At 45.7% G+C, this 288,358-nt stretch overlaps 6 protein-coding genes and 1 pseudogene across 10 annotated transcripts in view; 4 read left to right on the forward strand and 3 right to left on the reverse strand.

Moving 5' to 3' along the window:
• The first annotated feature begins 19,267 nt into the window (after window positions 1–19,267).
• Window positions 19,268–37,407, forward strand: LOC119173845 (uncharacterized). 2 transcript variants are annotated; one of them, XM_075895563.1, is made up of 5 exons: window positions 19,268–19,380; window positions 32,731–32,798; window positions 32,876–33,105; window positions 34,887–34,955; window positions 36,702–37,407. In XM_075895563.1, the coding sequence occupies exons 2-5, from the start codon at window positions 32,738–32,740 to the stop codon at window positions 36,792–36,794; spliced, it is 453 nt and encodes a 150-aa protein (XP_075751678.1). In that variant the 5' UTR covers window positions 19,268–19,380; window positions 32,731–32,737; the 3' UTR covers window positions 36,795–37,407. The 2 variants fall into 2 exon arrangements, with proteins under 2 accessions (XP_075751678.1, XP_037280525.2); XM_037424628.2 differs by lacking the exon at window positions 19,268–19,380 and adding an exon at window positions 20,432–20,565.
• Window positions 37,408–38,980: 1,573 nt separating this feature from the next.
• On the reverse strand, window positions 38,981–137,719 carry LOC119173844 (hepatocyte growth factor receptor). Of its 4 annotated transcripts, none has more exons than XM_075895559.1 (24): window positions 137,552–137,716; window positions 126,242–127,469; window positions 123,197–123,376; window positions 120,980–121,108; window positions 120,093–120,266; window positions 119,118–119,266; window positions 117,876–118,014; window positions 116,787–116,923; window positions 115,373–115,561; window positions 112,859–112,970; window positions 110,774–111,025; window positions 99,985–100,121; window positions 99,681–99,875; window positions 99,240–99,351; window positions 97,108–97,377; window positions 94,058–94,213; window positions 49,736–49,994; window positions 46,875–47,021; window positions 45,517–45,603; window positions 43,716–43,900; window positions 42,800–42,909; window positions 42,283–42,445; window positions 42,026–42,162; window positions 38,981–41,513 (listed from the first exon to the last, which is right to left on the reverse strand). In XM_075895559.1, the coding sequence occupies exons 2-24, from the start codon at window positions 127,445–127,447 to the stop codon at window positions 41,306–41,308; spliced, it is 4,833 nt and encodes a 1,610-aa protein (XP_075751674.1). In that variant the 5' UTR covers window positions 127,448–127,469; window positions 137,552–137,716; the 3' UTR covers window positions 38,981–41,305. The 4 variants fall into 4 exon arrangements, with proteins under 4 accessions (XP_075751674.1, XP_075751673.1, XP_075751676.1 ...); XM_075895558.1 differs by having other exon boundaries at window positions 137,382–137,716; XM_075895561.1 differs by lacking the exon at window positions 97,108–97,377 and having other exon boundaries at window positions 137,382–137,719.
• Window positions 77,084–78,999, forward strand: LOC142817802 (speckle-type POZ protein pseudogene; annotated as a pseudogene).
• Window positions 137,720–144,277: 6,558 nt separating the features above from the next.
• On the reverse strand, window positions 144,278–147,774 carry LOC119174484 (peroxisome assembly protein 10-B-like). The gene has a single exon (XM_037425402.2). The coding sequence runs from the start codon at window positions 147,641–147,643 to the stop codon at window positions 146,840–146,842; it is 804 nt and encodes a 267-aa protein (XP_037281299.2). The 5' UTR covers window positions 147,644–147,774; the 3' UTR covers window positions 144,278–146,839.
• Window positions 147,775–148,006: 232 nt separating this feature from the next.
• Window positions 148,007–170,332, forward strand: LOC119174483 (histone acetyltransferase KAT8). The gene is made up of 9 exons (XM_037425401.2): window positions 148,007–148,235; window positions 148,331–148,408; window positions 148,505–148,674; window positions 148,766–148,819; window positions 160,404–160,568; window positions 162,267–162,356; window positions 164,533–164,767; window positions 166,271–166,421; window positions 169,899–170,332. The coding sequence occupies exons 1-9, from the start codon at window positions 148,046–148,048 to the stop codon at window positions 170,116–170,118; spliced, it is 1,353 nt and encodes a 450-aa protein (XP_037281298.1). The 5' UTR covers window positions 148,007–148,045; the 3' UTR covers window positions 170,119–170,332.
• Window positions 170,333–174,495: 4,163 nt separating this feature from the next.
• On the reverse strand, window positions 174,496–181,849 carry LOC119173841 (uncharacterized). The gene is made up of 6 exons (XM_037424625.2): window positions 181,649–181,849; window positions 180,364–180,532; window positions 179,604–179,665; window positions 178,425–178,532; window positions 175,619–175,645; window positions 174,496–174,788 (listed from the first exon to the last, which is right to left on the reverse strand). The coding sequence occupies exons 2-6, from the start codon at window positions 180,461–180,463 to the stop codon at window positions 174,714–174,716; spliced, it is 372 nt and encodes a 123-aa protein (XP_037280522.2). The 5' UTR covers window positions 180,464–180,532; window positions 181,649–181,849; the 3' UTR covers window positions 174,496–174,713.
• A 100,058-nt stretch (window positions 181,850–281,907) lies between these two features.
• LOC119173840 (monocarboxylate transporter 10) overlaps window positions 281,908–288,358 on the forward strand; it is a 233,120-nt gene continuing 226,669 nt past the window's right edge. Inside the window, exon 1 of the mRNA XM_075895565.1 lies at window positions 281,908–284,403. Within this exon, the coding sequence (XP_075751680.1) occupies window positions 283,803–284,403 (601 nt within the window). The 5' untranslated portion in view covers window positions 281,908–283,802. The remainder of the gene's footprint in view (window positions 284,404–288,358) is intronic.

Genomic DNA, 288,358 nt, shown 5'->3' on the forward strand with positions numbered 1-288,358 from the left:
CCGTTCCGCATTACGCCTGCGCGTTATGGCAGCGCATGAAGACGTAAAGCCGCCATCATGTGCTGGCTTCACGCAGAGCGCAGGAGTATATAGTTTCCCGTGACGTAACGGCTGACACAGCCGAGTTGTTGCGCGTAAGTTGCGCGCTATATCCAGGCAGGCGGGATGATGGTGGAGCGGTCTGTGGGCTAGCGAAGTAGGAGCACAGCTGGTGCAACCGGTTGCTAGGCAGCGCGCTCTGTTGTCATCATGGTGCGGAGTTTTTCTTTTTTTCCCCGCGTTGGACAGATGACGGCCGGCTAAAGCAGATGCGCTATAAAAACGAACAAATAAGTACGCAGCGTTCGAGGAGGAGGTGGGGGAGAAGTATGAAGGAAAGGCAGCGAAATCAACCAGACCTGAGTCTGGTAGGCTATTCTGCACTGAGAAAGAGGGAACGAATTTGAAGGTATCAAATGAACTCATGCAGTGAAAATGTTGTAAAACAACGTACACAATATACACATAGCCAAAACGCAAAATCTATTATTTAGCATGGTTATCAATTCATTCTTAACTATTCCCGACCATTGTGAAAGATGCGCTTTATTCAACTAATGCCTTTCTATAGCTTTATACTTTCCCGTGGTTTAAGAACGTACTAAAGCGCTTCGCTTCAGCAGAACGGGACAATATGCTGTGACATTTTTTCGACGTTGAATAGTTGGTAGCGATGCACTAGAGTCGTTATCTTTAGATCTCCAGCTGTCCCCTTCTTCAACGGCCACCGGAACACTCTCAACCACTCTTAATTAGTACGGCCTTTCTTCCCACCTTTATTCTCAATCTAGATTACCATTTATTGGTGTTCACATAGTGGATTACACTGATTTCGCTTTGATCCACATGCTAATGTTCTTCTGTGACAATGTGATGTCGAAAAATTGCGTGAGAAAAGACATATATACCACGTGGATGTTGTGGGAGACGCCGGTCAAGCCATCGATTAATACGTCATCCTGAAAAAAGATGACAAATTCATCATCATATCATCATCATGCTTACTGCACCCACTGCAGTGCAGAGACGTCTCGCAAGTTTTGCCAATTAACCCGGTCATGTGCTTGCTCGGACTACATTCATGCTCGCCAACTCACCTGCTTACACAACTTTTGCGTCCCCCTCGAACACTTACTTTCGCTTTGAATTCGGGCTGTTACCCTTAATAACCAGTTGTTAATTTGACTATACGTGCTATATACCTTGCCATGCCCTGCGTATGGTGGTTTCTTCTCGATTTCGACTAAGATGTCTTTAGCACTAGCTTATTCCTTGTCACACTCGGCTCTCTGCTTGTTTATTATGGTCACACCTAGCATTTTTCTTTGCATACCCAGGAATGATTACTTGAGCGCAAAAACGAAGAACATTGGGCTGCTACAATACTACTACGAAGCACACAGAGAAACAGACAAACAACACCGCCTTCTCCCCTGTCTGTCTGTTGCAACTTTCATATACATGAAGACACACGTGTAAAACAGGTAAGTTTATTGGTTCGCTGCAAATTGGTTCAGGCCACTTTGCGAAATGGCAAAACATTTACGCGCCCGTAGCTGAACTCCACCGTATAAGGTGCTTCACCTCGTCGCAAGTAGTAGGGGACGTTGGACATACTTTCCATTCCTCCGGCAACCACAACCTCCTGCGTGCAAAGCCAGGAGAGGTGCAGGTGATGACAGTGCCACACACACGCAACAGAACGCGCACGCGCAAAAGTGATACCAATGCGCGAGTTCGACAGCGCTGAGTGAAAGTATACGAGTACGCGAAGAAAATGAACGAAACAGGAGGAACACGCAGAAGGTGCGGGGCGTTGCTAGCAGTTTTCAGCTGAAGTGTATAATTTTGACATCAAGTAAAAGTGAATTACACGGACCAAAGAACAGCTTGCCGTCAGTGGCAACCGACACCCATCCTTTCATACATCAGTCTGTCCGTATCTATCTACTTACCTTGTACGCGTGCTTAGGCTTGTCATGTATGCACCTCGGAAAATTTAGATGGCACCAACCATTACAAAAGCTCCACGGTACAACATCGCATACATATTAAAGTGGAAGTTTGGGGTTTGAATGCCATCGTCGAGCTCACTGGTCTTTCGACCATAATTATAATTTTTGGTTTTGCGCGCCATATATAGTACAACTTCTGCATTTCAATAAAAATAACCCCTTCTCAGCGCTTCTGGTGGCTTCAGCTCCCGTCTTTATCGAGTAAATGCCAGATAACTACACGCTCTATGCATGTAGGGGGGTGGGTCGAAAGTTCTCAGGCCACTATTCCATGTACTCCTATGCAAGTGTGGTCTGGGAACATTTGACCCTCCCTGTATATTCCAAATGGAAGGTATAAAAAGGTCTCACCTGCGAGCCGCACTCGAGGCTTTGGGCCGCCAACATGATGGTCTTCATGCCTGAAGCACAGAGCTTGTTGATGGTGGTGCACGGCACCGACTTCAGAAGACCTGCAGAAAGATTTTAAGTGCTGAGCACTTTAGAGGTCCAGGTTGTCATATACGCTGTTGTATGCTGTCGTCGCCACTTGGCATAAAACAGGCAGAACCACATACAGCATAGCCAGCTGTAGCGATTTGAGTGCTCGCTCGTGTCAAGGAGGTCATGTTGACGGTCACTTTTGGGGTTTGATGAGACATTTAAGGCGTGCGCCTTAATAATTACATACACCATTCCGCATAGGAAGTTCTGAATTACGCATTTGCTCCATTGTAAAGCGAGTTTATCTTCTCAGATTTTCGCTACTTAAAGTCGACACTCGCGGTACAATCGAATGCTGATACAGTATTTCTTATTCACGGACGCGATGAAAAGTCACCGTGGTTGCATAAAATTCGAGTGAACACGGTACTTTCTGGAACTATGTATTGTGGCCAGGGAAATAAATATGTTATGGGGGATGTAGAAGCAATATATATGAATATGTAAGTGAGTCGTACCAGCGCCCAGAGTTGCCTGCCGAGCGGGATTCATGCCGACTCCAGCCGAGAGAACGTTGCCCATGAACACTTCTTGCAAGCGCTCACACGATATGCCTGCAAACCGTGAAAGAGATTACATTTCGTGGGTCAGCATGTACTTTAGGAGGAGCAGACATGATGTTAGTTTCATCCTGTAAGTAGATTGATTATCACGGCCCCTCTTACCGTCATCGGAATCACCAGAATTACACCGGGATGCGTTTCTCATCCTCTCTCTTGATAGCCGCCTTTATAGCGATTGAGCCAAGTTCTGTCACCGGCTAGGAGGTCAGAGAACTTGGGAAGGAACCAATGGGTGTCCTTGCGAACGATGCAATCACAACCTCCGGGTAAAAAAAGAGAGACAAATAAAAATCATGGTTGATCCCTGCACCATAGAAAGTAGGTGTCAATGGCGCGGACCGAGAGGTCGTAGATTCGATTCCCGTTGACGCAATTTTTTTTTCTGATTGCGCATATATTTTAGATGTCAGTTCCGTGACGGAAACAAGTCACTGAAATCTCGGTGAACGCTGGCATAAAACACATTTCGTGGTGAAAAAAAAATTGCCTGTGGCCTAGCTCGGCTATGCCAGGGTATACGTAGCATGAGCTAAGCTACAGCTGATTATTCCTAGCTTTCCTGGTTGTTCAGAGTTAAGTTGTTGTGCGTATACTGCTGGACAGACGAACGGATGGACTAGCGGGTGAGCTCACGCGAGTCAAGCAGCAGCCCGCTAGTCACATGTCACTCCAGGAGCTACCACACCTTCACATATGGCGCGCTATACGGTGCGCCCTGTGACGTCACTGCTCCTCGCGCAAGCACAGCATTGCTAAGCGTAAGCCTGGCAACTTTGGCCACGCTTACGCAACTTTGGCCAGGCTACGATGGCAACTTTGGCCAGGCTACGATGGCAACTTTGGCCATCGTAGCTTACGATACAAAAAAAAAATCGCAGTTGAACGCAGTTTGACCAAGTTTGTCGAGCGATAGCTAGGTTTTATACCTGCTTCGGGAACTGACGGGACCAGGGGATTAACTTGATTGCGTGTATTGGTTTAGGCTAGGTAGATAAGAAGTCCACACGCCTCCACCACATCATTGGACGAGGGAGTCAATGGGTTGAATTTCGAAGAACACGCATGTGATCTCGGCGTGAACGTGCAGTCAACTTGTGTAGTCAGCGCCTCTGGCCAATGTCACCTAGCAGGCTTACTGCCGCCATGACGTCACTCGTTTTGCCCGAGCGAGTGCTCGTATACGGGAGGCTGTGAATGCATTGCCACCATTTTCTCCCAGTAAAAGATAAAACGTTGGTGGCAAGTTATACACGTTTAACAGCTTCATTCTGCCTTTTGGGTCAAAAAAGGTGCTTGTTTCAAAACAGTTACAGATTCACGTGTGAGTTATTTCTTCCACGAAAAAGTCAAAGATTGTATATGCTATCGAACGTGTGGTTGATCTACAAGAGCAAGATTTGAGGAACAACGAAGTGACGAAATGAATAAGGTGATTTTTATTCATTCTTTATTTATTTACACACGCACACCCACACACACTATGTAGAGTATGCAGATAAACTGTTCCTACTTATTTATAAAGTTTCCGCAGTTTTATTTGTACTCTTTTGAACATCTGTCTTCATAGACACGTAGGTATTAAGGAAAGTGTTTGCTGCTCCCACAAGTATGTTATTCAGTACATTATCAGGGTCAGGACCATTGCAAGAGAAAATAAAATCTTTCGTTTCACAAAAAAATTGTGACCGACACAAAAAGCGGCGTTCCCTTTTCTGCTCTGGGCAATCTCGCCGTGGTGCGTAGTCGGTCATATAACTTAGGTGCTGAAAAAAATGTTAGTACTGGGTCTATATTAAACCGTGTTGCCCCCTGTGGGCTCTTCTACTTCACTGGCAGTTCTTGGATTGGTATACTGAGGTAGTGACTCTTAAATATTCAAGCTTGAAGTAGAAGTCACACCTGACAACCAATTAAGAAAGTGCTTTACCTTAAGTGTCTACGCGCATATAAATTTCAAGAAAACATAATATGCTAAGGTGCTGAGCACAATAAAGTGGTATGAATACCGGTAAAAATATTATGCACAAAACCGATGCATCAAGTGATTCCTTTCATTTTCATCAACCCAGTGAACAGAAGAAATATAAGTCCGTGGCGCTAATCGCCAATAGCAAAATCTTGACCGACCCTGAAGGAAAAACGCCTGTTCTGAAAATGTACTGCCACGCGCGTTTATTATTTTAATGCCAGAGCTTCAGCCAAAAAGTCAGCATACATGCCAGCCTTATCTTAGAGCAAAAACGGAACATGGTTGATATGGAGCACGCCGAATATATATATATATATATATATATATATATATATATATATATATATATATATATATATATATATATATATATATATATATATATATATATATATATATATATATATATATATATATATATATATATATATATATATATATATATATATATATATATATATATATATATATATATATATATTGTAGGGAACTATGTGAACGACGACGAAGCAGCATGAAACGGCAAGCCACAGCGTTGGTGCACGCGCGACCCGAGCTTGCGTTTGTTTTGTATTTTCGGCCTGTTGGCGTTCCTCGCTCTTCTGGCGTTCCTCGGCCTTCCAGTAGGTCTGTACGTGAATAAACTGCGTGACATCTGGTGGAGGTCTGTGGACTCCCGTACAAACCTGGAACTTCGCTCCCGTAAGCTTCTCCCTCTACGTGACACGAACATGGCCACCGAGACGCCTCTCCAGGTGGGACCTTTGACCGTCCATGTCACTTGCGGTGCCGTGTATCCTCAACGAGACCCTCCTATCTTCACGGGCTCCACTGAGTCGGACGACGAAGATTGGTTGGCGAGGTACGACAAAGTCGGCGCAAGTAACAAATGGGACGACCCAAGTAAGCTGGGCTACGTCACATTCTACCTTGCGGACACCGCGCAACTGTGGTTTAATAACCATGCAGCTGACATTACTACGTGGTCTGCATTCAAGACGGCTATTACGGACGTCTTTGGACGACCTGCGGCACGCAAGCTTCAAGCCGAGCACCGTTTACGTCACCGTGCGCAGCAACCAGGCGAGACCTACACGGGCTACATTGAAGATGTGTTGCATCTATGCAACCGCATCAACTCTACCATGTCTGAGGAAGAAAAAATCAGGCACATATTGAAAGGCATTGACGACGGCGCCTTTCAGATGTTGCTCGCGAGAAATCCCCCCACCATTGCTGTCCTCGTTTCCCTCTGTCAAAGCTTCGATGAATTGCGTAGGCAGCGCGCAATTGCTCGTCAAGCCCTCACGACGCCAGACACGCTCGCAAGCTTGCACCTAGCTGCCCATCCTACCGACCAGCAGCCGCTGCTTTCGACAATCAAGGACTTCGTCCGGGAAGAGGTAGCGCGCCAGCTGTCGCTGCTGCCACTGACACATGAGCCCACGCAAGCTTTGGCACCGGACCTCCAACACGTCATTCGGACCCAAGTCGCTGAAGCCCTTCCGCCGGTGCATCAGCAACCACCAGTCACAACGCCTCTCACGTACGCCGCCGTCGCTGCTCGGCCTACGCAACAGCGTATGCCGTATGCTCAACCTGCCACGCCACCCTATGTCGTACCTACAACCCCAATTGCGGCGCCGTATCCCTACGCGAGATCTTCAGCTCCATTTTACCGTCGCTCAGACGCTTGGAGGACGCCGGATAATAGGCCCATCTGTTTCGCCTGTGGTATCGCTGGACACGTCGCCCGCCACTGTCGCCGAGATCCCCCTCCAGTCGACGCCGTGGGCAGGCCAATGGCGTCGTCGTCTAGGACGCCATCAAGGTACGCCACTGACGGTCCTCGACCCTACGCAAACCATCGGTCACCATCGCCACGACGACGCTCCCTGTCACCTATGCGTCGCCGACCTGCTACGGAAGAGGGAAACTGATCGCTGCAGCTCCGGAGGCAACAGCTGCATACAATTCGAACTGCTTAAGGCCTCCATCTTTCTCGCCGCAAAACGTTATTGACGTCAATGTTGAGGGGACCGCCGCACAAGCGCTTATCGACACAGGGGCCGCCGTTTCCATAATCTGTGAGACCTTATGCCGCAAGTTGAAAAAGGTGACGACGCCTCTTTCGGGCCTGATGCTCCACACGGCCAACTCGCAGTGCATAGAACCTACAGCTGTGTGCACTGCACGTGTCATTATCCAAGGTGAACTTTATGCCATTGAATTTTTTGTGCTGGCATCCTGCTCCCACGAAGTCATTCTTGGATGGGACTTTCTTTCGAGTCATCGGGCCATCATAGATTGCTCACGCGCAGAAGTTGCCCTTACACCGCTGCCAACCTCTTGTTTGGTGGATTCTCTTTCTGAAGCTTACAAACTTGTCGTTGTTGCAGACACGGAAATAGCACCGAGAACATCCGCCCTTGTAGCCCTGACCTGTACGGCCGCTCCTGCCGGAACTGTTTTGTTCACTCCGTCTGACGTATTTACCCGCCGCCGTAGCCTACACCTGCCCTTTGCCGTACTCACCGTGGAATCCGGTGCTACCGCCATGCTTGTCGCGAACTCGCTATCGTCGCCAGTTACCTTACTTCGCGGAGAATGTTTGGGTAACATACAAGACGTTGACCTCTTGCGCCCTCTAGAGTTCGCCGAACACGCACCTCACCTCCAGCTCAATGCTATGACGCCACCTGTGGCCATACTGCCCGCGCCAGACTCATTCCAGCCCTCTGTTGCCGCTGAGCTATCGCCGACACAAAGAAGCGAACTCTTGTTTCTTCTTCGAGAGTTCCGTTCTGTCTTCGATTGCGCTCAACCATCTTTGGGTCGCACAGCGAACATCACGCACCACATTGACACCGGTACTCATGCTCCCTTACGCCAACGACCATATCGAGTTTCAGCGGAAGAGCGCCGTATTATCAACGAACAAGTCGACGATATGCTCAAGCGTGGTGTCATCCAGCCATCGCAGAGCCCTTGGTCGTCCCCTGTTGTACTTGTGCGCAAAAAGGATGGGTCTATCCGATTCTGTGTCGACTACCGCCGGCTCAATAAGATAACTCGGAAGGATGTGTACCCGTTGCCACGAATCGACGACGCTCTCGATTGCTTGCAAGGGGCAGAATATTTCTCCTTCTTAGATTTACGCTCAGGTTATTGGCAAGTTCCAATGGCTGATCCTGACCGATCGAAGACTGCATTTGTAACACCTGATGGGCTGTATGAGTTTAACGTCATGCCGTTTGGACTCTGCAACGCCCCAGCTACCTTCGAACGGATTATGGACACCATCCTTCGCGGCTACAAGTGGAACACGTGCCTTTGCTACCTAGACGATATCGTCGTTTTTTCTCGCGACTTTTCCACTCACCTTGTTCGTCTTCGTGCCATTCTCACGTGTCTCACCTCTGCTGGCCTTCAACTTAACATCAAGAAGTGCCATTTTGCCGCACGTCAGCTCACTATACTGGGTCACGTCGTCTGCAAAGAGGGTGTTCTCCCGGATCCGGCGAAACTCCGCGCCGTGGCCGACTATCCAAAGCCCAATTCCATCAAGACTCTTCGAAGTTTTATCGGCCTGTGCTCATACTTTCGTCGATTTGTGCGCAACTTCTCTTCCATCATCGCGCCTCTTACCAACCTGTTGACAACTTCCAAAGGCATTTCTGCTTGGTCAAAAGAGTGCGACGAATCCTTCATCGCGCTTAGGTGGTTATTACTATCACCTCCAATACTACGTCATTTTGACCCTGATGCGCCTACGGAGGTCCACACTGACGCCAGTGGTGTCGGTCTTGGTGCTGTATGGGCTCAACGAAAACCAGGGTACCAAGAATACGTGGTCGCTTACGCGAGTCGAACCCTCAAGAAAGCCGAGTGTAATTATTCCGTCACGGAGAAAGAGTGCCTCGCAATTGTCTGGGCTTTGACGAAGTTCCGCCCATACCTTTATGGCCGCCCTTTCGAAGTCGTCACGGACCACCACGCTCTATGCTGGCTATCATCGCTCAAAGACCCGTCGGGGCACCTTGGTCGTTGGGCGCTTCGCCTACAAGAATACGACATTCGTGTTGTATACCTATCCGGCCGCAAGCACTCCGACGCTGATGCGCTATCCCGCTCGCCGCTACCGGCTGACCCAGCCTCCTCGTCACCTTCTTCAGCTGTAATAACACCAATCGACTTCACAGACATGGCATCGGAACAACGCAAAGATGTGTGGATTTCCCAACTCCTCGCCTTTTTGACTGATCCGTTAGCTAATTTAGTGTCAAGAACTATCCGCCGTCAAGCCACACATTTCGCCATTCGAGACGACCTACTCTATCGGCGGAATTACACGTCTGAAGGTAGGAAGTGGCTGTTAGTGATACCCAACCACATGCGCTCGGAAATCTGTACTGCTTTCCACAACGACCCGCAAAGCGCTCACGCTGGTGCTCTCAAAACGTACAACCGTATACGTCAGCGGTACTACTGGCGCGGCATGTACACATTTGTCCGCAAGTACGTACGTGCTTGTACTGCATGCCAGCGACGTAAAGTCCCACCTCAACGCCCTGCCGGTACACTTCAGCCTCTGTCGTGTCCAGCGCGTCCGTTTGACCGCGTCGGTATCGACTTATACGGACCACTGCCCACGTCGTCTTCTGGAAATAGGTGGATAATTGTCGGCGTGGACCACCTCACGCGTTACGCGGAGACGGCAGCACTACCCGCAGCAACCGCGAGGGAAGTTGCATTTTTCATCCTGAGCAACTTTGTTCTTCACCATGGTGCTCCCCGCGAACTTTTGAGCAACCGGGGACGTGTTTTCTTGTCTGACGCCATTCAAGCGTTGCTCGCTCAGTGCAACATGGTTCATCGCCTGACGACAGCATATCACCCGCAGCCGAATGACCTCACAGAACGATTTAATCGCACTCTCGGTGATATGTTGACGATGTACACAGCTTCAGACCAGACTAATTGGGACACTGTCCTTCCATTTGTCACGTATGCGTATAACACCGCTACGCACGCGACAACAGGGTTCTCCCCTTTCTTTCTGTTGTACGGACGCGAACCATCGTGCACGCTGGACACTATCCTCCCATACACGCCCGACTCCTCTGAGTACACTGCAACTTCTGATGTTGCCAGGTACGCAGAAGATTGCAGACGATTGGCCCGTTCTCTGACAACCGAGGACCAAGGCCACCAGGGCCACGGCTTGACACCGACCGACATCTCTCTACTTTCACGACTGGTGCTCTCGTTTGGCTCTGCGTTCCACCGAGCACTCCAGGCCTTTCGTCGAAATTACTGGCACGATACCACGGGCCCTACCACATTCTCGCCCGTACGTCACCCGTCAATTATGAGATTGAGCCATTGACACAATCTCATGACTTACGCCGTCGTGGCCGAGAAATGGTGCATGTGAGTCGCCTGAAGCCGTATTACGACCCCGCTATAGTGACTACGCCTCAAGTCGCCAGGTTGGCTACGCTATTCACCGGGGGCCAATGTAGGGAACTATGCGAACGACGACGAAGCAGCATGAAACGGCAAGCCACAGCGTTGGTGCACGCGCGACCCGAGCTTGCGTTTGTTTTGTATTTTCGGCCTGTTGGCGTTCCTCGCTCTTCTGGCGTTCCTCAGCCTTCCAGTAGGTCTGTACGTAAATAAACTGCGTGACAATATATATATATATATATATATATATATATATATATATATATATATATATATATATATATATATATATATATATATATATATATATATATATATATATATATATATACACACAATATTAATGAGATATAACAGACAGTAATGCCAAGGAATGTACAGGGGAAGTTATTAAAACGAATAGAATGTAAATAAGAAGAAAGAAAAGTGGATGAAAAAATTACCAACTGTGAGCTCACAGTTCCTGCTCACAGTTGGTAATTTTTCCATCCACTTTACTTTCTTCCTCTTTACATTCCATTGGTGTTAATAACTTCCCCTGTACATTCCTTGGCATTACTGTCTGTTATATCTCATTAATATTGTGTTAAAACACGGAAAAACGAGCCCTTAGGTATACACTTCTTTCCCTTATTTTATATATATATATATATATATATATATATATATATATATATATATATATATATATATATATATATATATATATATATATATATATATATATATATATATATATATATATATATATATAAATTCAGCGATTTTTCGTTATAAACTGCGACAACGACAACAATATTATTTCACTGTGACATCCTGGTGCAGAAGTGCTTGGTTGAGTTGTCAAGTTCCCTTTTTATAATTATCTAAAATGTGGCATTATATGCTTCGTTTCACTCGTAATCAAGTTTCGCGGCGGAATCCGGAGAGCCTGTTCGAAGCCATCTTCGTTATTATGTACTTTACTCTGATACGAGCGGGACATTTACGGCACTGATTAGACAACGACAAACAATAAAGCACTGCAGATGAAAAGCTGACCGTGTGCTGGAAGGCGGTGCAGTCGATTGCAGTGAAATAATGCCAACACGTGTACTAGGGGGTAGAGATAGAAAAAGTAGCGAGTAAGTTTACACCCAGCTATGTATCATTCCCGCTCAAATAAAGGCAGCAGACCTTGAACATCGATGTATTTTGAAGTGGAGCAAGCCGGTTCGTTTACAAACTATGGCATCCATTGTCTGAAGGTGTCGAAATAACGAAAACAACACACACACACACACACACACACACACACACACACACACACACACACACACACACACACACACACACACACACACACACACACACACACACACACACATTTTGATTTAGGTGGTGGTTAAGAGCTTCGCGAGGTTAATATTAATTCGGACTGTCCAAACTACAATGTGCATCATAATTTTACCGGGATTTTGGCCCAAAAATTGATGAGATTTCACTCTTTATCGTATATGAGCGATACTGTCTCGAATAAAGATAACTTCTGCAAGCGCGAAAGACGTAGTTCGTATTACGTACGTGTCTTTCAATCTTACAGTATTTTTTGTAATTTTCATTGAAGTGCGAAAAATTACACAAAAGTCATGGATCAGTAGCGATGATAGCCCGACCTCAGTGCCATAGAAGGAGCATGCACGAAAAATATTTATTATGGCATAAAAGTTGCACTAAAATTTTGCTCCACGAAAAATATGAAACGTACGTTCGATGGTGGCAACCGGCAGTAAAAGTTTGTATAGCTTTTAGGTTGCTAAATGGCAAGTATACGGTCAGCGCTTCGGCGATATGAGCCTGCCTCGTGTGGATGTGGTGTGGATATTTGCTTCTATATTCCCGCGTTGCGGAACCGTCGAAAGTGCAGGACATCTGGAGCATCAGTTGTTCACAGTCTGCTGTCACCTTTGTTCAGCAGTATTCCAAAGACACGGCGCAGTGCGCCGCAAAAAGTGCGCTTGTATCTTGCCCGAACTAAATTACCTTGATTCAATGCAGCAATGGAAGCGTAACATCCTCTTGCCAGCCTTTACGCGGTGTTACGGATGCAGTTTTCTTTTCTAACTCATGCCTGCTACTATGGTTTCAATGATGTATATTCACTCCTGCGTAAATAAAGTGCTTCGTTGTCAAAAGCGACTGGCGGGATCGTTATCGGCTTATAACTGTATACCACAACGACGACAGGACCTCGCAAGCACCGTAAAAACTCCTTTCTTGAATGTATTGATGCTATCAAATTGACCTCACGGACGTGTACTTTGCCACACTACTTTTAGAACAGCATGCCAGCTTCACCAACATTGGTTCTAGCGTCTCCGCGGTCGTACAGTTGTCACGGAGCCCAGCCATTGTCCCCTATGTCACCGGTATGATCCCGGGCGGCGGCTGTCACATTTAGACGGAAACGAAGTGCTAGAGGCCCGTGTAGTTCACGCCCACTGTACACGGGCCTATATCCTGTTCTGTTAGGGGCCCGTGTACTGTGAACGTTACAGAAACCAGGTGGTCGAAATTTTCGGAGCCCACACCTAAACGGCATGCCTCTCAACCATAGCGTTTCTCATAATCATACGGTGGTTCTGGGGCGTTAAACCCCACATATAAATCAATCACTCATATCGCGGTATTGAGGCGTAAAACCCGAGTTCTTATTAGGGCAGATTATTAGAGGCCTCACGAAACGCCAAAACTGACCGGCGATGCCCATTGGTGGCGTCAACATGAAAAACGCAAAATATCGTCCCACGATGACGTCACCTCGACGACACAAATCTCTGAAATCTGTGACGTGTTTGCGGTGCCATCGTGACATAACGTCCCAGGTAGACGTCATCGCATCCCATTGTAGCTTGCTGATGAGATGAGTTCATCGTAATGTGACAGTGCCGCCACGTGACCTTTCGTCACACGTTGACGTGATAACGTCACATCGTAACTTGGTGAAAGATGAGCTGATCACGGAGGCCATTGAAGCACAGGTAGGGCTCCTCCCATCCTGGGCGCAGTGGAAAACCTCGTCAGGTGCAGAACGTCTTCGGAGGGTGACGTGGCAGGATCAGCACATCTAAGTACATTGACAGAAAAAAAAGATGGTTTACGCGCGTTATTTGTTTTATGCGAGTTCAGAAGAGACGCTGCGAGTTCTAACAGATGTCCTGTACAAGAAACGTATAGAGATTTCTGCAAAACCTCGTTCATACTTATGTGGCTGTCATGTCATTGACTTGCACCACCATTGGTGCTAAACTTGACAGTATGGAGGAAACTGGCTTAACTTGCAATCGTATGCAATATGTTTCCGCAACACTAAAAGAACACTATTATACTATGGCCGTAATAAATTGCTTGGTATGCCCAAAATGGCCCCAAAAGAAGAGACGGGCGACGACGCATGTCGAAATTCCAGAAGCACCTCACGATGACGTGATAAATTATGACGGTTCCTGCTAAAGCGCATGAAAATTTTTCGGTAAAATGGATTTAGTGAGTATTGTGAGGAAGCTAGATAATCCACATGGCGAGGCTCGGGAGCTTTTAATATGCCAAAGTAGCCGAAATACGAAAAAGTTGTCGGACCTTCAAATTTGCCTTTAAGAGTTGAACGCGATAGCGAGCGTACTTGAGCACTTAGCGCAGGAAATATTTTCAAGCTTGCTATGCACTCATTACGCCTTAAAGAAATAGGCGCTGAAAGTTGTGTGCCTCTTGTATATATATAGTTGGTGACAGGCTTTGAACCATAAAGTCATTATGATACATATTCTGACGCCCGATGACAATGTATGCTTGTACCACGCATTATTACTGTTATATTTCATCTTGTATTGTGAAGCATGAACGCGTGTGTTTTGTAAAGCATGAAACTTACTTTTACTTCATTCACACGCAGAAGAAGTTATAGTGACATTTTAACATTTTTATTTTTTGTTTGTCACACGAAGCTTTGACAGTCTAACCGTTAAGGAAAGCAAAGGCATGCATATTTCGGTAGCGCGAGATTGACGAAGACGGAATGCGGAAGAGATACAGACGTCTGTGTCCCTTCCGTCTTCTATCTTCATCGATCTCGCGCTGTACCAGAAAATGCTGCCGAACCGACTAGCCCAACTTTCAATACTACTGCCATGGTAAGAGCCAGAGCGTATGAAAAAAAAAAGAGTAATACTTGTTTCCGCGAAACACAAAAGGTACACGAAGTGTGAATGCTTCGTGACGACATAAAACACAGACTCTGTCGCTGCGGCTGCCGTCATGGAGATGACGAAGGAGGCAGAAAAAACCCCGGAGGCACACTGGCTAATTTTCCAAGACCAACTTCGTGGTGCTGGTGGTCGTTGTGTTGTTGCAGCAAACAGGGATAGCCTGGCCAACATATAGGTGGCAATTGTTCCGCCAGAGTTCCTCAAGATTCGTAGGGGTCTGTCACCACGTGTAAAGTCGCCCAATGTCTCGCAGGAAGGCAATCGAAATTTGTTTGGCACTCGTCCTTATTGCCGCGACCCTTTCAGAAAAAAAAAACGCTATCTCCCAACGCCCGGTGCCTATGACCACTCCTCAGTGAGCTGCGGACCATCGCTGCTCTTCTACTGTCGAACTGCAGGAAAAGTGAAATGAAATGTTCAATTTCACCAGAGTTGCTGCAGTAGGCAAAGATCGGGAAAGCGTATCGCCCAGTCTTGAAGACTTCTGCTGTTGTTGTTATTATCGTTCAAAAATTATAGAAAGTCGGGCGTTTCAAGGAAGCTGATGACTAAATCAGTCACCTAGCCTTTGGCTGCTTAAACCTATAACAGTGTCACTCGTGGAGTTCAGCGTTCCTCATTCACGTATTATCGCAGGAATCTTGCGCCACACAACACTGCAAAAGAAAACGTGGTGGTTCCAGATGCTCGCAATGAATTCACAGTGTGAAGTAAGGCTGCAAGAAAGCTCTACTCGTCGGGCGGCACAATGCAAGAACACTGATGCCTACCACTGCGACGAAGAATGCCAGAAGACCAGAGGCCCGACAGATCGGCCACACGCGACAGCAATGCACGGTAACGGCGCCCCGACGGAACGAGTTGATGGTCGCATTGATCTGTTCGTACATCTCCGGCTGTTGCATCTCGGCCGATCGCTGTGCGAGAAGCACGACCGAGTTCCGAGCCTGCTTGCTGGCGCAGTGAGCTGCTTCGGAGGTGAACAGCATAAGTGCCAGTAGGCAGACCGCGTTGAGGGCTACGCATACGCGAAACGGCACGCACCAGATGTCATCGGAGACAAAAGAAATGAACTGGTCGACGCTCGCCAGTGTCTCGGCGATAGAATGTGTGTACCAAGCGATGCTGCAGACGCTGAAGGAGGCATCGACGACCTTTATCGTCCGGCAGAGGACATTGTGTGTTCGCCGGAAAGAACGAAGAGACTCGTTGCTGAGTTTCTGCGTGTGAAAGAACGCCACGTTGAGGGCTTTAAGCCTCGATTCGATGTGCACGAGCATGTAATAGGCCAGCAGCATGCTCATCCAGATGCTTCCTCGAAGGAGTCCGTAACGGACCATGACTTCCATGAAGTTGGCGACGACTGCGGGTTGCGTACAAAGGGTGTCGTTCCCTCGGAGGCAGTCGGCAGCCGCTGAGTCGCCTGCCTCGGTGTAGCATCGGGCCAGTCTGGAGACGACCGTGAGACCCTGCATCGCCCATGCTCCGAAAGTGACGATGAAGATTCCTCTCTCCGGTGGAGCGCGCTCAGTGTCTTCGGTCAGCTTTCGAAGCGTGCTGCCCAAACTTTCGCCACTCTTGTGCATTGTGACGTACACTACGAGGGCCGATGAGGTGGTTATTACGTTGCTCACGAGGTCCGTGCCCGACGACGGGACTGCCATGACGACTGAGTATCCCACGTAAGTGAGCATCACTGTGGCGATGAGAAGCTTCCAGGCGCAGCCCAGCGTCCGCGGACATGAGCCGTTTTTTGCGGAGCCATCCGACAGCGACAGTCCGATGCCGAGAATCTTCATGCTGATGAAAATCGGGACGAAGGTCGCCAATAGGTCATTTTCTTCATTTTTCTCTTCTTCAATGGCGTCTTGTTTTTCCGCTTTGATAGACTCGTCACTGATCACGGTGAATGGTTGTGGAAGTTCTTTGGGGGCTTCTGGTCTCATCAGCTCAGAGTCCTTCATGTTGACAACCATATACAAGCTGAATCACCAACTTCGCTTGGGTGGTATATAAGACTCTTCTGCCGCGATAGAAATCAAGAAGGTTGCACAAACTGTGCCAATGAATATCAGTTGTCTTTCAAGAGAGGGCACCGATGTGGACTTCTCAAGCAGACTCCATGCTATTGGAAGGCTGCCCGCGCATATGTGGACACCTCTAGCCAAAAAGCTTTTTCTCGTCCATGTCCCTAGTGGTAACTGGAGCGAGTGTTAAGCACTCTGTCTCTTCCCTTTGAGCTGCCGGGCGACTAGGACAAATTTTATTATGTGCAAGTGGCAATTTCTGTGTACAGACAGCTGTCGCCATGGGTACGGTAGCCATACCAACACTACTGAAATTTGCGTGACAGAGCTCACCAGAGGCAACTGAAGTGGCGTGCCGCGCTCTTCATGGCTATCCGCTATCATTTGACACCGTTTTAGCATAAATATCTGTACAACTCAGTTGGAGCAAAAACTGATCGATGTTGCCTGGCTTGGCAAACACGACCAGATCGAGCGCTCATGGCTGAAAGCTCGTAATAAAAAGGGGTGAATAATTTGTTGAGATAATTATATTACGGAATGTCGCCGTGAAGGAAAGCATGAGAACATTCCAGACCTTGGCTTTAAAACTCGGAACCTTGTGCAATATACAGTAACTCTGAAGAGTGGCTCAACTGTAACCAACGTGCGTGATGATGCCTTTATGCGCCGATGCCTTGATTCAGCGAGCAACCCCACTGCATCGTCTGTTCTAGAGAGCTTGCCCCCAATATGAGCGCTTACAAAGCAGCGAGTGTAAAATGTCAGGGCGTTCGTAAAAGTTCACTTTATCATAAACTAGCAATTATACAAGTATCACTGGACCAAAACTGAGGATTAAGCTAATTGATTTGTTTGGCTCTTATAACTTTTTTCGAGCACAAGGGCAGCCAATGCACAAATGGAAACAAGCGCAAAAGGTGCGTGCCTGCAGCTTAAATGATTCCTCAAAAAGAAGCATAATAAAAATATGCGAAAAAATTACGGAAAGAGGAGTGTTCGGGCCAAAGCCAAATATCAATTTCGAAAGCCTGCGTGAACTAATGGACATATTTGTCTTGCGATAAATAATTTGAGTTTCTTGTTGCTCGAATTAAATCCTTCTCGGATATATTTCTCTCTATAATGTATGATTGGCATCTAATACACAAGATGATTACAATTTAAACTCATGTATAACTATAGCGGTTTTAACAATATACCGTTATAACGACCACAAGCTGCTGCACCAAATTTTGTATGTTTACTGCGGTGAAATGAGCCAATTACAGCAATGCCCGCATGCCATATTATCGGTCATATCAATGAACTCTGGCTGCTGTGTGTTCGTAGCAAAAAAGTAATAAAACTCAAAGCCCACGAAAATAAAGACGAAAACCAAAATTCGAGCCGCTGAACACCGGGCCCACCCACAACCCCAACGTTCCACAGCACCCATTTGGATTCGCATTATGCCTTCTCGCATTGCACTGTGTCATTACGGTGAAGCTGACTTTTGAAATCCACAACAGCATGGGAGTGGCGGTTTCTTTTGAAGCGTTTCCAGACATGCAATTTGTGTGAAAAGTTGATACTTGGTAGACTTTCAGCTTCCTTAATTTCAGGCGTTGATATACATTGACTCAATACTTTTCTTTATGTTTACTATCTGTTTTGAAGTGTAAAGTGCTATGACTGTTTCTTGTAAAGTGCCATGACCATCATAAGTTTTAGTTTGTATAGGGAGTGCTTAATTGTTGTGTATGTATGTTCTTTTACAACCCTGTTATAGCCCAAGAGGGGCTGACAATAAAATAAAAAATAAATAAAGAAAATACGACTAGTGAAGGAAAGGTTCTCAATTTTCAAGCGTGTCCGAAAAATCTGCAGCTTTGTCATCCTTATCATTGGTGTTTTGTTGGCATATCCTACCCGGTAATATAGTTTTATTGCAACAGCCTGCCGTCTCCTATTTATTTTTTCGAGAAATTCGTTTATAGCAATAATTGGTTATAACAATGAAATTTTTATGGCACTTGAGTATTGTTACAAGTGGGTTTGATTTATTTCTACGGAGTTGCCGTGTGTACGTTGACTAAGATAAGCGAAAGTTGGCGCTATCTGCGCGTGTTGAAGCGACGCTTCTTGAGGACTCGTCAGTGATCTTAACAAGGTCAACTACGCACCCTCAGGCCATAGCGTACAAGGCCAAGGCGTCTTCAGCGTGCTTCAATCACAACCGGGGCAAGTGCTTCAAAATATGGGGCACGTGCGGAGATATACGGGGAGGTTTGTCACCGCACTGTTTTCTTTTTTCATCTATCTACTGCGCTCCTGGCGTAGCACTGTGAGCGTTACGATTGCCACTGCGATCCTGCACGAAGGTTCTCGGAACCATATCGATTCTTATGCGATCACTTGAAGCCGTGTCTAAAGATAAGAGTCGAGCTGCGCCCGCACGATGGTCGATATCTTCGAGTATCAAAGAAAGGCAGAGTTTGACCTTGTGGGGACTTGGGTGATTTCGGCCTCCGAGAAGGAAGCGGCCACCGGTTAATCGCAGACTCGTCCCAGTGGCGCTCTACCGGGCAGGTAAGCAAGGGACGGCAGTTGATGATACGCCTACTTGACTATCCCGGAGTTTGCTTTTTTAGATGCTTAATTGAGAAAACATTTCGAGCACTAGTGGGCGACTCCATGCACTGACGTGTTCGCTGCATCTTTTTCTCCGGAATATATTTTGCAACGCACCGAAAGCGCCGACTGTGGGACATATAATATAGGGCACAGCCTGCGCGTCCGTCCACAGTAGACGACCTTGCTTCCAGAGATGAAAATAGGCATTCGTCAACGCCTGTCGACCTCTCCTGATACTTCCAGGCGATATTTTCGTCAAGACCCAGTGATAACGAGAATCGGGATAGACTGAATAGCTGTGAGTTGTTACTGCAAGCAGTTTCTTTTGCGGAAAAACACGCTCGCCACTTCGTAAGTAGCATATCACCCGAGAAAGGGACGTTTGGAAAACGCGTTGAATCGGCGAAGGTGGATATTTGAAAGACTCTAACACACTCGCAGAAATATCCAGCAAACGATGAACTTTTAACAATGAACTTTTAATTGGTTCCTAGCCGCGAAGCGCTATACAAAGCCACGAAGAGATTACGTGGGGTGCAATGCCTGTAAAATATCGCAACAATGGTTGCTACTGTCAACAACATGCCCTCTGAACAAAGATGATTAGCATTTAAAACAATGTCTGCGGCTCAACGAAACGGCCAGGTGCTTCTCTCGACGTGTGTCCGGGTCTACGAGCACACATAATCACAATGGCAATAGCGAAATAAGGAAAACCCCACAATAGCTTACCTATCACGATCCGATAAGCACAGAAGCACAACAAGCAAAAGAAAGAAAAAGTGCCACAGAACCAATGGTCAACATGTTGAAACATTGGGGGTTTAACTGGTGCTGTTGCTGCCCAACCCCGATCCTTCCAATTGAACATTTGGAAGGACTACGTGAGCTGTTTTTTTCTCCAACTGCGTCGCGGACGCTGGGCACGGGGTGTTGCGGGGCGTGTTGGGCGGGGGGGGGGGGGGGGGCGAAGCGATATTTTTAGGTGTCGGCGAGCAGGTGCGTGCTTATCAACGAATCCTCCGAGAGAGCGCTGCTGACGACCAGGGAAGGCTAGCTATATATGAGCAGGATAATGTTGCTTTCGGCTACACCAACGAAAACAAATCTGTGTGGATCGGGCCGACGTTAGTCGAACAGGTATGCTTCTCTTTTAACTCCCTCGGATATTTTAAATTGATTGATTGTTTGATTTGTGGGGGTTAACGTCCCAAAATCACCATACGATTATGAGAGACGCCGTAGTGGAGGGCTCCGGAGATTTAGACCACCTGGGGTTCTTTTACGTGCATCCAAATCTGAACACACGGGCCTACAACAGTTCCGCCTCCATCGAAAATGCAGCCGCCGCAGCCGGGATCCGATCCCGTGACCTGTGGGCCAGCAGCCGAGTACCTTAGCCACTAGACCAACACGGCGGGGCAAAAACTTGCAGATATTTTAAGTGTTATAACTTTTGGTATTTGTAAACAATCTGGTCAGACCAGTCTCTTAACGAAGAAATTAGGGCTAGTTTGTAGTAACTTATAACACGTACACCCTCCCAAACACAAAGCAACAACCACGGGCGAAAGAGATGCGTAATTAAGTCTTTTACTTCTGTTATTTTTTTTTGGTTTGCGCTTGTTAAAATATACAAGTTACGTGTCTTAAAGTTGTGGCCAAAAAAAAAATATCACTTTATACGCGTTTAGTGCATAATTAACGACGAATGTTTAGCGGATCTCATGCTCGGCAGGAAACGTGACTGCTTCAGCGATGGCCTAAATGTTAGAATCATGTCAGTTGCAGCTGACCTTCGACTCACTGCAGCATTTTTTGATGTAGTTAGTAATGCAGTACTTCAATAGACCCGTGTAGCTTCTCGTTCTTCTAAAGGTACCGTTTCTGTGCAATATGCTTCTGTACACGATAGGTAATATTATATGCAACCACAAACCACGCTGCACATAGTATGTAATATGTATATTATATGTAGCATCTAATATAAGATTTAAGCCCCTTTGCACACATGCGGTAACAAGTCGCTCTATCTAGGCTGTAGCGTTGAAGCCAACCAAAAGAAATGCTTCGCGAGAGAAAAAAAAAGGGGCGGGGACATCTACTGATCCGATTGCATGAACGGAGCTGAAAAAAATATATAGGAATTCTTCAGAAAGAAAGTCTTTTAGTCGAGAAAAATTTTACGTTCGTCTCAGGATCGAACGTCATTCCTGGGCGGTCGCTCTATACGATCGAACCAAAAAGCCTTGCGGGTAGCAGGGTAATCGAAACTAACTGAAATCTAAAAGCACACATCGCAGTTGAACAAAAAAGGTTGTCATTTTCCGGAGACTCAAAACGGGATCATCACCTGAGCAATGAATCCATCATAACAACTAGAGGGGAGACCAGAAGTTCGCAATGTAGGACACAGTCTGCGATGAATATAAATGGAAGCACAAGAAAACGTTGTTTTAGGTATATACGTATGAGACCATGTGGCCTATTTTTCTGACCCACGAGAGAAGTCTATCACGAATGACAGCAATGCCAGCAGTTCGTGAAGCGCTTGGTAGCCGCAAATCTATTCTTCGCCAACTGGTGCAACATTTTTGGGCAAAGTGGTCACGGACATACGCTGCATAGCTTTGCGAAAGAAAAAAAAAACGGGGAAAACGTGAAAATGAAACACCAACATCACTCGTAGAAAGTCACCAAAACATCGAAATTGGAAAATCTGAGAGGCAGAAGCTGATGCAGTATCACAAGATTGTCTCTCTTACTGTCTCTGAATGTCTCTCTCACATTTTGCTATTTCGAAGTCTTGGAGGCTTTCTCCCGGTGTAACCATGTACCAAACCAAAATTTTTCAATTTTGCTTTCGCATATATACACGCACACACACAAATGCACACACGAACATACAAAAAGTATTGTTGAGTCCCTCCTTCTCCATTGAAAAAAAAAATTCTAGTTACACCTCTGAACTTGCCCAAAAAACTACCACTCTCTTGAACACCGATATTAGCTGTTACGACCGGCCCTGGGGAGCCAAGCAGGAAGTGTTTGGGGGAGAACCGGTTCTTGACCGACGGTGAAGGCCACCCCCACCTCCCCATTCGGGTTCCTCCTCGCCGGGAGAGCTCCGGGGTCTGCTGTGCGTTCGTGACCATGTTTGGTAACATTTTAGGGCGCCGTGACCATATATGGACCTCGTGTTAGGATGTGCCACTCCATGTGTTGTGAGGTGTGTTTCCCCCTCTCTCGTGGCCGAGGTGCCGGAGACACCGTATTGGCTGACGATGCGGACGGGGCGCCCAGTGTCAACGGCGCGGCGCTATAAAATGCCGAAGACGTTTTGTATCACACTCACTCTTCTCTCTTTGGGTCAGTTGACCACTTCTTCACATGTAAATAAATCTCTGTTGTTCGTTCGGGCGCTTCTTCTCGCTGAATTGTTGGACGATGGATCCTGCGACGGGGCCAGCTACCGAAAACGAGACCGGCAGGACCCGGAGTCCCAACATAGCCGAGCATGAATGCTTCACGCATCACCCGTGAATGAGTGAAGATGCGACGCCTCACTCATGAATGACGCCACATTGTCACCCGAGCACTTGAGTTTGCTTCCGGTCCATAGAGTGGGCTGTTATCGCTTTTGTGCCTTCTACGCCTAGCAATCGCTGTTGGTATCTGCACGCGCATTGATGTCGGCAGATTGTTCTCTCTAAAAGACGACGAAAAAACGACCCCGAATGAGTCAACATTTGTCGTACACAATAACGCCTCGAATCAATAACACAGCATGCGTTTGTATGGAGCGGCCTTTCGTCCATCGATTCGCGAGCACATGCCGGCGGTTGTATACGGTCTCATTCAAGAAACAGTTGGCTGCGCTCAGCATTGTCCACGAGAGAAAACGTAGGGCGCGAACGTGTACGCTGAATATTTATATGTGAGGGCGCCATGTATATACTCTAAGTGATAGTCTCTAATACGTGACAGTCCCCAAGTGATAGTCTTTAATACGTGATAGTCTCCAATGACGCTAAGTGAGAGACTGACTCAGGTCTCCCGCTTCGTTTTATGCCAGGTGAATATGCGGTCTTTTAAAAGAATAGTCTGCCACAATGCAAGCGCCGTGGGTTCATTGTTCACTGCGGCAGCCGCATTGCGATGAAGATGAAATGCTCGAAGTCTGTGTATTGTGCGATGTCAGTGGACGTCAAAGAACCCCAGATGGTCGAAACTGTCGGAACACTCCATTACGGCGTCTCTCACAATCACGTCGGGGTTTTGGGACGTAAAACCCTTGATATTGTGATTACACCGCAAGCGAGTTCTGGCCTGGTGTCTTGCTTCTCGCCGCTCGTTTATGCGTCACCTATAGTTACGTGGGAAGAATTACAGCTGATGACTACTGAACAGGACACGGAAAGCAGAAGAGTAGGTCTGAAAATTAGTATGCACAAACTGAGGTAATGTGCAACAGTCTCGAAAGAAAACGACGCTTTGCGATATGTGGAGAGACACTGGAGGTTGTAAAGGAATGTCAACTTAGGACAGGTAGTAACCGCGGAGCCGACCCTTGAGAGGGAAATAACTAGAAGGATAAGGATGAGGTGGATCATATTCGGCAAGCATTCTAAAATTATTAATGCTTATCTGCCACTAGCCCTCAAGAGGAAAGTATATAATAGCTGCATCGTGCCAGCACTTACCTATGGAACAAAAAAAAATGGAGGCTTACAAGGAGGGTTCAGCTCGAATTGAGGACGGCGTAGCGAGTGATGGAAATAAAACGATAGGTGTAACCTTAAGCGTCAAGAAGAGAGCAGAGTGGGTCAGGGAACAAACCGGGGATTAGGATATCGTTGTTGAAATCAAGAACAAGGAAGGAAGAGGAGGAAGAAAGTTTAAGTGGAAAGACAGGGAGGTTAGCCAGTTCTTAGACCGGCTGGCTACCCTGTGCTGGGGAAAGGGGTGAGGGAAATTAAAGATGTTAAAAAGAAATGTTGCGAAGAGAGAAGAAGAAATGGACATGGGCTGAGCACGTATATCACGTAGGAAGGATTACCACTGGTCATTGAGGGTAGCTGACTGCATGGATTCCCAGAGAAGGGAAACGCACGACGGGGAGAGAGAAAGTTAGGTGGGCCGATGAGATTAAAAAATTTCGCAGGTATAACTTGGCAGCAGAAATCACAAGACCGGATTGATTTAGGAATCATGGGGGATGCCTTTGCCTGTAGTGGGCGTAGTGAGGCTGATGATGATGATGATGAAGATGATGATGGTGATGATGATGATAGCTGCGCAGGTATAACTTGGCAGCAGAAATCACAAGAACGGGTTGATTTAGAGATCATGGGAGAGGCCCTTGCCTGTAGTGGGCGTAGTCAGGATGATGATGATGATGATGATGATGATGATGATGATGATGATGGCGCAGTGAACTCATCGCAAGGGCCTCAGCGGAAGTGGGCGGGGAAACTGTCGAGGGACGCTGCGTTGAGACATCGCCGAATTTACTGCATTTCATTCTCACCTGAACCACTCGAACTGTATTATACGCTGCGTACGCAAATGATATCATTCCCAGAACACGCCATATGTCCGAACAACGCGCGTCTCCCTGCGCGTGCCATCTTTTACGTGTGAAATGCACGGCTAAAAGTAAGCGCAGGCTTGTGCAGCTGTTATGATGGCTGTTATATCCACAGACTTTCGTAGTAATACACTGTAGAGGGAGATCTGGCGCTTGAGGCTATGCTATACCTGCAACGCACTGCGCTTCAGACAGCATGGGAACGATGGATTTGTCTAATGCTCTTTAGGCTACATTTAATTGGCTCCATGCCGCATGAAATCACTTGGGCGAAAGACGATGTGCAGCTAACGCTCAGCAAATTGCAGTGCCAACGTTTTCTCTAGTAAATATTGTTGGAAACTCTTTGGTTATAGCATTACACGCGCCAATTAAAAGACATTTCTTAACTGCCCTGTCAGTAAAAGGAACAGATGCCTGCTACTTAATGTGGACTTTCTCGACGGTACAGTGCATTATAATGGACGGTCTTACAAATGTACTCAGAACAACGTAAGTATATACAGCAAATATATATTGGTATATAATTAAGAAAAACATTTACTAATAATCATGACTTCCCTCTGCGTCCGTGTTCAGCGCATCTTAGTTTTGTTGCAATAATAATATTTGGGATATCAATCACCAAAACCATGATATTATTATCAGGCATGCTTCTGAAGGGTTTTGCTTATCTTTGATTTATTAACGTGCAGTCAAACCGCACACTACGTGAGCCCCTACTATTCCGACTGATTGCAGTGCGACTGCCATGGTCGGTGTTTCAGAAGGACCAGAGAGACCACAGAACCGATACGTCTTCGGTTTATTGTTGACAGAACAGGAAATAAAAAATGCAGAGCGTGCCCCTGGCTACTTCTTCTCCCTCGCCTCCGAGCTCCATCTTCAATCTGTTTTCTACATCTTCCCGCCGGCCAAATTCAACCGAAGCAACCTTCGAGCGCAATACAACAGTTGAATAGGCCTCTTGACTAATTTTCCTTCAGGTGTACGAAGCAAGCATGTTCTCACTAGTCCATCTTTGCCTGGGAAAATCTTTTCCACCTTGCAGAGTTTCCGAGTTCTTTTTTGCGCTTCTCCAAGCAGAAGTACATCTCCTTCCTGTACATTTGTGTGACGCTCTGTTTTTCTGCTGGCACACTCAAGCTCCCTCAGGTACTCTTTTTTCCATCTGGTCCACCATGTCATCATTGCCCGTTTTCTTGCACTCCAGTAATTCAGCAAACTGTATTCTCCGAGTATGTTTTCTTCCTGCTTGTTCATTGCTTGCCTGCCTCCTATAACGTCCACCGGTGTGATGGGTTGTGGCTCGTTAGGATCGTCATACACATAAGTAAGAGGCCGGTTGTTAAGTACTCTTTCTGCTTCAACAACCACAGTCCGTAGTTCTTCTTCATTCAAAAGTTGAGCACCTATAGTTTTTTTGCCATGGATGTCTTAAAGCTTCTGATCAGTCTTTCATAAAATCCTCCCCACCATGGAGCTAACTCTACAATAAACTTCCATTTTATTTTCAGGTTACTGGTTTACTGTTGAACCCTTTCATCTTCCATCTTTAATATCTTCTTCATCTCTTTCTCAGATTTCCTGAATGCTCTTGCATTATCACTGTAAATAGTTGTACACAATCCTCTTCTAGCTACGAATCTTCGGAATGCTTGTATAAACGCTTCTGATGACATCCTTTTGACTAACTCCATTTGTATGGCTCTTGTTACTGCACACGTAAGTATCACAATGTAAAACTTCGCAATTTTTTCACCTTTCTCCTCTCGAGCATTTAGCGGTCCGGCAAAGTCTATACCAACTGCGTCAAATGGCCTCGTTTGTGTTATCCTGTCAGCTGGTAGTGGTGGAATTTCTTGTACCATTGGTCTAGAATTGAATCTCCTACATGTGATGCATTTCTTTATCACATATTTCACCATCTGTCAGGCACGCACAATCCAAAACTTCGTTCTTAGATGTGTCAATGTTGTCGCAACGCCACCGTGCATTGTTACTTGGTGCGCGTTCAGAACTAGGAGTTTTGAAAAGTGACTTTCTCTTGGTAAAATAATAGGATGCTTCTCATCAAAGCTCAAATCACTCCACTGAAGCCTCCCTTTTACTCTTAGGACACCTTCATCATCTTCGAAGATGTTCGTGCCGTACAGATTCATGTTGTCATATATTCGTGTCACTGCATTTTGTAGCGTTTTCTGCTCCTCCTTTATCAGCACAAACTCTGCCTTGTCCAATTCTTCTCCTGTCAGCGAACCTGTTTTCCTTTCTTTTCGTCGGTTTCCTATATAACGCATCACCCACGCGGTAACTCGTAACGCTTTCTTGTATGATCCAAATCTGCTCACATCAATTATCTTTTCTTCACCCGTGGTGGTAATTAAGCTTGCCATGGTCTTTTCTTCGGCTTTGTTGTCATCACTGTCCGATTCTTGCGTGATGTCATAATCAGCTAGGCCTTTGTTTTTCATTATTGATCCACGTGGGGCCTTTCCACCATAATTCACTGTCCAGCAAACGTTTCATCTTCATCCCCCTTGTCATCAAATCCGCAGGATTTTCATCACTTTTAACATAACCCCATTGACTCTCATTGGACTTGCTCTTAATTTCTGCTGCGCGGTTGCGAACAAACAGATCTTTCGTTTTGTTTGACTTTATCCAGCATAACACAATTTGAGAGTGAGTCCAGAATTTCACACTCCTCAGTTTCCTGATGAAATTCTCGGTTATATGACAGGCCAATCTGACTGATATTGTGGACGCCAACAACTCCAATCTTGCTAGTGTGATCTTTTTGATTGAAGCGACTCTACCTTTTGCAATGATTAAATTGGCTTCATTGCTTCCATCGGAGTATTCTGTTACAATGTATGCTGCTGCTCCATACGCCATTGGACTCGCATCGGAGAACACGTGTAGAGTCGATGCTTTCACTTCAGCTTGCTTGTTGTCATAGCATTTGTTAACGATGAAGTCATCTAAGTGCTGAAGCTCCTCCGACCAGTCCTTCCAAGCTGATCTATGCTGGCTTGGTAACGGGTCATCCCATTTCAGTTTATCCATCCAAATTTTTTGCAGCAATATTTTTGCTCTATCTGAAAATGGTGTCAAAAAACCTATAGGGTCATATAGCTTTGCCATGGCCTGCAAAACCTGTCTTTTTGAGAGTTGTCTCATGTCCTTGTCATTTCGCCATGTAGTGTCGGGAAAACTCAACACGTCGTCTACGAAATTCCATTTCAGTCCCACAATCTTGATTTGTCCCTGTTTTCTTATCCCTCGATCCAGATCCTCTCCTTCTTCATCAAATAGTTTTCTTAGCTCGGCGTCATTTGAAGTCCATTTTCTTAAATTCTTTCCCGCTTTGCGAAAAATATCTCGTGCTTCTTTGTATATCTTTGTCGATGTCGAGTATTCTTCGGCTCCTAGTAAAACGTCATCGACGTAGATTCCTTTCCGGAGTTGCGCCACAACTGCAGGATATTTTTCTTCGAATTTATCCAAATGTCGATGAATTGTGGCCGCTAGAAGGAAGCTACTTGGTGTAGTTCCGAAAGTAACCCTCGTCATCCTCCACGTTTTTGTCTTCGGGGTTGGCATATCTTCGCTGGGTATTCTTTCCCACCACATGAATCGCAGTGCATCTCGGTCATTTTCATGTATATTTATCTGTGAAAATGCTTTTTTCACGTCAGATGACATGGCGATCTTGTGGTGTCGAAAGTTCATCAGCAAACTTGTGTTGTCGGGCTGTATGTTTGGCCCCTTTTCCAAGTGGTCATTCAAGGATTCACTTGGTTCTGGCTTGACGATGCGTCAAAGACAATCCGTATTTTTGTCGTTGTTCGGTCCTTCTTAATTACTGCTTCATGCGGCAGGTAGTATACAAATTTGTTCTGTATATCGAATCCAGCATCTTCTTCGACGTTTTCTGCTATTTCTTGCTCGAAGTACTCTCGAATAGCTTTGTCATAGGCTAGGAGTTTATCTTTATCCTTGCATAATTTCCTGGTCACCTGGATAAGCCTCTTCTCTGCAATGGTCTTGTTGTCGTCCAATGTCACGTTTTCCTTCCATGGTAGCCGCACTTGGTATCTTTCTGTCTTGAACTCCATTGTTTGTAGGACGTAGTCTGGCACATGTTCATCGTTCATCTTTGTTGCTGGTTTCTCCTTGATGCCCATGTTTTACAAGTCCCAGAATTTCTGCAGTTCGTCCACAGTCGTGTCCGACTTGGCACTGACCTTGAGTACCATAATCGTCGATGATTTCATCGGCACACAATGAAGTCCTACAGGACCTTGGACCGTCCATCCCAATATTGTTTCTATTGCCATTACTTTTGGATGAATCTCGCAAATGCGACCAGTGACTACTGTCCAGTAATAATCTGCTCCAATTAGTATAGTAGTTTCCATATTTTTTCTTTCTTTGTTCGTCTTCTCGTTGTCATCAGCCAAACAAATTCCCGTCGATCTTGCTCTTTCGTGTATTGTCAATGGTGGCGATGGTAGCACGTCACAGGATATAACTACTATCTCCAGTGCCTCAATCGTGACTGGCTCGGAGATGGGATCCTTCCTCACGCTGACCTCGACGACTTTCATGTCTAGTTCCATCTCTCCTCCTCCAAATGATCCTACAGTAATCCTTTCGGATCTTTTTACCTTGCACGCTAGTTTTCTTGACAATCTTTTGAGGATGAATCTCCTCTGGCTCCCGTTGTCCAGCAGAATCCGTACGTAGCACCCGCTGTCTTCTCCCTTCATCCACGAAAAGGTTGTCAGCAGTAGTATGCACTTGTGTTCATCAGACTGCTGTGCGTGCATGTTGCAGGACTTGCTGGTGTCTAACCGGTAAGGTTGCGCGCTTTTACGCACTTGCTCAACATCATTACCGCTTCGCTGCTGTGCTGACTTTGCTGCAGGCGTACGTGGTCGACACATGGATGTCGCGTGCCTTCCCTTGCATGTTTTGCAGCGTACGTTAGCGCGCCGCATATCTTCGCCGTGTGGTGAGGTCTGGTGCATCTGAAGCACCTTCGTTCCCGTTGCAAGGCTTCTTTCTTCTGTTGCATACTAATGCTTCTTCTTCAATCTTCCTTGTAGTGTCCAGTCATCTCACAGAAGATGCATTTTGTTAATGGAGGTGCTTTGAAGCGTAGATGTTCTAGTCCGCCTCATACTGTGTGGTGACTGGGTAACGTCGTATTTTTCCTCTCGAGTTTCTTCTCTGCTGCGTATGTATATCTTTAAAAACTCCATAATATCTTTCAAACTGCTCGTGCTGTATCTTGACGCTGAGTACAATTCCGTAGTTGCCGGTCTGTTGTCACCTTTCTCTATCTCTTTCATCTTCATTTCAATCCTCATATCCACCGGTAGCGCATATTTTACAACAGGAGCTATCCCTGTGGCGTAACTAACCATTTTCACTCCTATCGACTGCAGTGCTCGTGTGTTTACTTGCAACTTTTGTGAGAGTTTATTCAACCCATCTACATCTTTATGACTCTTCAGTGCTTCCAAGTTTGCAAGCTCTTTTATATAGGTCTCTCTTAAATTATCTTCTCGTCCGAAGGTTTCTTTCAGAAAAGCGACTGCATGCTCGTAATTCTGATCAGAAAACTGCAAACCTTCTATGAGGAACGCAGCCTCCCTGCTCAGAGACGCCAGAAGGTAATTAAATTTTTGATTCTTCGGCATGTTCACTCTGTTCAATTCAATTCAATTTTTATTTACCAGAAAAGCAATCTGGAGGGACACCTGGGCAAAAAGCTGTCGCAGCAGCTTGACGAAAGCGCAGGGTCTCTTACATGGTAATAGCACATATATGACACATGTCAACAAATGTTTTTACATAGCATTCGCATAGAAAGCATTATACATACAGATCAGCATACAACACACTCATACATAAAATGTAACAATGACACTTCAACAAGAACGAAGGGAATGCGTTGTTATAAAGATAAAAAGTAGTCACGCAGATGTTTTTTTTTTAATTTAATGTGGTTGTGTGCTTGTACCGGTTGAGTATGGTTGGAATATTATGAGCTAGTGATTGCAGGCTGTAGTTGTTCTGAGACAAAGGCACCTTCCATACTTTAGGGTTGCGTGTGAGTTTCGTGTTGTTGTGCGGTTGTAGCTTAGCGTGTGACGTAAAGTAATCTTTAACATTTTGGGATAAGAAATATATTTTTCTAATAATCTACATTCATATAGCCTGTCGACGCGGTGTAACATATCGTTTCTCGGATTGAACACATGACTTCAGCAGCCAAGATACGAAAATGAGAGTGCTTATGGTTCGGGGCTTCATCGTCTTTTTTTTTTTCCTGCCAAACAGGCGATCGCCGCTGTAGCAAGTTGCGATGACTGTATACATCGCAACAACTGCAGAAGTGCCCCCCTTGATTTGCGCAACTCCACCATACGTGGTGCAAATTCGTTTGGAAACCTCCCTCGCAGTGAGCCAACAACTCGAAAGCAAGCAAGTAAACAATGAAGTCCCTGTTATCGAGATAGTTGGGCGGTAAACACAGCATTTTCTACCGCGCAAACAAGACCAAAAGGTCGCAGGAAGACAGAGAGGCTGGCGACTTACAACGGGTGAACACGGGAAGCCTCATTCGGGAGCTTTCGTTTCGACACGGAGAAGTCGTTCCGTGATGACCTACAGGTCTGTCCTTGCGAGGTACTGTCTGATAGCTTTAGCATGCTGTCCTTACTCTAAGGGAGAAGAAAAAGTTACTCCTTCAGGTCAGCCATCCCTTACCATGCAAATGACTCTTTAATAAGACATGTTTGCTTTCTTTTCTGTCTCACGACTCTTCGAAGAGAGTATACACTCTAAAAAAAAAAAGAGCGAGTAAAAGGGTGTCTTTTTGTCCCACAACAATAGTCGTCAACTATATTGCGTTCCATTCTTGCGCTTTCGCCCCGCGCCCGGTACATTCCGGTCACGATCGACATGCCCATTATCAGGGTTACAGTGCGTTCTCGATAGGAAAGTGGCCAGCGCCGAGTTTTCATTAAAGGAAGCGCACGCAAGCCTGATGACGATTGTTGTTGTGGGAAAAAAGACACCCTTTTTACTCGATATTTTTTTTAGAGTGTAGTGATGACGGGAGTAGACGAGCCTCTTTGAAGAGAGTCGTATATTGGCAAGTCGGGATTCAGGAATCACAAAGGCGAGTCCGAGCATTCACAGTTTGTTCTTAGAGTGCATCAGAAGTAGCGGTAAACACCTACTCCTATAGCATTAGCTTTTCAAGCTGTTTTATGTGTCACTCGTAGTCTTTGATCGTTCATCAAACAGTTGTTGCATGCTAAAGACGATGGGATACGCTGATCTCTTCTTATATGCTACGAGAAACTTGAAGCCATCACAAGAATTGTTCACTAACAGCCGTGCTACACTAAATTTGAGAACACAGATGCAAACCCATGGACTATATGCCGACTTCTCAAATATTGGTTAAGAAAATGCTGGTAAAAGAAGTTACAAGGATTGCTGTTTCTGCCGTTTCCATAACTTTGCCCAGGAGATTCTCTGAAGTGTACAATGAAAAGATAAAAGGACCTTTATGTCGAAGAATGTACGTCGACGAAGGGCAGTTCGCAATAGGTTTGAAATGTGGCGATCACATGTTTCCCGGAAGAAATCGTATCACCTTCAGTAAACTGAAATTGGAATGGTCTGTGCAGGTCCACCATGGCTCGAGCAGTACTTTTCGTCCTTGCGGTTATCGTTGCCGCCCTGGACGTTGAAGCAGGTACGTGATTCTCGCATATGAAACGACTGACCGATTCGATTGTTCTTTAATACCTGCCGTACTTCGGTCTGCTGCAGCCGTGCTGAAGGACGGTCCGCGCACCGCGAGGTCATCGGCCGACGTACGGGCGGCAGAGGCGGCACGTCGCGAACGCCTGGTGGACGAGATCCGTCGGCAGCAAGAGCTGCTCGAGCTGTCGGCCGACCACCTGGGGGACGACACCGAGGAGCACCGCTTCCGCAGGCTGCTCGAGAAGTTTGTGTACGCGCTCAACGTGCGGACCATCGTCGGTGCCATTCGCGACACCGTATGCTCGCCGTTTGTACCATGCATGTCTCTCTACGCACGATTGCGACTAAAATGTTTCTGTCGTCCAGCACACAGGCGTTTAAGCCAGAAGTAATCGTCGATTGTCCTAAGTATCGGAGTCTATTGTCTCTAGAATTGTAGCTGCAAACATTTTAAAATTAATCGAAAACTAGCGGAGTTGTAAGATACTGTCACACACTTCAAGTGCTTTCTCTCTTCTGCCATCCAGACGTACGTGCTGGAAGCTACATAGGGAGGATTTACTCGTTCGAAAGATCCTACGCCACGCGCACTTCATTAACTTGAACGCGTTATGGGAAAACCACCGTTCTCTTCAAGTTCAGGAGAAAGCCAGTTTTTCAACTATGTAATTTTAGCAGAGCACAGAGCGCGGCGCCTGGCAAATGAAGGCACTCCATGGCAAAAAAGCACATTTGGTACGAACGCCGCTCTTGTTTTATGCCAGCTGTCGACCAACAGAGGCAATGTAGCTGCTGTGTGACGAAAACTATGCTGCATATCAGCCTTCCAAGGCTCAGGAACTAGTGTCGTTTGTTGTCATCTGGAATCCCGTTCTTCAACCTTGTGTTATTCATTCGGGATTATCAAAGACGATCGGCTTTCTTGGGATACTTTAACGCAGAAATGGTCACTACAATATTCGGAGATGCTCTCTAACGACACCTATTATAAAGGCGAATACTATATAACGCTCGAGCAATTTTACATTCCATGTAAGCTCTTACGATTTCAAAAACCTGAAATGTTTCCGAAAAAAAATCAATTTCAAAAACAACAATAAATGGGTGTGAGTGGCATCCTAAGATCCGTATGATACAAGTACTCCCACAGAAGACCTGGCACACGCCCGATTAAACAGATTGGAGTGGGACGCTGATATATAGGACAGGGACGAAAATTACGAGGCGTTGAGCGCGGCCACGCTAAAAGGAGTGGGCAGTTAAAAAAAATGTGAAAGTTACAAGACATATAGCTATTCATATTCCAACCAATATTAGAAGCGAACTCGCCGTCTATATACCTCGCCTGCCCTAAATGTCCAGAATGAGATATCATGGACAAATGGTAATAATTCGAATACCTTCTGATTTCCCCATGTGTGTAAGCTTCCCTTCATTTTGCAGGCAAGTGTCGACAGTTGTCTGACGTTATCTTTCTTTTCAAGAAAAGTCATACTCACCTAGTGACGACAGGGTGCGAGGGAGAGCTGTAAAAATGATGGAAAAGTATAGGCTTGTCAACCAGAAATATGATATCCGGCTCGCAGGCCTACGCGAAGAGAATGGGAAAGGGTAACCAACTTTATGGGATCAGCAGATTGTGGCGGCTCGGCCGAATGTCACGATGTCTCTTCATGTGCTAGCGGTATATCTGTTCATACGCATATTGACTATAGCGGATGTTAGTGGAACCACAATTGACGTAGTACACGTTTGGTACGTTACCTTCTTCCCCGCAAAATACGTAAGCGCTCTGCCACTCGAGCCACCAATTGGCTTTGGCAGGCCTAGTCACATGTACTGTTTTATTTGAAGAAATAAAAGGTATTATTATTATTATTATTATTATTATTATTATTATTATTATTATTATTATTATTATTATTATTATTATTATTATTATTATTATTATTATTATTATTATTATTATTATTATTATTATTATTATTAATGAACGCAAAAGGAGGCCAAAGCGCACTAGCAGAAAATGTACGCTTGTGGTTCACATGTGCGTGTTTATTTTTCCTTTGGCTTACAGATTACCGGAGAAATCACGCCTGCCCACATAATCGAGAAGACTCACGAAATTCTCGGCGAGGCATCATCGGTAAGCTGGATCGGCATAGCCAGGACGGGGAGTGGGGGGGGGGGTCAAAATTTCTATGCAAATTTTCAGTTTTGCACGTGCAAAATATACGCAGTTTGCTGGTATAGAGTGGGAGCAGCAGGCAAATGACCGAGTTGATTGATGGAACATGGGAGAGGCCATTTGTCCAGTGGTGGGCGTAGTCAGGTTGATGATGATGATGATGATGATGATATATACGTACACATAAAAACACACTTACGAAGATAGAGAAGGCGTGGCTAACCCCTGTCCCCCCTCCGAAAAAAACTTATCCATACGCTCTGGCAAGTCGATCTCTCTAGCTCGGTCATACAGTTTTTTGAGGAACAGATTAACTCGAACATAAAAACAGGTACTCAGAATCAGAGACCTCGTTAAATGCTTCGTATGGTCCGTCAAATTGGTGCAACGCGAGGTTCCTTTAGGTGTTGCAGAATTTAAGGGCTTGAAAATAACAGCGCTGAATGATAGTGCTTGAGGAATCGAATAGATAGAAATCCCGAAAGTTAGGTCATCATTTCATTGCTACATTTCTTATTCTGATTCATGGTTCTTAACGGATATTTCTTTGGATGGTTTCAACTTCCGTTTCATGCTGCGCCAGATATTTCTTGCCGTTAACATTTCGACAAGAATAATTTAACGTGATATGCATTATACCGTGCTGATCTCGTTTTGGTGTCAAAACTCAGTGATGTATGCAGAAACAAACAAACAAACAAACAAACAGACACACAAACAAACAAACACGTGAAAGTAGAATTAGGGTATATGACTCACACGGCCAACACTAAGTCAAGACAACCTAAATTATTCACGGCAGTGGGCAGAATAAATATTTCTGCATAATGTGTTCCAAAGATAAGCGTTTAAGATTTCTACTGCGGTCAATGATACTTGTGAACGCTGACTTGCAGGCTTTAAAAAGGCGCTGAAAAAATTTCACTCTCGCACTACGTATTGCAGTGATGTAGAAATGCACAGATCTATACTGATGAACACGACGCCTAAGAGACAACCCTCAAGTAGCCCAGAGTGACCATCATGTACAACCATTTCCGCTGCGGCTATGCATGACTCATGAAAGCCTGAAATATTCAGTTCGTTTGAATGTTGGCATCACGGTCAAGAGGTAAATAGTTCGTTGTTCTCAGTTATATGCCTGCATGTTTCCAATTCCTTAGTATTTTTTTATTATCTTTATAGTTGTGCATGTAATGTACAGTCGCGCTCTGCATGAGTCGCAACACGCTGTCCGTGCTCCAAATGATGCAAACCCTGCTAAGTGGCACCTACACTGAAAAAAGTTTAGTGAAATAAACTCTGAATTAGAGGTACTTTCTAAACCAATTTTATGTTTGTCGGTTTCATTGTTCACGCTTAGGGTCACTCAACCACATCCAGCGTGTTGCAACTCATACTCATGTGCGATTGTAGATCCTCATAAACTGCCTGAAAGTGTTCGAGCTATAGCTACGAATATTCACACTTTTAAACGAATACGCGTTGATTAGTGCGATACATTTGTCGAGCAGCTTCAAGTGAATACCACATTCATATTGGGCCATGTATTTCCCTTGTAAATTTGACCTTGACCTGCCATAATGAAAACGTGTAAGGCGGTTGCATATCTGCCTCATGCGGAAACATTGTTTCTATTTCTCTTTCTTGATTGTTGATGTTGCTGCAATTAAAAAAAAACGTATGTTTCTTGCTTCCTTCTAGCTCGCCGTCGGCATTGTCCAGTTTCTGAAGAACATGGGGCCCCTGACCTTCAAAATTTTCATGCACAGAATTTTAACTGGTGAAGAAGTTTAACGACAAGCGTAGCCCTGCTGGACGTCTATAACGGGAACTTCCACACTGGCAAGAATATCACGTGTAAATAAACGCACAGAACTATAGGTGTTGTAGACGGGGAAACGACACACACAAATGCTAGCAACTAGATGACATGATTGGCTACTTTAGAAAGAAAAAATACGGTGCTGGAACAACAACAACAAAAAAAAACAATATGGTAAGGGTATAGAAAAAGAGAGACAAAAGACAGGGCAAACATTGTGGTCTGCACAGGGGCAAGCTGCCGGCTCACAGTGCATATACAGCGTCTGAGCAGCGCATCTTTGGAAGCACTGGCATGTACAATTTCGTTGTAAGTGCGGGTGATCTCATTGAGCGTATTCAGTACTGTGCCCATCTCTGCGTCTTTTATCTATAAAAAAAAAAAAGCGTGGATATATATAATGCTTGTGGGAGTCGGTAGAAATGCACACTTATTTGCTGAATGCGACACAAACTGGAAGTTTAAATAAATACGACAAAACGTAAACACTGAGCTTTATAAATACGAAGAAAAAGAGGGAATGCGTCAAAAATAAAAGGCGCGCCAACAAATAAAGACCTGCAAACATATTGCAGTCAAAATATATTACTCTCTTGTAGGATATTACTTTGCATTATTTTTGCACTATACTGCGTTGAGCAGATGCACTGCACGTAAAGTGCTTGGTGCCTCATTCTATCTAGAAGTTGTATCTCATTGTACAATGAAAGGCCGACAGCCATTCCGATGAGGAAGACATGGTTGCGGTACCTAAGAGCAGTGCCGAGCCCAGAAGTGGGGCATCGTAGCTTGTTCGCATCGTGCATGACTCGCGCTCATGAATGCACTACACGCACTCAGATTTGAACTGGCGGCACAATAACCAGGTGATATGGGCAGAATAGTGCAAACGAAACGAAGTGATAATAAAAATTGCCGGGTTTTTACGTCCTGAAGCCACGAAACGATTATGAGAGACACCGTAGTGGAGGGCTCTGAAAACTTAGACCACCTGTTTTTTTTTCTTTTTTTTTTAACGTGCACGTAAATCCAAGCAGGGCCTCAAGCATTTTCGCCCCCATCAAAAATGCGGACGCCACGTCCGGGATACAAAACGAAGTGAATACCTTCGAGTTACAGGTAAAGTCACGATGTATTCGAGATCCACACAGAAAGGTGATACGTGAACGCAAGGAGGAGAACGGGAAGAATAGTATATCTAATATGCTACGCCTCCCCTTTTGGTGTGGAAAGAATAGAGAAAGGTAACAAGGAACAGAAAACTCGGCTACTGCAGGGGGTGCAGTGGCGTACGTGTCGTCTGCCGGTGACCGCACACTCAGTGGTAAGAACATAGCACGCACTGAGGTATGAATAATCTATTTTTCAAATTGCGCATTTTTTGCTGAAACCAACCGGACCCCCTCCCTCACCGCACTCCCAGCCCCAGCGAACAACATGACGTAAAAAAAAAAAGCCATCTCCACGAAGTGAACGATAATAGAGGACAAGTCCTCTACCATCATATATAAGGTCGCGACAAGTTGTTCTAGGGGTGATTGTATTTATACACCAATATAGACGCAAGATGTAATCATTTACGCCTCGATGCCGTTGTAAACAAGGATTACACTACCGATTGCAAAGCTGTGGGAGTCATTTCCCTTTGAAGATTACAATTTTGTGGTCGGTGAAGTACTATGTCACGAGGGGATCTTGAATTAGAGGTTGCGGTTGAAAGTTGGAGAAGGCAATGTCGATACATGTTCCGATTCGAGGTTCTCTTGCCGCCACTTGCGTGCCGTGCCTCCACTTCGCGGGCTCTCACCTCGGCGTCCACCTGTCGACGAGCCTTCTTCCCCTCACAAGGGGGGGGGGGGGTAAACAACAAGAGGGAAGGCAGGGAGGTTAACCAGGCACATGCCCGGTTCGCTACCCTACGCTGCGGGAATAGGAAGGGGGCATAAAGATGAGAGATAGAGAAAGGAAAGAGAAGAGTGCACATAATGCCTTCCAGGTGTGTACTGAATGCATCGCTTATCGTCAGCACCATGGCATCGTAACATAGTGGGTGCCTCGCAGTGGGTACATTGCACAGTGGGCACATTGCACAGCTGCGCCTCTTTAGCGTACAAGCTTGGTGATCAAGCTCCTAAAAGACAAAAAAAAACTTTTCAAGCACTCTTATACGAAACGGCTGACACGTCAATTTATTTGACGATGCTGTAAAAACACTAGCTGATTCAGAAGGAGTTTCCCACAATATTCGATTGTAAAGGGAACCGAGGGAAATTGACAAATGAACAAATATGCGCGCGCACACATATGTAGCACTCGGGGGACTGAACTTGAAGTCAACCGACTTGAACTTACGATCTGTGTAATGGGAGTTTAAAAACGCACGTTTCATGACATGCAAATAAGTACTCAGCCAGCGCGCATGCTTACGCAAACACAGAAAGAAAGAAAAAAAGAAGAAAGATCACAAGGCAATTAGGTGCACGTCATAAACGAAGACATGCTGTGACTCAAAGCATGGATGCGGAAATAACAAAACATAGAACATAGAAGAGAAGCAACAGGAGAATGTCTCAAACTTGTACAATTTTAATACAGTGACAGCGGAAAAATGCAATGGCACCGCACCTTTAGAAATGAATACAGTACTTCCAAACCTTGTGGAAATGGCATGGTTAACTAAGCACTTAACAAAGCAGGATTCCTGCATATGCTACTTCCAGTTGTGTTAGACAACTTAAAAGCCCGCGAAAGGTTGAGCGATGGCTTATACCGGGACGGGAGATTTGGATTAGTGGTGCGTTAAATTAAATAATCATCACAATTTGTATTAAAGTGATTGATTTGCATTGGCGATGTATATATTCTCTTAAACTTAAGGTTGGAGCTTTAAACAACTCGAAGAGTGTGACAATATTGTCGCGCATGTATGGTTTTATGAAGTATATAACACTGCGACACGAATGAGAATATTAATTGCAGTACGTTCACACTGATGAAAAACACTTTGTACAAAACCTGGTTGCAAAGATTATACTAAGCTGAAAAAAAATCAAGTGCAGCGAACTACGGTAGTAAATACTAGTTGGAAATAAAGATGTAGCTTATGATAGCTATGACAGAGTAGCTTATGACAGAGTTCAAGTAGCTTATGACAGAGTTTCATCCGGTGTGTGGCGTCCCCAATTTTACTGCGCAAGCGCCAGCTTTCCCCCTTTCCTCACGTGAGGAAGAGGAGGTGGGAGGGCCCTCTTCTCGTTGGGAAGAGATGGGGTGGAAGAGGTGGCCAAACGCTGCCTCCGTTTCACTTCCCTTCTCGCTGCGCTTATACTTGCTCCATAGCACTTTCCTGCATAGCAGCACTGGGTGTACACTTTGCGGTACACACACGGTATAAAAAAATAATGGGAGGGGGTGATGTAAGCGGTACACAACATATACACAACTTCACACACCAATGAAACACACACGGAAATATACAGGTGGAAACACAAGTGAACACCAGCGCTGCTTCACATCCCCCATCGTTCCTTTCAGTGGAAGATGATGTAATTTTTTTTTTGAAAGTGCATATGAAATTGTGAATGTAGATGAAATTCACTATGGAGATCGAGTGATTGTTTCAATGAATCCATGAGTACTGTTAAGCCGTAAGTGCTTTTATGGTTCAGACTTTGCTGAAAGCTTGGATTACTGTGCCTGAGAGATGAAGCGGCAATCGTACGCACGGTGCCAAGACCAAGTATTTCAACCGTGTCCCGAATAGAAACCACATATGGTACGAGTTAACGACTCAGAAATGTAGTACAGCATAAGAAGAACCATCAACTTAAAAGTATCACTTCGCTGGTTTTCTTCCGCGCAAACACTGAGAAGTAGAACAATGCTTAGTTTTGGTGATGCGTAGATAATGCTATAACGCGTGAATTGTTTTGGCCATGCCACGTAGGTTGACACCAATTCACGTGTCAACTTCACAATAAGGTTAACGTTTACTGTTCAACTGGGAGGTTAGTTTCTTGCCGCAGAAAGGAGTGTTCAGACAGCAGGTACCATTGAATATCGCATTCTGCTGACCGCAAACGTGTGTATAGTGCCACGTGTGATCTCAACATTAGAATATTTTGAATTCTCATTCGATAATGTGTGCCTACAGCTTTCTCGTTTGAAGATGAGCGGTGTATCCCACACAAATGTGAGGTGGAAAGAACCTATACTTAGTGTTAACGAGAACTGTCAAGAGTTTTGCTTCGCAAAGTTATGATATGATTGTGAGGGACGTCGTAGTGGAGGGCTCCGGAAATTTCAGCGTCCTGGGGTTCTTTAACACACCCCAAAACTTAAACACAGGATCCTCTAGCGCTCCTCTTCCATTGATATGCAGCCACCGCGGCCGAGATTCGATCCCGCGACCTTTTGGTATGCCTTCGAGCATCATAAGCGTGCGAAAATCGTGGAAGATGTCCTCGACCTCATGTGATGAGGCTTATACAGGGTGAGATTCTGTAGATGGCCCGGCCTCACCGGTGGGATCGGGAGGCGGGCAGTTGATATAGGTGACATTCAAACCGAGTCGCTTATTCCTCTGCTTCTTCTCGAGGCTTGCAAGAATATTGGTAATGTCGGTGACGAGCTTCGCGAACGAAGGTCGCTTTTTGGGGTCGTCGTGCCAGCACTTGAGCATAATGGCATACCTGGATATACACACACACAAAAAAAATAACGCAACAGTATAGATAAGCAGTTCTGGAAAGTCTTTTTTTTCGAAACGACATCACATTCATAACAGTAACTTGATGACCATGTGTCGGCTGAGTAAGGCACTGATAAGGTGCGTCGATTGCCATGCTGTTTTTCAGGGAGGTGCCACACCGTACTGATTCAAGCGAGTTGGGTGGCTAAGCTGAATCATATTCCCATGCATCGTTCCCCCTCACTTCAGAGTGTTTAGACTTTCAAATACCACGAATTATTTTTTCTTATTGATCGTTAACTCCTTGATTGTTGAAAATGACACATTATCAGCGCCCTGAGTGGCCACGGCGTATAGAGGCAACGGGCAGTGGTGACGCTGGAATCGAGACACCGACCTGACGACTGCAGTTAAACGGCGTGATTGGTGGAAGGCAACAATTATTCGTTTCTATTGTTTTCTATCAGCTGTGCCATTGTTAGATTACTGTGGAGGGAAAGTGAGCGAGTTTACATTTCGTCAGGGCAGAAGCTTGGTTGTTTCATCCGACGTCCTTGCTTGAGAAAATCTACGATGTCCCAGTTGTCCACTTCAGGATACGGCGTCACTCCACGGGTTATCAGTTCCCACAAGAGCACGCCGTACGACCACTGCGAAACAGAAAGGCCGCAAGGCACGTTGGTTACCTTGGTGTGTACTGCTTTTTCGAGATAGGGTTCAAGCCATCGGAAACGCTGTACGCGTTTCTCTTGTACGAACTTCGCACTCACCACGTCAGTCTTGTGATTGTAGATTCCTTTCTCCAAGCTCTCTGGTGCCATCCACTTGACAGGCAGCTTAGTCTTCTTGTTGTCACCGCTGTAGTAGTCCTTCTCGTAAACGTCGCGAGAGAGGCCAAAGTCGGCGACCCGAACAATAAAATCTTCACTCAGCCTGTAATTAGGACATTAATGAAAAGCAAGTTGCTTTAGCCGTTACAGGTAAAATGCTACGATAAAACTGAACTCAGTCTAACATTGCTCTGGCCCCCCGATGCAATTTAGTGCTGAACTTGTCTTGCATAAACAAAGCCAAACCTAACAAGTGTACTCATTGCTCTGAGCAATTTTTCGAAGACTGTACAAGAAGAAGAACGAAATGGGTAGGAGAACGACAATTGCTTCGCAGTTCAATGTTATTGGTTGCCTTTTTTTTTTGCTTTGCATCTTCAACGTGTTTGCTTGCCCAATTTTTGCGTTGCATTGGCTAAATATTGATTTGGTGGTGCCGTTTGATATTCTTACTCACATGCAGTTCCGAGCCGCGAGGTCCCTGTGCACAAACTTTGTTTCAGCCAAGTACTTCATGCCTTCGGCCACGTGGACTCCAAACGTTATCAGTTGTTTGACTGTTGGTGTCTAGAATGGCAAAAGTGAATATACGGGCTGATGATATGTTCCATGTATAACTCGAGGCGTCAAGGTACGCTTTCTCACAAATCCCTTCACTCAAGGGCACGCAAGTATGTATACTCGCGATTGTTGCTCACTCTAGCACATCCTTTTTGCAGCATGAAATCGACAATCTCTACTGCACTGCAAGGGTAATGTGCTGCAAATCTTCTAGGTTAAAGCATGCACGCTGGAGTAAAATAGTTTTAGGCCTCTAGCTATCCACGACCATTGAAGGTTTAGTTTTAACATTATCATTGAAATATCACACCAGTAACATCATTACTCTTCGGCCAAGCCGTGCGCCATTAAGCGTATCGTTGGCAACAGTTTGCAACAATTTTGCGTACATAAAAGCTCCCATTGTTTCGCTAAGAATTTTGATTGCTTGAAAGATATGGTACTCCACAAGAACTCATGGTGTCAGAATTAATGGTCTTAAGTATTCTGACTGAATGACAAACACGACTGAAGAAGCCCCCAAGAATGAAAAACACAGGCAAGACAAGTGGTGTCGCCCTTCTTCCAACTTACGTTAAGTCAAGGTTCTTAAAGTCGCAATCAGTGCTAGCCAATTCGATCATTTCCAGTTCTCTTGAGACGTCACAAGCTCAAGTATTACTCAAATCTGTCCTCTAGGAATCGCAACGTCATGGTTTGCAGCAGTATTCTTCTATGAAGTTATATTCTACAAAATGCGCTGCGAAGATTCCCGTAGTTCTTACGCGCAGTAACTACAGCGAAATGGTCCTCAAGCATCGCAACAGCCTTACATTTCTCTCGTCACGTATGTAGGACAACAGGTCGCCGTACTTCATGTAGGGTATTATGACCATGAGGCCGTCGGTCTCGTCGATGCTTAACCCGATGAGTGGCAGCACATTCACGTGGTGAAAGTCTTTCATGATGAGTGCTTCTTCCAGGAACGCCATGCTGTCAACCTCACCACCGCGAGAGCCTGCAGCATGGTATAAGACAGTATTACGTTCAGCCGAAATGGAAATATTGCATTTATATACTTTCTGCTTTTGTTGAATAAAAAAAAACAAGAATTTGTCAACGAACAGAGTTTATGTGAGCCGCAGGGAAAAATGGTGGACCGCCTCCTGCACTGAATGAACGAAGTGAGTATCTACAAATGACCAGTGCCGCATCCTTATACATTTTTTTATTTATCGATACTGTTAGCCCCAGTGGGGCCGTTACAGGGTGGTAGACAACAAAAGAAATAACAACAAATGTAGAAGAGATAATTGCTGCGTTCGCGAATTACTATATTTAAAAAAAAAATTCAGGCTCTGCACTTGACTCACCAAAGAGTCGAATGGCAGCGCAAAGCACATATCTGGAAAGAAAGACACTAAAATTTTCAAAGTGACGCTTCTAAGTAGAAAGAAGATGCTGAAGTTTACCTTTACCTTTTAGCGAAACGCTGGAAGTTTAAGCCTGTTGAAATGGATGTGAAATTCGTTTAGAAAACTTGATACGTTTCACTCAGCCCTTGCGAGTGACGGCACAGGACGAGAGAATACAATTCAGACAGAAGCACAACGTGGAATAGCTACTAGGAAGTTGGCTACACACCTAGGTTTTTCCTATAATCATCGCAATCTTCATGCAGACGTATCTTTTGAGTTGAACGGTTTCTCTGACGGAGGTTATCGACAATATACACGTCATCGTTTCAAAAATGGGCGATCTAGATGCATTTATAATCGCATATCAGTTAACAAACGTTCGTTATGAATGCACCTGTGCGCAGTACTTTACCATAGACACCAAACGTACCAAAATATATTACAAAACAAATGTAGTTTTTTGGCCACTACATATGACAGTGGTATTTAAGATGTGTTTGGTGGATGTGCCCATTCAAAGCACTACCAATATGTACGACAATATGCCCCGCCGCGGTGTTCTAGTGGCTAAGATACTCGGCTGCTGACCCGCAGGTCGCGGGATCGATTCCCGGCTGCGGCGTCTGCATTTCCGAGGGAGGCGGAAATGTTGTAGGCCCGTGTGTTCAGATTTGGGTGCACGTTAAAGAACCCCAGGTGGTCGAAATCTCCGGAGCCCTCCACTACGGCGTCTCTCATAATCATATGGTGGTTTTTAGACATTATAAACCCCACATATCAATCAATCATGCAAGACAATATATTGTCACGAGATTGTGACGTCAACGAAGGAAGCAGACAGTGGGTGGAAGATGAAACTGTTTATTCGGTCGTACCTGTGACCAGCCAACGAAAAGTCAGGATACAGCGATACGCACAGCACTGATAGCGGCGAACAGAGAATCGGCCGTCGGTCAGCTGACAAGTGGCGAAGCGCATCGGCACTTATACACGCGCCGCCAAATATTCTAGCGTTATCGCTAGCAGCCCCGTAGGTTCTAGAATAATCTCTAATGTTCACGAAGTGGGTGCTATATTAACAAAATGATCAATTAGAGTCTTGAAACTTCTCAAACGCTGCAGGCGCAGTTTGCGCAGAGAATTACTGACAGCGCAACAGGGTGATAATGAAAATTCAGGAAGGATTGTGGCAATGTAATAATAGCAGTTTGCTTACCGTTATGCAGCGTTTTCACGGCGACAGGTTGAACTTGACCTTTGCCTTCCAGATTCATAGTGCCAAGGTAGACGCAGCCAAAGTGACCTTTTGGAGGACAGAAAGTTTGCATGCGCTTTCAACAGTGAATAATTTTAAACGCTTCACTGATATTAAAAAAAAAAGGAGTTTACGTGCAATATCAAAATCAGCTTCTGCCGCGTCTTTTGGCTTTAGCGTGTGTGCTGCCCCAATTTTCCCAGAAGGAACGTGCCTTTTCGCCCAGTGCTATTACATTTGTTCAAATTGTGATATTTTAAATTTACGGGAAACAACGAATTACTTTCTTTTGCGAAGTTTATGCTCGTAAACTATTGCTTCACTATTAGTTCTCAACAGTTTTCACATGTTTTCACTTTGAAACAAACGCTATAGTATTTATACACATGGACAACTTGTCAGCACGAAATCCTCCCTGGACTCTACGCGCATTGCTGAGCATAACAACATAGAGAGCACGAGGGATTCCATGTTTTACCTTATGCCAGCATGCCTGCTTGCATAAACACGTTGCGGTGTATCAGTTAGTAATGTAATGGCAATCAGTCGTACAGTATTTCTAGGCAGCAACCATAAACTGTAAGTCCTCCGTCGGTGTGTGCTGAACACATTCTTTCACTACATGTTTCCCTAGAGTTATGGCGAAACATGAAGAAGTAACAACAATAAAGCGAAAGTTCAGAAAACCCCACAACATTCCATACACTGAATGACGTGTAACAGCTCCTATTCTCTTCCCGCATCGATTTGCGACACTAAGGTTATATTATGCGACTGTAACAATAATTAACTAAAGTGTGGAAGGAAAGCAGTAATGAAATAACTTAGAAATGTATGGAATACACAACACAGAAAGAAAATACAAAGGCAACGCGACGAATATAAGAAAGTATGAAGTTTCGAAGGCACCAAAAATTGACAAAAAAAAAAGCCCACGTACACAGGCATTAAGTTAATCTGCAATGGACGCGAATTATTACCCGGCTGAATTTTTCGAAGTACACAGGCTACATCCTCTAAGCTACTACAAATGATTTTCATGCTTATTTTTTATGTCGCATTAAAGGCGTTTTATACTGAATGATTTTCAGAAATCACTAAACGCACCGGAAAAAATTAACCCTGCTCTACACATACACCATGGGCGTCCGCAGGGGGGTGCAATTCATTCACTTTCCTCTTTCAGGCCCCGCCAGCACTGCCTCTGAATCCCCACTGGGCCCTCCTGCCCCTCCCTTTCCACTATGAAACACAGGTTTGCCTCCTGAAGATTACTTGCTGCCATCGCCTATGACAAACACACCTCCACAATGACACACCTTGACCGATAATAGGGCCCAGATGAAGCATCCTTCGATGAATCAGCAAGTTTTCTCTTTCAAGCATAGCTCTGGTATCGGCGTCGATGTCCAGTGGTACTTCCATCAGTGCTTGTTGGACGTCAGCGTTGCCCTCTCGAACATAGCCTGAACGGAACAAGATATCACCAAAAATGAGAATACTGAGCGTTTGGATTGAATATGACAAAAAAAATTCAGGGACGCTATCATTCGTGCATGTGGTTAAGTGGTTCCATTATATATAGTTTCTTTTTCTAGAGGCTAGAAAGACGAACTCTTCCTCTAACTCTCTGCACACTATCACAATAGAAGTAACGCAAAGAAGCTTCCAGACAAGTGTTCACGTACACGGCATGCTAATGCATGAAATTTCCCCCGCTGATCCCTTATACATCTGCACATACTGCAACGTACCAGACACAATACGTCGTACGGTATGCGGATGCGTACAAAAACTTGACACCATAGACTATCAAATAATAAACGAAAAACAGTGAGAAGTCAGGGTATCAGTCCAATACCCGAAGTAATAAGTATAGAACTTGAGCGAATGGGCACAAGAGATAGACATGGCTGCATCTCCTGTGTCCGTTCCTGAAATACGAAGGTAGATTACGTAAGGCGTACACCGAGCTTGCTAAGAGTAAAAGTTCGTTCTCTCTCTCTGCCCATGCATTTCCTTCCATTCTAGAGAGGGGTTGCCAAGTGATTACATGCCTTTCATTGAACCTCTTTGCCCTTAATGCCTTCGATGCTCTTCGCTATCGTGTTCTGAATTCGTAAGGCTCTATGCACTTTCAGGCCACAGAAATCATGAAACAAGTGTTCCGGCGTCAACTATACAAGACAATTTACGCTACAAAAATACCTTCTGTGTTTTTTTTTCGGTTTTACACAGAGTCTTCGCGTTGCATGAAATGTACAATATAACGACAACCGACAGACAATCAAGCTGAGGAAGGTATATTGGACGTAATTTGTGATGCTCATTACGAATAAGGTCTTCTGGAATTCTTCAGTCCTTGGGATGGGAACCCCTTTGTGGACGACGGAAAGTTGAAAGACTTAAATTTCTCTATAATATATATCACGGTAAGACTGGGCTAAATAAAGAGCGGTATTTAAAGACGCCTAGTTATATGTCCGAACGGAAAGATCACTTATATAAAATTAGAGAATATACCTGTCGATTGAATGTCCTTGAATAATCTTTCTTTCAAAATTCTATTAGTGACTGGAATGCTCTAAAAATACCAATATTCTCTGATTCTAATTTCCTAACAGCCATTGAAACAGCATTTTGAGCTGCTGAAATAGCCCATATATTTAACGTTGGCTTTGTACTTCTCTTGGTTGTTGATGTTTTATATGTATCATCACTGCTTTCGTTGTATAATCCTCTGTTTTGTACTTTTGTTCTAATGCTGTACTACAAGTGTTGATTTCTCCTGTATACTGTAATGCACGATTTATTTGCTTTTAATTTTGCTGTTTTGTATTTTATTTTCTACTGTAACCCCCTACAACAATGCCCAATGGGCGATGTAGGTACTTGTAATAAATAAATAAATAAATAAATAAATAAATAAATAAATAAATAAATAAATAAATAAATAAATAAATAAATAAATAAATAAATAAATATAAGTGTGTAGAAATTAAAGTAGACGGAAGGTGAACTTGCCGTCCACAGGGACCGCAGCTGCAACCTCCGAATAACGCTTCCGATGCTCTACCGACTGAACAGCAACAGTGGTAGTACTCCCGTATACATTATCGGTTATATCTGCGCATTTAAACCTGAGTGTTATTCAGCGCCACCAGTAGGCACGACAGCCAGCGTCGAACACTCTTCTTTCACCTGCTGGCATCGAGTCGCACGTGACCTAGTTACAAGCCGGCAGCTTACGAATAATCCGTCGCGTACAACCAGACGTTGTAAAGTGTGCCAGAACGAGACCCTCACTTTGAATGAACGAAAGAAGGAGATAAGACAAGTTGTTTTTTCATTCACTTGATTTCACGTTTATGTATCACAGTTCAAACAAATAACGTCTCCCACACTTTCCTTGCCTTCCTTCGGTTGGCTCTTGGTTGCCATAAATGTTATGTCTAACGAAAAAAAAAAAACGAGTCTTTAAATTCCCGTTTTTTCGTTCATCGTATGAGCTGCATATAACGGATGGTATACGCAAGCTTTGCCACAGCAAGATGTGCATGCTGGCTGAAGCTCAAAATGCATTTGGGTTTCGGATGTATGAGGCTGAGAAGAAAGTCTGCCGCTACGTAAGGCCTAGTTGTGGAAGCGAACCCGTTTTGTGGAGGAATAATACAAGTTGATTGATTGATTGATTGATATATGGGGTTTAACGTCCCAAAACCACTATATGATTATGAGAGACGCCGTAGTGGAGGGCTCCGGAAATTTAGACCACCTGGGGTTCTTTAACGTGCACCCAAATCTGAGCACACGGGCCTACAACATTTCTGCCTCCATCGGAAATGCAGCCGCCGCAGCCGGGATTCAAACCCGCGCCCTGCGGGTCAGCAGCCGAGTACCTTAGCCACTAGACCACCGCGGCGGGGCAGGAATAATACAAGTGTGTCAGCCATAAACTTGAGAAGAGACGACAACACTTGAAATAAATAAATAAATAAATAAGTAAATAAATAAATAAATAAATAAATAAATAAATAAATAAAAAACGAAGCTCTTCTCCGTCATCTGACTTCCTATACAATTCCCCGTGTCATTACCGCATAACACTCGTTGCTTGATATGCCGTCGAAAAAAAAAGTGTCTGTGACAACTAGCTCGCTAGAGACACAAGTGCCCTCACGACTGGATGCTTCAGCCGAGGAGTCAGTCTTATTGTGACGCTTGTCGAGGGTAACGATGCAGTCGGTGCGCCAGGTGCCTCCTTTGTCGCGTTGACGGCGGCGGTGGCGGCGGCACACGATCGATACCACGCCGGCAAGCACCACTGCGACCACGGCAGCCCCCGCTGAGCCGGCGATAGCGTCAATGGGAGGACCTGGCTGCTCAGCGGCCACCAGCTTAACAACACCAACCGGGTAACTCTGTCCCGCATGCACCACCTGTTCAAACGAAACGGGCGCTTAGAGTTCAGACAACACATGTGCTCTGAACCACTCTATCACTTTTGAAGAGAGAGGAACAGAGATAAAAACTTATTAATTTTTGGCAGATTGATGGGATAACTCTCGTCCAGGAGCCAATGGAACTACAAACATTTAGAAAAACTGCAGCGGACGCAGATACCACATGAGTGCGTCGGTGCACCTATATACATGCATCACCGTCCAAACCACTGAAAACTTCCATAGATGCCCAATTCTTTCGCGCCTGGTTGTTTCTGTGACGTCAAACACGTTACAGAGTTTCAGATCGACGAAATGCCGACGCATGTACATCTCACTGGTTTTTGATTGAAAACTTGTTCTTGGCAAATTTACGCGAATATTCCTTTAGTACTTCTCGGGGAAACGTAACTTCTAGTAGGGGTCAATGACTAAATTTTGATTATTATTATGCATAGCCTTTACATTAGCATCAGCAAAGTGCTAACACTTGCAGGAAAACCACCTAGCCCGACTCTTTCGTACATATGAACAGCAGGACCACCACAGTTTTGTGGGTGGCACTTGTATCTTCGAAGTCTTTAAATTTTTTGGTCTGTCTGTCTCTCCGTTGGTCTGTCTGTGGAACGCTTCATTTTAACCCCTCGTTCAACACCCACCTATCTTGAAATGTCAGCAGCGTTCATACTTGCGAACATTGTCAATCAAAAAGCGAATATTGATTGGTTGATATGTGGGGCTTAACGTTCTAAAACGACCATATGATTATGAAAGATGCCGTAGTGGAGGGCTCCGGAAATTGCGACCACCTGGGGTTCCTTAACGTGTACCCTAATCTTAGCCCACGGGCCTACAGCATTTTCGTCTCCATCAAAAATGCAGCCGCCGCAGCCGGGTCGGCAGCCGAGTACCTTAGCCACTAGACCACCGCGGAGGGGCAAAAAGCAAATATTATGCATATCTAAGGTGCAACATCCGTACGCAAAAGTTAGTCAATGTGTTATTTTATTTAGAAAACGAATAGATAAGCAATTCTAAAAAAATGCAGTGTTTATTACGTTGTGCTGAAAGTGCGGTGCTAGGAATGAAAAAGCGCGTGTTTCCCGCACTTTGATAAAGAAAATCAGCGGCTTCAACTAAAACTAGAATTACTTTATATGATACATTCAGGTAGCATACAGGTAGTATATGCTAACTTTGGGTAGTATATGCTACATATAGGTAGCGTATACAATAACATTACACTGTCCCGGTGGTGCCGCCTACCAGTGGCTTTGCGTTTTCAACACTTCAGTTGTTTTCCCGTTACTTCCATATGGCGACATATCTCACGCAGGGCCTCTAGGCACAATACTATCTTCTTTCGACGTAATTTTCAGCGAAGCACGAAGATACGCGGCCAATGATTTTTTCTATGTGCTCTGTCGGGAAAGATAAACGCTTAAACAAGTAAATTCTCTCGTATTGCCGCTCGCACTGCACTCCTCTGGCTACAGGTGTTGGGGTGGCGTCAAGTAGGTCACGCCTTCCCTCACAGCGCACGCGTTGACGTCACTCTCTCCCGAGCCTGTCGCCGCTCGCCACGTATCAAATTCCTCGCTGCACCTTTTCGACCACTCACAATACTCGATTCGCTCAAAGGATTTCAAGCGGGACGGTCGTGCCCCCGCGATCTCCCACGACAGCGTAGCTCCCACCGGTTGGTTCGCCCTCCGCGGTCTCCTGACGCCGTGAAGCTCTCGCTGTGTAGTGCCCCCTCCATGGACGGCTACTGCCAGATCCCTACTCTCCTATCTTCTTCTTCTTCTGTCGCTTGCCTGTCCTACTTCTTCATCTATTTTCCACTATTCTTTTTATCCCTTCTTCCCTCCACCCCTATAAGGCGCTGTGCCTTGTCACCCAAGAAGCAGGCAGAAATCAGGTGCTTTTTTCCTCTTTTCAAGAACCACGCACCACTCATCACGTGTGCATCATCTCACCCACGCCACCTCTCTCCATCTGTCGGCCAGAAGAAACCGCGAGCTGGCGGGTGCGCGCGCTGCGCGTGTTTCAAGATTCTCGCTGTGGCAACAATGTGGACAGCGTGCCACTGCTTGCCGCACGATCGCGCCGACGGGCGGGACGCCATCGCGGCATGCTTCCCGCTAGTGTGCGTGTACCTTTTCCGGCTATTGTTGGCGTTGCGAGGGTTAGCGAAGCCGATCACCTTCGCGAATGACGACCAACGAGGCGCGAGCCAGGGAAGCCGAACGCGAGCGTCGGCAGTGGAAGACTAGCGACACTGGCGAGGTTCGAGTCGAGAACACCTATCGCATTCGTGAGTACAGACAGCGCGCGGGTAACAGCGACGAGACGCGAGCCAAGGAAGCCGAGCGCAAGCGTCTTCAACGCGTCCCGACTCCCGTGTCTTTCCGTTAAAAAAAAAAAAACGTTTGCTAGAGTGAACGCTACACCGAGTTTCGCTTCAAACCATTCTTCCAGCACCCACGTCGACACCCGTTTCAACCAGGATAACGCCATGCGCACCCCTGCTACCTCGTACCCCATCAGGTTTCCCTTCAGGAAGATGGTCTATAGGCACAATTCAGTGAAGTTTTCAAGTTAAGGTCCCTAGATGAAACAAGTTTTCAAGGTAGCGACACCCTCCTTTTTCCTCCTCGCTTATTTGCCTGAAGCGCCCCCTAGAAGGTTTAAAACTTTCATCCAAAAGCGAATGTTTGGGTTCTGTTGCTACGGTGAATAGATGTAAATGAAACGAAATGGAACGAAATAAGACGTAGAATAAACAGTTACCTTTATGAACATAAACGGCACAACACAAGAGCAAGCGGGATGTGCGTTACTCAACCGGCAACGTTGGGCAGTTCTATACTTTACACCACTAGCCATGGCGTCTCGCGTAGTACATTTTAGTTCCACGGCCACGGTATTTCGTCCAGTTCCAACTAGTCCACTTCTCCGATTGTGTTTTGTTCGTGCTGTGACACAGTGGACGTGCTTCTTGCTGGATACAGGGCGTGACGTTGTGACGATTGATTACAACCGGCTTGTGCACACGCAAGAAAAAAAAAACTACGACCAGACTGGTACGAACACTCGTCCAGCAGCACTGCGATGACGTTTTTCTTTTTAAATGTACCCATTTGGACAAACGTGATGCCAAGCGATTCTGATGCGGTGCTGGCAACTTTTTGAAAAGTGAGAGTTCTACTGGTGAGGTGTCTCGAAGCAGCGCGTTTCGGCTCAAGCGGGAACTGGCCAAGAATGAAATGTTTCTGAAGGTGCGCTGATTACAACCTACAGCTGTTCTGTATACGTGCATACCCACATGTATTTGTACCAACTGGCATGCACTAGACACGCATTAGACGCGCGCCTGGCGTTTCAATAAAAACCGACAAGTGAACTCGCTTCGCAGATCTGCGTCGACGTACGTTGACGGAGTTGCACGAAAGTATTCGCGTGAAATGGTTCATAGTTGCACTTCATGGTGCGCTTCATCTCGGAAAGCACGAGGTAAGTTGAAGAGAGCGAAACCATTTTTTGTTGTTTACGGCAACGCAGCATTGCTGAAAAACGCAGATGTTGCATTGAACGAACATGGCGAAACAATCTTGGTCGACTTAGCGCCCACCGAAACGCTCCTCCTCTTCAGTTTATGTTCTGGCTACGATTTTGTCTTTGGTCACGGTGAGAATCCGGCTGGAGCCATATGCGCATGCGTACTCGTTTTGAACCTTTTGCATAATAATAAATAACATCACCAGCCATTTGCAAGATCAAGTGCAAGTAATGCACCAATTACAGACGCGGATATCAGAGAAAAAGAAGAGTAATCGAGAGAGTGAGGAGGACGGCTCGAGAACAATGAGTGACGCTACCTTGTTTCATCTAGGGACCTTATTTCCAGTCTGCCTGCAGCGCCAGAATACATAGCCTAGCGGATAAAAAAAGTAACCTTGAGCAACACCACCTAGACTAATATAGTCTAGGTGGTGTTGCCTTGAGACAGCCTTCATGAAAATAGAATGCGACGCGTGCGTTTCGCGCCCTGCACCTTGTTATGCCTGCGAGTCGACAGCGAACGTCCTTGCCTCTGAAAAAGGCAATCTGTGTCAAGGCCAGCCCGCGAGCCAGCCTGACGCGATCAACAACTCAACGGCGTCATCACGCCACGGCGCCTTTCTGGCGCGCACGTGCGGTGAGTCACCTCAGCAAGCGACCCGTCGAGTAAACAACCGGCGTCTTCCTGTCTGGCGGAGAGACGCTCTAGGTGCCGACCAGTGCGGACGCGCGAAGATCGGCTCCTGCTTTCAAGAATGCTTTCCTGTGGTATTCACGAATTTGTCGCCGAGTTTTCAGTTCCATCGTGTGCCTAAGTTCTCAAGGACTCAGCAGATACCACCTTTGTGCTGGTGAGTGGAACTTTAAACCGTTTTGGGGGCATTTTTACACGGCAACGCCACCGGGGGATTCAAGCCTAACAACCAAGGAGGCGATTGTCGCCGATGCGCCGACCCGGCGCCAACGTGACGCAACGCTCTGCGCGTTCCAGAACCTGCAACTGAGAATGGAATACCAAGTAGATGGAGAGGACATCTCTCTAGAGGATTGCACGGAAGAAATGGGTTGGAAGGAAGCCGAAACGAGACGCTCAAGGAATAAGCAAGCCACGGTTAGCGTTCCTGCTGCCAAGGGTTCGACCAAAGCTGGCATTGCGGGAGACGCTCGAACCAGTCGTAGTAGGTATGATACCAAGCACACAATCGTGCGAGCTGGACGCATGCAGCCACTAACCAAGGACTTGAGCAAAATTGTGCTACGACCACGTGGAGGATTAAATATCTCGAGAATTGGCACTGCAGCCGTGGAAGACGCGATAGTATTGGCGGCCGGCATCAAAGAGGAGGAGGCCATGCAGGACATCATCTGTTCCAACTTGCAGCAGAACATGATGGTGGCGAGCACTCCGGACCAAGAGAGAGCTTCAAGATACCTCAAGTTCAAGCAAATTGACATTGGAGGCAAAGTTTTAGAGGTTAGCGCGTACGCCACGGCACCCCACGATACTTGTAAAGGAGTGATTCACAGGATCCCCGTAAGCGATACTCAGGACATTTTGACCCGAAAGACTGTGAACGCGAAGAACCCGCTCGCGCTGTAGACCAAGAAAATCAAGGACACCGGTACAATCATCATAGCATTCGAAGGACACAAGGTGCTCAGATTCGTGAGATATGGACCTTCACTTTTGCAGTGCTCCCTTTACCACAAGAACATCGATATTTGTTACGTCTGTGGAAAGCTGGGACATCGGTCTGACGTCTGTCCGAACCCAGCTGAAACCATCTGCAGAGGCTGCGAGATCAAGAACCCAGATAGCCTGCACCAGTGCAATCCAAGATGCAGGCTGTGTGACGGTCACCATCCCACGGCAGACAAAGAGTGCAAGAACAGGTTCTTAGTGCCATGCGTCGTCAGACGCAGACGTTGGGAAAGATCGCGAGCAGCCGCAGAAGCCAGGGACGCATCAATCACATCGAGTCCAGACATCAACGACAAGCAGCTTATTCCAGCCTACGGGACCCAGAGCATCCAGACTACTCAAGAACAGCAAGGGCGGCCCCACTCCAGGGGGAGGTCGCGTTCCAGAAGAGGTTCTAGGCCCAAGGCCCGCTCCCAATCACGGGGGCGCTCGAGTTCTCAAGGTCACCATCAGGGTCGAGATCAGCCTGGGCGGCACCCGAATGGCCAGCTGCCTGGCGTTCAGTTCGAGATCACGGCTTCACACCCGGGGAGGACGCCTGCAGTTGCATCGAAAGGCAGCTGGGCTGAGCGAGTGCGCAACGGCGCGGCAGAGGTGATGACAGGTAAGCTGCCAGAGCATGATAGAATTGCACAGCTAGAGCAAGAAAACGCGAGACTTACAAAATCGAATGAGAGGCTATCAGCTGAGTTAAAGGAAATTAAAATTCTTCTCACTAAGGTAACCAGCGCGCAGTCTTCCCAGCCAATGCCTCAGCCAGTCGATGTCCCTGTGGCTGAAAACGTGGGGGACTCGAGAACCACAAAAAAGAGGGCAGTCATGGCAGAACACGCGGAAGCCAACCAAACAAGCATGTCCGATATGAAGGAGGTCCTTGACACGCTCAGCAAAGTAGTAGCCAATCTTAGCGAGCAGATGGGTAGGCTACAGTCAAGCGTGGTGGCACTGGAAGAGCATATGACTTTGCGCATTACAAAGGTCGAAGCATATATGCACAATACAGCAAGGCCTCCTCATGCACCAAACTCACCCATTCGGCCACCAATACTAGTGGTACCAAAGCTGTCGACAGGTACAGCATCAGGCTCTGGCCGCCCATGTAATAACCATGATGGCAGTGCTACGTGAAGCATTTCGTATCTGGAAATGGAACTGTAGAGGTTACCTTAAAAAGAAGGGAGCCCTACAGCAGTATATCAGGAGCAGCCAAGAAAAGCCTCATATTATATTATTACAAGAAACCCTTTCACCGCAAGCAACGTTGCCTGGATTCCGGCCTGTAATAGGGGATACTGAAGGGAGGGGAGTCTGCACCTTCGTCAACAAACTAACGCACGTAACCCACGACCTCAAGATAGAAGCAGGCCGGTTGGAACACGTCATGGTAGAGATCGTGCCAGGTACCAGCAACCGTCAGAGCATTTTCATTCTTATTATATACAGCAGTCCAAAGGAACATAAGCAAGGGTTCAAGACGGTTATAAAGAAAGCTGTTAATATCGCCGGGGAATGTCCACTCGTCATAGCAGGTGATTTCAACGCCCCTCATCATACATGGGGTTACAAGTACAACACTGGGAAAGGAAATCGACTTTGGCAAAGTGCCAGTGAACTTGATCTCACCCTAATCACAGACCCCAGCCTACCGACAAGGCTTGGTACATCTTGCTGCAGGGATTCCACCCCGGACCTTACATTTGTAAGGAACATCAAGAAGGCCTAGTGGATGAACCTTGCTGTAGACCTAGGGAGTGACTACTGCATTCTTGCCACTACCTTCTCCGTGGAGCGTAAAAAGCAGAGAGAATTCCACTTCACAGACTGGGATAAGCTCAGGAAGATAAGGATGGAAAGGGAACAAGATGGCCACAGACAAGGCTTGGAGCAGTGGGTCAAACATAATTAAGATGACATCAGATCCGTCTCCCCCACCATTACAACAGATTTTCCGGTTGAAAGAATGGATAGCCGGCTCGCTCATCTTCTTGAGGCAAAACAAGCACTACTGAATTGTTGGAAGGGTCAGCGCCTGAACCGAAGACTGAGGAAGAAGATAGCTGAGGTAAACAGATCAGTCGAGGAACATTGTCGCGCACTATCCAGGCAGCAATGGGATGAAATCTGCAACTCTGTCGATGGTCAGATGCGCAATGGCAAGACATGGAATATGTTAAAGCATCTCCTCAACTAAAACACCACCAAAACAAATCAAAAGCATGTTATCGCTCGAATTTTGCACAAAGAGATAGGGCGCACTACAGAACAGCAAGTTGTGCAGCGGCTCGTGCATAAGTACCTCCCAATCAAAAGAGGATTGGCACCACCAAGTAGACAGTACCAGGGCAGGCCCAATCCAGGTCTTGAGGGCGACTTTAACATCGAGGAGATCAGAAGAGCCTTGCATGATCTCAACGGCAGGTCAGCCCCTGTCCCGGACGGTATATCAAACAAGGCCCTTCGTAACCTTGATGATAATTCAATTGAAACCCTGAAGGATATGATCAATGCAGCATGGAAAGAAGGCAGGGTGCCAGAGCAGTGGAAGCAGGCCAGGACGATCCTTATTCCTAAGCCAGAAAAGCCCCCTAACTTGGACAACATGAGGCCAATATCCTTGACATCATGTATCGGCAAGGTAGCAGAACATGCCATACTGCACGGGATAAACAAGTACTTGGAAGATAACGACATATATACACACAATATGGTTGGATTCAGGGCAGGGCTATCCACACAAGATGCATTGAAGCTTATCAAACACCAGGTCATCGACAACGAAACGAGAGACGTGAGAGCCATTCTGTGCCTAGATCTAGAAAAAGCGTTTGACAACATCCACCACTCATTCATACTCGAAGAAATTTCCAAGCTTGGTCTGGGGAAAGCCTTCTATGGCTACGTATGGTCCTTTCTTACAGATCGGAAAGCCGTGATGAAGATTGCAGATATCGAGACCGCAACAATCGAACTAGAAGCAAGGGGCACGCCGCAAGGGGCAGTGATTTCACCAATGCTGTTCAACATTGCCATGATTGGACTGTCAAAGAAATTATCGAGCATTGAAGGATTGAAGCACAGCATCTACGCAGATGACATAACCATCTGGTGCACAGGTGGAAGCGAGGGGCAGATTGAGAGCGCCCTGCAAGAGGCGATTGACACCGTAGAAAAGTACCTTCGTCCTTCTGGGCTCAAGTGCTCCTCGAGTAAGTCAGAACTTTTACTCTATAGGACTGCACGCCGGGGACCGAAACCCAGGGGATGGAAGCCGTTAAACCAGATAGACATCCACCTCCAAACAAACCAAGGGGATTCCATCCAGAGGGTCGACTCCATCAAAGTCCTGGGCATGCTGATAGAGTCTACCGGCACCAACAGCAAATCTATAGCCAAGTTAACTTGGAAAACAGACAGTGCGGTGCACCTCATACGCAGAGTGGCCAACAAAAGAAATGGGATCAAGGAAGACAACCTCATCAGGTTGATGCATGCGTTTGTTCTAAGCCACTTCACGTACGAGGCAGCAATGCACAACTGGTCAAGAGCAGAGTCCGAGACACTGAATGTGCTCCTCAGAAAAGATCTCAAGAAGGTCCTGGGCCTATCCATACATACCAGCACCGAGCGTCTGCTTGAGCTTGGCATTCACAACACGCTCGAAGAAATAGCAGAAGCCCAAGAGAGAGCGCAGTTTGCAAGGTTATCTACAACAAGGTCGGGGAGAACGATCCTGCAGGAGCTGGGCCAACACCCAATGGCAATCAGGCACAATTACAATGATATCCCCGACAACATCAGGGAGAATATCACGGTGTCTCCTATACCAAGAAACATGCATCCAGAACACAACGTCGGAAGAAGAGTAGCGAGGGCCAGGACTATACTTCGTCAAGTCTCAAACGAGGAACGAGGGGTCGTATTTGTTGACGCGGCTTCCTACGCCAATGGGAAAGCGTTTGTGGCAGTGGTGGTCGATGGGGCTGGCCATGTCGTCAACGCAGCGATGGTCAAGACGAAAGACCCAATCATTGTGGAACAGGTGGCCATCGCCTTAGCACTCAAGATGGATAACATTGAAGTTGTCTACAGTGATTCCATGGCAGCACTACGGGCGTTCGCCAAGGGGACAGTCTCTCAACAAACGCTGAGAATACTGCAAGGCAAGAACATAACGCATCATCTTCTGAGTTGGTTCCCAGCTCACCTTGGGCAAATCAACGATTCCCCTCCCAATCTCAATGAAGCAGCACACGAGGCGGCGCGAGAATTCTCCAAACGCGCCTCCCCGGGGATGCGTTCTACCGGTGAAGGGGATAAACGGGAAATTCTTACAACATATAACGAGCTCACTAAACATTTATACCTGTCTAGAAGGATTTTCCCTCCACCTCACAAAAATCTAACCCGGCCCCAAGCACGTACATTAAGGGTTCTGCAAACGCGGATGTACCCTACTTTGAATATGTTACACATTATGTACCCTGACCTATACCCAAGTAATCTTTGTCCACATTGTGGGGAAATAGTTTCATTAGAACACATGCTCTGGCAGTGCACAAAATTCGCTCATTTATCGCACATCACCTCTGCCAGATGGGAGGCGGCAATCCGCAGCTCATTCTTGGCAGATCAGCTCTGGGCTGTCCACCAAGCCCGCGAGGCGGCTGAGGAGCTTGGCATCTCAGTCCCCACGTGGGAGCTGCCCGCAGCACAGTGATCTGTGTTTTGGAGGACCAAATAAAAGTTTATCCAATCCGATTCCTGTCTGGCGGCTGACGCAATGCGCGGCGACGTCACTCGTTCTTGGGTGCAGCCACCTGCAGCGCAGCCTCTCCAGATTCGATGAGAAAGAAGGACGTGGCCCAGTGGCGACCTCATTGGAGGATTCTGACCTCGTGACCAGCGGCGCTTCTGGTTGGACGTTTGGGTTGGACCCGGGGCATATAAAAGAAGCCCTGCGGCGCGTCGAGAGCAGACCCCTTTGACAGCAGACCCATTTGAGAGTAGAGCTATGTGTTTGAGAGAAGAGCTCGGCTCTTCGTGTCTCTGTCGGCCCCAGTGCCGAATTTGTAACGCATCTGTATATATGCTGTACATAAACCTTGTTTAACTCACCGTCGTCTCGTCCGCTCGTCTATCAGCTCTGCGCAGAAGCAGTCGCGAGCTGAGAAACCTACGCTACCAAACGGCTGGTGACCTTCCCGGTGGAATTCGAAGCAGTGGCGCCTTCGAGACCGTGTTGGCGTCGCCGTCTTTCGAAACAGTGGTTGCAGCGGTGAGATTTCGAGGCGCCCTTGGTAACGTCGTCGGAGGCGCGCGTCGTAACAGTGGTGGCAGCGGTGGGATGCGTCGCAACAGTGGTTGGCAGCTGCGGGATCGGATGGCGTCAGCGACATCGATGCGGTGAGTGCCTGATGTTTTCCCCTCAGTTCACCAGACTACTCTAGCTCAGGTTGTAGTAGTTTAGAGAAGGGCTGTGTGAAGCATTGAAGTGAGCTTTGATCGTTTCAAGCAAAGTCGAAGTGCTTTGAAACCAAAGTTAATGCGGAGGGGGTAAACACGGGAGTGTGAAAAATTGCTTGCGCGTCTTGCTAGTTGACTTATAGTGGGTACGGCAAGTAAATTATTAACAGGGGCAAACAGCAAGAGGCTAGTGTGAACGATGGAGAACCTTAAAGCGAAGGAACTCATCGAAATTAGTGAGGAACTCGGCATTACTTTGGGCCATGCGAAACGAAAACAAGCGATCCTTGAGATCAGGAGAGATGAAGGAGTTTCGGCTGAGGAAGTCGATGAGGCCTGGGAGGATATCAAAGCATGCCGCGAAGAGGCTGAAAGGCGAGAAGTTCGTGAATAAGCTAAAAGGCGAGAAGCTGGCGAACGTGAAGAAGCTGTAAGGCGACAAGCTCGCGAACGTGAAGAAGCCGAAAGGCGAGAACGTCGTGAGCGCGAGGAGGCCGAGAGACAGGAGCGCCTCAAGTTGAAACGAATAGAATTGGCAATACTACAGTGTTCGCAGGCGCCTAGCGCAGCTTCTCCAACAGTTCAGGTCAGCGGTTTTAAAATTCGGGACCAACTGCCACTGTTCGTAGTAGGCGAGGACATGGTGAAGTATCTCGTCAAGTTTGAACACGTCTGTGAGCGAAACGCTTTGGAGCGGTCTCTTTGGGCGCAGAACCTGTTAGCTCTTCTTCCCGGCGAAGTGTCCGACGCGATAACTTGCTTGTCGAGGGAAGCGTTTGAGAGCTATGACGAGGTTAAGGAAGTGCTCTTGAGACGTTATAAGTTGTCACACGAGGCTTTCAGGCAAAGGTTCCGGTATGCTAAAAAGGGGAATGAGTCACACGTTGACTTCGCGTTTCGTCTTAAAGCCGATTTATTTGAATGACTCAAGGGCGAAGGTGTTTATGACGACCGCGATAAAGTGGTGGAATGCGTTGCATTGGAGCAATTCTACCGCTGCATCGAGGAGAATGTCAAACTTTGGCTGCAGGACAAACTTGGGGAAGTACAGCTAAACAAGGCAGCAGAGTTAGCTGAGGAGTATTATACTCGCCAAAAGTTACATAGCAGGGGAGTGCGCGTTGAAAAGGATGAAAGGAAAGAGGGCTTTTCAAGGAAACCTCATCAACGGAAACCCGCTCCGCACCGTAATTTCAAGAAGGACCCGTCTCTTACGAATGACACTGTAGGGGAAGGGCAAACGGAAGCGGAGAAATCGAGTGAGGTTTCTACCACACGGTCGTTTGAATCACGGAAGCCGCTAATCTGCTACAACTGCAAAAAGGAAGGACACATCGCGATAAACAGTCAGGAAAAGTTTGCTTTCGCAACAATCCGAGAATCAGAAAAAAACATGCGGTTGTTGGAGCCCTATCTCCAAGAAATTAGGCTGAATGGGAAAACGTGCCGAGCACTTAGAGACTCAGCGGCAACCATGGATATTGTCCATCCTTCATTGGTGTCTCCGGATGACTTTACAGGAGAATGCGCGCGGATCAGGCAAGTCGCCGAGGAGCAGAGTGTTTGCTTACCAATCGCCACGGGTGTCATTGAAGGCCCGTTCGGTAAGTTTCGCACCGAAGCGGCTGTGTCTGCCGCGCTAAACGATCATTTTCCTTATCTTTTCTCTAACAACTCAGAGCAGCTTCTTAAAGAGCATGGTAAATCGTTCTTCCCCAACTTAGCGTACATGGCCCTCACGCGATCGCAAGCGCGGAAGCTTTCGCAGGAGCTTGATCTGGTTCAATGCGGTGAACTCTCAAGTGACCTTGTCGGCGGGTCGACGGAACCTCAGAGAGAAAAATTTCCGCGTGAGTCATGTGAGCAGTCACGCGAGCGGCCCGTCGCCAAAGTGACCGGCGCGGTTTCCGTAGCATGGGGAGACGACATGGCGCCATCGAATCAGAGCGAGAGGGCTGCAACGCTCTCGCCTGTAGCGGAAAGTTGGAGTGAGCTGTCGAGGGTTGATCGAGAAACGCCCATTCGAGAGCAGCGTGCGGATCTCTCGATTAAAGGGCAAGTGGAAAGCCACATGAAAGTTTCACAAGTGTTGTCGAGAGAGTACTATGACAAATCGGCGAAGAAGCGCGCTTTTGAAGTAGGAGGTCAGGTAAAGCTGCTGCAGCCGTCCAAAAGGAACAAGCTTGAGGTTCATTGGGAAGGGCCCGCCAAAGTAATATCTAAGCTTTCCGATACGAATTATGAAGTGAAATTAAGAAGGCGGCCGAACAAAATTTACCACAGTAACTTGAAAGCAGTCGTAAATCTGCTGTTTAATGCTTCAGAGGAAGAGGGAGCAGAAATTTTGAGTTCTAGTGAGGTAATCGAAAAGGAATCGGAAGTAATCTTGGAGCAATTGAACCTAGAGCCTAGGTTAAGTGAAGTCCAGAAGGAGGACCTGAAAACGATTGTTTCCAAGTTTGGATACGTGTTTTCTGACCGTCCCGGAGACACGACGGTGATCGAACACGATATAGAGCTAACTTGTGAGGAGCCAATCCCTAGCAAACCGTATCGTTGTTCCCCCGTGCAACGTCGCAAGTATGAGCAGCTGTTGGTACCGCATAGGTATCGTCGCCTAAAAGTGGCCGGTTACTGAGATGGAGCATGATGCTCCAACAGCTCAACTTTGACGTTCGCTACAAAAAAAAAAAGGAAAGCTAAACGCTAATGCAGGTGCATTGAGCAGTGCGTTCTAGCTAGTACCTTCTCCACCTTTCGGTTTCTCGCTGGCGATTCGGGGCAAAATTTTGTCCTCATCACGACCTGGGCTGAGCGCTCTCGTTCAGAGTGATCTCAAGGGGCCAACTTTATGTGGTATTCTAATTCGTTGCGTTGTTTTAAGTGTGAAAATTCGAGTTCTTATTTTAAGAGTCTTGTGTCCCACATGTGCCTCTTGATGTAGAGGGAACGAAATTCCGATAGACACGTAGCTAGGTATATGTTGTACTATACTTTGTCTGGTGTTCTGTCGGGTGAGCGAGGGCACTTGCTTGTGTCGTGTGTTGTCTGTTGTCGAACCGTTCTTGACAAGGTGCAGAACCATCGAGAAGTGCTGAAACCAAAGATCGTCAGAAGAGACGAGCGAAGCTGGTCGACAAGTTGTGGCGACAAGCCAGTGGAGCTTGGATCCGTCCTCAAGAATGGGATGTGTTCCCGGAACAGAGTCTGGAACTGCATTCTCCCCATGGCCTTGGAGGTGAACCTGCAGGGACCTGGCGAACGAGCGCGCCTGACATCCGAGCCACGTGGAAGCAGCTCGTCTTTCCGGCGCATTGTCTGGCGGCGGGGGTGCTGTTATGCCTGCGAGTCCACAGCGAACGTCCATGCCTCTGAAAAAGGCAATCTGTGTCAAGGCCAGCCCGCGAGCCAGCCTGACGCGATCAACAACTCAACGGCGTCATCACGCCACGGCGCCTTTCTGGCGCGCACGTGCGGTGAGTCACCTCAGCAAGCGACCCGTCGAGTAAACAACCGGCGTCTTCCTGTCTGGCGGCTGACGCAATGCGCGGCGACGTCACTCGTCCTTGGGTGCAGCCACCTGCAGCGCAGCCTCTCCAGATTCGATGAGAAAGAAGGACGCCGCCCAGCGGCGACCTCATTGGAGGATTCTGACCTCGCGACCAGCGGCGCTTGTGGTTGGACGTTTGGGTTGGACCCGGGGCATATAAAAGAAGCCCTGCGGCGCGTCGAGAGCAGACCCCTTTGACAGCAGAACCATTTGAGAGTAGAGCTATGTGTTTGAGAGAAGAGCTCGGCTCTTCGCGTCTCTGTCGGCCCCAGTGCCGAATTGGTAACGCATCTGTATATATGCTGTACATAAACCTTGTTTAACTCACCGTCGTCTCGTCCGCTCGTCTATCAGCTCTGCGCAGAAGCAGTCGCGAGCTGAGAAACCTACGCTACCAAACGGCTGGTGACCTTCCCGGTGGAATTCGAAGCAGTGGCGCATTCGGGACCGTGTTGGCGTCACCGTCTTTCGAAAAAGTGGTTGCAGCGGTGAGATTTCGAGGCGCCCTTCGTAACGTCGTCGGAGGCGCGCGTCGTAACAGTGGTGGCAGCGGTGGGATGCGTCGCAACAACCTGTCGGTGGATTGTGGCCGGGATATATAGGGGACGCGGGTACGCGTCTATTTTTTGCGTGCAAAGACTTTGAGACGGGGCAGTGTGAGTAACGCAGCTCCATCTGGTCAGTGTGCAGTGCCTATAGTTTGTTGGTCAGAAATGGTGCGTTGTGCTGAGTAGTGAATTTTGTTTTGCCTTCATTATGACTGTTGTGTAGTATCGGACCTAGCCTGACGTGCATCATGTTGTTGAGGTTATCATGCACGACTACCGAGATTAGGTCCAGCAGCAGCGCGTTTCTAAACGCACCGTTGCTAATCGCCGAGGCCGCGTAGGGTATAGCCTCGACGTCCCGCCGTGGCACACTGTAGGCAGTGCAGCAGTACAGTTTTGCGTAGTTTACCGCCGCTCTGCCAAGTGCCACACATCCCGCAAACATTCACTGTTGACAGTGCATGAACTGTATGCGCTTTACGCCCGTTAGGGACACTATGCATTCACCCACGGTTATAGAACACTTGCGTCATGATATGCATCATGATAGGCAATAACAACTGGTGTGACTCAACATCGCTGTAAGTATTGCAATTCTCATGCATTTCAGTCACTCAGTATTGCAGTCTGATGACCTCACCCTCTTCAGTACTCCATTTTCCTCGAGCCGCACAATGTCGTCGGTTACCTCCTTAGGCAGCCGGAACGAGCGTTGGTGGAGGGAAGGAGGAAGAAAGTTTATGCGGAAAGACAAGGAGGTTAGCCAGTTCTTAGACCGGCTGGCTACCCTGTGCTGGTGAAAGGGGTGAAGGGAATGAAAGATGTTAAAAAGAAATGTTGCGAAGAGAGGGAGAAATTACAAAAAAATTGCGACAGAGGAAAGGCAACATCAAAGAGTATAAGACAGTAATGTCTGTCTCTGAGGCCAGTTGTCCGCAAAAAGCACAGCAAAGCTTTCAAAGCCTTCTGGGCTGAGGATGGGCTCGGCCAATGACCCAAAATCCTTTGTTCCGAAAAAGGCCGATCGTCTAGTCTATCCAGAGCTGCAGTGAGTTCTTGTCTTTGCACATTGAAATGGGTGCACTCACACAGAAGGTGCGCGGTGGTTTCTTCGCAACTGCAGTAAGTGCATGTAAGAAAGGTGGCCATCCCAATGAGATACGAGTTTGCGTTCGTGAAGGCCACTCCAAGCCACAGGCGGCATAGAAGAGTCTCCTCAGCTCGAGATATCCTTGGCGAAACTGCAGATCGGGATCCAAGTTATGCAGGCGCGCGTTTGTGAAGTCTGTTGAGTTCTACTGTACCAGTGTGAGGTCACGTGCAAGCGAACGAAGTCTTGTAGCTGCGTCGGTTCTTGAGAACGGGATGGCTGTGTATTGGGTACCATCGTGTGCAGATCTAGTGGCCTCATCTGCGCGGTCATTGCCATATATATCGCAATGACCTGGTATCCACTGATACACTATGCTGTGCTGTTTTTCGATCGCTTGGTGATGAAGAAGCCTTATTTCAGCTACTAACTGTTCATTAGGTCCATGGCGAAAGGGTGACATAAGACATTGAAGAGATCCCTTCGAGTCCGAGAAGATAGACCAAATTCCCGAAGGTTCCTTCACTATAAACTCCAGAGCTGCACGTATGGCTGCAAGTTCTGCAGCTGGCGACGACGTCAAATGCGATGTCATGAATTTAATTGTGATGTGCCTCGCGGGAATAACCACCGCTCCTGCAGAGCTTACTAAAGACACCGAGCCGTCCGTGTAAATGTGAAGGCGTCCGTTGTGCTTCTCTTGCAGGAAAAGTAATGTGGCCTGTTTCAGGGCTAGATGCGACAAATTTTTCTTATTTTGGATGCCAGGAATTGTAAGAAGGGCTTTGAGAGGGTGTAGGCACCATAATGGTATCGGCGGCTGTGCTGCATGCGTGAAGTGCAATGGAAGCACTGCGCAATGCTGAGCTACAGTTGCGCTGAACGCTGAGTGGGGCCTGGAAGTTCGAAGTGAGGCGAGGTGATGAGATGGAAGCCGAGCGAAATGTCTTATGTGGATTCTCAAAGCGTCTACGCGGATGTATGCGTTGACTGGATAATCACGCGCAATGATGACTGTCGCTGCTGTAGACGCGCATCTCGGGAGACCAAGGCATATTCTCAGGGCTTGGGCTTGGATCGACTGGAGGACACGCAAGTTTGTTCTTCGGATCCCGCAAAGCACGGGTAAGCTGTATCGCATATAACCGAGGAACAGAACAGTGTAGAGTTGGAGCATTGCTCGTACCGATGCACCCCACGTTTTTCCTGCAAGAAACCTCAGTACGTGGGTGATCATGGTGAGTTTAGTTTTCATGTGGGCGATATGAGGGCTCCAGGAGAGGTCGCGATCAACTATGACTCCGAGGAATCGGTGGGTCTTCACGTAGTTGATCGTGTGTTTGTTGATTTTTATAACATATGGGCTCATAACCTTATGCGTGAATGCTATAAGCGAGCATTTCTCTGATGACAGCTCTAGTCCCCCTTCTTCTAGGTACTTTGTCGCTATTGTAGCCGCTCTCTGAAGCCGGGCACGCAAATGAAGGCGTGTTACGCCTGACGCCCAGATGCAGATGTCATCTGCATATATTGATAGATGGACAGATTCTGGAAGTGCGTCAACCAGGCCGAGTAGCGCTAGATTGAAAAGTGTGGGGCTAAGAACACCACCTTGAGGCACACCTCGACGGTTGCAATGGTGCGTTGTTGTGCCATTTTCCGTCTGTACAAAGAAAGTTCTGCCTTTCAGATAGCTGTGGATCCATTGGTAAACCCGACCCCATAATCCAAAATTTTCCATGACATCCAGAACGGCTTCATGTGATACGTTATCGTATGCACTTTTCACATCCAAGAACAAAGCCGCAGATAAACGTTTCAGTCTTTTTTGATGCTGAACAGATGAGACCAGGTCTATAACGTTATCAATTGCGGACCGCCCACGCCGAAAGCCCAGCGTTGGTGGAACTTCGTGAAATCCTTATGGCCCAGCTGGCGATCCCGTCGGTGGGCTAAACTTGACGAGGGTCTAGTGGAACCTCAGTACATGTTAAAGTCTCACCAAAAATCACCTAATGAAGCGCTGGAATTACAATTAGTCCCAGAAGCAACGTGCCTTCCACGGTCACAAAAACTTCACCGATGTAGACTTCTTTTGGTAATGCACAGACGCTTGGGAGAACCCCAACTTGCGAATAACCTGCCCAGAATGACTGTAGGTTTGATTTGAGCAATAGACCAGCGGAAACGAAATGGCAGCATATCCACGGAGTGAATGATGGTTAGTGGGGCGAAGCATCCGTCCGTCCATTCATTCTTGCTTCCGTCCATCTATGCGTGCGTCTGTGTGGCCGCCCATGCGTCCATCCGCCCATCCGTGCGTGCGTATGTTCGTGCGTCCGTTCCTGCTTTCGTCCATGCATCCGCTCCTGCGTCCGTCCATGCGTCCATCCGTTCGTGCAGCTATCCGCGCGTCTGTCCATCCATCTGTCTGTGTGTCCGTTCGTTAATCTATTCAACACTCCAAGTACCACCATCTCGCATCTTTTTCATCATATATTCCTCATATAGAAGCACAGCCATCCAGCGGACATTCCAAGGACTGAACGAGAGGAGGCACACGCACTCTTTCTTACGGCTTGCGCTTCGTGTCTACTTCTCACCTTTAACCACTTCGAGTTCATGGTACATACTAGTTCACTGTATTCATGGCACTGCGGCCCAACGCTCGCTAAACCTTTCTAAAACCTAAGAGGTTACGCCCAGCGAGTATTACGTAGCAACACTTTCTTGTCTTCTGTGCGTTGTTGAACAATGAAAAATTCGCAGCGTGCGCGTTAACTAAAAGCCGAATTCTCCTGTCTCTCATTCCCCCTTAGCAGCCACTGGCATGTACATTGAGCACTATCTTTTATTGTTCAACAACGCACAGAAGAAATCTCTCACTGGCACCAACTTGGAGGTCAAAATGTTATACTTGTTACACACTACTACAACGGCTACGAGGGACGAACGGGTGTCGCTATGAAGAGCTTCGCCCCAAAAATTTTAGGGGCGAAGCTCCTTATGGCGTGGCTTGTGCGTCCCTCGTAGTACGTAACCACCAATGGCACATACCCGAAATAGGTATAACATTTGACCTCCAAGGTGGTGCCGGTGAGAGATTTCTTCTGTGCGTTGTTTAACAATGAAAAATAGTGCTCAATGTACATGCCAATGGATGCTAATGGGGAATGAGAGGAGCATTCGGCTTTTAGTCAACGCGCACGCTGCGATCCCCATTAGCAGCCATTGGCATGTACATTGAGCACTATCGGACAAGAAAGGGTTGCTACATTATACTCGCTGGGTGTAACCTTCTTAGTTTTAGAAAGGTTTAGCGAGCGTTGAGCCGCAGGGCCATGAATACAATGAACTAGTATATACCATGATTGAATTCGAGGTGGTTAAAGGGGGGAAGCAGATACGAAGTGCAAGCCGTAAGAAAGTGTGCGGGTGCCACCTCTCGCTTAGTCCTTGGAATGTCCACTGAATGATGGTGCTTCTATATGGGGAATATATGATAAAAAGATGCATGGATGGACGCATGAACGGGCACAGGGGCGGATGCATGAACGAACGCAGGGACGGGCGCACGAACAGACGCATGAACGGTCACACAGACGGACGCATGGACGGACGAATGCTTCGCCCCACTCTCCATCATTAACTCCGTGGATATGCTGCCTTTTTTTGATAATCCTGGATGCTGAGGAATTCGTGACACGACGGCTCCGGTGTCGACGAGCATATTGATCTGGACGGCATTGATAAGTACGGGAACGTGCAGTAACTGAATGCCGTTGACGGCTCCCTGTACGCTGAGGACGGTGCGCTCTTGTCACTGTCACAGTACGCTCTTCAAACTACTCGTCACAGTACGCTCTGGGCCTCACCCGGTGCAAACGCCGAATCGGTTGACGAATGGTATACTTCTTGCTGAAGTGTCCCTGCTTTCCGCAGTTTTTGCAAGTACGGCGTCACACAGTACAGTCCGGGAAAATCGCCCAAAGACGAGACGAGCCACACTGGAAGCGGACACTCGGCAGGGATGGTGATGAAGTATGGAACAATTAGCCTGCCCCTGTGGAGCCATGCATCATGCACGGGAGACGGTTTACGAGGGCCAACGTCGTGGCGTATGTGCACGCTTGCGTTGCCCAACTGCGTTGGTCTGCGTTGTCAGTCGCTACATGGTACGCGCGACGCGTTCCTCTTGCGTGGCGTGCTCCAACGCTTTCTGTACTCTGAACGCGTCTCCCATTTTGATGAAAGACTACCAAGTTGGGGTTTCGAAGTCGTTCAAGTATTTGATCTAATGGCATTGTCGAAGCTGCTGTGCCGAAACTGCACGCATTGGCGAAACGACGCAGCTCCCGCATGAACTGGACAGCAGTTTCATACTGTTCTTGCCCCATGCGTCTGAACTGTGCACAGACGCAGACAGCATTTTCAGGCGGCGCGAAGCACGCGTCGAGGATGGCTAGGGCCTGTTAACGCGCGTCGCCAGCCGCACCATCTCTGGTATAGGTTGTACTACAACGTAAAGCTGCGTCTGCTCATCAGCCGACTTGTAATATACGTCCATTCTTTTACAGCCCAAGCGCATTGGGCGACAGTGTCTTGTTCCTCCCCGGCGTTGCGTTTGGGTCGATGTACACTTGTAAAACGCGGCGCCATCTTATTCAAGGAATTGAAGGAACGCTGGGGCGCTGAAGAATAACAAGGGGGTTGAATGGCAGCGTTCATGTTGCTGGTGAGACAGAGCGATGGGAGATGAGCAGCAGCAGCAGTAGCGGCGGAGGTAGCGTTCGAAAAAGCCCGTTTACTTGCAGCCAGCTTGTTGAGTAGCCGAAATACTCAAATGCACGGGTAAAGTATGGGCACGGAGGTGAGTGCGGGTGAGCGGTATGCAGGGGAAGTAGTAGGCAGACAGGATGTTTCTTGAAGTACGTGTATTTCCAGAAGCCGTCGCCAGTAGATCGTGTGGCGGACGCGAGGCACGGATGGATGGATGGATGGAAAAACTTTATTTCGTCAGAAAGCAACTGAGGATGATTCCGTGTTAGATGGCCATCAACCCAAGGTTGGCGGCGACCTGTGTGGCCCACTCCACGACCCTTAACTGGACGACTGGGTCTGAGCTGGTCAACACGGCCTCCCAGTGCTCAAGAGAGGGATCACGCATAATATCCACCGGCGGCGGCACTATGCTACATTCCCAAAGTATGTGATCATATGTTGCCACAGCCTGACACCATTTGCATTGCGGCTTAATCTCCTCCGGGTACATTTTGTTCAACACGTAAGGGTTGGGAAAAGATCGCGTCTGCAGTTTTCTCCAGACGCATTCCTGCGCCTTAGTCAACCGCTTGTGTGGGGGCGGATAAAACCTCCGCTCTAGTTTATAATGATTCGTTATGTCATGAAAGGACACCAGCCCATCTCTCGCGGACCTCCCCGGAACTGGCGGCTCACCTACCCGGCTGACGAAACCTCGAGCATTCAGGTGAGCCGCCTCGTTCCCAGGGTTCCCAGAGTGTGCTGGTACCCAGACAATTTCTATTTCTCTCATTTCTCGTCCCGTGGCCCCATGCAGAAATCGTGCGGCGGTCGCCGATATTCTGCCCCTCGCCAGATTTCGGATGGCTGTCTTTGAATCACTGAAAATCAAATCTGACTGCGAATTAGTTATAGCTAGCGCTATTGCCGCTTCCTCTGCAGTTTCCGAGGAGCGGGTTTTGACCGATCCAGAAGCGATCAAGCGCCCCCGCCTGTCCACCACCACAATCACAAAAGCGTCTTTGTCCTTATATTCCGCAACATCTGTATAGACTGCCGCTTTGTACTCGCCGTACTCAACGTGTAAAGCTCTGGCTCTTGCCTGCCTGCGCTGCGTATGGTGAATCGGATGCATATTTTTGGGCAAAGGTTTTATGTACAGGGCCTTATGTAACTCTCGCCGCACCTGAATTTTAGTGTCCCCAGTGGGAGCCTCTGCTCCAATGCCAATCCTTTCCAATATAATCCTGCCCGCTTTGTTTGTCGAAAGCCTAGTGTGCTGCATCACCAGATGCGCCTCCCATAATTCATCCAGGGTGTTGTGTACCCCTAGTTTTAACAGCCTTTCTGTAGGCGCGTTGTTAGGCAACCCAAGCGCTGCTTTGTAAGCTTGCCGGATCATAGCCTCGACCTTACCTTTTTCTGCGGCATCCAACTTCATATAAGGTGTCGCGTAAGTAATCCTGCTGAGCACAAACGCCTGTACCAGCTTACAGAGTTCTTTTTCTTTAACCCCGCTCTTACGGTTAGCGATTCTTCTGATTAACCTGACAGTAGCATTGACCGTGGTCTTAAGTTTTTCAAGGGCCACCCTATTCTTCCTGTTAGTTTGCAGATTTAGGCCAAGAATTCTAATCGTTTGAGCTTCAGCTACCGGCCTACCCCCTACCTTTACCTCTAACGGCGGTGGCGGAATATAGTGTCTTGCATGTAGCCCTCTGGGTTTGTCCCGAACCACAAAGAGCTCGGACTTTGGCTGAGAGCATGAAAGTCCCGCCTCCCCTGCCAACTCTTCGACAATATTAACTGCCTGTTGCAGTGTTTCTTCCAGATGCGCGTCACTACCCCTGGTTACCCATAGAGTAATATCATCTGCATAAAATGTGTGTTTGAGTCCCGGTATCTCCTCCAGCCTCGGCGGTATTTTAATTAATGCGATGTTAAACAGGAACGGTGACAAAACTGAACCCTGCGGCGTCCCTTTGCCTCCCAACGCGAATGAGTCCGATTTGATATCTCCTATTGAAATTTCTGCGGTTCGGCCCTCCAAGAATGATCTGATGTAGCGAAATGTCCTGACTCCTGGGCCAATTTCCGATAGGTTATTCAATATTGCCTCATGCGAAACATTGTCGAAAGCTTTATTCAGGTCAAGCCCCAATACAGCTTTGGTGCCCGTGCCATGCCCGGGATTGACTACATCATGTTTTAACTGTATCATGACATCCTGTGTGGACAAATTGGCCCTGAAACCTATCATAGTTGGGGGAAAGATGGCCTTGTCCTCTGCATAATTCTGAAGCCTGTTAAGAACCACGTGCTCCATCAATTTGCCCACGCATGATGTCAGCGATATGGGGCGCAGGTTTTCCAAGCAGAGTTTCTTGCCTGGCTTCGGAATAAATATAATCCTAGCATGCTTCCATTGTGCTGGGATCTCCCCGGCCACCCAATACTCATTTATCAAGTCAGTGATCGCCCCGACCGATTTGAAATCTAGGTTTCTCAGCATTTTATTAGTAACTCCATCCGGACCTGCGGCAGACGTAGTACGCAGCTGCCCCATGGCAAACTCCACCTCCGCAATTGTGAACTCTTCATCTAGGTCTGAGTTTTCCACCCCCGAGTAGTGTGGTAAGCAACCGTCTACTCCATCAGTTATGTACCGATTCCGGAGTTCCTGTATAAACTCTCCAATTGTGCCTTCATATTGATGCATTAACTGAGTCATTTGCCCCCGTTGCGCCGATTTTGTTGCTGCCGGATCCAAAAGATGCCTTAACAGCTGCCATGTCTTTTTGCATCCAAACTGTCCATTCATGCGATCACAAATCTGGCCCCACTGCTTGGCTTGCAACTCAATTGTATAATTTTCGATTTTACGTTCTAACTTGGCAGTCCTTCTGCGAAGGACGCCATTATGTTTTTGCTTCTTCCACCTTCTCAAGAGACTCGCGTGCGCTTCCCACATGTGTAATAGTCTCGAGTCAGCGGTAAACTCCTCCTGCTCGACTGGCACTTCTACCGTGGTATTACTTACATCCTCCTTGAGCGCCTGTACCCATGCATCCAGGTCATTGATTTTCCCGTTTACAGTGTCTGCTCTGTTTTTCCTAAATCTGTCCCAATCTGTAATTCTATGCCCCCTCACTTTGTCTTTATGCTTCGCAGCGCTAAACGTCGTGGAAAGGATATAGTGATCACTTCCTAGCGCTTGTCCCGTGTTAATCCACCTTGCATTACTGATGCCTCTAAAAAACGTAAGGTCTGGGGAGGTATCCATGCTTACGCTGTTGCCTATCCTCGTATGATCTTGTGGATTGTTTAACAGCGTCCATCGCAGATCCCGGGCAACTTGCCAAAGCCGATTGCCCTTTGGGCTGGCTCGAATATAACCCCACTCCGGGTGAGGCGCATTGAAATCTCCTACCACTATAAGCGGAGCGCGAGCTGCTAACCGTTGAGTTTGAATCAGGAGTTGTGGCAAGCCCAATCCTTTATCTTTTGGAGAACTATACACATTAAGTAAAAACAGACTCTTCTCATACTTTCGTTTAGGCAAAATCTCAAGCAAGACATAGTCTTCCCTGCTGCTATCTACGGAATGCTGAATGGCAGTGATGTTGCGATGGACTAGCACGGCTGTGAAGACGCGTGATACGCCCCTTGAATCAGTTCCTGGCGCTGTAAATGCCTTAAATCCAGGTAATTTTACGGAACCACTAGCCTCCTGTAAGGCTATTATGTCTGGTTTACTGTCCAGATTTTGTACGTGCAACTGCAGGTTACCCCGCTTTTGACGAAAGCCCCTGCAGTTCCACTGCCAAACCTCAATTTGCTGGCGAGGCGCCATGATGAGGCACCAGGTTGACTAATGGCACTTGGCCACCCACGGGAGGCAGTCTTGCCTCCAATAGAGTATGAAGCTGCTGAAACATGCCCATGACCTGGGTTTGGGAATCCTTAAATTCAGTGGAGAGCATGCCGAGACGCTCCTCTATTGTGTCTAATCTGGCTTCGATCTTTTCGACTCGAGCCTCCAACCTATCTTGTCTTTTCCCTTGTTTGCCTACTTTATCCGCAAGTGTTGTTACATCCGACTTAAGACTAATGACCTTAAAAACAGGCTGTGGCATGTCTACTGGTGACGTTTCGGCTAATCGTTTTGCGTTAGCTACCTCATCCCCCGGCAGTGGTCTCTTCACTGTCCCCCGATTCTCCACTTCCATAGCTGCACTCTCCTGTACGCGAGCAGACGCCTCTTGCGTCGCTTTCTGTAGGCCTTGCACTGCTGGTGCCTGTGTCCCCTGCCGTTGGTCGTTTCTAAGTGCGCGTTCCATCTCTGCAATTCTGTTTTCCATTCTTTTAATCAAGTCTCCCTGTCGCTGAACCAGCGCTGCTAACTCCCTCTCTCGAGCGGTTTCGTTCTGGGAGGCCGTGCTTGACAAGCTCACCTTTTTGTTGGTGTCGCGTGCGCAGCTGTTGGTACTGGATGCTCGTCCACCATCTTGGCCGCCCCCGCGCCCTGGCAATGGCGGGAAGGAACTCGACCGGTCCCTGCTTTTGCTTCTGCCTTCTTTACCCCTCGGTGACCGCTCCGTGGCCCTCGAGGAACGCTTATCGTTGCCAGCTTCGCTCTCTCTTTCGATGCTCTGCTGCCGGCCTGTCGGTGGCTTGCGAGCCAGGCGAAACTTGCAGTTCCGGCTCCCTGTGTGATGCGCACCATGGCACACGATGCAGTCCGGCGTGCACGTAGGTGGCTCTCCTTCTGGCGGGGCAGGATGGTCCTTCCCGCAACGGTGACATAGATTGCTCTTCGGACGGTAGCAAACGTCCGCTCGATGTCCAACTCGTCTGCAGTTGAAGCAGGTCTCGACCAAATTTCTGTACGGGATCACAGCGTACAGACAGTTCCAGTAAGTAATCTGCCGGGGTATGCGTTTTCCCCCGAACGTAATCTGAATCGCCTTTGACTTTCCCAGAGGTCTCGCGTCCAGAATGTCTATGCCTTCATTCTTCTTCAGGAATCCCGCCCGAACTTCTTCCACTGGGCATCCATCATAAGCATTATAAATCACTCCCCGCACGGAGTTCTCCAACGGCGCCACGAACGCCGAAACCGGCAGGTCACGATCACCCAGCTTGAGCGTCTTCACAGTCGCATATGCCCCACTGCGATTTATGCACGGTGTGCTCACCGTCAACGTGTTGTTTGTGCCATTAACCCGCACAATGTCTTCTTCCGCGGCAATCGCACTCGTTAGACGCGCTGCTGCTCTCAGTGCACATCCGAGTTCTCTCGCTGTCACAACACTCAAGTCCCAGTTCTGGGGCCTGTACACAATCTTGAAATCCGTGGCTGGCAACTTGAGAAACGGTCCGCGTTTCTTCCATACCGGCGCTTTCCCCCGCTTGACTTGCTGCGCTCCGTGCGTCTTGCGCCCGTCGCTGCCGGCCTGCGTCTCGCAAGGCTTACTCTTGGCGTTGTCGCCATGCTGAGTCTTCTTAAATCGGTCCTGTGCCTTCAGCACTGGAGCCCACTCTCCCGCTTCAAAATCTTCGGGTGTTATAGTCTCCCCTTCGACGTAGTACTCCATCTTCAGCCCAACAAGACCCGCGGTCACCGGGCGCAAGTCAGACGCCGGGCGACGCGGCCCAGGCCAGGCTTGGCCTAGGAGATAGGCCTAGCCCTGCCACCGCGGGGTTGATAGGAAAATCTCAAAAACTCCAAAAACGGGGACAAACTTGCCTAAACGAGTGGTGTCCGTAGGTACAGGGCAACCTCCTGCAGACGAGCCCACTGACAGCAAGTCCAGAACAAAGCGCGTCCGCCGATAGTCGGTCACCGGGCCGGAGCTCATGCGAAACACGTCCGCACAGCGTCTCACTCCAGCCGCCTCCCCGCGAGGCACGGAGAACAAAGGGCCCGGAGCCAGAAGCGCTGGTCGAGAAGGAGGAGAAGTGCGTTTGCGAAAAAGTGGTCCATGATTTTGAGTATTGGTACCCTGCTATATTGGAGAGCTGAAAGCCATCACGAGGGCCTCACACTTGATGAGGCCGTATCGACAAAAATTAAGCACTATCAACTAGTTGCGGATTGCCATTTGAGTAACTGTGACCGATTCTGAAGTGACACAGCCGAGACTTGGGCAAAAACTCGCCGATCTCTTTATACACAAGAGCGCCTCAATATATTCAGCAGGCCAGTGTAGGGCCCCTAACACAGGTACTGAAAACAGAACTGAAACCACTATAGAACCGTCGGCACAGCCAAGTTTTTAGGTATGTACCAAGCAAGTGTGCTTGCAGTAGTTACCCAATGAGTGTTTTGAAAAGGCTCTGAAAGGCCGCTCTTCTAGCTTTCGCTTTGACTGTGCACCGCCTACGGCGGAGGCCTGGTGTTTTTTTTTGTACCGCATCGATAATCTTCATCGATATTGAATTCCTTTGCTTGCACCATCACCGCGCGCCCGGCACTTTCAGGTCACGAACGACATGCGCGTAATCAACGTGACATATATTTCTGGGTAGGAACGTGACCAGCGCTGAGTTGTCAATAAAGGAACTGCAAGCAAGCCAGATGATGATTGTTGCTGGGACCAAAAAAGACTCTTTTTACTCTATCTTTCTTTTTTGAGTGTACTGGAAATAATGGGTAATGCGAATATAGCTTGAAACGAGAGAACATACTCGTTGTTGCTTGCTTCATATAATAAATTATTGGACAGTCATCTTAGTGGGTATGAGCCATGATAGAGGCATCATTATCATCATTACTCTCCTCTGCAAGAACTTGACGTACCGACAGAGCTTTCGCTTCAAGTGCACAATTTTTTCGAGTGTGCAGAGTGTCGCGACGTGTGATCGTGGGACACCTCGTCCAGCGATAGCAGAAGCGCTAAACCTCGTCTGCCGCCCATCCTCAAATTTACCGTCGAGCCATCACGGGCACTGAGCACGGTCATTCCCGACTTCATCACCATGGCTGCTCCTATCAGACCCCTGCCGGACGGAGGCACGGGCCGACCATCGTCGGTGTGCCTTACTGCTGCTGCCACTACCGCTGCTTCACGTGGTGAGGTGCTGCCGGAGTCTTCTCTCAGCATGTCCTTTCCCCACCTGGCCACTCCGCCTCCGCAGAGCCAGGTCCACACGCGCGTGGCCGAGAGTTGGTGCTACACTCAGGTGAAAGTGATAAGGTTTTCCTTCACGTGGACCATCAGCAATTTCAGCTTCCGCCACGAAGATGTGGGGGAAGCGCTACTAAGCTCGGCATTTTCCGCGGAGGCCAATGACAAGCTGAAATGGTGCCTAAAGTTGTATCCTGAGGGGCAGTACGAGGACAGCAAGGATTACCTATCCTTATTCCTGCTGCTAGTGTCCTGCAACAAGAGCGAGGTTCATGCCAAGTTCAAGTTTTCCATCATCAACGCCAAGAAAGAAGAGACCAAGCTTATGGAGAGTCAAAGGGCGTATCGCTTTGTTCAAGGCAAGAGCTGGGGCTTTACAAAGTTCCTTCCAAGAGACTTCTTGCTCGACGAAGCCAATGGACTCCTTCCCGATGACAAGCTTACTCTCTACTGTGAGGTGAGCGTTGTTGTGGACACAGTGAACATCTCCGGCCAGAATAACGTAAACCAGTTCAAGGTCCCCAAATGCCAGTTGTCTGGTGACTTTGGGTGCCTTTTTGAAAGCCAAAAGTTCAGTGACGTCATCCTGAGCGTGAACAGCCATGAATTATATGCGCACAAGGCCATTCTTGCAGCCCGGTCACCAGTATTCAAGGCCATGTTTGAGCACGAGATGAAAGAGAAGAAGCAGAACCGCGTGGAGATATCAGACATGGACCACGAGGTGCTGCGAGAAATGCTGCGGTTCATCTACACTGACCAAACCCCCCACCTCGACAAGATGTCCAAGGACCTCTTGGCTGCAGCCGATAAGTATGCTCTGGAACGGTTGAAAGTCATGTGTGAGGAGGCGTTATGCTCAAAGCTATCGGTTGAAACGGTCACGGAGGTGCTCATTCTGGCAGACATGCACTGCGCAGACCAGCTGAAGGCGCATGTGATTGATTTCATCAACATGCATATCACGGATGTGATAGAGACGCTGGGCTGGAAGACCATGATCCGCCAGCAGCCGCACCTTATGGCAGAAACAATCCGAGCACTGGCTACCCAGAGCCTCCACCGTATGTAAAGAGGTGTTCATGGTAACCATGTAGTCAGGCGGTATAGCCGACCAACGAGAGATGACACTCGAACCGCATCAAAATAAAGCTTTCATGGCAATGCCGTCATCGTTCTCTCCTTTGGAGTCATATCCCAATACCCATTATTTCCAGTACACCTTTAAGACAGATACGCCTCGCTGTTGCTCAAGCTTTACACAACTGCGATTCTTGGTACTAACCAAATAGAGTACGTTGCATCGGGGGTAATAACACCCTTAAAAACATGGCGAGGCTCCTTGCGTGTTCGAACAACATATAAATATATAGTTGATCTCCCTTTCATAGGAATTGGTACAACACGAAAGTGAAGCGTGTTCATACAGAAGTACTCTAAATGTATGTTGTGCTACGAAAATAGCATGCACAGAGTGGATGCACCAATGTTGACGCTTGGTGACACATTTATGTCCCTGCGACTCACGCCCATGATCAGGAGGAAGGGAAGAAATGAAAGGCAGGGAGGTCAACCAGACGCACGTCCGGTTTGCTACCCTGCACTGGGGGAAAGAATGAGTGGATTAAAGGAGAAGAGAGAGAGAAGTGAAGGGCAATGTGTGTGTAGATGTGACCTTGTCCATTGCACGCTCATAAGCTGCCGCGTAGTCCGGTCTTCTTTAGAAAACTTAGCAATGCCCGCGTCGCTTTGCTGGGCTGCGACGCATTGAGCCATGAACCAAGGATCTTCTCTTCGGAAAACGGTCTACTGTCTAGTGTCTCTAACGTTTCGCGCAGCAGGTTGCCTTCGTTCGCAAAACGTTCACATTAACACAGTAGATGTTCTATTGTCTCATCAGTGTCGCACGATTCACATCGGGAGCTATCCGCCATTCCTATGCGAAAGGACTACGCCTTCGTCAAAGCTACTCCTAACCACAGACGGCACAGTAAAGTTGCATCTTGGCGGGAGAGGTCCGATAGAACTTGAAGCTTTCTCGTTGGGTCCAATTTGTGTAGGCGGCGGTTCCCGACACTGGGGTCCATCAGCCAAGTTTCCGACATTGTGTTAGCGAACGAGTGAAGGCCCCTTGCAGCTTCGGTTCTTGACAATGGAATCGGGGTTGTCTGGGCGTCCACGTGGGCGGATCGGGCAGCATTATCAGCAAGGTCGTTACCGACAATACCACAATGTCCCGGTAACCACTGGAACACCACGTCGTGTCCTTTCGATAAAACTTCGTGCAGCACTTCTCTTATTCATTCACTAGTTGTTTATGCACCCTTTGTCGTAAAGCTGATTGCAAGCTTTAAAGGGATGCTTTGGAGTCGCTGAACACAGCCCATTTTTGAGGCCGGGCTTCCGCGATATAAAGTGTAGCAGCACGTAAGGTGGCAAGCTCCACTGCTCTGTATGTTGTCCTATGCGATAGTTTGAACTTTATAATGACCTGGTACGTCGGGATGACAACAGCACCTGTGAAGCTGTCAGCCGAGACCGATCCATTGGTGTAAATGTGGGTTTTCTGGCCGTATTTTTCGTTGAGTAGTGACAATGTGATCTGTTGTAGGACTACTGTTGAATGACGGCTCTTGTTCGTTATTCCCGGAATAGTGAGGCACACCTGTGGTTGTTGTAGGCACCACGGAGGTGACGCTGGTCTTGTTGCTGGAGTGAAGCCAAAAGGAAGGCATTCTCTATGGGCAGAAATAATCTTTGAAAACATCGCTTGTGGTCTTTGAAGTGGCAACACTGCAACATTGTGACCAGGAACTCGGCAGAGGTGTCTTATGTGGGCTCTCAAGTTGTCAGTGGTGATGTATGTTTGAATTGGATGTTCTCTTGAGATCATAATTGCCCCGTAGGTTGAGGTGCATCGCGGCAATCCTAAGCACACGCGTAGTGCTTGTCCTTGCAGACTTTCAAGGGTGCGGATGTTCGTCTTGCACGTACTTGCCAGTAACGGCAAGCTGTAGCGTGAAAATCCCAGAAACAGTGCCCCAGTATAGCTGCATCATTGACCTTATCGATGTGCCCCAAGATTTTCCGCAGAGGAACCGCATTATATGGACGATGGAAGTTAGCCTTCTCTTCAGGTAACTGCAGTGAGCACTCCACGAAAGTTCCCTGTCAATAATCACACCAAGGAAGCGATGGTTCTTCTGGTATGGAATATTTTGTCCATTGATGGTAACGGGGTATTGTGTCATGGCTCTGCGAGTAAACGCAACCAATGCACATTTCTCCGTTGAGACGGAAAGACCTTGCCTGCGGAGATATGAGCATGTCAGGGTGGCAGCCTGCTCGATTCTTGCACGTACTACGTCCATGATCAATGACTAAACAAACCATTGTGGTGCACCCGGTGACAACTTTCCTTCGCATCGAATAGAAATTTACGGTGGCGAAGCTTTCGCGCATGTAGCCTATGGTGACCCCGCTACTCACCGTAGCGGATGATCACTGCGGGTTCACGCTTAGCGAGCCACAGGGCCGCGACTCCGTCACTTACTCGCGTGTAGCGCTCTGCTCCGCGCACGCTCAACTAATAAGGCGTTCAGCGTGGCGCGGCAAAACAGACAGTGTTCTAATGCAAAATACGCAACACTTTATTGCCTCTCGCGGCACCCCGAACAACAGTACAACGTCCGCTCCAGGGACGCGGGTAGCAAAGGCACCCGCACGCGGACGTTCACAATAAGGGGAAAACCGCGAGCACGTCGCAGCTGGCAATGGCGAGCTTTGACACGCCGGTCGGGAAAAGGTCCCTCGCGGCTATGCTGCGCACTCTCACGATGGCCAATGGGCTTGGTCGCGAGTGTTAGGGCAAACCTCGTACGCGTAGGCCTACGGCGAGTGCGGTCAGGTGTGGTACGACCACTTCAAGCACTAGACACCGCTGTGGGCTTAGCGTACGGTACCGAAGATAGCACTCAAGAAAACACGCCTGTTGAGGTGCCTAAGGCCACCCCAGGCAGGCTACAGTCCAGCGATTCCCGAAGGGGACGCGGACGAAAAAAAAACACGTGCTTACCCGGTGCCGACCAGGGAGGAGAGTGCGCTCCCTAGGCACGCGCATACCGCGTGCCGCGCCTGCACGTGGCGCCATCTATCGCCACGCGTGGTTAGCCTACCAATGCTGCGGTTAAGTTCTGCGCCACGTGCCGTGTGACCGTGCACTTTCAGTACCACTATAAGGGTGCCATGCACGTGGCGTGGACAAAGGCGGCCGCTGAGGGGATGGCCACCACGAGGAAGGCTTCAAAACCAGCCCCGCTAAGCCAGCGCTCCGACACGAACCTCTTCCAGTCGAGTCTCTTCCTCCTCTTCGTCGAAGATTCGACGAAGAGGAGGAAGAGACTCGACTGGCTCGCGAGCGACGCTGTGGATCCTTCGCTGAGCTACACCTCTGCGTTACCCATCTTGTAAATAAACTCCCCGTCCCCGGCCGCGGCTTTCCTCTGCGCCACCGGGAAACTAGCCGGCGCGGCCGATGGAGGCGAGGTCTCTGGACGTACCGCTTTGCACACAAGTATGCCTCCATTAGTTCACATGCTTCACAACAAGGTTCATGTATTCATTGACGATGTTCCCATGATGGCTCTGGTAGACACCGGTGCAACAGTTTCTGTAATGAGCTTAGTTTTCAAGGAGAGACTTGGCCGCAAGGTTATGTTTTATTGGGATAAATCTTCTGCTTTTCGAGCAGTCAGCGGCACGGCTTTGTGTCCAGTAGGTGTGTGCACTGTGTCTGTTCGTGTTGCTGGTAAAGCGTTCAAAGCAGAATTCGCAGTGCGCGCTCATTCCACGCATGTCGTTATCCTTGGAATTGACTTCTTGCAAGAGTGCCGTGCGACTGTCGACTGCGGGGCAGGTGAGGTTCTGTTCGCCCTCGCCCAGCAGCCTCAGCGTAGCGGAGACGACAACCTCGTTGTAGTTAAAGACACTATTCTACCGGCATGGTCTACTGCCAGCGTGCCCGTTGCTGCTTCGAATGCCGACTTGAGTTTCAGTTCTCCTGATATTGTGATTGAACCGTTGCCTTTGCCTTGCATGAAGAAAAACATCTTTCTGCCGTGCTGCGTTGTGTCTCTCACCGAGGGAAAAACTAAATTATGGGTAGTTAACTGCTCATCCGAGTCTGTTGTACTACCAGAGGGAATGCGCCTTACCATGTTTGAAGGGCAGTGCAGTATCTGCATAGGAGCTCTCAGCAATGCGGCAAATTCGGACTATGCTGATGTATCCGGCACGGAATACGAATTTTATAAGATGGTTAGCAAGTCTATTCCCTCGCATAGGCGCAAAGTGTTGGTTACACTGCTGGCCAGGCACGCTAAAGTATTTGATTTTGCACGGAAGTCGCATAGACCTCAGACGCCCAGCACACGCACTCGTCACAAGATCGACACCGGATCTGCGCACCCCCTCAGACAGAAACCTTATCGAGTTTCCGCGTCAGAGTGCAAGGTAATTTCAGAGCAAGTCAGCGAGATGCTAACCTCTGGCGTAATTCAAGAATCGTCAAGTCCCTGGGCCGCGCCCGTTATCTTGGTCAAGAAAAAAAATGGGTCCTGGAGGTTCTGCGTTGACTACCGACGTCTCAACTCTTTAACTAAGAAGGACGTGTACCCGCTTCCTCGCATCGATGATGTCATCGACTGCCTGCATTCAGCGTCCTATTTTTCATCGGTGGACTTGCGATCCGGGTATTGGCAGATCCCCATGGATCTGGCTGACAAAGAAAAGACGGCCTTTGTTACACCCGACGGTCTGTTTGAGTTTAATGTTATGCCATTCGGCTTGTGTAATGCCCCCGCCACATTTGAAAGATATATGGACACCGTTTTACGGGGCCTCAAATGGGAAATTTGCCTGTGTTACCTGGACGATGTGGTGATTTCTGGCCGAACATTTGAAGAACATAATCATCGCCTTGACCTCGTTCTAACCTGTCTCGAGGAAGCTGCGCTTACACTCAACTAAAAAAAAATGTCGCTTTGGAGAACGTGAAACATTGGTTCTGGGACACCTGGTGGATAAAAATGGCGTGAGACCGGACCCGCAGAAAGTCGCCGCTGTCAGCAACTTCAAACAGCCGCAGTCCCCCAGGGAGTTGCGTAGCTTCCTGGGCCTGTGCTCTTACTTTCGTCGATTTGTTCCGAATTTCGCTGATAAAGCACAACCACTGACTGACTTGCTGCAAAAGGATGTCCTTTTCCACTTGACACCGGATTGCGAAGCAGCCTTTATGCAGCTTCGGTTCATACTGACTTCAGGACTGGTACTACGCCATTTCGATCCTTCTGCTGAAACGAAAATTCACACAGATGCCAGTGGAATCGGCCTTGGTGCAGTGCTCCTTCAGCGCCATGACAATGCTGAACACGTGGTCGCTTACCCGAGTCGTTCGTTGAGCAAGGCAGAACGAAATTACAAAGTCACAGAACAGGAGTGCCTCGCAGTCGTTTTCGCCGTGCACAAGTTTCGCCCATACATCTACGGCCGTCGCTTCTCGGTAATCACCGACCATCATTCTCTATGCTGGTTGGTAGGCCTCCGAGACCTATCTGGACGACTGGCGCGATGGGCCTTGCGCTTACAGGAGTTCGACTTCACAGTACGCTACAAGAGCGGTAACCGGCACGCAGACGCCGACTGCCTATCGCGCCTTCCTCTACCTACGACGGAGTGCGACGCTGACAACTTCGACCAGTATATCGACGCTATTGCCTCTGAGTGAATTCCCTGATCTCGCGACTTTCCGGACAGCCCAACAAGAGGACCGCTCCTTAGATTCTCTGTTCGCCTCCGCAAATGAACACGCAAACCCAAGCTCTTTTGTGGTTCATGACGGCGTCCTTTACAAGAAGAATTATTCCGGACAAGGCGCCCGTCTGCTTCTAGTTGTTCCACGCACTTTACGGGCTCACGTCTTTCGGTCCTTACATGACGACGCAACTTGCGACCACATGGTCTTCGCCAGAACGCTTCAACGAATCCAGCAAAGGTTCTATTGGCCCAAGATGCGACACGACACGGAAAAATACGTTGCTGGATGCGAACAATGCCAACGACACAAACGTCCCACGGCTACGCCGCCAGGACTTCTCCATCCTGTTCCACCTCCTAACTCTCCCTTCGAGACTGTTGGTGTCGATCTGCTCGGTCCATTTCCACGATCAAGCAGTAACAATCGATGAGTCGTCGTCTGTGTTGACCACCTAACGCGCTACGCAGAAACTGCTGCAATACCTGCTGCAACGGCCATGCACGTGTCGCAGTTTATGCTTCGCTGTATAATTCTCCGCCATGGTCCTCCACGCGTTGTCATTAGCGACCACGGACGTCAGTTCGTTGCCGACGTCGTTGAAGAGATCCTGCGTCTCTCTGCTTGCCATTTCCGCCATGCCACACCATATCACCCGCAGACCAATGGTCTCGTAGAGCGCACGAACCGGACTCTCACGAACATGCTGTCTATTTATGTCGATTGTAAGCACAAAAACTGAGACTAAGTGCTATTTTACATCACGTACGTGTACAATACCGCGAAGCATGAGACTACAGGTTACTCTCCATTTTACCTGCTGTACGCTCGCTCCCCACGATTTTGTCTCGACACTATTCTACCTTTTACACTAGACGTGGAAACCTCAACAGCCGAGACGCTCTGCAGCGCAGAAGAAGCCCGTCGCATCGCACGCCTCCAAACCTTGGCATCCCAGCAGCGTTCTAAGAAACGTTACGACGCCTGCCACCGCTCCGTATTTTATAGTAAGGGCAATCTTGTGTGGTTATGGACACCAGTCCGCAATCGTGGTTTGTGTTAGAAGTTCTTGGCTCACTATTCCGGTCCATTCGTCATTCTTGACCGCCTCAGCGACGTCACGTACGTAATCTCGAGCGTCACAAGCAATGGTCGCCGCTCTAGCAAAACACAACTGACACACGTTGCGCGCCTTAAACCGTGCCACCATCATCCACCTGAGTGACTCGCCCAGAGGGCATCGTCTGCGAACCGGGAAGTGAAACGCGCTAGCGAAGATTCGACGAAGAGGAGGGAGAGACTCAACTGGCTCGCGAGCGATGCTGTGGATCCTTCGCTGAGCTACACCTCTGCGTTACCCATCTTGTAAATAAACGCGTTCCATCCTCACAATATATTTATCCTTGTTGACAACGCTCCCGTTGTGCCATATCCCATACCTTCACAAAGACTAACTGGCCCATTGAATTATTACTCCCACTATATATAAGGGAAACAAGTGTATACTTAAGGGCTCGTTTTTCGTGTTTTACACAATATTAATGAGATCTAACAGACAATAATGCCAAGGAAAGTATAGGGGAAGTTATTAGGGCAATTGCATTGTAAATGAGAAGAAAGAAAAGTGGGTGAAAAGATAACTTGCCGTGGGCAGGATCCGAACCTGCGACCTTCGAATAACGCGTTCGATGCTCTACCACTGAGCTACCACGAAATCCATCCCCCCGGCCACTTTATTGGGTATCTATGTCAATTTAAACGTGGGAGTGTCAGTCAGCACCACTAGTAGCCATGGCGGCGAGTGTGGTACACTCTTTATGAGCCCGTTTGGCGTCACGTAGCACGTGAACTTATTACTACTTGGCAGCTGACCAATAGTCCACCATATACAACCTAGAGGCACCAAGTCTGCCAGTACGAGACCCTCGTTAATAAATAAGAGAAACAAGTGTATACTTAAGGGCTCGTTTTTCGTGTTTTACACAATATTAATGAGATCTAACAGACAATAATGCCAAGGAAGGTATAGGGAAAGTTATTAGGCCAATTGTATTGTAAATGAGAGGAAAGAAAAGTGGGTGAAAAGATAACTTGCCGTGGGCAGGATCAGAATATATATATATATATATATATATATATATATATATATATATATATATATATATATATATATATATATATATATATATATATATATATATCCCCTGATGAAGGAAGGACCCCTCCCGAAACTGTTAGGAAATAAATATATTTATCCTTGTTGACAACGCTCCAGTTGTTCCATATCCCATACCTTCACGAAGACTAACTGGCCCATTGAATTATTACTCCCACTATATATATATATAGTATGAGATAGCAGAAAAGAAGGTGGCAGAACCTTTATGTTTAAAGCTTTGTTAAAAACCGCTGCTATGATCGGTGCTACTTCGTGTTTGAATTCCTTATAAAATGCGGTCGTTAACCCATCAGGTCCTGGGGACTTTCCCAAACGGAGGGCAATGATTGCTTTTGACACTTCTGGTTCAGAAATAGGAAATTTTAGGCTGTCTTTCCTGCAATATTCAAAACCTTTGGCATTAATTTTAAAAATTCATTCTTGAATCCATCTACACTTGCTTCACTTTTATCAAGCAGTGTGGCGTAGTGCTCATTTAAAGCATCCTCTATATATCTCTGTTTACTTGTAACATTACACATGTATTCGATCTGATGTATAGCATTCCGCTGAGCGTTTCGTTTTAGGGGCGAAGCTCCTTATAACGACACCTGTTCGTTTGTCGTAGCTATTGTAGTATGTAACAAGTATAACATTTTGACCTTTAAGGTGGTGCCGGTGACAAATTTCTTCGGTGCGTTGTTGAACAATAAAAATAGTGCTCAATATACATGTCAATGGCTGCTAATGGGAAATGAGAGACAAGAGCATTCGGCTTTTAGTTAACGCGCAGGCTGCAATCACCATTAGCAGCTATTGGCATGTACATTGAGCACTATCTGACAAGAAAGGGTTGCTACGTTATACTCGCTGGGTGTAAGCTCCTTAGCTTTAGAAAGGTTCAGCGAGCGTTGAGCCGCAGTGCCATTGGATTGGATTGGATAAACTTTTATTTGGTCCTCCAAAACACAAATCACTGTGTTGCGGGCAGCTCCCACGTGGGGACATGAATACAATGAACTTGTATATACCATGAATGAACTCGAGGTGGTTAAAAATGGGAACTAGATACGAAGCCCAAGCCGTAAGGAAGTAAAAGCCGAATGCTCCGCCTCTCATTTCCCATTAGCAGCCATTGGCATGTACATTGAGCACTATCTTACTGAAAAAGTTTTGCTACGTCATACTCGCTGGGCGTAACCTCCTTGGTTTTCGAAAGGTTTAGCGAGCGTTCGGCCGCAGTGCCATGAATACAGTGAACTAGTATATACCATGAACTAGAGGTGGTTAAAGGAGGTGGGAAGTGAGCCCGAAGCGCAAGCCGTAAGAAAGTGTGCGTGTGCCACCTCTCGTTTAGTCCTTGGAATGTCCGCTGGATGGCGGTGCTTCTATATGGGGAATATATGATGAAAAGATGCGAGATGGTGATACTTGGAGTGTTGAATAGATGGACGAACGGACACATAGACAGATGCATGGATGGACACATGAACGGACGCAGGGGCGGCTGCATGGACGAACGCAGGGACGGACGCACGAACAGACGCACGGACGGGCTGATGAACGCATGGACGGTCGCACTGACGGACACATGGATGGACGGAAGCAAGAACGAATGGACGGACGAATTCTTCGCCCCACTCTCCATCATTCACCCTGTGGATATACTGCCATTTTTTTTCCACGGGGAACAGCTTCTCCTCGCCGCGACGCCGGTACCACCCAACTCCATCTGACTCGCTCACGTTGAGCCCTACCTTCAGAAATTGCAGTCGTGTTAACCATGGAAGTGGTCGCAGTCGAAGGAACTGAGATCACCCCTGAAGGCGCCACCCTCGAAGCCAGGTGGATCTTTTGCCACTGAAACAAGCAACGCAAGCATGCATCGAACGCTCCGGCATCGCCTACTGGCCAGGGAACACGTCCGATACCCCAATGCTGAACGGATCTGCCCAGCGTCTCCCTCACAAACCCAGACAACTGCGTCTGCCAGATGATCACGTCAAAGTTGTGATTCGTCAGAGGGATGGTCTCAATCTCTCCAAAGTGGGGGAAGCACAACTGTGCGATGCTGTTCTACGCGATGTGGATCTGCATGCAACGCTACTCGAAGAGGACATTTACCGCACATGCGTTGAAGCTAATCTCATCGTAGTAAACACAGCTCATCTATCCAACGCAGAAATCTACAGTCGGATCTCCAAAGTACTGGTGGAAACTGAAACCTATGACGTTCGAGCCTACGTTACTTCCCCTGAGAACAGGGCAAAGGGAGTGATGCAGATTATTCCCTCTTACGACTATCCTGACGACATCTCAGCAAGTCTTGTTAATGACCATAACCCCACGATACTACAAGCGCGCCGAATGGGAAAGACAAACACGGTACTTATTGTATTCGAAGGTGACCAAGTCCCTTTCCATGTCTACTATCGAGGAGCCGAATACAAGTGTTGCCTACATAAGAAGCGCACTGAAGTCTGCGACAAATGCGGGGCAGTTGGCCACCGTTCGGATGTCTGCCCCAAACCAAATGCCGTAATCTGCACGCTGTGTGGCGCAGCCAACCCTGCTACTACTGCTCATCCATGCACCCTTAGGTGTCTTCCGTGTGGCCAAGTCCACCACACAGGTGACAAAACCTGTCCTCGACGCTACCAGACACCTCACCTTCTCATTTATCGTCGCCAAAAAAAAAAGCTAAGCTCCAACAACAACAGTACCTCTCAACCATGATTTCCACGCAAGATGCTCATCCGGAACGCCAGGAGGTGAAGCCTAGCGACACCCACTGCTTCTGTCCCAGTCCAACCTCGAAGCGTCGTCGCTCATGCAGCCGATTAAAGCATCGGCGCAAGAGTCAGCCCCAGGAGCTCCTATTGGGATCTGCGGCGCCCACGGCTTCGGGTGGTGCCCCCTTCAGCAGCGGCAACCCGGTCTGACCCTCGCCCACGGAGAAAGATAGTTCTTGCTCCGTGCCCTCGCCACACCTACGGCAAGCTTGGGCTAGCATTGCCTCCCAACCTGATCTATACATAATGCAACGCCTACAACTACACACACGACCACACCTAATAAGAAAACCATGTCAAGTACTATCACACTGGAGCTGCGTTCACTCTGTACGTTTGTACAAGAACTTCACGTTGAAATCACTGCTCTTCGGAAACAACTTGCCCAGCAACATTCGTTTTTTTTCTTTTCTTCACTCTGCTAACCTCCACGCCAATACCGCCCCCACCCCCCTAAATGAAAGGCTCCATACAAAGTAGAACCAGCCACACCATCGTCGCAACCACCTACCGCCTCAACACCCGTTTTGCCTGTATAATCTATACCGCATCAGCAACTCCACGAGACGATCCACAATCTTAGCTACACCTTTATCACACACCCGGCATACCCTACGCAGTTGGGCAACAGCGTTGCCAGAGACACCACTCCTAACCTCACTTTCACTGCGAACATTACGCATGCAGAGTGGTCCAACCTTAATGAACATCTAGGCAGCGACTACTACATAATACAAACGATCGTCAAGGCTGGCCCGCAGCGCAGGAAATCCAAACAGCCTGTCCTGGATGACTGGGATGTTTTCCGCGAATCGCGGGCAACGACCTCTCCAGAATCTGCCCCCTCGATCTACCAATGAATAGCTTCCTTACTACCAGACGTTTAAACGTGCTACCAAGACTCCCCCAGAAGACGCCGTAGGCGGCATGGTATACACCAATCTGCTGCACTTGTGGGAGGCCATCGCTGGCCTGCGCAAGCGCTATAACGCCAACAACTTGAACTGCTCATTACGCAAACGCATTGCTATATTATGAAGATTACACTCTTCAACTCTCCCGCCAGAACTGGCATCAGCTTTGTAACGTTATGGAACGCTTACCTAACGTGCCCAAAACGTGGAATATTCTCCGTCGTACGATAGAACCAACATCGACAAAAACTGTTCAGCGCCACTCCTAAATCACCGCTATACACAATTATCCAGATACCAATGAAGACCTTATCCAGAACCTATCAAGTCGGTGCGTTGTCAGTGCTACTTCGGTTGATCTCCCATGCTACACTGGGGTGGATAATCCATCCCTCGACTCCCAGATTACAAAAGCGGAAGTAAGGTCCGCAGTTTCTCAACTGAGACCCCACTCAGTGCCTGGCCCGGATAAAATTAGAAATAAAATCTTACGAAACCTTGACGAAGAATCACTTGAAACGCTCACATCTTATTTGCAAATGGTTTGGGAGTCAGGAGAAATACCGACAACGTAGAAAACCACCACAGTAATCTCATACCTAACCCAGGAAAACCACTCACTATCGAGAACCTTCGGCCGATATCTCTCACATCTTGAGTCGGCAAGGTACTCGAGCATGTTATTCACACTCGACTACAAAGGTACATGGAAGAACATGCCCTCTACCCACATACAATGTTCGAATTTTGCCCTAAACTTTCGACAAAAGACGTGATGCTGCAACTGAAAATTCACATTATCGACGGCGAAGACGGCTCTCGGTATGGGACACGTGCTATTCTGGGGCTAGACCTTACCAAGGCATTTGACAATGTGCTACATTCATCCATCCTTGACGCCCTCGCCACGCTCAACGTAGGCGCCCGTACCTACCACTACATCCGCAACTTTTTAACGGACTGGACAGCCACACTCTCGGTCAACGATTTGCCTGCACCTTCCATCACTCTCAGTGGGAAAGGGACACCACGGAAGTCGGTCCTCTCTCCATTTATTTTCAACGTGGTCATGCGTCACCTTCCGCCACTTCTAGAAAATATCCCCCACCTCCACAACAGCAAATACGCGGACGATATCACCTTGTGGATTGGCAGATGTAGTGACGGAGAGATACAAGATGCACTTCAATTGGCGATTGATAGAATCACAACTTACGCTGAACAACGAGGATTGTCCTGCTCACCCCGAAAATCAGAGTTACTCGTCTATCGACCTAGGTCTCTCTACAACACAGGCCTTCCCACGATAAATATGCATGTGCAGCATTGCCCTATACGAACAGTCCCTACCATTCGCTATAGGGCTTCCGCATGCAGCAGAACAGCGGCAATTCGAGAACAATGCAACTACTACACCATCATGTCTATCAGACTACTAGGCTCATTTCCCGCATCGCCATTAAACAGCGCGGCATGAAAGAGGCCAATCTCATACGACTGGTGACCGCCTTCTCCATAAGCAGAATCCTTTACGTTGCTTCATTTATGAAACTTACGCTCACCGACAAGAAAAACAAAACATGCATAATGATCAGGCACTGCTACAAGTGCGCGCTGCATCTCCCCTTGTCTACACCTAATGCCAAACTCAATGGCCTAGGACTTCACAATACTATAGACGAATTCATTGAAGCCTAACGCATATCGCACTACGAACGATTAGGCCAAACTCCTACAGAACGTCATCTCATGTGCCCACTCGGCATACCTTATATGTCTCCCAGTTTGCCCAGAAACTCCCAATTCCTTCGGACATTCGCAACACTTTCGTCATTCCCCCCATACACACAATATGCACCCTGAATATGATGCGGAAAGACGAGTAGACCGCGCCAAGCAACTAGGCAAGCGCTACGTGAAAGCCACGCACGTGGCGTATGTAGACGCAGCGGAATATCCTACGCATCGGGCCATGGTTCTCGCTGTCGCCACCAGGCCGCAGTACATAATTACCGCAACTTGCACCATTCGCGCAAACAAACCCGAAGAAGGCGAAGAAGCAGCCATCGCTCTCGCCTACGCTTCAACCCAAGAATCCTGCATCATCCGCGACTCCAAGACTGCCACCCGCCACTTTACCAAAGGTTTGATCTCCCAACCGGCGCTCCGAATTCTCCCAAGTACACCTCTGTTACGTCGTCGCCGCGTTGAGATCATCTGGACTCCGGGCCACTCGGGGCTCGCGGGGAACGAACACGCTCATGACGCCACTCGAGCTCTCGTCCACCGGACACGTCATCCAACAGAACACCACCCCTCGCAACCTGACACGGCTGAGCAAGGGATGATGGTCTCCTCGTTTAGCGACGATGCGAGGGACAGAATGGTTACCTTTGGAGAAATCCTAATGTATTACCGCAAGGCCAGACTTAAATAACCACCACCAGACAAGTGCCTTAGTAAGCAGCAGTCCACTACCTGGCGTCAATTACAGACACGCACTTTCGCCTGTCCGTCACTGTAGAGCCGTATTTACCCCGCCGTTCACACGCCACAATGCAAAGCGTGCGGTGCACCTGACGCCCAGCTCGACTATATTATATGGGCCTGCCCCGCAGCTACTCACTCAGTTAAACACAGCCTGAACCCTACACTCATAATCACCACAGTCGAGCAGTGGGAGGCTTTGCTGCTCAGCACGTGCCCGGAGGACCAGCTCTGGGCTGTCCGGCTGGCCAAAGACGCCGCCAGGATTCAAGGCCTGGCTGCCGTCTGAGGAAGGGGGTTACAGAGGAGCCCGTCTCCCGGCCTCCCGCCACCTTTGACCCCAGCAAAGACACTTCAGTAAAGTTTCTTCTCTCTCTCTCTCTTTCTCCATGGGCGTGCACGCCTTCCTTCGTCTTCAAACTGCCAGATGGCACTCGTGTCTAACGTGCCTCGATGCGCTCGTTCGCCTCCGCTAGACGCTCGAGGCACTAACGCAGCGCCTCCAGAATACCAATAACCAATTTTCTTGCACAGAACATCAAATAAACGTTTTGTTCACTCTCTCCAGACGCAAGACTATCGTCTTTCGACGACACATGCAGTGTAACATGCAGATTCGGGGCCATTTTTTTTTTTAAATTTCGCAGGGTGTGGTTACAGACACCGGTGACAGCGGCGGTGGCGGACAACAACTGCACGTGACCCGAAAAGTGATCTCACAACAGCTTTCGTTGTAAAAGTACCTATATACGGTTCGAAACGGAATCCACCCGCACGACCCTCTTACACACGTGATTGAGAAGCCCTTCGGGGCTTCACGAATGAAGCTTCTATTTATCATCGTGCTGTAACAGAATATATACAAATTTATGTGATGACCTTTCTTGCAATGAGCAAGTTTATAAATTGTTGATCGATGATTCACTGATTCATTTTGTTTTATTTTGCTAAATTGAAAGCTTGTCCTTAGGCATAGCCAAACGCGGCGCAATAAATGCAGGCCAAATATCGCACTTTCACTAATAACAAAAGTCACGAACGCAATATAAGGAGACATGATAGAGGAGCTGCTCGGTAGGTGCTCGCTCACCTCTAACGCCAAAGATGAACCTTGTTCCAGAACGCCAGGCTTGATCTTACAAACAATTGATTGAGAGCTTACGTTGGTGACATTACAGGCGTCATCGAAGCCGTTGACACGGACGAAAACCGGCTCATGTCCCATAAAAAGTTCAAAGTAGTTTCCCTGAAGAAAGCAAAACAAAAAAAATGTTGTCAAGACACACAGAGTAATCAGCGAATTACCACAGGTCTGACAACGTCTACACATGAAAATACTTCATGAAACACAAACATTATGAACTGTCACATGGCGTAATAATTAGCGCAAGAACTCTAAGGCGAGATAATGAAATAATGATATATGAACCACGGTTCGCTGGTTCGTTCGCGAGCATTAGTTCTTCATCATTACCGACGCCAGCAGCTGTCGAAAGTGGCAAAGCCTGCATGTTCTGAATTATCTTAGAACGCCGTTACAGAAATGGCGACGCAAACCAGCATATCATTTCGATACAATTGCCACAAGGCAAGAAATTACACCTCATTGATGAGACTTGAAAATATATTCAGCGCGAAGTAACGCACACACAAGAAGGCAGGATGCAACACGTGAGCTAACATTCAAGAAAACGTTTTATTGGAACCAAAACACGAAGATGTACCGTATTGATGCTCACGCATTGCACCTCGGTATTATGCGCATCGATATGCATTTTTCCTATCCTTATCCTTTGTTCCTAACAAGACGCGCGACAACACTCACAAGCTCATTATGCATGTTCAAAAAATGCGATTCTTTATCCGACAGTGCTTACACAATCATTACCCAACTTTGCAGTTTCAATGGAAGCTCTATCAATGTGGTTATATTATTAGGGTTGGTCGATATCACTTTCATATTGTCTATAAAGGAATGCACTTGCAGGTGCTGCGATGCTCCGCAAGCCCATCACCATTACCTTTGTTTGAAAGGCTGTAATGCTATCGTAACCCGTCGATTAGACAGCGTCTGTCTGGCGTATACTGCTTTCAGCATGAACAGGAGTCAGATCCACCAACGCATCACTGCGCCTATTTGCAGCTCATGAAGCGAGTATACCTGTCCACTCTTGCAAGTGGTAGCGTTGTGTGATGCTTGATTGCTCAGTTTGAAAATTGAATTCGGCATGCACGGGGCATAAAAGCTACGTGCACAATAGCACGGGACGCCACCTGTTTCATGTCGAGCGATATTTTGGGTAAGTAAGGTTCAATAGCTACTCTTTCTGGGCGTCGTCAGTGTTGGAACGACGAACTTCTGTGATGTGGTGGCATTTTTAATCAAGCCCTCGGCGACAGACACTTGCACGAGTTGGGCGTAGCAGGTCCGCAGCAGAGAGGGCGGGTGCCCTAAGAGCCCGGCCCCAACCCCTCCGAAATTCGAAGTGGGGAGGGGTGTTTTATAAAGGGAAAGATTGAAAATTCGTATTTTGAAGCTTTTCAACAAGTACCTCCCCCCCCCCCCTCCCTAAAACGTTCCTGGCTATGAGCCAGGGGGATAGTCTGCCTTAGAGAGGCGGGAGGACTGTTTCCAAAGACTGTCAACCACACAGCGAGTACGCGATTTGTTGATAGCGCCGTTTAGGCAGTGTCTCATGGCACTTCTTTTAATGAGTTTGGTGTGGTTTGAACTGAATAGGGAAAACTGCTTGTTGTCAGCTGATTCATATTGCGAACAAGTCTTGTTATCAAGGAACTTGAGCACGGTTATTAAAAAGGCAAATATTTCCATCATTAGTAGGTATAGCTCCTACGTTAGTGAAAGAGGATCTAGGCCCTATAAAATAGGTTTAGCACGTTACACAGCAGCGGTTCTCAGGGAAATCGTTCGCGCTTAAAGATGATCTGGTAGGCATCCACGTATCTAAAAGTTGGCCAAATACCCGCCTCAGATGACGTACGTCGTTGGTGAACTTTAGATACGCCATAAGCCTACTCCAATGGCAGCCGCCAAAATCGTAAAGTTGGGTAGCGATTGTGTAAGCACTACATCACTGCATCTGTCGGGTGAATAATAGTATTATTTGAACGTGCATCAGATTTTGAATTGTTTCGCATATTTTGTTAAAAAAAGAGAAAGAGCGTAAAATGACATATCTACGCATAAGCATCCCCAATGCATACGTATTCGCGTTTCGGTTCCAATAAGCCGTTCATTAAAAGTTAGTGCAAGTATTGCATCCTTACTTTTCGTCCCTGTGCTGTATTGCGCGTTACAGTTACAGAGATGACAGTGCGATGTCGAGCGTTCACGAAGACCACGTGTATCTGTACCTGTATCTGTATAGAATGACAGTGACGACAAGTACAACACATACAAGAATATAAAACGACGCGGCGAACCCATTATCGTCCAGAAGACGTAGTCAATACCAGCTCATGCTTTATGCCTCACGTAAATTGTGATATATTTAATAGTATACTCATCGTGGCTAAATTAAAAGTAAACGTGCGTAGCTATAACACTAGGCTTCTTGAATATTGGGATGTGCCTCCCAGCAGAACGAACTATGACAAAGATAGGCTGTGTTGTCTCATTCTCAGAATGCTAAATATTTTTTTTTGAATTGAACATACATATAGAGTGCTTCACATTCAACCAGCTTAAACAATATTACATATAACAAAAATTATATGCTTTATTACATTTTATCCCCGTTTTTGTGAATGTTCTTTCTTTCTTTTATTCTGAAATAATCTGAAAAGTTTCACAATTTGTTGCTCTATAAGGATGTATGTAGCATCACGTATTATTTATTCACTGCATTGTTTTTTTGTACTACTTTTCTCGATGATAATAGTTTGCAAACATGTTCTATTAATGACTTGTATATATTTTATTGATGTATTAATAGAGTCTGTGGCCAAACGCTGACCGAAGCCTAAGTTACACGGGGTGAGAGCTTTGTCAATCTTTCTGAAAGCAGCTCTTTCTCTCACTACTCATCATCTGTATTGCTCATTAAATAAACGTCTATTCTATATGTGCGAGAATACCAATATCTTCAAAGATGCGTTAAATGAACCGTAATCTCACACCTGGATCTCAATTACAGGTTGACTGGGATCGATAGAGCGTTGTGACTGCGGAAATTTCTTGAACTGCGGCTTCGGTTGGTATGTTAACGTGAAATGTCCATTGCCTCCGTTTGCGGCCAGAGGAAGATGTAGCCCATCCATCTGGAAGCTTATCCGTACAGGAACAGAGCCATTGAAGGCTTTCAAACCACCCGGCGCAATAACAGATGAATCAGTAAGGGCAGTGCCAGGACACAGCATCTTGGAGCCTCCCTCCACGACGTGACATTCCTGCAGCGCATAATATTCGTTCATTTCACTGACAATCTCAGATGCTCTAAAGAAGACACGAAAATTATTGAGGTGAAACGTCTCGTTAAACCTGAAACTATATATGTGTGAAGACCATTTCCTTTCTGTTCTAAGCTAATGCAGGACTACAGTGTGTGTGAGGGGGTGTAGCAATTTTTTTTTTGCTCTACGAGAAGAGAGTAATGTAAACTGAACGTCGAAAGCGGATGAGGTAAATGCTGCTCTGCATTGGCCAGCAAAAAATTTAGCTTTAGATTCACTCATAAAACTCATCTCGCCTTTGGAGCCGACTTGGTGTCACATTCACCAATTATTTCCTCAACCGAACTCACTAGAACTGACACTCACTAAAATTTTCCTCGCTTGGACTCAATCGGACTCTAACTGATAAAACTATTGCTCACTTGGATTCACTCTGACTCAGACTCGCGGCTCTATCTGAGTCTGAGTCGAATCATGAGCCCGTTAGCTGTATCGCTCAAAGTGTCTGCTTTTTAACGTTGATATCTCACGTAATTGGTGCTCTACTGGGCGTCTTGGATCTCGTATCTTTAAATAGAAGCTATCAGTAGTTTCAATCTATTTAGAAATTTTTATAGAAAGTGATTAGACATGTTTTAGGGGCGAAGCTCCTTAAGGCTTGGGTCGGTCATCACCTGTATGTATGCATGTATGTAGTAACCACCTAACAGCATATCCACGGAGTGAATGATGATGAGTGGGGCGAAGCTTCGGAGGGTTTTATTGGGAAACCATGAATCATCCACTGGCCGCGTCCGTCCATCGTCTCCATCCGTCCGTCCGCCCGCCCGCCCGCCCGCCCGTTCGTCCGTCCGTCCGTCCGCCCGCCCGCCCGCCCGCCCGTTCGTCCGTCTGTCCGTCCGTCCGTCCGTCCGTCTGTCCGTCCGTCCGTCCGTCTGTCCGTCCGTCCGTCCGTCTGTCCGTCCGTCCGTCTGTCTGTCTGTCTGTCTGTCTGTCTGTCTGTCTGTCTGTCTGTCTGTCTGTCTGTCTGTCTGTCTGTCTGTCTGTCTGTCTGTCTGTCCGTTTGACGCACGGACGGAAGCAAGAACGAACGGACTAATGGACGCTTCGCTCCACACTCATCATCACTCACTCCGTAGATATGCGGCGATTTTTTTACAATGTCTTCGTCTGAAAGGAAATGGCGGAGGTAGGGGTTAGGAAACTTCTCCCTCTTCGTAATTCCCGCGTCTGTTTAATTAATACGGGGCTGGCTTATGAACACTATTGCATTTATGTGTTAGTAGACGTAATAAATATAAACGTGAGCCGACGTAAGGTTGATACTAATGCTCAAGTTAAGAAGATAGGGCGAGTGCTCGGCAGAACAATCTGGAGCTCACTCACACTCATGAAGTATACCTCGCGCCTATAGGCTCACTCGGACACACACTCATTCAAGTTTTCCTGAATCGGACTCATTCCCCTTCCGGCTGACTGAACATTTTTTTTCTAATCCGATTAACTCGGACTCGATCTCACCACGTATCACTCACCCGTACTCACTCAGATTCACGGCTCGATCTGAGTCTGAGGTAGGCGACTTATGTGTAAGTTTGATGACTTATTATCCTCAGTGATAATTTTGCTATCTATATTGTAGTGTCCTTTGATGTGACATCGTCATTACTTGGAAACTTGAAGGTAATAAACTCAGAAGGTCCTTTTGCGTTTGGTTAACTCGAAGGAGCTACAAAAAATCGCTGTGAGATTTTGATCTCTCCATTCCGACAATACCATTTTAGAACTTGAATACGCATGAACATGCAGCTTGCTTTTATATGCCAAGAACAAGGACACGAACTTGAACTTCCTCTCACCTTTCTTATGTACCCTTTCTGCTTTTGGTTGAGAAAGGCCCCTTGAGTGACGATGAGTGGCTGAGCAACGCTGTCGAGATGTGAGCCCGCCACTTCGACGGAGAAGTTCTGACTGCGAATTGTTGTCGGGCCAATCGTAACCATCAACATCAGCGCAACTAATCACACCCCCGAAACAACAGCTTTTCCGCTCCCGTAAAAAGAGACTTTTCTCGTGTACGTGTGCAAAAGCTTATCAGTGACGTCCGGCAAGACGATTTTAACAAGCAGTATAACTACGGTAGAGAATAAAATTTAACTACCACATATGATGGACATAAGAAGCCTTTCGTTACCCTTTGCACAAAAGGGAACTAGACCTGCCGTTATAAACAAAATCATCATTCTCTGCAAATAACCGTTTGAGGTGAACCACCGTAAAATGTCACGATAGCCACTTGCCCGAATATGGTCCTCTTGGGTGATATATCTTCGATGACAGGATTTGGTTTGTAGACGAAACTGGTGCTCAGGCTGTCATTTCGAATGCAAGGAACTTCCTTGTCGTCAATAGTGAGCATGACTTGCATCTCCTGGCCAACCGTGCTTCTGTTGGCGACGACACTCGTCGTACATTCCAGGAACGTCGAGGTTACCCTGTCACAATGTACATATCGCATTGTTTCTTTTGCGACCGCAATATCAGACAGGTACGAAAGGCCGTTTGTGCCTGCTTGCACATGCAGTTAGCGTAAACAGTGCATACCTGTGGATCGTGCATGCCCTCCCGCCTATTGTCACGCCGTGTTTTGTCCCACTGTCAAGATTCGATCCGAAAAGAGTGATGTTAGTGCCTCCAGCCGCTGGACCATACGTTGGTTTAACACCGGTGAATATCGCATACTGCAAACAGCAACACAATGAAAAAAAAAGTGTATATCTTAAAGTTATTGTGGTTGTCCGATGGAATCATTTAAGCAAACAATCGAGGATATATTTGTGAAGTATTGCCGAATAAAATGAACCCCACTTGAGCGCTTCTCTGTTTCGCAATTAGTGACTAGAATTTATCCACAATAAAAAACAGACCACTGGGCATGAAAGCGCAGCAAACTGCGAACGTTAAGTACACATAAATTAGAGCCCTCTTTTGTCATCACTGTGAAATATTATTTGGTTTATTTTTTCTCTGTGTCTGTGTGCATGTATGTGAGCGTGTGCGACACGGGGTTGCACGGGTCTCAGGTATTTCGTATTCATCGATAATGTTGCGGCCGTGGCGAGGATTCAATCCTGCTGCCTGCAGGTCAGCTGTCGAGCCCCACAACCGGTAAACCTCCGTGGCTGCATGATGATGGATGGTAGCGCAGACAACGAACACGGACAAGAGAAGGCACATAGACACAACACAGCGCTAACTTTCAACAACAGTTTATTACACGCAGATCTCCGTGGTGTATGCGATCCACCACGCCAACGTCGCACGTGCGTAGCTCTAAACACCATCAAATATAACCAACGCGCGTGTTCCAATACTTTACAATTTTATATTTTTCAATCTTTTTTTACTTTTTCTTTCTTCCTTTTATCCCATGTTACCACAAACCCTATCGCGAATACATGTAATCAAGTTCCTTATCTGTCAACACCACTGATGGGCTGCTCACACACGTGTCACCTAGCTCTGCAATTCTGCCGGCCTCCAATACCAACCGCGTCATCTCGTGCCTACTTCTATTGATTATAACCGTTTCCTTGAATTTCGGTGTGCACTTACATCTCTGGCAATGAAGGGAAAGAAAACCATCAGGAACAACACTATTTACTTTGTTATTGTGCTCGCGCAAGCGATCGTTTATGCATCTACCGGTCTGACCGATATAACACTTTCCACAAGTAAGTGGAATGAGGTATACAACACACATGATGCACTCCACAAATAGGTTTCTATGTTTCTTTTGGCATACATTTGATTTTCCCTTGTCTGGTCTTGTGCTTCTGCACAGACTCACCAACTTATTGGGTGCCGAGAAAACTACGTTAGTGCCACATTTTTCCGCAATCTTTTTTATCCTGTGAGAAACCTTATGCATGTATGGAATCACGGCAAAACTTTCCTTTCTTGAGCTCACCCTATCCATCCCTTCACATCTTTTCTCCAGCACTTTTCTGTGCAATCCTTCAGCAACGGACACGACGAGGCTCTTGGGGTACCCGGCATTGCTTAGCCTCGAGACCTGTTGTCTGAAGCTTTCATTCATGAGGCACCGGCAGGACTTCTTTAGTGCCTCACTCAAGCACATCTTCGCAATGCCTCGTTTTACCAGTTTAGTATGCGCTGAGTGAAACTGTAGTAAAGGCTTACTTGCTCTGGGCTCGTAACACCAGCATGTTTTTTCATCTGAGAATTGAAAGTTAATGTCAAGAAATCTGAGCCTTCCGTCACATGGCATTTCAAAAGTCACTTCAAGTGGGTTAAGCCCCTCACGAAAAACGCTACACACGCTATTACATTGAGTAGCAAAATCTGCAGTTCTGTCATTGATAAACACTAAAAAGTCATCGACGTACCTAAATACGTGCACAACATTGTATTCATTTAGGCGTCCTGATAGCCTCCTGTCCATTTTAGCCAAAAACAAATTACTTAAAACTGGTGCTAAGCACGAGCCAATGCATACTCCTTGTTTTTGCAGATACAGGGTACCATTGTTTTCAATAAACGTTGACGACAAGTAAAACCTAAGTAATTCTAAGAAATTGTCGACGGACGTACCTGCTTGTGAGCTAAATCTAACGGCACCGTACTCATCGATGCATTCGCCAACACTTGTTAATACTGCTGATTGTGGCAGAGAATAGTACAGATCTTTTATGTCAGCCGAAAACGCTTTTAACCCTATGTTTTTTCGTTCCCTGACGAAACTTATCACTTGTTCCGAATTTTTTGTCAGGAAGGGGTCATTTATGTCAAGCAAGTTTAATGTTCTTTGCAGATACACAGCTACAGCTTTTTGCCACGTGTCCTTCTCCGACACTATCACTCTGAACGGTACTCCTTCCTTATGCGTTTTAGCACTAAAGAACACATCCAGACTGTCATTTTTACTTTTTCTGATACCGCTAAGCACACCTTCTAGATTCATCCTCTTACAAAGTTCTATTGCTTTTCCCCTCACTTTTTCAATCGAAATACTTTTCTTTTCGCTGAACACTGCCGTAATAGCACTTTTAGCCTTTTCTTTAAATTCATCATGCGAGAAAACCGCAAACCCTCCTTCTTTATCGACTGGAAGTACACTCAGAGCATGCTGTGTCAAGTAAGTTTCCACGCGTTTGAGAGGCAAACTGCGGCATGGAGGCCTACACAATTTTAAAGCGTCCACACCTTCGTTGATGATCCTGGTGGCTTGATCCTCGGGAACCCGCTTCGACACTTGACGTACAATTGATACGAGTTCCGGCTTGTTCTTTTGAGGTTGCACGGCAAACTTTGGCCCAAGTCCCAATACTTCTAGTACAAAGTCCGGTAGGCAGATGCCTTCTGCCACATGAACGTTGGAGGTTGCACTCACGCGCACTTTGTCCACCAAATCACGTAACAGTCGTAATTGAAGCTTCCAGTGGAATTCTATCATTTGGTCTGCCAGACGTAGATGCTTTCGAAAGTGAATCTCCGCTGCATATGACTCGTAAGTTCGATGCATCTGCGCCCGTAGGTAGGCTCTGAAAAGGCGTACCTGTCGAAGCCATTCTGAGCGCTGAATTTTCATGATCCTCGTTCTGTGCCCATCTGAAGGGGTACACCCTCCGAAGAGCGCTCGAACATCCTCTGGTAGAATCTTGTTCCTTATGGAAAAACTGAGCGTTCTTGCCTTGCACACGGCGTTGACGATGAGGGCTACAACACCCGAAGGATCTCGCAGTACATGAACGAAAGAGCCCGTTGAACGAGAAATGAAGTCAATGAGGGTGGCGATTTGGGCTTGTTGGTATGGTTGCATGATGATGGATGGTAGCGCAGACAACGAACACGGACAAGAGAAGGCACATAGACACAACACAGCGCTAACTTTCAACAACAGTTTATTACACGCAGATCTCCGTGGTGTATGCGATCCACCACGCCAACGTCGCACGTGCGTAGCTCTAAACACCATCAAATATAACCAACGCGCGTGTTCCAATACTTTACAATTTTATATTTTTCAATCTTTTTTTACTTTTTCTTTCTTCCTTTTATCCCATGTTACCACAAACCCTATCGCGAATACATGTAATCAAGTTCCTTATCTGTCAACACCACTGATGGGCTGCTCACACACGTGTCACCTAGCTCTGCAATTCTGCCGGCCTCCAATACCAACCGCGTCATCTCGTGCCTACTTCTATTGATTATAACCGTTTCCTTGAATTTCGGTGTGCACTTACATCTCTGGCAATGAAGGGAAAGAAAACCATCAGGAACAACACTATTTACTTTGTTATTGTGCTCGCGCAAGCGATCGTTTATGCATCTACCGGTCTGACCGATATAACACTTTCCACAAGTAAGTGGAATGAGGTATACAACACACATGATGCACTCCACAAATAGGTTTCTATGTTTCTTTTGGCATACATTTGATTTTCCCTTGTCTGGTCTTGTGCTTCTGCACAGACTCACCAACTTATTGGGTGCCGAGAAAACTACGTTAGTGCCACATTTTTCCGCAATCTTTTTTATCCTGTGAGAAACCTTATGCATGTATGGAATCACGGCAAAACTTTCCTTTCTTGAGCTCACCCTATCCATCCCTTCACATCTTTTCTCCAGCACTTTTCTGTGCAATCCTTCAGCAACGGACACGACGAGGCTCTTGGGGTACCCGGCATTGCTTAGCCTCGAGACCTGTTGTCTGAAGCTTTCATTCATGAGGCACCGGCAGGACTTCTTTAGTGCCTCACTCAAGCACATCTTCGCAATGCCTCGTTTTACCAGTTTAGTATGCGCTGAGTGAAACTGTAGTAAAGGCTTACTTGCTCTGGGCTCGTAACACCAGCATGTTTTTTCATCTGAGAATTGAAAGTTAATGTCAAGAAATCTGAGCCTTCCGTCACATGGCATTTCAAAAGTCACTTCAAGTGGGTTAAGCCCCTCACGAAAAACGCTACACACGCTATTACATTGAGTAGCAAAATCTGCAGTTCTGTCATTGATAAACACTAAAAAGTCATCGACGTACCTAAATACGTGCACAACATTGTATTCATTTAGGCGTCCTGATAGCCTCCTGTCCATTTTAGCCAAAAACAAATTACTTAAAACTGGTGCTAAGCACGAGCCAATGCATACTCCTTGTTTTTGCAGATACAGGGTACCATTGTTTTCAATAAACGTTGACGACAAGTAAAACCTAAGTAATTCTAAGAAATTGTCGACGGACGTACCTGCTTGTGAGCTAAATCTAACGGCACCGTACTCATCGATGCATTCGCCAACACTTGTTAATACTGCTGATTGTGGCAGAGAATAGTACAGATCTTTTATGTCAGCCGAAAACGCTTTTAACCCTATGTTTTTTCGTTCCCTGACGAAACTTATCACTTGTTCCGAATTTTTTGTCAGGAAGGGGTCATTTATGTCAAGCAAGTTTAATGTTCTTTGCAGATACACAGCTACAGCTTTTTGCCACGTGTCCTTCTCCGACACTATCACTCTGAACGGTACTCCTTCCTTATGCGTTTTAGCACTAAAGAACACATCCAGACTGTCATTTTTACTTTTTCTGATACCGCTAAGCACACCTTCTAGATTCATCCTCTTACAAAGTTCTATTGCTTTTCCCCTCACTTTTTCAATCGAAATACTTTTCTTTTCGCTGAACACTGCCGTAATAGCACTTTTAGCCTTTTCTTTAAATTCATCATGCGAGAAAACCGCAAACCCTCCTTCTTTATCGACTGGAAGTACACTCAGAGCATGCTGTGTCAAGTAAGTTTCCACGCGTTTGAGAGGCAAACTGCGGCATGGAGGCCTACACAATTTTAAAGCGTCCACACCTTCGTTGATGATCCTGGTGGCTTGATCCTCGGGAACCCGCTTCGACACTTGACGTACAATTGATACGAGTTCCGGCTTGTTCTTTTGAGGTTGCACGGCAAACTTTGGCCCAAGTCCCAATACTTCTAGTACAAAGTCCGGTAGGCAGATGCCTTCTGCCACATGAACGTTGGAGGTTGCACTCACGCGCACTTTGTCCACCAAATCACGTAACAGTCGTAATTGAAGCTTCCAGTGGAATTCTATCATTTGGTCTGCCAGACGTAGATGCTTTCGAAAGTGAATCTCCGCTGCATATGACTCGTAAGTTCGATGCATCTGCGCCCGTAGGTAGGCTCTGAAAAGGCGTACCTGTCGAAGCCATTCTGAGCGCTGAATTTTCATGATCCTCGTTCTGTGCCCATCTGAAGGGGTACACCCTCCGAAGAGCGCTCGAACATCCTCTGGTAGAATCTTGTTCCTTATGGAAAAACTGAGCGTTCTTGCCTTGCACACGGCGTTGACGATGAGGGCTACAACACCCGAAGGATCTCGCAGTACATGAACGAAAGAGCCCGTTGAACGAGAAATGAAGTCAATGAGGGTGGCGATTTGGGCTTGTTGGTATGGTTGCATGATGATGGATGGTAGCGCAGACAACGAATACATAACATAAATGACCCCTTCCTGACAAAAAATTCGGAACAAGTGATAAGTTTCGTCAGGGAACGAAAAAACATAGGGTTAAAAGCGTTTTCGGCTGACATAAAAGATCTGTACTATTCTCTGCCACAATCAGCAGTATTAACAAGTGTTGGCGAATGCATCGATGAGTACGGTGCCGTTAGATTTAGCTCACAAGCAGGTACGTCCGTCGACAATTTCTTAGAATTACTTAGGTTTTACTTGTCGTCAACGTTTATTGAAAACAATGGTACCCTGTATCTGCAAAAACAAGGAGTATGCATTGGCTCGTGCTTAGCACCAGTTTTAAGTAATTTGTTTTTGGCTAAAATGGACAGGAGGCTATCAGGACGCCTAAATGAATACAATGTTGTGCACGTATTTAGGTACGTCGATGACTTTTTAGTGTTTATCAATGACAGAACTGCAGATTTTGCTACTCAATGTAATAGCGTGTGTAGCGTTTTTCGTGAGGGGCTTAACCCACTTGAAGTGACTTTTGAAATGCCATGTGACGGAAGGCTCAGATTTCTTGACATTAACTTTCAATTCTCAGATGAAAAAACATGCTGGTGTTACGAGCCCAGAGCAAGTAAGCCTTTACTACAGTTTCACTCAGCGCATACTAAACTGGTAAAACGAGGCATTGCGAAGATGTGCTTGAGTGAGGCACTAAAGAAGTCCTGCCGGTGCCTCATGAATGAAAGCTTCAGACAACAGGTCTCGAGGCTAAGCAATGCCGGGTACCCCAAGAGCCTCGTCGTGTCCGTTGCTGAAGGATTGCACAGAAAAGTGCTGGAGAAAAGATGTGAAGGGATGGATAGGGTGAGCTCAAGAAAGGAAAGTTTTGCCGTGATTCCATACATGCATAAGGTTTCTCACAGGATAAAAAAGATTGCGGAAAAATGTGGCACTAACGTAGTTTTCTCGGCACCCAATAAGTTGGTGAGTCTGTGCAGAAGCACAAGACCAGACAAGGGAAAATCAAATGTATGCCAAAAGAAACATAGAAACCTATTTGTGGAGTGCATCATGTGTGTTGTATACCTCATTCCACTTACTTGTGGAAAGTGTTATATCGGTCAGACCGGTAGATGCATAAACGATCGCTTGCGCGAGCACAATAACAAAGTAAATAGTGTTGTTCCTGATGGTTTTCTTTCCCTTCATTGCCAGAGATGTAAGTGCACACCGAAATTCAAGGAAACGGTTATAATCAATAGAAGTAGGCACGAGATGACGCGGTTGGTATTGGAGGCCGGCAGAATTGCAGAGCTAGGTGACACGTGTGTGAGCAGCCCATCAGTGGTGTTGACAGATAAGGAACTTGATTACATGTATTCGCGATAGGGTTTGTGGTAACATGGGATAAAAGGAAGAAAGAAAAAGTAAAAAAAGATTGAAAAATATAAAATTGTAAAGTATTGGAACACGCGCGTTGGTTATATTTGATGGTGTTTAGAGCTACGCACGTGCGACGTTGGCGTGGTGGATCGCATACACCACGGAGATCTGCGTGTAATAAACTGTTGTTGAAAGTTAGCGCTGTGTTGTGTCTATGTGCCTTCTCTTGTCCGTGTTCGTTGTCTGCGCTACCATCCATCATCATGCAACCATACCAACAAGCCCAAATCGCCACCCTCATTGACTTCATTTCTCGTTCAACGGGCTCTTTCGTTCATGTACTGCGAGATCCTTCGGGTGTTGTAGCCCTCATCGTCAACGCCGTGTGCAAGGCAAGAACGCTCAGTTTTTCCATAAGGAACAAGATTCTACCAGAGGATGTTCGAGCGCTCTTCGGAGGGTGTACCCCTTCAGATGGGCACAGAACGAGGATCATGAAAATTCAGCGCTCAGAATGGCTTCGACAGGTACGCCTTTTCAGAGCCTACCTACGGGCGCAGATGCATCGAACTTACGAGTCATATGCAGCGGAGATTCACTTTCGAAAGCATCTACGTCTGGCAGACCAAATGATAGAATTCCACTGGAAGCTTCAATTACGACTGTTACGTGATTTGGTGGACAAAGTGCGCGTGAGTGCAACCTCCAACGTTCATGTGGCAGAAGGCATCTGCCTACCGGACTTTGTACTAGAAGTATTGGGACTTGGGCCAAAGTTTGCCGTGCAACCTCAAAAGAACAAGCCGGAACTCGTATCAATTGTACGTCAAGTGTCGAAGCGGGTTCCCGAGGATCAAGCCACCAGGATCATCAACGAAGGTGTGGACGCTTTAAAATTGTGTAGGCCTCCATGCCGCAGTTTGCCTCTCAAACGCGTGGAAACTTACTTGACACAGCATGCTCTGAGTGTACTTCCAGTCGATAAAGAAGGAGGGTTTGCGGTTTTCTCGCATGATGAATTTAAAGAAAAGGCTAAAAGTGCTATTACGGCAGTGTTCAGCGAAAAGAAAAGTATTTCGATTGAAAAAGTGAGGGGAAAAGCAATAGAACTTTGTAAGAGGATGAATCTAGAAGGTGTGCTTAGCGGTATCAGAAAAAGTAAAAATGACAGTCTGGATGTGTTCTTTAGTGCTAAAACGCATAAGGAAGGAGTACCGTTCAGAGTGATAGTGTCGGAGAAGGACACGTGGCAAAAAGCTGTAGCTGTGTATCTGCAAAGAACATTAAACTTGCTTGACATAAATGACCCCTTCCTGACAAAAAATTCGGAACAAGTGATAAGTTTCGTCAGGGAACGAAAAAACATAGGGTTAAAAGCGTTTTCGGCTGACATAAAAGATCTGTACTATTCTCTGCCACAATCAGCAGTATTAACAAGTGTTGGCGAATGCATCGATGAGTACGGTGCCGTTAGATTTAGCTCACAAGCAGGTACGTCCGTCGACAATTTCTTAGAATTACTTAGGTTTTACTTGTCGTCAACGTTTATTGAAAACAATGGTACCCTGTATCTGCAAAAACAAGGAGTATGCATTGGCTCGTGCTTAGCACCAGTTTTAAGTAATTTGTTTTTGGCTAAAATGGACAGGAGGCTATCAGGACGCCTAAATGAATACAATGTTGTGCACGTATTTAGGTACGTCGATGACTTTTTAGTGTTTATCAATGACAGAACTGCAGATTTTGCTACTCAATGTAATAGCGTGTGTAGCGTTTTTCGTGAGGGGCTTAACCCACTTGAAGTGACTTTTGAAATGCCATGTGACGGAAGGCTCAGATTTCTTGACATTAACTTTCAATTCTCAGATGAAAAAACATGCTGGTGTTACGAGCCCAGAGCAAGTAAGCCTTTACTACAGTTTCACTCAGCGCATACTAAACTGGTAAAACGAGGCATTGCGAAGATGTGCTTGAGTGAGGCACTAAAGAAGTCCTGCCGGTGCCTCATGAATGAAAGCTTCAGACAACAGGTCTCGAGGCTAAGCAATGCCGGGTACCCCAAGAGCCTCGTCGTGTCCGTTGCTGAAGGATTGCACAGAAAAGTGCTGGAGAAAAGATGTGAAGGGATGGATAGGGTGAGCTCAAGAAAGGAAAGTTTTGCCGTGATTCCATACATGCATAAGGTTTCTCACAGGATAAAAAAGATTGCGGAAAAATGTGGCACTAACGTAGTTTTCTCGGCACCCAATAAGTTGGTGAGTCTGTGCAGAAGCACAAGACCAGACAAGGGAAAATCAAATGTATGCCAAAAGAAACATAGAAACCTATTTGTGGAGTGCATCATGTGTGTTGTATACCTCATTCCACTTACTTGTGGAAAGTGTTATATCGGTCAGACCGGTAGATGCATAAACGATCGCTTGCGCGAGCACAATAACAAAGTAAATAGTGTTGTTCCTGATGGTTTTCTTTCCCTTCATTGCCAGAGATGTAAGTGCACACCGAAATTCAAGGAAACGGTTATAATCAATAGAAGTAGGCACGAGATGACGCGGTTGGTATTGGAGGCCGGCAGAATTGCAGAGCTAGGTGACACGTGTGTGAGCAGCCCATCAGTGGTGTTGACAGATAAGGAACTTGATTACATGTATTCGCGATAGGGTTTGTGGTAACATGGGATAAAAGGAAGAAAGAAAAAGTAAAAAAAGATTGAAAAATATAAAATTGTAAAGTATTGGAACACGCGCGTTGGTTATATTTGATGGTGTTTAGAGCTACGCACGTGCGACGTTGGCGTGGTGGATCGCATACACCACGGAGATCTGCGTGTAATAAACTGTTGTTGAAAGTTAGCGCTGTGTTGTGTCTATGTGCCTTCTCTTGTCCGTGTTCGTTGTCTGCGCTACCATCCATCATCATGCAACCATACCAACAAGCCCAAATCGCCACCCTCATTGACTCCGTGGCTGGTCCCGTTGGTCGAGTTCCAAAATGAACAAGCTTACCTTTGGATGCAATCATGACACTGAAGTGATTATTTGCCTTACAAAACAGCCCGCATTAGGTCCCACCGAGGGGTAACAAGGGATTGCACCAGAACAGATAGTTGGGCGTGTTGGTGTACTTCCAGCTAGATGCAATAAACAGCGCGAAAGACCAGGAAGATGAGGCGCGTATACAGAGTCCCTGTTTTTCGTCTCTAGCTCATCCTTGTCTTTCAAGGTGTTTTCGTTGTTCAAGATGGTTAAAATGATAAGTAAACAGCTCTTGGAACACAACAATCATAGTCGTCGGCCGTAAAAAGCCTACATAGTCATGATCCCACTCTCACCCCTCCTCCACCCCAGCCCACCCTCCGTCCCTCGCCCTTCCACATCCTTGTCCGGGTTTGCATCTATTGCGAAGATTCTTTTGAAAGCAGAAGGGGGGAGCGGGGTGAAGCTTCGCTTCCACTGGTGTCGGATCTTGTCACACCTACGGACAAAGGGGCGGTAAAAGTACGCACAACTGTTTTCGCAGTGGTGACTGCAGGCTCTGCGTAGCTGCCCATTGCGGATGTCGGCAGGTAGTAGAAATTGAAGTAGCCCGCCCTGCCGAGAAAGCCAGGCGGAAGGTGTAGGCCGTCCATGTGAAAGCTGATGAACGCCGGCACGCGAAACCTGTGACTGCGCAGTTCGTTTTCGCTGATCACCGAAAACAGCAGCAGAGATGGTCCGGGACACAGCATCGTGCGGCCTCCCGCCAACACACGACAATCCTACGAGACAAAACACTGCATCAGACAAACTCACACACACACAAAAACACCGGCCCTACACGAATGGCGAATTGTGTAAGTGGAGAAATAAAAAGAACGATTATAAACAAAACAAAAAAAAGATTAAAACAAAAGAGAGAAATAATGTGTAAACGAAAAAAAAAACAGAAGGAAATAAAGTTAACAAAGGGTGTGACCATGGCGCAGTGAATAGCGGGCCTGGCCGCTATTGTGGGTTCCACTCCCGTTCGTCAGTTCGTGGGTGCGACTGCCGTTAACGAAACTTCCTGTCGAAATATTTTTACGCCACAATTTCTCATGTGATCGTGTGTATTTTTTTGACGTCATTTCCGTGGCGGAAGTACGTTACTGAAGTTTTGGTGGACCTCGGCATACAACACTTTCGCGTTAAAAAAAAAGTAACAGAAAGCAGACAGAAAATGTGCAAAAAGCTGGACGAACAAAAAATAAACATAACTAGCAATAATTAACAGAGATAAACACATATTGTACATATGGTTATATAAGTTTATTTAGATATTTGTTCTCATATGATTTTTGTGGGATGGTTATGCTATCTGAATGTGAATCAATAATTAGAAAGAACTACAAAGACAAGATTGTTCAATTACTGTGGTATTTACGATATATATTTCATGAAAAACATATAAGTTGTCACGGATTGTTAAGAAATCACGGAAACAGCAAGTCTGAACTCTGAATCATAATATATTAATTTAAAATATTTAAGGGTGTGCTAGTGCTAGTAAGTGTACTTGAAGTAGGTTCCCGAAGGGTGTTTAGAAAATGCTCTTGAAAGGCCGCTCTTCCACCATTCACTGTGACTGTGTTGCGCGTCCTGCACTGGCGTGGTAATTTTTTTACTTTCAATTATTAATTTATTACAATTTTGTCAACACAACACTTTTTTTTCTATACGTTCACCAGAGTGTACGCAAAAAGCCCACAGCAAATAGTTGTGCAGATGGAATGACAAAGTAATTTACCCTTCTGCAACATGGAAAAATTCAGTTTCACCGCAAGGGCGAAGCAATAAATGCGATAGCAACAAATGGGAATGTTAATCAAAGTAAGAGTACTGCGCTATATTAAGGAATTTTTTGCACATTTGCGGCTGAATATTTAAGAAGTGGTCGCACATGTACTCGGTAAACTAAGATTGAAATGTTTCGCGCCACTTAGAGGGATCCCAAAACGTTTTTCTTTAAGTTTTGTCGGTGTTTAGGCTTGAGCATTGTCAAACCATTCGCAAGCCTAATTGAGCGACACGTAATGTACCAATGCCGCTACGGACAATTACATGATTGCATCATATCCTCCTTCTCACCTCTTTCGTGCCTGCTGAACTCACGAGAAATGCTGTAGCATCGCTGGCGATAGTAGAGCTCTTATGAGCGCACTACACGATGAGACCTCCGAGATTGTGCCATGACAGGTTGCGTGCAATCTCGGAGGCCATCACACAGTTGTGTGCCCGGAAGCACGCACGTCGTTTGGTCACTGGGACGAAGACGGAGGGGTTGATATCTGCCCCGACAGGTGCCGCCACCCTATGAGCCAATTTTACTTCCATGCATTACACAGCCAATAAGATCAGCAGCCTCAGTGACGTCGCCCTACCAGAGCACGTCGTTCTGTGAATGGGTGGTTGTGAACCCGTTGGCTGAGCCGCAGCGATCTGCAGCAAGTCACAGCTTTCAAGTGTTGCAATAAATTACAGTTTACGCAGCGAGCTGAAATCGATCTTTATGTGACCCTTAAGGCTTGGTCTACCGAACCAATGTGTTACTTTCACTAAGCATGGTCTCTTACCTTTACTAAGGTCTGTCTTTTCTTGAGGTTAAGAGAATCCACTTGGAAAAGTATCTTTGGAGCCGCAACGCTGTCCAGAAAGAAGCCGTTTGCCACGATGGTGAAGTTCTCGCTGCAAACAGTAAGTTGTTTCGGTGGCCAAAACTTTAGTGATAATTATCCTGTGAGATATTTTTCTCCACGAACGTCCCCAGTGAGTACCGTTTTTTTAATATTTAACAGAAACACACTTTTTTGTACATGTGCGCGTAAAGTGCATTAATAAATGCGTTTATATGCATTATTATTAATATTTTCCGCTATCGCCCCCCACTATCGCCATCTGTTGCACTACGCTGATGCACGAGGCCTTTTCAGCTCCCAATTACAAAAAGTTGTCGCTTAGTTCCTGAATAACCATTTACGGTGAAAGCTGTGGTGAGATGTAAAGAAAGGCCGTTTTCGGGACCGTTCTTGTTTGCCACCGCCGGAGTCCGTAATCGCTATCGCGCGAAATAAGAAAAAAAAAACACGAAAAATAATTTCGAAATATCCAGGATGAAACCGGGTTCGACCCTGCAGGTCTTCTCCGTGGCAGCCTAGTATTCAACCGCTGAACCACTCTAGTGCTCGATAAGGCAACGCAAACAATACCATATACAGGCGTTATGCTGGGAAAGAACCACGTTGACATGTGTAATATAGCGGGATAGATAAGTAAATTACAACCACGCGTTACACAATGCGAATTGTGCAACCAGTGGGTCATTGAATGTTTCCAACCCATTACAAATGGCCCAGCCATAATTATTGATCGTCATCAGCCCCCGCATGAATAAATTGCACACAATTCTTTGCAATCGTGAAGCGGATACATCGCTTCTCCGCAGAATAAAAAAAAACACAGTGGGTGCTTCCAAACTTAACAAAAATTACGATTTATGGCATGGCGGGTACTTTTGTGGCGGACTTTTATTAGTAGCCCCAAGAGAGTTTACCAAGGGTTCTAGAAAGGGCACTCTTCCAGCTTTCTTTATGGCTGTGCTGGGATTTCCACTCGGGCCTAACATTTTTATTAAGGACGTTACAGCTCAGCACGTAAAAGAAAAGTCCAGTTTCTTAGAAGAGAAACGAACCATGAAGCAAATTTACGTACTTACAGCCGTACATCTACGGTGAAGGTGCAGGTAACAAGAGCGCTAACTACTTTCAGCAATGTTGCGGCTAAATGGTATCGCATCAGCACGGTATCCAATCATGCACTTGAGTTTCAATACCAAAACCATACGCCACAAAAGCAGCAATCGACAACCCAGGCATAACGCCACCACATATTTCGCTGGGACGTCAACAAGGGCTGACCCAGTGCTTATTGAATCGAAGGTAACTGAATGGCAGGGGTGGTTATACACCGATAGCGATATTGTTACCGCATAAACGCGCGTGTGCGCGCACTGCGCCTCTCTCACCCCACCTTTAACTTTCAAACTCCCCCATCCATTTCCCCAGTGTCAGATAACGTAAATAATTTTTTTAGGTGGGCTAACATCCCTGTCTTTTATCTCTCTCCTGTTCGTAACTACTTTGGGGTCATAACCACTGTCATTGTGACCACAGTGATTATGATCGAGCATCAAATTTCTCTCTGTCCCAGTAGATTAGTGCTTTTGATCCTCGTCACGTTCTTGTAGGTGTACCTAATCTAAGATCACAAGCCGCTGTGGTGGCCGTTGTGGCCGGGATTCAATCCCGTGACCTTCGGGTCAGTGGCTGAGCAGCGTAACTACCAGGCCACAGAGGCGGTGCTTTTTTTCCCTTAATATTTGAAGATAACGTATGTCGTTCACCTGCAAAGATGAGATGACGAAGTCTCATGCATGTGAAAAAAAAAACATGTTGCTATAGCACGCTGCTCATGTCTTCCGTCATCTATGCTGACGCTTCGCGCCAATTCATTCCCGCTGCTGAGGCACAGCGCGTGACCCCGAGCAAACTTCACATAAATGAAGATTCGTGACGAAAGGAACCTGGACCGCTCGTTGTCAAGAATATTTCACTCCTCCAACTTGTATTATGGTAACTGTAATAATCAATTTCGGTGCGTAGCTTTAAGGAAAAAACTGTTAGCGCACTTATTTTTACTAATGACTTGTTCGCTTGTGTGGTCCTAAGCTACTCGGACTTTGTCAAGAGCTCCGTTCGCTCCCTAAAGTTATATGCAGGTTTACTGAAGCTACATAGTTTATTGATTTATTTGCAACTTAATTGCGGATGGAACACCAAGTGGCAAAAGAAGAAAGGTGCTGCTTTATTAAAGTTTTCTCTTTTTAACAATGATATTATTTATTCTTCCAAAATAAAAAAAAATGTCCTCGTAATAACAGTCTTGTTTGGTTACAACTTCACGATAACATTAAATGGCACGGCGGCTTCTGGCTACATGCGGCTTTGGCTTTTGCTCCCTTTTCAATATACCCAACGACAACCGTGGTAGCCACGAAACAATCAGCCGTTACAATTTTGGCGGTTACTGACCTGAAAGTTGCATTTGAGGGAGAGATGTGCTCGATCACGGGGTTCGGCATGTACGTGAACGTCGGGCGTCGACTATCCGCCGTACTGAAAGGAACCTCAGCGCCATCTATAAACAGCCTTACTTGCATCTTCTGAAGCAATCTGGGGCTTACGGAGCTCGTCGAACAATGGAGAAACTTGTTTTCCACTCTGTGGTAAGAGACCGAAAAAGAGTTCTCAATTGTGATTCATTCATTAGCAGAAATATTCAGTGCCGTCAGATTAGCCTTACTTATAGACAGGTACCAACAAAAATATGTTCATTGCAACAGAATAACATTACTTAGTCTAAGCAACACAGATAATACCAAATATCACCATAGTTAGGTCACTCAGACAGTCTCATAGAGTAGAATGACGTTCGTTTTAACAGCATGATTCAGTACCCCATAACACAATATGGTATTGAGTAGGCATAATAAATTTCTTCTTGATTTCTCGTACTTTGATTACCATTTAGCATCATGCGGTGAAGCAGTTCATGTTTTAGTCGTGTTGTGTAACCAGTCATTGTTGCGTTATTGTTTTACTTCTGGAGGCATAATTCTCATATATAATATGCAATGAATCATTGGAACTGTAATTAGGAACTGAGGTCTCTTGCCAAGCTGTATAGCTGTGAGCCTTTTTAGCCTCTGCTCCTTTCATTGTAAGAGTTCAGGACAAGTGAAGCTCACTTCAAGTTTAGGAAACTTCAGACGCCCACCTCATGATAAGATCGTAAATAAGCTGAGAAGCATGAACAACTGAAGCTCTTGAAAGCAGCGTTGATACAACTGTTTTATAAGACTCCGATTCTCGGTTTGCGATGTTAAGCCTGTTTTGTTATTACTTATACATTAGGAACTAAGAAACCACACGACACTAGGGTGGTGATAATTCATTTGCGCATAATTTTAACGTGTTGTTTCACCAACGAGCAACGTGAAAATGAGGGGAAAAAAACAGTTTACTTACGAGCAGCAAGACACATACGTAATGAAATTAGTAGTCTTCTCTGATTTGAAGGGACACAAAGGGACAACTCTTATTTCGTGACTAAGGAGATATTACACAGTGGAACTTATTTACGCTTAGATGCAGCCTATTCATCAAAATCAGCTACCGTGCTAATTGAAGTCGTGAGCCTGGAGATACAATGTGAATTTAACTCGCTATGGCAGTGGTATTGGCGAAATTTGCCAAGCTGAGGCTCACAAACATGAATAATAATAACAATAATAATAATAATAATAATAATAATAATAATAATAATAATAATAATAATAATAATAATAATAATAATAATAATAATAATAATAATAATAATAATAATAATAATAATTACTATTATTATTAATACACAATTAGAAAGGAATTTGTGGTCTTCACTCACCTTCGTATTCGGCATAAGGTTCTGCCGATTTTGACTACGTGCTCTAAGCCGATGTCGAGGTTAACTCCGTTCAAAGAAACGTTGGTTCCTCCGGCTACTGGTCCATAATTTGGAGCGACTGCAGTGAACGATACAACCTGCAAAAGTTCACCAGACGATGCTCCTAGTGCCACAGTCAAACGCCTACCAAGAAGGAGGCTTCAGGAGTAACCTGCCAGAGAATTAGTATCTTTACTTCATAGATCGGTTGTAAGTATAAAGTGTTATTGTGCCACCACTCCAGGCCATAAAAAATTGCAGGGGTTCAGCATTTTTTTCCTTATGTTAAAGAAATGGCCTGACGCAAGTGGATCTTACATTCCTGAACGCCTGAAAACATGATCATGCCATGAAGTGAACAAAGCGTAAAGCTTTAAGAGGCTTACTATTCCCATATCGATAATAATGACTGGCTATCTGGCGTTGAAGAAATGGGGCAAAGGAAAAAAAGAAGATAGAAGTTGGATGATGTTGGGACTAAGTAATGATTGCAACTACTGTGTCTCGCGTAATGCACGGGTAAGTGGAACGAATCTCTCTCTCTCTCTGTGTGTGTGTTCCCCTCTCCCGCTTTTTCTGTTGCGAACACACGCACATACACGAGCACGAACACATTATGCGGTGACCGATACCCAAACCACAGAACGTCACACCAGAGCAACTTTTGTGTCATCGCACTCAAACGCGATTTTTACTGCAGCAGTCAAAACTGTGCTAAAGGCCCCGTAAGATTCTATAAGGCGGACAATTCTTTTCACGCACTACGTAGAGATATAAGCACACTCGAACAATAAGATGTTGTCACCTCATATAATGCATGCGAGAAGTGCATAAGTACACATTGAAAGGGCTGGATACCACAGCACTCAAGTGAAGAGAGACGAATTATTTGGTCCTAAACAACAACAACAACAACAACAACAACAACAACAACAACAACAACAACAACAACAACAACAACAACAACAACAACAACAACAACAACAACAACAACAACAACAACAACAACAACAACAACAACAACAACAAAAACAACAACTGAACACATACTTTGTATTCGAAGCCAGAGGGAACTGTTCGATTTTCCGTAACGTGATAACTTTTGCCGGTATTGCTGAAAATGTCGATCACCTTTACCACAACGTCTACTTTCGAGCTCTGCTGCACAGGGGGCGTCCTACATTTCACTCTGAAACATAAAGCGATACATGGTGTAAATATCTTTAAGTGCCGAGCGCATTAGGGGTTCGGGCTGTCGTGAGCTGTTATCTCATGTATACCTTCGCATCACGCAGGCAAAACTATGCATTGCGTAGCAATGTAGGGAGGGGCGTTGTATAAAGTAGTATAAAACGACAGTGGGGGAAAAAAGTAATGGTGCAGGAGAAATGTGAAGGTGGGGAAGGGTAAAATGAATGGAGAAGGTAAAGCAAAGCATAGCAATGTTGTGCGCCACGCAAGAGAAATCCAGTATAACAAAGTTATGTACAGCATAGGAACTTGTGGTATAGCGTAGAAAAAGGGAGCGAAAGTATAGTAAGATTAAGGAGAAGGGAGGAAAAGAGAGGGAGGGTAAAGTATATCATTTTAGATGACGAATAAAACAGTGCTTAAGACGAGACGAAAGGAAGACGCCAGCAGGGAGTTGTTGATAACCACGATTTACTGCGAAACGACTGCATTATACAATCAGCAGATATATCTATCTCAATTTTCAGTCACGCTAAGATGATTATTTTTTCGCTCACGACAACAACACTGACGCCGATCCCGGTATTCTATTGAAACGAGCTTTTTAACACTATATATAGCGCTTCAAAACCGCGCTAAAGCAAGGAGTGGTGGCCCTGAAGACGTTAAGAGTATCTGCCATATATAAGTTAGGAACCCCTTAGGAAAACCTGTGTTGAAGACGCCGAATTTGGCGTGTAAAACTGCTTTCCACCTGGCGAAGGCATCAGCGTGTCTAAGCTGAGTTTAGACTAATGAACGATGCTTCGTTCAACTATTTTATAATTCACGTATCTAAAAGGAAACGCACTTTTCTTGACAGAGGCACGTAACATTAACACACATTGACTAACTTCAAACGCATTGTGAAGTCTGTAGAAACTGTACCTTGTTGTCAGAAATAAACTGCGATGTCAATTCTAGATGCTTCATTTCACACCAGTATACGTCCAATAGACCGCCATTGGTTAGACTAAGGTTAGAGGCCCGTGCCCTTAGGAAAATATGACAATTTATTTTAGTAGTGATCTTAAAAATCTTGCAAGAAAAATGTTTACTTACTGCTTCGAAGACCAGTCAACGATGCTACAAGTGCGGTTTCCGAATAATATCTCGATGCTGCTGTAAGGCTTGCGCTCAGGCGAGCCCAAGTTGTCTCCCAGTATCGTGATGACAGTGCCACCGGACACAGGCCCGTTGAGCGGATATACCTTAAATGTCAAAAAATGTGCGTGCAATACCCCATAGCCACAACATTTTGTGCCACCCGCCCGTGTACAAGGCTTAAAAGGGCACTGCGACACTTTTTAAGCATGCGTGGTCAGAAAACGCTGTCCAGTGTCCGAGAAACTGGCTAACATTAATGTGATTCAGCTTGCAAAAAGCAAGCAGCTCACAAAAATATTGTCACAGGCAAGGGGCCTTTCAAGATGTCATTTTTTCTCACAAGCAACAAGGAGGAGCGCGAAACGAAGTCTCATGGCGTTCCTGTGAGACGATGGGCCCCATGACGTTTGGTGACGGACCCCTATAATTCAGGAGACACTCACCCAGAACAAATGCCGGTCTGGCAAACGGGGTATTATACGGGCAGATATCACAATGACTTTGGCCCTACCAATTGCATTCGCAATTGAAAATGACCTCGAAGCCACTCCGTTCAATTGAATTCACATGCAAAGCTATTGTTCTCGCTAAGTAACACGCGAAATATCCTTCAATATTCTTGCATTATTCCGACCACGCATACAGGCCCACACATTTCTGCGAAATATGAATAGGTGTTCTTTCTCCAAAATGTTTATGAAAAAAAAATTTCTATTTTTCCTGACGCATTGCTGTGCTGACTGCATCATGATATCAGGTTAGCGGATCTGATCATATCGTCACTCGAAAGCAATGACATCAGAAAAGACATATCTACTAAAGAACAGCGAATTGCTGCCGGTTTCAAAGGCATTTTAACAGCATACGTATGAACTCTACCTAAATTTAGCACTGTTGGCACGCTATTAGAAGTGATTATCTTTCACATACCCGCTCCAACTCCACTGGGCAACGTTCAAGGGTAAAATTTGCTGGATCGGCACATTCCGCAAAGTGGGCACAGTAGTGCCCGCACCACCCACATCGCAGCGGGTCTTCCTGGCGTTTTATGCACTGAGAGCAGGTTCCGTGTACTCTGCAGGAACCAACAGGAATCCGCGCAACCTAAACACACAAGTGCGAAGGGTGAAAGAAGGGGAGTTTCAGCGATGATCTCATTTCTTTGTAAGGTAAAATCATTCAAAGAGACCACTATCACATTGGAAACATAGGGGAGAATTATGGTTGTATTTTGACTGTAGCATGGTAGTCATTACGCAAAATGCACAATATCAGAAGTGTGCAGTCATTGACCAATCTGGTCATCCCAATTTGCAATCTTATCTTCTGCTTTCAATAGCTGTTTTATTAGGGTTAGCGACCAAATAATCTTCGCAAGAATAAATAAACCCAATTGCTGGCGAGTGGTTGGATAGGCGAAACAAGAAGACAAAGGACGTTCTGAGCTTATGCTTAATTTAGGTGAAGAAGGCATGGCACGTGACTGTGTTCCCATCACATTTTCACGCTTGCATATTACTCTCACGAAGTTTAACCCGTTTTGTCACTGTTGTCGAGCTGTGTACAGTCGCGAGAAAAAGTTGTGAAGCCAACTTTTGCCATAAGTATTTTTCCATCTCTACAGCCAGAGTGTGCTGCTCGAAATCTGGTGGCGAAGCTTTAATGTTCAAGTTTATACAATACAATGTTTTATAGCAATGCTATAATTTGGCGCTGCGCTAGGAGAAAGTTTTATTTTCGGCTGGTGTCGTCGTTTTTAATAGATTTGCTCACGACTGTACACCTGCTCTGAAACGTAATGCTTCAATGTGGCGCACCTTGTTGCCGATTAGGAAATATCCGTACGTGCCGTCGCTGTCCAAGGCAAAGTTCCTAGAAATCTCACGGCCTATATGCGACACATCCAGTGCTGCAAGCAGCCGTGGTGCTTCGCCCTGCAACAAATACTGCCACAAACGAGCAACAACGCTCACAGTCAAAACATGTAACAAGCGATCAGGAACTAGAATGCTCCCTAAAAGACAATGCAGACGACGAATGATATGGCGCACGTGTCGTCGCTGTGCCGTCTTGGCAGCAGCTGATTCTATTTCTGTCTGTATATTTCGTAAATACATTTCTTCCTCCTGTACTCTCACCCCGTGACAATACCATTCGGGTGTGTCAAAAGACACGCAGTATTAATTGCGCCGTGCGACCCTGTCGCCACCAGAAACTGACAAAAAAAAAGACTCACACATAAAAACTTAAAAAAAAACGCTGAAACAGTGAGAATTAGGTCTTTTTGTTCATCGCACTGCTAGTTCAGCGTACAGGAGAGCACTAACAACTGTGGAACGGTTGCTTCTGCGCGTGAAGGTACATAGTCCATCTGCGAAATCGGGGTCGTGGATTGTGTACACTCATCTTAACGCCATCACGAAAATTTAAAGGCCTGCCCCGCCACGGTGGTCTAGTGGCTAAGGTACTCGGCTGCTGACCCGCAGGTCGCGGGATCAAATCCCGGCTGTGGCGGCTGCATTTCCGATGGAGGCGGAAATGTTGTAGGCCCGTGTACTCAGATTTGGGTGCACGTTAAAGAACCCCAGGTGGTCGAAATTTCCGGAGCCCTCCACTACGGCGTCTCTCATAATCATATGGTGGTTTTGGGACGTTAAACCCCACAAATCAATCAAAATTTAAAGGCCTTCCAATAGTACCTGAAGAGGGAAGACCCGAGAAGCTGGGGAAGTGTCTCGATGGCGAGGCATCGTGCATGTGTAGGCTTCACTCGTGCGATCGTCGTCGGTCGCACTGGGTCGAAGTCTACGCTCTCACTCACGGTCCTGAGCGTGCCACTGTTCCTTGGAGCATCTTTTGTTCGGGTCCATACCTAGAGTGGAATCTGGCACTGCGATCGTGTACCTCAATAGGAATTGTGGAATGTACAGGCTTCTGACATGATTGCGTTAGCTATAGTGAACTGCCCGTGAAACTTTTTCTACAGCTACGGTTTTTGTTCTTCGCGCAGCGTGGGTTGTGGAATGCGGTGCAAAGCGATGAAGCAGTGCCTTTGTTGTTCAAAGAGGCTGAAGACCGCTACGTCTCCTGATTTGCTGCGACGTTGGAGCTTTACAAGATGCGTTTGAAGTTTAGGCGAATCGTCGTCCACTCACCACCTTAGAGGCATAGATGTAGCGTATCATACTATTGCATCGAGTGTTTTCATGATCGCTTCTCGCCAAAACTCATGTACACCGACTGGAAAACGACGAGCAGGCTAAATAGACGCACATTCATGCTCATATGACCCGATTTAACAAGAAAGCGAGAGGCGCGTTGGGCGCAGGCTATTTGAACAGAAGCGCAGCAGACGAAACACCAAGTGTTTCTCACTTGGTACAGTACTGCCGTTTACATAATGTATACGCGCAGATAACGCGTAGTTTCGAAGGTGAAACAAAAACGCTTGTACTCAAGTGTTATAAAATATTTTATTATATTTTGATGCCAAACTTGGAACGCAATGGCAGAGCACCGCTCCTTCAGCGGTGATTGTAACCCCATGAAAATTATAGGATGTACAGGCTTCGACACATCGGACTTCGGATGAATCACATTCTTGAGATTCGCCACGCTTGTTTGCCGAGTGTTTAACAAAGCGATATGAAGTTATATCCGATTGAAACTTGCTTCATTCTTTTGTACGAAAATCTCATTACAATAAGTTTTCGCGACTATGAGGTAGCGGTGATGCCCAAATATCTCCGGGTCTCATTTGGTAGAACATCCGCTTGCCGCGCAAACAAGCCGGATTCATTCCCCAATTGGTTTCAAAAACCCTGGTTTGGTTCCTACTCTGCTCCAGAATATTTTATCTTTTTTTAATTCTTATTTGCATCGCTCTCGATTTTGCGGTCACGCATAAGATGATGATGTTTCGCTCGCAACGAACTCGCCATCGCCAGAATTTCTGCGAAACGAGCTCTAACGTGATCGCGTTAAAAATAATAACGCCCTATATTTGTTCGTTCCTGTTTCTTCTTGGTACGTACCTTGTGCAGAATTCCCTGGCTGTCACCGATCCACACCACGGCGGAACCATTTTGCTTCATTACGGCTACCGAAGTTGCGAGCCTTCTTGTCAGCGTTATAGTTGCTCGCCCAGCGAGAGGAATCATACCTTCTACGTACTGATTCCTACTTGGGCCGCAAATGTCCCGGCCTTCTGTTTCCTAAGATATAGAAGTAAAGAAAATAATATGATCGTTAAATTAACCGAGAGGAAGGAAATGTGATAGAATAATTATTTGTAACTGAGCCATACGATTGCTATCTGACAAGTTTCACCTGGAAATGCGAGTAAATATTATGTATTATTGGTCCGCGTTAAAGAACTCTAACCGACGGTGACTAAGGTATCAATCTTTCAGCCTCACCATGTGAATGGAGTCGCATTACAGGTTTACTGTATGAATATTTTGCAGTCGTGAAGCTGAGCTCGTTGTGACATGCCGGACGCTGTGACAGCGGGTGTCAACACTTCAGTTTTCACACTGAAGGTGGCCGTGCCAGTTGCATAACTATACACGTTGTTAATGAGAAATAACAGACGATAATGACAAGGAAACTATAGAGGATGTCGCTAGAAGCATTTGCAGTGTAAATGCGAAGAAAGAAAAGCGAACGAAAAGATAACTTATACCACCAGCAGGAACTGAAGCTGCGACCTTCGAATAACGCGTCTGATGCTCTACCACTGAGCTACGGTCATTCGCCGCTGTAGCTCAGGGGTGTAGACATAGGTCGGCAAAATTTGTAAAGCTCACTTATACTCACTCAAGAAATATATCTCGAGCTCGGATTACACTCGCTCGGACTCAGACCCCCCAATTTTTTTTTCCGAGCCAGACTTTCACTCACGAAAATTTGCTTCGGATGGACTCACTCAGATCTGAATCTGAGTGAGTCCGAGCGAGTCGACTCATGAGTCCGGCATCCTAGAATTAGCTTCTTCGACCACGACGTCAATGCTTTTTTACACGGCTATCTCACGCAATCAGTGTTCTTACGGGTGCCGTTTGACATAGTATGTATATTCGAAAACAAGTTGCGTGTGCTCCCATACCAGTAAGGTCATTTTTCTTGGAAGAGATGACAGCATAAAATATAATCATAAAGAAATTATCTGGAAGAGTTGGTTGGAGAAGGTCAAGCCCCCCCCCCTCCCCTCCCACGCAATTCACTTCTATAAAATAATCAGTATTTAGATATTTTATGAACGACACTGTTTTGGAATACCTGTTAGGAGAGCAGCGCTTCGAGATAGGCAGTATAGTGCACTTCAGGTTGTAAAAAACTATGTATACTTAGGGCAGGTAATAACCGCAGAGCCTAACCACGAGATTGAAGTAACTAGAAGAATAAGAATGGGGTGGAGCACATTCGGCAAGCACTCTCAAATTATGACTGGTAGATTGCCACTATCCCCTAAGAGGAAGGTATATAACAGTTGTATCTTTCCGGTACTTAGCTACGGAGCGGAAACCTGGAGACTTACAAAGAGGGTTCAGCTTAAATTAGGGACGACGCAGCGAGCAATGGAAAGAAAAATGGTAGGTGTAACCTTAAGAGACAAAAAGAGAGCAGAGTGGATTAGGGAACAAACGGGGGTTAAGGATATCATAGTTGAAATCATGAAGAGAAAATGGACATGGGCCGGGCATGTAGCGCGTAGACAGGATAACCGCTGGTCATTAAGGGTAACTGACTGGATTCCCAGAGAAGGCAAGCGGGTTAGGGGGAGACAGAAGGTTAGGTGGGCAGATGAGATTAAGAAGTTTGCGGGTATAAATGGGCAGCAGCAAGCACAGGACCGGGTTAACTGGCGGAACATGGGAGAGGCCTTAGTCCTGCAGTGGACGTAGTCAGGATGATGATGATGATGATGATGATGATGATGATGATGATGATGATGATGATGATGATGATGATGATGTTCGGAGGCATTAGTGTAAACGTGAAGCAATGGGTAAGCCTGATCGTAATGCTGAAGATGACTAGATAGGACCTTAGGTCGGCAAAAGAAAGTGAAAGTCACTCATACTCATCCAAGAAATATATTTTGCGCTTTGGACTGACTCTGACTCAAGACTCACAAAAAGTTTCCCGGGCCAAATTCACTCGAAACTCACACCCATGAAACTTTTCTTCAACCGGACTAACTCGGACTCAGACTCGAGAAAAGATTACTCACTCGGATTCACTTAGACTCAGACTTACGGCTCAATCTGAGTCTGAGTGAGTCCAAGGGAGTAGGCTTGTGAGTGAGTTCGGCAACCTATGGTGGTAGGGCATTGAAAGCGTTATTCGAACGTCGCTGGTTTGGAATATGCCGGTGATAAGTTATCTTTTCATTCACTCCTCTTTCTTCACATTTACATTACAATCGCTTCTAATATGATCCCCTATACTTTCCTTGGCATTATTGCCCGTTATTTTTCATTTATTGTGTCTAACCAAGAGGACGAGCCCTTAAATTCACACTTTCCTTCATAAACACGTTGTGCAAGTTTGACGCCCAACCGAGTTACTGCTACTTCTGTAAAGAGACGTTTCATCTTCGTTGAGAGAGAGAATAAGGATGAAAGAAAGGTAGGAAGGTAGGAAGTAGGAAGGTAGGAAGGTAGCCTACCGGGCTCATGGTTGAGCCCGGTAGACCACAAACGCAGACTAAAAAGGCGCGTTTTGTGCGCCTTTTCAGTTATTATTCGTTGTTACAGTTGTTAGTCGGCGCCTGTACAGTCTTTACTTGTCTCTCTCTCTCGCTGTGTTTGCATCCACTGGTTTTCGGCATGAATGCGTAACCAACTAGCTCAACGTTATGTTATTCTAAATTATTATCTCACGCTGTACCTGGGATTAGTAACGCAGTCGACATGTATTCACGAGAGTCACATATTCTAGAGCCATTCTCCGTATAAGAATGCAGATGCGATCACGCGTGATTGTCCAGCCTGTTCAAATAATTAGCATTGCGACGTATTTATTGTTAAAACCAGGCATATTGAGGTCTGAGTCAGCACATTTCTTATACCCACCTGATGAGAACACATCAGGTCATGGCCGTCGTCGTGGTACAGGGGTGACAGCCTCGCGCTCGACAAACCCTTGTTGCAGTTTTCGACGGTCTCCCTGAATGCATTTTCCACGTGGTTCATGTCGAAAAAGCACACCGCTGAAAGTGACAAACTAAGTGCGAAATATTTCGCCCTTATAGCGGAAGGCTTTCCGAAAGCCACTGCGAGAACACTTGCGTTGCTGTCGCTGCCTCCGGCACTCGCAGTCATCGAAGGCCCCAGGTGGGCACTGGTGGCCACTGACAGCCCGTCTTTTTGCCCGGGGCATATGATGGGCACGTCCACGTATGTGCGGAACGAAGGTTCGTCGTTCTCGCACACTCGAACCAGGCGTGTTTCAAAGGAGTACCGGGACCACACGAGCACTTTCCGCACCTCGACGAAGTAAACGAAACCGTTGTGACTGAAGCCGTAAACAAAGCGAAGTGTTTCAGATGCCCTAGGCTTGTTGGTAACGCCCACAGAGGCCGCGCGTGCGTGCGAGAGCAGCGTGAAGGAGCCGGACGAGTTGAGCACTCTCGCAGACAGGGGGAAGAGGCGGTACTGCGGAGGCCGTCCGTCCGAAACTGCCGCGGCAAAGAGGACGTTTCTTCCGTCGTTTCTTTTTGCGAAAAAGGCTACGGTGTTGCGCTTCGAGGCGACGTAATTGTCCGGGACCTTTTTTTCCATGGACGACGTGAGCTTCAGGTCTTGCAGAGGGTCGTGGATCGAGCACATGCCCTGTGACGTAACGCCGCAGGCCAGAACGAGGGGCTCGGCGCCGACTTGCAGCAGGATGCGGCTGATGTTGTCCGTCAAATTCCGGTTGTGGCTGCAGGGCAGAGGATATGGCGGGCACATCAAGCTGTCGTTTTCAGGGCCAGTCCTGTAAACTGCCCTGACTGACAGGCCGCTTGGTGATAGCGCGTAGAGGGCGTTTCGCACGCTTACGATGATGACACCTTCGTGTTGCGAAAGCTTGAGGTACAGAATATTTTGTGCTGGTCCTACAAGAGTTTGAAACGTCTCGATGGCGATACCAGCTTCGGAAGTCAACACATTAGTGAGATTCAGTGTAAGCAATGTGACAGCTAACAGATGTCCAAGGTTCTTTCTTTGCTCCATCGGCCTCTTTCGATTATGATGTGTCGCACGGTGTGCCTGGTTGTAGTCGGTCGCCGTCAGCATATTACAGTAGCATCAGGAGCTCCTGCAGATCAAAAACAGAACGTAGAATGTAATAATGACATTAAACGCAAGAATAAGGCAGCTAAACGTTTTTTTTTTTCATTTTTAACAGCGAAGCCACGCGTATCATATATAGCAAGGGGGTGGGAAAGAAGTGTGAGGGAGGCGGAGTCATGCGAAAGTGAGGAGAAAAGAAACCAGAAGAGGAGAGTTTGAATCACGTAATTGTCTTGTCTAGAGTTAAATAGTTCAGCAAGAAGCATAGCATAGCCATGCTTAGTATAGTATAGCGAGAGGTGCGAAAGAGAAATTATGATGTGGAAGAGATGAGAGGGCGAGTAAGGAGGATAGAAGGGAAGACGGCAGAGCACGTCATATATAGTTTTGTAAGGAGCACACAGCAAGTAGGCGCTAAAGGGCACTGAGAGGGAGGTGATGTAAGGATGACGATGAACAAGAAAGAGGGGAGAGAGTAAAGCATCGCATAGCCCTGTATACTACACTGTTTAGCACTCAGACTTTCGAGCACCTCCTCTGTGCCTGCCCTGCCTTGGCCCAGGAACGCTCGGGGGTCACCGCAGCCTACCAGAGACATGGCCTTCCTGCCACCACCCTGGAGCATCTGCTGTTCCCATCTCGTCCCCATCTACCAGCGCTCCGGAGCCTGGTGGAGTTCCTGGACGAGACAGGAATCATGGCCTACCGCTGAGGACGGGCCCCTTGCCACCCCTACCCTTGCTTCCGGACTGCTGTTCGTGCTGATGACGACTGTGCCACTGCTCACTTAATATTTTTCTCTTCTTTCCATTTTTCTACCATTTCCCTTCCCCGCAGGCACTGCGCCATGCTCCCGACCAGGCTGCAGAAATTAGGTGCCTTTCTCATCTTCTAACCACTACCACCACCACCACCACTCAAATGCGAAAAGAAAGTGAGGATGTGGAACGGTGATCGGTTAGGAGGAGAAAGGGCAACGTAGAATGAGGAAGAACGAAGAAAGCTGTAGGAAGAGATAAGGAAGGACTAGGAAATAAAAGAAGGAAGAGGATGAAGAAACAACTCGGCCTTCGTTCGCCGTGTGATGGCGCTTGCCAGTTCTGCTGTTTACTCGGCTCAGAGTTTTCAGGCGTGGAAGTGGCTGTAGTTGTAAGTGCGGAGCACATTAGGAGACCGGCTTTCATGAGCTGTAATGAGAAACACACTCGAAAGATGACAAAAAAAGTGCATAATGCAGTGATGGCAGGAAACACAACGCCGTAATGTAAGAAAGACAACGCTAAAGATGCATTGCAACATTGTCTTGTGGGACGCTCTGAAAAGATGGCAAGAAAGTGCATAAAGGGGAACAAAAGAAGCAGGACATTCCCCCCACTTCTACAAAAGCCCAAACAAAGACAAGAGTACTCTAGCTTGCTCAAGCTCACCAAGCATGTCCCTCACTTTTCTCCGCTGCGCATGAATACAGCCATGTGAGAGGTTGGTGGTAGTGTGTAGGATCGCCGAGTACAGGCGGCACCATGTGAAGCCACGTCCCACCTCTTAAATATGGCGCAAATTTCAAATATTTCACATTCACACTGAAAGTACACGCAACATTTTCAGAAATTGTAAAACACAATCAGCTGGATATTGGTGATAACTAAACACAAATAATAAGAAACGTAAAAGGGAGGAAATGTTGCGAATTGACTTTAGATGTTTATTTTCTTTCTGAGAAGACATAAAAGGGCGAGATGGTAAAAGTACGTTTTTGTAAAAGATTTGTAAAGGAATAAAAGCACTATGGCGCAGTACTTGTCTGCAGAATTTTCTCTAAACAATAAAAAAAAAATACAGTGCCGGAAACGCCGTGCAAATATATGACTGAAATTGGGCACGCTAGGGCCACTCGAAGTGAGCTCGTATATGGGCGCTCTTAAAACCTCTTACTAAGCGCCTGTTTGTGAACGGTCTGACCCGAGTGCCTTTTCTGCACCGCGTCGGAGAGCCGACGACCCCGGACACATCGTCCTTGTTTTCTACGACGGTGGAGAATGTCGCGTTCTTCCCGGTCGCGTTCCTAGGTTATAGGTGGTCTCGCGAACCCATCTCTAAAACGCATGAATTCCGGAATTCAATCAGAGGTAGGAACAACGCGCGAGCCCTGTTAAGGTGCAACATTTGTCACGGCCGCTTGACATAATAAAACGTAGACGCCCTTGAAGAAAAGTAAAACGAATTGCAACTCACACTGCTTGCCACGTTCAAAGAATTTCAGCCTCGACAGCAAAATCAAGAGCTCGTCGCACAAAAAACCACTTGGTTAACACACCAGAATTTGTCGCTGATGCGACGCTTTGCAGGCGCCCACTTTCACTTGAAGTTCTCATTCCGGGTATGCACCATCTTTCGGTCGTCTGCACGCGATGGTGAATTCGTCACTACGCTATACTGTGCACCACTTAAACGGGCATTCCACGCACATGTTCGCTTGTCGACACCCTGTCGTTCCGAGGAGGCATGACACAACCTATTTTATTGGAGAAAACCCGTTTTTAGCAGGCAGATAACATATCCCTCTCTCTTGATACTCGCGAGAAAGTTTAGAGCGTTCCTTCGTTGAATATGCTTTAGTTCGTTCACGCACTGGACATCGGATCGGGGGAAAATTAGATTACGTTGCTGGTATTCCATTCTTATTCCGGTAATTCGATGATTCATAAAGGAGGCGTTGGGTAGCCTAATTTCAATATGTCATTAAATTGGTAAAACTCATCCATGAGGCGGGTAACATTCATGTGACGAACGTATGTTCTTGCAGAACCAAGTGACTGTAGTCCCGCATTTACACAATAATTAACCATAATAATTTCGTAATTAAGTAACAAAGCTTGGGTTAGCTTTTGTTAGGGAGCAGCTGCAGAGAAATACTGTACTTAGAGTACACTGGCGTTTCGCATCCTCAAAAACACCCCTTTTCCTGCAAGAAGCCGTTTTAAAACCGATAAAACAGGCATGGAAAATACAGGTGTCCACACGCCATTGAAGTTGCCTAACAAACTTGCTATGCTGTCATTGGTCAGTGACGGCTGCATACATCAGTTATTTCCCATGAAAATGAATAACATTGTGTTTTATGGCTGTGGCAGCGAGAGGCTGAGCAGACCTACCCCCGTATTCACAAACGCTCCTCGACTCGACTTTCACCCTTCACTTGACAGAGTTGTGCACTGCGCCGCTGCTCGGCTAGAAATGACGCTGCGGTACTCAAGAATAGCAGCAAATTATCACTGATATGCAGTGATTTTCCCTGCCTAGAGATGGCACTCCCATCGGCTTTCTCCAGTGAAGGTGGAGCGTTGAGTGAATGGGTGTTCTATAATACGGAGGCTAGTTTCGGGAAACGGGATTAAAGGGCCCCTAAACCAACCTGAGTTCAAAGGCGAGACAATAGATTCTTTCTCGCTTTCTCTACCCTTCGCGATGTCTCCTCCTCGCCACTTTTTTTTTCACAAAACACGTGGATTGTTAGCACTACGCGTTGAGCTAGTCAGCCTCGCCCCGCCGTGGTGGTCTAGTGGCTCGGCTGCTGACCACCAGGTCGCGGGATCGAATCCCCGCTGCTGAGGCTGCATTTCCGATGGAGGTGGAAATGTTGTAAGCCCATGTGCTCAAATTTGGATGCACGTTAAAGAACTCCAGGTGGTCGAAATTTCTAGAGCCCTTCACTACGGTGTCTCTCATAATCATATGTTGGTTTTGGGACGTTAAACCCTACAAATCAATCAGTCAGCCTTACGCGCTTTTCGACTAAACGCTGCAATCCACGCTTGCGCAGTCGCACGCGCAGAAAGCGAAAGGAGACCAGTTGATCACGCATTATATTCATGCAATTCAAGGCAGAACGGGCATGCGCCTGCATTTAAAAGTAGAGCACGAAACGATTCGCCACAGATATTCCTTGTAGTATATTGACCAATCGAGAGCTTAATTTGCCTTGACGTCACATGAACAATCTGCGGACGTCACGACTTGCGCCACGAGAGCGGTAAACACCAGAAGAGAATGAAGCGCTAGTTGATCTTTCTTCTTTGTATTCTATTTTCAGTCACTTTCTAGGAGCTCTTGAAAAAACTGTGGTCAAAGTACTGCTTAAGTCTTTGAGATAAGTGACGTAACATGACATTCAGAGGCTCACATTACAGTGAGACATATTAAACAACGAGTATGTTAACGTCATTTATCTTATCACTACAAAACAGTAATGTGACGATTCGCTAGTTGTATAGTGTTATTTGATTACGTTCTCTGGGGTTTACGCGAGACATTACAGAATTGAATTAATTTACAAATACTCACAGAGTCGCCCGTCACAAAAGTCTAACCCGCGTCCCCTGAACTTGCCCTTGATAGGCGGGGATATTACTCCTCCCCCCTCCTTTACCCGGTTGGACATTGATTTATTTGATTGATATGTAGGGTTCCACGTCACAAAACGAATATGATCATGAAAGACGCCATAGTGGAAGGCTCCGGAAATTTCGACCAACCCGGTTGGATACCAAGAGTGTGGTTTGATGGTTCAAGACATACAAAATTGCGCTTGTCGAATATTGATTTAGTTATTCGATTTGCATACAGGGTTACACAAGAACACAGAGGTAAAAGGGAGAAAGCAAGCTGGCAACTGTCACCTAAGGGGGCACAACGCCCCGCCGTGGTGGTCTAGTGGCTAAGGTACTCGGCTACTGACCCGCACGTCGCGGGTTCAAATCCCGGCTGCGGCGGCTGCATTTCCGATGGCGGCGGAAATGTTGTAGGCCCGTGTGCTCAGATTGGGTGCACGTTAAAGAACCCCAGGTGGTCGAAATTTCCGGAGCCCTCCACTACCGCGTCTCTCATAATCATATGGTGGTTTTGGGACGCTAATCCCCACATATCAACTATTAAAGGGGCACAACGCCTCCATAATCTTTCGGGAGGAGATATAGGGGGAAAAGAAGGAGAGAAAGAAGAAAGGAGAGAGGGAAAAATGACGAAGACAAAGAAACGCATAAGTAAACTAAAAATTCAATAAAATGTCTATAAATGGCTGACCAGGTGCATTTGGCGCATAGAAGTCGGTATAGAGCTCGATGGGCCTGGTCGCTTCGAGAAACACAGCCACTCGAATAAACGACGCGTAAGAATACACGGTCAAATTTAGGCCACCACTATAATGTTCATTGTTTTTCTCTGCCGAATTTCTTGAGCAGGCCTCCACGGCCAGGCATTGTGGTTCCCCTTCTTCTCCCATGCAATCTGAAGCGCACTTGTAAAGCCAATGTGGTTCCGAAAGTATGAATTCTCAGATTTAATAGGTGCACTTGTTCACATCATCGTCTCCTCACACGTCGAAGCGCATCAGGTCTGCGACACGGTCATGTTTAGTGTTAGAAGTTTGCGACCACCTCGTAACTGAACATCTTCTTTCAAGTTTGCAGCGTAAGAACGCCAAGGCGGTTACATTACGGCAAAACGCGAAAGCTTTAAAAGCACTGCGTGCTTGTGCAAACACGAAAGAAGCAACCGACCGAGCTGAGCGAATGATAGGCGATTGCCGATTACGAAATAAGCAATGCAACGCATCCGGATGTTATGGATTCGTCACATCGTTTCACTTCCGCCTTTCGAGACAAAAACTGACAAGATGCGGGCCGGAGGCGTCTCGACAAATGGCGGAACGGCCTTATCAACTCGGTCTGGGGAACTTTTGTCTGAACCTTGAAGCTTGTCGGTGCATCCTGTCGAAAAATTAAAACCAACACTGACTTCGCACTTGCTTCGTTGGCAGGCCGACAGATTATGCGTTGTTGCCAGGAAGGAAAAGAAAGTGATGTGCACGAAACGAATACCGAGGCGGTTTTAGCCAAAACAACATTTCCCGAAATTACAAAAGTCAAACTGCGACGCCACAAATCGTGCCCCATCGATTATGTTACGGACGTTTATTAAGCGTGTCCTCTTCAACTGCGTATTATGACCATGATCGTCACTGAATCACCTCACCGCATGTAGCCCAGAGGCGTGTATTGGCGAGCTGCCATGGCTTGACTTAAAAAAATGACCGACAGCTGTTCTGGTGAGGCACGTTGATGTGATGAGACATTCGCATTGTGTACACTTTGCAAGAAACTGACTGAGGTTAAAATATATTTGACGTTCCGGCATTGAACCCAGCAGCCTCCTTCGCAATAAAAGGTAAAACACAACAGACATGAACTTATACGGTCGAAAGCGACTATATCCAACTCGGATAAATCAAGCTATCATTGATATAAAAATATTTTGGAGCACTGGGGCGCTATGGAGGATCAGCCGAGTTTCGCGAAAATCGGGATTTTGCCGAGCTCTGGCGACACCCCCTTATGAACGAGCCAACAGTATACGAAAACGTCAAGTTCACCCTTCAGCGCGCTGCGTTTTGTTGGTTGCGATGAAACCAGTCATCGCGTTAAGGACGGTCGACTAAGTTGGGCGGTGTTTTGAAACAAGAGGCGTCTTCTTTCATTTGTTTGTCGTTCCACTGAGTGCAGACACGCACACAGTCATGACCGCATGCTATAGCAGTGCAAGAGACGCCCATCAGCTAAGCTTTCTCAAGTGGTGCTTGTCAGCGAGAACGCTGTCTGCGTCCCATAAAAGCGCGGAAACACTGCCAAGTGCACCGCAAGGAACGCGCACCGACGAGTCAGTGACACGCGGTCAGCGTCACGCACGAACGCTGTGACACGCAGTTCGCGTTTCAGAAGCGCGTGCACCACGGCATGCAAGGAGAGAGGGGGATAAAAAATGGCAGCATATCCACGTGGTGAATGATGGAGAGTGGGGCGAAGAATCCATCCGTCCATTCGTTCTTGCTTCCATCCGTCCATGCGTGCGTCTGTGTGGCCGCCCGTGCGTCCATCCGCCTGTCCGTGTGTGCGTCTGTTCGAGCGTCCACACGTCCATCCGTGCGTCCGTCCCTGCATTCGTCCATGCATCCGCCCCTGCTACCGTCCATGCGTCCAACCATCCGTGCGTCCGTCCATGCATATGTCTGTGTGTCCGTTCGTCCATCTAGTCAATACTCCAAGTACCACCACCTCGAATATTTTCATCATATTATTACGAGGCAGTGGGTAATATATTTCGCATATAGAAGCACCACCATCCAGCGGACATTCCAAGGACTAAACGAGAGGTGGCACACTCACACTTTCTTACGGCTTGCGCTTCGTGTCTACTTCCAATCTTTAACCACCTCGAGTTCATGGTATATACTAGTTCACTGTATTCATGGCACTGCGGCCCAACGCTCACTAAACCTTTCTAAAACCAAGGAGGTTACGCCCAGCGAGTATTGCGTAGCAACCCTTTCTTGTCTGGTAGTGCTCAATGTACATGCCAATGTACATTGAGCACTATCTGCTAATAGGGAATGAGAGACAGGAGAATTCGGCTTTTAGTTAACGCGCACGCTGCAAATTTTTTATTGTTCAACAACGCACTGGAGAAATCTCCCACCGGCACCACCTTGCATGTCAAAGCGTAAGACACGTTGCGCACTACTACGAGGGATGAACGGGTGCCGCTTTCAGGAGCTTCGCCCATAAAAAAAAAAGGCAGTGCGCTTAAATAGAGCTCATCTAGGTCGGCAGCTCTTTTCCGGGGAAGGGAAAGATGGTATAGAAAGTAGAAGAGAATGGTCCCTGTTGTCACTTTTAGGAGCTTCGCCCCTAAAAAAAAGGCAGGTCGGGTAAACAGAGCTCATCTAGGTTGGCAGCTGTTCCCTGGAGAAGGGGAAGATAGTGACTCCCATTAGTAGAGTACGAAGTACTCTCAATTGTTAACAACTTTTTCTAAACACACAGAGAATAGTAGAGAAAGGTCCCTGTTGTTACCGCCGACCACTCGGTTGAAGAAAAAGAAATCCGGACACCAAAACCACCCTTGCGAACGAAAATAATTTGCAAGGAAAGCCGCTGATTGGGGACACTGATAACGACTGGGAAGTGAACGAGAGCGTCCCCAGAAACTTAATATCTCACAATTTAAATGTCATGGTCTCCGATTTCTAAATTTTCACAGCAAAAGGTAGCAAACCTCAGAGTGACGAAAGATATGAGTACCGCGGGACGGCAACATGAGGTGGAGTATCAAAGTGGTGACTTCCACGAACAGATGCGCCCTTTTGCTACGATCCATGGCCCCTTCACTTTGCGGCCCCACTACAAAAGAAACTGGCATATGCGATATAATCACGGGCCAAAAAACAGTGACAAGACAATTGCGTTGTCGCTATCGCCGTCGGATGAATCCGACTTATGAGCGTATGTCTAGACGCGAGCAAGTATATTGAGATGACAAACCAGTTCGTTTTTTTTTCTTACTTCTGTAAAAAAGGCTGTCTCATTTATTGTGCTCATCTCCGACGTCCCGCTTTTCCGGCTCTCTCCTCCCGTCTCTGCTGAAGGTTATTGTGACAAGTCTTCGAAAGTTTATAGACTTCAACATTTAAATCAATACATTCCTTTCACACTGTGTCGAGCTTCACCCCAGCATCTCTTGGAGCAAGCAAAACTCGCGATGTTGTCAGTTTACCTTCCGCTTTCGATGCCTTCGTTATTCCGCCTATCTACCTGATTTCACACTTTCTCCTCTGTCTCTTTTTGTCATGAAGAAAGAGGAAAACACGAATGAACGAGTCACATGCTTAGAGATAAAATCAGAGGTCTATCAAACAAATACTGCAAAGAAAAATTCGGCAGATCCCACGTACCTGGAAATCAACGCTATGCAGAGCCTGCAGAAGTAAGGTGACCGTGTTGCAGTTTTTGTGATTGAGGGACACGTCATGAAATAACGCTAAATACATGTACAAATGTTACATGCCCAAACATATGTTGAAGAGTTGCAGATGTTCACGTAATCAGTTGTTTGCGCTTGCACAACGATGCCTGTGCAAAATGCGTATTAGCAATACCAGAAGGTGATATGAAGCGCTGATGCTCGCCCTGGACACTGCTACATAAATCAACTTCACGCATGCAACTAACCACAATTGCCGTTATCTCGACGTGACGGCTGTATCAAAGGAGTACATATATAACGTTTATAAGATTGGGTAGGTAGCACTGCAACCACAATTGACGTTTCACGAAGATTAGCGTCCGTTTGAAACGTTGTTACGAGACCTGGCGTAGCTCTGTGGTGAAATGCTTCATTGCCACGTGAAATGCTCTGGTTCGACTCCCGCAGGTACCCTGACATTAATTCTTTGCATTCGTTGGGTCGACGCTACCGATGTCGCGTATTTCATAACGCTCACGCGTTAAAATTGCTTATGTGCGTTGTCATCGTTCCTATAGGTAGATACTAAGTGGCAATGACCTGTGGTACGTATCTGCATACCAGCTGCACATACCCGCCCGTGGGTATGTGCCACTGTCTGACGGCAAAAGTTTGACGACGCACGCGACGGAATTGTGCAATTATTGATGTCTTGACCAGCACGTCATATTCGTCAAACAATATTACACTCCCATGCTAATTTTGGTTCATGCCAACTTAAGGGGGTAACCACGAGAGCACCCAAACGTAAGTGGCTAGATAGATAGATAGATAGATAGATAGATAGATAGATAGATAGATAGATAGATAGATAGATAGATAGATAGATAGATAGATAGATAGATAGATAGATAGATAGATACGCTCAAATCCGCCGAAGTTTGCCAAGAGATGCTTCGCATAAAAAAAAAGCCAAGGAACAGCGAAACCAGCGAGATTACAAATAAGGTCCGTATAGCCATCTTGGCATGCAAAGTAAAAAGAATCAAATGCAGTGCAATGTAGCCTGATACAGCGCCAGAAGGAGCATAAGTCACATGCAATACCAAGCAAGCATTTGCGCATTGTGGCGTTGTATACTCACTACGACCAATCAGATAAGACACCTTCTCGCGCTGCAGTCATTTTCATCGCAATACTATTGACAGTCGTATCCCCCTTATTGCAGTGGTTACTGCGTGCCCTGAAGAGTGATCATGAAGCAGGTTAGCGGTGAATGTAAGCTCTCGAAAGCGCAGCAGTGAGCGCACATACGGATGGTTGTCGACAGTCCTCGGGTGGCAACGGATTGCTGCGGCTGCTGCAGAAGCACAATGCCGAGACGGGCGGAACCAACGCGGAACCAATGTAAGGCGGCCCTCCCAACTGGCTTGCAGCGGATGCAGCGCGCAGAGTTCTTATCACACCTCGGATGCACCATAAGAAGCGCTAATAGTAGCCCAGTACTGCCCCTCTCACTCTCCCCCCCCCCCCCCCCCCCTCTTGCCTTCAGAGTCCGTTCAAGATGCTGACAGAGATGCTTGGGCTGGTTGGTTCATCCTTACGCTTGAAAAACAACCCTAAAAAGACGGGACAAGGAAGGACACGCAACTACGGCGCTGAATAAAAACCAGATATGTTTATTCTATCAGTCAGCTATTTTATGTTTCATCGTTATCACAATGAAACAGCAGAAAGCTGAAGGCAGTCTGCGCAGATGCAGTGTGGTGATCAATGTCTCGACCTATCTTTTTAGCGCTGTTTATCACTCAGACTTCTAAGACCAACACAAGAAGCATCTGTCCTCGACATGGTTCTATTATAAAGCAGGGGAGATGTATGGTTTAGTTGATAGAGCACAGCCACACTAATAAATCTGAGATAGGACCGTGATGCAAGAGAATGAAAGAACAGAGGTTAAGCAAAAACATTACCTCCCCTCCCTCTCCGAAAGGAATCATGAGGAAATGCCAATGCATTTTTTGCGCCGAGAATACACGGCGTAGTGTTTTTAATGCCGTAAATTATTGACGACACGAGGATTTGCACCATAACCATTTATGTACACGTTCATCAGCCAGTGAACGGTCGAGAACGGGGTACGCGCTTCCCTCTATTTATATATACGTACGAGTGAGAGGACGGGAGAGTGGGGCTAGGGAGGAGAGAGAGCGAACGGCGAAAGAAGGAATGGCAAAGCACTGCGCCTACCCTCTCCTACACTGCCTCCAGACACGAGGAAGCTCCGATGAGCTCCTGCGTTGCAAGCGTCCTCATAGCCAGAGTGTGCTCCTCCTCTCCATTCACTCTCCGCTGCTCAGCCCGCACCGCCTGCTGCGGTTGCTAGGGGCAAGGATGAGCTCGCGCACCCGCACCTGTTTCTATGGGAGAGGAAGTGAGAGCGGAGAGATAACACTTGCCTAAGCGCGGACACCGCCGGACGCCTGATCCAGCCCGACCAAGCTATGCATTCGCAACAAAAAAGAGACTAAAATGTCGATTTAACATTTTTAAGTACAAGGTGGTTGTTACATGCCGAAGTAATCAAATAATAATAACAATAATAATAATCAGTAGAAGAGAAAGAAGGAGAAGACGTGAAGTCTCGCATGTTTTCTGCGGAGCATTCTGTATTAGCTTTTTTCCTTCTCTACCCAGGATAATAAAGCTTTCTGCTTGTAACGTGGTTTTTCACTCTCACTGGAATAGGCTCACCTTCGACCAAGTGACATTGTCGTTCTAGGAGGTCATCATGTGGCTTCGTCTCACGATGTCACAAACTTTGTGATCCATGACATCATGTGCCATAGAGGTGGTGTGACCTGCAATACACCGACAGCACATTCATGTTCGCTTGATCCTCACGCAACGTTTCACCTATTCTTTAGGGGTGAAGCTCCTTATAGCGGCACCCGTTTGTCCCTCATAGCCATCGTAAGGTGTAACAACTATAACATTTTGACCTCCAAGGTGGTGCCGGCGAGGAATTTCTTCTGTGATTTGCTGAACAATAAAAAATAGTGCTCAATGTACATGCCAATGTCTGCTAATGGGGAATGAGAGACAGGAGCATTCGGCTTCTAGTTAACGCGCACGCTGCGATCCCTATTAGCAGCCATTGGCATGTACATCGAGCACTGTCTGACAGGAAAATATTGCTACGTTATACTCGCTGGGCGTAACCTCCTTGGTTTCAGAAAGGTTTAGCGAGCGTTGGGCCGCAGTGCCATGAGTATAGTGAATATAGTGAACTAGTATATACTACGAACTTGAGGTGGTTAAAGGTGGGAAGTAGACCCGAAGCGCAAGCCGTAAGAAAGTGTGCGTGTGCCCCCTATCGTTTAGTCCTTGGAATGTCCACTGGATTGCGGTCCTTCTATATGGGGAAGATATGATGAAAAGATGCGAGGTGGTGGTACTTGGAGTGTTGAATTGATGGACGAACCGACACACAGGCAGATGCATGGATGGACGCATTAACGAACGCAGGGGCGGATGCATGGACGAACGCAGGGACGGACGCAGGAACAGACGCACGCACGGACGAGCGGATGGACGCATGGACGGTCACGAGGAGGCAATTACGCGAGAGCTGGTAATCGCTTTGAAGGGGGAGGGGATCGCAACCTTGCCGCTGGTTCCATATCAGCAACGAATGGTTGTTTTCCTCGCCGCAAGATGACGCGAAAAGAGACTGTGGTTGCTATCGTTCCCGCTTGGACGCGCTGCCAGCAGCAGCTGGAGCACGCAGGCCACGCGTTGCCGTGTTTCCTTTCATAAAAATTGACACTGTCCATTATTGAAATTTCTCCATCAGAATTTATAAATAGGTGTGATTTACAAAATTCGGATATAATTTATCCGTAGACACCAAGTTGAAGTTTATTTCGATAGTTTCATATATTATTACGATTTTTAAATTTCGTGAAGAAATAATGAATTAACCTAAATGCCGAATTCCTGCAACTACAGATCGTATTTTTTTTTGGTAATGCAGCGAATGCAGAAAAACAATTTCTCCGTTTCCTTGGATTTAGACAAATGATTCCGAGCTTCTTGCTTATTGATTGCATGGAATAGCAACATAACTGATTTTTTTTTAAGACATGACATTAACATTTCTTACTGAGATCAACAGCCTCTGCAAACAAGGAACTTTCAGCAAAGAAATAAAAACAAGAGCTTTGAGCAGGCGCTAACACAGAGAGTTCGTGAAGTACGTCTCCTCCACAATATGAGGTATAGTGTGGAGAAGCCCACTTGTGGAGCTTTCCATGCGTCGAGGAGTTGTCGCATCATCGGATATAGGCTACACTCGGCGACACCCTTTCTTGGCACTGAAGGGAAAGCTACGGAGACGGAGCTTCTGCACATGTAGTAATATGCGAAGTAGTCCGTTTTGGCGCGCGTATCGTAACGCTATGAAAAGTGACGGGGGCGCACCATAGCGTTTCATGTAGACGCAGACGCCGCTTCGCGTTTGAGGTGCACGTAAAAAGCTGGACTTTCTCACGCGTTCAAAAACGCGAAGTCACAGTGCATAAATAAAAGGAATTACGAATATATCTTAATGATGTGAGCTGCGTCCTGCCTCGAATAGCTTCACGTAGAAAATGAAGGAGGAATTATTTTTTTTTTGTTTCATGTTGAAAATACAAGCGCTATATTGTGAAACTACATAACACTGCCGGTAGCATTCACGTAATTTGGCTCTGTAGCCTTCGCTTTAATGCCAAGAAAAGCTGTCGCTGATTATAGATGGATAAACGTTACGTGGCACGATGAGCCCCGCTGACGTCAATGTGATAAACGATGACGACGATAACTAAACTGATTGCATGGTAACGGGCCGCTCTTGTAAGGAATGGAGAGTGCCAAAACACCGCGCATGGACGTGGGCAGGATATTGATTGATTGATATGTGGGGTTTAACGTCCCAAAACCACCATATGATTATGAGAAACGCCGTAGTGGAGGGCTGCGGAAATTTCGACCACCTGGGGTTCTTTAACGTGCACCCAAATCTGAGCACACGGGCCTACAACATTTCCGCCTCTATCGGAAATGCACCACCGCAGCCAGGATTCGATCCCGCCACCGGCGGGTAAGCAGCCGAGTGCCTTAGCTACTAGATCACCGCGGCGGGGCAATGTAAGGTGGAAGTATGTTGTGTTACTTTCCTTCTACTCAACTCAGTTTACATTAATTGATTAGAGTGGCCGTTCGACGCAGTAACATCGGTACGGTCACGTAGCGTACAGACCAAGGAAGATAATAATGATCGAATGAAATTGAAGCTGCACCTTTAGTTGAAATTTTCGTTACCGCTAAATGTCTCTACCCCGATGTAAGTTAGACGAATAATATTCAGCAACTAGAATTCTGTGAGCTCATTTGTGTAAATACTGTGGCCAATCTTAATGCCGCCTTGACATAATTATTATTTATCACTAATATTCAATCTACGTGAGCCATTTGCCTCGTAGTGAGCAAGTGCGTCATTTACCGAGGAGCAAGTGAGCCGCTTCCGGACATGATGACTTCGATGCTATGTATGCCGAGTCAAAGGCTGTTTACAGAGCCTTACGTTTTAAAGTTTTACAGAGCCTTACGTTCCTGCTTGGGCGGGCCCGTGCCATGCTCGGTATAAGGGAGGCCATTTTCAGTAACTGGTGACGGCGAGCCCGCTGTGGTGAGCGAAAAGTGTATTTTGGCAATCCCCTCTTGAAGGTGCACGAAAGTCATGAACCACACAGCGCGCAGTTTATTTCACATTATTTGCTCCCTCTCCTTCTTTCTCATTTCTCATAATTTAGTTTATGCCTCCTGCAGGTAGGTCAGCGTGGTGCCACTCCCAGCAGCAGCTTCGAACTTTCATTCAAGTTTTCATAACCAATCATTATAGCCATAAAATGTGCAGACAAAAAGAACTGGACATGATCCTCACAGACAGCATTAGCTTTAATGAAATTTTGTCGAATCCGGTTGAATTGCTGCTTCAAAATGCAACGTTTCCTCACTGAAAATGCTTCCTCACCGTGACTTTTTTCTTTCCTTTTTTTCATGGAGCAGAGATATAAACTTACTAACTTATCCTGTACAAGTTGATGCAGAATAAAAATAAGGCATGGTTGTTTTTCTTTTCTCACGTGGCTACCCAAGTATATGGTTCAGAATAAATGGTCAGACACAAACATCAATCCACCTGCCACTCAGGAAGCCCTATTTTGATGCTGCCAGTCGAGCTTTGCCTATAGTCACTTTCTCGAAACAGAAGGGGTGCTGCTACAGTTCTAATGTCTCTACGACATTACTACGTCTAGTGCAAGAGTAAGCTTTCTGGCACAGCAACAATATATATGAGGCAAAGCGTCCCGCCCCTTCAGTTTGATGGTCTATCACACCTGTGGAAGACGAAAACCTCATCAGCTGAGTTTCTAGTTTCGTGTAAATATTGTTGATTAATGAGCTTAAATGAACCAGTGTATCACTGTGGCCACGAGATGTCCAAGAGCGGGCAAATTTTGGCTGAATTACACATATCAATGTGCGCCAAAGCTTCCACGGATGAATATTTTTACATCTATTCACCACTGAAATTGATTACCTTGACAAGAATTGAAGGGCACAACCTTGTTCCCTTTAGCCCCGTACCACGCAATGGCGAACCCCAACCGATTTCCGATATTGCAAGGCTAAATACTACTGATTGACTATGACACCAACCACATATCATTTCAAGCACACAATGCGGCTCCTTTGACGACAGTATTAATTAGCAAGTTCACTTAATTCTTGCCTCTGTAATAACAGTTGAGCTTATGTGTGATAAATGGTGTTGCAGGCTATAGCCCACTTCATTCATCTGAATGTGACATCTTGTGAACCAATTCACAAGATGCCACACCTCATCATTCCTTTCAGAGAAACAGCAACAATGTTTTCTGAACTTGACCGTTCGTTTACTTGACCATTCGTTTAAGAAGATACAGGATAAGCAGAGGCTGCTTCACAACTTTCCTGCCCCTTCTCTGATCATGCTGCTAGTTTGATGGAAATGTAAGGATGAAAAGCTGTAATGCAGCAGAAAACCTAGCAAAAGGTTCCAAGGGGCATTACAACATCATCAGTGGAAACCTACCGAGTCCATAACCAGATGTTGCGTCTGTGACATATGACCGCTGGCTCTCATCCGCAAGGACGGCACCTATTGAACTTATAGCTGCCACTTTTTAAACACCACCACATTTCACCTTGCACATTTTTTGGGTCATTCTGGTGGAATCCAAGGAGTATAATTTTTACAATGCCTAGGAATGCATGCATTTTGAAAAGTAAGACCATATGAATTCCATTGTAGAAATATTTAAAAGACTTGTCACTGGTGTGATAGGGCTGCAACTTACAAGGCATGAAATGTGGCTGCATGAAACTGAATGTAGCTGGATGCCAATTGCTGACAATCACTAAGCACTCCCATTGTCAATACTTTGTCCATGTCCACACATGCCCGAACTAAACTGTACGAGCATTTAAGAAATGGGGCTATTAAGAATGGCATTATTTTAAAGGGAAATAATATATTTCACTCAATGCATGGACCTAAAGTAAATTATTCGCACTGGTATCTACAAATAATTGTTAACCAATTCATGAAGTCATAAGGCAGCAGACTGTATTTAAACAGTTATTTAGGAATTTAGTGTCAACTAAATGATGACAGTACACTCATGAAAAAAAAAAAAATACAACAGAAAGTAGAACATGCTTTCCTGCATGCAGCCGCAGCCCTTCCTGCTTCCAATTGTCATACCAAAGCACTTGTCTGCATATATTTATTGTTTATATGGTTCCTTGATAATAATACCCGATCTGTGTTTTTTTTTTCTATGCTTCGTTTCTTCTCCACCCCTGTTTTTTTGTCGTTGTACTATTGGAGTACTTTGTACTTGGTTATCGTTCACACAACTATGTATGATTGTTCTATGCCGTACTGCTGTGTTCAGTGATTATATGTTCTTTATTATTCTGATTTTTTTCCGTTTCAAACATCAAAAGTTGTGACAGTGATGCTCACCCCTGTAATAATCCCCATGGGGGATTGACAGTATTCTGTAAATAAATAAAAATAAAGAACCTGCAAAATAAAATTGTCTTGCTTGGTCTTGAGCCCATTCCATAATTCAAGGCTTTACAATAATCTCACTTCTTCTAATGCCTTTGTTTTACAGAGTGCTCCCACCCAAAGCCCCAACGACAGTTAGATGTCAAAGTCAATGCATTAAGTCCAAGCGAGACACTTTCCATAAAATCATGTTCTTGTATGACACTGAGTAATGAAATGTATTTATGATCAGGCTACACGCAAGGTGGCTGTAGCAGAACTTTCATAAGTGATTTTTTACTGTGTTTTTATGCCCGACTCGTTCACACAATATAATGCCCAAATTAGCATGTTGGCTTGAAGTTATATAGTGGTGGATAGATACGTGTTAATGTTGATGACCTAGGGTTAGTTAACATGTACCAACACACAAGTATGCAAGAGTATTCTTACTGCATTTCAATCAAAATTTAGCATCTCGTCAAGGAACCAAACCGACAACATTGTGCTTGGATACCAACACATCTTTTACCCCACCAAAAGAGCACTATAAAAGTCAAAGAACTGTAGAGTGCCTGCGTGGTGAGGTGGGAACATCTTTTGAACTGGCGTTCATGTGCAGTGACACAAAACAAAAGAGTACCTTCCACCCAGCAAAATTCTAATGTGATAAAGCAGATCGCGCATATGCTCTTGGAAATAAAAGGTCGTTTCTCGTCACATACAAAATGCACAGCTAAAAAATCTACCTTTTCAATGAAGGCCCACTGGGTGCAGTCGTAATACCCTCTAAGGTGGTTGTAAATATGCATGAAACCCCAAAAATGAACTGTCGAGGCAATGCTTCTTTTTCTATTTCGAATTCGTTTGAGGAATATAAGCAAATTGAGGAGGCCACAAACCACCTAAAGAGCTTGGTTTGGTGCTGTGCATCAATTGAAACAACTTCTCTAGGCAAAGTCTTTAAAAGCAATGAAATGGACTTACTGCAAAGTACTTTACATTCGCCCATGTGTCAGGAGTGTAACTGTTTCAATGCAGTGGGTAAAGCCAGGTACCTGTTAACTAAAATTGCAACACTTTTAGTGCTGTGAAGATGAAACGAAAAAAGTTGGCATTCCTAAATGTCATAAAGAGGGAAATTGAAAGGTTTTATGAGTAAAACCACAACACAATTATGAGCGGCACATTGTAATAAAGAAACAAAACACCGCATCATTTCTGATCACCCAGGGTTCTTTTTAAGAGCATTTAAAACTAGGTACATAGATGCTTTGCAATTTATCCCATATCTAAATGTGGCCGCCACTGCCGGGAATAGAAGTCATGCCCTCGAGTTTGGCGCCATATTGCCTTAACTTCTAAATTACTCCAGTGAGTTTCACATAAGAAAATAGCTATACGATAGAACAAATCTGAATGGAGAGAGCTCAAAGTGAATGCTGAATGTGTGTCGAACAAGGAGCAATTAGATGAAGCTGAAATAAAGTCAAATGCCTAGACTCTCTTCTGCTGTTCGGAAATACCTCTATGTAACTAACATTGCCACTAAGCAAACTAAATAAACAAACATATTAGTAAACAAAGCTATTTCACTTCATCAAATCATTTTTGAAGAAAACTGGCTAACTACAGAATCTTAAAAGTTATAGAGGCTGGGAGTTAACTGACTCAATGTGACTACTGGCGTCAATTTGCAAACGGAAAGGAATCGCATGGTCGCCTTAAAGGGAAAAGGCAAATATTAAATCAATGTGGATTGTTTAAATAGAGTTCCAGAAACCATGTAGTGCTTGTCTCATTCTAGTGGTCTGCGTACTACTTCCGCAATTCAAACTGCCTGCCTCAGAGAATGGCTTCTTGACGTAGCCATGCCCGCCCTTTGCTGCCCGACAGCCGGTGCAGCAGCACGACAGAACAAGGGGCTTTAGCAAAGCACAGCCTGGTGGGAACAAAACAAGGGTATTGCCAAGTTTTTCCATGAATCAGAGAGAAATGCAGTAGTGGCATTTTATTCTGTCTTGTAATTCATCGAAATGTCGTTTCCAGTCGTATGTAGTTTGAGTACTTGTGATTACTTGTAGAAAGGCCCTTCCACATCACAGGACTTGTGTTCTAGAATGTCCCACTAGTGGTGCAGTGACATTTTAGACATTCTCAAGCACTGACCTTTCAGTCTCTCAGAAATCATTTCTATTTTACCATACTGCCAGGCACACTAAACAAACAGAAAAGAGCTTTACTCAGTTCTTTAAGGATCAGGAAGGAAATTATAGCATTGTTAAAGGCGTTCAAATGCTGAACCTGCATGAACTGTCTTTATCCCAGGCACACACAAAGCACTTGGATAGCTAGGAGTGTGCACGTCATTGAAATAATATCGATCATTTACTTTAATCTAAGCGGTAAAGAAGATGTTTGTATAGATGTATACGCTTCGTATGCTACATAAAAGTTCATCATACATTCCGTAGCAGAACTGTTTGTTGAGGTTCACACGACATTCTGCACAAGGGGCACTGTTTGTTAGTCCTTAGCCAACCGGTGATGCAGTACCAGCAGTAGATGTGGCCGCAAGGGATCACAGATGCATTCTTCGCGAAGTCGACGCACATGCAACAGTTGTACTTCGATGACGATTCGGAGTGGACACCGTCGACAACCCCAGATGCCTTGAGCGACCTAACCGCCGAGTGAAGCGACACCCCGAACTCGACAAGCGAGAGCCAACCTAGCACTTTGTAGTAACGCGCAACATCTGGTGTAGAAAGCCAGTTTCTTATGAGCACGTATCTGATTCCGGTCAACCTCTTGGCAGGACTGTAGTATCCGCCGAGGAGGTAGAACAGGATCACGTGCACTTGCAACGCTCTCGTGACAAGCGTGTTGAGCGCTTCTCCGTCGACCGTGCGTCGTTTCTTGACGAGCTTTAACGCCCTGTCGATCAGGTTACCTCCGAATGACTGCAGGATCACAAATGTGAGCCTCTGAGCGAATGTAGGGACTGTCTTGAGGGTCCGGCCCAGCTGCAAGATGTGCACGTATTCCTCGCCCAGCGTTTGGTAGCCGCTCAGCGTTGTCGCGCAGTAGTACACTAAACTGGTGAATGCGTCCACCTCCAAACGCCACCTTATCCATCGCCGCATTCCAAGCACAGCTCGGGCGACTTCCGACACATCTTTCTGCAGCGACGCGATGTGCTGTTCGTCTTTCTGGTGAGCCCGTAAAATCTCGGGTTGAAGCGCAGGCTTAAATCGAGACATTTAGACGTAAATTCTGGCAGCTGTCACGCGACTTCACGCATGCGTTCGCCCAGGTAAGAGCAAGGGAAAAACTTCTGGCGCCGTACACAAGAATGGGGATACTTTCATTTTCCGCGTCGACAATCATCGAATCTAAATCCAACAGCTAGTCGTTCAGCCAACAGCAGCCAGTACGTAAAAATGTCTGCGTAATGATAGCTGTCACCACAAATATAATTATTCTTGCAATTTTTTAACTTTTGAAGCACACATATAACTTGAAAATAACGTTTTTAGTAGCTAAATTTGAATAAAAGTGTCTAAAGTGTGTTAGCGCAAATCAGTTGTCTGTTAGTTTTGCGTAAAGTGTCTGGTTTCAAATAAGCCTACTTAAACCAAGCCAAGCACTTGGTCGTTTGCATCATGTCGCAAGAAAATCGTTCCTCTGCGACTCAAACGAAAGATGGGCCCGCTCAGTCTGAAAACACAATTTCAGGCAAATCGTTCGGGGGATCGGAAAGAGGCCGTAACCGTCAAGCCAAGGAGCCCATCATGGAGGGAGCGCTTGAAATAGGAGAGCACTACATGGTGCGTCGTAGCGACGACACTTGGCGTAAGTCGATTGTTTATGTCGCAAGAGTTTGGGAGCTGTCATTGCGTGATCTAGGTTTTCTTCGAGGCATTGTACTGACTTGCTCTGGCGTGCAGATCCTGCCGAGATTATCCAAGTTCGCCCGTGCGATCACGATGTGGGAAAGTGGGAGTACTACGTTCACTACGAAGGATGTAAGTGTCAAAGTCAAATCTATGGCCCCGGCGCTGTGGTTTGAACTGCCAATGCTTATGCGTCTTTGAATCTTTGCTGTGCGTTGTTTGACGTAGATAATCGTCGCCTGGATGAATGGGTTGACCGTGACAGGTTCAATTTGTCGTCGTCTCAAAAGGAGGACCTGAAGAATCCGATGTCGCAAGCAGACCTCATAGAGCAGTCGGACCGAAAGATTACGCGCAACCAAAAGCGGAGACATGATGAGATTAATCACATTCAGAAGGTAATCTTTGGGTTGTTCAACACTTGGTGGATAGTGCCTACAAACGTAATGCTGCTGGGCCACTCTGATCAAATTGTTACCGCTATTTCAGACGTACGCCGAAATGGATCCGACGACGGCAGCGCTCGAAAAAGAGCACGAGGCGGTAAGTGCGCCAACGTGGCGTATTTTTGCTTGTTTATTTTGTAAACATGCGTGTAGGTAGTTCACGTAAGCTGTCGGAACAATCTTTGTTCTTGCCGATGTTTATCGGAACAGAGTGTCTAGCGGTACGTCCAGACTTGGCGATAGGAATCGTTGCAGTTTCGCCCAGCGTGGCACCACTAGAAATGCTGTCTATTAGACCCTCTAACGCAGCGAGCCAATAGGGTGCTTTAGAATACCGTTTGCAAGCGCTGCAGGCGTAGCGGGCGCCATATGATATTTAAAATAGCGTTTGTCCTGCAGCAAACCGCAACGCACGATCGCAGTGACACCGTACCCTCGGAACGAGCGTTTGCGGGCCACATGCGGGCCGCGAACGCCGACTCGCGTTATGACGCGTGCGCAGTGGCAGCGACCGCGCAGCTAAGTCTCGCGGTGCGCTATTTATCGGAATTTCTGCGTACGCGTCGTAACGCGAGTCGGCGTTCGCGGCCCGCGCGCAGAAAATCCGAAATTTTTTGCGTGTGGCGATCGCGACCCGCGAGGCCCGCAAAGTGTTGTGAGTAGCTTCCATGCATTTGGGTTTGCGGTCGGGGCGAAAGTCCAATTTTCCCTAGGGGGAGCAAATGCTATTCTAAAGCTCGTATGGCGCCCGCTATGTGCGCAGCCCCTGGAAACATTATTCTAAAGCTCCCTAGTATGGAGTTTTCAAATAGCGTACGCTAAGTTAGCGTACCTTGCGGTCGCCCGTAGTTTCCGCCACTACACGGGAGCCCGCAAGTAGTTAGGGTACGACGCATGCATAGTGTCGCGAAACGTTAACGCAAAGTGTGGTAGCTTGGGCGCGTTGGTATAGCATGACGATAGTTATAGCGCGAGAACAAAACGATGACACAGAAACGAGAAGGACACAAAGCGCTCTTTAAAACATTCTAATAGAGAGCTTTAGAACACCGTACGTAAAGCTTGCGGGCGTAGCGTTAGCGCTCGTCACTTAACAGGAGCCCGCCACTGGCTAGAGTTCTACACACGTGCAGCGCAAATGCAAAGCTTTGCAAACAATATTGTCTCGATGAGTCACAAGTACTGGGGGATTTATTAAACCACCGGGTAGCTAGCACTAGGACGATGCGTCAGTCGTGGCTGGCTCTCGAGCAAAGAAGCACGCGATTTTCTTTTTTTCTCCAGATTGAGAGCCGCTCTGGCTGTCAACCCACTACGCCCTGGTGGCATTATCCCCCCCTTTCGAAAAGAAAAAAAAAAACAAGTACCAAAAAGAGGAAAGCATAGCAGCTTTCCTCTTTTTGGTACAAAAGGAAGTACATAGCAGCACCGCGATGCTACTACATAGGCACGTGAAAAAAAGTTGGAAATTTGGATGAAGTGAAAGTAAAAATTGAAGAGCGTGCCAATATAGGAAACGTCAATGAAGGAGAAAGTAAGTTCACAAAATAAACAAAAAACACAAAGAACGCTGTACGGTAAAGGAAAAGTTACGAACAACGCGCAATAAATGGTTTCATGCGCAACACATGAACGACGTCCGGCCTCAGCCGTGTCCTGCTCTGTGCATAGGGTGTTGAGTCCGGAACCACTTCGTAGTTTACGTCACTGACGCGGTGTAACACTTTATATGGGCCAAAGTACCGCCTCAGCAACTTTTCACTAAGGCCACGGCGGCGGACGGGCGTCCACACCTAAACTTGATCTCCGGGGCTGTAAAACACTTCTCTGTGGCGGGTATTATAGCGTCGTGCGTCTGCCTGCTGTTGCTGGCCGATGTGCAGTGGCGCGAGCTGCCGGGCTTCCTCAGCACGCTCTGCGAATTCTTCTGCGTCTGTTGCCAACTCGTCTTCGTCCTGACACGGTAGCATTGAGTCTAGCATGGTCTGCACTTCGCGGCCATAGAGAAGCCGAAATGGCGTGCAAGGTGCTTCAATGGGCTGAAGCAAACCAGCTGGCTTAACAGATGGTTGCTTTCGGCGCTGACATTCCCGACAGCTCTTGACGTACTTCTTTACGCTTGCTGAAAGTTCTGGCCAATAGTACCTCTCGCTCACTCTGGCAAGTGTCCTTGAGTAGCCCAGATGACCGGATGTGGGTTCGTCATGGCAAGCGAAGAGGACGTCGTCTCGCATGTTTCGAGGAACCACCAGGAGGTAAGCACGATTGTTCGAACGAGCGTTCTTCTTGTACAGCACCCCGTCTCGCAGGCAGAACGACGTCAACGAGCGGGATAAATGACGTGGTATGATTGCGCCCTGGCCTTCTAAATGATCAATGATTGGACGAATCTGCATCATCTCGCTGTCGTTTGCTCAAGTCTGATGCACTAACGGTGCCCAGAAAGCCTTCGTCTTCCTCTGCTTCCTGACTGACGACATGAAGGGTTGCGCGTGACAGTGTGTCAGCGTCTTCATGCTTACGGCCGGACTTATGGACGATGGTGACATCAAATTTCTGCAGCCGCAAGCTCCACCATGCTAGCCAACCTGAAGGGTCGCGCAGGCTTGCCAACCAACAGAGCGCGTGATGGTCCGTCACTATCTTGAAGGGACGACCATAAAAGTACGGGCGGAACTTGGTGATTGCCCACACGACTGCAAGGCACTCTTTCTCCGTAGTGGAATAATTCGCCTCGGCACGGGATATAGAGCGGCTTGCGTAGGCTATCACTCTTTCGATGTCCTCTTGACGCTGAACGAGCACTGCACCGAGCCCAATGTTACTAGCGTCGGTATGGACCTCCATGTCAGCATCATCGTCGAAATGAGCGAGAACGGCCGCTGATTGCATGCGCTGTCGCAGCTCATCAAAAGCTGCTTGTTGCTCGTTTTCCCAGACAAACGGCGTGTCGTCCCTTGTGAGACGAGTCAGAAGTTCTGCTATCTGTGAAAAGCCATGAATGAATTGGCGATAGTAGGCGCACAAACCAAGGAAGCGCCGTACGGCTTTCTTATCGATAGGAGCTGGTAATTCGGCAACAGCGGCAAGCTTGTCCGGATCGGGACGGATTCCTTCGGCGGTAACTACATGTCCCTGAAATGTGTGGCTAACTTCATGTCCCCCCCAGGAAGCCGCGATACGAGTCCAGTGCCAGTCAATACTCCCGTGCATCGGACCAGCCCCCGAATCAGGGGATTGCCTCCAGAAGCCGATGATACTGCTCCCACCACGTCGACAAACATGACCAGCGCTTCGGTGCAAACCTCGGCAACCGGCACGGGAAGCACGACGTCGAACCGCTACACGTTGGAAAGCCCACGCGCACCGGGGACGTTTCATGGCTTGGAGCACGAGGACGTTGAGGACTGGTTGGCGGATTTCGAGCGCGTAGCCACCTTGAATCAGTGGGACGACGCGGCGAAACTGGGTCGTGTCTACTTCTATCTCGAAGGCGGGGCACGTACGTGGTATCAAAACCGAGAGGAACAGCTGACGACGTGGCCCGAATTCTCTCGTAGATTTCTGCAGACCTATGCCAGTGCTGATCGCCAAGAACGAGCTGAACGAGCTATTCTGGCCCGCATCCAGCTGCCAAACGAAACTGTGACCACGTTCATCGAAGACATGATGCGCCTCTTCCGACGGGCCGATTCAAGAATGACGGAGGACAAGAAGTTGCGTCACTTGATGTGCGGTGTCAAGGACCAGCTTTTTGCCGGCCTCGTGCGAAGTCCTCCGAAGACGGTCGCGGAGTTCTTGTCCGAGGCTGTGACAATGGAAAAAATGCTGCAGCAGCAATCCAACCAATACGACAGGCAAGTCAGTGGCATGTCTACTGCCGACATTTTCACCGCCACTAGAACCAACAACGACTGTCTACGTGAACTCATCCGTGATATAGTACGTGAAGAGTTACAAAAGGCTGGTGTAACACCTCATCCTACAGTTAACTCTATTGCAACTGTGATCAAGGATGAGCTGCAGCAGGCCCTCCAGGACACCTTGCCTTATGATACAGCTGTGCCAGCTCCTGCTGAATGCCGCCGTGAGACAACCTACGCGGAAGCCTTGAAACGCCCTGCTGCATCGCCGCCATTATTCGTCCATTTTGTTCCTGCTGTTAGTCAGCGCAGCACATACCGTACTATGAAGGCACGTACACGCCACCACCGTTGGCTTTTGTCCCTGTTGCTTCTGTCGCCCATCGCTCAGTGCAACCAGTTCAGTACATCGACGATCGGCGCACGTCTCCTCGAAAGTCTGATGTTTGGCGCACACCTGATCGCCGGCCTCTGTGCTTTCACTGTGGAGAAGCTGATCACTTGTACCGCCAGTGCCCATATCGCCGTCTTGGGCTTCGCGGCTTCTCTGCGTACCCAGCACCTCCACCAGTTTGTCACGATGAGTCACAAGTACTGGGGGATTTATTAAACCACCAGGTAGCTAGCTCTAGGACGATGCGTCAGTCATGGCTGGCTCTCGAGCAAAGAAGCACGCGATCTTCTTTTTTCCTCCAGATTGAGAGCCGCTCTTGCTGTCAACCCACTACGTGCTGGTGGCAATATTCTGAAATTCCCTTTTTTAAAAGACAATCAAGATGGTGGCTGCAACATATGACCTAGTGCATGTCGCTGATACTCTTCTTTCTGTAGTGACACAAACCACTCAAACAAAATAGTGGGAGCAACACGTGGGTACCCCAAAGTAACATCATTCCAGTGAAACGTGCCTACCAGTGACACTGGCAAAATAGTGACTAAAATTAAATTTGGGTTGTGAATAACACTATCGGTATAACTGCAACTTTTGATATAGTTACGTCCAGACGAAATTAAAGGTTACGCCCAGCATGCCTCACTCAGTGAGCCAGTGCACTCTGCCCCGTTTAGGTAGCCTCGATGCTGCAGTTCAATTAGTACAAGTTACACATTTATTCATATCTTTTTTCTCAGTGGTTTCTTTTTAAATATTGTTTTAGCAGTAAAAGTTCCATCCATGAAGGAGTCACAATTTTTTTTGAAAGAGAGAATCGTTTCGCACGCTTATTAAAGATACTTGTTCCAGCAGTTGTACCAGTTCCACCAGTCAAGTTGTCATGTTGAAGGAACTACAACTGTAATTGTATCAAGACCCGTTAAAAATCAATTCTGACTACAAAATCAGGAACACCATAGAAATGCAGCAGCACGTGTTTTGTTGTACTACCAGGCCTTGTCTGGCCAATCTCGTTGCGCCTTGCACCGTTGTTGAGAAATGTTACGTCAAAAGATCTTGAAAAAGTGCATCAGCTGGTCTTTGTCTAGAACAAAGCTGCTGATATGCGAAACAGATGAGCAAGACAAACCACGCACATCATGGTTGCCGATTCTGGCTACTTTTCTGGGCCGCTGGCAGCAGAAAGAAGGTCCTGGCTACTTTTCTGGCTGTATTATTGTTCGGTTGGTTTGAACCAACTTCCCAATCTGGTCGCGTCACAGCTGCTGGCATTCGAGTACGCAGTTTAAACCTTTAATGCCTAAATATGGTACTGCCAAGCAAAATAAGAATTGCTTTCATTTTCCAGCTTTAAATAAGAACTGTTAAAGGAGCACCGACATCAAATTTACTCATACCAAGATTTTTGCGTCAGCGAGTAGCTGTAGACCCTGTAGCAGCGATTTGCGACCAAAAACGCAACTGAGGGATGAATAACTATCACATTTATTGATTTATATCACTGGTATCTAGCACTATTCAAAACAGCCGGGCATCCCGCCATTTTTAGCGCTGGGAGCACCAGCAGTGGCGCTCCCACCTCCAGATCACGCCACAGCTGACCGATTCTCCACAGAAAAGAGTAACGTCAGACTCGGCTGCTCTGCAAACATTTCGTGTGGAGGCGGACACATTCAGTCATGCCTTATTACCTGCATTGCTGTCGTCGCTGTACAAAGTGTCGACTCGGCTTCAATACGATAGTCTGGAGCTTGGAATCTTCAAGATTCATGATGTCGTGAATAATTTCTGCTTCGATCGACCTTGTACAGAACAGCGGTTCCAAAATGGAGGCTGTTCCAAGCAGCACTGAAGAGGTGCCTGAAGATGCATGCTTCAGCCATGTTCGCTCGTGCGTCTCGGTTAGCTATATTGGTGTGTTTTGGCATGCACAGCGTTCAGCCGTTCAGGTGTACGCAGAGGGGTCAATCCAAAATAGCTATCGCGAATGAGCGTCAGCGGAAAAATAGAATAGGTTTCCTGCTTGCCAAGTTCTTTCTTGCTCCTCCAGACGGCCCCACCTATCCAGCCTCTTGCGATAAACACGGTATTACCATTTTCACGTGGACAGTCTACAGATGAACTAAAATTCAACAATACCTGCATGTTACTTGTTAGGGATGATATCGGACTATACTCCGTTTCAATTTTGATAGCTTGTGGTCGTGTTGATGTGTAACACGTGATATGAAAAGACACCTTCATTGCGCTTTTTCCGTGCTTCGAACTAGACGACTGCAACTCACAACAATTGCTTGACATGCTGACCGACGAGCACACGTTTAATCTTGCTCTTTTCTTTTACTGTTCTTTTAAAGGTGGTTTTCATCTTAATAATTTTACAAAATCATTCAAAGCAGTGCGGCGCCACAGATCAGACGCGATGAGTGAGTGCGTTTCCAGGCTTCGGCGCCTTGATAAGAGCACTCATATCGTATACGTCACCGCTACTAACGCATCGTCACTCAGGATGGTATTTGCGGAATGTATCACACCGAACATGTGGTGTCGATGTCGCAGGGCATTCCTATTTCTATTAAACTCTCGTGCGCTGTTTACTGCTGAAATACAATAACTTCCACGCGATTATTTCCATTCAAATTTGACCAAGACGACCTACGCACACCGAGAAGTCGCAGGAAGAGCACAACTCGATTTTGAAATTTGATGTCAGTGCTCCATAAATAATTACGCTGCTAAATTATCTCAAAATGCAACTTTGATGCAGTGTCGTTGTCGCAGGGCATTCCAATTTCCCTTAAACTCTCGTGCGCTGTTTACTGCTGAAATGAAATAACTTCCACGCGATGATTTCCATTCAAATTTGGCCAAGGCGACCTATGCACACCGAGAAATCACAGGAAGGGCACAACTCGATTTTCAATTTGATTTCAGTGCTCCTTTAAATAATTACGCTGTTAAGTTATCTCAAAATGCAGCTTTGATGCATACTTTTATGTATGTTGCGAGTTCTCCATGTGTCACAGAAGCGAGGACCTTGCAACAAGAAACATACTTCAGAACTTCGTAACATGTTGGTTGCGTACACATGAAATAAACAAAACTATTGAAGGTAGGACTTAGGTCACCCTGGCAAAAAAACACGAAGAAGTGAGAGGCTTTGCGTGTGCGTCATGTTCTCTGCCATCTGCTACAAAACAATTGGTTTTAACATGAAATACTTCAGACAAGACGACGCTAGAATTTTCGTGCTAAAAGCTACTTTCACCGTGAGTAATTGACATCCATTATTAAAGGCATGCATTTTGTGACTTGCTTCCTCGAAGTTTTTCGTTATGTCGCGAATTCGCGACACCGGTTGTAAAGGGTTAAGAACACGGTGTGAAAGGTGTGTTTCCATCTCCGAAAATTGAATTTGGCACTTACACACCACAAAAGAAGTCTTAAGGACGCACGGCTAATAGTTAGGAAAAACTGTTCCACGATTGCACGAACCACCTATTTTTCAATGCGTCTTTGGATGATATTGGGAAGTGAGCAGGACAATTGCAAGCACTGTGTGTCTATGGCACTCGGCATAGAGACATTCGGAATCGGATATTTGGCCAACTTCTTGTGTCATGTGTTATGTGTTGTCATAATGACGCGGCGAGAAATTATTGCGAAGCTATATTTTATGCTGCAGTCCCAAAAAGCATGATCTTTAGCACTCTCATGGTTTTTATTTTGTTCTTTTATTTTTATTGTCTCAATGGCTGTTTTCTTCTTTTCCTTTTAAGAAGAGTTACACTAGACATCTGAAAAGGTTGTCAATTTTGCAACAGCCCGGATATTTGGCCAACTTCTTGTGTCATATGTTATGTCTTGTCATAATGACGCCGCGAGAAATTATTGCGAAGCTATATTTTATGCTTTAGTCCCAAAAAGCATGATCTTTAGCACTCTCATGGTTTTTATTTTGCTCTTTAATTTTTATTGTCTCCATGACTGTTTTCTTCTTTTCCTTTTAAGAAGAGTTACACTAGACATCTGAAAAGGTTGTCAATTTTGCAACAGCCCAACAGCCTTCATTCTTCTCCATGAGATGATTTGTAAAGTAAGAAATTTAAGTTTGAATGTGAAACATATTTATTTTAGAGGGCTTATATCACGTAATTATTAAAATTTTTGCATAAAGACTGTTGCATGTATTCAGTTACATAAAAAAATGTTAATTTCAACTCACACATGGCTACTCTTTGGCTAGTTCTTCCGATTTCCTGGCATTTTACAGTGAAAGCTGTTATGAGATCACAACAAGGGCCATGTGCGCCATAGTTGTCCACCGCTGCTGGAGTCTGTACCATCTATCGCGCTAAATAAGATGAAAAAACTCTGTAATTAAAAATTTGGCAGCGTATTCACAGAGGGAATGATGGAAAGTGGGGTGAAGCATTCGTCCGTCCATGCGTCCGTCTGTGTGACCGTCCATGCATACATCCGCCCGTCAGTGCGTGCGTCCGTCCGTGCGTTCGTCCATGCATCCGCACCTGCGTCCGTTCATGCGTCCATCCATGCATCTGTCCGTGTCCGTTTGTCCATCTATTCAACACTCCAAGTACCACAATCTCGCATCTTTTCATCATATATTCCCCCATATAGAAGCACCGCCATCTAGCGGACATTCCAAGGACTAAACGAGAGATAGCCCATGCACACTTTCTTATGGCTTGCGCTTCGGGTCTACTTCCCACCTTTAACTACCTCGAGTTCATGGTATATACTAGTTCACTGTATTCATGGCACTGCGGCCCAACGCTCGCTAAACCTTTCTAAAACCAAGGAGGTTACGCCCAGCGAGCATAACGTAGCAACCTTTTCCTGTCAAATAGTGCTCAATGTACATGCCAATGGCTGCTAATGTGAATCGCAGCGTGCGCGTTAACTAAAAGCCAAATGCACCTGTCTCTCATTCCCCATTAGCAGCCATTGGCATGTACATTGAGCACTATTTTTTATTGTTCAACAACACACAGAAGAAATCTCTCACCGGCACCACCTTGGAGGTAAAAATGTTATACCTGTTACATACTACAATGGCTACGAGGGACGAACGGGTGTCGCTGTAGGGAGCTTCGCCTTTAAAAGCACCGAGAACATCGAGGCATTCGAATCCGGGTCCCCAGCAAAGGAAGAGCCAGGCTTCACACAATAATAACTGCGTAACGAGAGGGTGGTCAGATGCTCCAACTCATTACAGAAGCTTCAGGCATAGTTATTCATTATGATCAGCTGCAGAATAAAAAAAATTGCACAAAATTCTTTGAAGTTGTGTAGCGAGTACTATGCTTCTCTGAAGAATAATGAAGGATGGTGTAGGGAATGCCTGGCCGATCCCCAGTGGGTATGTGCCACAAGAGAAGGTGAACAAGAACAAGAATGCCTGCCTACTACACAAAAGTTATGATTTATAGCATAGTGGGTACCCTGCAAGTAGGCTTGCAGCAGCTACCCAAATAATATTTAAGAAAGGCTACGAAAGGCCGCTCTTTCAGCTTTCGCTGTGGTAGTGCTGCACATTTCGCGCAGGCCTGGCGTTTTTTTTTTTACGCGGCGACTGACGCACATCTCAGTACACTCTAGTGACAAGGGCAAAGTGGTGATACTACACCCTATCATAGCTAGTCAATCATATCAAACAACGAAGTTAGGGTATCCATCCTGGATACCCTAACTAGACTCTTTAACTGCAAGCGAAAGGTTATTGAAAAAAATGAAATATGGGGAGAAAGAGGAAAGAAACCAAGATACAAAGAAAATTTCAGTAATTCCCTACGTGCATGGTTTGTCTCGTAAGCTTGAGAAGGTGGCAGCTAAGTATGGTGTCAAAGTAGTATTCTTGACAAAGGACAAAGTAAGGGGCGTGTGTTCGGCTGTGAATAATCTGTATAAAAAAAAATGGCAGTGGCTTAGCTCAGCTATGCCAGGATGTACATAGCGTTAGCAAAGGTTCAGCTGATTGTTCTTAGCTTTACAGATATCATGCTTACAGCTGTTCCAATGACACACACAGGGTATACGTATTATGTGGCACAGGTATATTTATTTTGTTGGGCAACCACTTCGGGGTCCGATGAGTTAAGCTTCTCCGCTCTACTGCACCGTTGAGCAGCATTTGCACTGTCCTTCTCCATGGCTATAACACAGTGGCAAGCGCCAGTCAGAGGTGCTATCAAGTGGCTCCAGCGCAGTGTCAGATGGCTACTGCACAGGGAAGGCGCACGCGTTGGCGTACATATGTCTACCAAGGCTATGACGGCACTTCTCTGGAAAGTGCACACCGCTGGCGGCGAGTCGCGCGCGGCTGCGGCCGAGTGCGAGGGAGGTGCCGGCTCCAGTGCGTGACACCACTGATCGTCTGCGCAGCGCATCGAATTGCGCGCACACCGGCGGGGAGCCGCGCGCTGCGGCGGCGGAGTATCATTGCGCATGCGCAGACCAGTGCCACGCGAAATTGGCTCAGCGAGGCCAATGTAGCTAACGCTACAAAAGGGCAAAGGATATCGGTTGTAGATGTTCCAAGCGTGCGGTTCATCAGGTGGGCGAGTGCAAAAGAAATGCAGTGTAGAAGACCCCTTTCAGTTGTGGGCACTGTTGTCGGTCAAACTGGCCGATGCTTGAATGTGATATTAAAAGAACACTTGAGCAATTTGAAGGGAAGGCCGGAAACACATTTAGCCTCCCATTGTGCACGTTGTTCTTTTAGTTTATGTAAGCCTTTGTTTAATCAAACTGAAGTTCTTTATGTTCATTCTAATCAGACAATAGAAGTTGTAGAAGCGTAGCATATCTTTAGGCTTGAAGGCATTTCCATTAGTCATCTTTCAATATCATTGAACAAAAAAAAAAAAAATTGAATTGCCAAAAAAAAACGTGTGACTGCATTTGTTAAAGGATTTATCTGTTTATTTTTGGATGATGCCCTTTTTGCTCATGCGCAGTGATCATGAAGTGCTAAAAAGAGCAAACATATTCTGTTTACCTGTTGAATAAAAATGAGTCATTAGTCTGCGCTGGTCCTTGTGTTCTTTTCATATGTGCCTGCGTGAGTGTGCACGAAAGCTTCAGTATGTAGCAAAACCAACTAGCCCGTATTTCTGCATTATTGTAGTAAAAAGTTCTAGTCTGTACGCAGGATGTTAAGCTGGTTAAAACAGATGTAACTCTAAACATGGCTATAGTTTTCTGTGGACATAGTGTTAGCTGTACCTGTAGCCACATTTGGATCTAACTCTAGCAGTGGTGATAGTTGCATTGGAAAGTAACGCTAGCCACATTGTTATTAGAATAGCCTAATGATTACTTTTGGTTGTCTTTTTTCGACACTATTTGGCACATTAACTCATATGACAGTAAGGCTCGTTGTTTTGTTGGTCTTCATGCAGATCACGAAAGTGAAATATGTTGACAGAATACAATTCGGAAAATATGAAATTGATGCGTGGTACTTCTCGCCCTTCCCCGAGGACTATGGGAAAGTGCCAAAGCTCTGGATCTGCGAGTTCTGCCTGAAGTACATGAGGCTCGAGAAGACCTACCGCTACCACCAGGTACTTGAAGCAGTGCTGTGTTTAGGTTAGCCAGAAAAGTGATAGCTGTGACAGGCGCTAGAATTAAGGTTATATAGGTGCAAGCTGTTGGTCTTGGGCTTTCTGACTAGGGAAGCAGGTTTAATTTAAGATGATATGCAGTGAATGTCACCGGCTGCTGGTTCTTAATTTAAAAATTGTTTTAAACTATCGAAGTGCTTTGTGGTTCTCTGCAGCCTCTAATTGACTAATCAAAAGGGAATATAAATATTTAATTCATAGTAACATTTAACTAATTGAGTGTGAACAATTGAAAATAAAGCTAATGGTGGTTTTAGAATAATATGGTTTTAGAATAATATGCACATTGTCTCATTTTTATAAGGCAGTTAATCCTTTTTTTTTCTTGAAACCTTGTGCACGATGTTGGGACATCCTGTATAGTTTGGTGTTTTCCTGTGTTTGCATCGTACAGTGATTCGAAGGTCTTTCATATTATTTTGTGACACATCATGAGTCTATTATTCTTTACAATTATAATAACTCTTAATTTGTCGTATATTTTTGCCTGTTACCGTAAATACTTCATGCATATTAGAGATAGGCACTGTTTTTCTATATAGTGCTCGTGCTGCTGGTCTATTGGGGCTTATTATCCTTTATCCTTATTATCCTTTATCCTATGAGTGATCAGTTCATTACACAGAAAGAGCACTTAGCAGGTAACAGAACAAGAGATGAAAAAGGTTTTGTATGCAATATAATTCACTTGCATGCAAACACAGATTAAAGTTACCATGCATCATATATTACATAGGTAATACAGAGAATAAATGTTCTGTGTGCTTACTAAGAATACACAACACGACAGCTTAATATAGAGGGCTAAGCAAAACTTGAGCACAGAGTATATTTTGTATGCACATATATGATTTGGTGTAGTTTTACGTTCCTCTCATTCTTCTGCGCTGGCACTTTCTTGCACTGATGCCGACTGGTCGTTGCATTTTTTAATTGTTCTTGGCACGTAAGAGCATTCGCAAGTATTAGCGTGCACCCGAGGGAGTTGAAAAGTACCATTTCTGCTTCTTTGTGATGTCCTACCTAGTCATGGTATTGAATAATATTTGCTGTTGACATAAAAGTGTTTTTAGTAAGACCAAAAACAAGCTTTACTTGAGCTGTACAGAAGTGGGACATAGTTTTTTTGTGCTCGATACAGCGTGATACATCTGGCACCACAAGGACAAGAAAACACGGATGCACAGGCAGCCGATCTGTTATAACGGAGCTTTGCACCCATGCAGAGAGGCTATTCAGATGCTTGAATTCTTGACTAAGGTGGGGCTCGGAACACAACTTGCAGAAGCTTTTGCCGTGGTGTGAAAATGTAAACACCTCTAACATTCGAAACGGTAGCCATGCTCAGCACAGTCGCTTCTGCATATCCGTCTTGAAACTTAGGGGACCAGAGTTACACTGCATTTGTGCCAACTGGCCTTCTAAATTAGGATTGCCGAAAGAGCCATGTAGTAGCGTAGCGTTTAGCCCAGAGATATGAAGTGACTGCCATTTGTCTGTGGCACCTCATCATACACAGAAAGAAGTTTCTCGGCAAATGAAACCTCCCTGTCATATAGATTAGTAAAACGAATATATGAAAAGGGCTCCCACTATCTCAGTTTTAAAATCCTTACATAGTACTGTTCCTCTCCTCAGAGTGAATGCGTGTGGAGACAGCCACCTGGCAAAGAGATATACAGGAAAGGCACAGTCTCCCTGTGGGAGGTGGATGGCAGAGACCACAAGGTATGTAATTAGAGTCTTGGCAAGCGTTGCTCCAGCTAGTAGCCAGTACATGTACAGTTGTGCTCAATTTGAGCAGCACTATGCTGTCTGTACCCAAAAAGGTACCGACTGCAAAGTGGTACCTACATAGAAAAACTTGTTAAATTAAACTCTCAGTTAGCGGCACTTTCTAAAGTAATATAACATTTGTCAGTGCCATGGTTCAGGCTTGTGGTCACTTAAACCACAGCCCGTGTGTTGAAAGTCGCATTGAGTGCGACTGTACGTGCATGTGATCAAGTGATGCGTATTCAAGCTTTCGCTTTCTACGTTGAAGTGTGCTGACAGCTAGCATTGTAATATGCTTGCAGCTTTTGTAGATATCCCACTTAGCTTTGTTTTCTGTATGTGGTAATGTTACCACATACATGTTAACTGAGCATTTTTTGTCAAGCTGCATTGAAAAAAAAAAAAGTGGAGGGTATAACATAACTGAGCACTATGACTGCGTGTTATCATTTATTTGTAACATCATTGGGAGGCTTTAGCTGCTTAGCTAAAAATATCTAATGTGTCGCTGCCACCACCATATCAGTTATGCCATCGTCAAATGCACCGTCGCGCTCTGGTATCCTAATTCATGGCCTCTGAGAATAGTGCTATGCACTGCTGACTATACCTGCACCAGTGCCACTTACTAAAGCAACGGTCTACAGTTGTATTTTGCTACACATCATTCTTTTTATGCCCCACTAATGTCAAACGCCTTGATAGCAGAGGTGGCAGTCCTAATGAGAAATATGTCGGTGTATGCCAGTTGTAACAGTGAGGCATTGCATTTGGTGTGCTCTTGAGTGGTGCCGTATTTCTTATTTGATTACTGATATACGTGTATGAATAAGTAGCACATCACTCTCTGGTCTTATAGAGTATTGACAAATGTTTTCAGAGTTGCTGATACCCTGCCACACGAATCTTGCTTGTAAAAATATGGTACTTGGAAAAACATTACCATATTGTCATGGCACCAAGAAAAATTTGATCGTATCGTGGTTTCGGGATGTAATACCCCAGATATTATTATTAATTTTATTATTAAGAAACATTTCAGCATTGGCTCATATGTGACAATAAGGCTTGATGTGATAACATTGCTTGTGAACGAATGGACATTATAGTTACGTGTTGAAGTTCCACTAAGATTGCAAGTGTGACGAGGAAATGCAACATGCACAGATACATGCGTACTAAAATTTGTGGATTGGCGATGCATCATGTGTTTCCTTTTGTTTGTTCTGCTTTAGCTTTGTTAGTCTAAAGAAGCATGTACCGACCAGTTAAAGTTTAGATACTTTTGTACTCAGCTTTGCATGTGCCTTTTCATTTTGATGTCATGTGACTGCTACGTAAGTTGCTGGAATGGAGCGCACCAGTGCATCTAGATGCCCCAGGTTGTTCATCTCAGGGTGCCCACCATAAAAGCAGGCTATGAGGAGCAGGTGTTACAGTATACTATTATGGGTGGCTTTTTGGTGATTTGTGATGTTTTTTGGCAGAGTTTAGGAGTTCACAGATATTGTACCACTGAGCTTACATACACATTCGTATATTTAAAATTTATTCTTGCATTTTGCTGTATATGTAGTGGTGCCTGTAACAACAGTAGGAACGCTGTCGAGAGTGTTTTGAAGTATTTACGTGGACACTCAAGGGTGATTTCAGGAGTGGCAACGCCTAAGTCATATCATTATTGAAGCCTCCTTGTGGTCTATCAGGGGTGCTGTTTTATTCATGACCGCATTTGATTGAGGCCACAACCATGTGAGCCTATTGGACCATCTTTAAATCGCGCATGGCTGTCATGTGGTGGGAATTCAGCACTAATGCACTAGGACCATCATCTGAACGTGGCATCTTTTCGTAGCACATATCAGAGCCATCTTTCTAGAACTGTCGTTGTGGTGCCAAGAAAAGATACTTGCTCACATGCTATGTGACCATGTTCAATTGCTTATGAGAAAGGAATTACAAAATTTTGCATGTGTTTTGGGATGAAGGTTCACTTGAAACCAGACAGCCATCGTGGCCAAAGCAGGCCGAAGCCAAAGAGTATTCTTGCACTTAACGTATGATGTCAGCACTGACTCCTTATTGTTCACAATCGTCAGTCTACATGTATGGGCTCTTTGAAATGCAGATCTACTGCCAAAACCTGTGCCTTCTGGCCAAGCTGTTTTTGGACCATAAAACGCTGTACTTTGACGTGGAGCCGTTCATCTTCTACGTTCTGTGTGAGGTTGACAAGCACGGTTCTCACCTGGTGGGCTACTTCTCCAAGGAGAAAGAATCCCCTGATGGGAACAACGTTGCATGCATCCTCACCATGCCACCTTACCAGCGCAAGGGTTACGGAAAGTTCCTCATAGCCTTCAGTGAGTGAGCTATGCTGCTGCTTGTGAATATTCATTAACCTAATTGAATTAGTCTTGTCTTGCAAAAAGTTGCAAAACTTGTAGTTGGGGTGGGGTAATCTAAAAAAGGAAGTGCCTGTGCAAAGGGTCGCTTTTCAGATGTCAGACCTATGGTTAGAATTGGACATTGTGGTGTTTACCTCACCATGCCTAATCAATCAGTTTTGATGCTGTAGGCTTGCTGCTGCCTTGGTAATCTGATTGTAGTGTTGGACACTTGGTACAATACTTACAAAAGTATTTCTTGCTTGTTGGAGGAAAATTTCAGTTCTGGAGAGCTCATTAATAGACAGTATAACCTAAGTGACACGAATCTTACAAAATGACCAAAAATATTCATATAATCCAAGATTCGTATCCCCAAAAAACATTCAAAAATTTGTTTTTGACAAAATAAACCTGCCACGTGTTTTCATTTCTTGTTTTACAGCGCCACACACAATGTAATAAGTGTAGAGGTCGCCACCCTTCAGTCATTTAGTTCGGCTGCCACTAGCATGTGGCATTGCATCCCTGCTGCAGCGGCAGCATTTTCCATGGAGGGGCCTTTGTACTTATGTTTAGGTGCATGTGAAAGAATCCCGGGTGGTCGAAATTTACGGAGCCCTACACTACAGCATCTCTCATAATGATATGGTGGTTTCGGGAAGTTACACCCCAGATAATAAGAATAAAATAAAAGAAACCTTTTGCCTAAGCGAATCTCTGCAAGAGTCAGTACTTGTTAAAATTGATCACGAAACATTATTTAAGAAACGTAGCTGAATAGAAAGGATAGAGACAGCACGCATCGTTTTTTTTTACGTCATAAACGTTTCAGTGTTGCACTTGACCATTTTTCAACCTAAGAAATAGAGTGGCTGGTAATATGCAGTAACGTTATGGAACACATCGCTAAAGAGCGAAAAATTAAGTTGATGAAAATAAAAGGAACAGGCCTTCCTTTCCGAATAGTGTATTTATATAAGAGGCATCTTGAAATCGTAATGTGTCATAAAGAACAATCAAGGGTCTGATGAAATATATCAAGGCTGCAGTGGCAGTACCTTTATATATATCTTCGTATGTTTGCTTTTTTATATTCTGTTTTGAGGGGCCAAAATAAATATGGCTCTAAGAAGCCCATGTTCTGTGGCACCTTTTCTGTTTTTTTTTTTTACATGAGGAAAGCTCAGGACAAAAGCAATTTTTTCATGCTCTGCAAGTGCTAAGCAGTGGTATCTTTTATGGCACAGTTGCCATGGAAATATGCATTTGACCCAACATTTCGGGCAATCGTTCAGGAAAAAATGACATCACTTTTGCCCCACCCTCTTCAGTGCAGCAAGGCTGGCTAGGGCTTCTGCTAAGCTTTTCTTCTTCCATGGCTTAGCCACATTTGGGGTTTGCCATCGGTACTCCTCTAAGCAGACATTCCTCCTTTTGCAGTAATAGTATTGGTTCACGCATTTGATCTTTGTACAGGCTACGAACTGTCAAAGCTGGAGGGAACAGTCGGATCGCCTGAGAAGCCCCTTTCTGATTTGGGAAAGCTGAGCTACAGGAGCTACTGGTCTTGGGTGCTCCTTGAAATCCTCCGAGACGTCCGTGGAGCATTGTCCATCAAAGACCTTAGGTGAGAATAAAAAATTATGACTGGCATGCTGAGAGGCATCAGTTTTATGAGGGAAGAGTGGGCAAGCAGGGACAGACAGTTTGGCGGAATACTTTAATTAACACTCTAGGTGTCCTAACTATCACACACTCTGTTTGCCAGAGTGAGTGGTGAAGTGCTGTTGCGAGTGTTCTGCTCCCGAGCATGCTGTTCCACAATACTCAGTGGCACTGCTTTGATAGCCCTCTCCCTGACTGTGTCAATATCCCTCTCCCTGACGTCCAACAGCGGCACTTGGTAAAACACCTCCGCCAGTGGCTTAGTGTGGTACAGTTGTGGGGTGCCTGGGGCACTTTCTTTGTTTTATTTCAAACCTCTTTTCGTCTTTTTGTTGAAAGATTAGTTGCGGCATGGGCCAGAAAACATTAGCTTTATGGTAAGCTGCGCGACTAAAAACCTGATACAGTGCCCGGCTGTTTATTTTGAAGAAATGAACCCTCATGGTGGCCGGCGTGAGGAACAGCGGCATCGTCTTCAAAAATTTGCTACATTTATTGTGGGGTCTAGTGTGTGTTGAAAGGCGTTCATGATATTGGCTCATGTTTATGAACAGTGACACTGACAGTATTGTGTAATGTGTGCTATGTAAAGAATAATGCATCTTGTTTGCGAAAACATTGGCACCCATTGTATTTATCAGGGCCAGTTGCAGTGACTGTCTGACGATTTAATATCAGGATCTGACATTTTAGTAGGTAAAAATGCATTTGACGCGATGATCTACCAGTGCGCACATCTTGGCATTTGCGCTATGTGCGGGAAAAAAAGAGTGCATAATTTCTGGGCTGAAAGGTATGACTGCGCATGGGTTCCCAAAACGCTTTAGTATTGCCAAAGCTGCAAGTACACTTTGCCATAGCGAATATGCAAACACAATATGAGCATTGCATTTTATCAGAGATTTCCTTCATTAGAGTAGGCGGTAGAGGTTCATGTATGGCTTATTCTTCTGGACTGCACGGAAAAGAACAGGAATATAGGTCGAATTTCTTGAAAAAAGAAACACAATGAAAAGTTGACCCTCGTCTTATATACCGGTCATTGGCAGAAAGAAATGTGGAAGTCTCGCAACAATAGGTAGCTGAAGTCGAAAGTCTCTATTGCCAATGTAAGCATCAGCAGTGGCGCCGTTAGGCAAGGTTAGGCAAGGCCTACAGTGTTCGAGCAATGTCATTTTGCTTCGGTTATCAACTGTCTGTTGTTTTCTTTTTTTTAGTTCTTTCAGAAATTAGTGGTAGCCGATGTAAGTTTACGATAGGCTTTAAAAAAGCAGTTATCGAGTACGCCGAAGCGCATGGCAACCTGGCGGCACAATGGGAATTTGGTGCATCGGAGAAAAGCGTCCGAAACTGGAGGAGCCAAAAGCAGCGCATCACATCCTGCAGTAACCAAAAAAAACATTGTTTCGTGGACGGACTGCAGTGCACCCTGAACTGGAAACGCTATTCACCGAATTCGTCCAAGAGCTGCACGCAAGGTCGTTTCCCGTAACAGTGAAGTGCATCCGCGTGAAAGCTGTCGAGATAGCTTGCGACTCTGGGCTCACGAGGGTGCAATGCAAGGGATCGCCATCGTGGGTGCGCCAATTTATGAAGTGGAAGGGCTTCGTGCTGAGACAGCATACTTCCGTCTTTCCACAAATGCTGCATCAGTAAAGCATTGGATGGAACGGAGGACGATGCACTCTGAGACGTTACTAGTGAAGAATAAACGTCGTTGGGCTCGAGTTCGGACGAGTCTGAGTGACAGCACTTTTACGCCTTCTGGCATTTGACTGCATAAGATTAGTGTCCAAGTAGAAAGAAATGTCTCCACAGTGCAGCTGGTTGTGTCGAGCATTTACCAAGGTAAGGGTGTGCCGTAATACTTTGTGATTTAAAAATTTTTTTTTTTTTTGGATATTCAAAGTTTTGGGGGTCAACTTATATTCCGGTTAGACCTATATTCCTGTTTTTACGGTAACTTTTACTGTTCGATCTTTATGGAATGACTAAGTCTCTTTCAAGTTAGCGTATCAACTCGAAAGCAGCAAAGTATGCAAACACTTTGTAATTGAGAAAAGTAGCCGCACAACAAATTGTGTATATCATTAGGCTATTATGTTTAAAATCACAATGAAAATTGTTTAAAAACAGGGATTTGTTCACTTGTTCTGAAAGTAGGGCAACAAGTATTTTCTTTTTTTTTCCCACTCATCTACAATCCAAATTTTGCGCTATGGGTGAAAATCTAAAATATGACATTGTGCACAACAGTTCAGAAGCATGTTGCCGCTAATGCTTTGCCTCATTTAAAACTGCAGGGAAGATGTTGCGATGAATATTTGATACGTTCAGATCCATGGCATGGCAGTATTTCTCCGTGCACCAGTCATTGCTAAAAGGTAAATGTTCGCATTCGAAGAACATCTTTTAGGGCTGTCATCTACGACGAGTGAATCACTATATTTTGACCTGAAAGAATTGTGCATTATCCTCAGTTAATGTTTTAAAAGCTGTGACTTCAGAAAACAGCAATGTGCAGATACTTATTTATGTGGAAGGAATGCAAACACATGCGGCTTTGAAAAGATTCTGCCAGCGGAACTTTTGTGCCAACCAGCGCGTGCCCTGAAGGCGGCCGCGGCTTTTGGTTTCGGGGCTCACAGTGACGTCACACTGTTTGCAAACCGGGTGAGGTCTATTGTATGTGGCTTACAGAAACAAAAACAGCATCGCTACCATGGTACGTATTGGCCTAGAATTATACGTGGCACACTTCTGTCATGCATGGGGCTATGTGAGTACAAAGAAATTTCACAGCATGTACCATACGATTTGGCAAGAACCCAAAGCACAGTGACGGGATCAGATTAGCAGGAGGAACTCTGCCCTTTGTGATTGCTAGTACAGGAAGAAAGAGTGACACGGTTTTGTCGGGATAAAGGCCGGCGAGTTCTGCGGAAAAGCTTGCGCAGTGATGGTTACCGCTCAAGCTTCACAACATTACTGTTGGAAATGATATTTAGCGGCTAGTAAGCATATTATATTGTCATAGCTTGGCAATAAACCAAAGGATTCTGCCAAATATAGTGTTTTGGGGGAAATGCATTCACATGTGAAAAAGTGCGACTGTATTAGGGCATTTTCGCGTCCCCAGTGGCATGAAGTTGTACGAAACGAGAATGTATCAGTGAATTTTTATATATTGTGGTATAACTATGCTCCTCAATATAATATATCGATACTGTAAACAAGCTGTATGTAAATTTCTGAAGGTATGCAAAACCACATGCTCAAAAGCGAAATTGTGCCTTGCTACTGTAGCAGGACCCGATAACATGCGGTGAAATATTTGGCAGACAGCTTTAGTGAACCACAGGTGCTGTGCAGACTTTCTTTTTATCTTTGAACTTTAAGTTTTTGTATGCTGAGCCACCTCACTGTGAACTCGTTTCAGCCAAATGACGAGCATAACACAGCATGACATAGTGACCACGTTGCAAAGCCTCAACATGGTGAAGTACTGGAAAGGTCAACACGTGATCTGCGTAACACCAAAACTCGTGGAGGAGCATCTGAAAAGTGCCCAGTACAAGAAGCCACGACTTCAAGTTGACATCTCCTCCCTGCGCTGGACACCTCCGAAAAAACGGGCCAAGCAAGGAAAGAAGGCCTAGGCTCCATTTTTAATTTTTTTTTCGTAGGAAAAATGTGATCTTTTGCTCAGGCATTGCAATTTGACCAGCATGATCACACAAGACTGCGATATGCACAGAAATGAGTGTGCGTATGTTAAGCACATCTTTCACTATTTAAGAATCATCATCATTGCATCAAGAATTTGTTATATTTTGCAATATATAATAAATAAAATGTCACACGGTTTGTTAACCATTGTGCCATTGAATAAGCAGCAGCAATGTGGTTGCTGTGCCAATTGTGTCAACATGCCTAAACCCACTGCATCAGCACTTGGGCATTATCAAGGCATTGTGCACATTCACGTTTGAACTGCGCTTAATATTCACACAGCGTGGACCATACGTGGAAGTCATATTTCACTTTCATTCAGCAGCTCACTCATAGATGCAGTTGTTCACAGTGCTGTCCATGGCTTTAGATGCGCTTGCGGCAGAAAAGGTGTAAGTATAACAATTGCGTCCTGTATACTGGTAGGTGACTTCAGAGAGGGAGAGATGATGGTAGAGAAAGAAAGGTGGAGCAATCAGCCAGTCAAGGATAATCGATTCGCTACCCTACCTTAAGACCTAGCTTTGCCCCGTCACCAGCATTCGCTTTGTGTATCTGCAGCCATTTTTTTAACGTGATGATCCACCTGCCTGTTGTGACCTTATATCATGATATTTGTGAGGGAGATGATTTCGTTTGGTGATGCCCCCGGCTCAACACAACAAGAAGTGCATTGCTCCATGGCATGCCATATAGATGTATTAACACGCCCGAGTTTCACAGACATCGTATGCCCAACATTACCTCCGGCAATTGGGGTGGCGGTTTTACGACTGCATCACTCTCCTTCAAGATACTGAGCTGCTCAACACACAGTCTCCCAACTGTGATAAGCTCGTATGAACATGTCTAACAGAAATATTTGCCTGCCATACATGCCCATCTACCCCAGCATAGGTAGGTATTGCTGTTACTTGGGGCACACCATAGGTATAAATAGGGCATAACCGTGGACATTGCATATCGGTAACATGGACGCCTGTTTTATACATGCACACATTTGAACGAGCACAGAAAAATGACTGAGTGAAACTAGACAGTTGTATGTTCATCATGTTTAGATTTGTAGAGTGCTTATGTTTGGAGAGTCAACATCTACACAATGGCATTCCTTTGTGGAAATTATAACGTGAACCGTATTTGCCATAACTTGGTTAAATTTCTACATGGCGTATGATTGAATCTACAAAAAAAAAAAAAAATCTATCGATCAATCCCCAGAGCGAACAGGAAGTGTCGGCCTGACTTCTTGCATCGGAATCTCCTTCCTGCATTGCTTGACCCAGAAGATGGCGACCAGTTGATATCAAGAACGGTGATCCTGTACTGTGGTGACGTCAGCATGGGGATTCATACTATTTGATGTCTACAGTATTCCAGCTATATAATAGCTGAGTATAGGCGTACATTCGTTTTCTCAAGCTCAACTGTGCATTGGGGTGCATAAAAGGCACTCTTTGATTACAACCTCTATTTTTGAATGTAAATTTCATAGCTTTCGGTATTGTGAGGTCGCAACATGTTGGGTCTTTATTAAATGTGAAGCATTTCATTGCCTACTACAGGCACTTTGAGCTTTTATATCTACATATCAATCTAGAGCCGCCCGTGTTTGGGGGCTCTTGTGATCACTTCTGCAATTTGGGGTAAACCAAAATTAGTATAGGAGGGTAAGATGGTTTGACGAATATGTCTGGCCTGTCATGACTTCAATAATGTGACAATTGCGTCGTGTACATTGTCAAGCCCTTTACCCGGACACGTGTGGCACATAACCGTATACTACAAACTGCCATATGCAAGTATGCACTACATTTGGTTGACAGATGATATAAACTCAGGAACACGAAGAAGAGCCAGTTATAATTTAAATATAAGAGTGTCAAGAAAAAACTGACATCATCAGCAATGACCCAACGAATGCAACGAATAATTATCAGGGTCACAGCAGGAATCAAGCCCTATAGCATTCTGCGTGGCAATCAAGTGTCTACTAAAAATCCACAATAGGTCTCGGAACTGCTTTAGAAAAAGACCCTATGCAGGTGTAATGTTGGTAAAGTGTCAATTGTGGATGCAGTGCTGGTTATCTGATCTTATAAACTATACATATGTATTAGTATGATACAGGTGTAGGGCCACTTAACAGCAAATGTATTTAAGTGTCATCCAATGAAATTGGTCTGCGTTAAGGTATCCTCGCAGGCACAAACACTACATGTCGGTCCACCGCTTCTGGTGTTGGCTTGTGTTGCTGTTGGCATCGTTGTGCAACCGAAAATAGCTGGTTATATAAAACATGAGCAACTGCTCAATGTATGTCTGCATACCACATTTGTATATATCTTTATCATCAATTCGTAACATTTTTCTTGATAAACAATTATTTAACAGACATTTTTCCTCTGCAAGCTTTGCATAACATCAATTGCCATGGCACGTCGGTTCTGCTGACTTTCCCGTCATTGCCCGTACAAGACATCGCGTTGGTGTTAACGTGCAGATTAGGAGCTTGCCGACGAAGACATCTAAAATGAAGTTCACAGTTTAACATGTCATGTGATGCGGCTATAATAGGCAATAGTTTTCATAAAGCTTTTGCCAGCTGTGAAACGAGCATTTTGTTATCGGACATTATATTTCAAAAAGCTGCTGTGGCCGCTACATGTTTGAAAACATTCTCATTATCTATAGAGAGTTCTGCACTGGACTATTCGCCTGTCTCATTGCTCGATGTACTTCTCGGAGTGGGGTCTTAATGCAGTAATGACATTCAAAGTGATTAGACGTAATAGTTGATCGGTGGTGTGTAATGTGATTCAGATGTTAGGTAAAATACTTCAGGTAGGAACTATCATTAGTAATATGAGCTAGATTGCTTCTCAGCAATAATTGTAATTGAGTAATATGAATGTGACAAAGTGAGTTGCTAGGGATACCTTTCTGTTTGAGCATTACTATTGTGCCATAAACACTGACGCTCTTCCCAACTGCGTTTAGCCACTATGGCCTTCGGAAGGTAACATCAGTGTTCCACTTTATACTGCTCAAGGCTTTACATAAGCAAATTATGTATCAATTGTGAATCTAATGTCAAAGTGAGTTAAAGCAAATCAAATTGGAACTTTGAACTAACACTGGTAACCAAGTCTCAGCAGTGGTGATGTCGAGGCAATCAAAAGAGACAAAAACTAACGGGAAGTAGCAATGCAATTGACAAAAAATGTTGGATGCCAATTTATATTCTTTGCGTTTGCACAGCAAGCCACCAGTTCGAAAACTTCATTGTAATATAACGGGTATCACCTGAGAGGATAGAGGCCCAGTTGTGGTCTCCTAAGTATTGCTTTAAGGGACTGTAGATTTGTTTTATATAATGTGTATTTTGTATTATTTAGTTTGTAAAAATAGCAGTACTGTATCATTCGCTTAAAAAGAAAGGATCATCACAAAACAGTTACCATCGACCATACATTCAATTCATATATATACGTAATGTGTCTGAGTTTATGGAAGAACTTGAATGCCCATTAAAAAAATATGCCAGGCCTGCGCAGAACGCACAGCACTGTCACAGCAAAAGCTGGAAGTGCGGCCTTTAAGAGCCTTTTTTGACCCTCTTTGGGTATGTGGTGCAAGGGCACTTGCAGGGTACCCACTACTGCATTAATCATTGCGTAGTAGGCAGGCATTCATACGCCAGCTTCGTCATTCTTCAAAAAAGCTCGGTACCGGCTGCACACTTGCAAGGAAATTCGTGCAATATTTGGTGAGGTGGCTGAAGACGATGAAGAATTATGCCAGAAGCTTTTGTAATACCCACAATCCTCCACTGTGGGTATGTGCCGCAATAATAGGTGAACAAGATCAAGCTCTTGTAATGGGTTGAAGCATTTGACAACCCCCTTGTTGCACAACTCGCATTATCTGACACCTGGATGTCCCTTTCCTGTTCTAAACTGCTTAATTACTCATATTAACGCCATTCCTTTCCCGACACAAAGCCTGCCTAAGGCCAATTTGCAAAGGAGTTCCGAGCACCGTCGTAGCTCAGTGATAGAATACTGGGCTGGCACGCAGGGGACCTGAATTTGATTCCCATTGTGTCCCTAATGATTTTTTATTTATTGAGACGATAGTGGTTATGGACACTGGCAGCGATGGACAACTACGGTGTGCACGCGACCTCTGTTGTGATGTCATAACAGCTTTTTCTCTAAATAGATAGTTCTTGCATGCATTTAATGAAAAAAAGACAGTGCATTAAGCTTCTTGTCACATCCCAAAAAAACATTTTCAGTGTCTGAGCAGTTCTTACACCTTTTTTATGTGCTTTCACTGTTGAGTAGAGAAGAAACAAAGTTTCAATGCTGCAAAATATAGAAAGCAAGAGCTTTGTCACAGAAGGTTTTTCTTTTTTCGGACCAAATAGTCAAAATGCTAGGCCTGGTCCTTTGATGTATAACCGTCGGAAGTAAGTCGCAGCTGCTTTAGGCACATTTTATTTCTCTCTCCTAGAGTGTCAGCTCATAAAGATCTCTTTGAGATTGGTGAAGCAGTGCCAGGCACTGTCGTAAGCATCTTGCTGGTTCTCCGGCTGTAATATTCAAGCGAGGGTGAAACGAAACAGTCGTCAGCATTTAATATTGTTCATTAGCAGCCATACACTTTGATACCGGAAGCAGAGCTCCGTACTATGTGCATGCAAAACACCGAATATGTGTGCGGAATTCACGAAGCTTCTCGTATGTGCATTTTGTCAAGTGCATTTTGTCGTTGCTCAGATGGCTTGGATAAGTGGTTGAGGAACTTTAATATCAAGATTAGCTGAAACATTTACTTTCAAACTTTTTAACATTGGACACATTCGTAAATAGAGGCATTTTTTTTTTAATACAGGAAAAGTGCTGTTCCCAAGTGCGTGCTTAATTAAGTGTCCGTCATCATTGGCCTGCCGCCGACGTCAATCACAGAATCAGCCTTTGGACTAGCTGGCGAGCGGTTTTATAATGAGTTTTTTAATGTGTGGACGTTTTTATAAATGAACAAGCCCTGGGGTTCGTTCATCAATCCTTGTTTTTGTAAATGCTGCACGTTGAGCATGATAAGTACGTACAAGCTAACTCAGATAGAAAACCTAATGAACTCACATAGGCCTCTATTAGTAAGCGCTCATTTTCATCTATTGGCCACCATCACTAAAAGTGTGTACAGTTTCAGAATCAGCTAAATGGTTTCTCGCTGACGGACAAATGTTGGCAAAATAAATTACTGTGAGTGGATGCCCTTATCTCTAATTTAAAAGTGTTGCAATAGAAGGCATGAAGTCTGTGGTAAAACGAAGATAATGAAATTTAACTATCACTATAGGAGAGTATTGTTTCTTGAGCTCAGTAAAAATTTGTCAAAAAAATGTTTGATACTTACAGGTAGTTCCTTGATCCATGCATTAATCTATAAAGGGAAGGTAAAGCTATTAAGTACTTGTGAGTGGATTAACATTCGCTCTTTCTTTTGCACAATGTCATGAAATGATCGATCGACTCAAGTGCATTATGTTCAAGGCTGCTGTACGTGCAGGCTAAGTTTTCACCGTATTCACTGAAACGGTCCTATGATTGTTTGTAGCACAAACTAACTTTATAATTCGCCAATGTTTCAATACGAAGCACTGCCACTGTAAGATAAACATTAAGAATTGAATACAGCTTGAGTTACGTTCATATGAAACTCTCAATAAAAACTTGCTTTAAGTATATTTATTGCATATTTGATTTATTTCCTTACAGATTTGATGGTACAATCTCCAAATTGGCATTCATAGTTTTCAGATTGGAGTTTTTTCATTCTTTTTTTTATTTACCTTAAATTCATAATTATGGCACCAACAGTTCAGATTAATTACATTATTTTTTTCACTATTTACGATGAACAAATGTGATTGATGCAGGGCAGAAATCGCTTTGAAGTGTGTTTAGGCTGTAATTCCTATTAACGAGACAATAGTGCAAAGATGTTTACATCAAAAAGAAAAAAAAGAAGGTGGCACAGTGCACCACTTTCAAAAGCCTGGTTCCCGCACTTTTTGGCGAGTCGGCCGAAAAGTTCCGCGTGAAGCCAGAAAACCTGTTCGGACACAAAATGGACCCAACATCACAAGAGGTAACATGGTTAAAATGCTAAACATGGTCAAAACGCTAAACATGGCCCACCGAAAACACAAAAGAAGAATTCGTCTGTGGATCAAATGTAGGCTTGTGCAAATAGTGAATTTTTGGTTTGAAGCGAATAGTGATTTAAATTGAATAATTTCGAATTGAATTCAAATGCTATGAATGACATAAAAAAAGGAATATTTATCATGACCTGAATAACCTGCACAATATTTTTTAAATTGAAATAGGGGTTCTTAGAATGCAAATGTCCTTTTTCTTTGTTCAAAAAAAGTCGAAACAACCTTGAGTAGTATTTTAGGTAGGATGCGAGTGTTAACCAGTAATATACTTAGTGTTTTAAAATTGATTCTACTTGGATCATAAAAACCGTCATAACAAGCTTAATAAAATGGAGAATTGATTTGAGGGTAACATGTTCTTTTAAAGGGGTCCTGCAACACTTTTTCAAGTAGATATGGCGCCAGTAAACATGCTCATTGCCTCACAAATTTTCCGCCGCAAAGTATCTAATCAGTCCAGTACAAACGAAGTTCCAAAAATGTGTTGCACGCTGCAATTCCATTCTCTCTTCTCGTCCCGACGAAATAGCTGGAAGCTAAGCAGGGACGAATGGCACGGCGAAAGAAAATACTTCACGCGCACATCCTGACCTTGAGCACCTCTTTTTTTTTTCTTCGAATACGCGGCTTTTCAGTGCGATCACGCACGTTCTCGTGGACAAGCGCAGCTCCGGTAACGACGAGCGCGCCATGCTCAAATCGGCCGATGCCTGTGACCAGAGCCGTTTATTCCTTCTTGGCTGTGACAAGTGACTTTTGAGCTTGTAGTGACATTTGCCGAAGAAAGAAAGCAATGTTTAGCTTTGAAAATTTATTGTGAATCACAGGCCACGTGCTGCGCTACAATATTGGCCTCGCGTGTTCTCGGTAGCCTCGATAACCGATCGGCAGCGTTTTCTGACCATGTTCAATAAATGTTGCAGGGCCCCTTTAAATTTGAAGGGAAGCTTCACGGCAAAACGAATTTTTTTTGGGGTGAATGTTTTCACTGCATAACAATCCTACAGTGCAGTGAAACCACCTTTACAGGCATTGACATGCAGATTAATATACATCTATTCGTTCGTTGAGAATACATCGAAAACATTGGATAATTTAAATTAGAATCGAAGTGAATTCAAACACTCAACTATTCGTTCGAATATTCAAAGCATTTGAATATTCGCACAAGCCTAATCAAATGTTAAACTTGAGGTTACGTAAATCTGTAAAAAACTTGCAATCGACTTTATCAGTCCGAAGCTACGATGCAAACACCACGTCGACCACCGTATGACGCTAGGCGTGTCATGGTGTGTGTGTGTTTTTTGCAGTGGAAAGATTGCAAGCATAGTAACTTCCTATTTTTCGCACAGACCTATACAAAAACTGTTATTTGTCAAAAGAAGGAGAGAAGAACAAGGCACAGAAAAACAAGAGAGTCCATAGATCTCGGACTTCCTAAGGTGCCCCCTGTTGAGGTGCGAAAACCATTAGACAAATTCGATCACCAGGCATAAACATATCCTTAACAATTAGAAAACAAAGGAAAACGAAAAGCTGCACGGTCTTTTATGCATTTGCCTAAGACGACTGTAAAACGAAAGCCACCTTTTTCTTTTGAATCGGTTCTATCGATTCCAACAATTCCATGATTACAAAATCTTTCTGCACTCAATGTGGTTTGCACGGCCTCCGGGATCAGAGGCACTGGAAGCTTTCTGCACCTCACATGATTTCGCAGGGCCTCCGCGATCAGCCAACCGTTCACCAAGCGGCGCGGTTATGTTATGACATTATCGCGTGACGTCATGAGATGTGTCGTATTAGCAACGTCGCGATGACGTCATTGGGTGGTGACTTCCTGCGGTTATTTTTTTGAATCGCTCGCGTCGACGCCGCCGCCACTTACGGTCACTTTTAGCGTAAGATGAGGCCTCTCAGACTTTCGTCTTAAAAACTAGTGCGTTCCCGATGACGACATATATTGTGGAGGTAGAATATTGAGTGTGGACGAACCATCGAGTAGCCGTCGTCATTGTTGATTTCGCAGAATAACATGATAGTCTGGACAATGCTCATGCCGTTGAATAGTGACGTCACGGACTCCTCCACTTCTTTGGAAAACTGCGCATAGTTATAAAAGAAAAAAAAAAAAGAAACAGGCCCATCACGCAATGCAACAGCTTAATGTATAACTCACAAGATGACGCACGCGCACACACGCACGGACGCCAAGCAGGCGCTCGCGTTGTTTTTCAGTAACTAGTAGGAAACAAATATTCTTCAGACAACAAATGACTCTCGAGACAGGGATAAGTCACACCAATACAACATTCAGTACGAATCCAGTGGCACTAAAGGCACCCAGGGAAATAAACACGTCGGGAAGCTAAACCGGGTTTGGCCTTGTTTGCTAGTTGCCATAAGAGAGGAGGTAGCCGGTGAAAAAAATCGTTTGAATACATTCAGGCGCTGCTTATTAGCTAAAATTACCTGCTTATATATGTGACAAGCGGGTGAGGGGGAAACAGAAAGTTATGTGGGCAGATAAGATTAGAAAGTTTGCGGGTATAAAGCGGCAGCAGCAAGCACAGGACCGAGCTGACTGGCGGAACATATGGAGGCGCCTTTGTCCTGCAGTGGGCGTAGTCAGGCTACTGATGATAATAAACCTTTTTGATTTTATTTCCAAAGTTCATTTAGTGTTGCCAGCCCGCAGACATACCAGCTATAGCCGAGCAACAAGACATCCGGTGGTTCGAGTGTTCGCACTGAGAGGACTTTGGACTTTGGAAACAGGACGCCTACGCTATCAACGTAATCAACACTTTATAGCATGAAACTCGTAAACCTAGACATGAGCGTACAAGCTTCCATCCAACTCAGCATTAGGAAACTGAGTGCGCCGTCATTGTCCTACTTTCGGAGTTTTGTCCCCCATAGTTAGAGCCCGAAGGCATAGAGCAGGCACAATGTATTGATTGTATGTTGTTCAAGGAATTCGTGACCCCATAGTTAGAGCCCGAAGGCATAGAGCAGGCACAGTGTATTGATTGTATGTTGTTCAAGGAATTCGTGAAATACTGTTAATGACCTGGCAGTAGCAGTCAGTGGCCGCATAAACGCATCTTGATCCGTCTATGCATATATACGTATATCCCTTTCATCAACTTGGTGCCTTGTGAGTAAACTCACCTCTGATGGTAAGTGGCTGAAGTAACAGCTAGAAATTCTTGCGATCTCAGATTCTTCGTAAGCTGAAATAAAAACGCCAAGTGACTGTAGTTACTCGATAATCGATCGTTATCGCCAAACTGTACCAATTAGCAGTCTAATGCTCATCTGGTTCGTGCATACTTAGTCTTGGTAAACAAAAGCTTATATAATGACATTTCATTCTTATTTAGATTTTGTATTGTAGCTAAACGCATCTGTTTAAATAGAAATCAAGATAATGCGCCAATTGACAGTTGCCGTTTCAGTCCTACCCAACAATATTTTTCTTTCTCATGAAGGGTGGAGATAAGTTTGATATGCGCGTTATCGTAGCAGTTTTTTTAACGGGTATCTTCGTTGCTTACATAAGCTTGGTTAGATGATGTTTACCAAGTGTTTAACGTATCACAGAGCCAGAGTACAGTGAAGCAAAATAAATCATTAACCGAGGAACGTCAAACGGCAGCCCATGCATTCTACGTATATACCGAATGTTTACAGCGTAGCCACAAATTCAACGATATAAGATTTTTTTTTTCACCGTGGTTAAGTAAGTGACACCATTGAGAGAAATCGTTCTCATATCGACGGGAAATGCAACTCCAATGACATGCTAATAATTGCAGACGGTTCGCGCACAAGATGTGTAAACAAAAATGTTTGTACACGTATCCAAACGCGAGTTGTGTTGTTTTCGCGATGGCAACAACAAAATTCCCCAAGAAAGAAAACAACTCACAGCATATGTTTGCATCAGGCATGTAGTTTTTCTTTTCTTTGGTTTCTCCGAAAGTGCCTTCAGCTAGGAGCATAGCCATGGCTAAGAGTAGCACTGCCATCTCCACATAACAGTCGTAGTGCGTTTTGGCAGAATGTCACCGAAAACAACGCTCCTTCCGGCGCGCGTCCTGCAATTTCAAGTTCAAGTTTCATGTCGTTTTCATGAGTACATAAATGGGCTCACTATTAGGAGCTGAAAATCCCGAAGTAACAAGATGTCAAAGAGATATTACATTATTAGTTCGTATATATATATATATATATATATATATATATATATATATATATATATATATATATATATATATATATATATATATATATATATATATATATATATATATATATATATATATATATACGAGCTACTGGAGCAGGCAAGAAATAATAGCTCGAACAATTAATGATTAACATGCACCGAGAAAGTTAGGATACATAAAAATTTATGATATAGCTGCTAACACACAGTCGTGAATATTTATTTTATTAAACTAAGCACTCAGAAATAAATTCTCGCTTAGTTACGCTCGCTAAGCATGAAGAATACTGCCCATTTCGTAAATGCATAGAACCGATAAGTACGCTAATAAAGCAGAGCAATAGTAAGTGAAAACGGTTGCAGTATTTATAAAGATAATTGATGAAATGGACAAAAATTGTTGTTCCAGTGCGACACCTTGTCAGTGGGAGTGTTGACGAGAGCTACTTTTTAAAAAGAATGATAAACGCGAACTCATCTCTAAGGCCATCGGTGCCAGGGTAGATGTACGGTGAAGGTGTCTTTGAACGATTACGAGTATTGACCATTCATTTTGGCGTACACACTTTCTGAGCGTTCAACAAATACGCAAGCTTATAGAAAAAGAAAGTATTAAATGACCCGGCCTATAGAGCACAACCTAAATCCGTGTATACAGTGACAATCCCGTAGAGGACAAAACAGCGAAATCTTTTTATCGTGAGAAAATTTGACTTGCTCGCGCAGTGATGCAGCGCGAAACTACTCTTTCAACTTACAGTTTTTACGGTATACAGATACGTCAGTAACATCGAAAGACGAGTTCTATATGGCTCTTTTAGATAGCCCACTACTGCGTAAGTCGCAGTACGGCTTGCATACAGGTACAGCACTGCCGACGACTTCCTGTAGTAAGGCTGTTAACTGTAAAACCTGTAGTAAAGTATACCGCTTCCTAAGTAGCAACAAATGTAGAGAAATAAGGCCGATGAAGTACTTAACTCACTTCTACGACCTTCCTGGCAACGGAACGGAGATCGCGGAACAACTGAATAAAGCGGACGTAAGTGCGTGTGAAGTGGAGTTCAAGAAAAAAAAATTGGTGGTTGGAGGGCTGGATGTGGAGAGCGTGCAAGAAAGTGCGCCGTAATGGTCGGGTAATCTCTTACTTCTCTTTCTTCATTACTCGTCTATTTCTTATAATTTATCAAGCGACAAGCAGCTGTGTTCAGTGGATAGAAAAGCGGGGGCCTTGAATTATATTTTTTGGTTACCGCAACTATTGGCTTTATATGTAACAAAGAAGAAGAATACGATAAGGAAGCAAATAAAGAAAAAAAAAAGAGTTGGTGTAGTGAGAGTATACTTCTTTTGCTGTCTTTCCATGAGCCTTGTGGTTTCAGGTTCGTGTTCTAGCAAATGTCGAATTAACGCAGCTGTCGCTCAGCCTCGTTCTTTTTTGTTTTTTTCGAAAGACCCACTGCGTAGCATATTCGGTTGCGCTGGAGTCGTCACGCTTGTTTGATCAGAAATCGTTCAATATTCGAATACAACAATACGACAGTAATAGAAAAAGAAAGACGTATATAAGGAAAAAAAACGGAATAAACTGGCCCAACAACAGTTCGCTGATATTGCACATCGCGTTAATTCCTGCGAGGGTTTCCACCAGATTTAACGTGAAAAACGTTCCACGATTAAAATCTCGAACACCGCGTTAAAAATGAAGCGGGGTACCGCGAGAGCCTTGTGGCTGTTAATGCATGTTTATTTCACGGCTACCCATTCACGAATTCCGGGCGCACAAGTAAGCACTGCTCCTATTAGTGATGTTGTCTAAAAATATTGATAAGCTGCCAACTTCTAAAGGTAACGTGAGTAATGAAGGTGACTGTATGCCGAAAGGCAAATCGCTGCACGAAAGACATTAGCGTTCGAGGTCTCCAAGTTACACTTTCATTATTTCTGGCCAGACTAATGTCAACCTTGTCAACGAACTCGTCACAGTGGTCTATTGGTTACAGTGCTCGACTGTGGTCCCTAAAGACGTGGGATAGAATCGCGGCCGAGGTGGCTGCATTTCGATGGATGCCAGGGCCCTTGTAATATATAGATTTATGCACCCGTTAAAGAACCCCAGGGGATCAAAACTTTCGGAGGCGTCCCTCAAACATATCGTGGTTATGAGGCGTAAGAACCGAACAGTTATAGTTATTAGGCTTGTCATGGTGACAAGAAGCTGAAACGCCGAACTATATAGAAGTAAGCACGAAAAAGTAAGATTGAATTGTACGCACATATTGCCCATTTGGTCTTTCTGAAACGTGCTTTTTCACTGATGTTACCTACAAACCGACGAAAACAATTGGAGCACCAGAACCAGAATAAGGTTATACCTATATTCAAATGTGTTATTAGAAGTGTTACTCCTAAATTGAAGAAAAGTACCGTGATTAGAATGTAGAGCGCCGTGGTTAAGAATGGAAACTCTATCGTCGCTGTGATGCTACAAACCTCGCCATCGATGAGCGCGCGAAGGGGCCGGCAGGGGGAGGGGGTGCCGCCCCTCTATTCACCTGACAGAGGGGGGGGGGAGAAGTCTGCCTAATACAATGAGTCAATACGGAGGGGGTGGGAGATGTGACGAACCCGCGACCTCCCTGATGGTGAACCTGCGAACGCCCAGGAGACTATCTTTTTCAGTGAAAACTATTCATGCAGCGTGCGCGCCCACGTGCACCTCAACAATGAGTGAGCGACGGTGCTCGTTGGGCCTTCCCTCACTCATGCTTTCAGCAGGCGTCCAGTCGTGTACATTCTGTCAGCAGTAATGCATGCCTAGCTTTAGTTGTCTGGTTGTCACATTTATTTCGCCGCTAGGTGCCATGCACGAAAAGAGGCACGTTATCGTTTGAGCATGCAGCCGCATAGAGTCAGAAAATGTCACATTCTTATCGGGTACATTTCAACATGTGACTGAAGCTCACGTTGCATAAGCCGAGAATACAACTGATATTCCGCAAATACAGGAAACGTTTAGCAGAGAGCATACACTAAAGCGGCGCCCCGTAAAGCGACTTTGTAAGGGCGTGAATATAAGCGTGGTATAACTAACACTTGTACAACAGCGTCTAGTGTGCGAAATTAAAATTAGCAACCTGCTCGGGTGGTATGAGTCAACGACATTGCCCGGTAGACTCCGATGCCAGTCTTTACGAGGGATGGACCGGTTGCTACAGGCCTTCAGCATCCTGAGCCATCATTGTGTCGTCGCGTTCAAACCACTCCTCCCGGCTGCTATAAGCCAGTAATCAATTTCAGTGCCAGTTCAATCATGGCTTCCATGAAGATGACAAAGAGGATAGAAGCATGGATAGTAGCACCAGGAAGAGACGTGAAACACGAGACCTGTTGTACAACTTTCGTGCGCATTGTGCACTTGAGCGTTGCTGCTATTGCTCAGCTACAGAGGAACGTGACGGCTGATTTTTTCCTCCACTCTTCCGTCTGCATGACTGAAAGCCGCCGTGGGATTTTTGGTGCTCTGATGAGTTCGCCATCTTCCACGCTGAGGCCGAGGAGTGAATGCACCCTTACCGCCCACTGCATTAGGTTGCGTTACCTCACCCAGAAGGAGTCCTGCGTACACGAGAAGCCACCGTGTGCTGCAAACACCCCTCACTAATTGCCCTTAATCGCTTTTACCCAGGGTGTTGCATCATTACTGCACCCACCCGTGGTGGCGCTGCACGGTAGAAGAGTAAAACGAATTAGTTCCCGCTGGCTACTGTCTTCTTTTCGTTTCACAGCCCCGTCTGACCTCACGCGCGCTCCGGTTTGCTGTGGGTGCACCATCGCTCCAGCTATAGGCCTAACGTGTTCTTAACGCGCAAAAGCAGGCGGGTGATGATGTCACGCGGTCCGGCCCATACGTTTAGGGCGTAAGATATCCGCGACGCCAGGCATCCCTGAGGCAGCGCTCCGAGGCGTCGCTTCGGCCACAATTTAATGGCGCTGCATTGCGGAACGTCTGCTAGCGCAGTGCACCAGTGTATACAAGTGTGTGCGCGCACACACACACACACACACACACACACACACACACACACACACACACACACACACACACACACACACACACAAAAGCACTGTTATAGCTACCACACACACACACACACACACACACACACACACACACACACACACACACACACACACACACACACACACACACACACACACACACACACACACACACACACACACACACACACACACCAAAGCACTGTTATAGCCAGACTTTTGTTTACTGTTGTTGCGCACACAAAAATGTGTGAACGTAGATAAAATATGGTTAAGCTCCCCTCTTCCCCCTCCCCTCCCCCTAACGTGAAAAATATTTGGGGCTACGCTTTTCAACAAAAGCTGTACAGACAAGATCGAGGGAGCATTCTTTCAAACGTATCATCTTTACAGAACACACACTGCTGCAGAACACTGTCAGTAACTATGCTAACGAGTGCGAAGAATGCGAACGGTAGATGACACCCCTTATAGTTTGTGTGTGTGCAATACGACAGCAACATTGTAACACGATAATATTTATCACCATTCCAAGTAGTGATGTGACTTCTTCGCCTCTCTGTCATCTGCATGCGAAGTAGAACACAATTCAAGTGCTTATTAATTTACGACTTCTTCAGGTGCGCTGCTTACCGACTCACTTTTTTCCTTTCTCTCTGTTTACAATCTCGGATCGCGCAAATAATCAATTTTGGACACAGCTCAGTATGGGGAACAGACCTCGCGATTGATGCTCGCGTTGGCATCAAGGTTAGAATTTATCGTCGTCATGCTAATGGTGACGATGTATGTATGTATGTATGTATGTATGTATGTATGTATGTATGTATGTATGTATGTATGTATGTATGTATGTATGTATGTATGTATGTATGTATGTATGTATGTATGTATGTATGTATGTATGTATGTATGTATGTATGTATGTATGTATGTATGTATGTATGTATGTATGTATGTATGTATGTATGTATGTATGTATGTAATTGATTGATATGTGGGGTTTAACGTCCCAAAACCACCATATGATTATGAGAGACGCCGTAGTGGAGGGCTCCGGAAATTTCGACCACCTGGGGTTCTTTAACGTGCACCCAAATCTGAGTACACGGGCCTACAACATTTCCGCCTCCATCGGAAATGCAGCCGCCGCAGCCAAAAGAAGTGAGACAAGTATGTATGTATGTATGTATGTATGTATGTATGTATGTATGTATGTATGTATGTATGTATGTATGTATGTATGTATGTATGTATGTATGTATGTATGTATGTATGTATGTATGTATGTATGTATGTATGTATGTATGTATGTATGTATGTATGTATGTATGTATGTATGTATGTGTGTGTGTGTGTATGTATGTATGTATGTATGTATGTATTTATGTATGTATGTATGTATGTATGTATGTGCACTGGACTACTGTTATGTACATTGGACTGGTTGGGATGTGCTTTATTCGATTTCCGTTATTGTTGCATTTGACATGGCAGAAGCTTTGATTCGAAGCCGTGACTTCAAGCATTGCATAAGTAACACATTGTGTAACATTGTATAATATCGTATTGTCACTGCGTAACAGTTTTGTGAAATTCATGCTGCGACATGCAGGGCTCGCTGTACAGCGGAATAACAGAATTTTTAAATTTGATTTGATTTTGATTTGAGTTGACTGTAGCACTATTTATTTAGTTTTTACAGATTAAAAATCACAAAGATGACAGCTGAAGATGGCAGCGCTGGAACATCTCCGTAAATGCGTATATATTGATTGTAGCTCCTTTGGTCATAAGCCACGTGCCCCGAGGACATATGAAAGGTGAAGAATACAGATTTTTTCGAAGCGCACAGCCAAATACATGAACTGTATATTACTGAGTTTTCACATTGAATCTTTACATTTTCCAGAGTAATTTTCTCTGGCACTTTTATCACTAATTCTATATGTACACCGGGGCATTTCTCCATTTAGTTTTTTTATGATTGCATACAAGAAAACAAGTACAAAATTGCAGGCGCACTAAATAAAGGCCAAACAGTGTCATGTCTCGAATGACTGAAGCCCTACCACATATTCCTTGAATTTCTAGATCTCGCTAGTAGCAATTGGTTTATCTTTTATATCCTTGTTTTTTTTTTCACTTGAGTAGTTACGCTGTAACTTTTTCTAGATTGCGCTGTTCGTACATTAAGTTATGTCCTACCATCTTGCCCAAGCTTCCACACTTGATATCCCCTTCAGAGTCGCCTCGCTCGGAAGGAGCAAGGTTTTGATCACCGGTGAGTCAATTACAAAAGGCGCTTCGCCCAGCTGCAGGCTTAGTACAGTTTTCAATTTAAGTTTGTTTATTTTCGCAGGGCAGAAGCCATCGTTATCGCGAAATCTTCAGCGATGCCTGAATCAAGTAGCGTAGCCACTTCTGTGAATGCTTATATTCTTATCACTGTAGAGGCACTAGGCTGCCGTGTGGAAGCTTTTCCGAAGTTTATATATGGCTAGTGCCGCACCTTTACATGTAAATAATTCAACTTAATTACAAGCACCTTTATAAAGAACTGCCATACTCTTCATATATAAGGAAAGCAAAAACAGGTCAGTTAAGGGAATGATACGCTGTGCTATAAAAAGAAAAAAAAGTATGAACATGAGGGCCAAAAAAAAAAAAAAAGAAGAGCGCGACATAAATTAGTCGTATCTTCGCTCACCCCTTTGCACACGAGCGGCAAAAAAACACATAAAAATATATCACACAGCTCCAACTATAAGTTGCTGGCCGATAATTAGCGCTTATTGAAAAGCGTCGTCTATATTCCCAATGCCGAACATTTCTTCGAGTTTTATTTCTTTCTTTATTTTTCTGGGTGGCATCTCGTATTTTGACTCTTTGCGTTGCTCAATATCTAGTTTCGAGTTGATTGCTTAGATACAGCACCATTAAGCTGATATTCTGATGACACGAGCACTGTAGGCGTCGGGCCGGGAAATCTAACCATGGAGCAATTCTTGCTCCATGCATCTAACTTGCTTTGAAGAAACACGCTCTATATATTGCCGCGAACCATGCATTGGGTTTGTTTATTTGTGTTTTGTTTTTTCGGCCTGGCTGCGCCGGCCTGTGCTATCGCCGTTTTCACTGCGTTTCGAACAAACGCTATACCACAGCGTTTCGAACAAACGCTATCGAACAACGCCTGAAGCTTCAAGCGTTGTTTGTTAGAAACGCTGTTCGAACGAACAGCGTTTCTAACAAACGCTATCACGGCGTTCTCGATACAATTCGACTCTTCGAGAAACCCTCGCGCCGAGGGATATAAATTCCCGCACAGCCGATGCTGCGTCATTCGATCGCCGACGCTCACTAGCGTGCCCGTCGTTTTGCCGGCCGCTGCTTCGCCGCCTGTGTATTTTTTTCAGTTGTTAGGGGAGCACAGGTTCGCTCAATTAAACTTGTTTTCCTCATAGACAACTGCGTCGTCCTTTGCTGCATGACAATATGTAACCTCCCTGTCCTTCCTCTTTCATTCCTCCTCCTCCTCCTCTCTATATATGACTGTGGAATAAACTGGCCTTAATATTTCTTTTTATATGACTTAACAAATTTGGCGAAACATAGCGTCACACCGTGAGTCTGTGCAAAAAGTTGGCAAGCATTTCATGAAGGGTGACAGGCGATATCGCAAGTTGAGTGCACGCACTATGGGGGGTGAAAAACGGCGCTCTTTGAGGGCGATCTGGAGGCGCTTCTTCGATCCCGCAATCTGCGACGCCGAGACACACGCTGATTCGCTGCAGTTTTCTGTTCACATATTACAGTATGTGTCTCAGTCTAGCAAGTGACGTTGTGCAGTGAGCGACGGCAACAAGCCGACATGTACACTGTCGTTCTTTATGAAAGGGAACACGCGATCGCTGACCTGCTCTCTACAACGGCTGCCTACAGTATCTCGCAAGGCTTGTCCAGCGGCGGTAACTCGTTGTTTTGTTTGTCAATAGATGACGCAAAAAGTCAACGTCTTTACTTTTGCTGTCGGTTTATGATGGTCTTGTAGGCAGTCGCTGTAGAGCGCAGGCCACGTGCTCACATGTTCCTTTTTCATAAAGGACGAGAGTGTACATGTGAGGGCTAAGTATTGAATCGATAAAACATATCTCAAGTATTTCCATTTGCCGAAAGACTCTAACTCAGTGGTTGTTTTGAGTACTGCATCGTTGCTTAATTTCATTAGGTGTCGGTGAAATCACGTTTACAGATCGGGCAACAGATATGAAGAAGTATGCAGGGCTGCCCAGTTATGCACACCAATAAGGACTCGCTTCATGGCACAGAGACAACCCTGTAGGCAAATTCAATCGATTTTCAATGCCAGCGGAAATTCGTACGCCTTCTTAGATCTACGAAGATGTCCATGTATACACAGATGTGAAGGCCTTGCCGAAACGCAAAGTTGGGCTGACTTTACCCAGTACAAACATTCGTTAAATTGTATCGCCTTACATTGCGTGAAGCTTTGATATAAAAGAAAAAAAAGTGCCCCATGTAATTAGACCAGAGAAAGTTAAAAACTTTCGTGGTTAACGTGGTTCTTCTAACTTATTATTTCATGATAATTTGCAACTCGGAATTTCTGGAATGATTAAAAAAAGCGCAGCTTGTGCAACATCGCACCACGCTGGGTCACAACAAAGCTTGCAGGCTCATTTGAGCTTCCCTTGTTCACCTACTTGTACACCATGCTTTGGGGGGTCATTGAGCGCATGCTGGTTCATGATGATAATTTCCTATCTACGACACACGGCAAATAGGGAGCATAACAACTTTGCCATTATATATCACTGAGGTGCTCGGAGTTATTAATAATTACGTACTTTTAATCGTAATATGCGCTATACTGAGTAGCACCCATGGTCCATGCAAACAATTTTGACGTTCATCAGTTAGAACAGACTATTAGTTGTACTTCGTTGGATATGAATAGAAGTCTTCACAAAAAGGAATGGGGCAACAATAATAAAGATGCTCCTGACGTTCTGAGCTAAATAATGTCTCTTTTTTTCTTATCTACCACATTTCGCTAGTGCGAAACCTACACACATACAAGAGAAAAATGGCTGTTATGGAAAATGTGTGACAGAGGAAATAAAGCATATGTAACGGGTGGCGGCTCTTGCTAAACATAGCACACACAAGTTCCTTCACCACACAGTCATTTGAAATTGAAATAGAATTCCTAGAGTATTTTATATACGTTGCTGAATTCTACTATGGTTCAGTTGTTGCTTTAGTGAGCTCTAATCGCAACAAAACACTAGCCTGCAAAAATTTACAACGCTCAGAATAGGACCCCTGCATAGTATATGTACATAAACAAATGTAGGCTACGGCAGAAGCACGAAATGGAAGGGGTATCCTAGCTTAGTAGGTGCCGCTATTCTTATTAGTCCGAAATTTCCTGTTGGGTTTCACTTGTGTGACATAATTTATGATAGCGCCAATTTATTGTACACACACGTTGTCTGCTTGAAGATAACAGGGAACCGGAACAGAAGTTGTATGTATGCATGTATATAATACAAGCTGTAACTGTAGAAACTGAGTGGATACGACTAACAAGTTGGGAAATCAGAGGACTACGTGTATTACTTTAGGGATTAACGTTATCGCTTCGTTTCTACCGCCACGGCTCCCACATCTCCGCCATGCGATTGGTCTTGGTAGTTGCGCCAGTGACGGTACATGTGGCACCTAAATTATCAAAGCTATTTGTTTATTTATTTGTTTATTTATTCGTGACAAACTGGCTGATGAGAGTCACTGCGATTCCTGAGCGGCACGGAATAAGAACTCCATATGAAGGTTCTGTGGGTCATTGCGAAGTGAAGGCATTATGAGCCGAATGCGTCAGGGAACAAACGGGCGTTCAAAACATCTTAGTCGAAATTCAAGAAGAAACGGGCATGTGCAGGAGTGCGGAGACGAGATGACCACCGGCCATCAACAGTAACAAAATGAATTCGGAGGGAAGCCAAACATGTGTGGGGGAGAGAGAAAGTGAGGTGGGAAGATGAGAATAAGAAGTTTGCGGGAATAACGGTGCAGGACCGGGTTGATTGGCGGAACATTAGGAAAGACCGTTGCCTTGCAGTCGGTGAAGTCACTCGTGAGGATGATAATGAAAGCCGTGTGAAAGTTTCGTGGCTGTTTTTTTTTTCAAATTTGGAATATATGTTATCAATCCTTATCAACTCAGAACATAGGTCCACTTAGGGCGCATGCGCCAAGCTGCATTTATTCGACTGAGCGAAACGGTAATTTACTAAATAATACCGATCTCCCCTCCCCCTCCACACCCTGCACGTCCCCTTAGGTGCTATCGACCGAGTATTAACTACCGACCTACGCGCCGATGGCCAAGCAAGAACTGCCCCTTAAAAGTAAGCCGATATAAAAAGCAATAAGAAATGAGATGCTATAAACAACTGTATCGGCTATCTAAACGATAGTTCAGAGGTCTAGACAAAGTGGTCGTAAAGGGATAAAATTGTGGCTCTCTTCCCTCCTGTCGCATGGACATCGTAAAGTGCTCACACGCAGGCTGTAATCACGAGCTGTCGTCAACTTCACCGAACGGCACAGCAGCACACTCCCCGTTCGCCCATATGTTAAAGCATGTCGTCAAATTATAAAAAGTCGACACACTACGGGCAAACGCCTGTATTATTATGTGCGTGTAATAAAACTAAAGCATGCATCTGCTCTAATCATAGGTTTTTTTAGCACGTTCGCAATAATTCTAGAAATCACTGCTCGTGTACTTAGTTTGAATAAATAAGTTTATGGTACAAAAAACTAAAGGCTGTGCCAACCAAGGCGAAGTTAAATCATTTAACCGAAATGGTCGGCTAAAATGAGGAGCACGGCGACTACATAATTTTGTGCAGCGGCGATGGTAGGGGCGTACAAATGTTCGTAACAGTGTTCGATTCAAGTAGTTTAATATTTGATTCGACTGGCAGGGCATCTTTAAAATTTGAAATATACGAATACAGAAAACGTTAGAAGAAGTAGTGAAATCTAGTACCTGTAAAAATAAACAGATTACTTCAACCTTTCACATTCAAACCCTCCGACCTCAAACCCTCTCACTCCCCCCTCTTGCCCTCCTCTCTCCAATTCCGCTTTTGCACGTGCCATGCCAGTACTAAACGGAGAGAGAAAGAGAAAGGGAAGACGGAGGTTAACCTGAGGAAGGCTCCGGTAGCTACCCCGTGCTTGGGAAGGGGAAAGGGGTGTGTGAAAGAGTGTAAGAGAAGAAGAAGAGTTGGTGGCAGTATGAAAAAAAAGATGTAGTGTAGTCCTATAGCGCTCACTATCCGAGCACTATAGGAAGCAATGCTGTCGACGAACAGTCACAGTTTGTCTCCAAGTCCGGTTGCTTGCAGGAACCACAACATCGCCTTCAGAGCAGCTCGTGAAGCAGACCGGGTAGGCCTGGGCCCCAGGAGCAGTGACCAAAAGAAGGCGTTCTATAAGGGGCCGAGCACGCTGTTGCCGTACAGTGCCAAAACTACACTAAACAAAATGACCGAAACAAGCGGGCAGTCATCGCAAAGTTAAGAAGCAAAGTATAAAAACAATGCAACCCAACAATAGTCCGTGTTATCATCGGATGAACAATCTGCGATAAACATCACTCCGACCAATTGTCATTGCCCCTCGCACGTGAGAAAGCAGGTTGATAGGATTGCGCTATCACAGCGAGATTAATGCATCTGCGCTATGTCTAGTGAGGCGATGTTGTCTTTGTCTGCAGGGATGGTGGAATATACAACAGTGTTGCTGTTTCCCGAACTACCTAACAGCTGCGCATCCTTCACGACCACTTTTACAGCATATGTGACTGACAAGCGATAGAACTATACAATGTATAAAGAGAGGGAATTTATTTATAAAAATGCAGAGAGGTCTGCCTGAGCTAGAGTTTGTTCTCTTACTACAAAAGAGTGGCTCCTTGGGCTAGTTAGTAGTGCATTTTTAAAAGAATTCTTACTAAGCTACACTGCGGAGGGGGATAGGAGAGTTAAAGATAGCTGAAATACAATAAAAAAGTAGGTAGATGAAAATATAGTACTGATAATAATAGTTGGGGTTTAACGTCCCAAAACCACCGTTTAATTATGAGAGATGCCGTAGTGGTGGGCTCCGGAAATTTCGTCCACCCAGGGTTTTTTAACGAGCATCTAAATCCAAGCACATGGGCTTCAATCATTTTAGCCTCAATTGAAAGTGCGGCCACCATGGCTGGGATTTGATCCCACGACCAAAAATATAGCCCTGTTTAGCTGGGGTAAATCTAAAGACGTGCATTTAGACCAGTGGCTTGTAAGGATGCTATAGTACGATGGCTCCTATGATGTATAAATTTCTTACACATCATTTGCCACGCAACAAGATCACATTGTCGTGCCTCGTTGCTGAAAAAGTTCTTTTTTTTGCTTTTGCGGAAGTGGCAAGTCGAAATAATACTGGAGTTTGAAAATATTTGGAACTTATCTGATTCGATCCACAGTTTGTCTACTTTATTCTAACTTGTTTCTCCCCGTCCCTAGAGGCACGGAGCCGTGTCCCTGCGATGGGAGGCGGGAAATTGCGCCCTTTTCATTTCTTCATCTTTCTTTATCCTCCACTTCTCGCTTCGCAGTTGCAAATTTGATATTCACGCACCCTCCGTAAATAGGTGTTGTATTTAATCTTGGCTGCCGTCGCCATTCATTATTCGCGGTGGTTCTTCACTACCAGTCAGACGAGATTTCGATAAAATCTCGATTGATTTTGCCGTAATGGAGACACAGCACAAAAACTCGGATAATCCAGGCATCTATCAAAGTGATCATGCTTACGATGACAGTGTCCCATAAAAAAAAGTTACTTGAATAAGTAATAAGCAACAAGAGAGACAGGAGACACACCTTATAAGAATTCAGCTAATGATAACACTTACACTTTCTACCATAGCTGATGCTAAATCGACGTCGGTAATGATGATGACAGTAATGTTGCTTTTCTCACGAAAACTTTACAGGATTTGTGCCACGAGGTGACCTTCGACGTTTTGTTGCCTTGCGAGATCGCCATGTTTCTTTGCCCACGAGAACTGAAAATTTCTCCCGCCAGAGTTCTCACGAAGCAAGCACGAGCAACTGCTTTTTTTTTACTCCTCGACTCGGGCTTGTTTTTATTTTGTGGCCACAATTCTTCCCGTGCACACTTGATTAACGTGGACCGGCTGAGGATTGAATGTTCGGAATGCAAGCAGAAGACTGCCCGTCTGGCCCAACGACTTCCGACTAACGGGTAACCATGGCATGGGTGTGCTCTCTATACACTGCGAGTCTGCCTCTGTATACACACAACACGCTCGCTAAAAGTCAAGTGGTGAGCGATCTCTAATTAGCAGGTCGGGTGAAGCCTTAGATGCCAGCAGAAGCCCCACACACGCAAACTGAACACTTATCACGTCACGTCAGGGATCCGTGTCTCGCGCGTAGCACTCATCGCCATCGCGGTTCTCATTACGCCACTTCTCTCCGCGCCTTGATGCGCAAAAATATACACCCGTTCGCGTGCAGATTCTGCAAAAAAAGATCAACCACATTAACACCGTTCGGTGCAGACGGGAAGGTATGCAAGGCGTCCTCTCTTAAGCCGTCTCATGCGCCAGTTTGTCGATGAGAGGCCGCGGCTATAAGCTATAAGCCCTAACGGCTGCTCAAGCCGATACCCGAGTTCGCTCCATTCGTCTTGCAGGCCCACTTTTGCCCCACGGCTGCAGCGTCTCTGGCACGCCGCACGAGGGCGCCACATTTCTCAGCATGGCAACTTGCTTCGTCGCATGGGGGCACAATTATGCTTGTATAGCCTCGGTACACTCTAGCCTCGGTCCACGCAAAGCCCGCAGGCCTTACTGAGATGCTCTTGCCATCGGCGCCGCCACGGCTAATTGAAGACCGTCCTCGCGCCTGTCGGTGAAGAATAATGAGTGGAGTGCAAGGGGACCAGGAACGAGACGGCCGAAGAAGACTAAGAAGATGAAGAAAAAAGAAATGGTTAGCAAGCGTTGAGATCGCCTCCTGGAATTGTCGCCGCAATTGCTGAATTCAGTCCTCCACGGTGAAGCTATGGCAGGTCGTCTGTACACCGCTGGCCCTCGCGCGGTTTACGGTTTTGAAGATGTCCTCGTTCCTGTATCGGGGTTGCTCTCTCATCGAACTACGCGGTAGTGGTTCGAGGAAGCGGTATACGATACTCGTTTTAAGCACCTATAAGCACAGGAATGGGACTGTTCCTGAATGGCCTATAGATGTCGGTACGCGCATTCATAGAAGGAAACGTGACCCGGCACCTACAGAGCGGATTACAGTAACGATGACTGTAACTGACATGTCCGAGGCGGCTGCAAGGAAAAGCTGGGAAATAAACCGGACGCACGTCCGGCTTCCTATACAGTGTACCCTTATTGTTCATTCAATGCACAGTTAATGTAAATTAGCGGACAGTGATCCCAAGGAAAGTATAGGGGATGATATTATAATAGTAAATGTAATCTAATTGTGAAGGCAGAAAAGTGGACAAAAAGATAACTTGGCGCCAGAGACCGAGCCTGCGACCTTCAAATAACGCGTCCGATGCTCTGCCAATTGAGCTATAGCGGTGGCTAACACGAATATGTTAACACGATTGGCGATAGTATGATGACCTCTTTCCCGTCATAGTGTTAAGGTTGGCATTTAATCAGTGCTAATATGCTATATTAGCTGGTGCAGCTACACCAGCTCATGGCGCAACCATATCCGGGAGGACGTGCAGCAAAGATGTTTGTAGATGACGGGCAACGAGACAGTAAACGACACCTTCGTCTGGCCATTCACGTGTGATATACGTTCAGTATTTTAATACTTCTTTTCGAATAAGTTGCACAAGTCCTCCCCTCCTAATATCATACCAGAACGTGTTGTTGGGCTAGTTTGTTCCTGCTGAAAAAAAAAATTGTCAAGGGCGCAATACAAGTTGATGAAAAAAGAGTGGGACAAGATAGAGCGTCTGTCACTCTATCTATATTTCTTTTTTTTTGTCTCGAACTTTTCATCGCTCGGAATATCGCTGCACGAAGTTGTACTAACCGGAATATTTTGCGAATGCGTTCCGGGAGAAATATGCGTGAAAAAAGCATAACGGTGCAGCATCCTCTTTTTCTCCCTATTCCACTCCAGTGCCTGTTTGTAGCCAAAAACAGAATACAAGCGTTTTCTTCGCGATAGGCTGGATCCTGCACGTCGGGTTCCCGCTGACTTCCATGGGAAACGATTTGTCACGATCACTGCGTTTATTTCTTGCTGCGCGGTATGATTAACGCGAAACCGCCCGTCCCTTGGCAAGCTTATGCAGGTTTGCACCATGCTTACTCGTGCGAAAAAAGCCAGCAGTGCAGATAGATATTAGGGTACACCTCTGTACACACCTCTGGGCAATCACGCTTGCGTGGCTGGAATTACGAATACTGTTTGGAATTACGAATACTGTCTGGAATCACGAATACTGTCTGGGCGCACGGTTAGCGTTGAATATCCTCGGGCGACAACGTGAAGACCTCGCATCGACTAGACCGCAATCTTTCTTTCTTGATCGATTTATTACTTTCTAGTGTGTCGCCATTCGCTGCGCCATTACTTCACGGTCTCAAACCGGTATAAAGTGGGTGCAATGCACTATAGCTGTGTTGTGACGTGATGTTCAACTGTCGTGACCTACTGTAATAATTATATCACACTTGGGGTTTTAGGTCACAATTAAAACAACGAAATGATTTTGAGGAATACCGTATAGTGGGGGGCTGCGAAAGTTTTGACCATCTGGTGCTCTTTAGCGTGCGCTGAAATCACGCAGTACACGGGGCGTCTACCGTTACTCCTCCACTAAAATGCGACTGACGCGGGTGGAATCGAACCCGCGACCTTTGCTTCAGGAGTCGCGCATCGTAATCACTAATCCGTCGTGGTGAACGGCGTGACCATACTATGCGTACACGCATTCAGTTTAAATACTGGCGATCATTGTGAGTGAAGATGTTGTTGGTATGGTTTTGAAAATGCTTTAAACTTAGGCGTTTTAGCCAAGCCATAAAACCGAAATAAATGGTTCGGGAGGCCCCGTCTCAACTTGAAAGTGCCCTATACTGTGAGTCCATTAAACTTATTGCTGCCTTCAGAAATCGCGATGACATAGAGTGTTTACAACCCCACTTGGCAATTTTATGAATGATGAATCAATAAAAAATGTCTATGTTTCACATTATGTCTCGCGTTTTTTTTTTCATTACACGCTTTTCGGTCGTTACTCAAGCGTGTGCAGAGAAAGAAACACGGGATAGGCGGACGTAAAACGCTTACACTAAAATTTTTATAGTATCTCGCTGAAGGGCTTACTTACTCGAGCAAAAAAAAACTTGATAAAATTAAAATAGACTTTTTGAGTGTATATTGATTGCGAATTTCAACCAAATGGCATCAGAGGACCTTTATATTCGCTTTCATTGATGACTGCGCAAGTTACGCAGCTCAGGCTAAGGTTTCAGGCGAGGCTCATAGCATAAACAGACAGCTGTCCGGCCACGTATACTTCGAAGCAGCTGGTATATAAAAGCTTACGCATTTTACACTACCTACACAAATTCAGTTATAATATTCTTTTTTCTCGGTGCAAGGTAGCATACATAATACAAAGGAAGCTTCCGCACGTTTTCAATACAGAAAAGGAAAAATAAAACAATTCACGACTGGCACACTTCGGCTAGTATATGCAATCTATTCTCGAATTATTTGTGGAGAAAGATCGCTGAACAAGAAATATCTTTCTAGTGGTTGTAGGCCCTTTTGCAAGTAATGATCGCATGATCTATAGTTACTGGAGTTTATTGACTCATAAATGAATCGCCACATTTTTTTTTCTGAATCCATGTAGATCAAGAGGAGTTTGAGAACTTGGTCGCTCGCTTCAGGCGCTTTCTGAATTTTCTCCCGACGAGTTAGCTGGAAGCTACAAAAAGTGGGCTGGGTGAGAGGGCGATGTAATAACAATGAGGCCAGAAGCTACATCCGTGCGCTTCACGAAACGCGATCGCTTTTCTCCCAGTGTGATGTCCATACGCGCTGGTGTTGTTATACTGCGTAACAATATGGAATAAAAGAACAATTAGGAAACATTTATTCCGGTGTACAGCGCGAGCCCCACACACCGAGGAAATCGGGTTGAAAGTGTGTCTATACAGCTGAATTGATTGATATGTGGGGTTTAACGTCCCAAAACCACTATATGATTATGAGAGACGCCGTAGTGGAGGGCTCCGGAAATTTAGACCACCTGGGGTTCTTTAACGTGCACCCAAATCTGAGCACACGGACCTACAACATTTCCGCCTCCATCGGAAATGCAGCCGCCGCAGCCGGGATTCGAACCCGCGCCCTGCGGGTGCGCAGCCGAGTACCTTAGCCACTAGACCACCGCGGCGGGGCGTCTATACAGATGAAGAGGGCCCAAATTATCTTCGGTAGTTCAGGCACATGTTGTAGTAAGACTTTTACCGAACTGTTACACAGTGAAGATAGATTAATATTCAATGATGTACAATGTGTCATTCCTAAAGTGTATGAAGTCACTGCATCGAATCAAAGCACCTGACATGCTTAACGCAACAATAACAAATACAGAAGTATATTCCAGGCAGTCACATGCGCATAAAAATAGTTTAAGAATTCTATGAATAGCTGGTTACTATTCATTAGACAAAAATATCTTGACAAAATTACTTAAGAGAACAAGACAAGGATATCGCATTTTTTAAAAATTTCTGCTAATAGCAAACCATTTATCTTACTTGAATGGTTTTCTCAGTTTGAGAATTCCTTTATTTAAAAATCAATTTGTAGATTACCATTTAGGGTACGAGGTATGACAGCTGAAAGCTTCTCACTGCCATAATTTGTTTGTGTTGTCGCGAAGTCATAATGTTTATGTCGAATATTGTAAGATGTGTTAACAATTAGTGACCATTTTTCAAAGCTATTTTTATTATTTATGACAAGTTGGGTACACGAACCGATCATTTATTTAGACATATTCACGAAATGTTCTGCAGAGTATGTTTACGATATGTACTTTTCGCACTTTCACAAACCGAGAGACTTTCTGTGGCAGTCACAGCTTTTTTTCTTTTTTTTCTTTTTTTGGTGCTGAAAGCTTCATTGCGATAATCTGCGCGTTACAGAAAACAGCACTAGTACGTGGCCTCGCCGCGTCGCCAGAAGCGTGTCTGATCCAACTACAGCTCTCGGTTTATGACTACCACAGGACGACAGCCGCGATCTCCTCGATGATGAAATAGCGCTGTCGCAATCCCTCCGAATGAGGTGGATGTGGTAGTGGTTAGAAGGGGAAGAAGGCGCCTAATTTCTGCAGCCCGCTAGGGAGCAGACTTAGGTCCGGGTGGGCATTTGTACGAAAAAAGGGTGCTTGAGAAAGTGCCAAGAATGCGCTAAGTTTTTAAACTCTCCCTGCAGAGTTCAGCTGCAAGATATGGCTGAGAGAGAGAGAGAGAGATAAAGATGCAAGGAAAGGCAGGGAGGTTAACCAAGGCTGACTTTCCACAGTAAGGATGGGGCTTTCCGCTGTGTTTTTTCGCCAAACACAAATGGTCTGTTCAGGAGCCCCTGAAAGATGTAATAATGACATGCATACACGAAGGGCATTTCGTCGTGCTACCGGGCTTTCTTTAACAATTAAGCCGTTTAGCGAGTCATTTTCCTTGTCCGGCAAACTAGGACACTACAATCAGCACAAGCGGGTACGTGCCACAGAAATTGGGTGAATCCTGCTGCTCAACCCGGCTCCACTAAAAATGAAGAAGGTAAGAGTTACTACCAACAAATGGGTGCGAAGCGCCCTGCGGTGACCTGGTGACTCCCGAGAACGAACAGCGAGGAAACCGTCAAGGACGGCTGTGGGAAGATCTCGAAGCCACAGAAGGCCTACGCCAACGATGACGTTCCCGTAGATATATGAGAAGCACGAACCCTCGGTTTCAGCGCGAGGTTGTCTCGGCTGATTGTAAGCCCGTGTCGTGTCTGTGACTGACTGTGGTGTAACACAAACGTCTCCGCTTTGAGAATGAAAGTAAAAGCAACGTAGCATCCCCCAGATAAAGCCTAGCAACGACCCACAAGCAACCTAGAAACAACACGCATCGCATAGCTAAGGCCCACATACCACCTAGAAGGAAACAAAATTAGTCTTGAGAATTGTCAAGTTTTGCTATATTTCAAGCCGTGCGTGAGTTAGAGCAAGCGTCGACAATGTTCTTTTTGTTTCGCGTAAGTTGGATGTTTTGCTGCGCTGAAAATGTAGACCAAATTCCATTTCACTGTGTCTTAATTTCGTGCTGGAGTCTCAGCACCACTACGTCATTGCACAGTTCGTTAAAAGCATATCCTAATTATTATGTTCGAACCCACAGACATACACAAACAAACTATGCTCGATACTAGTGTAAAGAGGAAGAAGAATATGTGCCGCAGTGGGTCACGCCTTTAGCAAGAGGAGCCGAGCGTGAACTGTTGCCCCCAGCGTTGTGTTTCCTGCGCCGGTTCCTGCCGCCCACTTTCCGCGTCAATAGACCTGCTGTGCAAGTACTCTTTGCGCCAATAAACCCCGTTCCAGAGTAGTGGAGGTGCTGGGTAACTCAACCTGGAACTCCGCAACAGGAAACACAACGCTCGGGGCAACAGCTCGCGCTCGGATCCTCTTGCTAAAGGCGTGACCCACTGCGGCATATATTCTTCTTCCTCTCTACACTAGCAAATTTAGGCGTAAAAGTCATTTCCCCCATACCGTCTTCATTGAGAAAAAGTGAACTACAAACTCGCGAGCTTGCGCTGTCAAAATGTGCGAGATCACAGTGCACTTGTAACGGAAATTTCTATGCACGTGTCTTTGAGTAAATTACGCATTGCTACCCCATCGCAATAGCAGCCGTATAGGAAGCCCTTGTTGCTATACTCTGCATGCCCTTAATTTTTACCCATACGACAATCATCTGATATCTATGGTCATTGCCGACTGCCGAAGCCTGGTTTCCCAAGGGCGGAGCGCTTTTGTTCAACCATCGAGACCGTTCGCTGAGCAGATTATGTCATAGCCTTTATGCATAGCATACTTTCTCCCGATATCTTTTATCATCTGGGATGACCTTGGTTCTTGTGTACACACGCTACGCAATAACGTATAACTGATAACGCTTCGATTACCCACCTTCTTTCTCCTTCTTTTTCGTCTCCCATATATTGCCCCGCCGTGTCAATGTAAATCGAGATAACGAACGAAGTTTACCGTGAATCGTTTTATTATTCGAAACAGCGACGCCTGTGCGGCTTGTAAGAGAGCCGCCCCTACCACAGAATGCGTGCGTGCTTGTGCCACGCCGAGGCCCATGGCGATTGCTGCTCATTACAGCCCACGCCCCGCGTACGTGTAGTTACGTAGACGACAGGCCTGATGGCAGACAGCGTGCCGCCACATCTCAGCAGGTGGCAACATAAGTGCCACATTCCACCCTCCCTCGATCCTGTCCCCACCTCCAAGCGATCGGCACTGGGGCGATCATAATAAATCGCGCCATTCACACTTTATATAGTCTCTCATGCATTTATCGAACGCACATATGACGACACGCGCTGTACGCTTTCACGACAAAATATGCATATGTACAGTGGTAATCAAGTGACGACGATTACGGGCCGTCGTTATAGAATGTTAATGCGCGATTATATTGCGAGCAATAAAAGCATCGCATTGTGAAATGCTTGGCGTCTTGACCACTCTGCGAATTCCAGCTAGGGAGTAAGCAAGAAACAAGGAGGACAATGTAGCGTTGGTGCTTGCTCGCATGTCATAAGCATACGGGGAGGACTGGTCAGGAATGTTTTTACGTGGGTAGTTTTGGAACGTGCACAGTAATGATAATGATGTTTCTGTCGTTGCGTTAAGCCCCGTTTGCATATTGTAAACGGCGACTAATAACTCAGTCGTATAGTTATCGCCAGATAGTGTGGCAAATGAGCTAAGCGAGCCAGAGAGGAAGCTTTAGCATCTGGCGAGCAGCCGCATTCAGATGTTTAGATTTTAAGAAATCCATCTTGATGTAGGTATACACATGTTACATTAAGCGTATATGTTTTATTAACCAACAGCGTAAGTCCGCCTTCATCCGTTGCTATATGGTGTCATCTATGACTGCCACCGAATGTCATAGTTTTTCATCTGACCTTGTAGCGAACTGCACCAGGGCTCCTAATTGTCCCCTAGTCTTTCTCCCCCTCCCCCCTGCATTTTCTTGCTGGCCCGCATTACATTTATTGTTTATCCGAAAGCTTGGTGCCTCTTCAGTGTCTGCTTGCGGCATCGTTATAAACACGTTTCAAAGATGATGATGATGCTTATGATGACCACGATGACGTTCTCGCTCTGATGTCGCTCACCAACCAAGGTAGATTAGTCGCAGACGGGGCGGCGGGATACTTCAGCTAAATACATATGGTGCTAAGAATCAACACTGTCACCTTCGACTATAAAGAAAACAAATAGTAGATAAAAATGGTCATGATATTGGATGGGGTCTCTGACGAATATAACAATGAGTTTGGAACCAATAATGCAAATAAATAAATAAATAAAACAAATACTAACATGGCAAACTTTTTCTGCTATTTATGTAACCAAATATCGCAGAGCAGAACCGCCAATGCTCCTACTTCTCCTCCTATTCTTCCACCGCCTCATCATCATCATCGCTATTTCATCACCACTATCAATATTAGCATTATCACCATTGCTGTCGCAATCATCTTCGTAATCATCCACTCTACGGCTACTGCCGATCCCAACGCCTCATCAAGAAAAAAAAAACAGTGACAACTCCCTCTGAATGGATTATCTCAGAACAACTTAGAGACAGGAAATAAGAGTAATTCGCTTATTTTTCTCAAATTTATTTCATTACTTCTACCTTGCTGCAGTCGCTGCAAACACAATGCCATCCACGCGAATTCACGAATTTCATTCAATTCTTGGAGCTACTTTCTTTTTCCTCGTCGTAGCCACACCCGTTTGTTCTCTTAGTTTATCCGGAGAACAGAAAATGTGGATTTAGGTCTATTAGAACACCAGCCAAGTATAGTCTATAAAGAAACAAGGAAAAAATTACCTGTCTGGGTACGGCTCCTCCCGAAGCATGTCGTTTCATGATGGCATTGTAGGGAAGGTGGACGAAAAAGCGACAATGACGTGGAAACGTGAAGGCAATAACAAGCCAGGCAATTTTCTTATGACCACGACTTCATCGTCTCTAACTAAATACACTTTTAATGTGTACTCTGGCAGTGGCAGAAGTCGGTAGCCGTTAATGCGCCGCCTGCAAGATCTTCTACGAGCCCTCATGCGTTCATTGCGAAGGCCGAGCCTCACTAAACGAAACCAGTCACTCTTGGATAAACCAGCGGGTCTCAACAGTTACTACAGGTCCGTGAGATTGCTTCGAACATATCATGAATTTTTTATGCATCTGCGATAAAAGAAATGCGCAGCTTTTTCGCGTTGACTCCTTTGCCTTAAGGTCCGTTTGAATGCAACACACTGTGCCATTTCGAAAGACCATTGTGCGAGATAGTGTGGCACGAACTCAGGCGTCAAATGTGCTGTCTTTCATTGCGAACCCACACTGGTAATACAAATACTGCACACCCACCGCGACAACATCGCTTACAGTCAACAGAGTGCAGGCTACACGTGACTCCATTGTCACGTCGCTTTAGTTTCACGTTAAGGTCGTCTCTTGTTTATTAGGCAGTTTTTTTTCCCACTTACCATGCACGTGTCGAGTTCATTCACGCTTGGTTAACCCATGCTGTAGTAAAAATATGAAGAGAAGATAGTGTGAGAGCAGAATCTTTTCGTACAATTAAGCGCGATAATGCTAATAATGGTGGTGCTTTCAAAGCGTCATGTACTCGCTCGGTTTGTTTGTTACTTACTCTGACGAATAATTAGAGCCAACGGAAAAGACAGCGGGCACCCGGCTATCTTTTCATAAACTCTGCTTTTATGTCGTTTACATGATAATCACTACAAATAATACCCGCCATACTCTCCTGGTCTTTTTTGTTGCTGGTTCTAATTATTATTTTGTCTACACTCCAAGAAAAAAAAAAACACTCTCAGTAAAGAGCCATTATGCTCTTTGCCAAGAGTAGCATGACCCAAAAGAGAGTCAGCATGTCTATTTAAAGAGAGTCATATGAACGACGAGTCAACACACTCAAAAAAGAGTCTAATGACTCTCTTTATCCCAGAGTGTAGCAAGGCAAAACGAACCCTCGAAATTCCCATTCTTTCGTTACTCGGCAAATGACAGTTTCATTATGTCTCTCGTAATGTATTGTATACTGTTGGCGTTAAGTAATTATTGTGGTGTTTATATACAACTTTGCAGCTGTCGCAGGGTATGCCGTTATTACTTCATAGCGTATCTAGCTATTAGGGCAGGCGAAAGTAAACGATGTTCCCTTGCTTGGCGGAGTTCACCACACACACTCGCATCATGCACGTGTGCAAAGACCATGTATCAGCCGCAGGAATAGAAAATAAGTTCGCATATATTACAAGTTGATTGACGAGCTTTTGTATCTATTTACCTGAAAACCCTTTGAAGTAAATTAGCCCCGCATGAAAGGTCCCCTCATGAGCACGGCCAGTTTCGTTTTATTTTTAGCAGTGCCCTAGCACGCTTACATCTCCACGTGCACTGGAGCGAAAGGGTATATGAGAAGACAATTATAAGTATCGCCGATGAAGACAAAGCTTGTGCGAGTGAGTGAGTGAAACAACTTTATTGACGATCCGGCATAAAGGGGGAAGGGGTAGGGGGATTAAAGCGAGACACTAGCGTGCTCGGACGTCCCAGAGCAGCAATTTACTCGCGTCAAACCCGTGGGGGCGCCGCTTTCGGCCACTGGCGTTCCAGGAGGCTAAGCACGTGCTGGAACACGTCTCTTTGGTTGCCTGGCTCTCGGCTGATGATTTTGCTGCTTATGGCAGTTGGCATTACTTCTTGGTTACCCGGCGGTGGTGCACAGTCCCAGAGGAGGTGTCTCTGGGTGGCTCGCGCCTTCTTGCAGTGTTGGCATACATCAGTAGTGTAAACCTCCGGGCAAGCGTGCTTTGCCCAGACGGGGGTCCATATGGCTTGTACTTGCAACTGCCGTAGTGTGGCTGGTTCTCTGCGTTGTAGGTCTCGATGAGGCTTGTGCGAAAAAACTGAAGACCTTTTGATAAAAACTGCCACATCTCCCAATCTATTTCAGTTGTTGTTGGGTTGTTGTTTCAGCCCAATCATCGTTCGGAGAATTTTCTTTACCAATGCATGACCAAGTACAATGTGCTCACTTAAACGAAGACATTAAGCATTAGTTGTGCACAGCAATAATAGCGCTCACGGCAGTTAGCAGTAGTGGCACGCGAAACTACACCTTAGTGCAGTTAGCAGAGCACGGCGAGAGCTATAGTTCGTGCACGTTCACGGCTGATAGAGCTGACTAACGTGAAGAAGGCGAACCAGACTAATGCTAGCTCATTGCTCGACCACTCAATTTCGAACCACTAGTTGAGCTTCGTGCTCAACGTCATGCAGGCAGTCTGAATGAGCGAGACTACCTAATCGTTACGCTGAACGCTAATTGCGAGCCGCAACGTGCCTTCCGAAGACAAACATGTCGGCAGTTTCGCACTGATTTATGTGATCTCTATCGCACGAATACTTCGTTTCGTGTCCTTCTGTGGCTACTGTGTACTTCATGTTGCTAGTTGGCTGAGCACACGCAGCCTATTGCAAGCAGTAATGACTCAATTTTCGAGCACGTTGATGATTGGCTGCAAACTGTGGTATGGGCTTTTATGCGCGCGCGTGGATCGGTGCTAGAGCGTGTGCGTGATTTATATAGCTACCACACAGGAGATAGCAATTTTCTGAACCAGCTGTAAAATGTTAGAGTATCGGGGACTACTGTGACGGTGTCCGTGACTCATCATACAGATGGCTGGTTTCTACGTTTGATAAAACGAGGCGCATGTTGGCAGGGCTAGTTTTATAGGCTATTCTTATCCCGATATTTATACAGACAATAGCAAGCTCTGTAGGAAGCAAATCTAATCTTCTGCGTTCTTTCTTTGAGCTAATATATGACCCTTACGTATACGACCCTTACGCAACTACGATATCCTGCCATAGGTCAGCGAACTCACTCATGAGTCGAATAGCTCGGGCTTACTCAGACTCAAAAGAAGCCGTGAGTCTGATTGAGTCCGATTGAGTAATATTTTGGCGAGTCTTAGGCCCGTATTCACAAACCAACCTCTACCTTTCCTCTAGTTTTACTTATCAATTTTAAACTTTTATTGCGTATAATAAACAAACCGGACCAGTATTCAAAAACCAGTCTTATCTTTATCTTTCACCCTGTTACCCTTTTTGTGCCTTTATAACGAATGTAGAGAGTACAGGAAATTGGGGAAAACGTGAGGTCAGGCCGAGGTCGGTTTGTGATTACGGGCCTTAGTACGAGTAAGCCCAGTTGAAGAATATTTTTGTGAGTAAAAGTCCGAGTAACTTCCACCCGAGGGGGGGGGGGGGGGCTCAATATTGGTTAGAGTAAGCCCGCGTGAGTTGAAAGCGCAAGATAGTCTTGCCGGTACTTAAGAAGATCAATCAGCACGAACTAGAAGCCCTCTCTGCTGAGTGCTGCCAGATATCACGGTGGGGATAAGTTCGCTATTTTCGAAGCGGCAGGCAACGTGGTTAATTCAGCCTCTGTTTATACAAAGATTGCCCATCTGGCAGAGGAAGCGGCGATTCCTCTTTCTTTCACAGCGCAGAAGCTACCACTGTTATCTTCTCGGACTTAAGCACGGCAGTCAGATCTTTCTCAAACGCCTTTGTGTCTGAACAGGTGAACAGTCATGCTAAACATATATTAGCGCGACGAAAACAGGGATGGGAAAGAAAAGACAAACTAGTTTGTCTGTTCTTTGCCGTCCCTGTTTTCGTCGCGCTAATATTCGTTTAGGATGGAAGTGGACCAACTCGCCCAATCGTCCCTTCTGATGCAGGCGAGCAGTATTGTGACCAAAGCACTTCAACGAACCAGGGAATGCAGAGAAGGCGGCTACCACATCACGTGATCCCCAGCCTTTCTCGACGGTCAGTTAACTCATTCGGACGTAACCGAGTGACCTAACGAGCAGGCTCGCCGGATAGCGCGCAATTTAACGTACTGCGCTGTCGCGGATAGCCATGCTCGTAACGAGGTCGACATTTATAAAGATCCGTTGCGTACTTTTCACGAAACCGTTTCTGAATACCAACTGTCGAGAAAAAAAAATTTCAACCCCCCCCACCCCCGCTCCCGAATCCAGCAACTGCCTCAGGCCAGCACAATAAGACCACTGCGAACCCGTTTGTATCCCACTCCTCCATCCCTCAATAGGATAGACCCCGAGCATTTACAGTCGTGCCCCAAATGAGGCCATGACTCGTGTTTTTTTTATCGCATGCTCTGGCTGTGCCCAGCCATTAATGCCTCTCCACACATCGCGAAGGAGAAATGAGATGCATCTCTGAAGATCATCAGTCTTCACTCTCAAGTCCAGGCCATCCAGAGGGTCCACGACATCGCGACAGAACTTCGACATCCGGTCCCATCATGGGTGAAGTCACCGACTTGATATGGGGGGAAGGGGGAGCATTGGCTGTCTTAAATGCCTGTCCCTCAGGATTTAAAGTTCTTCTCATGTTATGTCTGAGTGAGTTTCATTTGCCGACTTGTGTCCCTATCCACTCATCATCAGCCTTATTATCAGCCTTACCGGGAATAACGTTTGCTAACCCGTCTATTCACACGTATTCCAAAGCATACACAATTTCAATATTTCATACACCATTTAAATATGCGTGAATTACGTAGGGAGGGGGCGGGGTGCCTCGACGCTTCCCCTTTTACCCTAACTGTTCAAAAGAAAGAAGTTGCTGACAAATATGTCTTGGGTAGTCATCTTTTCTAAGAAAATCACCCGACTTGTTTGCGAGCACTCGTAACTAGTATTCAAAGGTCCTAAACCAAACGATGTTAAGACGAGCAGTGATTACGAATGATAATGGTGTTAAGGAGCCTGAACAGCAAGGTCAAGAAAGCTCATTCTAGGCTAACGGACCCATGAGTCGACTCAATCAGACGCACTCAGACTCAGATCGAGCCATGAGTCTCAGTCTGGATGAGTCCGAGCAATATTTTGAGAAGCTTGAGTATACGAGTGAGTTCGGTGTAAGAACATTTTCGTGAGTGTGAGCCCGAGTGAGCCTGGTAGAGGAAAAGTTTGGTGAATCTGAGTACGACTGAGTCCAAGGCACGAAATGTACTCCACGAGTACTTCATGAGTGGGTCAGATGGAGCTCCGCACGTTTTGGCGACCTATAAATGTATTCCACAACCAAAATGCCGCGAGCTTATAGTTGCGAGTTCGGCGCCATGTGTCGTCTCTTCTTTGGTTCTTGTCTCTTTTATTCTGCGCTGTTTGTACAACCCAGGAGTACCAGTAAGACGCAGCTGATATGTACATTTCTCTTGAAGGGTAGTGCTAGACTTCTATTCATGATTTGAGAAGGCTCGCCGAATGTGATTCATTGTATTCTTCTAGTTATCTCACTCTCATGGTCCGGCTCCGTGGATATAACCTGTCCTAAGTAGACATATTTCTTTACAACTTCCAGTACATGTCTCGCCACCTATCGCAAAACGCTCTTGTCTGCTGAGACTATTGAAAATTTCTTTAGTTTTTTGCATGATAATTTTCAGACTCGCTCTTCCGCTTTCCGTGTCCAGTTCAGTAATCATCAGCTACAATTTGTTCCCTAAGTTACTCATCGATAAAATGTCGCCAGGGAATCGCAGAATAATGAGATGCGCTCCATTAGCTCTTTTCCGTAACTCTTCTCTCTCTAGAACCCAGTAAACCTCCTGTAAACACGCGTATTGGAGAGATCGCGTCTCTCTGCCTGAAACACTTCTTTCTTGGGATTCCGTCGCTTTTTTTATGGAGGACTATGGTGGCTCTCGACAAACTGTAGATTTCTTACAGTATGTTTATATTGGCTTCGTTGATGCCCCGATTTCACAGTGCCCGCATGGCTACTGATAATATTCAATGGTAAAAAGATTAAGTAAATTGACTGAAAATTTGAGAATTATATCAGGGAGTGCTACGATTGAACAAGAACATCGTTATTGAGGGGCCAATGCAACATGGAGTGCGAAAGTGAATATATGAATGTGAAGCGCGGTGCAGCTAAGTTATTACTGTTCCGGTAATACTAAATGCCGCTTCGGTTAGCCCTCTATCAAATTTTTTAACTACATGTTGCCCCAATGGTTTATTATCTATACATGTTAACTACAATATACGGAAAATGTTTACGCACTGCTCTATGGAGAGGGCTGAAAGTGCCCGAGAACGTACTTCGAAGCCCAGATAGTGGCGCGTAACCATTGACAGCAGTATAGTTCACTGGGCGCATTTTCGATGGTCGCACCCTGTAAAAAGATATACGGCGTCACCTATCGCAGAGACTTTGTGTGGGTGTACAAACGCCACACACACACACACACACACACACACACACACACACAAACACACACACACACACACACACACACACACACACACACACACACACACACACACACACACACACACACACACACACACACACACACACACACACACACACACACACACACACACACACACACACACAACGCGTTTATTAGAAGGTCGTAGGTTCAATATATATAAACTAAATAATCAGTAATATTGTAATCTGTTGTCACATGACACAATTATATACCTATAAAAATAAGGGTATTCCTTGCTTTATTTATTAGCTATTATTTAAGCAAAAATTGTTTTGTTTTTGAATAGATACACACATTAGACCAAGAACCATCATTTTCTGTGTAATCTGCAATCTTTTTATTATATAACCTCTATTATTAAAAACTTCATACTATTTAATAAAATGACTAAATTCTTGGCCAATCCCCCACACTGGGTATGATCCATAGTTCTTAGGTGAACAAGAACCAGAAATAGAGCTATTGGGCAAGGAAATTGGCTTTGAGTGGCGATAACGATGATGACGGTGAAAACGTGGACGACGAGGATTCGCGTGTTGATGATAACGATAATGAACGACGGTGCTGACAGTGTGGAATCAGAGCCTTTAGCAAGTGGCCATGAGAACTTTTAGGACGGTGTTAATGACGGTAACGATGAACGGGTTAAATGGATGATGAAGGCATTTATTATGCATTACGTTGTGATGGTTATAACGACCATTGGGTAGAAAAACAGCTATCAGTGGATAATTTTCGCCTGAACGATCAGAAAGGACGACGGACCTAGTGTAATTGGTGTTTTCAGCGTCCACTTAGGTGGACACTTTTTTCTTCTTTTAAAACTTCAGCTAAAATTGGCAAGCTTTCGGTTAATTCCCACTTCCTAGGTATCGTTATTGCATTTACGGAAAAAAGTATTTACTTGTACAACCAAATTGAACATGGGATACAAGGGGTAAACAGTATGTGCGTCAATTGGACTTGTCACGTCTCCCGCATCTTGCCATTTCCAATTCCCTAGGAAACGACTCAAACACACGCGGTGGTCGTCTGGGAGTATGGTGCTCGACGGTGGTACCAAACTGCCGCCGCGGCATCCAAATTTTCGAATGAGATCGAAATGCTTGATCAGCGTACATATGGGTGCACAGGTGGCCTACATTTCCGGAGCTACCCACTACGGCGTGTCTCACCATGATATAGTGGTGTTGAGACACAAGCCCCATTCATCACTATCATATCGAACGCAAATGAACATGTTTTAAACGTCTTTTAAATAATCATGAACCTACACGCCTCTGTCAACAAACAGCCTTTATTGCCCCAAGCGAACAAAAAAGAAAGATCCTGCTGTGCAGTAGACTCGTGCAGTACCGGGGTCAGACCATGTGGTCATCTGAGGTATCAGTGGTGCCAAACCGGTGCAGAGACGTTTACCGTCTTCGACCTGGCCCGAGGCGTCATCTGGGCTCGTTACTCCCGAACGTTGCTGACGGACGTGCCGCTTCCCTCGGGGCCATTGTTCTGGTGCTCCGATCGCGAGACAGGCGTCGAGGCATGGTTCTGCACGTTCAGGCTTCTCAGCATTGCGGCGCTGTAGATGAACTTGCGTGCGGAGCACCTTGGCTCCTCTTTCTTGGCGGGCACGCTGAGCCCGAGGTCTGCCGCAGCGCTCAGCAGTCGCGAGAGCACCACATCGATGTATTCATCTTGCTCTTCCTTCGACGGACTGCTTCGCGACGTCTCGCTCCTTGAATGGGTGGCGCTTTTACGAGTCCGCGCCCTGGTACCCTGGGATCGCACCACCTCGGTGCCCTGTTCGGCAGGTGGCCGGGACCCACGGCGCTTGACGACCTGCCTCTCTGGCGGACGTTGCGGGTTGCCGTTCCGGGTGACGTCCGGGCTCGCACCTGGTCGCCGTGGTCTGCCTTGGTTCGGAGCCACATCGCAAGAAATTGCTGGCACCATCCACGGTGGCAACGATGGGAACAGCGGCAACACTGGGTAGGGCCACTGGACGTAGTAGTACGGCGCGGGCTCCGTGGGCAGTGTGGGCCCCGGTGTCCAAGGGCACGTCGACGGAAGGCCAAACAGCTCCTGGAGGTAGGCGGCGCCCATCAGTCCGTCAAAGCCAGGCGGGCGCTGCTCGCGTCTGCCATGAAACAGGCGCCTTCGTGGTTGGGGACCATCCGAACGTGGCACAAACTGGGTTCTTGGGCAGCGGTCAGCCATGTCGGTCCTGCTGCGTAGCTTCGGGATGACGCCCAGTTCCTGAGCATGCACTGCGTGCGCAGGTGCGAGCGCGAGACAGGCGTGTGCGCGAGGTGCACTGTCCAAAACGTGAACGCGCATAAAAGAAAAGGATAACTACTTGTATACTACTAAATTGCTTGCTTGCTTGATTCTATTTTGTGGCTCTCACCCACTAAAGGGGATTGGCAAGGAAGCCGGCGGTTATTGTAAGTGAACAATTTAGCGCTATAGAGGCTTGAGAAAGATAATTACTTTGTTTTAACAGGACAGGATTATTTTGGCACAATGTGAAAAAAATGAAAGAGAAGTAATGGGATTTTTTATTAACTAAGGCATAATCATAATACATAATTCTTCAGTAGGTTGAGTCAATGCAGTGTAATGAGATACTACATTTAAGCTTGGTTATCAAAATCGAGAGCTGATCAATGGCTCAGCAAGGTAATTTCCTTATGTCATATAGGAATTCGCAGAGGGTACCGCAGAAGTTGCTATCGCTGAATGCTATTAAAGCAGCCCCAAAGGAGAAAATATTCGGAGTACTAAATGCTCCTAGTTTTTCAATAAAATTTTGAAACTGCTAAATTATAGTACTCTAGATTGGTATTTTTTTTCACCTTCCAAACTGCATGCCCATTGTAGCAGAACTTTTAGCGACCATTTTAGCACTCCGCAAATTAACATCATTAACAAGTTGTGCAGTAATTTTGACGGATTTCTTATCGGTGTGTTCTTCCATCTCAGGAAATGAGGAATCACATGTTTTGAGTGCATCGAAATTCTTAATTCCTCCACTTATAAATTTGATTACGTTGCTTTGGCTGCCAGGGCATAAGGGCCAATTTCTGAACGAAATGGCAGATGCACTTGCAAAGAAATCTTTGAATGGCCCGAATAATCATGCGTCTAAATTCATAATAGGCGCTGGAATAGGGAGAAACATGTTGTTAGAAGAATTTTCCGCTCCATTATCAACGACCACATCAAAATTTTCACGCCTCAGACACCAGTGGAACAGTAAACTATGTCAAACAAGAGAACTTGAAGTTGCAATCACTAGACTATACGTTGTCAGACTCCAGCAAGCACAAGACCGGGTTGATTGGCACATCATGGGAGAGGCGTTTACCCTGCAGTGAGCGTAGTCAGGCTGATGATGATGATGATGATGATGATGATGACTATGTATTCCACAAACCATGTGTATTTTGAATACATGACGCGTTCTATAGATCCGAGATGTTGGAGCTCCAAGTTCTCATATGCCACCGACCGACAAAACGTGCTATTGAGCAGCTAAGAAATATCCAAGTGCGAGAAGGCCCACGTTGCCCACGTCATCCGCAACACAAACCTGTTTGCGCATAGATATTTCGCTTCACTGGAGCTAGCACCTGAGTACATATTCGCATGTTCCCACCATCTGTAACTATAGAACGCACGGCTCTACGCCCTTCGCACGCAGCGTACGGGTGCTACCAATGCACGCCGATAAGCAGCATCGGCGACAGTAAACGCCGGCACTTAGTCACATTACGGCCCTGTCATCGAGCGGGGCACCGATAACGGTTTCCTTATTAACAGGCCGCCGACTATACTTGGGCAAATTGTGAGAAAGGTTCGCAGAGCAACTCGCTCAGTGCTGTCGCACAGGACTGCGCAATTCGCCAATTACAAATGCGCTTATGAGCTTGAGCGTAAGTGCCGGCGGGGCCAGGTCGAACGCCACTCCCAAATCCCAGCATCCTCGTATTGCACTCGGGACGAAACAGGCGCAGGCACCACGATATCGGCTGCTCACGCTTTCGTCCGTATAGTTCTCAATAGCAGACAGCCCCCCCCCCCCCCCCTCGAGGCAGGCACGTCGGCACTGCCCTAATTACTTCATCGTCAAGAGTTGGGTATATTATGCAGGGAGATATGCGTGTGCGACGCACTGACTGCCGCGGGGCGCAGGTGTGGCCCTCCTTGTCACGACCGCCGCGTTGGCATATGAGTTACTGACCGATGGCCGCGCCACTTTGGCCATTACTGTGAAGGCATGCTGCGAGAGAGACAGCGAGAGAGAGAAGACATTTATTTGGTCCGGAAAGAAGAGAATGAGATGTGTACACATCCAACGCCTGACTAGACCCATGTGGGGACGGGGAGGCCGAGCCTCTCCTCCCTCTCACGGGCCTTCCCGACAGCAAGGAGCTGGACGTCGTACCTGGGGTCGTTGATGACAGCGGTTCACCAGGCTTCTTGACAATACTACTGCAACGCAGGGTATCGCTAGAGCATGTGTTTTAATGAGCTTACTTCTCCGCAGTCTGGGCATGTTGGGTCCATCTCTGCATGTATCATGCTCAAGAAGCTCTTTGAGGGGTAAGACTCCGTTTGCAGCATTCTCAGCGTAATAGATTGAGCTCTCTTAAGTTTATGGTGGGGGGATAGGAACACTCGTATAATGCCCTTGCAGTGCGAGGTAATCTCGGGAAAAGTGACGAGTGGATCGCCGAACTCGAGCTTTTCCGATCCACTAAAGTGCTCCTGATCGCCGCGGCCAATGAATCCTCGCGCACGATCATGAGCGATCTCGTTGGGGGTCCGGTATTACGCCCAAGCTTAAGTGAGCCGGAAACCAGATGATGTGATGAGGTTCGTCTCACAAGGACCTGCCTTTAAAGACCCCAGCTGCCTCTTTTGAGACTAAACTCGACTGAAAGACCCGTACAGCCACTCGGGAGTCGGTGTAAATGGTGGTGCGTTTAGGATCTAGTAGTGCCATAGCCACCGCTATCTGTTCAGCTACTTCTTCCATTGATGTGTAAAGTGAGGCGGATCAGAGAAGGTCTCCTTTGTGGTCTAAGATAGTGACTTTAAATCTGCCAGCATTTTCGTGACGGGCTGCATCTACGAATGCTTATATACCCATCAGATTTTTTTAGGAATGCTCTTGCACTAGCCAGCCTTCAACCGTTGTTAAATTGTGGATTCATGTTTCTTGGGCATGGATCAACAATGATCGATTCCTTTACATGACTTTCGAGCTGAATTGTTTCACCTTTGTTAATGCCAGGTTGCAGGCCTGCGGCGCTAAGCAGGTCTCTTTCTGCTTTGGTACCGGATAATCTGATAATTTGTGCCATCCTCTGTGCTTCTGCTAGCTTATCCATGGTATGATGAACCCCTAACTTAAAAAGCATCTCTGTACTGGTTGTTGTGACAATACCGAGCACTTTCTTGATACTTTTGCGCAAAAGTGTATCTTATTCTTTTCTGATTGTGTCTAATTGAGAGCCGATACTATGTAGTTCACGTGGATCATAAGGAAAGCATGATGAATCCTAAGCAGCATGTGTTCCCCTATTCCGCCTTTCCTACCGAAAACTCTCATGATTAGGCTAATTATGTTTTCTGTTTTCATGGTTAGTTGAGCTATGGCCCTGGCATTACATCCTTTGGCATTTATCGCAAGACCCACTATTTTAGTGGAATCTACTCGTGGAATGTCACGTCCTTCTCCAGTGTAAATACTGATGGATACTTAGTTAAGCGGTGTTAGTCCCCTAGCCCTCCGTCGTACTTGTCTATACAGCAGGAGCTCTAAATTCTCCGAAAAAAAAAAAACACAAGTACTGTGTACGCAAGGAAAGACTCAGTTGCATCGAGAGCTTCTTGGAGAGCTTGTTCCATAGTAGCCTCTGAACCTCCTGCACACCAAAATTGGTATATTTCCCGCGTGTAATGCATGGCTGATGTGCGGTACTGCTGGAAACTTTCTTGATAGTTTGCTCATGACAATATTGAATAAAAGAGGGAAATAACCGCTCCTTGCGGGGTACCTCTGTTTGCAAGTATGTATATAGTTTTGATGTCAAATGCTCCATGCGTATGACTGCCATTCTACTTTCCAGGAATGAGCGTACAAAATAAAAAAAATGTTTTCCCAGTTCCAAGCAGATATTTCTTTAAGAATGCATTCATGAGTGATCCTGTTGAAGACTTTGGTTAAATATAGAGATGGATTACCTTGACATCTTTGCTATGCGAGTCAAAAATCTGTGTTTCGAGCAGAAGCATAACATCCTGGGTAGAAACAGCCGGTCGGAATCTTATCACATTGTACGGGAGGAGCCCCTTGCGCTCAATGTATCTAGATATTATTTTGTGCTCTGCATGCTGTATTTTGTGCTCTGCAGATAGAGAAATGCTCAGAGTATAACCAACCACTATACATAGCCTTCATAGATTACGAGAAGGCGTTTGATTCAGTAGAAATATCAGCCGTCATGCAGACACTGTGGAATCAGGGCGTGGATGAAATATATATAAACATTCTGGAAGAAATCTACGGGGAATCAACTGCTACCATAGTGCTTCATAAAGAAAGCAACAGAATACCAATCAAGAAGGGTCTAAGGCAGGGGGACACGATATCCCCAACGCTATTTACCGCATGCTTGCAGGGGGTTTTCAGAAGCCTAGAATGGGAACAGTTATGGTTAAGAGTTAATGGAGAGTACCTTAGTAACCTGCGCTTCGCCGATGACATTGCATTGCTGAGTAACTCAGGGGACGAATTGCAACTCATGATTACGGAGCTAGACAAGGAGAGCAGAAAGGTGGGTCTTAAAATTAATCTGCAGAAAACGAAAGTAATGTACAACAACCTCGGAAAGGAGCAGCGCTTCGAGATAGGTAATAGTGCACTTGAAGTTGTAAAAGACTATGACTACTTAGGGCAGGTAATAACCACAGAGCCTAACTAAGAGATTGAAGTAACTAGAAGAATAAGAATGGGGTGGAGCACATTCGGCAAGCACTCTCAAATTATGACAGGTAGATTGTCATTATCCCTTAAGAGGAAGGTATATAACAGCTGTATCTTGCCGGTACTTAGCTACGGAGCAGAAACCTAGAGACTCACAAAGAGGGTTCAGCTTAAATTGAGGACGACGCAGCGAGCAATGGAAAGAAAAGTGGTAGGTGTAACCTTAAGAGACAAGAAGAGAGCAGGGTGGATTAGGGAACAAACGGGGGTTAAGGATATCACAGTTGAAATAAAGAAGAGGAAATGGACATGGGCCGGGCATGTAGCGCGTAGACAGGATAACCGCTGGTTATTAAGGGTAATTAACTGGATTCCCTGAGAAGGAAAGCGGGTTAGGGGGAGACAGAAGGTTAGGTGGGCAGATGAGATTAAGAAGTTTGCGGGTATAAATTGGCTGCAGCAAGCACAGGACCGGGTTAACTGGCGGAACATGGGAGAGGCCTTTGTCCCGCAGTGGACGTAGTCAGGCTGATGATGATAATGATGTTCCATAACATGACCGATGCATGTTGTTAAGGATATGGGCCGGAGGTTCTCCAAGCTGGGAGATTTGCCTGGTTTCGGAATTAGGATTACCGTGGCCATCTTCCAGTCTGAGGGGACCAGTCCGTTCACCCAAACTTTAATAATCTCTTTAACCACGGTCTGGATAGCTTTATCATCCAGGTTTCTGAAGAGTTTGCTACTAACTCCACCAAGTCCCGAAGCAGAGGTAACGCTCAGGTTTTGTAGTACGTAATTTCTGCCTCCACAAAAGGAGCATCCAGTTCGAGGCTGGAATGCCCCCATAGTGGAGAGAAGAGCGAGAACATGAATTTAGGCCTAGCTGAAGATATTCGTTGCCTAGTGTCTGGAGGAGATCTTCTGAAGCACCTTTTGCTTTAGCTTTGTTAATTAGCCGGTCGACCGCAAGTCTTTGATTTCCCTTGGTTTGTCCATCATCTAGTAAACGCTTAAGGAGTGTCGATTTACCTCCTTTTCGCATCGTACAATCAGCTGCTAAACAAACATCGCTCTAGTGTTGATTTTTAACTCATTACTGTTCTCTTCAATAAGATTGTTGATTTTTGAAACTTTATTTCTTAGCCTACAGTTTAACCTCTGTGTTTTTACCTCTCAATTAAAGAGCGCTTGGCCTACAAAAGATGCTCTCTTGAGCGAGGGCGTCTGTCATTGCCACGTCCCCCGGAACCAGACTGGTGTCCGCTGCTTGGGTGCCCTCTAGACCGGGAACGAGAACGGGACTGGGAACAGAATCTGGAGCGTCACCCAGGCGTCCTTGATGTAGATCTGGCTTTGCGTTGGGAGGAGGGAGGCTTCCCGCCTTCCGAGTATCCAGCTGTCTCTCAGTTGGCTGAGCCTGCTGCCTGGTGCGCTTGGTGAGCACGCCTGCGCCGCCGGCGTCATTGAGGCACGATGTAGGGCATCAGGAACCTCTTCTTGCCTTCGCGATCTGCTGTGGGGTGTGATCCTCCACAGATAGCATTCGGGATCGCAGTGATGATCAACGGGTGGCGTCAAGATGCCGCAACCTCGACACCTTCTCTGACTTTTGCCTTTTGGGCCAACGTCCAGACACGCGTAGCAGATATTCACTAGTTTGCGGTATACAGAGCACGGGTAGCTGACACCATCGCACCGCATACACATTGGAAGACATTTAGTCCGTCGAACAGCACAATTACTGTCGGCGTTATTCTTCGTACTCCTACGGCTTCAGGGTTCCTCCAGCTGACGATCATGTCTGCCAGTTTGGCTTCACTGAAGTCTGGCTTGATGCCACGGATTACCCCCTTGCAGGTGTCGTCAGACACGGCCACATAAGCCACTACTTCGGTGGTGAAGGTTTCGATACAGACCTGCTGCACCTTAGCGTAGAACCGAGCATTATTTTCGAGTGGCGTGGCTACGATCAATATGTTTTAAAAAAGGTTGGCGCACAATGTATCTTCACAGGTCTGCTCTGCCGTCAAGGAAGCTGCCTTGGTGAGTGCTCTCTTGAATGCAATGAGGTCCGCCTTTCTGACATCTAGTCCACCTCGCGGCTGGACGATGGTCTTGAAATGATACCTTGGTATATTCGGGATCTTAGAGGCTTTCACGACGCGTCTCATCACGCCTCGCGATTGTCGGCAGTGCGGGCGCCACCACAGCCATCTCCCTGCTCCAGCGCAGCTTCAGAAAGATGTGCCTCTTCAGCTAGCTTTTTTTTCCCGCTCACGATCTCTATATCCATCCTGAGCATTCCGTTTTCTCTGAGTTAATATCCATGCCTTCTGCCACCGAGACGCTGTCGTTGGACGCCCGCGTCAAGCTGCGCGACTCGCAAGGCTAGGCCCACCGCCCGTCTCGGTGTGCCAACGGGCAAGTCACGTTGGGGATAGCTACACGGCATCAAGACGTGGTAGAAAAAGTCTCATAAAAGTTCGAAAAGTCCCCCCACCGGTAAAAACTTGCTATCCGCTTGTTCCTGGAAACAAGCTGCGTCGGTTGGTGCACACGAAAAACAGGCTGATGTCATAAAACCGGTTGAAAAATTTCCAAGAACAGGAAGCCGATGTGGACACACATCCGCACGGAGCGAGCACCCCCTCGCACTCGCACGCTGTGAGATTCCCGAACTTGGCTGTAGCTTGAATAGACGGAAATCAGTGATCAGTGTGCCAGCGCTTTCTCAGTCTCACGCGTTCGTAATTCGCGTGGTGTTTATCAATCTGTGGGTTTAGGCTGTACTTATGATGGTGCGAATGCTGCGAGCTTCAAGCAGGCTTTTCTTACTGTGATGCCGGATTTCTTTTTTCGCTAATCGGGGCAGCTGCGCACCAGTGATGCGAAGACTGAGGAAGTGGGAGAGAGCTGGCGGTGTTGCCCTCCTTTCTCTTCTCCTCAACCTCAGTTCCCCTTCTAACCCCTGCATATAATATGTTATACACGACAATGCTTGCTGTCGCTTTCGTTATCTCTTTTTGTTTATGTTCCGTTGCATCTTCCTCTCATTACATTTCTTTATACTTCTTTCTATCTTCTCTTTTTTCCTTTTCTTTCTCTCTATATACTCACCCGTTCTCTCATACCAATCAGTGGACAGTGCTTGTAGGAAGAGTAGTAAAGTTAATAAAGAAATCGCTATATCGTCTTTGAGCTCCGAGTGGTTAAGGCCCGTGTTCTAGCAGCAAAGCAGAAGGTAAAGAAGATCACAAAGAGAGCACGTGCCCCTACACGATGATGATAGTTTTCGTGCTCGGCAGTGACATTACGACTGGCTGAACGTCTCCACTCTTAAATGTTTCTGAACTACCACCAATTAGGACCTTAGAGCACGTTGGTGCATGACTACGCGATAGCAACTTGACCCCCAACTCAAGGTGATCGAGCCGGCCAAGCCAGGAAGCTGCTCAGAGGCACTGTCTCTCGGCAGGCTTCTAAGCGAGAACACAGTTCGAATACCTGCGGAAACTCAATAAAGTCATTCACAAACACTTTGTCCGTTTCCGAAACCACGAACCAACTGGCCGCTCACCGGATCCCCGGCCGTAGTTACCAGTACCGGCGGCGACATTCTGTTGCGAGGGGAATGAAAAGAGTATATACGCATAATCGCATTTCAATTCTCGATGGTTCATATAACTCCAGATGTATTCGCTGGATCGTCCTTTCTTACCCCGGTTTTCCGCACGTAAATATTATTAATCACTTGAATGGCCACTAAACAACTTTGACAGATACAAAGAACTAGCGCGTTATTCTGTCCTGAAGTTTCCAGTCCTTTCAGCACAAGACGTGATGCTTTAAGTTTGTTCTGCGTCGTAATGAGGAAATACGGTCTCCATTTGTTCACATACGAAAGATGTCTGTCGGGAACTGTTTCCAGTCCTGCTTTGCCACCATGGAGGAAGGAAAAATACAGAAGGGAGCGTTGCGCAACGTGATTGAAGCCCACCAAGTCGGCCCAACACGTCATCAAAACGTCAGAGCTCGCGGTAGGTTTTAGTACTCTCGGTGCTGTTCCACCTTTGAACCGCCGGCCGGTTTGCGCCGAACCAGCGCGTTTCGATTAAAAGCTACCGGGTGCCGTACTCCGAAATATCGGCAAGTCTCGTTGCTGGCGTGATTTTGCGCAAAAGGTCTCGTGTTGGGCCGACTTTGTTGGCTTCAAAACAGGTTGGCTTGCCAAGGTTGGGTGCGTGACGTCATGCTCCCTCCTGTGTTTTAAAGACGATAATATTTCTTGGGGACCTTGGACAAAAAAGTTTGGTCTGTCTGTGTGTCTGTAAATTTGTATGTTTGTCCGCCCTTACTGATACCTCAAACGGCACCAAACGGCCAAACCCATCCGCAGCGCCCAACAATATTGCTCAAGATTCAGCGTTCATATATATACTTGTGCGATTGTAAAGTAATAAGCAATTACTATGCATATCTAAGGCACCATAACAACACGTCGATGTTTTGTATGTGTGCCTTTTTACTAGAGAATGCACACACAAGTAATTCTAAGGACCGTATCACGCTGCGCTGACAGTGCAACGCGATGCTAAAAAAGGTAAGTGCTTCCAAACGCTTTGCAAAGGCGACACGGTAGTGGCACCTGCCCGACGCTTTGCGTTCTACACCTTACCACCTCCGAGACAAGCACGCATCTTTCTCCGCAGGCGCGCACGCCTCCCTTAGTTTTCGGACTGCCAGATGGCGCTCGTGTCTAACAAGCAAGATTAGAATTTAAGCTACGTGGAATAGGTAGGCTTGTCTTAAGAGCTCACGGGAATACACCAAATCAGGGAGTACAAGGTGATATGGGATGGACATCATTTGAGGGCAGGGAAGCTAGCAGCAAGATAAAATTTGAGAAGCGATTGAGAGCTGGGGGAGGAGCGTTTGGCTAGGAAGGTATTCAGCTACGTGTACATGAAGAATGTCGATACAAAATGGCGGAAGCGAACCAGAAAATTGACTGGTAAATACTTGGAAAATAGCAGGGGGCCAAACCAAAAAGAATTATCTGTTAAGAAGAAGGTGAAGGAAGCTGAGACCAATATGTGGAGAATTGGCATGATTAGGAAATCCGCACTAGAGATCTATCGAGCATTTAAGCAGGAAATAGCCAAGGAAAGAATCTATGATAATACTCGGGGTAGTTCTCTAGTGTTTGAGGCCAGGACGGGAGTATTGCGAACAAAGACATATCGGGCCAAATACGAAGGGGTAGACACGGTATGCAGTGTGTGTGGAGAGGAAGAAGAAACTGCTGAACACTTGATAATGTTCTGTAAAGGGCTTCACCCTATAGTTCAGGTTGCTGGCGCAGAGTTTTTCAAAGCACTGGGGTATGGGACAGTGAGGGCAAAATAGACTTTAAGCGGGTAGAATTGACTAGAAGGAGGTTATCTGATTGGTGGCTAAAGTCAAGGCACGAGTGAAAATTGAACCCTTCGCTGCAAAGTACGAATCTTCAACTTCACTATTTAGGGGAAAAAATAAATCTAGTTTTTGGTTCATTAAGTATTACGGTTTGGTGGCGCTAGCCACCGCCCGATCTAAAGGGCACATCCATCCATCCATCCATCCATCCATCCATCCATCCATCCATCCATCCATCCATCCATCCATCCATCCATCCATCCATCCATCCATCCATCCATCCATCCGTCCATCCATCCATCCATCCATCCATCCGTCCGTCCGTCCGTCCGTCCGTCCGTCCGTGCGCAATTAACTTTTTTCCCTTTGCTTTGTGCATTATCGACTGCTCAAGCACGTACGACAGCGTTTATGCCCGAAAAGCTAGAAATTCTCATGGGCTCAGCATTTAATGCTGACGTTGTGCGCGTGTTATATTTAGAAATTAGTTGTAATGAGTAGATTGCACTTGTAAGAAGGGTAGTAAAGGTGATAAAGAAACCGCTATCTTGTCTTTGAGCTCTGAGTGGTTTAGGGGCCCTTCAGCATACGGCCTTGCCTAGCCTTTCGCTCCCGCCTGTGCCATTCATTCAATGCGCAACCTTACTGGCACTCTGCTTTGAGCTCGTGAGTAAGCCCTTAAGCACTTCTATATAGAGTGATTGTACTTGGGTGTACCACACTGTTATTTACACAGAGTTCCGCCGTCTAACTCGTATTCATTGCAGTTACTCCGAGAATTGGCGTGAAGAGAATATGTACGGTAAGCGCTCGGTACCACGCCGCGCCTCATACAGAGAGCTACTGATACCTTATACAGCCTCCGATATCTTCAAGTTATAAAGCAAAGCCTGCATGTGAATAAATGAAGAATGAGTAAAGGTTGGTATTTTGCTTTAGCTTCGGCCCGCTTACAGAAAGTAATGCTACTATTACTTCTCATTGTATGGCACACTGCGTTTGCCATGTAGTTAGTGCCTCTCGTTGTGCGTCTCCGCTGTTCTTTGCCATTTCAGGGGGCAATACCTTCCCCCCACCTCATCGCGCGTCTTCAGAAACAAACCAGTGGGAAAAAAAGAAAAGATCAGCGGGTTTAACGTTCTCATTAGCCATTTTCTTGCAAGTCATAGCAAAAAAAAAAAAAAAAAAACGGGGAACGAGGTTAGTGTCACCCCTTCCGCGCCTATGAGTCGGCCGTAATAAGAGTTTCTGCACCGCTGGTCGTCAGTGTAATTTGTCTGCACGCATATAGGTGCGGTATCTGTAGCAAACCTAACCGTACACCTGAACTGTGACCACTCCCTAGCGTATGCAGCAAGAAGAAGGATGATAACTTCTGTGCTTCTCTAAATATGTGACTTCGGGAAAAATTATTCAGGCATATTTGCGTCCTAAATCTGAGAGTAAGAAAACGAGCAACTATCAACAGGCCCAATGCATCTTCTTGTCCAGTGACCCGGTAAAATCACGCAGTTTGACCGCGTGTCGTGAACGCGTGCAGCGCACGTGTTTAACGTATGGTTAGTAATTAGGAGGAATATTTAGGGGTGGTAGTCTGATAAGAACACTTACATGTCCGTTATGATCGACGAGCGTGCATCCGAATTGGAAAAGAGGCCTTAAAAAGCGGTACTGCCTCTTTCTTTCTTTCTCTCAAAGTAGGAGATGGGAAAGGAGGGTGCACGCTAAAGAACCCCAGGTGGTCAATATTTCCGGAGCCCTCCACTACGGCGTCTCTCATAATGATATGGTGGTTTTGGGACGTTCAACCCCACATATCGATCAATCAAGGAGAGGAAAAAGTGAGCGTAGCCACATTTGTAACAAGAAATAAGCATAAAAAACTACGCTCATTTTTGTGCACTTCATGTTCCATAACATTACCGATGCTAAAGAGAAATAGAATGAAAAAAAAAAGAATGGTAGAGAGTGATTCAGACAAGCGTCTGGAACCGTTTACTAAACTTTATCAATGGTGAGAAAAACAGGACTGGTGAGAGAGAGAGAGGGAGAGAGAGAGAAAGAAAGAGAGAGAGCGCTTCAAGAATACAGAAAAACTACGATTCACCACGAACAATCTCCTGTGACATCGACGATGGTCTGCCAGGACTTTTTTTCTTATTTCAGGATATGTTCTGCCAACGCCCAGTGATCTCATAGCCTGGTCTGTAAATGTATGTAAAAGATGTTCAATAACTTCCCGAAACTCGGAAATAATGACTTTTTTGTCCTCCTGTATAACACTCTTTCCCCTTCTCATTCCCCAGTGCATGGCTGTCTACCAGGCTCAGCCTAGGTTAACCTCCTTGCCTTTCTTGTGCTCTTATTGTCTTTCTCTCCCTCTTTGCGCTGTTCTTTTTTTCAATTTATACTCGGCGTCAAGACTGCTGAATGCCGGATGTCAGTTATAGGTGTGCAGTAAGGCCTGTGTCATGTATGAATTGAAGAGATGCATTCTGTTACTACGGTCGTCGTGTATCCAATAGTCATAGTTGGTCTTACGAAGCGGGCTCCGGTTTGTGACGGGAGAGACGCATTCGTCACGTAGCGAATCCTTGGTATACATCTATCGCAGTTGGCTATAAACCGCTTCCCGTCATTGTAAATGGACAGTATAAACACGTTGCGACCGGTTCTCACGGCGGCCTAATGCTACACAGAGGCCCGCATCTGTTGCAAGGACCACTCAGTCTCGAAGCCTCTAAAGAGCAACTTTATTTCTCCTTCCCATGTAGAGGCGACGGGAGATGGATCACACACATGGTGGAACAAGAGGACATGCATTCCGTCGAAGGAAATTTCACAAATGCTGAGTGAGGTGAGACTTTGATTGATTGATTGATATGTGGGGTTTAACGTCCCAAAACCACCATATGATTATGAGAGACGCCGTATAGTGGAGGGCTCCGGAAATTTCGACCACCTGGGGTTCTTTAACGTGCACCCAAATCTGAGCACACAGGCCTGCAACATTTCCGCCTCCGTCGGAGGTGAGACTTTGATGTAGGAATTAAGGTAACGGATAAGTTAGACTTGGATTATGAAAGCAGTGCACCTTTTGCTGAAGGACAGTGTTTCGATGGTTCGCCAGTGGGCCGTGCATGCAGTATAGTCAGAGGTAAAGTACCTGTATGACAACGCGTGGTGTGCAAGACTTCGCATATTTCAATCACCTTGTGAGCCTCTCTAAGTGTTTAGAAACTCCTGAAGACTACTCGGGGCCAGGGAGCCATTCCTCCCCTTGAAATTCGAAGAAAGGGAGTGTTTTACCGAGGACAAATAATAAAAAAAATACTTTTTTAAGGCTTTCAGCATGTGGGTTTCCAGCCCTTCCACCTCGAAAAAATATTTTGGCCATGGGCCTGCTCAGAGTTAAGGTCCAGAAAGGCTTCGAGAATCACACGAAGTTTCAGAACCGGAGTGTTCGTTTCTGTATAGGTATGTAAGGCTGGTGACCAGTTGATTAATTTTGTGCAGGACAAAGGAGCGATATCACCTCCCCTCATAATCTAATGTGGCAGCAACATCTGTAGACTAAACAGGTGCTCTGTGTAGTTATATCAAGCATCATGCATTCAGCAGTGGTTTTTGCTATATCGGTTAGACGAATTCCGAGAAGTGAGATTTGAAGAATTATTACTTGTCATTGCTCTACCGACTGCTGGGCGCCGTTAACATTAGTACAATCACCTGAACTTGCTGTTTGGACAAAAGTTGTGTTAATTCCACCCTATGACGACCTGGACTTCCCTTTCGCATTACTTGAGGAACTGTAAATGACCCAGGCGACTCCTTTTGTACGGTCCTTATTGATTTCATGAAGGAAGGATGAACAATTGATCCAGGAGTCATTGTCTATGTTACATACAACTTAACGAGCCAACAGGCTACGAAGCCAAGGAAAGAATAGGGGTATTGTTTCGACTAGTTAACGAGGTAATCATCTTACTAGTGTAATTGAAAGCAGAAAAAAAACACACTTTGCCGATGGTATAAAAGGAACCTACAACCTTCAAATAACGCGTCCGATGCTTCATCGATTCGACTGCAACGGCGTTCGTTGGCAAAAAAAAAAGAGAGAGAAGAAAACTGTTCCACACTCACCCTCATGACAATAAACGGTACCGGCTAGCAGTCTTCGGTTAACGTTCATGGAGATACTTTTGGATATCAGGTGTCTCAGCTTGCCACTCCATCTACACAGAGCTGGTAGATGAAGTGGACAAGGCGAACGCGAGTTAAGGCAACATTTATATGCGTAATAAACAGATGACGTTACCTATTCAGCACTGGGGCTGACGGCCTTATTGGGTCACACAAATGTGCGACGATGACAACCTTGGATTTCTTCGATCACGGTTCCTTCTGTCTTCGCGCCGCTGGCTTCTTTTTTGTAGCCACGGGGATCCCTTGCATCAGCTAATAGTTCTAAGCCTCCAGTCAGGAGCAACTCTAGGTCGCTGGCTGGAATCGGACTAGTGGATGAGAGGGCTTGCCGCACATTGCATGAGAAATTGCCGTCTTACGTCAGGTGCACCCAAGCAGTTGCCATGGATTACATGAGACACCCGCTTTGGTTGGTGCTCATTGAATCAAGCACCTCGCTGGCATTGATGCTGGTTGCATTTGGCAGTCTATCGATGCTGATGCCACCTGCGCCAGGCGTTCTACGAGCTTGAAATATTTGATGAAGCAATGAAGTCGGGGTAGGAAGCCCTGGCATTATTTATTTATTTTATTTATTTGATTTGCATACACAGAAACACAAGGACACAGAGGAAAGAGGGAGAAAGCAAACTGGCAACTGCCACCTGGAAGAGCACAACGCCTGCTCACTCTTTCGGGAGGAGAAAGAAACAAAGGAAACAAAGATTAGAGGGGAGAAAGAGGAAAGAAGATGAGGAAGAGAAAAAATGACGAAGACTTCGACAAGTATGAGTAAAAAATAAAAAATAATAAATAAAGAGACCGTCTATAAACGGGTGGCCAGGTCCGTTTAGTTCACAAATGTAAGGAGAGCTCGGTGGGCCTGGTGGCATCGGGAAGCACTACCACTCGAAAAGAGGTAGTCATCTAGAGTCGCGCACTTGAGTCCTAGGAATTTATATTTCTTAATCAGCAAAGACCGCTGCGTATCAAATGTGGAATAGTGCACTACGAGATGCTCAAGTGTTTCGCAGGAGCCACAAGCTGCGCACAATGGGCTGCCCACACGCCCTTAACGGTGTAATCGTTCACGCACCAGCACAGAGCCCCCTCTTAGATTGTACAACAGCGCTCGGGAACTACGAGGCAAGCCGCGGCCATAAACACGGGGAGGGAACGATTCCTTCGCCACACGCTGGTCTGGGTGCTGCTTTAGGGGGTGTTGGCGTATAAGCAGACGAGCGTTGTCCATCGTACATAGAATTCCTGGACCGTCACAGTCATCATGGTTGCATGACGAAGCAATGCGATCCGCTTCTTCATTGCCCGCGATACCCACGTGCGAAGGTACTCACTGTGCAGCTAGGCATACGCCACGTGAGAGAATGTTGTTAATGGATTCCATGATGCTGCTTAGAATAGGGCTGTCGGTCTCCTTGCTGGTGAGTCTGCTAAGGACACCACGAGAGTCTGTGAGGATGATAACCTTCGATGCTGGTGACTGTTCTTGTACGTACTTAAGGGCGACATCAATCGCAGCTAGCTCGGCCGTCACTGACGATGAGGGGTGTGGTATTTTAAACAGCCACCTGATATCGGTTGAAGGGCAGAAGAAAGCTGAAGATGCGCTCAGGCCATCACTGCGTACATAAGCGTCCGTAAATACTTTTGCACAGTCTTCAAAGTTGTCAAATAAATGTGAATGGGCTAATTGGTATAGTTCCGAAACAGGTTGGTCACACTTTTAGGGGCGAAGCTCCTTAGGGCGTGGGCTGTGCGTCCCCTGTAGCCTGTATTTAGCCACCTCTAGTTTAGTTCTTGCAGTGTTCACTAGATGGCGGTACCGTCCCCTGTATGTAGCCATCTCTAGTTTAGTTCTTGCAGTGTTCACTAGATGGCGGTACCGTCTCCTGTATGTAGCCACCTCTCGTTTAGTTCTTGTAGTGTTTACTAGATGGTGGTACTTGTAGCTGATGATGACGCACCAGCACAGAGCCCCCTCTTAGATTGTACAACAGCGCTCAATCAAGTATTGATTATTGTCTCATGACTGAAGGAATTTACCACAAACTGACAGAAATGAGGATAGACGAGGAAGGCATTAACAGCTTGGGTAGTGATCATAAACGAATAACATTACAAATGGGATACGAAACTAAAAATATGAGCATGGAATCAAAGTCTGGCAGCTCGTATTTAAATGATAAACAAATAATAAATATAGCCGCAAGAGTCGAGGAAGAAGTAGGCGAAATACCAGGCAAGGACTGGGAGTATAGTGAGCTGTTACATCTAATGACGAAGGAGATAGGGAAAGAGAAGAAAACTGTTTGCTGGAAAGGAAAAAGGAAGCCAAAAAGTTGGTGGAATAAGGAAATCCGGGAGGCGATCGAGAAGCGACGCGAAGCATCACGGGAGCATAGAAAGGCAAAAAAGGAGAAGCGGCCGCAGGACGAAGTAAAAAAAATATGGGAAATATATTTGGAGAAAAAATCCCTTGTACAGAAATTGGTAGAGGCAAAAATTAAAGGTGAAAGTGAACGCTGGATGACAGAGATACACGAAAAAAAGGAGGCCGCGCCTAGGATTTTTTGGAGCCACATAAAGGCGCTAGGTAGGAAGTCTGTCACAACGCAACAACATATTCTAGATGAAGGAGGAAATCAATTGGAAGGGTACGAAGCGCTAGGTTACATCCAAAAGGTAACAGCCGATTCGTTTCAAAAGAGCGTCCAGGGGATCTCCCCGGTGAGTAAAAGTGTGGCGGAGAAAGCAACAGAGGAAGAGCTAGTACTTGATAATTTCAACTGGAAAAAGGCCGAAGGAAAAATTCCAAAGCGCACTGCCGCGGGTTTAGATGGGATTCCCGTTAGCCTCATTAACGAACTAGGACATAACACTAAAGAAGCATTGTTAAAAGCAGTAGAAAAAAGCTTAAAGGACGGACAAATACCGGACAGTTGGCGACAAAGTAGAATGAACTTAACCTATAAAGGCAAGGGAGAAAAGGACAAGATTCGCTCGTATAGACCACTAACCATTACATCGGTACTATACAGGTTGGCGATGCAAGCAGTAAAAATGAAAATAGAAACATGGGCCGAACATAACAATATTTTGGGAGAACTTCAGAACGGATTTCGAGTCGACAGGCGGTTAGACGATAACCTGTTTGTTCTCACTCAGTGTATAGAAATATCTAAAATAGAGAATAGGCCCTTGTACGTGGCTTTTCTAGACATCACTGGGGCATACGACAACGTTAATCAGGAAATTTTGTGGTATATATTGAAAGGAATGGGCATGGGCGACGACTGTATACAGCTTTTGAGGGAGATATACCGAGAAAATACAGTTTGCATAGAGTGGGAAGGAATGCGTAGCAAAGAGAACGTTGAGGTTAGCAGGGGTCTGAGACAGGGATGTCCTTTGTCCCCACTGTTATTCATGCTGTACATGGTGAGTATGGAAAAAGTGCTAGAAGGTAGCAACATTGGTTTTAATCTGTCACACAAACAGGGCGGCATGATGATTGAGCAGAAGCTTCCAGGTTTATTTTATGCGGACGATATCGTCTTATTTGCGGACAGTCGAGATGATATACAGCAGCTGGCGAATATATGCGGAAGGGAAGGTGAAGCTCTTGGACTAGGATTCAGTGTAACGATGTGTGGATTGATGGTAGTCAATGATCCCTGTGATCAGACGGTGTCCATACAAGGCCAAGAAATACCGAGGGTAAGTGAATACAAGTACCTTGGAGTATGGGTAAATGAGAGTGATAGATACATGGAGGTACAGGAAAAAGCCTCGGCAGCAAAAGGAAAGAGGAATGCGGCAATAATGAAGCACAGAGCGTTGTGGGGATACAATAGGTATGAGGTGCTTCGAGGTCTGTGGAAGGGTGTAATGGTTCCAGGGCTTACTTTTGGGAACTCAGTGGTGTGCATGAGGGCAGAGGTGCAATCGGGAATGGATGTAAATCAAAGGACTGTGGGACGCCTCGCGTTGGGTGCTCACGGGAAGACGACAAACGAGGCTGTAAAGGGCGATATGGGGTGGGCAGGTTTTGAGGCGAGGGAAGCGCAGAGCAAAATAAGGTTCGAAGAAAGGCTAAGAAATATGAAGGAGAGTAGATGGGCAGAGAAGGTGTTCCGTTATTTGTATAGGAAGAGCGTGGACACACAGTGGAGAAAAAGAACTAGAAGACTCACTAGTAAATATACGGCTGGTATTATGAGCCATATGTCAACAAAGAGCGTTAAGGGAAAAGTCAGGGAGGCGGAGAGGATTTACTGGATGGCAGCTATGGACAAAAAACCGGCTTTGAGTAACTACCGAAAGGGCAAAAATGAAATAAGGAGGGAGGCATTTTACGATAATTCAAGGGGAAGCGCTTTACTGTTTGAAGCGAGATCGGGTTGCCTTAGAACGCGTAGTTATAAAGCAAGATTCAGTAAAGAAGAAGAACAATGCACATGCTGCGGGAAAGATAAGGAAACGGCGGAGCATGTTCTGATTGAATGTGGAGATATCCACCCAGGTGTACGTTTGGGCACGAGCCTACAGGAAGCCTTGGGTTTTAGGGACAACAATGGAAAGCTGAACACACCCGCGATTGAAATAAGTAAGAGACGGTTAGAGTATTGGTGGCAGAAAATTAGAGAGAAAGGACAAAAATAAATATTGGAAAAATAAAATATGGACAGTGTGCCGTAAATGGCAGAGAACTTAAGCTGAAAATTTACCTTTTTTCCATTAGGATAGAATTTATCGAAGTAGAGGCATTAGGCCAACATAAAAAAAAAAGAAAAAAGGTTTTTTTTTTGTCGAGCCTGGTGGCATACTTGTCACCACCCCGTTATAAAGGGGACGCTCATAGCATCCATCCATCCATCCATCCGATGAAAAGATGCAAGATGTTATAAACTAGAAAGCGGTACTTGTAGTTGATGAAAGACGCGAGATCTTATAAAATAGGAATGATGTCACATATGGCGCGTGTCATTGGTTGAAGGCAATCGTTCGATTTAGTGCGGCGACGTACGCTAGGGGGAGCGTTGTAATAAAATCCGTTCGCTGTTGGCGCGCGCTCGGAGTCGCCGGATGGATAAGGCTGCACAGCGGAGAGAGCGCAAGGCGGCAGCAGCGCGCGCTCGCAGACAGAATCCCGATGTGCGAGCGCGCGAGGCAAGGGACACCGCAAGCCATCCATCGTCTAAGAACAAATAAAAGTTGATTTGTGTATATACACACGTCTTTACATGATGATCGACTGGGCCAATTACACGGAAGATTCACAGTTTACCGATGAATCCCTCCGGAGCTTCGCCCATTCATGATCATTCACCCCGTGAATATGCCGTAATTTTTTGCGTATTCCTGGAATTGACAGATGGGTAGGGAAGGTACATAGCCTGTGCTCTGTCGATGTTGGCAACTGAATAGTTTCACCAGAATTGCCAGTAATGTCATTGAACAAAGCAGCAATTTTACCCAACCGAGAAACTGGGCGCTGTAACAGCCTGTTAAGGAGTGTCTTGCCATGTGGGGCTCGGTTCAGATGCTCAATATGATGTAGCCCTCTCTGGTCAGCTTGCAACTTTAGCGGCAACTGGTGTGCTTCAGTGAGTAGTGGGATAGATTGTACTTCCCGAGGTAAGCCAAAGAGTACTCGGAGGGCAACACGATGACCCCGTTCCAGCTGGGACATTAAAGCAGGCGGGACATTCAAGACTGGCAAAGCATACATCACGCAAGAGAGTGCAGTTGATTTGTAAACCAGTAGTTCCGTCTTCTGATCAATGCCCTCTCCCATAGCAGTCAAGGCGGCTACATGCTTGAACAGAGAAAGCCCTTTTCGCCTCACATGGCACCAAGAAAGCCCTTTTCGCCTCACATGCGGTGAGGCGAAAAGGGCTTTCTTGGTGCCCTGATGTTAAAACATCAGGGCACCAAGAAAGGCGATCATCGATGATTACACGCAGGTAGCGATGTTGGTGTACCCACTGTATCAGTGCATTTCCGAGGTAAAGCCTGCTAAGGTTTCGACGAGCGCGTTGTCTTGGATGATACGCGATGGTAGCTGACTTCCACCAAGCATTCTGAGGCCAACTGCAGGCCAACTGCAGGCCAACTTCCACCAAGCATTCTGAAGTTATATTCAGAGCTCGCTGCAACATACCACGAAGACGTGGACCATGGTGTGACGGACCACTGACCCAGAGTGCGATGTCATCAGCATAAATCGCCATACCTATGGGAAAGTCACGTTCTTGCAGTAATCGGCCTGGAAGTCCAGCAAGTACGCTGTTAAAGAGAAGTGGTGACAAGACGCTGTCTTGCAGGACACCACATTTAACAGCACGAGGTTGACTCTGCAGTTCTCCAATGTGCACTTTCATTCTGCGCTCAGGTAGAAAATCACGGAGAAAGTGTAACAGACGACCTTAAATTTCTCCATTCATCAGTGCACAAATAGTCGCCTTATGTGGAACAGAGTCAAACGCTTGCTGTATTTCAAGAAATAGAACATACGCTGAATGTGTGTTTGCTCGAGCAGATTCAAGCGATGATTCAAGATCTGCTATGCTGTCGAGGGCTGAACGGTGGCGACGAAATCCGCTCATGACACCAGGACAGAATGTGAGCTCCTATAATTTGGCATCCAGACAAAACAGCATCATATGTTTCATAAGCTTCATAATATTAGAAGTTAGTGATATTGGCCGGTATGACTTCAGGAGTTGTGCAGGGCGACCAGGCTTCAAAATTGGCTTCACCACAGACGATTTTAATTCAGCAGGAATCAGACTCGTTTGCCACACCGTTTGTTGTATTCGTCCCAGATACTTTGATGAAAGACCTCATCAATGTTTCGCAAGACTTGGTACGTAACACCATCTTCGCCTGGGGTGATGTGACGGTAACAGAGGCTATGGGCATGACGCAGCTCGGCCAGGGTTCTGCGTCATCCACTGTCTCACATGGAGGTCCATATAAAATTGTTATGGAAGGCGCTGTCTTTTGACATAGAACAGGTGAAAATATTGGCAAAATCTTCCGCAAGAATTTTCGGAGACCATCCAGTCGTAATGCACAATGCTGTACTTGAGTTATTGAAGACCTCAGGTGTTCGGAGAGCCTTCAATATGCACCATACACTCCCAAAACCCCTCGCCATATGCAACGAGCTACACAATGCGCCCCAGCTTCTTCGACAAAGTTGTTTTGTGTGCCGCCTAATGGCTGCATCCAAGCGGTTGTAAAGTGTCCAATCAGAGCTTCTTTTAGAACACTGTGCCTTCCTGTAAGCACGTCGTCGACAAGCACGTAGTCTCAAGAGCTTTAGGTCAGGGTTTGGCTTGTCTATGCTTCGCCGCCGTCGTACTGTAGCTTGCTGCAGATATTCACCCACTATTTTGAACAGGTTATCATGTGATGGCGCCCCCGCAATCAGCTGACGGAACTTTTCCCAATTGGTCACTCTGTAGGCAGCACTCTGGCTGCTAGAAAATTTATCTGGAATTAGCCAAATGGGCAGATGATCTGAACCCGATTAGTCAGCCTCGCTTGACAAAGCAAGGCAAACATCTCTCGTCGATATGGCAAGATCAATGGTGGATTGTTCCTTTCCTCTGCCGACCAATGTGGATGAGCCATCATTAAGGGTCTGAAGATCATGTTTAACAATAAGGTCATTGATTTACCCTCCCCGATTGTTTTGTAACAATACCCCGTAAAAAAGACGGGTGAGCGACCACCACTGCAGCTCGATTGCTAGATAATTAAACGCATTATTTGAAAGCAGTCGTTCCTTTTCCTATTACCGGCACGCTGTATTTCTATGAACATTCTATTCTTTATATTTATATAGTAATGGTGACACTTCAAGTAAAGAGTAAGAATAATTTCCCATATACTTTCCCTAGCTTCATTGTCTGTCAGTTTCATTAGGTTATCGCTTTCGGGTTATTCAGCCAAGTTTGACACACCAGGCATTAGGTCCCATATTGATGAGATCCTCAGACATCCGAGCCTTGCCTACTCAAAACCCAAACATAACCACCGACACTTTCGCTAATCGCAAGCAAGAGCAGCCTCTAACCCGCCAGGAAGCGCGAACAAAAACTAGAATACCCACTCGCACCCCACCTCAACGAGAAACCAGAGACGTGCTGTTTGAGGCAGCCAGAGACCTCCTAGTACTAGCACGGTCTGGTAGGCGTCGGCCCCTTCAATTAGGATGCGCCTAAACACCTTGACAAGTGCCTTTAGCCACACCATTACTGCAAAGGCACCCTGTTATTTTGGACTATCGGAGATGTTGTTCGAACCTTGCAGTGAGCAAAGCCATTGTTCCAGCCGGGTCCTGGCCCACCCATCGCACGGGTGTTAATCAATTGCAGGACCACCGGTTACGAACCAGGCTGACTGCGATGAGCAGACGTGAAAAAGCAAACTTGAACGAGAACAAGGAAAGATGACGATCAACTTCGAAAATGAAAAATGAGCGGTTATTGTTAATCACCCCGCTCGGGTTGCTCCCCTGTTGGGAACCTGCGCCAACAGCAAGTCTATACCTATGTTAGTCTTCTTCCTTCAGGGCTAGTTACAGCCGCCTCAAGTCTTCCACTCGCATTTATTTCATCCTATGTTCTTTTTTTATTGAAATAGCATTTGTAAATACGGAAGGGGTATAGGAAGTCCAAAAGAGGCCAGCAGTAGTGGTCTCTTAGCGAATTGTGCTTAATAACTTGTATCCTGCGTGCCAGGTCATTATACCACGCCCTCTCGTTTGCCTCAAGCCCTTAGAACAGAAAATTTTATTAACGATGGGTGCTCCTCTGGCACTCCTCTCTGGGCAACGGATGCCCAAGTGGGTTGCTTCGGGCACCCATGGCGTCAGTTTCCGTGTCGTGAGGCACCCATAAAAAATACAGGTTGCTGATGAGCCTCACTAAATACTTACGACTTTCGTCTCGCCTTGATATAGACCTTCGGCTAGAGCTCGCAACGGCATACTTTACTTAATTGGCTAGAAATTTACAGCACCGGCGTATGGAGGCGAGGACCAGAGGCTCGAGTGCTTCTCGTGATATCATGGCGCATGAAAAGGCAACGCTTAAACGTTGGACTGGTCTCGTGAGTGACGGAAATCACGAGAGATCCGAGGTTCGCTACAATTTGCTATAATCTTAATTCGTGTCTGAGTCGTGATGGTCGCCGCACTGCCTCCGAGCAGAGTCCCAAATAGAAAAGAAGCGTCCACGTCCACGCCCAGCTGATTCGATCAAGATCCTTAGGTTAATTGGTGTTTCGGAAAATTCACCTTGTTTACCTTCTCATCTTTCTGCAACCTCTTTTCTCCCCTTTATCCCTTCCCCAGTGCAGGGTAGCAAACCGGATGCTCGTCTGGTTAACCTCCCTGCCTTTCCTTGCATCTTTATCTCTCTCTCTCTCTCTCTCTCGGAAAATTCACCTACAGCGAAGAGGATCGTTCACTGAAGGAACGTAATACGTCGTAAAAGAAAGAAGAAACAAACAAACAGAAAAAAGTAGGAACAGTAAAGGCTGCAACGACAGGCAGCACAATAAGCACTAAGTTCACTTCCTAGGCGACATTGTCGAAAGAAAATAAGGCGAATTCGTCCCTTGGTTATGAAAGAGAAAATTTTAAGGTTTTGTCGTAGGTGAAGGGCGTGGAGTACATCTATACAGGTGTGTTCGTGAAAGAAGGAGGGTATAGGAATGCCGATGTATTATTGGTATCAATATTTCAGCACATGGTATACGTATATACAGTGTAACGCACGGATATTGTTCCAAATCTGGTGGAGTCGCAAGCGAAATAAACAGATAGAAGAACGGAAGTTCGCATTAGCGGCTCAAAGCACTGAGTGACATCTTGTTTATATTCCAAGCACATCCGGTCGAGCGCTCACTTCCGGTTTCCTGAATAATCGCAAAATGTTTTCTAAAAAATAGATATCGACGTTTATGAATAAAGTTAATGATTATATTGATACATATAAATTTAGGGCATAACTGGACTTCACATAATTAGCATTTAAATATAAGCATAAATGAGGATAATTATTATGCATATTTAATTAATGGCTCGCGAGCAGCTGGTGTAGTTGCGGCTCCTAGAGGAGCAGATATCAACCACACGCTTATTTTTGCGCGGCCTTTGAGATCTACTTCAGTGTTTCATAAACTCAAAATTAACCCAAGGAATACACCAGGGCCAACGAAGACCTACGTGCGAATTTCACTACCAGGTGGTATCCATATGTTTCAATGTCAATATGGACATGTATATATCAGGCACAGAAAATTAAACATGATATATAAACTTAGGTTGTATTAGCGCGGCACATATGAAAATGAAAACAGAAAAACGACAGAGACGACTAAAAAGGTAGGCGCTAAGCTTCCACAGTTGGAAGTTTACAGCCTACCATTCTAGTCGTCTCTGTCGTCTTTCCCCTTTCAATTTCATATGCGCCACGCTGATGCAACCTAAGTTCATGGATAACCAACTCGCCCGAGCCACAACACTTTTGAATAATATATAATGTCTCACAGTATCAAATTTTGTATCCACTTGGCGGAATTCGTATTTTTGGCATTCTCAATACTTTTTTTTTTTCAGAGCGTTCGCGATATTCTCTCATTTTCCAAAAGGTCCTTGTAGTAAACAAAAACTCCAGTGTCTTCTGCGTACAAAAGACAGTAGCGCAAATGCGAAGCTTAGACGTGGCATTACTTCCACACATAGTTATCAAAATAGGAAGTTTCTATCGCGAGGAACGCGCCATATATAGCTGTTCCTGCGTCGTACTTACTACATTTTGAATGCGACTCTATACGGGAGCTGCTGCAGCAGCAGAAGCTAATAGAGCTCCGCAGTCTGCGTTTGTCATTCCAAGCTAACACATTCAGTTGAAAGCAGCAATAAAACTACGGAGACTACCAAGACGACCCGCCGGCTTTCACGGTGGCCGCACGGAGATGTGTCACCCCTTCTATAAGACTGCACGTGTACATTAAGATAATGAAGCCTCCACATCTTCGAACGTAGTCACCCTGTCTGAACCATACCGAATGTCCGAATAGAGGCCCCGCAGAGAATTCCATCAGTGCATATCAGCTTTCACGAACGGCTTTGAAAGAAAGGGAATAGAGAAAAGACGTTTCTACGCACGTCGTAAGGGTATATCCAGTAGCGTGTACGATCAACGCTGACGAAGACCAGGCGAAGCTGAGAGGAGGAGGCAGGAAATAGCATTGTTCATAGATTAGTCTTGGCGGTGTCGCGTTTGGAGCGCATTCGCTGGTTAAGTGAATGGGCGGGATGTCATTCACACCAATGGAACGGCGCTTCAAACGTCGTCACGTAAGAGTAGAAACACAATATTGTGAAATACCACTCCGCAGCTTTCTTTTCGTGCTCCCATTAGTGTCACTCGTTGGTGGTTTTTTTCCCCCTCTGCCTAATGTGTGTGACCGCGATAACCTGTATCTCCACAGGAATGAGAAGTGATTTCATGATAAAAGACAGTGTGCCTATTGCTTTCTATACGTGAATCGGTTATTACAGGTGATAGCGACGACTTTACGCATCTTTAAATGTGACAGACCTGAACAACAGAGTATACAAACTAACTTATGGTGACTTACATAGTGATATCTTACGCCACACGAAACAAGTCCGCCGCTTGTCTTTGTGCTTAATCTCGCCCTCCCTGTTTACAACCATAGCTACCCCATTGAATGGTAGCATGCCGGCCATTCTGAACTAGTGAACCTACCGTCTTTCTCATCTGCCCTATTTCGACTAGTTGAAACGTTAGACTTAACACCAGAACACAGGACTATATAGTTATACGATGCCGGACGTCTTCATTACTTTGACTGCAGGAGTTTTCCATCGTAAAACTAATTTTATGCACAACGTTTTTTTTTCTATTCGAATGACATCAGGGCACGTATTCACATTGACTTCTTACGCAAAATTTTTTCTAAGCGAGTATTCCGGCCAATCACAATGCGGGACGCATCACTAGCGAGTCGGCTGACCAATAGGAAAACGTCCTCACGAACGAAAAGCTTTTGGGAATTGTGGCCCTGATAATTGCTGCTGTAACTTAGAATCAGCACAACTTGTGACTTGCTGTGCGTCATACGAAAGCAACAACCAGTGAGTCATCACGGTAGAAGTTTTTCACAAAGGAAAAACTGAGCAAGCAAAAAGCCTTGCGCAAGAAACAGTAGAAACAAATGCATCGCAAATGAAAAAAAAGCAATCTCATGAACCATAGAGTAAAATTAAACAGGCGGATGCAGCAAACCTGATACCTATAGAATGAAAGGATCTAGCGTTGCGCGAGCGTTAAACAGATAATCAGAAAAAAGTAGCGCACGCTGCATGATAAAGAGACACACGATCTACTGAAACGATTGCGCATAATCAGCGCGTGTGCAATAATCATTTGCATATGATTGAGTGATTCACGCGCCCCGAAGTTTCCAGCCATACATATACATGAGCATAGGCAATAGTACGAAGAAAAAAATCTGGCAAAGATAATAGGACGGTCCTAGCTTGTCCCTGCACGCATCACCAATTACCTCGAAATAGTGAAACAAATATCTTCCTTTGTAACTACTCGCTACTAAATGTGTTTGTATATACTAATTCTACATCGAAACACTTTGCCGTCACTCATTTATATCCCACCACGTAGCTGACCACACGCGCTGCTATAAGGTGTGGTACTAAACATAAGAATCGATCGAGTGCTGAGCCTACTTTAGACAGCAACAGTGCCATTACCGCACCCTTATTCACCTGAAGTACCCTGCTTTTCTGAAGAAAACAACAATACAAAATGTAGGTCATTAGAATATATATGGCACTGCTTCGGAAATGTACGCTCTCAAGCAACGCCCAAGTAACGCTCAAGTAACTTACTTAAAGAAATACCCAACATGACTGCTTAGCGCTCGTTGTTTTCCACTCTTTAGTGTCATAATACCAAGAGGCGAATGAAAAAGTTAAAGCTGTGAACTTTGAAACTTCAACGGCAAATAAACACTGGTGCAATTGATTGACTGATCGATCGATTTACTTGAGCTACTGAACAAAAGAGGTGCATCGTATAGTGCGCGTAAACATGATAAACAACAACAACAACAACAACAACAACAACAACAACAACAACAACAACAACAACAACAACAACAACAACAACAACAACAACAACAACAACAACAACAACAACAACAACAACAACAACAACGACAACAACAACAACAATAATAATAATAATAATAATAATAATAATAATAATAATATTAATAATAATATTTGGGGTTTAACGTCCCCAAACTCTTCTATGATAATGAGAGACGACACGTATAGTGGAGGTCACTGGAAATTCCAACTTCGTCGAGTTCTTTCACGCGCTCCTAAATCTAAGCACACGGGTCTCAAACATTTTTGCCTCCATTTAAAATGGAGCCGTCGGAGTTAGGATTCGATCCCGTGGTCTTCGGTTACCAGTCGAGCGCCATCACCACTATAGCCACCGCGGAGGCGTGCATGAACATTGTTGTTGTTCTAATGAAACGCAAATTCGTTTGTTGTTAACCTATGACGTATCATCACGCGCGTTGCAATTAACAAGTTCTCGCTTGGCGTTACTTATTATCCTTACCGCATTACAGCAAACGCGTTAACCTGATGCCTTCGTTCCGCACGTTGGAAGTATTGCGTCCTTGATACGACCAACTGTTTCCAAATGACTCTCATAAACTTGCACTTCATATAGGGTTTATCAAACGCTTAGTTCTGCAGCAGATTCAGCAACTTCGAGGGTCATCCCCGTGACAGCTGGCTCTGACCCGAGTTACGGGCGTGCTGACATATCAAGAAAAACTGGGATGCAGTCGTAATGAGATTACTGGGAGGAAGAGCGCTGCTGCTGTTTGAAAACAAGACGAATGCTGGTAGAATTGAGCGAGCCTTGGTGAGCATAACGAAGAGAAATGAACTCGCTAGATGGAGTTGTCTCGGAAATAATAAAAACATTGAGTCATATCTCGAAATGGGGTCAAAGAATTGCTTACTGCGGTAATATAACGGCGCATGTTTGGTACAGCAACAGACTCGCTGCCTGAAATAAAAGCAAAGCGTCTCACTCTTCTCTTTTTTTTTTAGAATAAGAAAAGTTGTCTCGGTGTAACGCAACAAGGACCACGACTAAATGGCAGGTACCCGGACGGCCGCTTCATTGTTGTTTTGGATGTCTGGCTGCACCGAAATGCGTCTCAGCAGCCGTGAGGAAACACAAATTCGAAGAGGCCTACATGAAATTATAAACAGTGAAGAAACAATGCCAGCGATATAGAGTCAAGACGATGTCTCGGCAGGTGTGAAGATTGAAAACCCTGTTTAAACGCTAGCTCCATGACAAGGTTTCATTATGCCGCCTTGGCTTGAAATCAGGCTCTTGCTCAAGAAAAAGTCACAGTTTCGCCGGAAGGGCGAAGCAATGAATGCGATAGCAACCACTTGAGGTGTAACGCTGAGAACACCTACCAGATCGAAACGTGCAGCGCGTTGATCACGCACAAATGACGCACGAAAACAACACACACAGGGAGAGAGCTAACTAACAACGTTTACAGCTGGCCGCTTAACGCGCTGTTTAAACAAAAACGACGCACGACACATAATCCCAAGTATAGCAAAATTTGGAACGTAACGCTGAGAACGGCTAGCAGATCGAAATAACCAGCCCACTGCTCACGCACAAATGACGCATGACACCAACACACACAGGATGATAGCTATTTAACAACGTTTGCGACTCGATCCTTAACACGCTGTTTAAAAAAAAAACGATGCACGAAACGTAATCACAGGTATAGATATGAGTGTCAACTAACAAGTGTCTCAGTTGTTACTTCGCTGTGTTTGAAAAGCGCACTCTTTTCGCAAGCGGGGCCTGCCCAGCGAGTGAAGTGATACGCATACGTTAAATGCATCTCCACTGCGGCGAAAGCTGATGAAACAAGCAGCACGATCACCTGGCGGTTTCCTTTCGTGGAGCGCCCGCTGGTTCATTTACAAAACCATCGAATTACTGTTTGAGACAAGCAAGTGGGGTTTTTCCGGCATCCGGCTAGAATCTCGGCCGAAAGATTCGCAAACAGAGCGTGTGACTGGCGCGAAACCTCTTGCTGCGCTTTATCGACTATCTGCTTATTACTGGAGCCGAGATACCTGCCGTTTTCGGAGAGTTGCCTCAGGTTGTCTCTTCCTTCAGATGTAGCGAGGAAGGCGCCGGTGGCAGCAACGGTTGCGTCCTTGGCGAGGCAGTGGTGGGTGTCACTCACATGTTTGCTAACCGTCCTCAGCGATTTCAAGTTCATCATTTTGATTTTTCGATATTTCTGGTAACTATATTAATCTTGATGCTGTTCGTTTATTTTAACCAGGTTCAGAGCGTTGCTAGCCTTGTAACAGGACATGTATTGACCACTTAATTTTCAGCGGTGTCACGACACAAGAGATTAGAAATGGACGACAAGCCACGCCCCTGAGGTGCTACGAACTTGAATACCTTTATTCGTTTTATAAATGCTCACTGTAAATGTCTTTGAAACATCGTGCCTTGTGATTGCTCTCGAACAGGTTATGACAATCGTTGTTACCTCCTATTACAAAATTGCCAAGACAGAACTTAAACGAGCACCCTCCTTTGCCATTCACCTCCTTTCAATAGCGTGGTTTGCCTTCCTGCTTCACACTGTATGGAATTTACACTGCCTACACTCACAAAAGATTCTGAAGTGAGCAGCCAGCTATGTTAAAAAATGAATGACCATACAGGAAAAAGCATGGAAATGCCGTATCAGAAAGCGAGAACCAGAGCCGGTCATACTAAATAGGGTTCAAACAATTCAATACACTCAAGCAGTGAGATAGCGTTATTACGAGCTATGCGTTCCATTGGGAGGTGGAGCGCTGCTTCTAACGGCGCTCTCACGAACTCACCCGTCCTGTTTTCACTGCTCCAGAGGAGCCCATTACTCATGCAGAGCTCTAGTCTTGTATAAACCTCAAAAGTGTCTTCTCGGGTCGCTATATCTTTTTTCTCTCAATTCTGGCGACGTAAGAACCGCGGGTGCGACGGGACGTGCTCGAGCGCCTCGCGAATACTGGACAGAGCGAGAAAATATGCAAATTATCCCTTCACTGCATCGCCCACACTCTTCACGTGCCGCTCGACGGAGAAGCGAAAGCGGAGCCCCGCAGACGCAGATTTTTGGACATCCGAGAAGTTACGCGACGCACGCTTCATCGCGCTTTCGGGGCAGATAGTGTGGAACACTTTAGGGCAACTGCAAATTGACAGTGGTCATCCGCCTTTCTCTTAAAGTGATTAGAACAATTCCTTCATTGTAAGTGTGAACCGCGTTTTTATGTATTACATATAAAAAAATCCAAAGATTAAAATTTCTTTATCTTCTCAAGAATAACAAATTGTCAATGAGACCAGAACAATACATCCAACCACTCACCGCTCGCAGAACAAGACACCGGCATGCCGACTCTCTAACGCCCTTCAATGCTAGAACTAACATTTTCAAATTCTCCTTTTTCCCGCGCACTGTAACCGAATGGAATCAATTACCAGCATTATTCATAAATAGCATAGACTCAATTGAGCATATTGTATCTTGACCTGTATTGTTAAAGTGTTAAACGTCTTTCTTATTCATTGTTTGAGTTATGTCCTTGTTCTTCGCGCTTTTTATGTTCTTGATCTTCTGTTGTCCTTATTACGAGCTTTGTAAATACGTGCCTCCTGCTTGGGCCCTTCACTGGGCTTGCAGTATTATGTAAATAAAAATAAGAAATAAAATAAAATAAATAAATAATACTTTATAATAATACATTATTCTGGCATGTGTACACAACAGTTACATGCCACCGAGATGAGGCAAAAGGGAACAGACGAAACTGTTTCCTGACTAGGCCTACATCCCAGCTCGTAAAAAAAAAGTGAGACATATACTCGTGTAAACAGTTTCATATAAAGAATGGGTTTTCCATATAGCAACTTTACATGCGGCCTATGTTCTGTAATGTGATTTCGCGGAAAACTTTCAAATCTTCTTTATCAATAAACACACGAGACAGTATACCTATAAAAGGACCTACTTTGACATATTTTAATGAAAAAGCAGTTATATTGATACTTTCTGCGGGTTTTCGCCGTCACCGTCACACTCCGTGTAAAGTCCAGATTGATAATATCGCATCGCACCACACATTGTACGTTTTACGCGTTAGTAAAAGAACGCCAGCGTCAGAAGCCGGCGATGTCCGTCGCACGGATGGGACATGCGATAACACCGTATCGCGTGCGAGGTCCGCTATCCACTGCTCCTCAAGCGGAGAGGAAGTGCCTCGCCCGTAATTTTTCGGGCAAGACATTTCCTCCCTGCTTGAGTGATGTGCACCTCTTTTTCCACCCGGCTTGAGAGATGGTCGCCCGTGTTTTGTCGGGTAAAGGAGGGTGATGGGGGAAGGGGGGGGGAGTTGGCTGCGTTGCTTTAGATACTTGAAATTCAATCACAACGGCGTGTCTTTTGCGATTTTGACAACCATTAGTAGCCTGCACCTGTACGTGCTGTGTTTTTACTGCTGTCTTCATGTTACGAACGCCAGGTGGTCAAAATTTTCGGAGCCCTCCACTACGGCGTCTCTCATAATCATATGGTGGTTTTGGGACGTTAAGCCCCAAATATCAATCAATCTTCATGTTAAGACGACAGACAACACAAAAACCGCTTCGCTTTCAGGAACGAGTGGATTCACCTAAACCAGCGTCATTAGAGTTTCGTGAGATGGGAACTACAGCTGTTAGCCTTACTTCGTACAACATACCAATGCGTTGCTATGTCACAGTCATTGCGTCGTTCTTGCGCAAAAACACGTATTTAGGGGCACGAGCAGTGAATAACACTTTCGTTTCTATTCCAAGCACTTCTGGTCAAGCATTTTCTCACATTTGTCTGAACATCCAGAAAATGTCTCCGGAAATATAAAGCTGGTACTACATTAAAGTTTCTGGTTCGAGTTAAAATAGTTATGTTGGACACAAATGATATCGGAGAAAAAGTCTTTAAGGTAAGGGTAAATTGATCCTCGTGATAATTAATGCAAGTTAATTAAGTGATCTCACTCGACAAGCGAATGAAATTTCACTTTTTCAGCCCGACCCAAGTCAAGGGCTCCAGATTTTTTTCACGCTTCACTCATCATTCTCAAATTCGACGTCACCAACGCCAACACCGGAAATCATGACCGATGCCTTCCTCTGAAGGAGCGGAAACGAGAGTGGAAAGCTATCTACCCGTTTCATGTTTCCTACATCCTTCATCCCTAAAGATGACAGCATAATTAAAAGAAATTGAGAGAGGGGGGAGCACAGCACAAGATTACGCTGGGATACAGCTTCACGAACGTCGCACCTGTCCGCGCGAATCACGCCATGAGATTTCGCCAAGCTTTGGCAGACCGGGCCACGGCTGTTGCTCGGAGTCAGAAAATGTTGCCACGCTTGACGGGAATCGACGGCGCAAAACTTCGAGAGCAGAAGCGAGAACAGCGCGCGGTTGCCCTCGACTGGAAGAAAGAAAAGACCGTAGGGAGCAAGTAGGGAGGGAGAGGTGGACGCCACAGCTGTGGAGAAGGAGATGAGGAGTGTGCCAAAATAAAGAGGAGAGAAGAGAAGAGAGGGGGGAGTGGCCGGACGCCAGAGAGAAAGCAAGACGGACGGAAAAGAGTGCGCGAGGAAAAGTGGAGGAGAGATACGATAAGAGAGAGATGAGTGCGGGAAAGTAAAGGGAAATCGGGAGGTGCGGCAAACTCGTAGTGCAGTGAGAACAAGAGAAGCGAAAGAGAGAGTTAGAGAGAGAAAAAAAGGAGATGCTGAAAGGGAACTCCGGCCTCCACCTAATAAACAGGAAGCAATAAAAAGTATACTGAGGCAAAGATGGCGAAGAAGCGAAAGAAAAGAGGAAGAATGGGTGGAAAGGGAAAAGAGAACGCCAAGCGCGCGCTCGTGTGCGGGCCCGCGTCTTGTGGATGTCTTCGGGCCAGCCGGCGCGCGCGAGTTTGGAGCTTGGAGACAAGCGTTCCGGTTCGCCGTTCTCAGTCGTCCAACATTCCTGCTACTCTTCTTCATCTTCTGCTGCGGATGGCAGCATCCCGTTGTTGAGCGTGCAGTGCGCGTGCAGCTAGAAACACCAGAGACTTAACGTGATGGAAGTGCACGGCCCGTCCGGTACCGGCGTATTTGGTTGTCACTCAAAACATTTATGAACCTTGAGTGCATCTGCGGCATTGGGATTTCGACAACGTTGCTTAGCCTTAAGGTAAGCCATAAATGTTAAGCATGCGTCAGTTTTGGGGAGCGGCATCGTCTATTGAATCCCCTCAGTGCTATAGTATCCCGGCACAAGTTTGAAGTGCTATTGACAAAATTGGCCGCTACTTCTTTTTGAGAATTTCCAAACTATAAGACGCCATCACAAAATTTTCATGAGTTCACGCAAAGTGTACTCAACTCGTTGGTATAAACCACGTTATCTCATGCCTTCAATTGACAATGTGGTAGTTGTACTCTGAATTACTTGAACGAACAGCTACTATGTCCACTGACAACGTGTCATAACGTTAAGAAACGAACTTTTTTTTGTATTACTTTGCCAAGAGATGCCGCGCACGTTAACCATTTTTAACAAAACGAATATTATAATCTCACATCGCGTGAAGTAGTGAAAAAAAAAAGAAGGCAGAAAGTGAAGGTTGCAGATTATTTTGTGGAGCTTCAGATAAGCTTCTTTAATTAGCCAACACAGAGCTCCTAACATATTCGCCAGGAGAAACTGACGAAATCAACGAACGCGAACGAGTCATGCCTAAACAATAATGCGTACGGCTTAAGTATACGTATACGTGTTTGTCACACTGAAATTTAATGCGAAAATTGTATTTCTGCATCACTTGATTCACTGTCACATAGCATACACAAGGGAAAAGTATCTTAGTAGTTTCAAGCTTCGGGCCGTGCAGTGAATTCTCACCTAATATGAAAAAAGCTTAAAGTCACCCTTTTTGTCCGTGTTATGTTCAAAGCGTTATCTTCAAGATGCGTTAAAGTATTGCGACACAATCGTCCACGAGAATATTGAAGACATTTGCTCATGTGCTTCCTTCTAATCGTCACCCTAGAGGACACTGTTCCACGAAATCGTGTAAGGCTGCTACAAAAGTAATCTCTCAACACGCTTCTAAAATACTTAACATGATAGTACAGACCTCTCGGGTAATGCGTTGCCGCCCCACCACGGTGTTCTAGTGGCGAAGGTACTCGGCTGCTGACCCGCAGGTCGCGGAATCGAATCCCGGCTGCGGCAGCTGCATTTCCGATGGAGGCCGAAATGTTGTAGGCCCGTGTGCTTAGATTTGGGCGCACGTTAAAGAACCGCAGGTGGTCGCAATTTCCAGAAACCTGCACTACGGCGTCTCTCATAATCATATGATGGTTTTGGGACGTTAAACCCTACATATCAATCAATCAATCAATCAATCAATCAATCAATCAATCAATCAATCAATCAATCAATTAATCAATCAATCAATAAATAAATCAATCATCAGCCAAATCATGCGAATCACTCAATCAATTATTCAGTCAATCAATCAATCAGCAGTTGAATAATGCGTTGCTCCTTCCACCAAAAAAGACCGTCTCCTGTGGCACAACCAATCACGCGCACCGGAAGTAATAACCTCGAAAGTAATTGATTCAACACGCAACCACTGCTCGGCAAGGCTGCACCATATTTAAAGAAGCTGGCACAAACTGCGCGAAGTTATGAAACAAAAGCGTGCACACCCACGACACCGTACCGATAAATGCGTCAAAGTTACGTAAAAATAACTATCTAGCGTCACCAAGGAACGACTATGCTGTGGAATGTGCAAAATTGAAGTAAATGACCAGCGCGAAATTCCAACCCCATATTGTCTCTGCCTTCAGAACTGCCAACATCACCTCGGACCTGTTGCCTTAAAGGTGCCGAATAAATCTGCTCGTTCATGAAAACAAAGTTTTAAGGAACAAGAACGAAACCATGCCTTTTTTAAATACTAAACGCGAAGGCAACGATTTCTCCTTTAAAGCTCGAGGAAGTCCCCTCGAAGACCTCGATAAAGTTCAAAAATACACAAGCTTCGGTGGCGTAACAAGGCCGTTAGGTTCTGGAGCGCTTGAAGGAAATAAAGAAACCGCGCCGATTTGCATAATTTGTTCCGGAAGATTTACACCACGGTAGGTGCGGGCTCGATCGATACCGGAAAGTTCTAACTGGTCGCCGGTTTGTAGCGCCCTCTGCTCTTTATCTCCGTTTTGAAAAAGAGGCGCCGTGGAGATAAAGAGAGGAGCGATAAGGAAGTCGGGAGAAGCAAAAGCCGGTATAACTGCGTGTGGTTTTTGCAAGTACGCGAGCCGTATAAACGTTTAGGTTATCGCATTTGCCGCGAAGAACGACCGGACCCCCGAAACTGTTAGAACCACCCTGATGTATAGCAGAAGGCGAGGCACAAAAGGCAGACTCTAAACAGATCGCTTGCAGTGGGCCTATTGTGCACCCGCAATCAAGTCTTTAATTCTGTTTGTTCAAAAATTTTGAGCACATCAGCGTTCCAGTAGCCGTGTTTGGAGATCACGCCAAGAAAAAGGAACGCATTGTGCCACGTGAGTCTCGGGATAGAAACTATAGCATTCTTGAGGTCTTGCACGAATGATGGACATTTTTTTTTTTGTGAGAGTCGCAAGTAAACAACGCAGTGTGAACAGCTGCCGAGAGGAGATAAAGTTTTAAGCTAAATGTTCAGCCTGCCTGTTCCACTCTTTCTTTCTAATACACTGTCGGTTTCTAATACACTTTATTTTCACTTTTTCATGTATTGCTGCTTATATGAGGGCTCACAGGCTTGTACCAACTTTTTATTACAGGAACAAGTGCTGGCCGATTTTTAGATTCAACCAACAGCCCGGTTCATTGGTTTTAGTAAAGAGATAGATAGAATCTAGCCCAAAACAGCTGTGGAACCTTCCTAATGTGTCGGACTCTTCTTACTCCTCTTCTTTTCTGTCTTTTTTCGTTCTATTATTCCCCTTTTCCCCCACCCCAAGTGTAGGGTAGCCAACCGAGCCAAGCTTGGTTAACCTCCCTGCCTTTCCTCTCTATTTATCTTTCTCTCTCTCTCTCCTAATGTGTCACAACAATCAACAAAAATTTAAACGACGGAAAGCAAGCTAGAATTATGCCGGGTTCAAATGATCGGACTTCTGTTATGGCGGATTTGACAAGCTTGACATTTCATGTAAGCCAAGAAATAAAGTCACGCATTTTCACAGCTTTGCTTTCTTTACTACGGAGGCCTCTTTCTATTCATAATAATCTCGTCCTCATTAATTTACTACATGCTGCAATTTTTACAGATCATAGATGCGCGTCTCCTAAATCAATCATGTGCCTGGCGTTGAGCGTTGCGAGTCACCACAAACAATTTTGTTAAAAAAAAAGCAAATTGCGTCTGCAGCTCACGGCGAAAATGGTAGATTTAGGTGAAGGAAAACAGTTCAACACAGAAAGTCACTGGAGTCGACATTGCGACAAGATGACCTGCCTTCTGTTAGAAAACTCTTCTTGTCGGCTCCATTGACATTCTCCTGGCAAACGGTCAACTGCAGACGCAACATACGCCAAAGGAACCCCCTTTCTCCACACGCTTAACTATCTGCCGGGGGAGAGAGAGAGAGAGATGAATATGAATTCTGGAGAGTTAAATAGATATTATCATCCGGTTTCTTAACCTCATAGTAATGGGTTGTAAAGTAGAGATTAGAAAGATGGTGCAAAAAGAGAGAGATAAAAAGAAAACACACACGGGAAAAATATATTAAAACATAATACAAATAGAAAGGACGTTCGAACTACAGTCATTCAAAAACGCAAGCGGACCGTAAGAGACACAATAGCGTTTGCACGGATTTTTTTTTTTTGTGACGTTGTGTCCTGTCGATGGTGCAGAATTCTTTTTTACGATTGAGGTCAGTCATCTTGTCGAGCTCGTGAACTGCCATATATAGTATCTGTGTACTGCACTATAGGATGCCTCAAAATGATAAATACAATGGTTGCTTCTTTGTAATTGCCACTATGCGGTGTGGGCCACCGCAATGGTGAAAGTATAGACGTCGGTAACCACGACGTCCAGCTACAGTATACATGGGAGACGCTTCTTTCGTTCTTTCCTTCTTTTTGCTCAAGATGAGACGGCAGCTTGAGTGCTTGGAACAAGCGCATGTTCCCTCCGAAGGCATCATTGACAGCCGTTAATCAATATTCAGTGCAGATGGCTGCCTATAGCCATCTGCACTGATTATTCGGCCGTTCATTAAAGATTTTGAACCGAGCGGCTGCAGATGCGCAAACATGGGCTTCGTCTTTCTAAGCTTACTACGCGAGTTTAGTCTGCTGTCATGAATCGCGCGCTATTAAAAAAAAAGCGCCAGTGTGTTCCTGAAGAATTACGAAACTTTCGTTTTTTTCCCGCCTATGGCATGACGTGGTAGTCGACTCTAGAGAAAATTAAAAATAACTCACAAAGACTGACGGTCTCTTGTTTCGAAAACGAGAAATACAGGGCTGGAGCTGTTAATTAGGCAATAAAATAACGATGTGCCAGGTTTTTGTGCCACTTTCGAAAAATAGGCAGACATTTATGGCTGAAAATGTCGCTCCCTTTTTCGTATAGCAGGCTTCCCAGTAACGTGTATAGGATTCGCATAGCTAAAGAGATGTCAGTGCTCAAACAGTAATTCTTCATAACAACACCACGAAAGGTCATTTCGCGACATGGTTGTGGCGTAGAAATGACATAGGCGTGATTTCGTTACCGAAGTTCCGACGTGAATTTTGACTTTTGCAGAGCGTTGCCCAATAATGACCAATAACGACGTTTTGTGACGAGCGTACAAATTTCAGAAATACGCACAAATAAATGGGAGGCTAGTCAGATCCGGCTGATTTACTGTCGAGCCTCAAAACTTATGTATTAATTCATATATACAAGAGAAACATGGTGCTGTACAGAAATAACGCATACGAAACAGCGATTCAGGCCCTGAAATCCTACTTCCCTTCCTTTTTCCTAAACAATGGGCTGGAATATCAATATGCGAAAGAATGCACGCACGCACATACCGTCGTGGTTATAGGCATAAATCAAATGAGAAAAACAGGCGCGACAGGATGCAAGCTACTCCATCATGCACCCAAAACACGACGGCTTTCTCACGCACCCTCAAAAAAAAAAGCACTGAGGCATCTCAGAAATAACGCCCCTAGACGGCTGTAAGAACGCAGAGGGGATATGCCAACGTGGAGTTAGCTGTGATGGAGGGCTACGCCATTATTTAAAAACAGCGCGCTTTTTTTTTTACTCCTTTTACTCGCAGGGACCGACGCTGGCACGGCAACGGCGTGGAAAGAATGAAGGCAAGCAGGACAGCCCTAGCCCTCTCGCGGCGAGGAGTGGCGATTCTTAAGTAAAGCACTAGCAAGAAGAAAGCCACCCGCACGAGACGCATTGAAAGCAAACGGCCGCTATCAGACCTCCAACCGCCATCATCTTCCTTCTCGACGCTTCTACGCACGGCTGAAAAGGATTGCGGCAAAGCCAACGAGAAGGATAGCGCTAGAGAAAGCGCTGCTTCGCTCCGGGCTTGATCTATAGATATTCCTCCTCCGGACGCGAGCGTTAGGGCACCGATCGGATTGCGTGTTCCGGCCGTGCCGAGCATCTCGGGGGCCAGCTGTGGACGTTGTTGGAGAAATAACGGCCCTGTTCTTCGTGCTCCGACGGTGCGTGGGGTCGTACACCGGCGCTGCCCCGTGGTGACGCGGGCACGCGCGACGCGAGGCTGCTGTAAAAGCATCAATTCGTTCGTAGACGTAAAACGAAGGAGAGAATGAAAGGAGCGCCACGCTTTCGATCCCCGGAAGAAAAGGCGAAAGGTGTTCTGCCTGTCATTGACAGGAGGCGGAAATAAGATTACCTGTGACCCGAGATATAAAAGAAAGATAAAGTTAAAAAAAAAGGTTGGCACCCCATTTAGCCTTTGTAGCTCTTTATCAATCACGAATAAGCCGGAAAAAGAAGGTAAAAAAACAAGGGCGCAAGGTATTTTGCCTGCCGCACAATAACAGTAATGTCAATGTCGACAACACCCGCACAAGACGGTGAAATTGGAGAAGCGCTATTTTGTGTCAATGTTGCTTCGTCAGACTGTTTTGTAAGCTTGGAATTTACACGTTGACGTACAGCTCCCGGGCGAAAGGCGAGCGTTGAAGTTGTCTGCCGGTTAGAATTCGCGCCAAGTACATTTTGTAGTGTGTTCGGCCAACGTTTTCTGGGGCGTGCCATAAAGTTCTACTGGCGTTCAAGTGTTCAAAGCGCATGCATCTTCAAAAGTGATGTCTAGATAAGTTTAATTGCAAATGCGCTGATTATCATCAATGATTTGAGAATGGCGCTCGCTGCCACCTCCACAAACGTTACAGATACCCCCCTTACAGTTTCGTTGGCGCATAAAACATGTTCCCTAACCTAACAGTGCAGTGCAGCGTAGGGACGCAAAGAAATACAGGCAAAAAACTTTTATTCGAAAATTCGAGTAGTGTTAGAGAAAAATATTCTTAAGAATGTGACGTTGAGATATTGAAGCAGGGAAATGATTCGTGAAGGGAAATATAGAAATAATTTTCCCTCAGTAAAAATTTTTCATGGTTGGTCCGAAGTTTGAACTGATAGGCTGATAAGATTGAACTGATAAGCTGACTAGAATCATCTTGCCGTAAAAAGTCTTCTAAGCGTAGAAAAGTTTCGCCATGTAGGAGGTATGTCTCACGGTCGTTGCAGGAGGACATGTCGCTCTTGCAAGTAGGACGTACGCGCGACCTCCGAAACACGCGGGTGATTACGACCAATAGCGTGCCGCTCAGGAAATTTGATTCCGTGCGTCCCAAGAACAACGCTTCCGATTTCACCCTAGTCGTGCTGCAAAACCAAGTGACAAGCGCAAGCAACCTCGAAAGGCCATGATATCCATGGAACTGCGTGCAGCGCTGCTCGAAGAGCGTCGTCGCGCCAACTCGGTTCCGCGGCCGCTGAGTGCTCCGGCCTGCCTCAATCGAATGTCCCAGGAGTGTCCCGAGTTCGCGTACGTGTGCCGCCGACACCACCAGCGCCTGGTGGATGCATCCAGGGACCAGCAAGAGCAGGCGATTGTCAGGGCGGGCACCATCCGGCAACACTACTACCCCGAAGGTGCCTGGGGATGGACAGTGTGCGCGTGCGGATTTCTCGTGCACCTGATCTCCGACGGCCTGCTCGCCTCACACGGCTTCATGATCGTCGTGGCGCAGAAGAAGTTCAAAGACGCCGCACCTTCTTCCACGGCGTACGGCGCCGGGTCTGCCATGAAGCTAAGTGAGTAAAAAAGTGTTTTGTTCTGTCATGAGAGTTCAACGTTCGTATTATTTCGGCTACTCCATATCTATAAGTTCTGCAGTGAAACGTAAATTTACGAAGATAACCCGAAATTAACAATAAGCGATAGAAAGAAAAACATATTGCACAATTGAACAAGCTGAAATAACATGGGAATGTAGTAAACTTTGCCTGCAGCAGTTCCCACTTCAATACAACGTTCACGCGCACACATTTCTCTTTCTAACCACAGCATGTATGTACTAACACATCATTCCATATATCACAACCCGTAGCCTTGTATAAAAAGCACTTATCGAGTCTGGTGTCCACTGAAAAATCGTTCGGAAATGTGTTTGCCTTTTCCTGAAGATGCATCTATGTGGGCAGTATAGTTGCCACTAACATTTAGCAGAGGCTCGCCTAATGGAATGCTCAGCGTCTTACTTCAAATAAAAGTGTTGCAAGACGGGATCAATGCTGATGAAAGAAAAACCAGTTTTTCATTCATCATACAAGCATCTTAAGCATTAACTTTCTGAGTCTGAGAGTGAAAAAAAAAAGCATGACCGTAACTTCATGCGCGCACTCTACTAATAACACTTGATGACAACAACAAAATTCCTGCCGATGAAAGTGCGTAGCAGTACTGTGCGGAATGTGAATATTGCTAGTGTGAAAAGGATACATACAGAGCGTACACATACAAAGGGTGAATGGTACGAAGCTTCCACAGACCAGGCGCCTTCCTATGTCAATCTCTTCGTGGTCGTTCAGTGGCACCGAAAAACGTGACATTGCCCATCTGCGCTAAAAGCCCAAGCTCAAGTTAGGCTTTCGCGCGTTGACGTAACCCGACGACAAGGCAATACGTACGCAAAAATAGCACGAAAAATAAAGAAAATATTTTAATCTTTGGCGTAGCTTCCTTATGCATTATGCGCTATGATTATCAGTGCTGCTACACTCTGGACTTGAAAGCCTTAGGTGCATCAGTGTAAGCCAGCGTACAGGTAAGCAGTGCGCCTTTCAGAATTGTTTTTCTTCCTTCGAATAGACGGCTCGTAACAATATTTCGAACGTTCAAGGAAAAAAGTGCACCATAAATCAACCGTTTACCTGGCGCAATAATTTTTTATGCATGCGTTATATTACGTTTTTTTATTACCACCATTATGTATTTGGCGAAGATATCCACGTGTTTTTTTTTTGTTGTTTTATAGCTGTGCAATTGTTTACGTCGTTTTCGTGACGCAGTTTGTTTAGAAGTGAAACTCTGATATGTTTTGCATATATACTTTTTTTTTAAATTTTTGAACGAAGTGGGAGCTTGCAGGAGACTGTCGTCCGATTCCACACGCACGCGATATTGTCTCCTCAGCGGTGATTGGACTGGACGCCTCAACTTGCCATCACTGCGTCGAAATTCCTTCAATTTTCGCCCATTGTGATAACGCGAAGTGAAGGCCAAAGATATGCGCGTATACACAGCTTGAGTGCATATTTAATTTTAGCCCACAGCAGCGTGGCTTCTTTTCAGTGATAATAAGCTGTAGTCACTGGCGTCAACATGAAGCTGCCAACGCTTTATGACACCGCCCCCTCCTGCCCCACCCCCTCCGAAAAAAAATTAAATAAAAATTCAGCATATGCCACGTACCTGGGGATTCAGTGTTATGCGAAGCATGAGCATGCAAGCTGACTGTGTTGTAATTTTTGTATTGAGCAATACTTTACGAAGTTGCGCTAAATATAAGTACACATGCACGCACAGACTTGTTTTATATCACCAGTTGTTTACAGTTGTATAACGATGCCAGCAGCCACAGGGATATAAGCAACACCAGAAGCGGTAAGCTGATATAAAGCGCTGCTGCTGGCGTGGATCGTAGCCCGGGACACTGCTGAATAAATAAACATAAGCAGACGACACCTCACTACAACTGATGCTAACTCGACGTGACGCCTGTATCATAGAAGTACATATCTAATGTTTATGAAATGGGAAAACCAGTACCACCACCACAATTGGCGTTTTACGAACATTAGGGCCTATTTGATAGGTAGTTCCGAGACCTGGCATGGCTCTGTGGTAGAATACTTGATTCGCACGCAGAATGGTAGGGTTTGATTACTGCTGGCACAATGAAATTGATTCTTTGCATTCGTCCGGTCGATGCTGCCAATATCCCTTTTTTTTTAACGATCAAGCGTTAAAATTAGCCATGTGTGTTCTCGCCGTTCCTGCGTAGGTACACTGTCGAACACCTGTGGCACATACCGGTGGCACATACCAACCCCCAGGTATGCGCCACTGTTTTTATTGGAAAGTGTTTGACAACGTGCACAACGAGATTGTGACATTATTCATGTCATGACCAGTGAGTCGTATTCGTCCAATCATTTTACTCACCCATATTAGTTTTGGTTTATCCCAAGTTAAAGGGGTGATCATGATTAAAGGGGTGATCATGAGAGCACCGAGACGTAAGCGGCTAGATAGATAGATAAATAGATAGATAGATAGATAGATAGATAGATAGATAGATAGATAGATAGATAGATAGATACATAGATAGATAGATAGATAGGTGCTAAAAGTGCTAACAGTACGCAAAGAAATGCTTCGCATTAAAAAAAACTGAAATATTTGACAGAAAGTCTCAGAAAGTCTAGGTATTGAATATGACATATGGCGTTTAATAACAGCAAACGGACGCCCCCGAAATGCAACCTTAAACTAAAACACTAAAGAGGTCGTTGAAAAGGCGTGCCGTCACGCACACTGAAGATGGGAGGGTTTTTCGAGACCTCCTCGATAGAAAGAGCTTTGACTTTTTTCTGACACGTTTCTTTTTTCTTGTCATTATCGTACACCGCGAACACGAGCGAGATTTAATTGCTCCTTCCCGACGTGTCTGCGTCTCTCCGATGCTGGCGGTTCGTGATCAAACATTTCAAGCTCTGCCTCCTCCTGCGCGGTGCCGCTACTTCCGCTAAAACGCCATCGAGCGAAAACCAGCAAGTGACGTGCGGGAGAGGATTTGAGCGTCAGCTCTCGCTGACCCACTAGCTCTTTTTTTTTTTGCTTTCCCTACGTGTGTACGCAATCGCAAGACGTCAGGTCGCTTGTTGCTGGCATCAACATCCCGGCGTTGCTTTTACCTGGCAGCCATGCGGTGGCTAAAAGCGTCTATCGAGGCACGTCAGCTGCAGGTCCTAACAGGCCAACATTGTTTTTTTTTTATATCCAACTAAAGGCACGCCCAGTAAGGAGCAGCCAAACTTTCTAAGAACGCACGGATAATGTGAAAGTCTCTTGCTGAGTAAGAAAATAAAATTGCTCTCACAATAGGCCTCGTGCACAGATCCAAAGAGGCGTCCACGCTGAACGTCGCCAGCAGTCGGTGGCATCGATCTAAAGAAGCTGTGCTTCTTCACTCAAGCAGACGGGCAAATCCGCGAGCAACGATCAAGTGCGTGCTCGGGATGGAAACCAGAACTATGCGCGACCTCGTAACCGAAGAGTCGGAAATTGAAATGCGTCTCCAACTTTGTTGACGCAGATTGTCCCTATAACAGCACTGCGAAAAAAAATCGAAGGCTACCGCTACTCGGCGGCTGCAGTTGTTGCGTTCTTTAAGTGCGACGCTTTTTTTCACCCACTTGCGCTGACGTGCGTCGATCTTGAGCATAGAGAGGTGCATGTGCTGAGAATTGAAAATGAAGTTGCACTGCTAAGCATGGCGGTGGTTTATCCGTATGCGCAACGCGCTGCGTACGTATGCATTAGCGGTAGAGGGAGGTGAACTTATGGCTGTCTCCATCGAGTCCGCGTTTAGTTGAGGGTGTGTGGAAAAGGCTTCTTGGGAATGATAAACTATGACCCAGTATTGTTTCAGACGAACACACCGAATGCCCATGGAATGCTCTTATTTCATTACCAGGAACATCCTTACCATCAAGCTGTCACTTTCCATCCTATAGCATCCCATTATGTCATTGAAACACACCAGTGATGCTTTTAGCTGCGTAACATATAATCAAGTATATCGTCCCATCCTCATCGTAACGTAAACTAATTTTCTTGTTTGTAATGTTTTCATTGGTCCCAAGAAAAATGGCTATAGAAAGAAAAAAATCACAGCATATTTACGGAGGGAATAAAGATGAGTGGGGCGAAGCTTCGGAGGGTTTCATCGGTAAACCATAAATCCTCCGCCCACCCGTCCATCCATCTATCCGTCCGTCCGCCTGTCCGTCCGTCTGCACCTACTAAGTGAGTCATAGAACTAGGCGGTCGCATAAAAGTGATGCATAGACCCACGACTTTAGAAGCTTCGCCCCTAAATAAAAAAAAAAAACACTTAGCGTTGGATTTTACGCAGTAAGATGCAAGCCATAGCGGATGGTCAGTAGCGGGAATCTGCTATTATCAATGCTGTGCGGTTCAGAAGTGACATTCATCGGCATACCGGTTTACATGGATATGAGGCAAGTGTTTTTAGATACAAACGTTGGAAGGTACCTGAGAGTTAATCGCAACCACAACTGACTATGTGGAGGCCAAATGAATCAGGAAGAAATACATGTCCGTTGATGTGCCAATCCTCTCCCCCTCCACTAGATTAAATGCAATGTGCCCACACTAAAGAAGTGCGTGTCAGTTCGTTGTGCATTGACGGTCTATATGTCAGTGAGTGCTAATAACAATCTTTCCAACATCATGTAAAGTACTGTTTTATTGTAAAGTATTGTTTTATTTTTATCAGTCACTTAAATGTCACCGACAGTCGCGGAATTAAGTTCTATGCTACAAGCAGCCGATATCATTGTCACAAGTGGCAAAACTTGCGCCAGTGACAAGCGTGGCTGTTAAGTGTCCACGCCATTCTAAGGCGAAAGCTTTACATGCCCCATGAAACGCGAAAATTGGCCGGCATCTCGTGGCGTCCGCGCCAGCATGAACGATGCAGGAAATTGTCATCACGTGATGACGCCACCACGTAACGCCATCAGTCGTATGGTCATCATATTTTTATTATTTATTGTTGTTTGGGGGTTTAACGTCCCAAAACAACCATATGATTATGAGAGACGCCGTAGTAGAGGGCTCTGGGAATTTCAGCCACGTGGCATTCTTTCACCTGCACCTAAATCTAAGCACACGGGCCTCACGCACTTTCACCTCCATCGGAAATGCAGCCACTGCAGCCGGAATTCGATCGCGCAACCTGCGGGTTAGCAGCCGAGTGCCTTAGCCACTAGACCACCCGTGGCAAGGTATTTTATTTTATTTATTTAACAATACTGCTAATCTCATCAGAGATTATAGCAGGGAGAGCATATGAACGCGAATATTTGTTACCACAAATCATGCACTAGGTTATCGCTAAAAACTGCACTAGGTTCATGCACTAGGTTATCGCAAAATGATAATGCATGTTTTTGTAACATGGGGTAGGGTAAACACGTGGACATTATTATTGAACAACTTATTCAAACAATTTTACGAACAATAAACTAATCGAAAAACATGTCACTTGAAATATAACGATAATAAACAAAACGAAAAATTGTATTAGTAACATGAAACTGACTCATCGCTATGTAGTCATTACAGCACTTTGCGTTTGATGACGTTCATGGTGACGTTATGGCGTGATGAGGCGTCCCAAATTACGAACTGGCGTGACGTAATTGTGACATCAAATCACGTGACATCGAACGATGACCTCATCGCATAATATAATCACTTGGAAAAAGATCGGTGGACCACGGAGGCCATGCGAGACCAGGTGACATGCCTTCAATTTTGGAGGCCATGCAAAGCCACGATAGATGCGCTAGGTGCAGCTTCGATGGCTGGCAGCGCCACGGGTCGATACACGAACAGAGAGAAAAAAAAATGGTGACGGGTTTCACCTTCACTTCGTACAAGGGGAAGACATAGGGGAACATGTAATTTTCCGGTTCCGAAAATGACTTGCTATTCAGACCAAAAGCCAGGGAGGCTAGCCAGTTTTTAGACCGATTGAATACTGTGTAACACCAAGACATTGTTTTTTACATGCCGAATAAGGTGAATATTATACGGCATACGCTTCCCTGCGGGGATTTCGCCAAGTCATGCATAATAGCATATTATCTTTGCTTGAACTCACAACAGTGAAACGGGTGAAAACAAATAATTCAAACGGCGGCATGGAAGTGTGCCTCCGTTCCAGGGGTCCTTTAGCTCACTCGACAAGCCTTAGTGCTTTGGCGTGTCCAGCTGCGGGTCACTGGCCCTTGGCGTTATGTCACAGCCCTAGGGGTCCGGTTTTCTTGCCCAGTTCCCTACTTCTTAAAAGAGCGATTCCCGCTCGACAGAGTCGTACGCGATATGTACGTCCCTCTTGTGAGGATGCCTAGATTAATCGACCTGTTTAGAACCGTTAGGAACTCGTCCTACAGAACTGAACACATATGCATGCATACGCTTGCACCTAGGGCACAAGCGTATGCTTTTTTTTTTGCTTTGCATCATGACCATAGCCATGCCAGCGTACAATATATTTTATGTTACTGATGCTTGCATTCATTCTAACCAAGAGAATTGCAATGTTTGCAATTACAAAATTGCAATTCAAACCTTCGTTTTCCAACTGCACTTTTTTATTATAATATTATATCCTACGCGGACACGCAGTCATATATGCCGGACAGCGGAAATAGAATTTCACTTACAACGCGTCCATAGGCGTTTGCGAAGCCAGTGTGTATGGACATTTCCAGCTTTTTTTGTCACACGTTGTATTCCTTGATACGCTTTTCTTTACGCTATTCTGGCGCCAAGCGCGGCTTTAGGTGGTTATCGCAGTCACGAGCCGTTGAACCCAACCACGCGCCTTCGATCTGCACTCTGGGAAAGAGTTCTCTAGAAGGCACCGGCTAGAGGCAAGACTTAGGAATGATATCCTGCACAGTTGCAAAGCGTGCGAAGAGGCAGAGCAAACCAAGATACGAACGAATAATAGCAGAAGGCCGTTCCTTTTTTTCAATGGGGCATGGACGTTTTCATGAGGGCCCGTATAGCGAAGGAGATAGGCGGGCCCCCGAGTACGTTTATATGCTCGACTCGCTGTGTGCCATACACACATATACATAGGATTCCACGACATACACAGCGGAGACTCGCAATCTCTGTGATCACGCTCAATGTCCTCCCGAAACTGACCATTCCTACTGTCCGGTACTTCGTTGTCACTTTTTTATTTGTTTTTCCGTTCATTTGATACGCTGAATTGACTTTCTAGCGTCACTTTTGTGCACACAAGTTAAACTTCCAGAGAAAGCCAGGAGCTTTTCTAGCAGCGAGAGAAAACTCAGCAATGTCACAATAATTTTCACGTCATCAATTCAGAACACCCGAAAGCCATTTCGCATTGAAAAAAAACAAACAAACACGTTTCGTAACTTTTTGAGATGTCTGCTTACTTTTTGTTTCTTCCTTTATTTCTAGCATCTTTATTTCTAGTTCAAGATTTTTCTTCTGTTCTAAGATGTAGAACATCACTTTTTTTCGAGCTAGAAGAGAGAAGAAGAAAAAAAACTGCCTTTTTTATTATTTTTCTAATGTCGTCAGTTTCACTCACTCAGCGAAGCAGAAAGTGGTCGGAATGGTCGTCATCCGAGATCGAAATCCACCGCGCTTGAATCGCACGAAAAGATGTCGAATAAGAAAGGCGAATGATAGGGTGACACTGATGAAAAGACCTAAAAGCGGAATATCAAGGGCGGCTCCCTGTGATCGATCAGACCAAGTTATCGGCAAGCGTGGAAAAGAGAAGGATCTACGCTGCTGACTGGCCTGAAGGAGAGAAGTTTCAGAAGGTTAGATGCCTAAGGCGTGGCACTGCTGAGAAGTTTATGTTATGGCGATAAATAGAAAACTGAAAGTTCTAACCCCCCCCCCTGCCCCCCCCCCCACACACACACACTTTTGCGTGTGCACTTTTTCTTCATTTTATATTTCACTGGGTATTTCTGTGCTTCAACAGTACTCCTCGAAGCCTTATACACTCATAGCGATGACGGTGAGCGTGAAACATTTTTTTTTCTGCCAGTTAACGCCATTTAGCACATGATCTCTTTACGAGCTGGCACCTGACCAATAAACCTTCGCATGATATATACCTCAAGGCATCAACTTTCTGTCTAGATCAGAAACAAAGGAACATTTTGAAACGGGGAAATAGACAAGGGGCGCGTAGGACAGGCGTTCCATTGAGCGCCTGTCCCGTATGTCACTTGTTTACGAACCCGCTGCACAGCACTCACTTGTTTCTCATCAAAGTTCATGAACTGACTCACCCAAACACATGCCTTACCAAGGCAAATTTCCGCCGAGACTTCGGTATACTTTCATTGATATTTTTCGTTTTGTTTTCAACCGAGCTTGCTTGACAGACCGAAATTTTACGGCCCAAGAGAAGACTGCACTCAAAAAGACTTCATTGTAAGGAAGAGACACTGTTTTGTGAAATCATATAAAAAATGAGGAACGATGATTGCACCGCGAAAATTAGCATTCGCTCACCGTAGTACATTCGCACTAAGAGTGTCCATAGTAATGTTTTGTGACGGCTGTAAAGTCCGTTTTACATTGAGTGATGAGAGTACGGGAGACGAAGAAGAAACGGCAATTAGAATAAATTATTGTCCTTTCTTTGCGCAGTTGATCTGTACGTGTTTGGTTTTAAGCAATGCTTTCACAAGGCTTGCAAAAAAAAAAAAAAACAAGCGCTCCTCCAAACACTATCAAGTGACATCAATTCGTGTAAGACATAATCAACGGCGAACGCACGGGCTGATACTCCCAAAGAATACATATGCAAAATTTACATTGGTATAGACATAGAGTAATGACGGATGATAATTAACTTCTTTCCTTTTGCGAGTTCTCTATTTTTTAAGGAGGTCTCTCAAGAGTGCACCTACCATCTGTAAGCTCGTCACTTTCAAAGTCTTAACACTTTCGATTTTAGAATATCTAAATGTTACTTGAAACCTCTTTACACCGACGAAAACCCCCAAGGCGGAAAACGTTCAAAACTGTACAATTTATTTTTAATAGTTACGGTCCTTCATCTGTTTCTAAGTTACTTCACCAAGCAGACTTTAGACGGATAACAGTAAGACGTAAAATCATGCACCTTATGTTAATGTTTAAAATAGTCAAGGGACACAAAGCCGAATGTGCGACTATATTTTATTTTCCAAAGGATATTCAACAAAGCTAACGACATCCGTACACAGTGTTGCGGTTTAAATCCAAGATCAATTTTTTAAAAATATTATTTTCCCCCGAAATGTAACTGAGTGAAACGAACTTGTTAAACACGTAGTAACGGAAATTGACAGCGATAAAATTCAGGCTGTCCTTGAATCGTAACCCTGATGCACTTTCTATTACCGACGGCTTCTCAGCATTTTGTTTTATAATGTATATTTTATAAGTCCACGTTGATTTTGTCAACGGAAACTAGTCTGCAATGTCTGAATTTATTGTGCGTGTTAAGAAACCCTGTTATGTTTTGTACCACTCTGCTAGAACCCCTATCATTGGAGTTAGCAGTATTGAAAATAAATAAATAAATAATAAACAATTGAAGAACTTTGCCCAGCTTCGTCTGTGCTTCCTTTTAGCATTTCGGCCACAGCGCGAAAAACAGCGGCGGAATACGGGCCGCGCGAAGCGTGGCACGCACGGCGGGCGTAAGAACCGGCCGTATCGAAATGACTGCGGGAGTTCCTCGCTGAAAAAGTTGCGCAGCTGTAGTAAAAAAAAAAAAAAAAAAACGCGGGAGTCCGTTCATTGGGGTGTACACTACTGATCTTGCGAAATACACCGTTTCTATCAGATATACATATGACTCGCGCCACGGTGGTATGTTTCTCAATAGAGTATGTTTATTATTGGCGCGAACACTGAATGACGTTTTTCTTGCTCCCCTAAGCATATCGAGTTGAGCAGTTTCTGTTTTCTGAATGCTCGTCAGAATGCTTCTAAATACAGAAACCTATAATGTCGTTTCGAGTTGAGAATCACACTGTATACAAATGATATCGGAGCACAGCTTTACTCAAGAAAGGGCCGATTAACTGTCAGCACAGTCAACTAAACCTAATTGATTGAGGTCACTAAAAAATCGCGAGCAGCTGCGATTGTTGCGATATCTGGCGGAGCAAATCTCAACCACGAGCTACGTGGCCTCCGATATTTGTTTTGGCAATGCGCGAGAGAAAATAAATAGCCTCTGAGATTCGTTTTGAGAATGAACTGACGTGTGAGCGCCACTACCAGACGCTTGAAGTCAGAGTTCAGGGCTCCCTCCGCAAATGTTTTCCACGTTTTTTTTTTTACAATGCGAACGCAAGTGCACAATACTGTTCAAAATATCGTACCTTAAAGGGCATACTCTCTACGATGTTCTGGATAAAACGCTGTTGTGTAAAACTCAAGCTGGCCATGTTGAATCGAGTTCATAAATAATTTAATTGAAATACACAGAGTCAACAAACTGACAGTGCAGCGAATTAAGCGATGTTCAGAGTTCGGAATCTTGGAGTTGATGATATGCGAATAGACACGCGACAAATGCTGCTGGGTCGAGGTGATCAGCGGTCTCGTCAGTGGTTTCTACTTGTACGCTGTACAACAAAAAAGAAAAAAATAAGAAAAATCGCGACCACACTTAAATCTAATTGCGTGCGGTGAATGCGAAGCATGGCTTGTCTGGTTGTGAGGACTACGTCGACGCGAATTCTATATTAACGTGACACTACCAAATAATCATAGTCATGCGGTGAGTTCTTCGATAAGGCAGGGGGGGGGGGCGCAAAAAATTTCTATCACCCTTCCCCCCCTCCGCCCAGGACCGTTGATCGATTCTGAGAGAAGTTTCGTAACAGATGCCGAAATGATAGTGACATGATTACGTCGCTCTTGCAACGGCCTTCTGGTCCGCGCCGTTGCTAGTGTGACAGTGCGAAGCGAACAGTTGGAATTACATATCGAAGTCCTCGGTAGGCTTTTATTAGCGAGGAAATTTCGCATTGTCATTACCGTGAACATTAGGCAGTGATCGGAAAGCTGCAACTGAGTAAAAATGTAGGGCAGACATGGGGCCAACTCAAAACATAATGGGCAAGCTTGTGCCCATGATGTGATCGCCACTTTGTCACGCGAGTTTTCTTGCGATTGGTCTGGTAAGCCGAACACTCACCGGACTGAAGTCTGACTTTCCGCTTTGTGGGATATATACTGCTTTCGCATCATATGGCCCACGCACTTGACCAGACTAGACAGTCTGGATCACCGCCCCTTGTTTCGGACGAGACAGTCACAAGACACAGACCTGGACTGTGCTCTGCATAGAAAGCATTTAAACGCATCTCTCCGTGTTCCGAAGGCGCGTCTATTTTTTACTTCAGAGTCTAAGTGCTATCGCGCTTGGCGAATAACGCTGCATGTGTGTAGAGCTCTTTTTTTTATGTATTGCATCTACGATTAATATTTCATTATTCGGTGCATTTTATACAGCCTTAGAACGGTTGCTCTCTTCATTTTTCGAAGTGCACTACGCCAAAAAATAGTAATATTACTAGACTGACAGTTAGGGCCTGTCGATATACGAGATGCATGACTAGTATTCCACGAATTAGACACAGGCATAAAATAATGTTCTATTACGGTATGTCGGTTTGCCCACTCTTTATGTCTGCGTCCGGTTTGCGCCCTTCTGGTCGACTTTACATAAGCAATAAAATATTTTATAGGTAGACGCAAACAAGACGTCATGTAGAAGGCCACTAATAGAGCAGTCGGAGTACTGTTCACATTTACGTGATAAAGAGAATACGTCCTTCACTTCGGGCTCCATCCATATTAGAGTCTTTTAGCAAGCTATGGAAATAGGGTACGTAAATACGGTATACGGTATTACGCTACTCCTCTTTTCGAACTCGTTCTACTTTTGCCGCTCCTAATTCTAGTGAAGGCATCCCAACACCACAGACGCATGCATTTTACAATGTTACTGCGAAGATAGTTGTCTGTCAGCCTACGCATTAACGAGGAACCCGTCGTTCGTAAGACGATCACAACCGAGAGCGGCTTGTGCGCGAATAGCGAGAATGGAGGTAGCGCTACGGCATTATACGTTACCGTATTTGTGTACCGTATTTTCATAGCTTGCTAAAAGACTCTATCATTTGAACAAGGGCTACCATGCCCACTGAATACTTGAACAGGTACACTGTATCTGTCTCATGCGAACTCTCTTTTCAAGCGAAGCTTGCTATGACTTACGAATTTTGGGGGTGGGGGGCAGCGTAGGGTTACCAACTCTTCAATGAAGGAGGTCAGGACGGGAGTTAGGAGGGAGGGGGGTGGAGGTGAATACACTAACTAGACTAGCCAGCGAATAGCGTTTTCATAATTTGCGATGTCTTGCAGACAAAGCCGTTGTTTCTGTGTAGTTGCGGCCCCTATAAGGGCATTGTAGCTGGCCAAGTTCTGTTCGCAGCATTTCTTCTTGCTGTATAAGGTCGCACTTCAAGCGTAAGTTCAGTTGAAGTGTCTAAAGCCTCTCGCAGCCGCCACTGCATTGTTTAGTGGGAGCGATCTTCATGCTCCTTAGTGTGTGGTGCGTTGCTGCAGGCGTGCGTTGTCTCACATATGATTTTTAACTGAATGGTTCGGAAATAACGCGGGACATGTAGCTGTCCCGACAAGAACGGCGCATGATTCGGGATGGTGCCTGAAACGTTGGGACAGTCCTGAAAAATTTAGGATGGGTGGTAACCCATCCTAGATATAGAGATAGAGTGGCGTCGTATGCGAAAAACCCGGTATACTTGGGGGTGGGGCCGAGGGGCTCAGGAATGCGGCTTTCGAAGGTGCGCCTGTGACATGCGCATTCGAATATGCTGTTTTCCAGTAATTGACGTTTTCTCGAGCATGTACTTGTTGGCGATCAGCTGTTTCCGATATGCCAAACTGGTGTTTTATTGGGGTCACCTGTCGTTTCACGTTTCCTCGTTGTATTATTGCATGAATACGGATGTATACCCGTCGTTGTTGCCTGCGGCGAAAATGTACCGTGGCCGTTGCAGTGGAAGAAGATGATGTGTTTGTTGGGCAACCGCTGAACAATGTTTGGTCGAACGTTTTTGCGTTATAAGTAAACCGCTCTAACTTAACAACCACAGCGTGCAGCTTCTCCGCTAATACTGCGGAAATAACATATTTTTTTTTATTTGAAAAAAAAACGATACATCCTATGTTCCATTCAAATTTTCGTCAATGATAGAGATTCCAAATCCAAAGAAAAACACTCATCTCTGCATTATCTACACAAGTCTAGCTTTTTGTACCAAGTGTCATCATTTTTCATGGAGTCATCATCTTTACGGAATTGGATTGTTATATTTTTCGCTGGTGTTTGATTGAATTATTAATTAGTAGTTCAAACATTTAGTTCAATGATGAGGTTTCACGTCATAAATGAACCCTGGTTTTATATGTATCAGTAAGGGAAGGCAGATTCAACTCTATTTAACGCGCTTCTAAATTTAATTATGCGTGATTGCCATTTCACTCATCATACAACGGTGCGATCACCACAGCGCGGAATAGAAGCCACCTTTTTTTTCTACGCGCCCCAACGTGCTGAGCAGATGACTGCTATGGAGCGTAAGAGGTTGGTCCGAGCCCTCCTAGTCACGCTCCAATCAAGAACTCGAGGTAATGCGCGAACGAATCGTCCGTCTTTAGAGAGGGATGAACACGCCCATTCATGTATCTATAGCGCTTGCGGCAGTTTAGTGTGTTGACACCGTAAAACTCGGTCCATGCAGGATCTAATATAAAGATGCGTTACAGAAAGACGTAGTTTATGAATGTAAAAATAACAATTAAACGACAATATTACGTTCGAAGTTAATCCCACGCCATGACTACGGAGAAGACAGTATGCGTATATTGACGCTTATGCAAGCAAAAAAAAATTACGGTGTTTTTAGCGATGGCCCAATCCAGGCAGTTGAGAGCATAGCTGTAGGCCATACCCTTACCCATGACTGCCGTGAATCCTTTTAGCAAGTGCCCATAAGTTTCGTTTAACCCAATTTTTATGCAAATCCACCTCAATATAAATCCATACCATTTTACCGCCCTCAGTGTTTGCTTCTACATTTAAGATGTTAGTCTTTACGGGCGTATCAAGTCCTAGATTTGTTAGGAATTTATAGAATTGCGCTTGTAGGGGTTCTGGTGGTGTCATGCATGTTTGAAAAAGGATGGCTTCAGCAAAGCAGCATCATATCGACAGCAAAGGGCAACATAGCAAAAAAGAAGGTAAAACTAGAAAAAAAGAAAGAAAGAAAGAAAGAAAGATAGAAAGAGAGAAAGAAAGAAAGAAAGAAAGAAAGAAAGAAAGACCAGCAGTCGAAATGTTCTCGTTTTTTTTTAACATTAAAGCTCTTATATAGAATTGTAAATATCCTCACGCAGAGTCCAATGGCTGATTTTATTTATTTTTATATATCGCCCACCCACGTAGCTATTATTACAAAATTAGCGTCCTTGTTCAAACTCTTATATCAGCTGCAGTCATAGCTTGCTGAAATTTTTCCAAGTGATATTTTTTTTGTAGCCAGGAGTTGATAGCCCCCTCTTCAGTAGCACGCCATAAATCTCACGCTTACACCACTTCCGCGCAGAACGCATTGCTCCATAACGCTCACCACTCAGCGGCGCTCTCGGAATGGCGCAATTCGGAGTTCGACCAATTACCATGTATTCTCGCCAATATATTATATCACACACCAGGTAAGAAGCGATGTGCAGTGAACCGCACCCTTTTGGATGGTGAGCGCATTAAATTACCATCGGCGCCTGTTGAAACATTTCGTGCGCTTCGTCAATTTGTTTACGGCCTCATTTATGCACCTTGTCAACGCTGCTCACTGGACGCCGCCATAATCTTTTCTCGGTTGTTCTTAATACATGTGACCTCCACAATCACCCCCAAACGCATTGAGGAGGCTGCGATGCCAGCTTTTGTACTTTATCGTCAAGGTGCAGAAAGGAATAATTTTTTTTCTTTGCTGAAAAGAACTACAGAAGTTCCAGAGCTCAACGCCATTTGAGAACATGCGAAAGATCGTTGATTCTGGACTCTATTTTTCGAACATGCCAATGTTCAGCACTCATCACCTTTTTGGTGATGTTTCATGCCAAGAATGCTTAAGCCTGGAGAAAAGTACCACTGTGGGCAGCCTGTTGAGTATTGCATATTAAGAATACATTTAGAATGCAGAAGTATATATTGCTCAGGCAGGGCGCTCGGTATCTCTCGATAAATCGTTTTAAAAAGTTTACGTAGCTCAGATTTCCTGTCATCCTACCAGTTCAGTCACATGGCGAGTGCTTTAGAAAAGAAGATGTCGAAATCGCTTAGAAGCATAGAATCTATCTGAGCTTAACAACGTCATTTACTTTGGTAAATAGACGTGTGTTAAAGTATCTCAAAGTTGTACATAGATTTGAAATCACATTGAATATACTTGAGTGTATTTTAAACAAAAAATGATTTACAACACTAATATCAATGCGGGAACCAAATCCCGTAACTTCTGAAATTGACAACAATGCTCCGAGTTATCCATCAGTCGTGCAGTTTCTGGCTACTGATTATGCAATGTACATTCAGTGAAACACTGCTGAAAATAAGCGTTCCCTATTCTAATATGCGTCCGTTCAATCATATAAAGCTCCTCATTTACATCGAAGGTGCTTAGAACAAATGTTAGACTATAGATTTCGCAGAGCTCTACTATGGGAGAGAGCACCAGGCTGCCCCGTTCTACAATGAACTTCGACGAAATAACGCGATGACTATAATACATATAGGTGAGAAAATTCGGAAGTCCGTGAGTCCGTCAGTGTACAGAAACTCAAACAAAGAAGTATAATGCCAGCGTACGCTACCTTGAAAGGGCTGCACAGTTGCATTTTGTCAGCATCTATAGCTAGGGATGATACCAGGCGTAGCATGAATCGCAATTAATAAAATTCGATAGGTGCCTTCAATACCCTTCAAGCTGAACTCACCAAAAGAAAAGTTCGAAGCAATCATCTATCTAACGTGGTGGTGGAGAGACGAACACCTACAATGAAAGACACGTTGATAGATCCCAGCTTGGCACAAACACAGTAGCCGCGCATTTCAGCTTCGCAGGTTCACCATCTCTACGCAGTGCTTCTTCTTTACAGGACGCAAGCAAGAAGGAAGGTTACCTTATGGTGTAAGCACTGTATCGTGATAGGAAAGGGTGCAGACTAACAGCCATTTAGACAAAGTTGACGTAGGGAATATTCTATCATGCGAACATATGCATGTTGTGCCAAGTGCGTTTGTACGTTCTCAATGCGCACTACACCATGCGTAGATACTATTTCGGATACGTATAAGCAATGTAAGGGCGTACCTACCAATATATGAAAATAATTTTAGCTGTAGCCATTATCGCCCTTCAGCCACCACATCTCGCATGTATACCATCCAGGAATTTTGGAAGCGTTAATTACCTTTCTTTTCTGTCTGCGACGAACTCACCGTAGCCAGGCTATACAGTTTACGAACTAAATATATGAAAAAAACATGCCCGTTAATGACTCCTGTCGAAATTTCGTCTTTGATGCTGAGTGGTCATTCACCGAGGTGTCGTTCTTGTCGATGAAAGATAACAATAAAAAGGAATAAACAGCTGAAGCAACGCGCGTCTTCTTTGAGCATGTTATGCCGATGCTACTCCGACGTGTTTTATGGCTATCGTTAATAAGATATAACATTAATGAGATAATGCGTTACTGAGATATAGTGGCTGTAGTTGTATAGCGAACCGACTTGTTTTGTTTGCTTGCTCGCGAGTAAGATACGCATATTAACGATGCACCTTCATATCACCAATTTCTGGCGAAGATTTCGGAATGTGATGCAAATATCGGGTATACATGGTAAAAAGAAAGTCGAGTAGATATATACGAGTTATAGTAAGTAGAAGCTTGGCTAATATACTAGCGCTGCACATAAGAGGATGGCTGCAAAGCTTGCCATCGAGGCTTGTACAAAATTTTAACTTGTAACTGCTCTTCGTTCTAATGGTAGCGAATAGTTTGTGTATCTTTTACCATAATGCCGGCGCAATATCAGATCAAGTGCTAAGAAATTGATTTTTCTCTTCAACGTCTATCCACCAAACGGAAGACTTTTCAGGCCATATATTGTCGGTAAGAGAAGGGTCGACATGGGCGACTATATATTAGTGAGTAATACGTTACACTTAGCCAGTGGCTTAGCCACACATTCCTGTTTTTTTTTTTATTTAGAGGGGGGGGGGGATCTGTGGCTGCATGCGGAATTGACGAATTTAGGTGGAGAGTGTCTGAAACCTTCAATCCCCCACCCCTCCTACTGAACTTAGCATAGTAGCGAGTGATTATATCGATTGAAGAATCGAACTATAGATATTTCAGGAAAATCACCCCGAATAACGCACATACGGTACGAGAATTTCAGTATACCCTTTCAGTCATGGAGTACCGGTATTGTGACACAAATTTTGACATTTTTGTGAAATTTGAGTGTCTGGGAAAGTGACGCCTAGACAAAAAAAAATCCTAATGTGAATGGAACGCACTGCTAACATGAAATAATTCCACGAACAATTTTAGTAGGGAAATAATGTGAAACCGTGGTAATATGAAACGCCTGCTAGCACTATAGCATGTTTCACGAGTGGTTTGACGAGTTATTCTGTATAACCACTGTTAATTACGGTTTTCGCTTGCACTAGAAGGCCATACGCTTATTAAGAACTACGCCAGTAAACCAGTTGAACGCGAGACAATTTTTAGAGTGTGTGATTCTTTTCTACCATGATTGTTCGCGTCGATGGCGGAGAAAGCGACAAAAGCGTTGCTAGGGTGCGTTAAGTCGAGAGGCTTCCGCGACCAAACGTAGTCTTTGATCAATACCCTCCAGTGCACGCGACCACAACTCTCTCTTTCTGTGTCTATAATTCAACTCTGAGCCCTTTGCCTATCCTACAGTGTAGTGCAGCAAATATGACGGGCTACGCGTACAGCAAATATGACATGGTATGCGCGTATATTTGAAGACACACACACACACACACTATATATATATATATATATATATATATATATATATATATATATATATATATATATATATATATATATATATATATATATATATATATATATATATATATATATATATATATATATATATATATATATATATAGTCGCGTAGGCCACGACTTGTCCTTCTTCAGCGGAACCACGCTTCCGAAGAACAAGTCGTGGCCTACGCGAGCCGTACTCTGTCACCTGCTGAGCGAAACTACAGCATCACTGAGCAAGAATGTCTGGTTTCGTCCTTACTTATACAGTCGGCATTTCACAATAGTGATTGACCATCATGCTCTGTGTTGGTTATCGTCTCTCAAAAATTTGTCGGGACGCCTTGACCGTTGGGTACTACGATTGCAAGAGTATGACTACAGCGTCACATATAGGTCGGGCCGAGAGCACCAATTAAGGTGCCGACGCTTTGTCCCGTTGCCCGCTCTCGCAAAGCACCAAAGTGTCACCTTTTATCTGTTCGTCACCGCCCGCCAAAGTGACCAAACAGACGGTGCTGCTTCGAAACAGTTAGTTGCCTCGGCGGACCTTCTTTCGTCCACAGATCTCGCCTCGCTCCAACATGCCGATACCTACTGCCGCACAATCATCGATCGGCTCACTGGCTTATCGCGTGCTCCAAACAGCCGCCTAAGACGACAACTTGCCCGTTTCAAGCTTCAAGAGGGAACATTATGTCGGCAAATTTACCATCCTCTCGGTAACCAATGGGTTCCCGTCATTCCTCGCTCACTTCGTCTTGAAGTTCTACAAGCGTTTCATGACGATGCGACAGCTGGCCACTCAGGGTTCCACAAGACCTACGACCGCCTCAGGACTCGCTGCTTTTGACCTGGCCTCTCCACTTCTGTCGCCAAGTACGTCGCTTCCTGCGCGTCATGCCAGCACCGAAAACGTACCACGTCTCTTCCCGCGGGGCCATTGCAACCACTGCCGTGCCCGTCCACTCCCTTCGAATTTGTGGGCATAGACTTATACGGACCTCTTCCGCTTACGCCAGCCGGTCACCGTTGGATTGTTACTCCCGTAGACCACCTTACTCGCTGCGCGGAGACGGCAGCTCTTTCATCTGGTGCTACCTCTGAAGTAGCCGATTTTTTTTCCTTCGCGCCATTATTTTACGACATGGCGCACCGCGTGTGCTCCTTAGTGACAGTGGCAAGACATTTCTTTCACATGTCCTTGCTGAAGTCTTACAGGCCTCTAACACCATCCACAAGATCACATCAGCGTATCACCCAGAAACTAATGGTCTGACTGAGCGTTTTCACCGAACTTTGTCCGACATGATCTCTATGTACGTGCAACCAGATCACAAAAACTGGGACACAATACTTACTTTTGTCACGTTCGCATATAACACTGTCATACAGCGTACAACGAATTTCAGCCCTTTTTTCTCGTGTATGGCCGTGTACCGACTTTTGTTCTGGACACCACCTTTTTGTCCACATCTTCCAATCCATCTTCATCTCTCCCGGAAAAGTTCGCCGCTCGCGTCGCCCGCTGCCGTGAAATCGCCCGCGCACACACTGCTACCATTCAGGACAAGAGAAATATCGACCTTGATGTGAAGCGTCGAGTTGTTGTGTTCCGCCCAGGCGACGAAGTCCTTTTGTGGACACCTGTTCGTGTACCTGGGCTCTGCGAAAAATTCCTTCACCGATATCTCGGTCCATACACCATCCTGCATCGAACATCTGAAGTCAACTATCGCGTTGCTCCTGTCAACGCGGCTTCTGATCGTCGTCGCCGCCACACCGAGATCGCCCACGTCTCTCGGCTGAAACGATATATTCGGCGTCCCAACCCTTTCTAACTTGCTGCCCTCTTTCGCGAAGGGGGGAAAATAGTGTGAGCGCTGACTATGTACTTCATCTTCATCTGTATGACCAAACCATTGTAGTGATCATCATCGTATGTCACACGGGCTGGCTCTCTGGCTCGTGCGTCTGGATTAAAAAAAAGAGAAGCTGGTTGCTGCCGTACCGGACGTGGTCTCATAATATATATATATATATATATATATATATATATATATATATATATATATATATATATATATATATATATATATATATATATATATATATATATATATATATATATATATATATATATATATATATATATATATATTTGCATGCGGCTATATAGGGACAACTGCGTCAAGAATTCGTCACTCTCTCTACTACGAAAAATTCCCTCCATATTCCCAAAAGGAACCCTGATGGGTTAAGAAGCAGAAGCTTTGCGCACGGGTGGCGACACGGGTTGAACGGCGCGAACGCGGTGCTGTGGTGAGCGCTTGAAGATCTATTTGAAGCGATGGCTGGCGTATTTTTTGCAATGGCTGACGCGTCAAGTTTATTGCGCGTGAACCGACGAGTCGGCGGTGTAGCGAGCGGTGGTCGACAGATATTGCGGGAGAACGGACGAGGTGGTAGCTGCGGTTGCCGCGGCGAGCTTGCGGCAGGTGAGGGAGAGAGTGACGTCAGCATGCACTGTGAGTGGAGCGCGACGTCAACGCGCAGCTGCCGCATGACCTACTTGGCACCGCTCTAACACCTGCGGCGAGGGGAGCACATTCGTAAGGGCGCACGGAAGAACAGCGTTACGCAGGCGAGTCAAAGAGCTACTTCGCATCTAAAAGGTCGGACATACACACATACATAATACATACATACATACATACATACATACATGCATACATACATACATACATACATACATACATACATACATACATACATACATACATACATACATACATACATACATACATACATACATACATACATACATACATACATACATAAAAAATTTAATGCGGTCCATGGAAACTTTACTGCAGAAAAAGAGAGGAGGTTTTACAAGCCTGGTGAAATAAGTGATGCGTATCTTCCCAACACTGTTTGTTAATATTATAGTTTAAAGCATGCTCTACAAGGGCTCCTTGGAGACAGTTTGGCTGAAACAATGCGCAGTTCTTCGACAACCGTCATTTGTGCTTTCGTGTCTTTACTGTAGCGTATATTTTGGCTCAGGTTTATGGGAATCATGGACCAACTACGTCAGATTACGGCTCATCTGCAACAGTGCTTTTTTCTCTCCTTCAGTGTGCAACACATGCATAAAATGTTTTCAGTAATTCACCAAGTCCTTCGTCCTTTTTTTTTTTCTCGAGAACTATTTCAACGCACGTAGGTGCAAGCACACTGACCTGCTTAAGGGTAACGTCCCACTCTTTCTCCAAGAGTCCTTAAAATGTTAAAGTAGCTTGAGAAGCAGGTCACAAAAATGCTCGATCAACGAAAAAGAACAGATGCAAGACACCGTCGTAATTACGTGAGTATACGGCCGATTAAGTTAGGGAAACCAGTTTATAACCCCATTCGGTCACTCAGTGTCACTTGCCCCAATAATGCTTTAAAAGCAGCAATTATTATCTCGCGCAGGTCTAAAGATTCCTAAATAAAGACGATTAATATGTGGGGTTCAACGTCCCAAAACCACGATATGATTATGAAAGACACCATAGTGTGGGGCACAAGACGAAGGCACAAGACTTGCAGTCGAAGCTGCAGCAATCGCTCGATGCAGCTGCATCAGCAAACCATCAATAGCGTTATCTGAAAAATAATTGGCGTTTTTAAATTCGGCACGTGACGGTTCGGGGTGAGCACGTGGTTTCTTGCAGTTTCTTTTGACTCTTGGTTTTGCGTTTATTGTTAGTGTGTTTTTTTTTCTGGTTACTGCTTAAGCAAGTGATATTATCGTCTTTATTGTAACAGGTATATGTGCGTCATAGTAGTAATAAATTTAGTTGAAAGACTGCGCTCGTCCTCATCTCTTGTGTTACTTGTCGTAAGCTTTTGCGCTGAAAAGTTCAATAATGCATTACCAACTAGCCCAATCCCACACTTTACTGTAGTGGGGGGCTCCGTTAATTTCAATCACCCGGGATTCTCACAATAATATTCTAGGCATATAATGACAATTATTCTCGCACTGCGTAAACTCCCATCACACATTTCTTCAGTAGTTGTGTCAACAGATTCCTTGTCCATGTGCACTTAGCTAGTGGCATCTCACTTGTCCAGGTGTCTTGCAGAACTTACTTCGTATATGCCAAATCATGTGCGGAACGCCCGCCTGGTTTGGGTACCAGGCCACACAGAATTACAGTTAAATGAAGCAGCAGACACATTAGCGGCAGAATCTGTTAAAGGACTGTTCCTAAATATTTTAAAACCATCCCTCAATAACATGTTCACACGATTCAGAAGTTATTGTCTGCATGAGGAACATACTAAATCTTCTGTACTTAGCGACACAAGTTTCCAGCACCTTGGGTATCCGTGGAATAGCTCATGCATGGTGCAGCACAAGACAATTGGAAGTTACAGTAACAAAATTGCGATGCAGAATATCGGCATTAAATTTCTACTTACAAAGGCCTGGATTCGTTTAATCAGCCCTATGCATCTTGTGTAACGAAGCAGAAACGATCGAACACTTCTTGGAGTGTCGAAAATTTCAGAACCTGCTCCTCATCGAGGCACCCTACCCGAACCTGTTCCCGCGTATCTACATCCATAGCATGCGCACATTTTTACTTCATCTGTTTATACACGCGTTGTTGGCGCCACATGCGCATACCAGCAAAAAAAAAAAAAAAGGGGGGGGGGGGGCTCGCAGCCACCTCACAGATTACGAAGGGAGTCTCGCGACCCAAATAACGTGACGTAACCATGCCCATTTGGAGCGGGTGCTACTGCGAGAAGCGTAAGAGACGAGACGTTACAAGTGCATTCGTATACTTTGAGGCACCGCTTAACGAGCAGAGCGGCGAATGATCCGCAATTACGCGCACTCGACACCGAAATGTGTACGGCTGAATGCGAATGTGCGTCTGTCCACTATAGACGGTGTCGCATTTCCCGTTTCGTTTCTCATCTTCGAGACGCCATTACAGCACTTTCCCGCGGGGCTATAGATATACACTCATATATGGCAGCCGCTTCCTTTTTGCGCCTTGTTGGAAGCGCACCCAACGCGTTTGCATAACTCCTCGCGGACACCTATACCTATACACAGACGTGTGGGTGCTCCGACTCACGCTCCTATCTAATTGTCCATCGGCGACCGCCAGACATTTGACTCGGCTCGAGTTGACTAGTACGGTAGCGAGGTGTACTCAACTGTGGTTTAGAGGGGAGGGGAGACGCAAAACGACATGGGAGCCGCCTACCGCGCATCGTCAGTCTTCGCCCAATTGGAGCGCAATTATGTGTACGCTCTGCAAGCCCCGCCACATCTGGTTCACTTTGGGTCTCGATGGCGCCTCGTCTAATTAGAGACCATCCTGGCGTCTCTGGCCACAGCGAGTCGAATAGGAGAGCACACATGGGAGGTGCAAAGGCTCAACGAAACGAGAAGAAAAACTAAGTGTAAGTGCAGATGCGTTCTGCGTGACTATAGCCGTTACCCTGAAATGTCCTTGCAATTGCAGGGTTGGACACTTATGTAAGGTGGAAGCCGCAGCCACATACCCTGCTTCAGAAGCAGCACGAGCTCCTAGACGAAGCTCAGGGTGCTCGTGATGTAACGCCCGCGGACCACGCGTCGCTTCTTGTGTTTTCTGGTTCATTTTTGTTTTCTTTAATGACTGAAAGGTATATATTCAAATCTGCTAGTATCGAAACTTCACGTTCATGAGCCACATTCTGCACTCAATCAATGTCCTCTTCTCACGACTAACGGTTTTGTGTAAGAAGAACAGAGAGTTGGGCAAGTTGGTAATCTATTGCGAAGGGAATTCGCACGAGAAAGCATGGGGCATGAAATAATGTGTCATACTTTATGAAATGAAACCAAGGGGTCGTCAAGGCTCATAGAGATAAGACCGCGCGTATGATTGCTGAGGCCTTCTTTATTCATAAGTCCGGTGGCACGTGTGACGCAAGGCCATCTGTGAGCTTACATACAGGTCAAATTGATTATCTAACCGCCAGACATTATTCTTAACCACGCGTCTTCACACTCTACATGTGTGCTTCCGACAATCAAGTTTTCATTGGATAGTATGCGCCTGAATCCCGCCTGACTCGCGTTTTCTTTCTTTCATGCCTGCGGTCTTTCGCGCAATTGTTCTTCGCAACTGCGCGGAAATTCGAGGATGCATGAAAGGAAAAACGCAAGTGAAAGAATGCTATTAACTGGGAATTTGATTGCCGGAAACACATACTCCAGCAGATATACCGAAGCAGTGGTTCTTTCCTCACATCATGACGTCAACAGCAGCGCAACTTTCAGCGCTTCAAGGTGCGGTCAAGTACATTCTTCAGCAGTGACCTAGTCAATGGGCTATCTTTTGCGACTTAAGGTTAACTTTACAAACACTACCGTTAGCTTTACGGTATGGCCCCGTCATGGTGGTCCAGGGGCTAGAAAACTCGGCTGCTGACCCACAGGACACGGGATTGAATCCCGGCTGCGGCGGCTGCATTTTAGATGGAGGCGAAAATGCTGTATAGGCCCAAGTGCTCAGATTTGGGTGCACGTTAAAAGACCCCAGGTGTGGGAAATTTCTGGAGCCCTCCACTACGGTGTCTCTCATAATCATATGGTGGCTTTGGAACGTTAAACCCCACAAATAAATAAATAAATCAGTTTTACGGCATGGATCACACGAACAATGATTGTATGAAATAAGGCACGACCATACCACGAAGCGCTCGAAGAAGGACGTAACGTTCTATTTTGATGGTTACCGAGTCATTGCGGAATTGTTGGCAATAGCCACGAGGACGTGAAGGTGAACGATCGGATCATGATCCAGACCTGCGGATACCCATACATCCCTTTTGAAAACGGACGCTGCGCGCCGACTGCAATCATTTGCTTGCCGTATCACGCTTCTGCAATGGAATGCGCATGGTTTTTTCAACACGCGCCTTTGTTAGATTGACGCAAAATTGCAACTTCGCTTTCCATCCGGGCTCTCATGACATGATGCAACATTGCTGTGTCGCATGCAGTTGGGCGTGACAGTTATGAGTGCGTATTCATGTCTCATTGGAATGGCCAGCAGTGCGGCGTGGAACACTTGCGCGTGTGGGGAGACGCTTGAACACATTCTATGCATCCGCCCATCATACCAGAGTCAACGACGTGGTATGGAAGGAAATCTCCGTCACTTGGATTCAAGAGTAGTGACAGAAAAAAGATCTCGGGACCGTGGTCTATGGTCTCGAATATGCCGAAGGTCATGCATGAAAGCTCTCTTGTGCTTCTTGAGGATCAGTGGTCTTCACAAGCGCCTCTGAACTAACAGCGCGAGTTCGTGTAGTGTAGTTTCAAGATAACCGTTCATCCATGTCTTCTTTACTCTTCTTCCTCCTTCTGCGTTCTTTCCTTTCTATTCACATTTCACCTACCACAAGTGTGGGTAGCCTCCGAGTTAAAGCTTGGTTACCCTCCCTGCTTTTTATTTTTGTGACTCTCTCTCTCTCGGCTATTCACAGTGATACGGAGTGTTACGTGCAAATAGATATTCTCTATGACGGTTCACCTCAGACAAATAAATAAGTCTGCGGAACAAATACGCCGAGTTCCAGAGTTTAGGAGTTCTGCGGTACGGATGGATGGCAACAAAGAAACAATCACGTCTACGTTCTGCACAACAACAACTGAAGCTAAATTAAATAGAGGCGTACCAAAATATACTCCGAGCTTGCAAATATCATGAGTTATATATACATATTACCTACCAAGCTATTCTGAATGAAGAAAAAAATATTCCACAATTACAATTGTTACAACCAGCTTTCAACCCTGAAAAAACGATGAAACGAGACTGCCTACTATTGTGACTGGCGCCCGAGCTGACGAGGGAGCGGTGCTCTTTGGATCTTCAAACAAGTAGCCGACCGGCCGGCTGCCTATGACCGCCAAGCATTGTCCTTCCTAGCCGGAGGGTGAGACGTCGTGTCGCCACGACGCCGTAAGCCGTTCGAGAGAGGACAAGTACAGCATCTTCCTTGGAAGAGATCATGGCAGCCGCCGCAAATCGGCCCGCTAATTAAGCGAGCAGTTTGGCGGACCCTTTGAAGTACTCTGTCAGGAGCTTGAGACCCCTCGACTAGCGACAAACACACGACGAGGAAGAGCCCCTCTGGCGCCACCTTGTAGTGCAGTGATCACGGCTCAATATTGGACGTTCACGTGGGTCGTGCATGCTCCTCTCCCCCTCGCCAGTTGTGTGTGATATGTGATTTGACAGTATCATCTGCACGTGTTCCCTGATCTAGGGATCTGGGCAGCACATACCCTTTATAATGAGCCACCCGGCTCATTCGAGGGAGCGCCATGTAGAGGAACGCCAGATTCGAGAGCTCGCCATGTAAGAAAGAGCTCGTCATGTACGGGAGCTCACCTTGTATATAATGTAAATAAACCCTCTTCAAGTTACTCTTCCTCCTGCCTCGACAACTTCCTTCCGGACTTCCGGTGCCTGCAAACCCCGGTCGTAACACTACATTCTACGAAGTTTTCGCACTGCGACCACAACGAAGCTCATTTTACAGCAAGTTGCGATAGTTCCTCAACAGCCGGCGTTGAACATTTGTGGTGCAAGAAGTCAGTCTTAACGCCCTCATTAAAGACCGCCCGCCGATGTGGTGTTACGGTACTCAGCTGCTGAACCTAAGGTCGTAGGTTCGATCCCGGCTGTGGCGGCCGCACTTAGATGGAGGCGAAGTGCTACGGGCCCGCGCACCGTCCGATGTCAGTTGGCGTTAAAGAGCACCATGTCGTCATAATTTCCGGAGCCCCTCCCCACTACGTCGTCTCTCACAATCATATCGTGACTGTGGGGCGTAAACCCGCAGATATTATTACTGTCACCGTGATCAAAAGCTAAGAACGACCGATGCCGAAGGCGTCCTCGACACGTGTGACGCAAAGAAATCGTCACCGCGGGATGACGTCTCCGTATGACGCCATGACATAACATTATCGCTCGCGGTCAAAGATTCGATTTAATAGTTAACTCTAATTTCTGCGGTACGTGTGAAGGTTAAGCGTGCTTCGAGAAACAAAAATATATTACAGCGGTCTTCGCAAGGCCCGTTTAGTTTGTGTTGCAACGCCTGTGAAGCGAACTCGTAGAATGACGCGTACAAGAACAATGCTGACGCGCTGCAGAAGAACCATCACCCCTCAAGACGATACACAGATATCTCCATTACATATCCCGAGAACATTTAATGATGAATTTCCGGAGAACATTTAATAATACGGCACGTCATATGGGGATGCATGTCTTCAAGAGTATAGAGGGCATGTTTGAAATTTTAAGACCGCCATTTTCTTTGCACAGTTTCCGAGAACGTAGCATAAAAGGAGAGGCAAAGATACCTCATGTACGTTTAAAGAAAAAAAAAGAATAGAAAGACTTGAGCAACATGGAGTAGAAGTAGACAAATAACTCGAAAGCGCTAGCCCGATCGATCTCACGGTTAAGCGTACTAAAAACTGGCCTTACAAGCCAAAAGGCTTCAAAAATATCCTTATCAGTCGTGATTGATTACCATAATAAAAATTGTATTTTTCTAAGTGCAACTAAATAATGAAAAAGTGCCACGTACGCATAAAAATACACAGATAAGAAAGGAAATCGAAGTACACAAAATCACAATTTGATGGCCTAAAAAAGCTATAATACCGTAAAAAGATGGACTGGCCCACACGACCATTCTCTCTACTCTCAGTTTTCTAGTGCCAGATATAACAAATCACTTCGAGCTCTACCTTGCGCAGTGCCAACTTTCTAAAAATACACGTCATTCATCAAGTATTACGTCACTTTCATTCATGAATCATTCAGCCACTTTTCACGCGCACAAAGAATGTCTGTTCATACACCACCCAACACGCTCTGTGACGTGCCGGAGTGGGATGCAAATTACCATATATCTCGGCGAAGTGAACGCGTCTTCGCTAGCACAGTTACTGGCAGGATGTCAACCATTTCCTGATTTCCCAATAAAAACTGGTGTGCCGGCCCCGTGTAACATCCCACTCTGCCTTTGACTCCGAAGGGACTGCAGAGGTCGTGACAGTCAAGGTTCGCAAAAGGCCATGACCGAGTTACTCCTATATGGTATCGCAACGCTCGCCAGACAACAGAAGCACGGCAGCACTGCACAACTGGTCAGAAATAAAAGAAATGGGAAACAAAACAGGAGTGCATCGCGGTTCGTGGATGTAGCGATGTTCATCACGATCCGGCTCCCTGCTGGCTTGCGTCGGCTCTGGGTCGGTCGCTAAGCAGGAAAACACGTCCGAACCTTGCACCGAGCGTCCAAACGCAAACGGAACGCGCGCGCGATTGTCATGCTCGTGGCGTGTGCTGCCGTTGATCCCAAAGCTTACATACACTGCGGCCTCCACGTGGCCACCGCCTCCCAGACCGCCCCGGCCGCTGCAATCAACGCTCGGTGCGTCCAATGGCGCGCTCCGAGGACTCGTTCGGGCCACGCGAGGACGTCATCCCCCCCCCTCCCCCCACCTTTTTTGGTCACTTTATTGTTTTATCGCTGCCTAACCGCCGCTGAGAGAAGACTCGGCGTGTTCCTCTCCGGCGACCGACATCCCAGCGTCCAACCTGCACACGCGTGTACTGCGTGCGATGCGTTAATTGCGCTAGAGCGAGAGAAAGAAAAACGTAGCCGGCAGGGAATGCCTCGAGGCGCGGCACCCATGCCTTTCCACGCGGGCTGCGTGGCGTCACCGCCACCGTTCCTGTACGGCCTCCCTCCGGGTGCTTGTCGAGTTTGTCACGCGCCTCCCGACAGCCGCCCGGTCAGCCCTCGGTCACGCGTCAATCGGGCCAAGGGGGCCGAGCCCCGCAGCCGCCCTCTCTTCGTTGTCTCCCCCGAGGGAGAAAACAGTGAGTACCTCTTCGCCTCTCGCGTGAGATCACCTAAAGCTGATCTCGTTTGTGCTTTGCTCGGGAGCAGCGATGAACGACGCCGATAAGAACGACGACTTATGAAGACAGGGCAGTTGAGGCAGCTGAGCGCCGAGCCCACTGACAGGGCGTCTCACTGCCGACAGGCTACTTGCTCGCATCCGTATCGCCTGCGCGGGAAGCTTGTAGCGCATCCAACCACTTCCTCACGTGTGATGTTTTCGCTCGCGAGACGACCGCCTCTGTGTTCTTGCTGCTGCAGTTGTTCCCACGTGGCGGGTCGAGCATTGCTTCTTTTATTCCGCCGGTGTCGCAAGAACCCCGCGATACGGACCGAGCCATCTGCATAATTCTCAGGCCTCGTGTCCGGGACTCACCAACGGAATACCTCGACTGCTTTCCCAACGTCTACTCCTCTGTGTGTGTGCGTGAGCGCGAAAGAAGCCGCTTTGCGATTGTGGATCGCCATCCATCGCTGTTTGTGCGTTTGTGTGAGCCCTCACAACGTCCGCGATTGTGCTTGTAGAGACCCCGTCGAAAGCGATGCGGTCGATGTTGTCCGCAGTCGACACGGGTTATCCAATGTATGAGACCTCGATGTGGCCGCTGCCGTGTTTGTGTCTCGTGTGCAAGGCTCATGGCTCGGCGGTCATATGCATAGATGCGCCGTCATATTTCCTGCTTTCGCCCACACTCTGTCCTTCCACGAGGAAACGATGTGGAAGCTGGTGTCGCTGTTCACCGCAGTTGTCGCCTCGTGCGAGCCTCATGCCACACTCTGGAAGCTACTACCAGCGCTGTCATTGTCCATAGAGGTTTCCTCGCTGTCTGAGCTGTCTTGCCGCCCGCCCCGATGACGTCTACGCGGTGTTGTTTGTGCTTCGCCAGCCAAGTGTGGAGTATGGCACGGTGGATTTCGCGATTGTGTCCACGCCTTCGCAATTGAAGTCCCGCTCGCCAGCACCATTGACCAGCCGGATGTGTTGTTTCGTAACGTATGCACTTGTGTCGCATGCAAGTGCTGTGATATGTGAAGCTTTGATTTCAGACATCAACTTCGTTGAAGGTTCAACTAAAAATTCGACCCGCCGGGACCTCGGTTCTACAACGACGTCTTCTTCATATAAGTTGCTCAGAAAGACATCGTATTCGCTTATGCGTCCATCCGTCCATGTGCGAATCACAGAACATGTATGTACTCACGAATTTATAGTATACAACCTTAGATTCCACTGTTGACCCCTTATATCTTAGGATAGCCCAGCCAGTGCTTTATGTGTACGTAAAGTGTCAACCCCACCTCTAAAAGTATTGACATCTCTGTGTTACCGGATTAGCATAAACAGTTTCTTGAAAGTTTGCATATTCCGACACAGCGAATTATGAATTAGCCGAATATTCCGCTGTGAGTGCTCGTGTTGAAATAAGGTAGCCTATTCTGCGAAAAATTCTTCAAGTAACTCATACCTTAAAACATTGATATTTCCTTGTGGCTGTTGTTCTACAAGCTTAATATGGCTGATTCATATGATACTAGAAGGCACATATACAGTGTCTTTCTGTCTGGTAACCATATGAGTTACGCTTCAATGCTAGCGAAGCTGTGTTAAAACCCCATAAACCCGTAAACATCGAAATTTTCAGCAATGAAACGAGTTTTGTCTGTCGTGCCTGCCCTTAGGAATTGTAACCGAGACGGTCCTGAAATTCACGCACATCTGTAATGGCTACCGACAGCGACGTCATCAGGGAGGAACTGTGCCGCAACAGCAGCGCTGGATCCACTGACCGTAGTATCCTGACGTCTTCACCGGACTTCCTGTCTCCGCACCACGATCGCCGGCACTTCTGCAGCCAGCCGCTGCTCGGCGAGAAGACGCGCTCCAAGTCTCTCGTAGTGCCTCCGGTGTCGGCGAGATTGTCCATAGAAGAGAACGATGATGATACGCTATGTCCCGACGGTCACCGTCTGTCGTGTCCCTACCACAGAGGACGCCGCGGCGACGCGTCATTGAGGACTCATAGACTTCGTCGCGCCCGCAGCGTCTCGGTTCTCGTTGGGCCCAACGGCCAGGTGTGGACTCAGGCGGACGACGAACGGTGTCCGGTGCCGATGGGCCGCCAGCAGACAGCCGTCTCGCTCGCCATGGATGAGCGCGTGATCGCCACGATTACTCAGCACTATTACCCCGAGGGTGGCTGGGGCTGGTGGATATGTCTGTGTGCGTTCCTTGTACAGTTCCTTCTGGGAGGCCTGCAGGGTGGCTGCGGACTGCTGATCGGACCTATTACACGACGATACGGCACGTCTCCCATGGCTTCAGGTAAATCACGCCATTTTGCGCAACCTTTCCAACGCCTTCGCAGAGCCCATTCAAAATATGCGTGCGAGTCGCTACTGCCCTTTGCCTTTATCGCAACTGGTTCGACTAATGCTTAACTGGTACAAAAGCGAGTCAATGTGCCACGTTTCTTTTATATTGTTGCTATTTGTTTTTCAGTACTTACTGCGCTTACCTCTCGTTACTACAAGTGCCCCAAACCGACTGTAGATGAGAGGACAGGAATACATGTATTTGGATGACATGCATGAAAGGCTGCAGCCTGAAATCATGTTCCAGAAGACCCTAAGGTCCTGATTGCACTTACAGGTCTACTTCAACATCAGCTAAGTATCGATAAACGTCACATGCCACTTTAAACTCTGCATGCATACGATGTCGTAGTGTAACAAAGGGCCGTCGTATAGCTGCTTTTTTTGTAGAATCTTCTTGAACACTTAAATTCCAGCAGGTGATTCACCGGGAAAACGGAAATCTATAACGCACATCCACCTATCATAAAATTCCACTAAAACTTCTACTTCATCATCACATGGTAAACTTTCTTCAAGTATTTTGTACTTTGGTGTTTCTTCGAGTGAGCGATCAACGTACTGTCATATAACAACCATTATATGAGCGTTTCGCATCTCCTTCACGTCGGTATGGTGCAGCGTCCGTCCGAGGTTTGAGCAGTACCGCTTGAGCTAAGCTTTATATCCGGATGCCGGTCATTGCACCGGAAGACCCCATTTGGAAGTCGGCAATAAACTTCCCTCCTGGGCGATAAAACTGCAACTTATATTTTCATCGCATATATGTCTTAACCCTCCTTGCCTTCTGGACTTTCTTATAGGAGTAAAACTTGCCACAACTAAATGGATGCAGTGTTTCGAGTCATCAGACTGAGGGTGCGTGCATACCTGCTAACACACATAATCGCCTAGAACCAATTTTTACGACGTAGTTATACGGGGTCCATAAACGTGCTGCTATAAACAAAGTGCATGGTCCGGTTTGCAGAGAACTTACAAGCGGAGCGGCACGCCACCACTATTTATGGTGATGGGTGCAGCGCAGATGGCGGAACTCTACTAATTGGGCACCAACATACTGCTTCGAACTTGCAGCCACAATTGTTTGAAGTGCTAGAAATAAAACAGGGGTAGTGAAAATAAAGAAAAGGGAAACTCGTATACATTTTGCACTCATTATGTCCACACGTTTAGCGAGGTTGATTGATTGATTGATATTGGTTTACCATATGGCTCGAGAGATGCTGTAGGTGCATCTTTTTACCAGCTGTGGTTCTTTAACGTGCACCTAAACCCGAGCACACGGGCCTACAGCATTTCCGCCATCGAAAATGCAGCCGTCGCAGCCCGGATTTTATCCCGCTATAGACCCACGGATCAGCAGCCGAGTGCCTCAGCCACTAGACCACCGCGGCCCGCTATTTAGCGAGGTAATAACTAAAGGCATGAGAAGTAAAAATAATACAGTGCTCCTGAATTTCTCGTATATATTTCTCGTATTTAGGGTCGTATATATATTCTCGTATACATTTCTCGTGAATTTCTCGTATTTAGGGTCCATCATGCGAACATGGTTATGTTTTTGTCGTAGCCTAACGCTTTGACGATGTTTTCGCTCTCTTTACATCGCAGTGTTCTACAGTATTCTCTGGACATATTCAGCTACTTACAAAATTGATATTACTTATTCGCTCTCTCTCTCTCTCTCTCTCTCTCTCTCTCTCTCTCTCTCTATATATATATATATATATATATATATATATATATATATATATATATATATATATATATATATATATATATATATATATATATATATGCGAAATAAAATGTTGAGCCAGCTATAACGAAGTACATAGCGCTTTCATTTCGTAATATGCATTGAATGTCGTGTGTACCGCACGAATGACCGATGACGTTTCGCTGCTCATTTGGTTTCTAGATATGATATTAAAAAATATAGTTTTATTTTACTGCGCGTAATAACTTGAGCGCGCCCACCACGGTTGTCTAGTGATTGTCTAGTGAACGAGTGGGCCGTCCAATGCTTCAAATCATCACAAATGCTTGTTTTTGTTCCCCTATTAACTGTGGCACATAGCCACTTCAGCCATACTTCCTCATCGTCGTCAGCCACTGCACGGACAATTGGCACAACATTCCTTGCAAGTGTTCAGCGAATACCACGCTTCTCAGTAGAATGACGAAAAATAGCATAGCGAATGCCGGCCTATTAACCAAAAGTTTATTGTTAATGCCCTAGTGGGTACCAAGCAAGTGTGCTTGCAGTAGTTACCCAATGAGTGTTTTGAAAAAATAATGCACTTTCTGCGGCAGCGAATGCAGAGCTGATGAATACGATTCGGTATTATGTACCGAAAAACGTAAAAAAAACTGCATTTTCTATGGGTACCGGGCCACCGCGAATTATATTTGAACGAAATGGCGGACTCTTTAGCAGCAGTATCCTTGAGTGGGCCCACCATCCCACTTTTGCGAGATACGGCTTACGTGACAGCGCTAACGTTCCGAAATGCTTGTATGCGATGTAGACTAGGTAATTTGGATAAATTTAAAGATTTCGAGCATTTGAGGTGTTGCTGGAATAAACAGTGGTGTGTATCTCGCCAGTTAATGGTCACTTATACCAGATTGCGCTGTGCAGTTCCACAACTAGATTATTACCTTAACAAAGCTCGACTCAAGGCGTCACCGCTGTGCATTTTTTGCAACGAAATTGAAACAATTGGACATTTCTTTTTCTTCTGTCATCGTTACTCAAGAAAAAGATTTTTAGTAGCCCCCTTACAAAAGCTAGGAGTACAAGTAAAACTACCAGTACTTTTATCACTTAGCGGCACTTAATGTGGTTACTGCCACAGGGATCCACTGTGTTTGATTACATCAACGCAACTAAAAGATTACCGTGATAGTGAACCATAACCTTTTCAGATCCTTAGTTTATAATTTGTAGCGATGTCTGTCAAAAACAAGAGATGGTTTGATCACTTGCTCAGCAAACATTTATGTTTACTGGTAGTATTATCTCTAAACTAATTTTTTAAAATGGCTTTAATTTCAATTTAGTTTCATTTAAGTATCCTGCCGCCCGGTTCTTGGCCCAACCCCCATCTGTGGGCGAGTGCCATACATCTGAGGTCATCAGCATCTGCTCTGAAAGGCTACTTTTCTAGCTTTCGTTGTGACTGTGCAGCGCCTATACCGCGCAAGCCAGCACCAAAAATGCCATGGCGTTTTTGTTGGAGGCCGAAATGGTTAAGGACCGTGTACTTAGATTTAAGTGCACGTTAGAAAATTCCAGGTGGTTGGAATTTTCTGGAGGCATTTGACCCAAGCCATTTGTTATTATGTTTAGCGCATCCCGCCGGCAACACACTTCGACATATAATCTGTGTGAGCTCACGCAGCACAAACACGCTGGACACGTGAAATCAATGCCGGAACACGCTGGACGTGAAATCAATGCCGGAACAAAAAAACATTGCCGCGCTATCGCTGGTGTAAACAAGCCAGTGATTTGAACAAGCGTGACGTCTAGCGGTGGCACGTTTTGTTATGTTTGGTAGTATAAACACTGACGTTTACCCATTATCCAGTGTACGGAGGACGTGGTAGTAGCATCGGGTTAATAGAAACGCGGCTCTTATTGCACAGGGTAAATAAACAGTGCCTTCAACAGATTCTTTTCTCCCTCTGTCTCTGTATCTTTTTGGATATGGGGCACGAACGTTGTTATTGAGAGAGCTCCGTGGTTTCTATTACGTGACATAATTATTTCTTTCCCTTTTTGTCTAACGAGTTATTTCTTCATGCAAATTTAATGTCTGTGTACGCTCATGCATTTATCTTGTATATAATATCTTTTTCCTTTCATTCATATATTCACCGCCTCCTGGTTTTCG

The sequence above is a fragment of the Rhipicephalus microplus genome, chromosome 5 (assembly GCF_043290135.1).
Source record: "Rhipicephalus microplus isolate Deutch F79 chromosome 5, USDA_Rmic, whole genome shotgun sequence".
Lineage (NCBI taxonomy): Eukaryota > Metazoa > Arthropoda > Arachnida > Ixodida > Ixodidae > Rhipicephalus > Rhipicephalus microplus.

Coding starts and splice junctions, on each gene's coding strand:
- LOC119173845 (XM_075895563.1), top strand. CDS start 32,738: ATGGCTCGAGCAGTACTTTTCGTCCTTGCGGTTATCGTTGCCGCCCTG. Junction 33,106..34,886: donor TCGGTGCCATTCGCGACACC/GTATGCTCGCCG, acceptor TTTGGCTTACAG/ATTACCGGAGAAATCACGCC. Junction 34,956..36,701: donor TTCTCGGCGAGGCATCATCG/GTAAGCTGGATC, acceptor GCTTCCTTCTAG/CTCGCCGTCGGCATTGTCCA.
- LOC119173844 (XM_075895559.1), bottom strand. CDS start 127,447: ATGCTGACGGCGACCGACTACAACCAGGCACACCGTGCGACACATCAT. Junction 120,267..120,979: donor ATTTCCTAATCGGCAACAAG/GTGCGCCACATT, acceptor TTGTGTGTTTAG/GTTGCGCGGATTCCTGTTGG. Junction 41,514..42,025: donor AGCTTCTGCCCTGACGAAAT/GTAAACTCGCTC, acceptor GTGTATATCCAG/GTATGCCATTATGCTCAAGT.
- LOC119174484 (XM_037425402.2), bottom strand. CDS start 147,643: ATGTCTCGATTTAAGCCTGCGCTTCAACCCGAGATTTTACGGGCTCAC.
- LOC119174483 (XM_037425401.2), top strand. CDS start 148,046: ATGTCGCAAGAAAATCGTTCCTCTGCGACTCAAACGAAAGATGGGCCC. Junction 148,409..148,504: donor CTACGTTCACTACGAAGGAT/GTAAGTGTCAAA, acceptor TGTTTGACGTAG/ATAATCGTCGCCTGGATGAA. Junction 162,357..164,532: donor TGGATGGCAGAGACCACAAG/GTATGTAATTAG, acceptor TTTGAAATGCAG/ATCTACTGCCAAAACCTGTG.
- LOC119173841 (XM_037424625.2), bottom strand. CDS start 180,463: ATGGCAGTGCTACTCTTAGCCATGGCTATGCTCCTAGCTGAAGGCACT. Junction 178,533..179,603: donor TCAGCCACTTACCATCAGAG/GTGAGTTTACTC, acceptor AACTATGCGCAG/TTTTCCAAAGAAGTGGAGGA. Junction 175,646..178,424: donor ATGACGACGGCTACTCGATG/GTTCGTCCACAC, acceptor TTCCCTTTATAG/ATTAATGCATGGATCAAGGA.